Source organism: Bos javanicus, chromosome 27 (genome assembly GCF_032452875.1).
Source record: "Bos javanicus breed banteng chromosome 27, ARS-OSU_banteng_1.0, whole genome shotgun sequence".
NCBI lineage: Eukaryota > Metazoa > Chordata > Mammalia > Artiodactyla > Bovidae > Bos > Bos javanicus.
This window is the reverse complement of record NC_083894.1, coordinates 33,361,338-33,647,911: the sequence shown is the minus strand read 5'-3', so window position 1 is coordinate 33,647,911 and position 286,574 is coordinate 33,361,338. Positions and strand designations below refer to the sequence as shown.

Genomic DNA, 286,574 nt, shown 5'->3' with positions numbered 1-286,574 from the left:
TGCTTCGACCAATCAGAGGGCAGCCTCCAGGGTCCGGCACCCTTTCCCTCCCCCCTTCAACCTGGAACAGTCTCCTGGGGTGACCCGAAGCCTGGGGGCCAATTCAACCCCAGGCAGCCCCTTAGCTACTTCTCAATGCTCCCCCTGACTGGAGAAGCTCAGCTCAGGGCTGCACAGGGCGCTCTTCTCACACACAAGCACTGCCGTTCAGGTCGTGGTCCCCGGGGTCCCGTCTCACCCACGGTGTTCATTCATTGGCTCGGCCGGATGTCTGCTGAGCAATTACTACAGGCCGAGCACTGGTCAGGGTGGAGGACAGCAAACCCACTCATCCTCAGGCAGCTCCCCGCCTGCGGAACAGACAAGGAGCAGGGCTGGGTGGAGATGACCATCGTGTGGGAGGCACTGCAGGGAGTTAGTTCCACGGCCTTTGCCTTCAAGAAGCTTAGAGTCAGGTGGCCAGGCTGACTCAGTGTCATAAGGCTGGAAGGGGGGTCAGAGGGAGGCAAGAGCGAGCAGCTAAGAAGGGACATCCAAGAAGTGCTTAAGATAGGGGGATGAGACACAAGGCAGAGGCGTGGCAGACCCACAACAGGGATGGATCTGGGAGCTGGAGCTCAGGCGGGAGAGCAGAGGCCCTCCACTCTAGGCAGAGCCCTGGAACAACCAGGTTTATGCTCTTTTTTAATTTTTTTAAGATTTTTTTAATTTTTTTGATGTGGACCACTTTCAAAGTCTTTTTTGAACTTGTTACATGTAATATTGCCTCTGTTTTAGGTTTTGGGTTTTTTTGGCCCTGAGGCATGTGGGATCTTAGTTGCCTGACCCGGGATCAAACCCGCATCCCCTGCAGTGGAAGGCCAAGTCTTAACCATTGGACCCCCAGGAAGTCCCCCCAGGTTTACATTTTAGAAAGTAACTGGCCAGAGCTGGGAGGACACTACCCTGGGGGAGTCTACCTTTGTTTAGTGAGCGATGCCTGACAACTGAATTCAAGCAGCAGAGGTGAGGCAGGGCAAAGGGGCAAAGTGAATGGATTTAAGGAGGGTGAGTGGACAGGATGTGGTGACTAATGGATGCAGGCTGTGGGCCAGAAGGAAAACGACACCTGGCTTCTGGCTTGATCGGCCAGGAGGACAGCTGAGCAACTAAAGAAGGCAGGGAACATGGACAAGGGGCAGGATGCTGCGAATGATAAAGGGTTCAGTTTCGAACTTGTTGACACTGAGGCGTCTGTGGGACAAATAAGAGATGCTGGAAAGCTGGCAGATGGTGTAATGGATTTGGAAGACATGGCAAACTGAAGGCATACAAGGACCTGAGATCATCCAGTTTGTAAATGATAGCAAAGTTAAACCCTGAGGAACACCATCAAGTAATCCAAAGGAAAAGGAGAGGAACCGGGAAAAGTTGAACAGGATGATCAGAAATAGAAGAAAAATCAGGGGAGAAGGAGAGGAAGTGCATTTTCCACACGTAACCAGAAAAGTCAATTCAAACTGATCTAAGTAATAAAAATTATTTAAAGGTGCATGTAATTGGAAATCCAGGGCCAATACTGGCTTCAGGTTCAGCTTGATCCAGCTGCTCAACAACAACATCAAGGATTCAGTTTCTTTGTGTCTCTTGGTTTTGCCTTAGGTAAGATGAGCTTTCTTCTAATGCCAGTTGCCAAAATGCAGATTTCTTATCATCCCCTCAAAGTCAGGGGAAAGAAACCCAAACAGCAAGATATCTCCCAGAGAATCAAGGAACTTTTTTACCTGGAAAACTGCCAAAATTTTTCCCCAAGCTCATTGGCTTGAATTTGGTCATATCCCCACCCCTGAACCAATTTCTGTGGTTCTGACTAGCTTATACCCAAAAAGCACTTGCCCCAGGCTTAGAGCATAAGACAGACTTGGTTTTCCACAAAGCAGTTAGAGGAGTAGATTCTTTAATTTTTTTTTCTTTAAATTCTTTAAAATTTTAATTTAGTAAAATTAGTAATTTTTTAGTTTTAATTTACTAAATTAAAAAATTTAGTAATTTAAAAAAAATTACTAAAAAATAGAAAGAATGCATGTTATGGGTAAGCATCACAGATGAGATCCTTTCAAGGAGGAAGTAATCAACAGCATCAGAAACAAAGAGATGGGGACTTCCCTGGCAGTCCAGTGGTTAAGACACCACATTTCCACTGCAGGAGCTATGGATTCGATCCTTGGTCAGGGAACTAAGATCCTGCATGTGTGTGATATAGCCAGAAGATAGAAGGAGAAGAAAAACAGAACAAAAAACAGATTAAGAGTCATCTTTTTGTATGAGCTGGAATGGAAATAGCTGTGAGGGTAGGAGTCCATCTAGAAGTTTCCCTAGAAATTGTGGTCCCCAAAGGGAGTCAAGCCTAGGCACTGGACACTATGTGTGAGCACGAGCGCACGTGTGTTGGGTGTGTGGGTGTACAGCGGAGGGCACGGCCACAGTGGACCTTTGGGAAACTCACTCTGGCCTGAGGGAGGGGATACAGTGAAGGAGCAAGGAGCCGGCTCCAAGAGCAGGGGAGGCTCTCTTAGGTACCTGGGAATGATCAGCCAGGTGGTGGTGACCGGGGATGGAGAAAAAGAATGAGTGATGTTAAAGGACTGGGGAGTGTTTGGAAGTGAAGGGTGAGGAGGGGTGGTACTCTGGGTGTGAGGACAGGGCTGGACAGCCCCCGCCGGCCACCATCGAGGATGAAGGCCCTGCCAGAACTCTCCTCCCCTCCCCAGCCGGTCCATCCACCGCTGAGATGCCAGTGAGGTCACACGTGCTGCCACGGTCAGGATGACTAACTAGTCACTGCGGAAAGGAAATCGCGTATACACATGTGGGAAACGCTCCAGGCTCCAGCTGGCCCCACAGGTGGGGGCGGGAGGGCGAGCTCCAAGAGGAAGGGACCAAAGGGAAGAGATGCTCCCCCATCAAATTTTTTTACAAAAGTGCAAGTGGAAGAGGATTTTGCCCCAAGGAGCAGCTAAAGCAGAAGAACAGGATCTTCAGTCTCCATTTTGGAGGCAGCTCCCTCAGTGGCTGGTAATTTTTCTTCTGGAAGGTGAAGTGTTTGCAGCTCTTGTTCCAAGAACTTGGACCCCACGTCCTTTTTTTTTTTTTTTTGCAGACTTTGGCTTTGGTCAAATGGGAGATGCTGGAAATCTTTCTGCAGGAGACCGGACCAAGTTGCACTCTTGGCCACACTTCCTTGGGCTGGGCTCCAGTTGCGGGGGGAAGAGGAGAGGGCTGGCGGGGGTGGCGCTGACGGAGCGGAGAACACACAGGGGGATGACAAAGCAGGGATGGACAGCTCTTCCCAACAGCCCTGGGAAGGAAAGACAGGAAGGAGAGTCCTGGCAAAACAGCTAATCCTCCGTCTCTGCTTCCTCGCTCAGCATCCGCAGGCCTGGACTTCTCACCCTCTCACTCCAGGTGAGAAGGAGGCGGAGGAGCTGTGGATGCAGCATGTTTCCAAGACCCCTGCTTTGCCAAAACCAAGGCCACCAATCTGGAAAACACGAGGCCTTGGCTCACCGCAGCCACACCTGCCTCCGCCCTCGCAAGTGAGGCGACCCGGGCTTGTGTCTCCAGGATGTGGTTCACATCCGACCCGGACGACGACGAAGGGAGGAGGACCGGGAGCTGCAGCTGGCTGGTGGACGCCTGGCCTCGATGCTCTGGCCTTCTTGTCTGCCCCCAGAGCAGCGGCAGAATCTGGGAAGGAGTCAGACGCGAGGTCCGTGACTATTTTCAGAAGATGCTCAAGGAAATCTCTTCTTCAACCTAAAAACCTCGCCACCCAATCACCAGGAAGGCCACAAGGTCAAAAGCGGCCTTTTGGCTCCTACTCCGCCCCCTTCTTCCCTCTCACTGAGCACCGAGAATAACTTCCTGCTGGGGATGAGGTGGGTAAAAAAAGATTTAATTACAGTTTCCGTTTCGGACCTATGCTCCCCCACCCCGGGGCAGCCATGTTGCCCTGCCTGGCTGCGGTGTCAGTGAAAGGGCACCGGCCTGGGCCGCCACCACAGGCCAAGACGTCACCCAGCAAGAGCCCGGGAGGTGGAGGGCCAGCTATCTCCTCGGCCAAGCTCACGCGTTCTCACAGCAACCCCTGAGCAATCTCTGGTAATGCCTAAACATTTGGCCTTGGGGTATCTTCTCCAGATGCCTAAGGCATGATCAGTTCAGTTCAGTCGCTCAGTCATGTCCAACTCCTTGCAACCCCATGGACTGCAGGACGCCAGACCCCCTGTCCATCACCAACTCCCAGAGTCTACCCAAACTCATGTCCATTGAGTCGGTGATGCCATCCAACCATCTCATCCTCTGTTGTCCCCTTCTCCTCCTGCCCCCAATCCCTCCCAGCATCAGAGTCTTTTCCAATGAGTCAGCTCTTCCCATCAGGTGGCCAAAGTATTGGAGTTTCAGCTTCAACATCCGTCCTTCCAATGAACACTCAGGACTGATCTCCTTTAGGATGGACTGGTTGAATCTCCTTGCAGTCCAAGGGACTCTCAAGAGTCTTCTCCAGCACCACAGTTCAAAAGCATCAATTCTTCGGTGCTCAGCTTTCTTTATAGTCTAACTCTCACAGCCATACATGACTACCGGAAAAACCATAGCCTTGACTAGACGGACCTTTGTTGCAAAGTAATGTCTCTACTTTTGAATATGCTATCTAGGTTGGTCATGACTTTCCTTCCAAGGAGTAAGCGGATGGAAGGATTCTAAGTCTTTGAAAGGGAGGGTGATTTTCCTCTGGGTATCTCTAGGCCAGCACTGTCTTCTCCCCCAGTTTCTTAATCTCACCCTCTCCCCCCGCCATCCTTCCCCTCACCCCATCACATCCTTGCCGCTCTGTGGCTGGCCACCAGGACTGCTTCACGCCAAGGCTTTTTCACATGCGACTCTCATCAGCATCGGATGAGGCCCCACATTGCGTGGCCTGCCCTTCATTGTTGGCAAGCCCAGGGCACACACACCTCCCTGGATCCTCCACCACTCCCACCCACCCACCCCTCACCTCCAGCTTCCAGTGGGAGATGTTTAAAAATCCAATATTCACAAAGCAAACATTTTGCAAGTCCTTCTCTGCCCTCATCCAGCCCTTAGCTGTCCTGTTAAACAAGCAGGTGAGGTGGGCCCTTCTCCCCACAAAGTCCCCTAACCTCCTCAGAGATGCCTTCTAATCTGGTCATCAGATATTTCTGAAAATGAAGACTGGCCCGGATGGGGCATCAATGGAGCTGTGGTAAAGAATGTTTTTCTGGTTTGGGACTTCACCCGCTGGGTTTCCGTTAACTGTCTTTGTTGTCCAAGAATGCAAGTTAGGAATCCCTCCAGAAGGTGGGAGGGGTGATTAAAATGAAGAAGAGAATAAAAGCTTTTAAACATGGTCCCTCGGTGCCAAGAACAGCTCCCAAGGCTTACAAGTACTAGCAGGCCCATCAAAGGGAAGCCAGGCCAATAGCTCTTATTTGTTGACTCGGTGAAACACTACGTCTCAGGGTTACTGCCATTGAAAACATCTCTTCTATCTGGGATCTTTTCTACACCAAATGCACAATTGCTTCATTCATCTCCTCGGAGGAATCTGTCACCAAATCTATAAACTGCCTCTGCCAGCAGGCAGGGCAGGACACCCACCTGCCCGGCCTCTGCCCACTGGGATGAGATAAGGATGTGGTTCCTGGGTTAATAAAGCCCAGATTCTCTCCCACCCTGTGGGAGGCACTCTCCTCCTTTCCCCAAACTAGCCCCAGCCCCCCTCACTCTCATAAAGAACCAAGGCAAAGGGAGAGGGTTGGAGGCAGGAAAGTGGTCTCCATCAATGTTCGGGGAGCTTCATGTAAACATACGATGTATTCCTCCCCACCCCAGAAAAGAAATCTAACCTCACAGTGTGCCTTCAATGTGCCAGACATAAGCTGTGTCACACGTTTGCTCTTTACCATAACCCAGAGAGGCGGGTCTTTCATGGAGGGAAAAGTTGCCCAAGAACCCAGTGGCAAGAGTAGGACTCGAGAGCAAGTCCCACCAGCCGATGGTAAGAATGTGGGCAAACCATGGAGAATCTGAGCTTTGTATCACCTGCCTCTTTACTGAAGGTAGTAATGGTACCTCCCCACTCCAGCTCCCAGCTCTGACTTCCTCAAGCGAGATGGGATCTCCTTCATCTCCTTCATGGTCCAGGTACCATGATCACCCTCCTTGGATGTTTGACTGGAATGAAGCGGTACCCACATCACATGCCATGGGGAGCAAGGAGAGACTCACCCATGGTCCAGAGAAGGGTATCAGTAGGAGCCGGGGGCTGGAGGGGGAGTGCCAGGCATCACGGGGCAGACCAAGGGGCGGGAAGGTTAAGCACATGCCCTCTTCTGGGAGTGGGAAGCACTCAAGGGTACCCTCCCCCCACCCCCAAGGCTCATCAGTTATATCAGTCAAATCTGCAGAAGTCTTACAGGGAGAGCCAAGTGACCCCATCACAAGAGGTGAGAGTGGAACCGACATCCAAAGCACCCTCCGTCTGATGGGACAGTGGGGTGGGCACAGGGGTGACACCTGCCTGGTGCCACCTTGAAGAGACCCAGCAGTTCCTCAAAGAAGGGCGGCCCCTGCCGCCTGGGTGGGACTCATCCATGAGTAAAAAGGGCAGGTTTTAGTCCGAGGGAGGGGGTTCCCCACAGAACCACCTCAGTCTAGACCCACCTCAGTCTAGACCCACCTCAGCCCTAGCAGAGGGGCATCTGCGGAGGCACAGACATTGCCCTCACCTCCTCCTCTGCTCCCTGAGTGAAAGACCGAGTCCCCAGGGCACTCCTCTGTACATTTCAGGGCACCACCTGCATTCTGCGTTTTGCTGAAGGCCCTGCTGTTCTGTCTTTTCTTTGTGGAGCCCAGGGCGGGGCCCTTATGCCCGCCCCCCGGGTCCCCTCAGCGGCTCCAACGGGCCCCGCCACGGATCCCCACCACCCCGCCAACCCCGGTGGAGATGAGGGTGGGTTCAGGTGAGGCGGGGGTTGGGGGCAGAGGAAGGTGAGAACGGCCCGGTTCACCCATGCTCCCTAGTCTTGCCCACCCACCGTCCACCCCAGGCCCCGAGATGGCCCACCGGGGTGCCAGGCGCATTTCAGCGGGGGTGAGGAGTGCTGCCCCTGCTCTCTGGCCCCCGGGCCCCCGGGCCCCCGGGTGTGAGCCCAGCGCCGCCTCCCAGCCCGGCAGGAAGCGCTCCAGCGGCTTCACCGCGTCTGCATCACGGCCGTAATTGAGCCTCGCCCTCCGGGGTGATGTGTGTGTCAAAAATACGCCGAGGCTGTAAATCAGGCGGTAGGAAGCTCCGTCTCCTGTTTGCCTGCTCAACCAGAGGGGGACGAAATGTCCTGTCACGGGCTCCCCGAGTCTGCGAAACCGCGTGTGATTTCAGGAGATTTGTAACCTGCATTAACACCGGCCTGCGCCTGGGGAGCCGGGCTCCCGGCGCCCTGCGCGCCCCCAGCCCTCCTCCGCAGCTGGGGCCGAGCCGGCGGGGGACCCGGGGACCAGGTGCCGGACCAGCCCTGGTGTTCAGCAGCAGCTGCTCCGGCTCCTCCCCAGGAGGATCTGGGGGGAATTTTCCATTGCCCAGTTCCATGGAGCTTTCACCTGCCCCGACTGGTCACAGGGAGGAGAGCGGGGGAAAGTTGCGGGGGGGAGCCGCACGGAGACCCCCCCAACCCGCATCCTACAGGCATCTGTGGGGGGTGGCAGGCGGGCGAGTCCCGAGAGTGGATTTTGTTTGTTTTCTCTGGCCCTGGAATGCCGAGGTGTGTGGAGGTGGCTTGTGGGTGGGAACCCGGCATCCTTTTTGTGGGGTAAGAAAGGACAGGATCCAGGCCCAGGTTTCAGAGAGCGAGCACAAAAGCCAGCGAGAGGCCTGAGCCGCCCAGCGTGGGTGAAGGCTGCCTGCGCCTCTCGCTGTGGCCTCCCTGCCTCCCTCCCGCTGCTCCTCCCCCTCCCGGAACCCGCCCCCACCCTCAGCCCTGAGCCGCTGATGCCCTCGGGGTTCTGTTTTCATTCCAGGCTGTGGATCCGGTCGTGGGAAGCAGGTAGGAAACCATGATTCTGGAGGTTAAATGAAGAATTATATTTAGTGCTCACAGAAAGCCAAATATTGGGTTAGCAGCCAGGAATGGAGAGGGGGAAAAAAAAACCCAAAGCAAACAGCAGAGGAAAGAAATTCCTACCAAACAAGGTTCCTATTCATTCTCCCAGTCCCAGGTGCAGAGGCGAGACCTGGCCCAGTGGAAGGGGTCTGCCTGTCGTGTGTTCATGGCTACAGAGAAGCTGTGGACCCCAGACTTCTGTGCCACCCCAAACTCTGATCCCTCACTGCCTGTCCCCATGGGACCAAGGGACTCTCAGGCCTGCCCACAAAGGTGGTCAGCAGCTTGGCTGGCAGTGGTACCCCAGGCTTACTACATCAGGAGGTAGGGATGGAGTGGGGAAGGGGAGAGCAAAGTGAAACGCCCCTGCCTTGACTTTGAATGAGTGATTCAACCTCCCTGATCCTCACCTATGGAATGCAGAGTTGCATAGTGATTTCACAGGGCATCACTGACTCATCGGACAAGAGTGTGAGCAGACTCTAGGAGGTGGTGAAGGACAGGGAAGCCTGACATGCTGCAGTCCACGGGGCTGCAGAGGCAGACACAACTGAGCGACTGAACAACATCCTATTATTCTGTTCTGCCTAAAATAAATCATAAAAGTAAGAGTGTGAACAAGACCACCACAGCAGCACCCATCTGCTTCCATCAGAGCTTAGGGTGAGGCCCAGACGTGGCAAGCTGCGTTTTAGCTGGTTCCCCATGACTTCTAGGATCTGAGCTGACTCCGCTGGACTCCAGTGATGTTTCTGGAACCTGCTCTGACTGCTGCAAAATCAGACAACAGCCTGGGCTGGGCCGGGGTGGGGGAAGGACTGGAGGTTCAGGAAGAAATTGTGAGTAGGTGGGAGAGAGAACGGACAGAGGAGGAACCATCACAGACCCCGCCCCCGCCACCACCTTTAGCCAGCATCTTCTGTGGGACCACGGAGATGGCCATTTGTTTTCCTAACTCCAAGGCTCATTTCTGTCCAGCCACTGGATTGTTTAATTACCTTCTCCCTCTGTGGATTTCTCCCATAGGGGAGATCTATGGTAGGAGGCTGGATCCCAAGTGAGAAAGGACCTTTAAAAGCAAAATTGCTAGCTAGTAAGGACAAAATTCTGACCAATCCTGAAAGGAGAGACAGCTCTCCTAGGTCTGTCTGTCTCTGTGTGTCTTTATTTGTTTCTCAGACACTTGAGTCTGTCTGCCTCCCACACTCTAGTGTTCTCTAATGGGCCCAAGCTTCAGGCAGAATTTGGGCACCCGCACACCCTGTGGGTAGGAAGTGCCAGCCTGAGGACTAGCCTTTCCTGTATGTTGATGATGATGAATGCGCCCTCCAAGGAGCCCAGCCTAAGGGCACACTTGTTTACTAGCTCATCCCCGGCGCATCCACAATTCCCCAGGTTCCAGCCCGCATCAGCCAGCACTCAGAAACAGGCATCGGTCAGGTGAGTCAGACCAGAACCCGGGGAGAGGGCACCCAGAGCCCACGGACAGAATTGTAAGATAAAATGAATTCTCACAAACCTGCCCCTTCCTTTGCATGCCTTAAGCTCAGCAAATAACACCGCCTTCCACGAGTTTTCTAGAAACTAAAAATCATCCTTGACGTCCATCCAATCCACCACCTCCTATTTATCTCCCAAGTTTATCTCTATAGTCTCACCACCCCCACTGCCACTGCCCTCGTGGGCCCTTGGACGATGGTATCGGGAGGATGAAGGGACAAAATAGCATCTGCATGTGGTGAGAAGCAGTGGAAAGAGCGCTAAAGCCTTATTGTCCATGGAGGGAAGTCTATCAATAGTACACAAAGCTGAAAAATAAAGAGGTAGAAATATAAGCATATTATTTGGTGTTTACAAAGGTAAACACCCAAAGAAGCAGTTAAAGGAGTTGAGGGACTTCCCTGGTAGTCCAGTGGCTAAAACTCCGCACTCTCAATGCAGGGAGCCTGGGTTCGATCCCAGGTTGGGGAACTAGATCCCACGTGCTGCAACTAAGACCTGGTGCAGCCAAATAAATAAAAATAAATATACAAAAATAAAACGACTGAGTAGGAATAGATGATCAGATAAATACAAATAGCATAAGACAAATAGAAAAGACAGATAAAGACAAATAGAATAAAGAGCCCAGAACATCAGTAGGGAAAGAATTATTTGGTTAATGGTACTAGGGCACCAGAGCCGTGTCCAACTCTGTGCGACCCCATAGACAGCAGCCCACCAGGCTCCCCCGTCCCTGGGATTCTCCAGGCAAGAACACTGGCGTGGGTTGCCATTTCCTTCTCCAGTGCGTGAAAGTGAAAAGTAAAAGTGAAGACACTCAGTCGTGTCCGACTCTTAGGGACCCCATGAACTGCAGCCCTGGAAAAAAAATTAAATGGCTACTTCACACCATATAGAACATATAAATTCCAGGTGTTCAAAAGACATAAATTTAAAAAAGAAAAATTTTACAGTTTCAGAAGAAAATATGAGGAAAAAAGAAAATAGGATACCTTTGTGATCTCAGTGTTGAAAAAGAGTACTTAAATAGAATACAAAAGCCTGATCCATAAATGAAATTATTCATAAATTTACTGTAAGAAAATGTAATGAAGAGAAAACTAAAAGTTTTAAGACAAGAACTAGGAAAAGATACGTGAAGCATGCACAACAAGAGTTGAAGGACTTCCCTGGTGGTTCAGAGGGTAAGATTCCACACTCCCAATGCAGGGGGCCCGGGTTTGATCCCTGGTCAGGGAACTAGATTCCATATGCTGTAACTAAGTGTTCAGATGTCACAGCTGAAGATTTCATATGCTGTGATTAAAGATCCCACATGCCTCATCTAAAAGATCCTGCGTGGGCCTGGCCCAGCCAAATAAATACATGCATATTTTTAAAAAGAGTTTAATAAACTAATACAACATTGTAAATCAACTATATCTCAATTAAAAGTAGTTTAATGTAAGTATTTCATCCATATTTGATAAGGATCTCTTAAAGACAGTTTAAGAGAGGTTCCAGTTCCAGTGGATGGAGTAAGCATGCCCCATCCTCCTCCCCCATTAAATACAACTATAAATCCCACACAGACTGTATGGAGCAGGTAACTCTCCAAGGACCCTGAAAAGTAAGTGGTAATAAGTTGATGGGGCTTCCCTGATAGCTCAGCTGGTAAAGAATCTGCCTGCAATGCAGGAGACCCCGGTTTGATTCCTGAGTCAGGAAGATCCCATGGAGAAGGGAACAGCTACCTACTCCAGTACTCTGGCCTGGAGAATCCCATGGACAGAGGAGCCTGGTGGGCCTACAGTCCATGGGGTTGCAAAGAGTCGGATACAACTGAGTGCACGCGCACACACCCACACACACAATGGGCTAATGGGGGAAGGATGCCAGAATTCAGAATTTTACCCAACCGGGGTTGAGGTTGTCAGTTTTTCCCCTTCAATATCACCTGACCCAAAGGAAGCTCGAAACCCAGAAATACATAAAGATGAGCACAGAAGCAGCTCCCAGAGAAATCTCCTTTTTCTGGTCTGTGGGAGGGAAAATGGGAAGGGACATGACTTAGGGTCAGAACGGGTTCCCTGTTTTTGTTGGTTTTTTTTCCTCTTTTTTTGCTGTTCTCACTCCAGTCACCAGGCAGTACTGAAGTGGAAGCATGATACCTGTAGGTGCCAAAGCCTGGAGGGACACAGAGAAGCAGAGGTCTCCAGACTGGGCGGGGTTGGGGGGACATATTTCCTGTTTATTACTCTTTGATTTGAATGACTGGCGGTCTCTCATCAGATACCATGGAAGCTAAAAGGAGGAGGAATGACATTTATAAAATGCTAAAAGAAAAAATAAATTGAACCAAGAATTCTATACACAATTCAATGCAATCCTTATCAAAGTTCCAATTGTGTTTTTGTCAGACATAGACAAGCCAATCCTAAAATGTATACAGAATTGCAAGGGACTTTTAACAGTCAAATCAATTTTTTTAAAGAGGAATAAAGTTAGAGAACTCATACTTCCCAATTTCAAAACTTACTACAAAGCCGCAGTAATCAAAACAGTATAGCACTTGACAGATGAATGGCTAAAGATGTGATGTATATATACACACAAACAATGATACACAGTGGAATATTACTCAGCCATAGAAAACAATGAAATAATGCCACTTGCACCAACATGGATGAACCTAGAAAGTATCATACTAAGTGAAGTAAGTCAGAAAAGAAGACAAATATCATATCATTTATATGTGGAATCTAAAAAAATGATACAAATGAACTTATTTACAAAACAGAAACAAATTCACAGACATAGAGAACAAACCAATGGTTACCAAAGTGAAAGGGGGGTTAGGGATAAATTATGAATTTGAAATTAACAGATACACACCACAATATATAAAATAGATAAACAACAATGATCTGCTATTAAATATATGGCACAGAGAGTTATATTCAGTATCTTATAATAACCATAATGGAAAACAAACTGAGAAAGTATATATATATATATATTCTTTCTTATATATTCCATATCAAAGACCCAACTGTAAGAGCTAAAACAACAAATCTCTTAGAATAAAATATAGATGTAGATCTCTGTGATCTTAAATTTGATAAGGAAGTCTTAGATATGTACAAAAGGCATAAGCAGCAAAATAAAAATAGATAAATTAAACTATCAAAAGTTTAAACTTTTGTAAATCAAAGAAATGAAAAGACAACCTACAGAATGGGAGAAAATATTTATATGTCATATATCTAGTATCTTTGATATATAAAGAACTCTTACAACTCAACAACAGAAAGACAAGTCAATTAAAAAATGGGCAAAAGACTTGAACAGATAATGACCTAAAGAAAATATACAAATGACCAATAGCACATGAAAAGATGCCCAACATCATTCATTATTGCTGCTGCTGCTGCTAAGTCACTTGGTGCTTGTGTCCGACCCTGTGAGACTCCATAGACGGCAGCCCACCAGGCTCCCCCGTCCGTGGAGTTCTCCAGGCAAGAATCCTGGAGTGGGTTGCTCTTTCCTTCTCCGATGCATGAAAGTGAAAAGTGAAAGTGAAGTCGCTCAGTCGCGTCCAACTCTTAGCGACCCCATGAACTGCAGCCCACCAGGCTCCTCTGTCCATGGGATTTTCCAGGCAACAGTACTGGAGTGGGGTGCTATTGCCTTCTCCGTCATTCATTATTAGGAAAATGCAAATAAAAAAGCTGAGATACCACACCCATTAGGTTGGCTATAAAAAAATAAACAGGAAAAAACATGTAAGAGTAAGGATGTGGGAAAGTTGGAACCCTGATACGTTGCTGGTGGGAACACATAATGGTGCAGCCACTGTGGGGAACAGTTTGGCAGCTTCTCAAAGGTTAAACAGAGAATTACTATATGACCCAGCAATTCTAGTCCTAGGTCTATATCCGAGAGAATTGAAAACAGGTGTTCACACAAAAACTGGTACACAATTGTTCATAGCAGTATTTATTCATAGTAGCTAAGAACTGAAAACCACCCAAATGTCTGTCAACTGGTGAATGGAAAAGCAAACTGAGATATATCCATACAATGGAACATTATTTAATCACAGTAAAGAATGAAGTATCGATACATGCTGCAATGTGGATAAACCTTGAAAACATGTCATGGGAAGGGAGCCAAATAGAAAGATCATGTATTATATGATTCCATTTATATAATGTGTCCAGAATAGGTAAATCCACAGAGACAGAAGTCGGTTAGTGGGAATGGGGGGAGGAGACTAGGGAGTAACTGCTTAATGAGAAGAGTTTTTTGGGGAAGGAGGGGGTAATAAAAGTGTTTTAGAGGTAGATACTGCCAATGGTTGAGCAACATTACGAAGGTACTAAAAGCCACTGAACTGTGCAGCTCAAAATGGTTACAATGGTGGATTATATATCACGAATTTTACCTCCATTTTTTAAAAAGCATTCTAAATCCAGTGAAAATATTCTTCAAGAATGAAAATGAAGTAAAGACATTCTCAAATAAAACTAAGAGAATTTGTCTGCAGCAGACTCATTCTAAAATAAATGCTAAATATTTCAATAAATATTTGAAGAATAATTTTTACAATAAATGCTAAAAATTATTCTTCATATAGAAGGAAAATAATACCTTAAAGAAATTTAGAACATCAGAATGAAGAAAGAGAAAAAGTGGTAAATAGAATAGACAATCCTTCTCTTAAGTTCTTTAAAATATGTCTGACAATTGAAACCAGAAATTATAACATGGTTCAGTGAATTTCCGGTGTATATAGATGTGATACATATGACAACTACAAGATGAAGGGGGAGGGTAAGGGACCTATATGATGGTAAGGTTTCTACAGGCTACATGAAGAGGTACAATACTAAATATATATTATAATCTTTGGGGGACTTCCCTGGTGGTCCAGTGGTTAAGACTTCATGCTTCCAATGCAGGGAGTCCAGGTTCAATACCTGGTCAGGGAACTAAGATCCCACATGTCACAATCAAGAGTCACAGGCTGAAATTGAAAAGATCCTGAGTGTAACAACTAAGACTCCACACAGCCAATATATATATACTAAAATATATATATGTATACATATATAGAGAGATAGAGTTGGACCCGAAAGAAAGCTGAGCACCAAAGAACTGATGCTTTTGAACTGGTGTTGGAGAAGACTCTTGAGAGTCCCTTGGACTGCAAGGAGATCAAACCAGTCAATCCTAAAGGAAATCAGTCCTGAATATTCACTGGAAGGACTGATGCTAAAGCTGAAGCTCTAATACTTTGGCCACCTGAGGCGAAGAACTGACTCATTGGAAAAGACCCTGATGCTGGGAAAGCTTGAAGGCAGGAGAACGGGATGACAGAGATTGAGTTAGTTGGATGGCATCACTGACTCAATGGACATGAGTTTGAGCAAGCACCAGGAGTTGGTGATGGACAAGGAAGCCTGGAGTGCTGTAGTCCATGGGGTCACAAAGAGTCGGGCACAACTGAGTGACTGAATGGAATTGAACTGATATATATAATAATCCTTGGAGTAACTACTGAAAAAATTCATTTAAAACTATACTAAGAGATATAGTTAAAAGCTCAACAGATAAATTAAAATAGAACACAAAATACTAAACATGTAGACCTAGTTTTAAACATTATCAGTATACATATGAAATAAAAGTGGTCCGAAAGACAGGGACTGTCAGATTTAACCGACTATTCGCTATCGATGATTTTGTAATATAAGTAGGTTAAAAGTAAAAGAATGGGGAAAATACCATGCAAACACTAATCAAAAGAAAGCTGAAGTGGCTGCATTAATATTAGACAAAAGACACTGCATAGCCAGGATAATTTCTAAGAATTAAGAGGAGCAATACACAATAATTAAAGAGTCAATTCTCCAAGAAGGCATAGTAATTTTAAATATGTTTGCACTTAGCAAAAGAGCTTCAAAATACACACAACAGATGCTGGTAGAAGTGAGTTAGACAAATCCACAATTACAGTTAGAGAGTTCAATACTCTTCTCTCAGTAATTGATAAACAAGCCAATAGGAAATCAGCAAATATATCAAAGAACTAGTCCTTCTACCAGCTGATCCGATTGATATTTACAGAATACTCCACCCAACAAGATCAGAATATACATTCCTCTCAAATGTACATATACATTTCACTATGACAGATCATATCCAGAGTCATAAAACAAACCGTAATAAATATAATAGACTTGAAATCATACAAAGTATGTTCTCTGACCATAATGGAATTAAACAAGCAATCAATAACAGAAAGATAGCTGGAAAACCTCCAAACACTTGGGAATTAAACAACGTAATAATTCATGGGTCAAAGAGGATGTCTTGAGGGAACATCAAGTATTTTGATGGGACTTCCTTGGTGGTCCAATGGTTCAGAATCTACCTTGCAATGCAGGGGATGTGGGTTCGATCCCTGATCGGGGAAATAAGATCCCACATGCCACAGAGCAACTATGCTCGAGTACTGCAAGTACTGAGCCCATGCACTTTGGAGCCCACACACCACAACCAGAGAGTCTGTGCACCACAACAAAAGATTTGACACAATGAAGATGCTGTGTGCCTCAGCTAAGACCTGATGCAGCCAAATAAATAATATATAATAAAAAAAAAACCTTCTGTTTAAAAAAAAATTGACCTGAATGAAAATACCACATGTCAGAGTTTGTGGGATGCAGCTAAAGCCATGCTCAGAGGGAAATGTATACTGTTACATGCTTGCATTTGAAATAAAGAAAGATCTCAAGGCTCTAGTCTAAGCTCCCACATTGAGAAAAGGGCTTCCCTTGTGGCTCAGCTGATAAAGAATCTGGCTACAATGCAGGAGACCTGGGTTTGATCCCTGGGTTGGGAAGATCCCCTGGAGAAGGGAAAGTCTACCCACTCCAATATTCTGGCCTGGAGAATTCCATGGACCGTATAGTCCATGGGGTCGCAAAGAATCAGACACGACTGAGCAAAATTTCATATTAAGAAAAACTAGAGTAAAGTAAACCCAAAACAATAAGAAAGGACAAAACAAAGATGAAAAAGAAACCAATGAAATTAAAAGCAAAAACAATGGAGAACATCAATGATAAAACTAAAAGCTGATTCTTTGAAAATTTCAATAAAAATGGATACATCTCTAGTTAGAGTAACGAAAAGGGGGGAGTGAGACAGAAGAGAGGACACAGACTATGGTCCTCCCTCATTATCTCGGAGGGATTCGTTTCAAGACCCACCTTGGATACCAAAGTCTGCAGATTCTCAAGTCCCTTATATAAAATGGCAAAGTACAGAAAGCTGTATGAATCCATGGGGTCTCATCCACCCATAGGAAGGAAATACCATACTAGCTGCCAGAGTGAAAGAGAGGATCCCCCAATAGACTCCACAGACATTAAAAGAATAATAAGAGAGTACTAGGAACGAAGAACAACTCTACACAAATAAATTTGACAACTTAGATAGAATGAACCAATTTCTTGACAGTTACTAATTAACAAAGCTTCCCAAGGAAGAGATAGATGACCCAAATAGTTCCTATCCATTAAAGACATTGAATTCATAGTTTAAAGTAATCTCATAGTGTCTTTCAATTTCATTGATTTTTTTTAACATGTGTTAGAACTGCAAAACTCCCTCTCCTCAAAAAAAGTCAGTTTTACTCTGATTTTAAAAATCAATTAAGAAAAAACCCAAATGAACAGATATTAAAGTAGACATAAGTAGGAAAGTCACACAAGAAACAAACAAAATCTGTAAAGATCTTCAACTTCCCTGCTAGTCAGAGGATGCAATTCAAATGACGATAAGAAGTCATTTGGTACCCAGAGGTTGATCAGAGCAAGTACTGGGAAGCTGCAGAACCACAAGGCTGTCACTTACTGCTGGTAGGAATACAGCTGGCCAACCCCTCTGGAGAGGCATTTCACAAGAGGAAGCTAAAAATGGTCCTGCCCTTTCCCCGAGCAATGTCCCTTCTAAAATTCTCTAAGGAGTGCAAAGAAGGACATGCCAAGAAAGTTCATTTCAGCGTTGTCTGCAATAATACTTTATGCAAAATATTTTAAGCCAGAGATTTATACATGGTGTATTATTCATACAATGTAACACTATACCATATTCTTAAATGCTATTGATTTTATACGGTTTTAAGTAAATGAACTTTGAGCTATGTGAACTCGAACATAGATAAAATCTCATAGATAGAATGTCCAGCGCAAAAGCAAGTTGTAAAAATGACAGATGACACTCTATATAAAGTTTGAAAATATGCAAAACAGTGTTATATATTGTTGATGGATACATAAAAATGCTTGAATGGTATAAAAACATGTCTCTAGAAAATTGTACAGATGAACTGAGTTCCAGGGCAGGCATAGAGATGCAGACATGGAGAAAGGACCTGGACATGGGGGGAATGATGAGTTGGGAGACTGGGATTAACAGATATACTCCATCATATGTAAAATAGATAGCTAGTGGAACTTGCTAAACAGCACAGGGAACTCAACTCAGTGCTCTGGGATGACCTAGAGGGGTAGGTTGGGAGGGAGGTCCAAGAGGCAGGGGATATACGTACACATTTAGCTGAATCACCTCGTTGTACAGCAGAAACTAGCGCAACATTGTAAAGCAATTATACTCCAATTTAAAAAAAAAGAAAAAGAAAAATCATGCCTGGAAACATAAACACAAATTCAGGACAGGCACCACCTCAGGGGCCAGAAAGGAATGTGCTCAGCATAAAATACACAAAGGGGCTTCCACTGGACCTAAAATTTCTTTTCTCTTTAAGAAAACTATGCAAGCAAGGCAAAAGACTGAAATTCAGTGGAGGTAGAAGATGGATTTATGAGACTTCATTATGTTATTCTTTGTATTTTTTTTTTTTTTACATAGGGGATATTGGAAGTGTTTCGTAATGAAATGGAAAATTGCTTTTGCACACAATAATGAGCCTAGTGGTTAGCGTCCTTAGCCCTGAGCAATGTGGTCTGGCTGCCCAGGCTCTGATTCTACTTGTTCTGCTCTCTGGCTGTGGGATTCAGGAAACGCTACTTAACTTCTCTGAGCCTCAGTCTCCTCATCCATAAAATAGGGATAATATTAGGACTTTCCTTACAGTATTTTTGTAGCGGTTACAAGCGATGAAATGTAAGCCGCTTTGTGTAATTCTGGACACAGAGCAAATATAATTTTTGTTAGTGAGGCAGGAGATAGATGGGCCCCCAGGCTGAACGGTTTCTCCCCTGTGGACAGAAACTCCGTAGCAGCAAAAGCTCCATAAAAGCAGGATGATGGAAGAGGCTGGGCCCGGCTCAGAAGAGACAAAAGACCACATATTCCTCATTCTCGAAGTCAAGCAGACCTCCCTGACTACACATGTACAGAAAGGCTCCTGCGTAATAAGTGATGCCAGCTACCCATAAGCCTCTTCACTAGAACCCGTCTTGGCTAAGAGATGCGCGCGCACACATGGGAGAACCCTGAAAGATACCAAATACGGACTGAGTCCCAGGCAAAGCAAGACGAACCATCAAAGGAAAACCCAGGACGAATGCCCCGTAAATGTGAGTCAAACTACTACGAGGGCGCGACTCTCTCAGCCCACCCCATGTCGATCCCCCCGTACTGAACTCTTTTTCTTCCTAATGAATACTTTACTTGTTTCACGACTGCTCGTCTTTCCAGGAATTCTTTTCTGCAAAGCGGAAGGACCAGGACCTTGCCGTTGACCACTGGTAAGTGGCTAGGAATCATCGCTCTCGGCACCAAGACCCGGCCTCAATCTCTGGCTGAGAAGTCCCACTTCAAGCCGTTGCAGGCCAAAGCCACCTGAGATCATTAGTTTTTTTTTTTTTAATGATTATTCCTCAACCTTTGCAACTCAACTATCACCTCTGTGACACCTTCCCCACCCAACACTGCTTCCATGTCAAATCCATCTATCAACCCTGGACCCAGGAGAACTGGGCATTCCATTCTCACTGTTCACCTTGCTTATCTGTGTAGCTTAACTATTCGTTTGTCTGTCTACCTGACTACGCTATTTTCTCATTTACCATTTTATCTCAGCGTCTGGCAACAGTAGGAATGTGAGAATTGTGATGAATGTCTAAAAGAACAAACCACTGACTATCCCTCCTGTCTCTAAATAAACCCACTTGTGTTTTCTCTCCCTATTCCCTCCTCTTCCCCAAGAGCCTGAGACCCCTGAGAGCAGCTTGTGCTAAATCACTTCAGTCATGTCCGACTCCTTTGCAACCCCATGGGCTGTAGCCCACCAGCCTCTGTCCATGGGATTCTCCAGGCAAGAATACTGGAGTAGGTTGCCATTTACTACTCCAAGGAATCTTCCTGACCCAGGGATCAAACCAACGTCTCTTACATCTCCTGCCTTGGCAGGCCAGTTCTTGACCACTAGTGCCACCTGGGAAGTCTGGAGACCAATTTAAATCCCTCTAATCATAGAAGAAATACTTAACAGTCAGTGCTCTGAACATACACTCTTTTTGGATCAGAGAAGACAAGCTTAAAACAGAAAAAGAGTCTCTGATGGTGAAATTTCAGACCCTAAGGATTGCACTACACACACACACACATCTATCTCTGCTCCGAGAAGGATTGTCTCAACCAGTGAGGTATATTGAAAAATAACGAGGGAACAGAACTCTCAGGAAAAGAGTTGTGAATGTTCTCTTGAAAAATTGTGGTGAATCACGTTTTTTTAAAAAAAATACAAATCATATTCTTCGTGAATAAAAGAATGTTTCTCATTTACTGGCAAAAGCAGGCTAGTTAAGCCTTCTAGTGAATTCTTTATTAAAGACTGAAGTAAGGAATTCTTTTGTTAAGTAAATATTCAGGCTCTTCCTTGCCAGCAAGCTTTTGAAACACTTGCTGTAATTATGCTGATGTTTTCTGAGTTTATATGTTAAATGCCTAGGGTTTAATTGTTAATGGGTAAATAAGAGAAGCCGCAGGTCCCTGCCAAAAGAGGCCAGATCACTGGGGCCCGGAGGACAATGGCTCGGCGGGACTCCCCTGGACGGGCTGGAGGGCAGTTAGGACAGAGCGTTGGCCCCAGCTTTGCTCTGCATAGACACGGCTCCCCTGGGCCGGGGGTGACCCGCACCTGCGGGGAGAACAAAGCGACGGTCAAGTCCTGGCCCTGGTCCTGAATTCTAGCCTGAGCTTTCTTGCTCCTCATCACCCCCACCAAGATCAAGAATTCCAGTTTCCCCGAGAAACCAACCAGAGCATATGATGCTGTTCAAGCGACCATCAAACAGGCGGAGAGCTGGGTCCCGGGCAGGTGGTACCGAGGCAGGAGGCCTGGGCTGGAGACCCACACCCTCCACGCACCAGCCATGGTTGAGGTTTCATCTCTGTACAGGGTCCTCATAGGCCTGATAGAGCTTCCCTGGGGGCTCAGTCGGTAGAGTCTGCCTGCAATGCAGGAGGCCACCTGCAGGGCACAAGACCCGGCTTTGATCCCTGGGTCGGGAAGATCCCCTGGAGAAGGGAATGGCAACCACTCCTGGGAAATCCCACAGACAGGAGCCTGGTGGGCTACAGTCCATGGGGTCAGAAAGGACTTAGCTACTAAGCTACTACTACTGCTACATCAGCATGATGGGGATGAGGGTACCTACCTCCTAAGGGTTTCATGACAACTAAGTAAGTGAATACTGTAGAAACATGCTTAGAACCATGTCTGGCACAAAGTAAGTGTATTTAAGTTAAAGATCTAGCTGAGAGTTAAATAAACAGTGTGTTAGGTTTCCAGGTATCGAATTTATCTGGAACAGAGGCACAAGTCACACCGTCTGCGTGGATCTTACAGACCGTTTGCTGAGTACAGTGAATTGCCATACATATTTCATGGGTCCTCCTTCACATCAATGCATATTTAATTATAGTGTAGTCTTTCTTGTCTCTGCCAGCATTCTCCGGAAGATTACACACAGAGGATGGCAGTTAGTGAGGAAACTTCCATAGACCCCTGTTGAAAGCCCAACAAGGCTTGTTCGGATCAATTCTTGTCTTATCTTTCCCTTAAATTCCTCCCCTTTAAGGATGGAGGTCCTGCAGGAAGCAGGCTGAGAATGGTTAGCCTGCTAGGGTATCTCCAAGATCATCTTAGCTATTCCAGGCAAAGTAACCTTAAATCCCAAGTCAGAAGGTCCACTGGAAGGAAGGAGTTAACTGGAAATCTCTCTAAGAATGTTTGGAGTGGAGAGGAGAGGGCGGAGATTCCAGAGGATACAGGCTCAGCTAAGGCTAGGTAGTCCCCTCCAGAATCCAGACCTTCAGATGGGTTGGATGCAGTCAGAGATAAGGTTCTTAAACAAGCAGCAGGGGAAAAGCTCTCCAGGATTATTGTTGCTGTTGTTCAGTTGCTCAGTCGTGTCTGACTCTTAGCGACCCCGTGGACTGCAGCATGTCAGGCTTCCCTGTCCATCACCAACTCCTGGCGCTTGCTCAAACTCATGTCCACAGAGTCAATGATGTCATCCAACCATCTCATCCTCTGTCATCCCCTTCTCCTCCTGCCTTCATTCTTTCCCAGCATCAGGGTCTTTATCAATGAGTTGACTCTTGGCATCAGGTGGCCAAGTATTGGAGCGTCAACATCAGTCCTTCCAGTGAATTTTCAGGATTGATTCCCTTTAAGATTGATTGGTTGGATCTCCTTGCAGCCGAAGGGACTCTCAAGAGTCTTCTCCAACACCACAGCTCAGGGCTTATTAGGCTCTTAAAATTTCAGAGTTGAAAAGGGGCATCTCAACCCTCAGCTATCAACACGGCACCAAGAACTGAGTCCCCATGTTTCTAGGCACAGAAGGCCCCCTAGTTCTCACCATCACTGGGCCAGCGCCTGCTTGGGTGTGAACTCCCTCAGAGCATAGACCCCACCCATTCTCTCTCCTGGAGAGAGGAATTCATCATAGCATTGTCAAATAATCTCCCTGGCTCCCCACAACCACATCTTTGAGGGTAGATGTGTGTGCTAAGTCGCTTCAGTCATGTCCGACTCTGCAACCCTATGGACCATAGTTCCTCTGTCCATGGGATTCTCCAGGCATGAATACTGGAGTGGGTTGCCATTTCCTCTTCCAGGGGATCTTCCCGACCCAAGGATCGAACCTGTGTCTCTTACACCTCCGGCACTGGCACGGAGAGCTACTATTAAGGCATTTGACAGCCAAGGAAGCAGATGCTCCTGGGGGATAATGACACACCCAGGACCACGTGGCTGCTTCACCTGACCCGATAAACCCACTCTCGGTTTTTGAGAGAGCCCCAAGGGGGTGTCGACTGCAAATGGCACTTTCGGTAGGCACTTGCCATCCACCTGTGTGAGGATTAGATCGGGTGCTGCTGCAGCTGCTGACCTTCAACACCCCAGAAGGAGTTCAGGGTTGAGACCAGGAATGAGGCACTCTGTGCTCAGGGTAAACTGGCAGGACCAGTCTTCAGATAGTTGGATATTCTCATTTGCCAACTTTATGAACCCAGTTCTTGTATCTCCTCATATCTGGAAAAGCACTAAAATCCTTCGTGGTGACGACTGTTTCTCATGACCAGCAGAAGTTTCATGAGTCCAGGAGTAACCTTTTGGAAAAATATGTGCTTGATTGCATGTCTTCCCCCCTTCACCAAAATCACATTGTATACTGACCTTCCCCTGCCTCTTTGGAGCAATCTCTCAGAGCTATCTGAGCTATCTCCTGGGCTGCAGTCCTCATTTTGACCCAAGTAAAACTTAACTCACAACTCTCAAGTTGTGCTTTTTTGTGTGTGTGTGTGAACAGGGAGGAAGAAAAGCAAGGACTCTACCTTTTGTGTGAGCACCAGGGCCTGATCCCCACGTCCCCATTAGAACCGTGGCTGGGGCCCACATCAGGGGAAGGCAGGTCAGTGAGGACCCCTCACAAACCTCAGAGTGCAGCGAGTCCCTCCTTCCTTGGCACCTTCAGAAGCGGCTGGTCCTGCTCAATGCCCAGCAATGGGCTCTCCAGACACCCCTTTATCCTCCTGCCTGGGATACTTGGAAGAAAGGTACTCCCAGAGATGCTGGGGACCACGCTTCACAGGTGCCAGGATTTCTACCTCGTGACAGCTCGGTGGAGACAACTGCACACCAAGACCCTGGGAGGAAGTCAGGAAGAGGTGCCCAGCCAGATAGGGGGTGAATCCTGTGGGGAAAGAAATGCTCACAGTTTATTCAAAGAGCCTTGGACTTGGAGAGGGCCCTGGAGATGGCGGAGTCCAGTCCCAGAAACTGCTTGAGGAGCGTCGGAGCAAGAAACTGAAGCCAGCCAAGGAAGGGAGGATGGGAAGGAGAGGGTGGAAAAGGGAACGGAAAGACAAAGAACAGGCGGTTCGGAAGAGCCAAGAGCGTAAATCGTTTGCAGACGCCCGTGCAATGTGCAACCGAGGCTTCAGTGGGGGTGTGCCCATCGCTGTGGGCTCAGGCACGTCACACTGAGTGTGAGCTTGCGCGTGTGAGCAACCCCATGAGTCATCTGGTGTGTGTAATGGTCCTGGCAGTTCGTGAATCACAGAGTGTGTCAGAGCTGTGTGTGTGTGTCTGTGTGTGCGTGTGTGTGTGTGTGTTTCAGTGCACAAGGCCATGATGCCCAGAATGACGCGGGAGAAGGACGAACGCCAGCCCTCCCGGGGCGAGCTGTGTTTAAAGGGCACCACGCTTCATTCACACCATGCATCACGCTCCACATTTCTGAACTGGGTCCAGAGAACGCCATCTGTCCCCCTTCCTGCTGAAACCTCCCCCCGTCGTGGAGCAACAGTGTGAAATTCTTTGGGCTTGTGGGGTTGTTTTCAGAGTCAGAGATGGCCAGGATCCTAGAATCCCAAATTTCCATCCCTCCGTTTTAAAGAGAGAGGAACCTCGGCAGGGAAGGCCAGTCCCAGAGTCACAGGGAGAGCTTACAGCACAGCTTACAGCACAGCCAGGTGCAGCCACGGGTCCCCTGGCCTCCCCCCGCCCTGCTGTGCTCGGTCCACCCGGACAGAGTGGGTCCTTTTCCCTTTTCTGCTCAAGGATGTAATGAGATCACTTCTTTTTACTGAAATGCACCGGACCCTTCCATGGACTGAAGCACTGATGTTGCATCTTAGAGGCTGGATGACCTCACGGGCAAAGCTGGGGCGTCTCTGGCCAGATGGCTTCAACTGAGCGTCATTCTACCTTTTCTCCCAGAGCCTCCCTCTCACCGCACCCAGGTCAGGAGGAACCCTTGGGGAGACCGCTCTTGGGTCTGCATCTGTAATTGGTGGGGCCCTTTGGCAGACGACACTATGATTCAGAAGTTGCTTATGAGCCATCTATGAATGCCTCACTCGGGACTCCTGGTTCTGTCTCCTTTCACCTCCCTGCTCCATTTCACCAGCTCCAGAAAAAATGAAAAGACAAGTACAGCAGCAGGTTTACTTTGGCAGTTCTGAGGCAGGGTTACTAGGTAAAGGGCCTGAACCTATTAACTATTAGGATGAGGTGTGGTATTATCTATGAGTTTCAATTATCCATTCCCTTCATTCTTCCCCAATGGCTCAGAGCTGACTTGAACTTCAAAGGGAGAGCTCCAGCCCCCTGGATTTATTGTTCTTATTTCATATTAATTAAGTACTTACTACACACCCAGCACGGCTGAGGCCATTCAGGAGGCACCGACTCAGCCCAGCATCCCTGGAGAGCAGAGATTGATTATATCATCTACCGGGACTTCAAAGCCCTTTCCTCCACAGCATCTTGTCACTGACTGTGGGGGCGGCTGGGATGCTGAAGGCACAGCAGGGCAGAGGGAATAAAAGGAGCAGAGAGGTCGAGGCTCTGGGGCAGGCGTGGAGTGAGGCTGATCTTGTATCTGAGTCCAGGTTCCGCAGTTACAGAAAAGTGTCTTCCAAACATGCTCTGCTAAATGCATGCACTCAGGAAGGAAGTGAAGATGACTTCTCGTGTGGTGGACAGACGAACAGACCCAGCAGACCTTAACAGAATCAGTGTCCCTCATACACACGGCACATGGGCCAAAGGAACATAACCACGTGTTTCTTTGAATATAAATAATTGTATTCAGGAAGGTATTTCTTTCAGCAGCATACATAATAGCAAAAAGCTGTGAACAACCCAAAATATCCGTTAAGCATCAATTATTAATTAATTAATTAATCATGGTACATCTATACAATGAAAAACAACGCAGCTGCGAAGAAGAATGAGTTATATCTATGTCACCCTTATGGCAGAAAGTGAAGAGGAACTAAAAAGCCTTTTGATGAAAGTGAAAGTGGAGAGTGAAAAAGTTGGCTTAAAGCTCAACATTTAGAAAACGAAGGTCATGGCATCCGGTCCCATCACTTCATGGGAAATAGATGGGGAAACAGTGGAAACAGTGTCACACTTTATTTTTGGGGGCTCCAAAATCACTGCAAATGGTGACTGCAGCCATGAAATGAAAAAACACTTACTCCTTGGAAGGAAAGTTATGACCAAGCTAGATAGCATATTGAAAAGCAGAGACATTACTTTGCCAACAAAGGTCCATCTAGTCAAGGCTATGGTTTTTCCAGTGGTCATGTATGAATGTGAGAGTTGGACTGTAAAGAAGGCTGAGCACCAAAGAATTGATGCTTTTGAACTGTGGTGTTGGAGAAGACTCTTGAGAATCCCTTGGACTGCAAGGAGATCCAACCAGTCCATTCTGAATATCAGCTCTGGGATTTCTTTGGAAGGAATGATGCTAAAGCTGAAACTCCAGTACTTTGGCCACCTCATGCGAAGAGTTGAGTCATTGGAAAAGTCTCTGATGCTGGGAGGGATTCGGGGCAGGAGGAGAAGAGGACGACAGAGGATGAGATGGCTGGATGGCATCACTGACTCGATGGACGTGAGTCTGAGTGAACTCTGGGAGTTTGTGATGGACAGGGAGGCCTGGCGTGCTGCGATTCATGGGGTCGCAAAGAGTCGGACACGACTGAGTGACTGAACTGAACTGATGTTAACTTGGAGAGATCTAGTTATTAAGTTTAAAAAAAAAAAGCAAGTTTACAGAAGATGACTTATTTGTATGAAAAAAATTTAAAGGATAGCCTATAAAGAGATACATATGGGGCTTCCCTGTTGACTCAGTGGTAAAGAATTTGCCTGCCGATGCAAGAGACACAGGTTCAGTTCCTGGTCCAGGAAGATCCCACATGCCATGGAGCAACTAAGCCCATGCACACAGCTATTGAGCCCGTGTGCCCTACAGCCTGTGCTTTGCAAAAAGTGAAGCCGCTGCAATGAGAAGCCCGACGACCACAACCAGAGAGGAGCCCCTGCTCCCCACAACTAAAGAAAAGCCCACGCAGCAATGAAGACCCAGCACAGCCAAAAATATAAATACATAAATAAAATTATATAAAAAAGAATGTCAGATGACTACCAGAGCTTGAGAAAAATGAGAAATTTTTTAGTGTTTATTAGAGAAAGAGATACATATGTTTATGAAAGTTTGTATATGTTAAAAAATGTAGGGAAAATCTGGGAACGATGTATATGAAAAATGTGGAAAGATACTCATGAATGTGGTTACACTGTTTACTTCAGAGGGTGGGGTTGGAATGGACAAGAAAATTCATTTTTCTATACTGGACTCTATTGTTTGACTTTAGGTCTGAGCTAGTTTTATAACTTCAATAAAGAAGAACGAAATGTATTGTGAGACTAAAGAGAATAAAAATAGGCTTGTCAATGCTTCCCGGCCACCCTCGACCCCAAAGCATGCCCCCAAGTGAAATGCCTCGCCAGTTATGACATTTGGAGAGCTGGCAGCGTCGCTTGAGAAAACATGGCCCATCTGGCCTCTGCTGCAGCGTCATGGGACAAACAGAAACTTCAGCTGTCAGCTCCAAAGAAAAATACTGATTTGCATAAACATATGTGACCTAAACTTATTCCGTGACTTTGAGATATCTCACTCTAAACATATAACATTAATTAAAAGGAGCGCAAGTTTCTGGCAACTGTACCCTACCTCCCCTATTTTTTTTTTTAGTTTATTTTTAATTGGAGGATAATTGCTTTACAGTGTTGTGTGGGTTTCTGCCATACATCAACAGGAGTCAGCCACAGGTGTACATATGTCCTCTCCCTCTTGAACCTCCTTCCCACCCCCCTCCCCCACATGATGATCCAGGGCATTGAAAATTGGAACACATCACAGATCCTTAAATCCCATCCTGAGTCAGGAGGAGGGAGGGGACAGGGAAAGAGGGTTTGCTGTATGTGCCAGGCCCTGGGCTGGGCACTGGGCCTGTGCCGTCCCACTGGACCCTGTGATCATTCACCAAGTTTGGAGGAAAGGACACACACACACACACACACACACACACAAGCATGCACTAGAAACTACAGAACAAGGCACAGAGGAAGCACCTAAGACTCAAGGAGGCAGTATGCCCATGGCCTTCAAGTGGGTACCTGGCAGGCTATCCATCAGGGCAGGAGAATAGGGATGCTGGGGTCCCCTGGACACCTTGGCGAGGAGACTGGCTAGTTTAACTCTGCCTGGGTCTACTTCATCCCCACTGAGGGTCTGAAGCTCTGGAGGATGGAGCCTACGCATGAGAGGAAGCTGTTATTGCTAGGACTGAAATCTAACTCAAACCAGCTTAGGTAAGACAGTGAGTTATTTGACTCTTAGAACTAAAAATGTCCATAAGTAGATGGCTCCATGGGCTCAGGACTCAACTAATGTCAGTCAAGTTTCATTCTGTCTCTGAATTTTTCAGCTGTGCTTTCTTCTGTGCTGTCTTCATTTTTCAGGCAAGCTCTTTGAATGTGGTAGCGAAGATGGCCTCAGAAATTCCATGTATTACTTGGTTTCTTGCAGCTACCCATTCCAATGAAAAGCAAGCATTTGTGCAAAAAAAAAAAAAAGGAGGTGGGGACTTCCCTGGTGGTCAGGTGGTTGAGACTCCACTGCAGAGGATGTGAGTTCAATCCCTGTTCAGTGAACTAGGATTCTGCATACCATGCAAAAAAAAAAAAAAAGCAAGCATTTGTTTCCCAATCATTTCAGCACAAGTGCCAAGGATGGCTCTCATGAGGACAGCTGGGGTCACATGCCCATTTCTCAATTAGTTACTGTTTCCCAGACTTCTCCAGATCACGTGGATTAGGAATGAGGGTGTGGTCTCCCTTCTCCAAAACTGGAGGAACAGTACCAATGGAAGAAGGGAAGGATGTTGGGCAAACAGACCACAGATGTTTATCACAACCTCTCAGGGAAACCTGCCAGGAAAATGTAAACTGAGAAACTGGGAGGTGTTGGTTTTTTTATACCTGTCATCTCTTGGCAACCATAAAGCTCTTGGAAATTGCTGAGGTTCTGCAGACACTAAGGATCCGGGTCTGCCATGATTTGCCCTCCACTCTTGGAGACCCAATCCCTACTCTTCCCTGCTTTGAATCCCCTAACCCCTTTACTTAGTGGGAAGATGAGGGTGGACACAGAGGCACAGGCTGCCAGGGGCACCTGTGTCCTGGCATCAAGGGGGAGGGGCAGGCAGGGAGTATGAGCAAGTGGGGATCTGGGCAGACGTCTGTGTCCTCAGGTGGGACTGCCTCGTGCTGGGGTGCAGGAAGGCTCTCTGCTGGGCACAGCCAGGGTAGGGCTGCCTTGCACACTTGTTCGAGCTGGGCCATAATATACTAAATTCAACCAAATTTTCCTTAAGGAAGGGGCATCCTCATCTGCTCAGAGAAGCCATATGGGTAAGCAGAAGCCCTGCTAATCAATGACACAGACAGAACCCACTCCGTTGTTAGCTATGTGCTTTGGGGGTAAAAATATCATGGAAGTGACGGCGCTTTTTTCAAAGTCATAAATATCAGGGACCATTCTCAATCACTCTCCAATTCTCCAGCCAGTGGAGTGTGGCACGTTACCTAATCTACTCCCGGGTTCTGGGCATATGAGAGCACCAGCCCCTGGGAGCTACTGACGCCTGCGGTTCCCTTAAAAACACCACACCCACGGCAACCTCTCATCTTTCCACTTCTATTACATGTAGGACTGTATCAGGTATTTAGAAGTTAGGGCGTTTTACAATGTTGATAACCTTTGTTTGAGTGGATGTAGTGTATGTGTTGGGGGGTCCGTGTGGGGACAGGGAATGAATAGGTCCATTCTCAGTCAGATTATAAACTCCTAGAGAATGCACATTTGTCCTTGTGTCTCCCATATCAATTACTTTTCTCCCCTGGTTACTGTGTTAAGAGTTAAACAAATGAAAATGCTTCTAATAGAGATGAAATTAAATAACTTATAAATGATGCCTAAACAGTATTTGGTCTATAGAAGATGCTTATATTTCTTTTCCCTTACTCCTCTTCTCTCTGACCCTCCTCTTACTTCAGATGCTGAAGGAATAAGAACATTTGTTCAATAATATTAACTGGAGAGGAGGGATAAATTGGGAGATTGGGATTGACATACACACTCTACTATATATAAAATAGGTAACTAGTGTGGACCCACTGAATAGCACAGGGAAACTCTGTATTGAATGTATGGGAAAAGAATCTTTAAAAGAGTGGATATATGTACACGTATAACTGATTCACTTTTGTAATGCATCATTGTAAATCAACTATACTCCATTGAAATCTAATTTTAAAAAACAATATTAATATGAGGCCACTTGTTAAGAGCCGGGCATCACGCTGTGTACTGGAGCTGCAATGATACAGAAGAAATAATATGTTTTCTACTCAAGTTCTGTAGGCCATCTGGCCTGAAAAATACCCTTGACTGTAATCTTTCCGTGTTATATGGAGTTGTAAACAAGATGCTCTTGGATAGAGGACAGTGGAAGGATAGTTTGATAGTTTTAATGATTTTCTGGGGTTGGAAGGAGAGCAGGAGAATGCCAGTTTGGAAGGTGATGTTTGAATGGGGTCTTGAAGGATGAATAGGAGTTCACAGAGCCAAAAAGAGGAAAGAATGTTACAAGCAGAGGAAACAGAATAAGCGAGGCTAGTTTCAAGACTTAAAGCTTGAAAATAACCACCTTCTTGAACAGAACTATGATCCATTGCAACTGCTGGGGCAAGGGCCCCAAATCAAAGGCTATTGGTGGGAAGACAGAAAAATGCCTCAGAGCTGGGCTCCATTAATCATCTCACACTTACGGCTCTTCAGGCCCTGGTAATAGCTTTTACATACTTTTAGTTTGAGGATGTTCTGAGCTCTTTAAATGATGCAAGTTATTGTTTTCCATTATCTAGAAAGGAACTGTTTTTGAAGCCGAAGACCAAAGACTGAAACCCCTAGGAATTTATTTTAAACTCGGGAATTTCCCCGAGGCCTGGAATCTGGTGTCTGGGTTCCAGATTTGGGGGTAACTGTTGGGCTCCCTTCTCAGACTCTGCCTCCCACATGTGTCTCCTGCCTCCCCCGCCCCTACCCGTACCATCTGTTCAGCAGGGCACAGCTTTCCAAAGCTCTGGGTCAGCCCTCGCCTGGTAACTCTACCTGGGGAGAGAGGCTGCTCTGATGACCCACCAGATCAAAGATAAAGCCCAGAGTGTTTACAGCATCAGCTTTCGCTCCCTGGAGAGAAGGACTGTATCTTTCTAAATGGCTACAAAACCCAACTGTGGCTTTTTGAATGACTGGCCCTGTTGACACCTCCAGGCCCAGGCTCCCAGCTGCTGCCCTGGCCCAGCCCAGGGAGGGACGGAGGGAGACCACTGATAGGACACCCATCAAGAAAACAAATCTATCAGCCCCATCTTCCCTGAGTACCAGCCTCGCCCTCACACCTGCCAGGCGGCGCCTCCTCTTTCTTGGTAAACGTCTTTGTCCCTTCATTGGGCCATGTGGGAGACTCTCGGGGCTTGTGCTTGATTAGCAGCTGGATCTGTGTCCAGAACCTGAGATCTGGAATCCATAGATCTGGGCTGATACTCTTCTTCCAACTGTGGCCGATTGTGCACCGGAGCCTTAGATAATTATGCCTCTCAAAGCTGTTGACTCATTTACAAGGATGCCAACACAGAGCAGAAGAGGCAGACCGGGGTGGATGGAAGCCAGGGCTCAGCTCCTGCTTGTCACCCTCCCTGGCTTCACATATAATCTGTCGCTTCCCAGTTAGGGGACCCTTTGGTGCCTCGGTGTTCCTCATCTGTGAAATGGGACTGCAAACATTCCTCCTTCACAGGGTCACTAAGAGGATTAAGGAGGATTAAATGAGATATACTTATGAAGAGCTGTGTACGCTGTTTGGCACAAAATAAAATTTATCCAGGATCTACCAGCTTCCGGGGCTGTGGAAGGTGCTGGGGTGCCAGAGGCACAGGGCTAACAGTAGGGTAACTGAGAGGAGAATCAAATAGAATAACAAATACAGAAGCAAATCAGATTACTGGCCCTCCTCATGCACCTCACTTCAAAAATACCCCCTTATGTGTGTGTGTGGGAGAAGGCAATGGCACTCACTCCAGTACTCTTGCCTGGAAAATCCCATGGATGGAGGAGCCTGGTGGGCTGCAGTCCATGGGGTCACTGAGTGTCGGACACGACTGACGCTACTTAGCAGCAGCATGTGTGTGTGTGCATGTCCTCACCATGCAGCACGGCCCCCGCCTACCTCTCCAGTGTGTGTGTGTGTGTGTGTCTGTGTGTGTGTGTCCTCACTGCATGGCATGGCCCCCGCCTACCTCTCCAGTGTGTGTGTGTGTGTGTGTCTGTGTGTGTGTGTGTCTGTGTGTGCCTGTGTGTCTGTGTGTGTGTGTGTCTCCTTACTGCATGGCATGGCCCCCACCTACCTCTCCAGTGTGTGTGTGTGTGTCTGTGTCTGTGTGTGTCTGTGTGTATTGTGTGTGTGTGTCTGTTCGTGTCTGTGTGTGTCTGTGTGTGTTGTGTGTGTGTGTCTGTGTCTGTGTGTCTGTGTCTGTATGTGTGTGTCTGTGTGTGTCTGTGTCTGTGTGTCTGTGTGTGTGTGTGTCTGTGTGTCTGTGTGTGTGTGTCTGTGTATGTGTGTCTGTCTGTGTCTCCTCACTGCATGGCATGGCCCCCACCTACCTATCCAGTGTGTGTGTGTGTGTCTGTGTGTGTGTGTCTGTGTGTCTCTCTGTGTGTGTGTCTGTGTGTGTGTGTGTCTGTGTGTGCCTTTGTGTGTGTGTGTGTGTGTCCTCACTGCATGGCATGGCCCCCACCTACCTCTCCAGTGTGTGTGTGTCTGTGTCTGTGTGTCTGTGTCTGTATGTGTGTGTCTGTGTGTGTCTGTGTCTGTGTGTCTGTGTGTCTGTGTGTGTGTGTCTGTGTATGTGTGTCTGTCTGTGTCTCCTCACTGCATGGCATGGCCCCCACCTACCTATCCAGTGTGTGTGTGTGTGTGTGTCTGTGTGTCTGTGTGTCTGTGTGTGTGTCTCTGTGTGTGTGTGTGTGCCTGTGTGTGTGTGTGTGTGTGTGTGTCCTCACTGCATGGCATGGCCCCCACCTACCTCTCCAGTGTGTGTGTGTCTATGTGTGTGTGTGTCTGTGTCTGTCTGTGTGTGTCTGTGTGTGTGTGTCTGTGTGTGTGTGTCTGTGTGTGTGTGTCTGCGTGTGCGTGTGTCTCCTCACTGCATGGCATGGCCCCCGCCTACCTCTCCAGCACCTTGCTCCTTGTCCTCCAGCCACGCTGGACTCCTTTCTAGCCCTTGAGCCCACCAAGCTCTTTCCTGCCTCAAGGTCTCTGCTAGGATCCCTTCTGCTTTGAACAGTGGTTCCAGGACCAGAAGCATGTCAACATATTCTAGGAACTTGATGGAAATGCAAATTTCCCAGCCCCGCCCAGGCCCTCTGGAGTCCAGCGTGCTAACATTTAAGCATCCCTGGCTTCTGCTCAGGGAAGGACACCCCCTTAGCCTCTCAGAAGAGCCCGCATGACCAGGCTGTGTCTGTGTGTGTGACTTCCTTGTTGACCTGTCATTTCGTCTGGAAGAAACAGGACATCCCTCTAAGAAGCCAGTCTGGAACCGGCGGGACCAGCTCTGGATAGACGATGTCAGCAAAGCGGGGGCCGGCACCTGGGATACACGCAGACCTCCTGGCCCACACGGCCGCATCTCGGGACACGCACAGGCCAGAGCAGGGGAGCCGGCTTAAGTGAGAGGAGCCAAGTCACTTGGGCATAGTTAGCACCTAATGGAAAAGCAGAAACGTTAAGGACGTAATTAACACCTATATTCTAATCTCACTGGTAGCTAAAGTAGGACTTAACCATAAGCTTGAAAATAACAAAATAACCCCAGGACAAAAGCAAAGCTATAAAGATGTAGCTAACAGTTAAGTGAGTGATACTCGTTTCAAAAGAAACGAGTTTCTTTTTCCTTTGAACATGTTGACTTACTGTAGTTTCACCCCCCCCCAAAAAAAAACAAGTTCCGTGAGTTGCATTGTTGCTGTTGAGTCGCTAAGTTGTGTGACTCTTTGTAACCCTGCGAACTGTAGACCTCCAGTCTCCTCGTCCATGGGATTCTCCAGGCAGGAATACTGCAGTGGGCTGCCAAGCCCTCCTCCAGGGGATCTTCCTGACCCAGGGATTGAACCTGTGTCTCCTGCACTGGCAAGCAGATTCTTTACCGCTGAGCCACCAGGGAATCCCAAGTTATATAGCTGTCTTTTAAATATTTGTCAAGGCAAGGATGAGTCTATTCCTGACACATTTTGAGTCTGCATTGCCTAGGAAGACCCCCCACACACACACATGTACACTCACCTGACAAATAGCAGCTTCCTTCCAGTCAAAGCAGAGAGAGAGAGACTCTGGAAAGACTCAGAAGGTGCCATCGGCACACGGAAAGGCCACAAAGTCCTGAACGGGGTGTGGCCCAGGCCTGCGGGCACAGAGGAAGCCCGGCTGCTGATGCGCACGGCAGGCTCCCTCGTCTGCAGAAATAATGCAATTGTGAGGGGCCAGAGAAGCCACAAATAGAACAAAGGAAGGAAAGGAAAAATCGATAGCTTTAGAGGGGAGGAAGGGAGCCAGGCATGCTGCCTGAGTCTTGCCGGCAAGAACAGTAAAGAGGCAGCAGGGCTGGCCGGGGGGCCCCTCACCCACATCACAGTCCCCCTGGGTGGGGGCCGTGTTCCTGAATCCCTTGCTAGGCAACCTGCACCCTGCCTCTCGCCAGCAGGCCCTAGTGTCCATCTCCCACACCTGGGGATTGAGAGGTGGAAAGACTGTGTAACTCGCTCCAATTCTCACTCTCAGTAAAAGCACAGAGACTTGAACCCAGGGTTGCCATCTGTCAGCCCAAGCTCTTCCTCGCCCACCACAGCTATTTGGACCAGGAGGGCTCTTGTGGCTTAGGAGCCAACGTTGAGTTTGGAAGGAAGGAGGACCATGCTACCTGTGTGCCTGGAGCTGGCTTCCCCAGGCCTGATTCACCTGGAAACAGCCTCTGGGGAAACTTGATCCCCTCCCACCCCCCATCCCTGTGCAGCACAAACTGATGGGTATCTCTGAAAGCAGACGGGATGAGACCCGCAAGTGGCCTTCCCAGGACCTCAGAAGATGAACGCCTTGCTCCTTGGGATTCGCTCCTTCTTCCCCTCCCCGGAGGGCCTGCCAAAAAGAAAGGTCTCAGAGGAGCAGGACAGGGCAGGGGTGGGGCCCCCAGGGAGCAGGGGGAAGTGGGGTCTGCTCTTGGTTGATCCACACCCCGAGCCCCTGGGACCCGACATCTGCCCACCCCCGGCTCCTCTCCCTCTGCAGTGTTTTAGTTGGAAAGTAAGACCCAACTCGTTAAATCAAAGTGGTTTCCCCAGCAACCCTGGGAGAAGCAGGTTTACTTACAACAGGTAAATAATGCATGAGCTCAGGCTGAGAAATACAGCAACCAAGTTCATGTTACTAACAGATTCACTGAACCTGGAGGCTCGGCTCCTGAGCCCAAGTCCCAGGGGATAAGGTTGCAATTCCCCCCACCTCACCCCTCCTCTCCTAAGGAATCCTTTCTGCATTCGGGTTGTGCATGTGTGTGTGTTCTCAGTTGTTTTTTTTTTTTTTTCCTGGCTATTTCTTACTCCCTAAATCAAACTGCCTCTGCCTTCAAGAGCAAAAGGAGTAGGTGTCCATCCTCCGTGTGGCTTCTCCAATCTCTAAAGGCAGGGCGCTGAGAAAGTCTCTTCTTTTGCAAAGTCGGACAAAGCAGACCAGACCTGCACCACGCTCCTTGGTCTGGCAGGAGACGGTTCATTTCCAAAGCCAGTTGGTGTACCTGACGGTCGGCCAGGTCCCCATGCTCCCTGGCACAGATGAACGCCGCCAAGAAGAAAGGTACACTGAACCGAATTGTGAAAGAACAACTCTTGATAAAGACATTGCGTTCCTCCCTCCCCGCTGAGAATAACTGATACTGAACCTACATCTCTCTACCCTCCTGGAAAGATGCTGGGCTTTCCCTGCCTGGCATTCTGGAAGTCGTAAGTTTTGTTTTTAATTTTATAAATAGGAAATGAGAGCGCAATAGAGAAAACGCCTTTTCAAATTACACAGAGCCCTCCCAATTTGATATCCCCACACCTCCACTCCAAAAAGAATCCTTTATATATTTAGATGATTGAAAACTCAGTACAAGGAGAAATTTTAAAATGCCAGTCAGAATGAACTGGCAGGCTTAAGTTGGGGACAGGGTTGCTTTGCTGGTGGCTCAGATGGTAAAGAATCTGCCTGTGATATAGGAGACCCAGGTTCAATCCCTGGGTTCGGAAGATGCCCTAGAGAAGGAAATGGCTACCCACTCCAATATTCTTGCCTGGAGAATTGCATGGACAGAGGAGCCTGGCGGCATGCTACAGTCCACACAGTCCGTGGGGTCGCAAAGGGTCTGACAAAACTAAGCAACTATACACACATAGGTTTAATGGGGGGTGGGGGTGCATGAAAATTTAGTCCCTGCCCAAAAAGATTTGCAAGTTTCAGGGTTCTCCTAGGAGGGCAGTTGGCCCTCCAAATCCCAGAAGATGAAGCACTTGCAGATGTGTGTAGCACCTGACTTGTCCCCTGTGTCAGCAGATGTGAGAGAGCAGCCAGATCCCTGTTTGCCTTGGTTCACTGCCTTGTAAACAGTAGGTACCATCTAGATGAATAAGGGAAGACAGAGAAGCTGATGAAAACGTCTAGCTCCCCTGAAAGCAAAAAAATTTACAAACTTGCCTGAACACAAGTAAGGAGATTTAGGCAACTACAGCCACTTGTGTCTGCTCAAACGTAGTTGCAGTATTATAAAGTGGCCTGACTCAGAGATTGTGTGGAGCATCAAGGTGTTAATGAGTAACTCTCGGTGGAAATGCTCCTATTGGAAATCCCCCAGTTTCTCAGGTGGAAAGGAAGTAATTCACACTGACAATAGATACCGCTTCGTGACTGCAAAACGAGGCATGTCTTCAGTGAGTATCATAGCAACCTCGTTGGGTCTATGAAAATTATGTCAGCTTTGCATTCAAAGCTGAAAACCCAACAGCCAAATCTGTTAGAAAAACTACTCTCGAAAGAGGAAATTCTGACATGTGCTGCCACATGGATGAACTCGAGACATTACATGAAGTGAAATAAGTCAGCTACGAAAAGGTAAATACTATAGGATCACACTTATGGGGGTGCTTAGCATAGTCAGGTTCATAGAGACTGAAAGATGGTTACCAGGGGCCTGGGAACAGACAGGAAAGGGGAGTTGGTGTTTAATGGATTTAGAGTTTCAGTTTAACAAGACGAAATGAGTTCTGGAAATGGATGGTGGTGACGGTTGTACCACATTATGAATGTATTGGATATGATTGAACTGTAGGCTTAAAAATGGTTCAGATGGTAAATTTTATGTTATGTGTATTTTACTGCTATTTAAAAAAAATGGAAAAGGAAAAAAAAACCATCCCAGGCACAAATGTAAACAGGATGACGGAAAAACCTTCAGGTTGACTATTGAAGCGGCTTAGACAAAACCACCCAGATAAAGCAATGTCTGACTTGAGAGTGAAATCAAGTGAGGTGTTTGGTCTGGACTGAAAATTTGTTTAGTTGGTCCCAGGTCATGCATCCACCGCTAAACATTATGACAGGCACATAAGAAATGAAAATGTATTCGGGAACAACCAACTGAGGAAGTGGTGGAAGGTATAATTGGAGGGCAGGCACCCTGTCTGTCACAGATCTCGTGGCAGGGATAGAACAATTAGCGGGCAGCCAACAGCTCGCAAGGGCAGGCTGCCCCGGGGATGGTGCAACGTGATAGCACGCTCCAGAGAATGCTCTGGAAAATCACCACCACCGAAGGTATTGGACTGAGCCCTAACGGCACATCAACAAACCTTGTCCAACTGGGCAAACAGTCTGTCTGTGGGAGAAAATGAATAATTACTGTGGAAGTCGTTGACAGAAGTACAAAAGTCTCGGGAGCAACATCCCAAAACCTACTGAGAAAAATAAGACAGTGCGTGCCCCTGGCAGGCCAACCCTAGAGGAACAACAGAACCGCAGAAACTTGTGGAGTAAAACCTGCTACCCCTTTGGAAACCAGAGAGGGATCTGGACACTCGCTGACCGTCTCATGGGCATCAGGCTGTCAGCCGCTTTGGCGTCAATTCAAAAGGCAGTACATCAAAACGATTACGTATCAGTGTGACATTCCTGTCCCAAACACAGATCGTGTTCACCATTCTTGGCTAACAGAGCACGGACTGTGATAATAAGTTACGTAAACCCACTCAGGCTATACGTTAACACGTTGCAATATACATAGTACTTCCAAAGCACGATTGGATCTCTTATCAAAGGCGTGCTTTTACATCTATCCTTCCATCTTTACTACCCCAAGAAAACAGGGAGACCAATTGAAATAACAGTGTTAAAATAATTTATTTTTATTTTTGGTTGCACTGGGCCTTTGCTGCTGTGTGTGGGCTTTCTCTAGTTGCAGTCAGCAGGGGCTACCCTCTAGTTGCAATATGTGGGTTTCTCATCGCTGTGGCTTCAGGCACCTGGGCTTCAATAGTTGCAACATGCGGGCTCAGGAGTTGCGGCTCACGGGATCCATTGGTCCAAGGCAAGTTGAATCCTCCCGGACCAGGGATCAAAGCCATGTCCCCTGCATTGGCAGGCGGGATTCCTATCCACGGTACCACCAGGGAAGCCTTGAAGGAGCATTTTACAAGAGAAAAAAACTCAAGCCGGGCTGGGCCTTTCCCAGGGCCTGTCTCTGTGGTCTGACCCATCCCTGTAGCTGCACTGGACATTCATTCCTTGTGGACACAAGACACTTTCCTACAGGTCAGGGTGGGTCATCCAAATGGTACCTTTCAACACTTTGAATGCTTCCCTGGGTTACCCCCATAACTGAGGGCCCCAAGTGGATGGGCGACTAGCACACCTCTGCCTCCCTTAGTGCTGGGTAAGCCAAGAGATCTCTCTGGCTCCGGGGGCCACGTCACCAGTGCACGAGCGTCCCTCCAGGACGACCTCGCCCTGGGCTCTGACTCACCTAATCACAGCCCCGTGCCTCTCTGTGAGCCGCAGGGAGTAATTTAGGAGTTTGGGCCCGTGGAGTGCCAACAACCCGGCCAGGGAGGGAAAGCCCCACAGAACTGCTGAGGCCTCCGGTCAGGGCGGCAGTGGCTACAGAGCAGAGGGCGAAAGGCCAGTGTCCCGCGGGCAGAGGGCTGACCGGGAATCGGGCTGTGCTCACAGAGGGCTCTGTCCCATGGCACAGAGACCCCCGCCCACAAGCACATGCCTGGTACAGTTAAGAACCAGGCAGAGACGTCCCTGCAGAGCCACAGATGCAGCCTAAACCTCTGATCGGTTTTAGAGGGGGGTCTGGGGAGTCCTCAGTTCCTATCAGAAGGAACTGCCCACAGCCACAGGGAGGCCAGGCCTCCCTCCACTGGACTAGACGTCACCCCACCCACCTCCAAGCCTGGCTTCTCTCCCAGTTTTTCCAGAATTCTCTTCCGCTCTTAAAATGTCAAAAGCTCCAGTTTAACTGCGCTGACCACCACCCTGCCCTTCAAGCTCCACCTCCACCCCTGAAAGGAAAACCAGACTCCCCACAACCTCAGATGAAACTCCCAGTTCTCAGACCCCCACGGCCACACACTTCCGCATCCAGCTCTCAGAGGAAGTCTGGGGGCTGCGGGAAAGGGGAGCGACCTGAAGACCCAGCGCTCTGGGCTCTACGTGCGCGCGTGCTTGTATGCTAAGTTGCTTCAGTTGGGTCCTCCTCTTTGCAACCCCGTGGACTGTTGCCTGCCAGGCTCCTCTGGCCATGGGATTCCCCCGGCAGGAGTACTGGAGTGGGTTGCCAGTCCCTTCTCCAGGGGATTTTCCCCACCCAGGGATCGAACCCGTGTCTCCTGTAGCTTCTGCACTGCAGGTAGGTTCTTGACTGCTGAGCCACCGGGGAAGACCCTCTGGGTACAACAGGCACTGGATTTCATCTTCCCCTCACCCTACCCACCCCTAACACAGCCTCATCTCCCACCCTCCCTGCACTGGGGGTCTGGAGAGCACCCCCAGGACTCAAGCATGCTTTCCCACACTCCCAGAAGCCCCGTGGGGCAGGTGGTATTATCTGGTCCCTAGAGAAGGATGCTGAGGCCAGTGGAGTTAACTGTACACGGTAGACAGGGCATTGGAGCAGTGAATGGCTGAGCTCCCAGATCCTCAGGATGGCGCTCACAGCAACCTCACAGCTCCCCTGCAACCAACATTCTCCTCTCCCCTGCCGCCCCTACAGCAACGCCCCCGCCCCCGACCCTTGAAGTAGGAACTCTGCCCCTATTCAAGCTTCCCTTACCTCTTGGGAAAGTGGGGCACACATTATTTCCCTCCACACCCTTGACCTACAAGGGGGATGGGGAATGGAAATTACAGCGGCACCAGGGAAGCTGGGCTCTCCTTTGATTCCGCTTGTGAAGGGCACGTCGGGGCACAGGACATCAGAAGAGCTGCCCAGAGCAAGGCCAGGGGCAGCACCCAGGGACAGCAGGCAGGAGAGCTCCTCCCACCAGCAGGTCCCACCGTGGGAGGTGGGGGTGGGGGAGGGGGTAGGAGAGGTTGTACCATGCCCATCGGTTCCACCCTCTGCAGGCATGGGCACCCTCTGCTCTGGGTTCCTTCTGAAGGAAGACTTGATCGGGACTGCTGAGCTTCTGAGACTTCAGCGGTCTAATGGGATGCAAATTGGAATTTGCTCCCATAAAGATGCATTATGCATGGACTTTCTATTAGATTTCACTTGGAAACTCATCATCCATCACCCGGCAGGGCCTGCTGTACCTCGGGCCTGTGTCAGCAGTTTCTCGTCATCTGGTGTCTGAGGCCAAAGTCATCTCCCTCGTGGGGGGAGCCTGGGGGACCCAAAGCTTTGGAAGGTGGCCCCGGGTGGATAGCAAAACAACTTCCTGGCTGGCATCTTCCAAGGGGATCCCAGCCCTCTTGTGAGGGAGCAGGGCCAAGATGAGAAGGCAGGGCCCGACCCGTGGAATATTCCTTGGAAGGACTAATGCTGGCCACCTGATGCGAAGAGCCGACTCACTGGAAAAGACCTGATGCTGGAAAAGATTGAAGGTGGGAGGAGAAGGGGACAACAGAGGATAAGATGGTTGGATGGCATCACTGACTCAATGGACATGAGTTTGGGTGGACTCCAGGAGTTGGTGATGCACAGGGAAGCCTGGTGTGCTAGTTCACGGGGTTGCAAAGAGTCGGACATGACTGAGCAACTGAACTGAACTGAACAGACCCGCAGAAGCAGAGGATGGAGCCACTTGTCTCAAGATGCCACAAAGCCCACTGCACAGCCGATAATTTGAGGGACAGGCCTGAGCTAGGGGGGAGGAAGGAAGGAAGGCTTTGTCTGAGGGCCCAGACTTCTGCCAAGGGGGTCAGGACCACAGTCTTCTACCCACAGGGGCAAATAAAGTCCTGAGTCTTCTAACAGGATTAGTCTGGAAGACTTTTCTTCCTAAGGGTTCACATACCCACACTCACACATACACACAACCCACATCCCTGTACCCTTACACACACTCACAACCTTGCATACACACATCCAACCCACCCACACCCCCACATTCACACATACAATAGACACACACACACACTTACAGTCACACATGCACAACATACATGCACACTCAAACACGGCATCCCTTTTCATACACGCCTGTGTTCTCACACACACACCCATCTGCTCTCCCACTCACACCCACTCAAACACATGCGACACTGCAACACACACACCCATATCATCACACACCCACACTCACACAGCACACACATGCTTATATACATGCACACGCACATGTACACACTCACAGTCACACCCATACAACACACATCCTCATATCCCACCCCCAAGATGCAACACATACACCCACACATGCACACATGCTCATTCACATCCAAGATTACCTCTGAGGCCACAGAAGTCAGAAGGGAGTTTTTCTTCATTCATGAAAGACTGCGGATGCAGCCTCCCAGAGTCACTAGGATACAGACTCTGTGGGTGTCATCAGAACAATGGTAGCCGATTCCAGGCTCTTGGGAACAGAGATTGGGCAAGGGGGAGCCATGTTCCCTCCACCAGTGGAAAGGCAGGTGGGCAATGAGGCACAGGAAACCCAACAGGAAGAATCAGCTGGACGTTGGAGGCATGATACAGTGCCAGGTAGGAAAGAGAGTGCTCAGTCCCTGAAGCGTGTGAAACAATCCACTCATCAACTGCTGTTGACCGAGCATCTACTGAGTTCCCCAGGCTGAGCTGGGGGTCGTGAGACCCAGAGTTTGCATGTTGCAAGGCATCAAGCCAGTTCACAAAAGATTGCCCACAGTTCGGGATGGGAACAAGGGCTTTGAAACCGGAAGTGCTCATCTGGACCATCAAAGAGGCAAAGCCACTGTGGGCTGGAGTGATTCCAGGAGGAGGAGAAGGCAGAAATGGGTGAGGGCTAAGACTTACAGGCAAGACCATGGGAGGCATGAGGAGAGGAGCTAGCCCTGAAGAATTGGGCGATGAGAATCTGGCCCCTGCAGTGCACTGAGGTTAGGAGCCTGTCTTTAAATTTACCTCTGCATACTCCAGGGAAGGAGGAAGGCCTTGGTGTGTCCCTTAACTGTGCTTCCAAGTTCATCTCCTCCAGGAATCCATCCAAGATCTCCCTCCTCAGAGCCCAGCACATTTAAGGCTTTAATTTCTTGTCATCTCAGATTTAGACCAATTCAGCACATAGTAAGTTTTCATGGTAAGCCTCTATTGTTAAGAGTAGAATTCCTGTCTACCAAGGAAAGTCATATAAACCAAGAGCTATACTAGCAGTGTATTAATGCTTAAAAGGATTGATGCTTTTGAACTGTGGTGTTAGAGAAGACTCTTGAGAGTCCCCTGGACAGCAAGGAGATCCAACCAGTCCACCCTAAAGGAAATCAGTCCTGAATATTCACTGGAAGAACTGAAGCTGAAGCTGAAGCTCCAATACTTTGGCCACCGATGAGAAGAACTGACCCATTGGGAAAGACTCTAATGCTGGGAAAGATTGAAGGCAGGAGGAGAAGGGGATGACAGAGGATGAGATGGTTGGATGGCACCACCGACTCGATGGACATGAGTTTGAGTAAGCTCCAGGAGTTGGTGATGGACAGGCAGGCCTGGCGTGCTGCAGTCCATGGGGTCTCAAAGAGTCGGACACGACTGAGCAACTGAACTGAACTGAACACTAGCAGTGCCATTCCCTTACACAGAGTGGTATAGGGCTCAGAAGTGGAGAAGCAAAAATCCAAGAGGACAATCAGAAAGGGTTGCATAGGGACTTCCCAGATGGTCCAGTGGTTAAGGCTTCACCTTCCAGTGCAAGGGGTGTGAGTTTGATCCCTGGTCGGGGAGCTAAGATCCCATATGCATTGTGGCCAAAAAAGCCAAAACATAAAACAGAAACAATACTGTAACAAATTCAATAAAGACTTTAAAAATGGTCCACATTAAAAAAAAAATCTGTAAGAGAAAAGGCTTCACAGAGGCAATGATGTTCAAGGCCAGGCAGAATGTGCCTTGTCACTGTTCATCAGCTTACCTCTGGCCCCCATAGTAAATTGTGTTTATTACATCATATACCTCTTCATCTATAATGCTTGCTTGTCTGCTAAGTGGCTTCAGTTGTGTCTGAGTCTTTGTGACCCCGTGGACTGTAGCCCGCCAGGCTCCTCTGTTCATAGGATCCTCCAGGCAAGAATACTGGAGTGGGTTACTATGCCTTTCCAACCCAGGGATTGAACCCGCGTCTCTTGTGTCTCCTGTACTGGCAAGCAAGTTCTTTACCTCTAGCACCACCTGGGCAGCCCACCATACCTCTTCATCTCCTATAATACCTAGCATAAAACTGGGCATCAGCAAGTTCTTAATAAATTTATTATCTTGGTCATTCATTCAACACCTACTGGCTTCCTTTCATGCTCATTGGTGGAGCTTCTAGGATGCTTCTTTACCCTCCAAAATGCTGACGTTTATACCCAGCCAGCACCCAGACTTGACAGGACAGCAAATCGAGGGAGGGTGGAGTGCTCCCTGGGCGGTCCTATGGTTGCCATCTTTTCTCTGTAGGTCAGAGTGTAGACAGGGAGTACAACTGAGAATCTTAGAACCAGACCTCAAAGATGTCCTGTATCTTCCTTCTACAGCCAGAGGCTAGAGATAGTAAGTGGGTGTGCAAAGTCCCAAAGGCGGTTAGATAAGATCAAAGGAAATCATATCTTAAAAACTGTGCTTTGATCTAACTTGACAGTGGAGAATCCTAACCTACCTCATCTGGTGGCTTCTGGAGGAGGTGAGCCTTATCTCCAGTGATAAGTCAGATAGTCTCTCCTGTCAGTGGGATGGACCGAAAACCCCACTTAACTTCTATGCTCTTCCTCCCCAAGCCCCTACCTCCAGTCTAATCATGAGAAAAACATCAGCCAAGTCTCAGTCAAAGGAGACACGATATCTGACCAATATTCCTCAGATATCCAAGGTCATTCAAGATGAGGAAAGTCTGAGAAAGTGTCACAACCAAGCACAGGCTATGGAGACACCAAACTGAATATAATGTGGAACCCTGGATTAGAACAGAGAAAGGACTTTAAGAAATCTGTATAAAATTTAGACTTTAATTATAGTGATGTATTAATGTTGGTTCCTTAATTTTAACAGATATGCCATACTAATGTGAGAGGGTAGTAGTAGTGGAAACCAAGTCCTGGTGTGTGTGAACCCTCTGTACTATCTTTGCTTTTTTTCTAGAAATCTAAAAATGTTCTAAAAGAAAATTTTAATTAAAAAAAAAAGTTGGGAGGACTTCCCTGGTGGTCCAGTGGTTAAGATTCCACAACTTTCACTGCAGCGGGGTATGGGTTCAATCCCATGTGCTGCACAGCATGGCAAAACATACAAAAATAAAGCAACTTTTAATTAAAATAGGTTTTTAAAAAATTTTTGCTCTGCAGTTATAAAAACAGGCCACCCATCCTAGTTCTAATGAGCGTGAATCACAGACTCTCAGCCCAGGGCTCGCCCTGTCCCACCGCATGGTCGTTAGACACATTGATGTCTCTTTAAGCCCCTCTTGGTTGTGACAGTCTCTCAGACTTCCCTTGTTTCTGATGACCTTGGTGGTTTTGAGGAAGACTGGTTGGGTATGTTGTAGAACGTCTCTCAATCAGGATTTGTTTGATGTTTGGTTCCTCAGCGTGATTTCAAGTCCTTTAGAACCACAGTGGGTCATCTCTTTCCCCTAGCAGGTTAGGGAGGGAAGCAAGTGTGCTTTTCATCCACTATGAAGCCTGTGTATAGGGCGGGTGAGGAGCCAGCGCAGAAAGGTAAAGCCATACCTTTAGGGCCCAGAGACCACCTGGGCCGTTCTGAAATCAGCCTTGGCATCCTCACTCCAGAAGTGCTGGGCCTGATGTATCTCTCAGCTTCGTCTCCTGTGGGAGCTCCGGCCTCCAAGAGAGTCTTAACTGGGGGACTGGGGACTGCAGAGAACTAGCTCTGTTCGCGTCTCCCCAGAGCCAGTTCCAATAGAGAGGCTTCTTCTCCACAGCCAGTTCCTGTGGTCCATGGGGACCCATGAAACTGAGAATACTGGGGTCTACGAGATGTTGCCTTGACAACCCAGCCTTCCAGGTATGGGAGGGGAGAGGGTGATGCTTGTGTGAGTTCCGAAAAAGGCAGGATGCTAGAGCTGAGCTGACTCTAAGGGTGTTATCGTCTTTACCTCCCCCCAGCCCCACCCAGGTCCCTTCATTCTACAGTCTCTTAGCCTCAGTCCTCTGATCCAGCCACTCCTTCTAGGATGCCGCCCTGGTGAGGGGGGAGGCAGCCACCGGGCACTGAACTGTGTGGGTTTGACGGGAGCTGGCAGGCAGACTCGGCGAGCTAAATCCAGTGGACCATTCGAGATGTCTAGACAGGAAGCCAGGCTGGGAGAAAAGCAAGGCCACTCCCTGAGGCTGGAGGCCTGAGGCAGCCGGGCGGGCAGCTGCCACTGTTTCAGGAGCCCAGGGGATACATCCGCAAGGGCCGGGGTGGGGCGGGGTGGGGGGCAGCTCAGGGCACATCCTTATGGCCGTAAACGGCATGCCTTGCCCCCACACAAGTGCAGCAGGGGCGTGCCAGCTGGAGCAGACATCCCATTAAGGGGCAGTGCTCAGGTGACCATGTAGCCCACCTTGACACTGAGGTTGAGTTGGAGAGAAGGGGACCTGGCATCAGGCTTTCAGGCTCTCATCCCAGAGCCAGTACTGACATCCAAGTAGGGCAAGGAGAGGGGGATGAAGCACCATCCAGGGTCCAGCCCTGGGGCCTCGAGCCAGTTAGCCACCTGTCAGTTTCCCCATTTGTAAAATGGGCTAGTCGGACACCTGCCACCCCTGCTCCGTGGGTCATTAGGACGGGCAGATGAAACGCTATACGGGAGAAGACTTGTGTGAAGTGCCTGGTAGGCATGACGATCACGAACAATGTTTATACTGTAAGCTTCAAGGCTGTTGAGATATTCGGTTGCATTGAACTGGCAGGCTTGAGTTCTTTGGCTGACAGTCGCCGACTCACTTAGATTTTTCAGGCCATTTAGTTCCAACACACCCATCTAGTCCTTGATGAAAGCTGGACATGGTTCTGTGACCTTCTGAGGTCCTAGAACAAGTTGGTATCTGAGTCCAGGGGCCTGCAGTCCAGGGTTCCTGATTCCCACCAGGATCTGGAGCGCCGTGCATGCCACGTGGCCTCCGAGTCCTCTTGTTTTCTGCATTCCACTTCCATCTCCAAGAGCTGGTCCTCGTTCCCTGAATTTGCATTTTAGCGCACACCCACTCTCGACAGCTTATGCTAGAACCAAACACCCCTGCCAGGTTCTGAGATCTTTAAGGAAATACAAAAGGGTGAAAGACACAACAGAAAGAAGATAAGCAAGTGTGCCTTTGGAGCCCGGCCAGTGTGGATCGGCAGGACGCCCTGGAGCTCCCGCCCTCAATCTGTTCACCAACCTGTTTCTCTCCCCAGTCAAGCTGCTCCTGAAAGCTTCTCTGGGAAGACTTCCCAGATCAACCAGGCACTGGCAGCTTCTGTGGCCTGGCCCTGTCTGAACCTAGCACTGCCCTGGGTGTCACTCACCCACCTTCCACCTTGCTCACGGGGCACTTGGTCTTGCCCTCCGCACCCAGCTGCTGGGCCAAGCAGCTCCCACCTCCTTGCCCAGCTTCTGTGCGAGAATGCTTGCCCGCTCTCTGCCTTAATCCCAGCCAGGCGCTTGACATACATCTGACATCGATCCTGAACCATCTCTTGATGTATTCATCCCCTGCTTTTACTGGGTCACGAGCTCGCCCTCTCCTTCTCTCTGCACGCCTGTGTTGTTGGTCTGAGACAGTTATAACTCAGGGGGTCTCATTATCAAGAAGGGAGAGTTGCTCACCTCTGGTCTTGGGTTGATTCAATCAGGAGGCGATTGGACTCCATTGGGTCCCAACTCCATGTCTCTTCAGCCCTGGCTCCAAAGCTGAATTCCTGACATGCTGTCTCTTTTCTTTAGAGTGACAATTCTGTCTTTGATTTAGACTAGACAGATAGATAAGTCCATCTTCTCTTGCCAGACAGTCTCCTTACTCTGACCTTTTACTATCTGATCATAATGTTGTTTGAAAGGAGCCTGCGGACATGCTACCAGTGTCTAAAAGGGAGAGGGAAGGAAAACAGAATACAAACACACAAGTGTGCACACATGCATGTCCATGTATGTTTTGCTGTCAAATATAACTTATCTCTAAATAATGAAGTATCGATTTGTCTCTGTAAGCATACATGATCTCCAAATGATATACACAAATCTGAAAATAACAGCTGCCATTGGAGAAAGATTTCCATGATATATATTTTTCTGCCTTTTGAATTCATAAAGCATTTTATGATGAATTATTTCATATGTACAGAAATATATGAGATTAATGTATGTATTGAGATAGGATTAATAAATAATTCTTCCCTGTGGATCTACCACCCACTGTAAGAAATGGAGCATTACAATAGGGTTAAGACTTCTTGCAGCATGCCCCTGGTCCCACAAAGGTCACTGCTGTCTGCTTGCCCTCAGTATTGCCTGCTTTTATTTTTTTTTCTTTTTAATTCTTATTTATTTAGCTGCACCAGGTCTTAGTTGTGGAACGAGGGATATTTAATTGTAGTGTTCATACCCTTCGTTGAACCCTGTGGCATCTAGTTGCCTGACCAGGGGTTGAACCCAGGCCTGCTGTGTTGGGAGCATGGAATTTCAGCCACTGGACCACCAGGGAAGTTCCAAATTTGCCTGCCTTTAAAATTGTGTTGTGGTGTTGGAGAAGACATTTGAGAGTCCCTTGGACTGCAAGGAAATCCAACCAGTCCATCCTAAAGGAAATCAATCCTGAATATTCGTTGGAAGGACTGATGCTGAAGCTGAAACTCCAATACTTTGGCCAACTGATGCAAAGAACTGCCTCATTGGAAAAGACCCTGATGCTGGGAAAGACTGAAGGCAGGAGGAGAAGGGGACGACAGAGGATGAGATGGTTGGATGGCATCATCAACAAAATGGACATGAATTTGAACAGACTCCAGGAGATAGTGAAGGACAGGGAAGCCTAGTATGCTGCAGTCCATGGGGTCGCCAAGAGTCAGACATGACTTAGGGACTAAACAACAACAGCAATATATCCCTAAGTAATATAGTTTTTCACTTCACTTGTTTGGAACTGTACAAAGATGGTGTCAAACTGTATGTATTTTTCTATGATGAATCAATGTCTGTCACCCTGGTAGTAAGATTCACTCATGCTGATGCTTGATTCATGTGTTTTCATTGTGTTAATGCTTCACTGTATGAATATGCCCACTTTATTTACCCATTTTCCTGGTGTAAGACATTGGACTGTTTCCCATTTTTGCTGCTATGAGCTTTCTCTGACTGCCTTTGGTGCCCACATATAAGAGGGACCTAGGGTGTGATCCTGGCAGTGGTGCTGCTGGGCCAGAGTAGCTATACCTTCAGCTCACCGACCATTTGCCAAAGGGTTTCCAAGATAGTTGTGCTAATTCATAATCCCACCTGCACATGAAGGGTATTTGTTTCTCTGCCTTTTCGTCAATGGGATATTAACAGACTCCACATTTATCGGGTGTAAAACGGTGTGATATTATGCTAAGTCACCTCAGTCGTGTCCAACTCTGTGTGACCCCATAGACGGCAGCCCACCAGGCTCCCCCGTCCGTGGGATTCTCCAGGCAAGAACACTGGAGTGGGTTGCCATTTCCTTCTCCAATGCGTGAAAGTGAAGTCGCTCAGTCGTGTCCGACTCTTAGCGACCCCATGGATTGCAGTCTAACAGGCTCCTCTGTCCATGGGATTTTCCAAGCAAGAGTACTGGAGTGGGGTGCCATTGCCTTCTCCTATAATATGAACTTAATTTACATTTCTCTGGTTACTGGTGACATTGAAAGCATCTTCTTATGTTGGTTATCCATTCACGGTTCCTCTTCCATGACTTTCTGAATTTTGAACCATGTGGACATCTTATCTATTCAAAAACATATATACTGAAATGTGCTTATCATATCCCATTTCTCATATGCAAAAAGGTGGGAAAAACATCTTCCTACAAAGCGGGAGACCCGGGTTCAACCCCTGGGTCAGGAAGATCCCCTGGAGAAGGAAATGGCAACCCACTCCAGTATTCTTGTCTGGAAAATCCCATGGATGGAGGAGCCTGGTAGGCTACAGTCCATGGGGTAGCAGAGTCAGACACGACTGAGCAACTTCTTTCTTTCTTTCTTTCTCATATGCAAAGGGCCACTGTCCCTGCAAAGCACACAAATACTCTCTCTGAAAAGTGTCACCATAAATAAAATTGCTGGGCTTCCCTGGTGGCTCAGTGGTAAAGAATCTGCCTGCCAACGCAGGAGATGTGGGTTCGATCCCTGGTCTGGGAAGCTCCCACACGTCACGATGCAACTAAACCTGTGGGCCTCAACTACTGAGCCTGTGCTCCAGAGCTCCGAACTTCAATTGCTGAAGCCCACACACCCTAGAGCCCGTCCTCTGTAACCAGGAAAGCTACCTCAATGAGAAAGCCACGTTTGGCAACTAGAGAGTAGCCTCCACTCTCCCCAACTAGAGAAAAAGCCCACACAGCAATGAAGAACCAGCACAATCAAAAATAAATAATAAATAAAAGGTTGTTTTTTTTAATTGAGGACAATAATACATTGGTGAGTGTTGTGAGCTAAATTTTTAAACTTTTTTTTAATTGTTCCTTTTAACTTCTTTTAAAATATTTGTTCATTTGTCTATTTGGCTGTGTCAGGTCTTTGCAGCCCATAGGATCCTTGTCACAAATGCAGGATCTTTCGTCGCAGCCTATGGACTCTCTATTTGCGAGATGCACGGATTCTCTAGCTGTAGTGAGAGCTCTGAGTTGCTCCGCTGCATGTGGGACCTTAGTTCTCCAGCCAGGAACTAAACCCACGTTCCCTGCACTGCAAGGTAGATTCTTAACCATGGACCACAAGGGAAGTCTATGGGCTAAATTGATGACCTATCAAATTCATATATTTAAGCACCAACTCCCAATACCTCCAAATGTATCCATAAAGTCTTTAAAGATGTATTAGGTTAAAAAGAAGTCTGTACAGTGGGCCTTACAACAAAAAGGAAAACAGGACACAAATAACACAGGGCAAGAACAGCCATGGGAGGACGCAGTGAAAAGGCAGCCATCTGCCAGCCAGGCAGAGATGTCTCAGAAAAACCCAGCAGCTTGCTCTTGAACTTTCAGCCTCCAAATGGTGAGAAAAGAGTACGATTCTGTTGTTTAAACCCCCCAGGCTGTGGTACCTTGTTCTGACAGCCTGAACAGACTAATGCAGCAAGCAGATTGCTGTTTGCACAGCGCTCTCACATACTCATTCATCTACTCATTTATTATCAAATATTAATAGAGCCCAGCCCGGGTGGAAGGTACATTTCATTGTTAAATCCTCCCTGAGTCAGGAATAACGATCCCTGCCTTTAAAACAAGAGGACTGAGTCTCATCGTGTTTGGGTGAGTGCAGAGAGGCAAAGCAAATGGCAAAGGAATGAAGGTGGCTTCTGGGGGCCAGAGAAAACTCAGGCAGACACGATCAGCTTTAAATGCATGACTGTCACGTGGGGGACAGAATCTATTTTTCTTTATGTCCTGAAGGGATAGAAGTATGGTAAATAGGAACAAACATCAGGAAGACAAATTTCACTTTGAAAGAACAACTTTGCACAGAATTGTCTAAAGATTCCCAGCCCAGGGATCGAACCCGGGTCTCCTGCACTGCAGACAGATTCCTCACCATCCGAGCCACCAGGGAAGCCTAACAACAATTCAGCAAGATGTCTCAAATGTAGTGAGCTGTTCCTAAAGAAGCTGGACAACCACTTTATGAGAGATGGTGTATATGTGTGCATGTGTATGTGTGTGTGTAGAATAAGGGTCAAGCTTCAGGTTTGTGGTTGGAGGACATGACCTTGAAGGGCCCTCCCCATCCAGAGAATCACATATCTCTGAGACCAAGTGGTGGACCAGAAAGAGAAGCTGTCTTCTGGATTCTGATTCTCTAGTCTTCCCACCAAGCCAAGCTGCCTTTAAACAGATTAGCAGCTGGATAAATGTGTTCTGGGCTTCCCTGGTGGTTTGCTGCTACTGCTAAGTCACTTCAGTCATGTCCGACTCTGTGCGACCCCATAGACGGCAGCCCACCAGGCTCCCCCGTCCCTGGGATTCTCCAGGCAAGAACACTGGAGTGGGTTGCCATTTCCTTCTCCAATGCATGAAAGTGAAAAGTGAAAGTGAAGTCGCTCAGTCGTGTCGGACTCTTCGAGACCCCATGGACTGCAGCCTACCAGGCTCCTCCATCCATGGGATTTTCCAGGCAAGAGTACTGGAGTGGGGTGCCATTGCCTTCTCCTTCTCCCTGGTGGCTTAGACAATAAATAATCTGCCTGCAGTGCAAAAGACCCGAGTTCAATCCCTGGGTTGGGAAGATCCCCTGGAGAAGGAAATGGCTACCCACTCCAGTATTCTTGCCTGGAGAATCCCATAAACAAAGGAGCCTAGCGGGCTACAATCCATAGAGTCACAAAGAGTCGGACACGATTAAGGAACTAAGCACTCACAAATACATTCTAATGATGACAGCATTCACTGAGCAACCTGGGGACAGGACATAGCAACAGGGAGTGTCCAATTTTTAAAATGAGAGAATTACTTCTACTCACTTTCCCCTTCTCAGAAGTCTTGATTGCAGCCAGGTAGGTAGCAGAGAGCAGGAGGGAACATGCAATTTTGAGAACCTACTTAAGCACTGGGGTTCTCATACACCTTGATTGCTATTTCATCTTTATATTAGCTCCAGCTGTGATATCATTCTTTATCTCCACTTTACAGATGTGGAAGCTGAGACTCCAAAGAAGCCAGGCAACCGTCCAAGCTTCCAAAGCTAAATCACAGCAATGACCTTGAGCCAATTCCCTGCCTCGCTCTTGGAGCCAGAGCTTGCCTGATTCCAAAATCCATCACGTCTTGTTACCTAATGGGTATCGGAATGTTAAAAATGTGGGTTTTCTTTCTCTAAATCCAGACTACTGTCCTTGAGGACAAACCCAGGATAAACAAGTTGTCTTGAATTAGGACTTACAAGCTGGGGGGTGGGGGTAGGGGGTGGAAACATTTCGTTCCTATTCTCTGATTGGACAATTGACACCTTCTCAGCTTCAGGTAGGGCTTCACTGGTGGCTCAGTGGTAAAGAATCTGCCTGCAATGCAGGAGCTACAGAAGACATAGGTTTGATCCCTGGGTCAGAAAAATCCCCTGGAGAAGGGCATGGCAACCCACTCCAGTATTCTTGCCCAGAGCATCCCATGGACAGAGGAGCCTGGTGGGCTACAGTCCGTGGGGTCGCAAAGAGATGACTAAAGCGACTTAGCACGCACAGCCTCAGGTAAGGGGCCAGCTCCTCCCTCGGTCCCCAAGTTCTCTCCTAACATATTTACTATTTCCTGTGCAGTGAGTAAATATCTTCTCCTCCTCCTCTCTCTCTGAACACTTTTATTTCTGGAGGTAATGAGACCCACCTCTAGAAGAATCTCTCCGCAAAGAAGGGCAGTACCACTGGTCATGGCCCAAAGACCTATGTGGGTCCTGTGTCCAGCTGAATGATCTACTCAGTCTTCATTGATCTGTGATCTGGGCTGAGAGCCCTTTAAGCTGGCGGGAGAAGAGGACTCTGAATGGAGAGTGCTCTTCTTTTTTATTTTATTTTTTTTCTTTACCCAAGGCAAAATGCAGCTTCTGTTTTAATCTGAGCCCCACCTCCTTGGTTTGGACAGATAAACAGAAAGCTGGCCATGGTCCCCTTACCAGACAGTAACAAAGGAAGGGAGGTTGTTTTTGCCTGGGAGCTGGAGGGCTGGAGGAACCCACTCTCCAATTCAATTCAATAGGAAAGGAAGCCGGGAAGTTTCCAGAATAGGAAAGAGCCTTCCCTGCTCTCTACCAGCCTTGCTCTGACTTCTAGGGGCTTCACGTGGCTTCTTCCATGCCCAGAAGTGTCAGAGCTTATTTCCTTCCCAACATAGCCTAGTCCTGGAGCTGAACCTCCTTAAGCTCCAAGGTTTTCACTCTCACCCCAAGCTTTGCTTTAAGAATCCTCCCCTCCACCAGCCTCCCAGCTCCAGTCCGCCTCATTATTCAATCCATCTGATCTTTTTGGAGCTCAGAACAGAGGGCGTTGCTTTGTTAGAGATAATAGACCCAAAGAGGTGGAGAGTCTCCAGAACAAAGAGAATAAACGAATGTTTTGTTTTGTTTTGTTTTTTATCCCTCAGGAAGTTTAACTTCGGTCAGGTGAGCACAAAGGGAAGCCAGGTAAATGGAGTGTTTATGAGCCAGTGAGTGGCACCTCGCACCCCTCCTGGAGGTCAGACTAGGGAGCGCTGCAGAGTGGTGGCCTGGGTTCTACCTTTTAGGGACTCAGTGGAAGAGGCCAGCTCTCAGCTGTCGAAGGGGAGGGCTGGGTCGCTGTCTGCCTTCGAAGGGGAGAAGAGGTGCTCCATTCAAGGGAGCTAAGGTAGAGTCCCGTGCAGTTGGTTAGAGAAGACTGAGAATTTACCTGGTGGTTCAGTGGCTAGGACTTCGCACTCCCGGGGCAGGGGGCCCCGGGTTCCATCCCTGGACAGAGAACTAGATCCCACTGGCCACAATTAAGAGTTTGCCGGCTGCAACTAAAAGACCCCACCATCCCTCAGTTCAGTTCAGTTCAGTTCTTTGTGACCCCATGGTCCGCAGCACGCCAGGCTTCCCTGTCCATCACCAACTCCTGGAGTTTACTCAACCTTATGTCCATCAAGTTGGCGACGCCAACCAACCATCTCATCCTCTGTCGTCCCTTTCTCCTCCTGCCTTCAGTCTTTCCCAGCATCAGGGTCTTTTCCAATGAGTCAGTTCTTCACATCAGGTGGCCAAAGTATTGGAGCTTCAGCTTCAGCCTCAGTCCTTCCAATGAACATCCAGGACTGATCTCCTTTAGGATGGACTGGTTGGATCTCCTTGCAGTCCAAGGGACTCTCAAGGGTCTTCTCCAACACCATCCTTCATACCACAGCTAAGATCGAAGATCCCACATACCACAACCTGGGGTAAGTAAATAAATAAATATTAAAAAAAAAAGGGGGGGGAAGGAGACTTTTCACTTCAAAAAGAGAGAGAGAAACAGAGAGACTGATTCTCTAATACCAGAACCAGGGAGGCAGGAAGATCACTGCCCTTTCAGGGACCACGCAGTGTTTGTCACACATTCTAAGGCCCCATCACACAAAGGCCCCAGAATGGGGAACACGTTGAGAAGAGACAGAGGGCACCTACCTGCTATCTGACCTTGGATGGGTCCCTTGAGTTTGTTAGGCTTCAGTTTCCCCACCCCCGGGAGGAACGGGTTGGATTTGATCCGTGATTCCCAAATTTGGGTCCAGTGCAATTTACTGAAACTTTACTGAAAACTTGTCACCAGATAAGAATATTTTTAAAATATCGCTGGCTCCTCTGACTATCATTTAAAAAAGGAAGCACATTTCAGGACTAAAAAAAGGAGGAGAGACACAATCTTAGAACATAAAAAAAGGAGGGGACACACAATCTTAGAATATGAAGGAGAATCCTTTAAAAGAAATATGGGAAAACTCACTACGTGATTTTATTTTTCTCATTTCGGGGCAGACGGTTGTTAAGCTTCATCACAGAGGGAAATCAATTCAAGAAATGGGAAACTACCTAGCATCCTAGCTCCTAAGATTCCATGATTTGAAGCCCAGTGGGGCAAATCACCCAGCCTCCCTCTGATCCTCGCTTGGCATGTCCCAAAGCCTGAAGCATAGTGAGGCTGGTGGACGGTGGTTGCCGCTCGCTGTGCAGGTGACCCCTGATACCTGGAATGCAAGCTTTATTCTCCCTTCTTATGCCATTATGTTCCTCCTGTCTCCTGAGACGCAAAGGAGGTCCTGTCACCGGGACAGGGGCTGGTGGGTGCTTCGGGGAGAACGCTTGAGATATGCCCCCTTCCTGCATCCGCTGGAGGAAGTAAGTCAATGGGCAGGGGGTTGCCTCTCACTCACCTTGGACACCTTCACAGCACCTGTACATGAAACCTCTCCATTAATAGATATGTGAGTTCGTGTCTGTACACTGAGGCCCAGAGATACTAGAGTCCACAGAGGGAAGAGGGAAGCTGGCACATGTTCAACCCCTGGTCCAGGAACTAGATCCTACAAGCCATGCAGCACAGCCAAAAGATAGATAGATAAATAGTTTTTAAACTAAAATTAAATAAAAATAGTTATGACAGAAATTTTAAAAATAATTTCATTGTAAGCATCATCACTCCCCCTCCAACTTAGAGTTCTCCCAGTCGCTCAGTCATGTCTGACTCTTTTCGACCCTCATGGACTGTAGCCTGCCAGGCTCCTCTGTCCATGGGATTCTCCAGGCAAGAATACTGGAGTGGGTTGCCATGCCCTTCTCCAGGGGGTCGTCCTGACCCAAGGATTAAACCCAGGTTTCCTGCACTGCAGACAGATTCTCTACCATCTGAGCCACAAGGGAAGCCCTGAAAGATAAATAATTTTTAAAAGACTTTAAAATTAAAATTAACTAGAAATGGTTATGACAGTAAATTTTAAAAAATAATAATTTCATCGTAAGCATTGCCATTCCCTCTCCAAGTTAGAGTTCCCCCAAGCAGGAGCCAAACAGTTTCTTTTTCTTTGCCAGAAAGAAGCATCAGAAAGGTCTCATCCAGGAGGTGTCTGCCTGCTCTTATTTCCTTCATCTGCAATGCAAGGGGCCACGGGCAGCTGGGGCTGACCCCATCCTGGGCTCAAGGGCCCATTAGGGCATCCCCTGGGTGCCCTCTCTACAGCCTGGCTCAGGAGCTTGGGGCCAGTAAGAAACCCCACCACAGGGAAGGGTCAGCCTCTGTCACTGCCGGCTTCTCTTCACCATTCACCCCTCCCCCTGCACCCCTCACCTCCATGCACCCCTGTAGGAAGCAGAGCCGTGGAAAAATCAGCATTGATGAATGGGGATTCTGGGTTCTGTGTTTTTACAAGCCGTGGTCTGGAAGTGCCAAGAGGCTGCCTTAGTTTGCTAGCGGATTGATTCCCTAGAGAAGGATAATGCGATTGACAAGAGATTGAAAGGGACCTCTGAAAGAAGAAGGTCAGCAAGTTCTGCCCAGGAGGAGAGAGCAGTGAAGCAGAGGGCAGAAGCCAGAGCAGGAACATTGTGGACACTCCATAAATCTTCAGCGTTACATCATTCATTTGAAACCTGGCTGAGAGGCGCAGAGAGAATGAGAATCCGAGGCCAGAGAGGCATGGCCAAGGAGGCTATTGAGAAAAAGGATCTTGAGAATCAACAGTCTGTTTCACTCGCCTTGATTGCTCACCTTCTGTTTTTCTTAGCCTCAATCACTTCTTCTTTGATGTCAGTCCTTACGGAACCTGGGCACTGCAGGTACTTTTCAGGATGAAGTGTGGAGTGGGGATGTGGGCAGATGAAGCCCATTGATGGTGATGAGAAGAAAGGAGGGAAGGACTTCCTGGTGGTCCAGTTGGCTAAGACCTCTACACTGCCAATGCAAGTGGCAGGGGTTCAATCCCTGGTTGGGGAGAACCAAGATCCCGCATGCCGCGTGGTGTGGCCAAAAAGAAAAAAAGTGGTGAGTGGAGTGGGGCAAAGGACTCAGGAAGTCTCTTTAGACCCAAACTGGGATCAATCTGGGTGAAGCTTTAGCATCCCTGAGTTGGGGTGGCCAGCCTGATCCCCCTCCTACCACCAGGGAATGGTTTTGAAGCTAGAGATTCGCCCCTTGGTGTTCCCGGTAACTCCGGTAAAGCCAGGCTACATTTAATGAGCAACTACTGCAGTGTCCAGCACCACCTGCGGGGCTTTAGATGGATTGTTTTGGCTTTTTTTTTTTTTAACATCTTCACGACCCTATTTATCCATTTTACAATTGAGGCCCAGAAAAGCTACTAACCTTGTCAAGGTGACACATAAAAAAAATATTCGGATTCCAGACCCACCAGTGCTTACCTCGCCCCGGAGGAATACTGGAAACTCACTGAAGCAAAAGGCTAGGAGATCCCTCCCTGGTTATCCTGCATTTTTGATTAAGGCTAAAGAAAGTCTCATTTAGATCCTCCAATGCGCTTTAGAGTTTCAATAAAAGGCCACCTGAAGCAGAAACAGGAAAAGGAGGGCAGGAGGGGGGCCCGACCGCTCCCCAGTCCTAGGACAAAGCACCTTCTCCCCCGTCAGGGGCGACATGACCTACCCCGCCGTCTGGACCAAGTAGGGTGTGCATTCCCTATCCTAGTATGTTCCCAGCAATTCACTACCTGTCATCAATACTCTGCTTTTCTTTTTTTTTTGCTGCCACCAACACACGATAATCTGATCTGTAAGGGGAAAAAAGGGAGTGGAGGATCTGTAGAAACAAACATCATCAAATGTCCTGGCTCTGTTCCCGGTGCTTCAATAAAAATGCAGGAAGGAAGAAATTGCAGAGATGAGCCTTGGCGGCCAGGCTCCCTGAGTCTCCATTAAGTCATTAAGAGAGGACTTTGCAGCATCGGAGCCAATCGCCAAGATGCTGCCGCGGAGGGCAGCCCTCGCATTGGAGGGTCCAGCTTGGTGACACAGAGGGATGAGCCATCTGACTTGGGTACTTGTCTTCCTCTCGGTTCTCTTCCTTCACCCCCGACATTCGACTTTTTACCATAACAAACTTTCTCCCCTGACTGTTTTCATAAGGTTTACTGCACTGAAGACCTGGGCTTGGAATCGTACTACCCACGGCAGCTCTCATTTGGGTGATTAGTGACCCGAATCATACATACTCTTGGGAAGGTGGGCTGTGGGGCCAGGGGACCTGCTTCTGGGATCTTCTACAGAGGTGACAAAACACCAGAGCCAAACAAGAATTTGTGGGGATCATTCCTACGGGCAACCAAGCCAAACAAGCCATCCCTCTAATCAAAATACCACCCCTTGTTCTTCTTCTGAAAACTTTGAAAAGCAGGAAATGGAATTATAAGAGGGTAGGGGTATGGAAAAAGATTAAAATGAAAAATAAACTTGAAACATACCTAGCAGAAAGCACATTTGATTTGAAAGATTCTTTCCATTTCAATTCTCTGTGGGCCTATTCATAACAGAGATATGGTTACTTAAAATACAATTTCTGCGCTGGCTGGTTGAGTCTCTTGAAAAATGCCTTCCATGTTTTCCCAAGCCCTCACTTCAACTTCACCACAAAATTCCTGAACAACATCTCCAACAGCACCAGCTGAACTCAAGCAGAGTAATTCTGAAACCTAGTGACACCCCTAAGAGATGTTGACGCTTGGGCTCACAGATGCCAGATTTCAGTTCTTTCTTTTCCCTGCCACCCGACTTCCTACCCCCGACACATACACACTCCCAAGATCTCAGAAGGCGTAAATGTTTTAGGAAAAAAAAAAAATGACTCTGGTATTGATTGAGTCAAGCAGACTAGTAACAAGTTCTCTTTAAAATACATACTCAAACTGTGACAAATCTGTTTAGTGTGGTTTAAACTTTTTTTAAAAAAATAATTGAATCTTTAAAGCAAGAACAGTTTTAAATTCCCTTTTGTAGACATTGCTAAACCAAGAGCAGCTTCTTTTCCCGAGGTGAAAGGCTGGCAGTGAAGGCTCTGGAGTCAGACTGTCTGGATCTGCAGAATCACTTCCTTAGCTCACCACTTGTGGGTCAGGTTAGCCTTGCCAAGCCTCAGTTTTCTCATCCGTGAAATGGGAGCTAACAGTCATCCCTCTCTCATTGTTGTGAGATTTAAAAGTAATGACCTCACTTAGCAAATGTAAAAAGCATTTAGAAAGGTGTCTGCCTGGCAAGCATTCATTAACTATTAGCTCTTGGGGATGCCAAGCAAAACATTAAAAAAAAAAAAAAAAAAGGCTTAGGCAGAGAGATCAACCCTAATGCAGTTATTTGCGTTTCCTATACACTTCTTAGAAAATAAGCTCACGTGCTTAGAAACCTATGACAGTCAAACAAGTAACTTTGGGAATAACAGTGAATTATTAGCCTTTGCCTAGCTTTGGCGAGAAACTCCCCGTAAGACTGAACACTCATCCGGATGGTTTCCTAGTAAGGTCTCAGAATTCCACCCCAGTTCACTCAGCTGACTCCCCCGCCTTGGACTGCTGACTGAAGCCACTCATGGGCTACAGGGCACAGCAGGAGAGGGCCCTGCTTCTGACTAGGGAAGAGCCTCCCCACCCTGCACCCCAGCACCCCGCCCTTGGGCCCTGCTGTTCAGAGGAGAGCTGGTTTCAGGAACCACTCATGATGGGAGGGGTCTGCAGCCCCCCCTGATTCCAGTGTGCTGTTTATAATCATCTGCCATTTCAGAAATCAGCTTTCTTGTTCTCTGTCTCTTCAGATCTGGGGCCATTTTGCAGAGTGGTTGGGGCTGTGGTCACTGTGAAAGAAAGAACGGGTGCATCTGCGAAGGCCTGAGAGTGGCCACTTAAACGCTGTCCCTGTGGACGTGCATTGGTGGGATGTGTCTCCATGATTACTGAAGATAAAGTCATAGCACTCAGTGTACCTTTGCTTTTTCCACACATGCCATCATCATATCATCATTACTTTATTATCTTGCTGATCATAAAAGTAGTACATGGTCAGGAACAAAAGAAGGTGCCACCTCCTCTGGACAGAGGTCAGGGGAGAAGTGCACAGAAATTTTAGCCCCTGAAACACACACCCAGCACTCAGCCTGATCGACTGTAGAGACTACCCTATAGACAAGCTCCGTTCCCAAAGTTCAAATGATAGAAAGGTATGTAAACAAACAACGTAAGCGTCCTATAACTGCATCACAAAGGAAACCGCTAATAATAGTTTAGTTCATAGAAGTTTGCTTTGTTTTAAATAATGACATTCAACTAAGAGGGAAAAAACATAGGCACAGGATGAAATTTTTATAGTAGTCCAAAAGGGTAGTCTGAAGGGCCCCTTCCCCGACTTACACCCTAGACATTCAATTCACCTATTGTGTGTGTGAGAGTTTCCTTCCAGGTAATCTACAATTAGATAAACACACACATATATAGGTATCTGCATATGGGCTTCCCCAGTGGCTCAGAGGTAAAGAATCTGCCTGCAATGCAGGAGACGGTAGTTTGATCCCTGGGTCAGGAAGATTCCCTGGAAGAGGGCATGGCAGCTGACTCCAGTTTTCTTGTCTGGAGAATCCCATGGACAGAGGACCCTGATGGGCTACAGTGCATGGGATTGCAAAGAGTCGGGCACGAATGAAGCAACTTAGCAGGAGCCAGGCAGGCAGGTATCTGCCTGTGTAATGGTGTGTGTGCCCCCGTTCTTTCCTTAAACAGAAAAGATCTGTTATATATACAGTCCAAAGCTTCTTGCTCTTTCCCTTCCATATAGATCTATCATATTCCTTTTAATAAATGCACAATTTTGCATTTATAGACCACGATTTATTTCACCAAGTGCCCTATGGCTGGTGTTTTGTTAGGGATGGATGCCCTATGTATGGTGTTTTGCAACCACAATGTTGTAATGATTATCATATACATTATATAAATGTATCTATATCCATGTGTTATATAGTCTTTTTATATAAACATATCTATGTATTAATATATATTATATACACAGTCTTTCTACACATACAAGGACATCTGTATCTTGAATTCCTAAAAGAAGAATTTTTGGGTCAAAGAGTATGTGAGGTATGTACCTTTTAAATATTGATAAATATTATGACATGGTCCCCAAGGAGGTTATACCCTCAGCACTCTCACCAACAAGCATTTGGGGTGTCCATTTTCCCACACCCTCACTGACACCTTCATCTCTCTGTCTTTTAAAATGCATGCCTATCTCTCCTAACCTAACACTGTCTATTTTTAAATTCTTTTCCTCTCTGACCCTGCTTGTCCGATATCACCAAAAGTTCTTAACAACCCAGGAGAAGTCATCTGCAACTCTGTTAGCATATCCTTGGATGGAATCCACTTCAAAGGTGTATCCCAGTCTAACCCTGCATCTTTGATCTTTGTCCCTGGGCAGGGCAGAAGCCTCAGGAACTGGGTTCTCTACTCCTGGGGAGTCCTCAGAAATGCAAATGTCCACTTTTCGGTCACTGCCACCTCTGTCACCTCTCAGCTCCCCAGCACGGTGGTTTGGACGGGCGGCTTTTACGGGGAGAGGGTTTGTACTTTGGGGTCAGAAAGAGGGGATAGTTCAGGGAGCTCTGAAGGAAAGCAGAGGACAAAAGGCCAGCTGGTTTGCCATGAGCATCCTGGAGGGGGTCTGAAACCTAGACCAGGGACCACGGCTGTTAGGATCGTGGAGGTTTTATAAGCCTTGTTAGCTTCTCCATATGTGTTCTTGTTATTTTCTTCTTGTTTCACGGTTAAATCTGTAACAAAAGGGGCTGCTTATCTTGATGGGGTCAGCAAGGAAAGAGGAGATTAGTGGGAAAAAATATATATCCTTTACTGCAGATCTTGGGCAGAGGATCTGAGGGTGGTGGTGATTGGGTAGTCTCACCACAAAGATACCTGAAAAAAGGCACCCAAAGAGGTGATTCTGGGTTAAAATGGAAGAGCAAGGTTAGCATTTATGGAGCACTTGTTCTGTGCCCAGCACTGAGTTCATCTCTCCGGAGCAAGCCAATTCAGAAGCTTCAGCATCCTGACATGCATGCACTCTCCCATCTTGCCTTCCTTCAGCATCCCCCATGGGCTTGTGAGTTTCACTTTCAAGACTCAGGCATTATTACTTCCCCTGAGCCACCTCCTCCCCAAATACTCAGCAGGTGCCCCTGACTCCCCAACAAGATTGTCAGCTCCTGGAGGCTCATCTCGGGGCATGAGCTCCCCCTCATCTCATTCAGTCTTCGGAACCATGTGCCCAGCACAGTGCCTGACACAAGAGATGTCCCCCTCCCCCACCACCCCACCCCAGTGCTCGGAGGATAAATGTTGCACTCAAGCCAGAGAATCTGAGACCTCCCTTTCCCACTCTCAGTTGGTCGGGAGAGAGTGAAATGTTATTTACAGAAACACCAAGCCAAACAAGACCCTCCCTTCCCCGATATGCTGAAGCTGTGCTGAGAACAGCCAGGGGTCACCAAATGGCAGCCAGATGGTAACTGACTGCCGCTCCCTAACTCCAGGAGCCTAGGGCAAAAGGCTGGCCGGCCCACCTGCTCCCGGGGACCTGTGAACCTCCACCGTGGAGGGAGAAATCCTGATGGTTCCCTCCTCTCGAGGCTGCTCCCCTGCAACCAGTTCAGCCTCTACCGGTACCCCTCCCAAGTCTGAGGAACCCCCAGAGCTGGCTAGAGCTGCTCTCCAGCCCTTCCTGCCCTGCTGGTGGTAGGCTTTGCTAGCCTCCCCCTCCACACTCTTCCATAACAGGGAGGTGTCAGCTCTGCAGGGCCACGCCAGCGGAGCAAGGGTCCTCATCGCTGGCGGGAACAGCTGAGCCCTAAAATAACTAGACTCAGATGGGGCAGGGGAGTCCTGGGGAGGGGAGGGCCTGCCTTCTCAAGGAAGAGGTCTGAGGACACTGCAGGAGGAGAGAAGGGCTTTTCTGCAGTGTTCCCAAACAAAGACACCCGATCCGGCTTTGGGGAGAGCTCCTTTTTGCTGGGTTTCATTCAGCACCGCTCACCTCCTCCCATAGACACAGGAGGCAACAGGTCCCCAGACGGTTATCAGGTCCTCGAGGCCGTGCGGGCCTTTGTCCCCCTCCCCACCCTCCTAGACATCTAGCTGGCAGGGCGAAGGACCTACAGATCCTCCCCAACCCTCCCAGCTCTTTGTTATCTCAGAGGGACGATTATATTTCTGTGCAGAGAGGCAAGGTGCCAGGAGTCCCCAGAGCAGGACAGAGAAGCAGAGTGGCGATCTGACCCCCTCTCTGCCCGGAGAGGCTGGGGCCGCCCTGGGGAGGCGCTCCCTTCACTGGCCTGGGACCCAATCCTCCAGTGGAGGGTCCCCCTTTCAGGAAGAGGAAGGGGAGCAGCAGCACCCAAGGGGAGCTGGGCTGGGAGGAAAGAAGCCCTGGCCTCGCAATGACTCAGGAGCCCCGTCCGAGGTCTGTGGATGGCCTGTTCATTCATTCCTTCCCTGGGTTTCCCACCTTTCCTGTGCTGTCTTTGGCTGTTTCCCTGAGAACTCAGGGAGTGAGAACTACCAAGTTGACCACTTGCTTTCATTTTGGTTTCTTGCTACACCTGCAGAGACATTTCCTCAACCCCAGGTTGATGCCACTCAACAACAAACAGACAAGCATCAGAACATCGAAACAACATTTGAACATTTTCTGTTGAAATCAAGGACACATTCTTTAGCGTCATCTGTGGGATTCAAGGTACCTGTAAAATGCTTCTAAATCAGAAGGCAAAAGGGCTGGATTTAAAAATAAATAAATCAATAAAACCCTGTTGGAACCTCCCCAGTGGTCCAGTGGTTAAGACTGCTTTCCAAAGCAGGGGGTGTGGGTTCAGTTCCTGGTCAGGGAGATAAGACACATGCCTCAGGGTCAAAAAATAAATAAGACTGGAAAACTCCCTGTTTTAGAAGAATCAGAAAGACGAAGTGTGATCTATTCTCTTGCAGTAACAAAGTGTGAAAACACTGGTTGGATGTTAAATGCTGGACTGTCTTGGCTTGTATTCCCTCTCCAACTATATTGTCTTGTCTGGTCACCCAGGTTGGTAATCAAGTTCACCAACAATATAATGAAACACCTCCTGAGAGGAATCCCGAGCTAGGTCAGATACAAGATGGGAACCAGGCCCTAAGACAGTTTGGGAGCTGGTTAGAAGAAAGAGTAAAAAAGACAACCAACAAAGAAATGTGTGCTTAGTCACTCAGTCGTGTCTGACTCTTGTGACCCCACAGATTGTAGCCTGCCAGGCTTCTCTGTCCATGGAATTCTCCAGGCAAGAATACTGGAGTGGGTTTCCTTGTCCTCCTCCAGAGGATCTTCCCCACCCAGGAATCGAACCCAGGTCTCCTGCATTGCAAGCAGACTCATTACCAAGTGAGCCACCAGTTTTGTTACATATCAAATCAGTGGGATATACCAGAAGGTCAGTAGGGATCCCAGGGACTCATAGAGCGGAGATTGGCTGGGAAGGCCCCACCTAGGGGGAGGAGTGTGAGTCTGGCCTTCTTACAGGGCTGGAATGAGCAGGATTTAAAATGAAGGTGGTGGAGGTCTCTGGTGGCACACTGGATAATAATCAGCCTGCCAGTGCAAGGGACATGGGTTTGATCCCTGCTCTGGGAAGGTTCCACATGCCAAGGAGCAGGAAAGCCCACATGCTACAACTGCGAAGCCGGCATGCCTAGAGCCTGTGCTCCGTAACAAGGAAACCACAGCAATGAGAAGACCCCACACTACAAGGAAGAGGAGCCCCCGCTCTCCACAACTAGAGAAAGCATGAGCAAAGCAATGAAGATCCGGGAAAGCCAAAAATAAATAAATAAAAATTGATAAAGAAAGAAAATGAAAGAGGCCTAATATATGGGCAACTTGTTTTGTTGTTGTTGAGTTGACAAGTCGTGTTCAACTCTTTGCTACCTCATGGACTGTAGCACTCCAGGCTTCCCTGTTCTTCGCCATCCCCCAGAGCTTGCTCAAACTCATGTCCATCAAGTCGGTGGTGCCATCCAACCATCTCATCCTCTGTTGCCCCCTTCTCCTCCTGCCCTCAATCTTTCCCAGCATCAGGGTCTTTTCCAATGAGTCAGTTCTTTGCATTAGGTGCCCAAAGTATGGGAGCTTCAGCTTCAGCATCAGTCCTTCCAATGAATAGAACTTAATCAGGAGCAGAAGGGTTGAAGGGTAGAGAGATAAGCTCACAGGGGGGATAACTCCATAAATGATAACTGGGACTTCCCTGTGGTCCAGTGGACTTCCCTGCCGGTTCCATTCTGGGCTGGAGAACTACGATCCCACAGTCTACGTGGTACAGAGCAACACGTGGTGCTGGAAAACTTGAATACCTCTATACAAAAAACACAGCAACAACTGACCATGCCTTGCACAATTTACAGAAACCAACTCAAAATGGTTCATGGACCTAAATGTAAAACCTAAAATGAATAAAAAAATTGATGACTGAAGTTCATTTATTCCACAAATATGTGAGTTCTTGCTTTGTATTTAATGTTTTTTTTTTCATTCATTTGTAAATATTTATTTACTTGTCAGTCAGTCCATAAACATGTACTGAGCTCCTACTATGTGAACAACACTATGATAGTCACTGTTCTTTTACCTGCTGGTCCAATACAAAAACTAACTTGAAGGGAATTTCCTGGCAGTCCAGTGGTAAGGACCTGATGCATTCACTTCTAGGACCTGGGTTCCATCCCTGGTGGGGGAACTCAGGTCCTACAAGCCACACAGCACAGCCATAAAAGAAAAGAAATAACTTGGAGATACTTTCCTTAACCGTTGGGGTGGGAGGGGGTTGTCTTGTTCAGTTTTTGAGCTTCCACAACCTTGTGGGTTTCAGTGAGGTGAGGATGAGGGAATAGGCCCTACCAGTAACTTACACAGCAACTTTATTTATATCAAAAGTAACACTTTGTGTGCACTGAATTCCATTATTTTATTTGATTTTGGTGACAACCTTGTGAGGGGGCCCCAGCCAACTGAGGGAAAACATGTAAACAGGTCTTGATTTCTTTCAAATGCATGACTTATCCAAAATCAAACAGTTCTTAAGTAGTGGGCCAGAAAGAAGGTATCTATCATATCTAGGGTGGCACACTTCTCACCTGCAGGTGGTCCCCTACCTGACACCATGGGAGCGGCAGAAAAATATAAACTCTTTGCTCCTTCCTGGGACAGCCTGATCTCTCAAGTCTGAGCAGGTCCAAGAATTTATATTTTTCAGAACTTTTTGGGAGGACTGATGTCCATTTGGATCAGGGAACCACTAGATTATACCAGCCTGCAGAAGGACCCAGGGAAAAGGCCATTTTAGCTACTTTCCCTTGAGTTCCATGGAGTACTGGAGTGTGTGCTGGGTGGGCTTTGATCAATTTCCAAATCAACACCTCTTAGCTCCTTTCACTCTTTGCTTCTGAAACATTCGCTGCAGACTGAAGACTCCGGAGGCGGAGAATGGTGCTGCAGAACTGACAAGACTCAGCAGCCCTGGACCACAAAACCTAGGCCATATGTTTGGGAAAGTGAGATGGAAGCAAAGTGTCTGAGGAGCCATCAAACTTCTCATGAATAAAAGCAATTTGACTTTGCTCAGTAACTCTGTGGCAGGTCTTTATTTAATCCTCAACTGTATATGGAAAGTGCTATTGTTCCCCTTTTTGTTGTTCAGTGGCTAAGTCGTCTCTGACTCCTTGCAACCCCAAGCACAAGGGGCTTCCTGCTCCTTCGCTATCTTCCAGAGTTTGCTCAAACTCATGTCCACTGAGTCAGTGATGCCATCCTCTGTCGCCACTTTCTCCTCCCGTCTTCAATCTTTCCCAGCATCAGGGTCTTTTCCAACGAGTCAGCTCTTTGCATCAGGTGGCCAAAGTATTGGAGCTTCAGCATCAGTCCTTCCAATGAATGTTTAGGGTTGGTCTCTTGGGCTCCAAAATTACTGCAGATGGTGACTGCAGCCATGAAATCAAAAGATGCTTGCTCCTTGGAAGGAAAGTTATGACCAACCTCAGTTCAGTTGAGTTCAGTTGCTCAGTCATGTCCGACTCTTTGCGACCCCATGAATTGCAGCACACCAGGCCTCCCTGTCCATCATCAACTCCCGGAGTTCACTCAGATTCACATCCATCGAGTCAGTGATGCCATTCAGCCATCTCATCCTTTGTCATCCCCTTCTCTTCCTGCCCCCAACCCCTCCCAGCATCAGAGTCTTTTCCAATGAATCAACTCTTTGCATGAGGTGGCCAAAGTACTGGAGTTCCAGCTTCAGCATCATTCCCTCCAAAGAAATCCCAGGGCTGATCTCCTTCAGAATGAACTGGTTGGATCTCCTTGCAGTCCAAGGGACTCTCAAGAGTCTTCTCCAACACCACAGTTCAAAAGCATCAATTCTTCAGCGCTCAGCTTTCCTCACAGTGCAACCCTCACATCCATACATGACCACTGGAAAAACCATAGCCTTGACTAGACGGACCTTTGTTGGCAAAGTAATGTCTCTGCTTTTCAATGTGCTATCTAGGTTACTTTTCTTCCAAGGAGTAAGCATCTTTTTATTTCATGGCTGCAGTCACCATCTGCGGTGATTTTGGAGCCCAAAAAAATAAAGTCTGACACTGTTTCCACTGTTTGCCAATCTATTTCCCATGAAGTGATGGGACCAGATGCCATGATCTTCGTTTTCTGAATATTGAGCTTTAAGCCAACTTTTTCACTCTCCACTTTCACTTTCATCAAGAGACAGCACATTAAAAAGCAGAGACATTACTTTGCCAACAAAGATCCATCTAGTCAAAGCTATGGTTTTTTCAGTAGTCAAAGCTATGGTTTTTCCAGTAGTCATGTATGGATGTGAGAGTTGGACCATGAAGAAAGCTGAGCACCAAAGAATTGATACTTTTGAACTGTGGTGTTGGAGAAGACTCTTGAGAGTCCCTTGGACTGCAAGGAGATCCAGCCAGTCTATCCTGAAGGAAATCAATCCTGAATACTCACTGGAAGGACTGATGCTGAAGCTGAAGCTCCCATACTTTGGGCACCTGATGTGAAGAACTGAGTCATTGGAAAAGAGCCTGATGCTGGGAAAGATTGAAGGCAGGAGAAGGGGACGACAGAGGATGAGATGGTCGGATGGCATCACTGACTCGATGGACATGAGTTTGAGCAAGCTCGGGGAGTTGATGATGGATAGGGAAGCCTGGCGTGCTACAGTCCATGGGGTCGCAAAGAGTCGGACACGGCTGAGCAACTGAACTGAACTGACCTTTAGGATTGACTGGTTTGATCTCTTTGCTATCCCCTTTCACAGATGTGAAAACTGAGATACAGAACAAGAACATCGTTTCCCCAGGGCACACGGTCAGAGTCCATGTGCAACCTGAGGGCTTCAGGGTCTCATCTCCATCCCTCCAACTGCTCATCCGTCCATGGCCCGAAATTCGTGCGCCCTCCTGGAGGGGTACAGTTGGAGGGGCGGGCACGCGCGTCAAAGGAGGCCAGACAGACTGAGGCAAAGGAGCAGCGGATCGCCGGGCGGCTCAATCCGCTCCCCCCTTCTCGGGGGGCCCTCGGTTCAGAACTACAAGGCCCAGCAGGCAGTGGCAGGGGGAGGAGGAGGAGGTGGGACCAGCGCGGGGTGGGAGTGAGAGAGGGAGCCCTCGCGCCTTGCCGGCGCATAGCGCTCGGAGCGCTCCTGCGGGCACTGGCGCGGCGGCCTCGCCTGTGGCGGCGGCGCGGCGCGGGAGCCCGAAGTCTGGTCCAGCCGCAGCGCGCGGAGGAGCCCGGGCTGTGCCCAGAGCTGGGCGGCGACGTCCGGACAGCCCCGAGACTCCGCTTAGCGCATTGCGGCGACCTCGCCTTCCCCGGCCGAGAGCGCGCGCCGCAGCTGGAAGAGCGGCGGAGCCCGTGGACTTTTCTCCGGTCCGAGGGGCGCCCCACCGGGCGCAGGGGACCAGGGCGGCAGTCGGGCACGCCGCGGCGCCGGGGCCCCCGCCGGGCGATGGAGTCCGGGCTGCCAGAAGCCTGAGGGCCGCCGCCCGGTGCTGGAGAGGGGGGGGCCACAGGGTCTGGAGACCCCGGGCGGCGGACGGGAGCCCTCCCCCCGCCCCGCCTCCGGGGCACCAGCTTCTGCTCCATTGTTCCCGCCCGGGCTGGAGGCGCCGAGCCCCGAGCGCCACCGGGAGTCGAGCGCCAGCCGCGGGGGCTCTCGCGGCCCCGCCAGGACCCGAGCGGAGCCCGGGGGCGGCGGGCCGGAGCCAGGGACGCGGACTCCCGCCCGCCCGCACGAGCCACGGCGGACTCTCCAGAGGCGGAACCGCAGCGCCGGGTGAGGTAAGAGCCGCGGCGCCCCCGGATCCGGGGCGGGCTCGGCGTCCCGGGCGGCCCCCCGGCGCCGGAGCCTCCCGGCTGCGCGCTCTCCCCGCCGCAGAGCAGTCGGATCCGGCGCCTCCCTCCGCTCGTTACCCGCCCCTCTCCACCCCCGGCTCCCTGCCCAGCGCCCGGCGCCCCCCTTTTGTCTCCCCTCCCTTCCCTCCGCTCGCGTCGCCTTCTGCGCCCCCTCCCCGCGCCCGTCCCGCCGCCCAACTTTTCCGCCAACTCGCGCTGGGGAGCTGGCGAGGCGGCGGCGGCGGCTCCGCGGTGAGTCCGGGGAGGGACAGGGCCCGGGGCCGAGGCGGCGGCGGTCCTGGGTTTCCTGGGCCTGGGGAGGCAGGCGGGGGTGGGCAGCGAGGTGGGGTGTGTGTGTGTGTTGCATTCCACACCATCTCCTTTTAGTCCACCCAAGGGGAGTCTCCCCGATCCAGCAGGTAGCTTTGGGTGGAACGCAAAGAAAAAGAAAAAATCTGGGGTCTTCCTAAATCCTTTTCCATCTCCGGGAAAGTCTGGGGTCACTGCAGCAGGCGGGTGGGCGGCTGGGGGCCTGAAGGGGGAAGGAAGTGGAGGGGTCGGTTCGCTTCTCTTCCAGTCGGTTTTAAAGGGGGGTGTCGTCACCAAATGGCTGAAGCTGCTTCAGCGAAGAGCGAGAAAGGAATTCCCTTTTTCCAGAGGCGCTGATCTCCGACTTAGTCCCTCTCTGAAAGGGTCGGAAGTTTGGGGAAGGGGAGGGCGCCCAGCGGGTGAGGTTAAGCCCCATTACAGGGTCGGGGGGAGGGGATTGGTCAGTTCCTATCTGGTTCGAGGAGGTGGGGGAAGGGATGAGGGTTTTGTCCGGTGCGGTTCGCTCGGCACCGATGCTTGTTGCTTCGCGGGCCCAGAACCCTCTGCCCCCTTCCCGCTCCCCTTTCCCGCTATGTTTGGGGTGAGGAGAAGAGAGGGGCTGAAACCTTCGTTTGCAGAGGAATTTATTAACGTTGTAGATGGAATCATTTAACCCAGATCCTATGAAAGCAGTCAGATGCCTCTGGTTGGGGAGCCGGGGGCTTGGGGAGCGGTGAAACCTGCATCTCTTGTCTGGACCCAGAGGCTTTGGCCCTGTTCAAAGTTTCCGCCGTGTCTCCCCCCACCTCACCACCACCACTCCCCCCGCCGCGCCCCATTTTCCAGATGTAGCCGCCGCATCTGGTTCCGTTTCACCCCACCCGGGTACACCGCAGCCGCTTGAACGTCCCTGTTCCTCCCTGCCCCCTCCCCCGGATCGAAACGGAGATCCTATAACTTGTCCTCATCACCTCGCTCTTTACGAGTTTTTCTTAAGACCTGGGGACGAGGCGCTGGGACTGGGGGAGAAAAGAAGTTACCCTGGATGCCAGGGTACTTAGGCTGTACTGGCGCTTTCAGGCTCGTGCGAGAAAGAAGCATCGCCGGCGAGAGGGCCGAGGTTTAGGGGGTGACAATGTCTCATCGGATAAGTGGTGGCCTCTTTGGCCATCGGTCTGACCCAGAGCTGGCCCTGACAGAAGTTTCTGGAACCGGAGCATTGCAGTCTCCTCCCTTTTCAGTTAGAGCCGGAGCGGCGGGAGTGTCTGACCCTGTCCGGAGCCCGCCGCCGGGTCTCGGGCCGCCCGGCGGTGGCGTCACGCGTCCCCTTTTCCACCCTCCCTGGAGTGAGCCCGGGGCGCAGCGGCTTGGGCGTGGGAGGGGGGCCCGGGCTGTGGCTCCCTCGGTGTTTTGAAGGAGTTCTTTCTTTGGGCGGCCGCTCCCGGAGGCTAACGTGGGGAGTTTTACCAAGTCCGCGCCGGCCGCAGGTTTGAAAGGGGTTGGCCTGTTGAGGGTTTTTTGGTTCTGCCCTTTGAGGCAGGAAAGCGCTTTCTGGTTCCAAAGTTGCGAGAGGGTGGGGAGAGTTGGTCTCTCACCCTCTCCTCTCCAGCCTCTTTCAAATTGAAAACACTTCTCTGGTTTCCTCCTTTGGGCGGTCGTTCGGAGGCTGTAATGAAATCGCACTTTCTCTAGACATGGTAATTAAGGTGACTGTTTCCTCCGCAGATGGCGCTCTATCCTTTGCACCTCCGGCCCTGCGCTTTTTTTGGAAAACCGTCTAAATTGTACAACCTTAGCCTTGAGACTGTGGGGCAGAAAGTGGCCATTCCCCCCACCCCCACCCCAACTATTGGCCCGGGCTCCCAGTTTCCTCCCTGAGGCTTGTTTAAAAGCTAAGTAGCAGGGCCCCTTGGGACGTGCCTCTGTCTGGTTAATTACCCCCCGCCCCAAGCCTGGGTCATCAGCCTTCCTTCCAGTGACCCAGGGGGAGCCCTTGGTGGTGCTGGAGGGGAGACCCAGAGACCTTAGGGAGGATGGCCTGCCTCCCTAATGACTTGTTTACGTATTCTCCCCACCTCCCCCGCCCCCGCCCCCAGTTAGCTGGGAAGACCTCCAGGGCTGCTGCCGTGGACCGCCCCCCGCCCCCCCCCCCCCTCCGAGGAATACAAGGTGTTTGGGGACTGGGAAGCTGCCGGGGGTCTCGGCTCCAGCCGGCGATGGTTGCATACTGCATCGGGTGAGGAGCTCGTTGAAATATCTGTTGCATTTATTCTTAGTCATAGCGGAGTGTCAGCTTTTTAATGAGGGTCATCCGGGTGAAGAGCCACTTGGACAGTGTGCGTGCCGCGCGCTGTCTGCTCTGACGGTGCCCGTACAAATGCGCGTTGGGGAGGCATTTTCACGAATGGGATTTGGGCCAGAGTGGGCACTGTTTTCTTTGGCTCCCAAGTAGACAGCCTTGGGTACTTCTTTTCCTTGGCTCCTGGCCATGGAGGATGTGAGAAAGTTCCGTTAGGCACCCTTAGAATAGCAAGTGAAGCCAAAAGCAGGAGAAGACACAGAGAAGGAGCCTGGAAGGTGCTATGGCCCCACCCCTCCTGGGGCAGAGGATCAGAACATCTCCAGATGTTCTCTCAGGTCTGGTCCAGCTTTGTTCCTGTGGACTCCAGAGGCCAGGAGGATGGAGTTGAGAATAGAGGGGGTAGCCTCCAGCCACCGAGAGCAGGCTGGGCTGCTTTGGCTTTTAGTTGTCTGCTTTTGGTTTGTTTGGGGGTGTTTGGGGAGTGTTTTTTGTTTGTTTTGGCCTGGAAAAAAAAAAAAAGAATCCTAAAATAAGAGATTTGCTCCTGTGAGCTTGGGCCTTTAGCGGCCTCTGAACACTTTCTTCAGGTCTCCATTTTTTAATCTCTCTCATCAAAATGGCCGTGGTTAAGAGCTTCCTAGGAAGGTTTCAGCCTGTTGCTGCAGGAGGAAAAGGAGCTACAGAGTAAGTGATTCAAACATCTTACTCTGAAAAGGCCTCACCTCACTGGAGAGGAGTTTTAATTTCCTCTTGGGAAATAGGTATTGCATTTGGCTTCCCAAGAGCTTTGTAAAAGGTCTGAGTCAACCCCAGGACTTGTTGGGAGTCCAGATGCAGAGCTTCAGAGAAGATTCTGGGGTTTCCAGAGAGGATTAAAAAGCCGACCTGGACTAAGAGAATTGCTTTTCCCCCTAAGGTTACATCTTCCTGAGATAGAAATCCCCTGCTCATCACCATTCCACTTGCAATTACAAGGAGCCACATTTGGGCTCCAAGAAAACAGCCCTCACCTGGGTGAACACCTCCAAGCGTCTGGTGGTCCACAAGCCATCCTTCTTCAGTGGCAAGTCTTCCTAGATTACGGTGGGACAGTTAGAGTTTCTCTTCTTATTACTCATTTCTTACATACCTCACTCCCAGGGACATCTGGGCACTTTTTTTTTTAACAAGGACTCAAAACTTTTAAATGAGCGTTTCTGTTGGACCCACTCATGTTTCGCAAGCCGAGCTGCGTGTGTTCTGTTGGGTGTTTGTGGAGTATTTGCCCTGCCACTCTCCGCCGGGAGTAGGGAATGCTCACTTTGGGGAAAAGCAACCATTTCTGTTAAGAAGTGTTATTCCCAACTAAAGGGATTAAAGTTTTGGCATTACTTCCTCAAGTCTGAGGAATCAAGATGTTTAGAAAATGTCCGGGTTGGTATGCTTTGTAATCGAGTTTGGCTGGCTAACAGGGACGCCTGACGATTTTCTCTGACGTTGTCAACCTCTTCTCTGCAAGCGCAGCTCTGTCAGTTTCTTTCCAATCGGCCCTTCTTTGTTTTGTTCATTTATTCATCCAGTTACCAAATGCAGCAGCATCCGCTCTGTAGGTGTTAGGTGCTAAGGGTGTTAGCAAGGAGTAAACCAATGCAGACCCTCCTCTATAGGAGCTTGCCACCCTATGATGGACGTTTTTGGAAATTCAGAGGATCCTCGAAAGGCCCAAGAAAGACTTGTGGAAGACGTGGCAGTTTGAGGTGGGGCTCAGAGAATGAGAGAGGAATGAGAGAGCGTGGCCTGCCAAGGATAGAGGAAGGGCAAAGAAGAAGCGCTTGGCAGGCCGTGGAAGTTACCCAGAGCTGTCCTGTCCCCTATAGAGTAACACAGGCCGCGTGGAATCTCAGAGTTTTCTAGTGGCCACATTTGAAAAGGGAACAGGTGAAGTGCATTTTCATTAGTTCACCTGGATGTCAATAATATATCTGATTTAGCCCAGTATATGTGAAACATTATCATTTGAACATGTAATCAGTATTTTTAAAAAATCATTGAGAGACTGTACATTCTAGTACGTACTTTTCATTTCCAACACATTCCGACTTGCACTGGCCACATTTTAAGGGTTCCATAGCCATGGGGGCCACACGGAACGGGACCCCAAGGTCTAGAGTATGGGGTTTGGAAAGACTGGAGAGGGAGAAATGGTTTTGCAAAGGCAGGAAGTTCATGTCCTCCGGTTGCCAATTACCAAAGTCCCCTGAGAGTGCTATCAAGGAGTGACTCAAAGCACAATGTTTATAGATAATTCCTTACATTTGATTAGTGTTTTCAAGAGGAGAGAGCAAGTCCTTTCACCCACGCTGCGGGTTTAAGGCTTGTCACCCCCTGTGGTGTAGGCAAGGCAACTATAATATTTCAGCTCCCTCTGATGACAAGTGGGAAAACCGAGATGTCACGTGTCCTCTCCCTGCCCCTCTTCCTTCTTTTTCCCCCTCCTCGCCCCCCAGTGAGGACCTCTGCACCCAGAGCCAGAGCTGGGCTGCCAGTCCCAGGAGACGAAACTGCTGGAGAGAGGCTGATGGGGCCAGCTGCTGTGTGCACCTGCGGGGCTACAGGTCACATCTGTCAAGCAGTGGAGGAAGGAGACTGTCCCTAAGGGACTTAAAGAATTCCTTAATTAGTAGAATGGGAAGAAGGTGAGGTGAAGGGGGAGGGGACAGTCCCTAGGGTTCCAGACAGCGTGTGGACTAGTGGTCTGTGTCGCTGTGTTTTCCGCAGCAGGATGTGTACCCAACTTACCTTCTGGTTCCAGAAGGGGTTGCCCAGGGAGCTGGGTTTTCTGAACATCTTTTGTTTTACAGACTGGGGACTCAGTGCCCAGAAGGGGAGGAACGGAAGAGACTTTGCAGGGAAGCTGCCAGATTAGTTTGAAATGTGTTGATTGCAGAGCCGAAAAAGAGAGCGGCCAGCAGCCAGACCCCACCTGCCAGGAGGTGGCCAGGCTCTTGGGGGTTGGCAGGGGGGGTAGGCAGAGTGATCAAGTAGTGGTGGGACCTGCCTCCCTGCTACCTTTGAAAACCAGCTTTTTCATCTCAAGATGATACCACCCTTTCTCCTTGGGTACTAAAAATTCGTTCCTGACTCTGGCCATTCTAGGGGACTTATTGAGGTTCTTAGTCAGGTGTACCTTTCTCGGTGACTGCCCTGCATGCATTTGGTGTATCTTTGGGATGTAACGAGATGTGGAAGGTGGTTTCAGCATATTCTCTGGCCAGCATCACTTCTGTCCCTGGCTGGGGATCCGGCCTGTCCTGTGTCCTAGATGGTACCCCCAGGAGCTGCTTCCAAGGGTCTTTCTCTTGAGCCAAGAAGTTGAGAATCAAAGCTTCGCTTGTCGAGGAGCAACTAAGCCCGTGGGCCACTACTGAGCCCGCGTGCTGCAGCTGCTGAAGCCTCTGCACCTAGAGCTGTGTTCTGCAACAAAAGTGGCCACTGTAATGGAAGCTCACATACCGCACCTAGGGAGTGGCCCCCACTTGCTGCAACTAGAGAAAGCCCGAGTGCAGCAACAGAGACCCAGCACAGCCAAATGTAAAGTAAATCAATTAATAAATTGTTGGGGAAAAAAAGAAAGAAAACCCTTTCCCATTGCCAGAATCACCTGGGATCTGTCCTTATCTACATGGTTTCTGTAAGACACGGGGAATTACCCTCTGGAGAAAATAAGCTTTCATCCGGTAGAGCCAGTTTTGATCATGCCATTTTTTTATATATATTTATTTGTATTTATTTATTTGGCTGTGCCAAATAAATAAATTAGTTGCAGCATGCAGTTCTTTTTTTTTTTCTATCTGTGTCGGATCTTAGCTGTGGCTCGTTGTAGCGCACAGGCTTCTTTGCTCTTCAGCATGTGGGATCTTAGTTCCCTGACCAGGGATCAAACCCAGGTCCCTTGCTTTGGAAGTCAGATTCTTAACCACTGCACCACCAGGGAAGTCCCCATGCAAATTCTTAATTGCAGCATATGAGATCTAGTTCCCAGACCTGGGATTGAACCCAGGTCCCCTGCATTGGGAGCATGGGTCTTAGCCACTGGACCACCAGGGAAGTCCCTGATCATCCCCACTGTATTCTGAAAGCCCAGGTGATGGAGACCTCATGCTCTTGCCTCCCCTCTTGCCCACCCTGGGCAAAGCACTTAACCTCTTTGAGTCTCAGTTTCCCCATTGCTTAAAGGGCAATAATAATTCCCACCCTCCCCGAAGTTCATAGTGAAGAAGAGCTGAAGTTTTATAGTTTAAAATCGTACATAGTCCACACTTGGCATGGGTTTTAGGTACAGTAAATACTTACTCGATTCTGTCTCGTCTAGTCCTTTTCCTAAATTCAGAAAAACAGAAATGTTTACTTCTCGTTTGATTTGAAATCATTAAAACATTTCAGGAAAGCCTTGGGAGGGACGCAGGCACCGCCTGCGTCTTCCGCGCTGGCAGGCACTTGAGAACGAGGCCAGGAATCCAGGGGTTTTTCTGCCAGCCGGGACTGACTCACTCACAAGGGGCCCTGTCTGGCTCCGGGGAGGCCAGGCTGAAGCACCACATGAGGACATGTTCCGGGGAAGTGGATTCTCTGAATAACTCGGATGGTTCCCTGGAGTATTTAGGACAAAAGCCACCTGGAGGACTGAGAGGGTCATCCCCTTGCAGCCCAAATGGTGCCCAGAAGGGTTATCACTTAGGAAAGGTTGAGCAGCAAAGACCATTATCCTGAAGACCCTGGAGGACTGTTTTACATGTTGCTGCTCTAGACATGAGAAGGACTTCCTAGGTGGCTCACACAGTAAAGAATCTGCCTGCAATGTGGAAGACCTGGGTTCGATCCCTGGGTTAGGGAGATTCCCCTGGAGGAGGAAATGGCAACCCACTCCACTGTTCTTGCCTGGAGAATCCCATGGACAGAGGAGCCTGGCGGGCTACAGTTCATGGGGTCGCAAAGAGTCGGACGTGACTGAGTGACTAACACTTTCAGACAGGAGAAGGATAAAGGGCCGAAGTCCCTGCCTTTCACTGGGGTTGGCATGAGCCATCTTTGAGTCAGGCCTTGCAAGAAACCTTCTTCTACACGACCTTTCCCCATGTCTGGATCCATTTCTGCTGGACGACTGCTGTCACCTCTCGGTCTCAGGGATAACTGGGCTCCCCATCTCACGGCTCCCCACTTGGAAGCCTTGTTTAAGTAGCTGGTGAGAGTTGTGTTGTCTCCATGAGGGAAAGCTGCTGGAATCCTAGAGGTCCCCATGATGGGTCCAGTTTTGGAGACAAAAAGAAAGCACCCTGGAGATGGCTTATTTCAGCTTCCTTGCCGTGTGGGTTCAGAGAGGGTCAGCATCTCACGTGGCTCTCAGTCTGGGGACTTATTCTATGATTCCTCATCTCTCTTCACCCCTCACAAGGGTTGGTGTGCCCTAGAGGGAATGAAGACTTATCCTGGAAGAGGTCACATTCATACCCCTGGGCCCCCTCTGGGAGACTTTCCTGAGGCTGTTCGCTTTCCCAGCACAATCGATCGTGGGGCTCATCATGCCTTGGGGAGCTTGATGACAATTTTCCCAATATGGGAAACAGTCCACACTCAGTAAATAGTTGTTGGAGTGAATTAAAGCCCTCCTTGGTCTAATTAAGGCTTCTAACCTCCAGTTCAGCGTTGGGGCAGGACAACAATTCCCTTCTTTGTGTCTGAAGGAGTAAGAGATTGCTTTGGGCACCTTCTGGGCAGGGTGGTCGTGTGACAGGTTTCCCTCTTTTTTTTCTCCTTGCAGTGTGGGAGACCCCCCACCCCACCATTCAGACCCTCCTAACTTGGGGTTTTGTTTTTTTTTTTTCCTTTTCCCCAGAGTCAGCTTGCAAAGGAGGATCGAGCCCACGGCGGAGTCTCCATGGAGGTGTGGAGCCTGGTCACCAACCTCTAACCGCAGAACTGGGATGTGGAGCCGGAAGTGTCTCCTCTTCTGGGCCGTGCTGGTCACAGCCACGCTCTGCACTGCCAAGCCGGCCCCGACCTTGCCGGAGCAAGGTAAGGCGCAGGCAGAGGTCCAGCGCGGGCACACGGCCCTCAGCAGCAGGGTGGGCCAGGCCGGATGTGATGTGCTCAGCCAGGCAGATTCCATCCCAGGGGGCCTGCAGGAGAAACCCCTGAGCTGGCTGGGGCCTGCCAGTAAATGCAGCCAGCTTCATCAGAGGTTGGGTTGTAAAGGCCGACGACATCCATCTGCCAGAGGTGACATGCTCAGGGTGGGTCTGTGCTTTTCTTCTCTTGAAAAAAGAGCTGGTTGGAACCCAAGAGCCAGTTCCCTAAGCTGGATGGTGTCTAAAGTGGGGGCTGGGCGGTGCCGTTGGGTGTGGTGACCTGTGAATTTGGATTTAGAACTTGGATGGTCTACAGAGGATGTGGAGGGATGCGGGAGCTTCATACAGACCTCTGGCTTCTAGAAATCGTTCCCAAGACATGTCTTTTATGAGGGTTGGCCATCATGGCCACATGCCTGCTATTCTGTCTGTCTTGACCATGTCTCACAAGCCCTGTTGGGAGGCTTGGTAAGAGGTTTGCTTCGGATAAACTGCTGGAGGGATTTCAAAGAGATTTTGAAGAGCACTGCGGGACGAGGGTGCTGGTAGAGACCTGTAGTTTACTGGGAACTCAGGGGGATTTTTAGTAACAGGAAAGATTTGCCCCCACTGCTGATGGCATTTTTCCGGACTTGTGAAAATACCTCGTGGAGATTACAGGTACGGCACACCTGGCAGCTTTTGAAGGTCTTTGAGAACTAATATTTGGGCATTTCTGCTGCCAAGAGGTAGTGTGGCTTATGACTCAGCAGCTGATGACAGAAGCAGAGGAGGTTGGCAGGCACTGGGTGAAGGGCTCAGGCATGCGTGTGACATGGTGACTGCGTGTCAAGGGCCACCAGTCTCACTCGCAGGACCTGCGTGAGTGACAGATGAAGAGTGAGCGTGTTTATCCCCTTGTAGGGTGATGGAGAAGGAGGCAGAAGGGTGAAGGGGGCTTTCTAGAAGCTGGAGCAAGCAGGCTGGAGCAAGCAGGTACCTGTTGCATTCAATGACAGAACTGAAGGCAGGGCCTGACCTGGAACATATTGGAGACCCTAAGTGGGGCAGAGGGGGCCATCCTACCCACAGGGAGTTCACCATCAGGTAGAGGGTGACAGGTACAAAGACAGCTAAATTCAAGGTGGACCGTGTTTAGACCACACAGCAGAGTTATAACAAAGTGCAGTGGGAATGCCAGGGAAGCGGGGCAGCAGAGAGCTTCTGAAATGGTCCAGAGGGATGGGCAGGGGCTGGGAAGGAAATTCGGGGTGTTCCAGGTGGAACAGCATGAGGGGGTGCTGGGCAGGATGTATAAAGCGTTCTGAGAATGACTCACCTGATGCATAGGTAGTTGGAGGACATCATGCCTGGAAAAATTGGACTGAGTTAGCGAATGGAAGCCTTAATCCCCTGCAGAGGAAACTGTACTTAAATGGGTAAATACTGGGAGTCTTGAAAAATCTTGAGCAGAAAGTGACATGATCCAGCTTTCAGATTTTCAAGCATTTGGGTTTGGACGAATGGGAGGAAGAAGTCAGACAGACCTAGGTTCCAGTCGTGCTCCACCGCTTAATAGCAGCGTTACGTGCTTTGACAAATGACTCAAACACACTAAGCCTTAGCTTGCTTATCTTTAAAATGGGGAGAATGACACAGGATGCAGTGAGATAATCCACATAAAGCATTTGCTGGTAAAGCATGGATTAGTTATGACTGCTGCCGCCACTGTTGCCAGAGAGATGAGTTACTTTTATTTTTTGGCTGCAGCACGCGGGCGCCTTTCTAGTTGTGGCAGGCTTAGTTGCCGCATGGCTTGTGGGAACTTAGTTCCTCAACCCAGGATTGAACCCATGTCCCCTGCATTCATTGAAAGGCAAATTCTTAACCAGTGAAGCACCAGGGAAGTCCCCAGAGGCGAGTTACTTTAACAGTTGTTTTTGCATGTCTAGCTGGAAAAAGGGAGTGAACTAGGGTTGAGGGTTGTAAAGGAAGGAAAAACAGCAGAGATACTATAGAAATAAAACCTATAGGCTTCAGTAGGTTCAGAGACACAGATAGAGAAAGAGAAGTCATATTAGACTCTTTGCAACCCCATGGACTATAGCCCACCAGGCTCCTCCGTCCCTGGGATTTTCCAGGCAAGGGTAGGGCCACCCTGGAGTGGGTGGCCATTCCCTTCTCCAGGGGATCTTCCCAACCCAGGGATCGAACCCAGGTCTCCTGCGTTGCAGGCAGATGCTTTACGGTCTGAGCCACCAGGGAAGCCTCAGAGACAGACAAGGCGAGTGTAAAGGAGGTGAGTCAGGATGGGAGGTTTGTGAGGAGCAGGTAGAAATTGGGGTCAGCCACAGCAATGGGCAGCCATGAAGAGGGGTGGGTTAGGTTTGAGGATATGAGTTTACGCTCAACCCCAAAGTTGTTTTTTATTTTTGCCCACTTTCTCTAACAAACCCTTTTGCAGCCTGGGAATGAAGGGTAGAGAAACTGAATAGTAAGCATCTCGAGCCTGGGCTCCGGTAAACAGAAAAGGAATGTCCAAGGGTCCAAGGATAAGGAGTGGAGGGCAGGGGGAAAGAGTCCTTGAAGCTTCTGGCTGTGTCCAGACTGGGAGAGGAAGCTGGGGGCGGGTGGGGGCGGGGGGTTGTGCGCTGGAAGTCTTGGTCAGGACGAAGTCCCTGCTCCCCTGAACAGGAGGGAGGGGGTGGGAGAGGGGGCTGTTAGGAGGCGATGTGGCGGTGATGAAGGAAGGAATAGTGCCATGTTTTAAAAAAATTCAGCTTAACTGAGGTATCACTTACATTCTGTAAAATGCACTGATCGTAAGTGTAGAGCTCGGTGTGTTTGATAAATATAGTATTATCCCACGTAACTACACCCTCAGTTAAAAAGACATGAAACATTTTCATCATCCCCAAACCTTGCCTCGTGCCCCCTTTGCAGTCCACTGGGCTCGGGCAATGGCAGATCTACTTGGTGTCACTGCAGGTTAATTTTGCCTACTTTAGAATTTCTCATAATGAAATTACCTGGTGAATGTGTATCCCTTCACTTGGTGGTGGCCATTTGGGCTGTTCACACTTTGGGCTGTTATTACTAAAACTGCTGTGAGCATTCGTGTATGTTATGTTCATGTACTATGGGCATGAAGTTTCCCCTGGACTGCCCTGGTTTGGATTTTGGCTCCGTTTCTTACCGACTGTTGCCTGTTGACTGTCCCTCTCCGCCACTCTGCAATATTTATTGGTAATGAACATCTACTCCAGAGATCCTTGTGAATATCAGATGTGAATGTCTGCAAAGCTCTCAGAACCCTGGCTGGACATAGTCAATGAACCGTATGTGGGAGCTGTGGGTACCTTTTCCGGGGAAGCATCAGGTGATAAGGGGCTTGCTTCATGGCCACGCTTGGAACACCTTAGGATGCAGAAGTAGGAAATCCACTCGTCTTGATGGGCATCGGGTCCCTGCTTGGTTGAGTCAGCCCCTCCCCATGATTATCCATCCTGAGCTTAGTGATGGCAGACCACAGCCCCCACTGTCTGAAACCCTAAGGGGAAATCTCTCTCTGTGCTTTGTAAACTATAAGGTATCTCATAAATGTAAAGTATTACTGCTGGTTGTTGAATGACAATGCCGCTCTTGTCCTCAGAAAAGACTGGACTGTATAAAAAAGGTTTGCCCAAAAGTTTAAGACAAACTACCTCAAACCCTGCTCCCACTGACTGAGAGCTTTTCCCCTTCAGAGAGGCTTTGCTGTGAGTGAGAGTGGTGAGTGTGTGTGTGTCTTGAGAGCCCCTCCCCCAGTCTGCAAATGCTCCTCGGGGAGTGGGGAGGGCCTGGAGTTTCTGGCTGTCCTTGGAAAGTTGATTTAATAAGGGTTCCAGGAAAACCAGCCTCCCTCCTTCTCCCCCTCTCCTTTCCCTTCTCTTTAAGGTTTGGGATCTTAAAGAGGCTGAGCTGGTTTCAGACCAGGCTTTGTGGGGGAGTGGTAGGGGGAGACCGAAGCGGGCTCATGGGCCAAGGAGTAAGAATGCCCCTTTAAAAAGATAAGCACTGGCTTGAAAGACACTTTGAGCTTGAAGAGGCTTGTTTCTATGTATTTTTCTCTCTTTTAGAATAAGACTTGGAGAAAAGCAAGTGGACGAATCCAAAACCGCTTGCAAGACCACTTGTCACATAGCTGGGGTGGGGGTCCTGCCCTTTTTTCAAAGCAATAACCTGGGCTGAAACCCCCAGACCCCATGGTGGAGGGCACAACATGAGTCTCAAAATACTTGCCTACATGCTCAGAAACCTGCAACTAATAAATGGTTTAGTGGCTGGGGTTTTACAGCTCCTCCCACCTACCCAGATTTGAAGGAGTCTGGTGGCCGGTTGAAGGGGGAGAGGTTACCCTTAATGGAAAAGCCGCACGTTTCCATTTCTGGCTGCAAGCCCCCTGGAAGCCGGGCGCCACAAAGCGAGGCTTTGTCTTTGTGTGCTGCAGAAACCTGGGCCCGTGGGGGAGGCAGCGAGTGGTGCAGGAGACATCACCCCAGCTTCAAGTCCAGTCCCAGGCCCTGGCCGCCCCAGGCAACTCCCCAGGGGTTCCCCCAGCTCTGCTGGGCCCAAAGCGGTATGCATTTCAACCTGGCTACAGGCGGCAGCTCCAGATCAGTACCAGAAGGCATCTCACTGCTGTCCTCCTACAGGCCGTGGCCCCACTGGCTGCAGCTGATCAGCAGGGCCAGAGGACCGGTGTCCGCTGGGCCAGTGTATCTAGTGGCTATCCCATCCCATCCCCCATATCAGATCGTTTTGCAAAAAGAACCTGTTTGCTTCGGATTCACATGGGGTGGGGGGCGTTGAAGGGAAGCTTCTTCTCCCCGGTGCTGGAAGGCGGGTGGCATTCCGTGGAGCAGAGGGCGGCGATGCGGGGCGAGCCACTGGCAAACAAGGCTGGAGGATCTCAGGACCTGGGAATCTGCGGGGCGCCGGGCTACCCCCGCTTTCCCAGACGATCTCTGTCCCCCACCCAGGAGGGGCGGCTCCTGTACCCCGAGAAGGGTGCGTGAGCAAGTGTTCTGGAGCGGAGCTTTGTGGAGGGTGGGGGTCGGGAGAGGCTTTGAGGGAGGCGGGGAGGGCTCACATGTCCGCCTGACCACGCCGGGCAGAGCCACCCCAGGGCCGTGCTCTTGGCTCTGGCTCCTGCATTGCTGCACCATTAGCTTCACTGATTTTCCACTCTGGCTCTGCCGGCCAGCTCCCCCCTGAAGCCAGGGAGGAGGAATTTCTCAGGGAAGAACAAATGGCTGTCCAGAGCCCTGGCCCGGGGTAGGGGGAAGGGAGGGATCCCACACTGAGAAGCAGGCTGGGCTGCTGTCCCCCCTGGCTTCTGTGACCGCCGCCCACCTGGAGTTGAGGGGGGTGGGCAGGGACCAGAGGGAGAGAGAGGACCAGGGATGCCCCTGGGGAGGTGAGTGATGGCTCATGTCTGGGGCGGTGATAGACGGCCTTGGGAGAAGTGGGTTCTGGGGAGTCGTGCTCCGGGAGGGTGAGGTCCAGGGTCAGAGAGCCTGACCGGCAGCTGCGCCCTGTTTTCGCAGGGCCTCGGTCCTCGGGGGCCTCTGGGGGCTCCAGCTCACCCTGTGGACACCACCTTTGCCTCTTGCCTCCTGAAAGCCTGGCAGCGGGACAGCTGTTTCCCTGCTGACCGGGAAAGTCCAGCTGCTTCTGGCACTGCTGATCTCCCGGATTCAGCTGCCCGGGCCTCCCTATTTGTCCTGGAGAAAAGGCACTTCCACGCACTTCCCTTCCTTCTGCCCACCCTCTCCCCGACCTGCGCCCCCCAAGTGATTCAGCTGCAAGCCAACTGCTCAACATGGGCTCTTAAGGCCAGGAGGAAGTCCCACCCTGTTTCTTCTTAGGAGAAACTGCCTGGACTTGGGCTGCTCCTGAACTTGAAGGCTTGCTTTGACTCACAGCTGGTGATGGCCAAGTAAGCAGGGGACGATGGCTCAGTGCCCCCAGGGCAGGCTGGTTGTGGCTCCTTCCCTGAGCCCCCCTGTCCTGTTCTTGGTTCACACTGACCCTCGTTGCCCCCCTTGCCAAACGAGGTGCCCCCTGCCTTCATTTAAAGGCTTTCTCTTTACAAACGGGAAAGCTCAGGATGGGGCTGTATCCACTCAGTTCCACGCACTGAGAACCATCGCCCGGGTGGAGCTGGAAACGCAGTGCTCCTTCCCGAGCCCACGTGTTGTGGCATGGCCAAGCCTCCTGGGACAGGTTGTGTAAAAAAAGGAGGTGAGTGTTGGCGTGAATGTGGTTGTGTTTCCCGGGCCCTAATGTGTAGGCGTGTTGAGCCTCAAGTGGGTGAGAGGGTCAAGGAGTTCGGTGAAGACTGGACATTAGTGGTCATGAGTTTGGGCAGGGAAAGAGATGAAAAACCATCAGTGCTAAAGCTTCACATACTTGATCAACAACGAAAGTTGAACTGAAGCCTTTATCCCTTCCTCTGTGTTCTCCAGGGTTAAAAACTAGCCTCTGGCTAATGGTCTCTTTGCCATTTGTTTACTGATCACATTTTCTTCCTTTCTCCTTCCCTTCCCGCCATCCCTCCTTCCTTCCCACCCAATCACCTTCCTTCCTTCCCTCTCTACCATCCATTCATCCATCTGACCAAACAAGGCTTCCCTCTTTTTTGTTTAATACAGCACGCACATGCAATTATAACCATTGTTTATCCTGGTCCTTTAGCGGAAGTGTTCATCCCTAGCCTTTCCTGCTTTCACTCTGTCGTTTCTACTCCTAGCTTAAGGTGTAACTTAAGGGCCATCTCCCGATTGAAGCCCTCCTCTGTTTCCAAATAAATCACTTTTTTTTCTCTCTCCTTTTTGTGTAGCATTCAATCTAGCACTGACTTTCCCCTGCCTTACATTATTTAATATATGGCTGTTTCCTTCACCAGAGCAAAGTTCTGGGCAATTAGAAAGAATGTTTTTATTGCTCTTTTAAACCAGGGATATTTGGGGGACTTCCTTGGTGGTCCAGTGGTTAGGATTTTGCCTTCCAATGCAGGGGGTGGGTGTTTGATCCCTGGTTGTGGAGCTAAGATCCACGTGGAGCATAAGATCCAAGCTGTATGCCACACAGCCAAAACACCAAAACATAAAACAGACTCAATTTTGTAACAGATTCAAAAAAGACTTTAAAAATGGTCCACATCAAAAAAAAAAGGAATATTTCATTATAGAAAATTTAGAAAATATAGGCTTGCACAGAGAAAAACTTATATACCCACCATCCGAAAAGAATCACTGTTAACAACGAATCTATTTCTTTAGTTTTTTTCTACATTTATACAACGTGACTTTTCAAACAGGTAATTTTTACATTATATACTAGTGTGTAACATAAGCAGGTACTTATTGCCTTGCAGAGATGTTTCCATCATGCTCAAGTAACTACACAGAAGTATAGATGTACAAGATTTATTTATTCATGCAGTCCTCACTATTGGGCACTTAAGCTATTTTCAACAGTTTGCACTTAAGTGAACATACTTTCACAAATAAAATTTGTCCATGTATCCAAAGATTTTAGATACATTCTAAAATCTTTTCAATACATTCTAAAAGTTGTGATTTAGTTCAGTTCAGTTCAGTCCCTCAGTCGTGTTCGACTCTTTGTGACCCCATGAATCGCAGCACGCCAGGCCTCCCTATCCATCACCAACTCCCGGAGTTCACTCAGACTTATGTCCATCGAGTCGGTGATGCCATCCAGCCATCTCATCCTCTGGCGTCCCCTTCTCCTCCTGCCCCCAATCCCTCCCAGCATCAGAGTCTTTTCCAATGAGTCAACTCTTCGCAAGAGGTGGCCAAAGTACTGGAGTTTCAGCTTCAGCATCATTCCTTCCAAAGAACACCCAGGACTGATCTTTAGGATGGACTGGTTGGATCTCCTTGCAGTCCAAGGGACTCTCAAGAGTCTTCTCCAACACCACAGTTCAAAAGCACCAATTCTTTGGGACTCAGCTTTCTTCACAGTCCAACTCTCACATCCATACATGACCACTGGAAAAACCATAGCCTTGACTAGATGGACCTTTGTTGGCAAAGTAATGTCTCTGCTTTTCAATATGCTATCTAGGTTGGTCATAACTTTCCTTCCAAGGAGTAAGCGTCTTTTCATTTCATGGCTGCAATTTTGGAGCCCCAAAAAATAAAGTGTGACACTGTTTCCATTGTTTCCCCATCTATTTGCCATGAAGTGATGGGACCGGATGCCATGATCTTCGTTTTCTGAATGTTGAGCTTTAAGCCAACTTTTTCACTCTCCTCTTTCTCTTTCCTCAAGAGGCTTTTTACTTCCTCTTAACTTTCTGCTATAACGGTGGTATCATCTGCATATCTGAGGTTATTGATATTTCTCCTGGCAGTCTTGATTCCAGCTTGTGTTTCTTCCAGTCCAGCGTTTCTCATGATGTACTCTGCATATAAGTTAAATAGGCAGGGTGACAATATACAGCCTTGACGTACTCCTTTTCCTGTTTGGAACCAGTCTGTTGTTCCATGTCCAGTTCTAACTGTTGCTTCCTGACCTGCATACAGGTTTCTCAAGAGGCAGGTCAGGTGGTCTGGTATTCCCATCTCTTTCAGAATTTTCCACAGTTTATTGTGATCCACACAGTCAAAGGCTTTGGCATAGTCAATAAAGCAGAAATAGATGTTTTTCTGGAACTCTCTTGCTTTTTTGATGATCCAGTGGATGTTGGCAATTTGATCTCTGGATTCCTCTGCCTTTTCTAAAACCAGCTTGGACATCTGGAAGTTCATGGTTCACGTATTGCTGAAGCCTGGCTTGGAGAATTTTGAGTATTACTTTACTAGCATATGACATGAGTGCAATTGTGCTGTAGTTTGAGCATTCTTTGGTATTGCCTTTCTTTGGGATTGGACTGAAAACTGACCTTTTCCAAAAAGTTGTGATTACATAGTACCAAACTGCCCCAGAAAGGTGATAACCAGTTAAGATCTTTAAAAATTGTAATTAATACTGTTTATTACATTTTCACATTCTGCATCCTTTACATATTTTTACCTCTACACCAGTCCCTTGCCCATAGGTTTTATTTCCATAATCAGATGAGGAAACTGAAGTTCAGGGAGTTAAGTAATTTATCTAAAGTCATGGAGTTGATGGGCCTAGAAAAGGGACTAGCAGCCCACTCCAGTATTCTTGCATGGAGGACCCATGGACGGAAGAGCCTGGCGGGGCCACAGTCCACAGTCTCAAAGAGCCAGACACTACTGAGCTGCTAACACACACAGCTGATGAGAGGGGAAAGTGGAATTCAGGCTCAGGTAGGTCTGACTCCAGTAAATTTTTTTCCAGTGTACGACAACTCTATCAAATTGGGTTTCTCCCCAGAATTCAGGCAGACCAGCGTTACAATTTAAATGCTGCTAGGTTGGTCGCTTTTGTCTCACAGGAAGTAGGCGTCACCTCCCTTTCTGGGGTGGGACATACATGTGTGTGATTGGGGTAAGGCTGCTTACCTTGTGCCATTTCTTGTGGGACATTCTTCCGCTCTTGACTGTGAGGCTGTGCATTGCTCATAGGTCTGTGAGCCGCCCCAGTCAAAGTGGTTCCCTAGCCTAGAATAACCAATGGAACAAAAACAGCCTCTCCCAGTGTAGCTGAGACCTCCTACCTGGCGAAGGTCTGGGATTAGAGGTCTCTAAAAGCGTCAGAGTCCACACCTTGAGTTTTCCTTGTTGGTCGCACTTGTTTTGAATATAGTGTGTTGTCTGGACATGAAACCACCTGGAGTGCTTCTAAAACGGTCCAACAGTGTCTGATAGATGAGAATAAACATGGCTAGAAGGCTCAGCAGGCCTGAGCTCTAGTGTCCTTTTGAGGCTACCAGTATTTGTGTGCATGTGTGCTAAGTCGCTTCAGTTGTGTCTTTGCAATCCCATGAGCCCGCCAGGCTCCTCTGTCCATGGGGATTCTCCAGGCCAGAGTACTGGAGTGGGTTGCTATGCCTTCCTCCAGGGGATCTTCCTGACTCAGGGTTCGAACCCATGTCTCTTATGTCTCTTGCATTCGTATGCAGAGTTTTTTACCACCAGTACTATGTGGGAAGCCCCCACAAATATATATATATGTGTGTGTGTGTGTGTGTGTGTGTGTATGTATGTATATATATATTATAATATATTTTTTTTATATTTAAAACATGAAGAAATGCAAAGAAAAATCCACAAGGTGATAGGGTCTTGAAATTTTGTTTTTCTTAGTGTTTATATTTAGCAAAGTAATATTTTAAAAAATATATATATTATAATGCACTTGGACCAGTCACAAAATACTTAAATTGAAAGAATATTCAGCGTATATATTAATTTGTAGTACTCTGTCTGAAGTGTGTCCCAAGAATAGAACACACATTTATTGTAAGTTATTTGGTAAATATTTTCTTCCAGTTCTTTTTTTTTCTTAAGAGTTATATTTTTCATTAGTCCAAACATAGGAAATACACATCCGTGTTAAGTACTTCATTTTTTTTTAACTTTATTTATGTATTTATTTTTGGCTGCAGTGGGTCTTCCTGCTGCCCTTGGGCTTTCTCTAGTTGCAGTGAGCAGGGGCTGCTCTCTAGTTGGGATGCAAGGGCTTTTCATTGCGGTGGCTTGTCTAGACACGTGTCTAGACACGGGTTCTAGAGCTCAAGGGCTTCAATAGTTATGGCGCACGGGCTTAGTTGCTCCTTAGCATGCAGGACCTTCCTGGACCAGAGATCGAACCCATGTCCCCTGCATTGGCAGGCGGATTCTTAACCACTACACCGCCAGGGAAGCCCCTGTTTCAGTTCTGTCAGTAACTGTCTGTATGACGTTTGGGGGAAAAGCCTGCACGTCTTGGTGTCCCCTCTGGATTGGACGCCCAGGACAAAGGGCATCCCTGCCCCAGCCTCGCCGTGGGTCAGGCTCAGCCCCAGCCAGTGTCACTCTGACTCCACGTAGGAAAATACAGTAAGTGACTCATTGAAGAAGAGTCACCCAAAGACAACCTCAAATAAGGACATAAAACCTAGGTTATGAGGACATCTGAAGCCACAGGAGAAGGCTTCTTCCCTAAAGTGAAAGGACAAGCTGACCACTGTTAGGGGGCGGTGACATGTGTGCACATATATATCAGGAAGGCAGAGGTTTTGCTCTGTTTTTTGTTCACTCCAGCACCTTAGTGTCTGATATGTATTAGGCACTCAGTTAATACTTTTTGAATAAATGAATGCATGCATGAATGCACAGGGAAGTAACCATCCATTTTCTTTTTTTAAAAAAGATACTTGCAACTGATAAGAACCTTCTGTAAAGCACAGGGAACTCTACTCAATACTCTGTAATGACCTATATGGGAAAAGAATCTAAAGAAGAGTGTGTGTGTGTGCACGCGCGTTTCTGACCAGATGATAAAGAATCTACCTCCAATGTGGGAAACCCAGGTTCAATCCCTGGGTCAATCCCTCTAGAGAAGGGAATGCCGACCCACTCCAGTATTCTTGCCTGGAGAATTCCATGGACAGAGGAGCCTGGCCAGCTATAGTCCATGGGATCGCAAAGAGTCGGACACAACTGAGCAATTAACGCCGCTACCACTACATGTGTGTATATATATATATATATATCTGATTCACTTTTCTGTACAACAGAAACTAACACAACATTGTAAATCAACTATACTCCATTAGGACTTCCCTAATGGAAGTGGTCCAGTGGCTAAGACTCCAAGCTCCCCCCAATGCAGAGGGCCTAGGTTAGATCTTAGTCAAGGAACTAGATACCACATGCTGCAAGGAAGATCAAAGATCTTGAGTGCAGCAACTAAGACTCGGCACAGTCAGATAAATTAATTAATACTGAAAAGCAAAATCCAGGGGACTTCACTTTCACTTTTCACTTTCAGGCATTGGAGAAGGAAATGGCAACCCACTCCAGTATTCCTGTCTGGAGAATCCCAGGGACAGAGGAGCCTAGTGGGCTGCCATCTATGGGGTCGCACAGAGTCAGACACAACTGAAGGGACTTAGCAGCAGCAGCAGCAGCAGGGGACCCCCCATTTAAAAAAATCCATACTCCTACTTTTTTTAAAAAAGGAACTAGAGGGGAAAATACCAACAATTTCCAATTTTAAAAATAGGGAAGATAGGAATGAAATCCTTTTCAATGAAAAGGTACAGCAAATAGGTGAGAAATAATTACTGCTACCCCATATTGAGCCCTTTATGTCACCTAATGCAGTTTTCTGCGTTCTCATTTCTGCAGGTTCTCAGATTTTCGCTGCAGGGACATCACCCGGTAGACTTGTTAAAAACCCATGTCCACCCCTAGAGCTCTGGAGCCTGCAATGGGACCCCTACCAGGTGGTTCTAACAAGGTCCCCAAAGATGTGGATGCTGCTGGTCTGGGGATCACACTTTGAGAATCTCTGATATCTCTTAATTCTCACTCACTTCAAAAAGTCTACAAGGTAGATGTTTAGGAAACTGACTCAGAGGTCAAATGAACACTCCCCAAGGTTAAACAGCTAAAATAAATGGAGGATCTGGAGTTGACTTGGGTCTGTTTAATATAGGTGCCTATGACTCTAACCTCTGTACTGGGAGGTGAGGAGGGTAAAGAGGGCTGAGTCTGAATGCTGGGGGGTTTCGGAGGAAGGAAGACGAGGAGTAGAGAGTTGTCTGAAGGCCTGTCTGGAGGGAAGGAAACGCCCTCCTGCTTTGCTTAGGGCTTGAAGTCAGTTATCACTGCCGTTGGAATGTCATCAGCTCTCCCATCATCGGACCTTTTGCGTTCAGAAATGTCTGCCCCTTGTATATACAACTTCAGGGTTTACTTTGGGGATTAAGGTTTGTTTCCCTTCAGTTTTAGGAATTAGCTTTTAAAGAGTCAGGTTCCTTGACTAACCTACTGAACGAAATTCTCTCTTCGGCATCCAAAACTTTAGTCCATGTTATTTGCTCTCTCAAGCCTCTCTTAATGCCTGAAAGGTACACTTGGAAGAGGCATTTATTTTATAATGTTAGTCTTTCGCCACTACCCACTGACTACCAGTCCATTTTTTAAATTTATTTGCCTAGCTAGTGAGTATCAAAAAAAAAAAGATAAATTCTTCTAGAATACCTGGGTTCCTAGCTTATTCAGTCATAGTCTCTGGGCTACCCCACACCCTCAGTTCTGAGATTTCTTCTGGAACATCTTAGGCCAGAGGGAAAAGATGAAGAGAGACATGTATTGAAGGTGCTGGTGGCTATAACTCTGTGGCCAAAATGGAATCCCCTCTTCTTTTTCTTTCTTTCTTTTTTTAAATATTGACTCTATTTTCTGTGCTTTATATTACATGTTTATGGTGCTTAGTTACTCAGTGACCAACTCTTTGCCACCCCATGGCAAAGCTATAGCCCGCCCAGCTTCTCTGTCCATGGAGTTCTCCAGGCAAGAATACTGGAGTGGGTTGCCATTTCTTTCTCCAGGGGATCTTCCTGACCGAGGGATCGAACCTGTGCCTCCTGCACTGCAAGCGGATTCTTTACCTGCTGAGCCGTCGTGGGCTGGGGGTGGGGAGGGTGAAGCCCTGTAAGTTACATTCTTGCGTCTTACCTGTTTCATTTTGGTCACATGCTGCTGCTTTTTCTTTTCTTTAATGTTTACTATATTCTCTTTGCTGTTACATCCTTGTGTCTTACTTAGGCAGGTGGGATCTTAGTTCCTTAAGTGGAAGCACAGAGTCTTAACCACTGCACCACTAGGGAAGTCCCCTCCCTCTTTTAAGGAAAAGTAACTTGAACTCTCTTGTCTTCCTTCACTGAAGACGGAGTGCTGTGCTGGTAGGGGCCGAGGGGACACAGTGATTGGTATTCAATTCCCAAGGCTGGGTTGAAACTTAGAACGTTGGTTAGAGCTGCGGGCCAGGCGGGGGGTAATTAGGGCTTGTCCAGTCGGCCTTCCTATCTCAGAGTTGAGGACACGGAGGCCTAGAGAGGGATGACTTGGCCTAGGTCACGCAGTCCTCCCAGCGACTTCCATGCCAGTACTCTTTCTGCAACCATTTGGGGCTCAAGCAGAGTTTGGGACTAAGTGGTTTTGACAGTTTCAAAGGGGGCTCTCATTTCTTAGGACACCCGGAATGTGAACCCTGCCCACAGTAGGTGGTCTCTCCTGAGAGGCTTATTGTTCTAGATCCCCCAGTTCATCTGAGCACAGGAGTCTCCAGTGTGGACACTGACCCCCCAGGCAGCCTTTGGTCCTGGTTCTTCTACCTGCTCCATCTGAGAGCCATTTCATCTCAGGGAGAAAAATCCCTAAACCACGCTCTTTCAGTTTCTGAAAACAGTTTTGTTTGTTGTTGTTCAGTCATGTCCGACTCTTTGTGACCCCATGGACTGCAGCACACCAGGCTTCCCTGTCCATCACTGTCTCCCGGGGCTTGCTCAAACTCCTGTCCATCGAGTCGGTGATGCCGTCCAACTGCTCCCTCATCTCTGCACCCCCATCCCCTCCTGCCCTCAATCTTTCCCAGCATCAGGGTCTTTTCCAGTGAGTTAGCTTTTCGCATGAGGTGGCCAAAGTACTGGAGCTTCTGAAAACAGGATGAAATGCTCGACTTTCGTGGTGAATATGAAGGTGAGAGAGAATGAATATATGGTATGTCCATGGGCCCTCTGGCCCCTCGCTTACCTCCCAATCTGTGGAGAGGCCATTCAGTTCAGTTCAGTCGCTCAGTCATGTCGGACTCTGCGACCCCATGAATTGCAACACGCCAGGCCTCCCTGTCCATCACCAGCTCCCGTCAGATTTTAGATTTCACGAGCCAAATCCCCACCTCCCAATATTTTGGGTTGACAACTTATTTTGCCATGTAAGAACATCTTAAAAAAAAAACAAAACTTAACATTGTCCACGACCAATACTGTTTATTATGGTAAAATATACCTACTGTAAAATTCACCTTTTTTAAGTGTACAGTTCTGTGGCATTAAATACGTTCCCATTGTTGTACAACCATCACCACCGTCCAGCTCCAGAACTTTTCACCTTCCCAGCTGACACTCCACCTGGTAAACCAGTTTGTACACCATTGCCTTTTAAAACACTACTGCTGGTGGTCCAGTGGTTAAAACTCCCAGAATCCGAGTTCCCAATGTAGCAAGCCGTAAGTTGGATTCCTGGTTGGGGAACTAAGATCCCCACACAGTTCTGCCAATAAATAAATAAAAGATGTCTATTACCTTTATTCTCAAATAAGGGGCATTTCTTTAACATGGAAAAAAAAATGTGACTTTATGAAGAGTCCCTTTCCCCACTGCAGCTGCAGTGATCGTCATCCTTCACTGGATCCGATGACCCAGGCCCACCATCGCAGCCACAGGACTGGCCGGTGAAGGAAGGTGGCCAACCCCAAGGGCGCTGATAGCCCTGGCGCATGTGCTCCGAAGCCCCCATCGAGGTCTGGTGGGGAGGGCAAAAGGCAGATGCTGAAACAGCTGTGGCCTCGGCTAACTCATCAGCAAGTTTAGGAAGCCACAGTGTTTTCCTAGCCAGCTGCTGGGGTTTCCTTCCCCAAACCGGAGTCGGGGAGGGGGGGGTGCGGGGGAGGGGAGGCCCTGGGAGGGGGCAGGGCGGGGGAGGCGCCTACATTCTTTTCTTCGAGGAACCTGACCGGACTTCTAAGGTCAGAGCCGGGCCGGAGTGGGAGCTGCCTGGTTACCTCTTCGCCGTCGTCCCTCCCCCACTCTTAATGATCTTTCCATTACAGAACCCAGACCAGGAAGTGCCTGACAGGTCACAGCTGCAGACACATGGCTGGGGAGGCCTGGGCTCCGGGCCAGTGGTGGGAGGGTCTGAGCTCCCCTCGGAGCAGCGGGACCCCTGCACACTCACACACATACACACACACACATACATACACACACACACACACACACCTCTTCAGCTAATCCAGCTTTCCCTGACCGCTTTGGGGGGAAGGTGTTCTGTGTTGTCACAGTTGGTACTTTGGCCCCGCCCCCTTGTATTTACTAAGGGCAGGAGAAGTTCCCCACTCCATCGTCCTGATCCCTACACAAGTCCCCTTCCTGGGCATGTGGTTCTTTAGGGGACGTTTTCCGTGAATGAGCAAGGCTCTCCAGCTTCTTTTCCTAAGATGGAACCCACCAAACATGGCTCTAGAAGCTTCCAGGGCTGTGGTGAGGCACGGTCTTAATGCTGCCCAAACAATCGATTTAGCAACCAATCTAGCATGTGTTGTGTTAATTGCTCGAGTCAGTGAGTGAGTGAAGTCACTCAGTCATGTCTGACTCTTTGCGACACTGTGGATTGTAGCCCACCAGGCTTCTCCGTCCATGGGATTTTCCAGGCAGGAGTACTGGAGTGGGTTGCCATTGCCTTCTCCAGGGAATCTTCCCGACCCAGGGATCGAACCCCAGGTCTCCCGCCTTGTAGGCAGACCCTTTTCCTGCCTGAGCCATCAGGGAAGATGTTAATTGCTCAGTTGTATCCAACTCTTTGCAACCCCGTGGACTGGAGCCCACTAGGCTCCTCTGTTCTTGGATTTCTCCATGCAGAAATACTTGGGTGGGTTGCCATTCCCTTCTCCAGGGGATTTTCCTGACCCAGGGATTGAACTTGGGTCTGCTGCACTGCCCCATCAAAATGCCAGATTCAAAAGATTTTGCAGGGGATGGTTTAGAGGCAAGAGCATGAACTCTGCAAACCCACAGGCCTGGCTGGGCCAGCCCCCTTCATTTTGTTATCTTCACGGAGGCCGGCTCCTTCCACATACAAGTTTGCTCAGGAAATGTTAATTTACCCTAAACTGTGTCCAAGGGGGGCAGTTGTCACACAGGAGTTTCTGTCTCCACCGCCAGCTGTGTTGTTGGCTTTCTTCCCTGAATCTGCCAAGGCTGATTCCTCTGGTGCCAAGTGTGAGCTAGTGACAAACTTCTAGGAACCGGGAACTGAGAGACCTTGCTTCCCAGTAGCTGCAGACCACAACTTAGGTGAACTTGCCCCAGCCCAGGGCAGCTCTTTCTTCCTGGTAAGGCAGGCGGGAAAGCAGCCAAGGGTACCGGGCATCCTTTGGAGGAAGCGTTTCTGCCCGGAGTGCTTCTGTAAACACTGGGGCAAGAGGAAAAGGGGAGATTTCTCTTAAAAACTACTCCTGGGCACATTCCTTTGTTAATCACGTAATTACAGCCCTCTCCCCAGCCTGGAAGTGTCCTCCTCCTCGTGGTGGGAGGTATGGGGGAAGGGGGGGAAGGTGGGGAACCCAGTCTCTAGGAGGGAAGAAAATGCATCAGCTAGAACGTCAGACTCAACTTTGATGCTGGGCTACCCATCGCTGCATCTTTGGGGAAGGTCTGCACAAAATACAGGGATTCACCTGCCTGCCCTGCAACTTAACCGGGGAGCCGGTTTTGGGGGGTCTTGGAGTGGGTGCCGGGTCCTGGCTGTGGCTTCGGCCAGCACAGGCGGCTCAGCGCTAAATTACAGTGACGAGATGGGACGACACAAAAGCCCCGGGATCTTTTTTTTTTTTTTAATAAAAACAAAACACAACTCCCGGCCCCAAGCCCCTGGGCTGCTGAATGGCGAAGGCTTCCTGTCAGGATTAGCCGGGCCGCCTGGGCATGTGTGCACTGCCTTTCTCCTCAGGAAATACCTTTGGTAAGCCCGGGTGGGGTCCCCATGGCAACGCGAGAGGGGACCCGCTGACTGAGACCATTCAGCTCCCATTGTGGCCGGGCCCCTTTGTCGGGAGCTGTATTGCTGCCCCTCTGGCCCACGCAGCAGTTTGCACCGTTTTGTCAGGCTGAATGTGGAGTTTTTACATTTTAATGGGCTCTTCTGGCAGCGGCCCATTTGCATGCAAAATGTTCCTTCTTACTTCTTTCCCTTTTTCTATTTGAAAAAAAAAACACCTACACTCCAAATCCCCCCGGGTTGGGGGCCCGGTGAATGCGGCTGGATCAGGGTGTCAGGCCCCACTAATTGACTGGTGTCCCCGTGTCCCCTCCCGCACACTTCTGTGTGCACCCCGTCTCAGGGACGCTGCATGTCCAGGGGATCACGCATCCAGAGGGCTTCCTCCCTGGACCCCCCACCCTTGCAGGATGACCGTTGTCCCCCAGGATTTTGATGAGAACCCCCTCTGGCCTGGCGTTGCCAGACTAAAGTAAGTTTTCAGTTCCATTTCAAAGCCAAAATAACGTAATAAAAACCTTGACAGAGGGCTCCCGGGGCCCCGCTGGGCTGTTCTGTCTTCCTTTTAAGTTGCTTTCAAAGCCACCCCGAGTTCCTCCCCCACCCACAATTGCCCCCTCATTTATCTCTGGGGAGTTTGTGTCAAGACTGTAAACATTCCTGGACCACCAGTTCCCCACGTTACCAAAGAGCATGGCCCCTCTTCTAATTTTCTCAACCCAGAAACACAGAATCCAAAGGATTTCCTAGGAATGAAGAAGCTCCAATCCTTTGGCTACCTAATGCAAAGAGCCAACTCATTGGAAAACACCCTGATGCTGGGAAAGATTGAGGGCAAGAGGAGAAGGGGGCAACAGAGGATGAGATGGTTGGATGGCATCACTGACTCAGTAGACATGTATTTGATTAAACTCCAGGAGATAGTGAAGGACTGGTGAGCTGCAGTCCATGGGGTCTCAAAGAGTCAGACAGGAATGAGCGACTGAACAACAAAAAGGGAAGACAACCGTGAAGAGCTGTCACACCTGGATTTGTTGGGGGGCTAGCTGTTCAAGCCTACACCCTTCCTCTCCAGAGTGGGCATAGAGATGATGCCACACTGACCTCACAGGATAGATGAGACGAACTGATGGATCGGCCCTCGGCTGAGCATTTTGAATGAGGGCACGATAAAGCTGTGAAAATCTGTAAGTCACATTACAAATGAGTTGAGCGACAGAGCTGCAGAGATTTCCAGAGAATGAGTTTTCATGTCTGGGGAAGTGATGGAGAGAAAGAAACAGTGTTATTTTAGGAGAAAGCAAAATAAAGGGTGGTGAGGGTATTGGCTTGGCAGGGTGAGGGGACAGGAGAGCTGGGGGGGCCAGGACTTGAGAGGCCCCAGGTCCTGGAGGAGGGCATGCAAACCAGGCAACCAGAGGCATGAGGGGATGGGACGCAGAATGCCTGGGCCAGGGCTGGGACAGTCAGGATGTGTGATGGGGGAGGAGGGGGGAGCTGGCCCAGGGGAGGGGTGGCCAGCCTCTTTGCCTGACATTCTTGATCTTTTCAGTGGTTCAGGCAGGGGTCATCTGAGGTCATCAGCTCAGCTATAAGCTGCACTCAAGAGGGACTTGGGGGGACTTCCCTGGTGGTTCAGTAGTTAAGACTCGTGACTGTTTTGTTTTGTGTTTTTTTCGTGACTGTTTTGTGACTTTGGGAGAAGTCTCTCGACCTCCACTGTCTCGTGTTTAACTGAAATGCATGCAAAGAGCACAGAGTGAATAAGCACACTCTGTAAAGCATCAGGTGCCGTGCCAAAGTGGGGCACTACTGTTAGCCCTGGGTCCGCCATGGTCACAGGGCTGCCCCACCCCCACCTCCCAGTTTCCTCGTCGGCCAAATGTGCGCAGTCTCACCTGCTCAACTCTAAAGGGTAGATGAGCATGACCAGGAAAGTGCACTGTAAGTAAAAAAAAAAAAAACACCAAGTTATCAAGTAGTGGTTGTGGAGGTGAAGGAATAAGAAGAGGAGGAGGCTAAAGCAGCCAGCTGCAGAGTCCCATGGGAGGAAGGTAGGAGACACAGGTGTCATTAGGCGGGACCCAGGGGCCGACCAGAAAGGGTTTCTTTCGCCTTCCGCAGGCAAGGATTGCAAAGACGGTACAAATAGAGACCCTTTGCACTGGTCTCTTTCAAAGGTTCTGGATGCATGTGGATTCCAGAGAGTCAGGCCACCTGGGGGCAAATCCCTGCTCAGCCACTTACTGACTAGGTAGGCTGTCTTGGACACATCCTGAACCTCCCATGCCTCCATGTCCCCTCTGTCGAATGAGGGTGACGGTCCTCACTTCAGGGGGTTGTTGTGTACTTGGCATACCATCAGCTTCTGCATTCCCAGGGTAGAGATAACAATGGTATCAACCTCCTCTGGGCTTCCCGGTGGCTCAGTTGGTAAAGAATCCGCCTGCAATGCAGGAGACCCAGCTTCGATCGCTGGGTTGGGAAGCCCTGGAGGAGGGCATGGCAACCCACTCCAGTATTCTTGCCTGGAGAATCCCCATGGACAGAGGAGCCTGGCGGGCTCCAGTCCGTGGGGTCACAGAGTCGGACACGACCAAGCAACTAACACTTCACTTTTCATGGTTGCTCTGAGGATTCAGGGATACTCTGTGGTAAAAGCATTCACAGGATATGGGATGTAGATAATAAGCCTGCTGCCAGTATTGGCCAATATTGGAGTTACTGTTTTCAGAGTTGTTTAAGGATCCCAAGATAATATATGGGGAGGCGTGTGGTCAGTCGTAAAGTGCTATGCAAATATGGTGCTGTTCCTTGCTGGGTTCATGCGAAGTTGTGGGGCTCCGGGATGGATAGCTTCCAGACCAAATTGGTTCTTATGGGACCAAGGCTGGTGAAGTGGTATTTTTAAAATACATTTTCAGGTATGTTTGTCCATGTGGCATGAAAGGCCTGCATTCACAGAGACTGCAGAGGAGTGTGTTCGCTGGGACTTCTTCAGTGGTTCTGTTCTATCCACCCACCTTTAAGTTGAAATCATTTGGAGGGGGCTGTTTTCTGCTGTGTCTTCTTTTATTCCAGGCAGGCCATATGGTCTAGCCTCATCTCCCGTCCCCTTCATCCCGAGGCACAGCCTTGCTCGTAAGCACCCCATCTATTTCTGCTCCCTACAAAGTTTCACTGCCTTCCCCTACCATCATGTTCCCCAGTGCTGCGAACATTGCCATCTGCCTTGACCACCAATACTTAAGTTCTGAAACCTTGGAGCCTGTGCTGGGTCACCTGCCCTGGGCTCTCATATTCTTCTCCCCTTACCTCGTGTTGTATGATAAAGTCCTCCATACCAACCAGGTATTGTGTAAATCTTATCACCCTGGCTAGCCCAAGGCTGGAAGAAGGAACTGGCAACCCACTCCAGTACTCTTGCCTGGAAAATCCCACTCCAGTGTTCTTGCCTGGAGAATCCCAGGGATAGGGGAGCCTGGTGGGCTGCCATCTGTGGGGTCACACAGAGTCGGACACAACTCAGCAGCAGCAGCAGCCCAAGGCTGACCAGCTCTTTTGCTCCTTATTTTAATCCATGACCTCTCTTTGCACAGAAACAAGGGCTCACAGAGACAACCCACTGATAGCCATTCTGGAGAAAGTCCCTGTCTTCTTCGATTTGGGGGAAACTGGGGTCTCATCTTCCAATGAACACGTTTGTATGGATTTGAGCCTCCTCGTGGTCGTTGCCCATCCTACATGGTACCCGGGGCTGGCAGAAGACTCGGAGTTTAGAATCAAGAACTTGGATCTGAACAGATGAACCCAGATCAGAGCTGCCTGCTAGATGACAGTGGCAGATTTCTGGCCAGTCCTGCCATGAGCCAACTGCTATATCCTGTTGGCTCATTGGCAATTACAGAGCCCTGGTGTTTTGGAGGAAAGTAGGGAGGGAGAGGGACTCCGTAGGGCCCCACTAACATTAATCACATTCCTAGACTTGAGAAATACCACCTCTCACCTCTCTGTTTTTCTAGCTGCTTCCTTGAGGATTACTAAAACGTTTGGGTCCCTGATCTGTTTCTAGTTCCCCTTGGAGGGTGGAGAGGTTCCATTAGAGAAGCAGATGAGACTGGTGATTGCTGTCTGAAGCCCCATCCCTCCCACTAAGAGTGTCCTGGGTCCAGCCAGCACGGCCTTCCATGGTCCACCTGCTGTCTGCACTGTCCTAGAAGCTGCCCCACAACCAGAGTCCTCCTCAGCCCCAGATTCAGGAGGCTAAGCAGGAGGCTTCGTTCCCTCCTGTCTTCCGGAGAGATGGCCAGGGCACCTTTGATCCTCTAAGGGTGTGCAAGTCAAGTCCAACCCTAACCCTAACCTTCTTGCTCCCAGTGACGATCATAGTGACTCTGATGTGGGCATGGAAGCAGGATGCACCGTTTTCCTCCGGGGCACCCCAAGCACCCTGCACCCAGAGCCTGTGGGGGTGAAACGCATGCCAAGTGCTTTCAGCCTCAGGCCAGGTCCCCACGGAATACAGATACCCAGTGTCCCCCAGCCTCTGTTGCCCACCTCATCTCTCAGGAAACAGGACACACAAAGCGAGTGTGTGGCTTTGCAGTCTCCCCCACAGCCTCCCCACTCCAATTCATCAAGCGTTGGAATGTCTTTTCAAGTCGCTGCCCAATAAACTGCTTTCTGTTCTTCATCAGTCATGGCCAGCCCAATAAAGGTGTCAGCTCCTTTCTTGCTTCCTGATGCCTAACGACACGAAGAGCCCTGGTGCATGGGTCCTGGTCAGAGAAAGGCCAGCTCAGTGGAGACGGAGCCACAGATGCAAAGGCCTTTCTAACGGGGACATAAATGGGGGACCCTGCATGACCGCAGGAGAATGGAGAGTAATGACTTGGTTGTTGCAGGCAGCCAGTGAGCATGGATGCCCACATCAGTTGCCTTACAGACGACGCTCCAAGATCAGGGCTGCTAGTCCAGGTGGTGACACAGAGGGGCAGGGCCCAGTAAGCCAGCAGATGGTCAGTTACCTTTCCATTACCTCCTCGAAGAAAGTGGCATTTACCTGCTTTGTAAATGGAGGCTTTGACACACATCCAAGAGCACTATTAGCCACGAAAAAAATCCACCTGAAACCAATAGCCATAGGTTTTGGTTCAAATTGAGAAGAATGTTTTCAGTTCCCCTAAAATTTAGTCTTTGCCAGATGCTAACTTCAAGACCTACTGAGTATTTTTCTGTGTTTCTGACATTGTCAGGCACTGTGGGAAAACTATAATAGACCATTCTATTGGTCTGAGTTGCTTTCTGTTTCTTAGGCAAGACATGGACACTTTTGACAATTAGGAAAAGATACACCCAAATGTCCATCAGCCAACAAACAGATTAATAAAATGTGGTATACTCACACAATGGACTATTATTTGGCCACTAAAAGGAATAAAGTACATGAGACAACATGAAAAGAACCTTGAAAACATGATAAAAGAAAAGAGGACACACCAAAAAAACTATATTGCACAAGTCCATTGATATTAACTATCTAATATAGGCAAATCTATAGAGACAAAGCAGATCAATGGTTGCCTAGGCTGGTGGAGGGGGAGGGGATAGTCAGTGACTGCTAATGGGTATGGGGTTTCTTTTGGGGGTGATACAAGTGTTCTAAAGGTAGATTGCGGTGATAGTTGCATTCTGTGACTGTACTAAGAAGTATTGAATGATACGTTATAAATGGGTGAATTTTATGATACGTGAGTTATATCTCAATAAAGATGTTTGAAAAAGCAACAGTGCAAGATGGCATGGAATTAAATGAAAATTTGTGCTATTCAGATGGTAACTGTTTTTACAGAAAAGGAGGGTGGGCGTCTTGGATGGTGCACTTTGAGTAGGTGGGTAGGAGAGTTCTAGAGAGATGCCTGACAGCCTTGAGCAGAAGTCAGTTTTGTTGTGGCTGCAGAATACGGTTAGTGCAGAAAACAGCCAGACTTGGCGTGGAAGGCAGGGAGAAGACGGTTGCATGGGGAGGACGGAACAGACTGAGAGGAGCCTTGACGGCAAAGCATGGGGTTAGAGTTCACCGTCTACACAGTCTTCGATATTGATCAGGAGAATGAACGGGACGAGCACACCGTGGCATGGAGCATGGGGCTGAGCTTGACCTCCAGGGACTGGGACAAGAAAGCTGGCTCTTGAGGCTTTATCTAGATCGTGCAGAAGAGTTCTGTTTGCACGTCCTGGCCAGGAAGATCGGGGAGTTTCAGATCCAAGTGGAATCAGCCCGAGCTGGCCCCAGCAGAGCCAAGTGTCCCTTTGTTGCTTTCTCTTGGGGCAACGCCCGTGTTCTCCCTGCTACCTTTTTGTTTCTGAGACCTGTCAGAGGCTAAGAATTTGAGTTTACCGGAGTTTACTGTTTGACCAACGGCTGGTACAGATCATGAGCTGCAAAATATTTAATCAGTGAGGTCATTGCAGGAAAATGAGATTTGATCCATAGGAGCGTCTTCTGTTTCCCTAAGGGTCAAGTCTGAATGGCTTTTCTTCTGCCTCCTCTTGGCAAAACCACAAACCATTAAAAATGGAAAGAATAACTTTTATTTTCCAAGACCCACAAAAGCTTATTTTTAATCAGTGTGTGGTCTGCTCACCTTTGCGGTGTGCCTCTTGACCTGATTCACAAAAATAAATGAGTGCGGGCCCAGTGGTTTGTTTCCAAACCCTTTTAAACCAGCACCTCCTTTTTGATGACTCAGTATTTACCTAGGATTTAAGACAGAGCCCTTGGGTCAAGGGGCACCCGGCCTGCAGCCGTGGCCTCTGAGCCTCGTCCGAGGCCTCCCCCCACAAAAAGCTACTGTTAGTCCCTGGTGCCCAGGACACATTTCATCGGTGAAGTTTCTAGCAGAAACCTGTTGGGGACTTCAGAAAGAGTGGGTTAAAATGAGGTGGTGAAGGAGAAGCGGAGTTTGGAAGGGAAGACAATGGAGAGACAGTGCATCATCGTCAGATTATTCAGCAAGCCTTTCTTGGTAGCTCTTGTGGGCCAGGGCCCTCCTGGGTAATGGGGTTTGAAGGTAAATGTGACATGTTCCCACTCTGGCAACCTTATCGAGAAAGGGGCCTTTCCTCCAGGGTGACAAGTGCGAGGGGAGGGCCCCTGACCCAGACTAGGGTCAGAAAGGCCTTTGAGGCAGTTTCCAGCCAGGCTGAGAACCAGAGGGTGGGTGGAGAGCCAGGCAGAGACGCCAGCGCGGCGGGGCCAGGTGCCTTTCAGAGCCTCCCAAATCCGGGACCTGCAGGGGGGCTGCCAGCAAGCCTCTGATGGCGAAACGGGGGTAAGAAAGAAAGAAGGCTGCAGAAGGCAGTAGAAACCAGGCAGGTGGTGGGTGTGAGCTACTTCAGGTGTGTTGTTCTGGTGGAGGCCGGGCAGAGGGCGGAAGATGCCAGGAGCAGACGTGCAAGTGCCGAGAGGGATGGGGAGGTGCGTTTCTCTGTGTTAGTGTGGACGGGGTGTGCTTGGGAGAAGACGGATACGCCCGAGGCTGGCCTTGTCCTGTGTCCGGCCTCAGGCCTTCCTGTTGGCGCGAGTTCAGCGTTGCTGGTCGAGAGGGATGGGTGTGTGGACCCCCGGGCTTGGGGTGGGGTGGGGGAGCAGTGCCGGGGAGTGGGTGTGTGTGCCTGTGTGTCAGGGGAGGGCAGCGGAGAGGAGGTTGGGGGCTCGAGAGGGGGAGCCCTACAGTGGGACGAGGAGAAAGGAGCTTTGTGTGGAGCAGCTTTTGCTGCCAGGGCAAGTGTGGGTTTTGTGGCAGCTGCCGGCCTCCGTTCCTAATATAGTCAAAAGCTCCGAATCCTCTGGCCCAACACCTGTTAGCCTGAGGCTCCCCTGAGCTGACCTCTCCTCGGGCCGTCTCTCCCACATATACGCCCTGTGCATCGGACTCCTTGCGGGGCTCCAAGCACCCCCCAGTACTGATCACTTGAATCTAGAACCCCACCCATGACACGCTGCCCACCACATGGGGGGCTGCTGCATTTTAGTGGAGGCTTGTTCCTGGGGAGAGGGGTGAGGCTGCCCCACCCAAAAGTGAACAGTGTGTTCCCCTGGGAAGCGGCCGCTCTTGGTAAAGAGCTGTGTGTATGGGGAGGGGGTGCTCTTAGACACCCAGGGGTCCTGGGGAGGGCCAGAGCTGCCCCCCCCACCAAAAGATGGATGGAAACCCACTCTGAACCGCTTAATGCTGCTGCAGCTGCTTCCTAACTTCGCCTGTCTTCCTTTGCCCTCTGGAGGAGTAGGGTGGATGGGAAGCATTGGGAGTGCCCAGGGAGCCAGCCGTCCCCCCGACTGACCCGCCACCCCAGCTCCGTACCCCGCCCCCCGGGGATGCTGCAGCTCTGTGCGGCCGGCATAATGCCTTTGTCTTTCCCCATTCCTCCTGCCCCCTTGCTCCCTCTGCCCTCTTCCTGGTCCCTGCGGCGGCTGCAGCCCAGCCCTGGGGAGCCCCTGTGGAAGTGGAGTCCCTCCTGGTCCACCCCGGTGACCTGCTGCAGCTCCGCTGTCGGCTGCGGGACGATGTTCAGAGCATCAACTGGCTGCGGGACGGGGTGCAGCTGGCGGACAGCAACCGCACGCGCATCACCGGGGAGGAGGTGGAGGTTCGGGGCTCCGTGCCCGCCGACTCAGGCCTCTACGCCTGCGTGACCAGCAGCCCCTCCGGCAGTGACACCACCTACTTCTCCGTCAACGTCTCAGGTGGGTAGCCAAGTCCACCCTCCGCCTCTCCCCCGCAACTCCCCGCCTCCCTCTCTGCTGGTCTCAGGGGAAGACCGGCCTCTTCCTCTGCCGTCATCCGCGCCCTCCCCTCTGCTGCAGAAGCTGCCACCCACTAACATCGCTCCGGCCCGCTGCGCGGCTTAGCTCTCAGGGGGTGACTCGGGGTGCTGGCCTCGGGTTGGAGAGCGAAGGACTGCCTGAACCCACCTCGGCGGTGCTCGCTAACACCCCTCGGGGGGGCAGTGAGACACAGTGGTTTCTCCAGCACAGCCTGCCCAGGTCATCGGGGTGCCCCAGGGCTCAGGCAGCTTCCAAACTCTTGTTCCCTGGCCGTTTGGACTTGGTGCTGGGCTTAGTCATCAGCGCCCCCAGATTCGTGGTGAGGTCCCTTTGGGATAGTGGATGACCCAGTTGCACCACTGTAGTCACGGCTTGATGGGAGACACGTGTTCTCTAACTTCCAGACCTGTGTTATGGCAGCCAGGGAACCCTAGAGCTCTGTGACTCAGGGGACTTGCCACTTGTAGGATGTGACTTTTACAAAACCTTAGGATTGAACCGCGTAGAGCTGGAATTCTCTTTACACCACTTATGCATCTCAGGCTGTGAGCCTGGCCTCTCCCCCGCCCGCCAAACATCCTCTAGAACGCCCTCTCCCCAGCAGAGGGACATGCCTCCTTCACTTCCCTCCAGATGCCCCCAAAACACTAGAAAGGACTGGGGAAAGATCTGGCACGAACCCTGATGGGTGACCACACACTCAAAGGAGTGGATACTTGTTGGGGGCAGGTGTTGGCAGCTGCCCACTGTGTCGTGGGTTCCTGTCCACTGTGGTTGAGAAGCGCAGTTCCCCGACCTCAGCGGACACGTGCTAGAAACGTTGCAACTCCAGAGAGTTCAGCCCAGGGCTTCGGAAATGGCTTCTGGCCATAGTGCCTTGATCTGTCTGGGTTTCCAAAGGAGGGTTTGGGTGCCCTGGCTGCTGGTTCTGAGATGCGGCGTGAGCCTCTGAGTGCAGGGTGGACTTAGGTTAAAGAGAACCCCACCTATCCGTGATGGGGCAAAGGCTTCGGGGCAGGGAAGGGCAGTGTGTTGGGGTCGGTGGAGGAGGGGGACAGGCACAGGGCGTGCAGTTCTTACATAAACCGTGTCTGTCCCACGGAGGGACGGACACTGAGGGAGGCGTGGTCTCAGGAGGCTCGGTGGGGAGCGGTCGCTGCGGTCGCCTGTTACTGGACTGGCCCTCGTGTTCCCGGGGTGGCTGTGGACTGGATGCGAGCTGCAGCCTCTTTTCCTGGGGGAGGGACCTCAGCGCCCCCTCCTTCTTGCCCTAGATGCGCTCCCCTCGTCGGAGGACGATGATGACGACGATGACTCCTCTTCGGAGGAGAAGGAAACAGATAACACCAAACCAAACCGTATGCGTGAGACACTGTTTCCTTCCTTTCTGGCCTCCGGGCCCGGGGATTGGGTTGGAACAGAAAAGGGAAAGCTTAGGCAAACGACTCGAGAAGGGAAGGGTAGCAGGGCACATGGGAGTCACGACGGGCCACATGGGGGACCCTGGGGGACCACCCCTCTGGGGTCCGGACCGGTGTGGGCATTGTTCACAGGTGGCGAGCAGGTGGGTGGGGCCTCCCCCGAGCCTGACCAGGCCCTGTCTCTCTCTGCTCTCCCTGGGCAGCCGTGGCTCCGTACTGGACGTCACCAGAAAAGATGGAAAAGAAACTGCACGCAGTGCCAGCTGCCAAGACAGTGAAGTTCAAATGCCCTTCCAGTGGGACCCCGAACCCCACACTGCGCTGGCTGAAAAACGGCAAAGAATTCAAGCCCGACCACAGGATCGGAGGCTACAAGGTATCTGGGTTTTTATGAAAGCTGGAGTAAGGCGGGCAGGAGACGCTGCTTAGAAAATCCTTACTTATATGCCTTTAATTGTTTTAAATAACACTCTAGAAAATTTTCAAATACTAAAAAAGAAAATAAACTTAAATCTTTTTAGTCTTTTTTTCTACGTATTTGATTTTTGCATGGTCAGTCACATTGACTATCTAATTTCTTGCCAGTTGTTAAGGTTATGAGTCTTTTGCCATGTATTTGAAAGATAATTTTTCATGGCTTTATAATATCCCAGTATTAATTGCCCCATAATTTAATGAACTATTTTGTGATACTATTTTCCAGTTTTGCACTGCTGTAAATAATGTTATGGTGAATATCTTTGTAAAGTCTATGTCAGTATTTTAAAATACTCCTCTTTAGGGACAGATTGCTGGAAGTTACTAGAGCAAAGTATAAGCATTTTTAAGCTCTTGATGCATGTTACCCAATTCCTTTTTTTTTTCCCCTAATAAAGTTAGGTAATTTTATTCATTTGTTCACTTATTCATTTTTTACACCAACATTTTGTGGATACATGTCTTTCCAGAAAATGTATTAGGCAGTAGAGTTCAAAGTCCAATGGGAAGACATAAAATTTTACTGTGACATTTGCTCTAATGGAAGATGATGTAATGAGTAGGGGTGTGATTTTTTTTTTCATTTTATTTTATTGTGGTAACAGTTACTTTCTTAAAGGGGACAATGAATTCGCCCTCCCATAGCAGAGTATGAGAATGATAAACTGGCTATACTTTTGCCAACAAATTTGACAGGTGAGAGTATCAGATTGTTCTCTGTGGGCTATTTTGCTTAGGAACAAACTTAGAATTTTCATGTGTTACTAAGTGGTTTCCATTTCTTGCTGTGGAAATTGTTCAAGTCCTTTGCCCGTTTATAATTCTAGGAAGAATGTATTCATCTAATCCTCCTTTAAACCCTGTGATCATTCTCACCATTCCTGTTTCTCTCCCATCTCACCTAGCTGCTCTTTTCTCATTAATCTTGCATAAGAAAAGTAGAGGAGGGGCTTCCCTGGCTGTCCAGTGCCTAAGACTCCTTGCTTCCAAAGCTGGGGGCCTGGCTGTGTCCCTGATCAGGGAACGCGATCCCACATGCCGCAACCAAGACCCAGAGTAGCCAAATGACATAGATGTTAAAAAAGGGAAGCAGAGGAAATCAGAAAAACAAACTGTTTATAAAGTAACTCAGCCAGCAGTTGCTGTGTGCAGCACCCTGTGCTCTGGGTCTTATGAGGCAGCGTCCTGCCCAACAGGGTCCATCTAACGGGAGTGCGGCACCTGTGAGGACTGTGAAACGAGACATCAAGGGTGGACACGGCTGGACTCTTAGCAGGACGCTGCTCTGGCACAAGAGCAGTGTGGACAGGGGTGCAGGGCTAGGAAAGTTCCCAGTGTATCTGGGAGGGCTCCGAAGGCACATTTGTCCAGATTGCAGATGGCCTTGGCCGTGGCAGGCAGACTTTCCGAGTCCTCACACCCCTCTGCCTGATGCCTTCCTGCAGAATGTGAGTGGGCTGGGATGATGGTCCCCAGCTCCCTGTGCAGCCGGGCTGCGTGCTCTGACTGGAGGGTGCGTGGCTTCTGCCCACCTTTCCCTCCAGACCCGCATTGGGGCCCTTTGGCATGTTTCCCCTCAGGTCCGTTATGCCACCTGGAGCATCATTATGGACTCCGTGGTGCCTTCGGATAAGGGCAACTACACCTGCATCGTGGAGAACGAATACGGCAGCATCAACCATACCTACCAGCTTGATGTTGTGGGTAAGAGGGTGGCGACAGAAGGAGGAGTTTGGTGGAAGGAGCAGGGATGCGGAGAACACAGCCTGGGAGCCAGGTTCACTTAGGGGTGGAGTCAGGATTCTGTGGCGTTTATTAGCTCCGTCACTTTCCTTTTTCAAACCTCCCTTTTCTTATCCATCAGTGGAGTTGGGAGGATCAGTGGTACCACAGGTTCATTGTAAAGGGAAAGGTGCTGTTGAGTCTCTCCTGCAGGAGGTGACTGGCATAGTGGTGGTTAATCTAGCTTAATAGTAGCTACCACTCCACAGATGCGAGTGGTCTGCCGGGTACAGTAAATACACCACAGGCAATTCTTCTAGCACCCTGCAAGGCAGGCGCTGTTGTTCCCGTTGTACAGAGGAACACACTGAGGCTCAGAGAGGTCAGTCCACGCAGACTCCAGGCACTGCACGAGACTCTAGGAAGAACGCCGTGCCTCTTGGTGCTGTGGTGCAGCCTCTGTCTTCCAGAGGCTCTGAATCTCATTCTCTGGCAACCTTAAGGTAAAGAGTTTCACAGCCAGTGTTCTGCCTTGGCTTTAAGAATATGGTATGCAAAGAAGCTTCTGGGGAATTCCCTGGAGGGTCAGTGGTTAGGACTCAGTACTTTCCCTGCCATGGCTCGGTTCAGTCCCTGGTTGGGGAACTAAGATCCTACGAGCCATGCAGTGCAGCGCCAAAAAAAAAAAAAAATACAAGCTTGTGATCCAGGAGGTCTGGGGTAGGACCTGAGGGTCAGTGTTTCTAACAGGCTGGTGAAGCTGGCGCTGCAGTACCCAGACCACACTTTGAACAGCAAGAGTCTGAGTGACTGTGGGTTTAGTTGCGGGCAGGTAGGCTGGGCTGAGGTCCGGGAATGTGTCTCTGTGCTGGTCCTTGGGATGCTCTATCAGCATTCCAGCCAGGAGCAGCCATGGCAGGGCCTGACGACCCTCTCCCATCCCGTGCCCTCCCAGAGCGGTCCCCTCACCGGCCCATCCTGCAGGCGGGCTTGCCAGCCAACAAGACGGTGGCCCTGGGCAGCAACGTGGAGTTCATGTGCAAGGTGTACAGTGACCCGCAGCCCCACATCCAGTGGCTGAAGCACATTGAGGTGAACGGGAGTAAGATTGGGCCGGACAACCTGCCTTATGTCCAGATCTTGAAGGTAATCCTGGCTCCGGTCTCCGTGGGCTAGGTTCGGGGAAGGAGGCCTGTATCTCCTGGGGTCCAGGTGGCTGGGGTCCGGCTCAGTCCCCGCAATCGGGCCCCGGTCCTTCTGCTGAGTCCAGCCTCCATCTTATGTGGGGCCCTGGCCACTTTCTGAAGGACCAGTGGCAGGTCGTAGGTGAAGGCTCGTGGGGCGCTGAGGGCTGGGGGTGAGCACTGCTGGCTTCTGAAGAGCTTGGACGGTGACCGTGCCCAGGCTTTCAGGTCAGCTTCTCCGGGAAGGCATTGGCACTCAGCTCTCCCACCGCCCACTACCACAGCCTTCCCAGCAAGCGTCTCCCGGTCTCTGCCCTGCTTCCGGAGTCACGTCCTTTCTGGCACGTGGGCACGGTTTAGCTTAGGTAGGGCTGGAAAAGCCAAGGCCACGGGTCAGTCCTCAGTGGTTTCAGGAGTAATGGCACTTTCTTCTTTTTTTCCTCCCACTCCCAGACTTCGAATGTCCCTGAATGCTCCATTAATCCAGGGAAGCTAATTGCCTAATTCTCCAGTGGATCTTGCAACAGGAAGTAGCCAGAAGCTGGGAACCTGCTTTCCCTCCTGGTCCCAGCCTTAGACCTCCTCCTCCCTGGCTTGGCTGTTCCAAAGATTTCCCAGCCAGCCGCCACGCTCCTCACCTTGGGCCCTGCAACTGCCGTGTAGGAAGTGGGCCCTGGGCCTTGGACCTTGGCTGCTGTCTCCATTGGCAATCTCTGCCCTCTTCCTGGAGGAGGGGGTTTAACACAAATGAAACATTTGCTTGGGGCAATGATTTTTTCATTCAGTTTGTTTTTCAGTCACATGGATTTTTAAAGTCCACTTTTTTGTCCTGCTAACAAGGGAAAGAGGACAAGTGTTACCTCAGCCTCTTGCCTTAGCTCCTGGGCCCACCTTAACACCACACGGGAGCAAATACGGCCACATCTCCGTGTTGGCCCAACTGACGGCGTGTCGTTGGTCTGTTCCAGCATTCGGGGATAAATAGCTCGGATGCGGAGGTCCTGACCCTGTTCAATGTGACAGAGGCCCAGAGCGGGGAGTATGTGTGTAAGGTTTCCAATTATATTGGTGAAGCTAACCAGTCTGCGTGGCTCACAGTCACCAGACCTGTGGCAAAAGGTAACGGGGAGCTGGAGGGGCCCCTGTGCTGGGGTTTGATGGAGGCCCTGAGCTGCCAGGGCAGCTGTGGGGAGGCCAGCGACCCACTCTCCCTGTTAGCCTGCTGTTTCTAGTGCCCGGAGCCATGGAAAAATACCCGGCCTGGGGCTGGATTGGTTCGGCTCTGTGTTGGCGTCACCCCTCTGTGCCTTGTGTGTGTTCTTGGCTGCGTGTCGGGTGCGTCCTGGGTGATCCTGGAGACTGAGGGTCCGAGTGATGGCGAGGAGAGAGGACCAGCATCTGTAGTGATGTGAGTGTGCGTGTGGGGGATGTGGATGTGAGCGGGGTGTGTGTGGGGGGAAGGTGTGGGGGTGTGTGTGTGGGATGTGGGTGTAAGTGTGAAGGTGAGTGTGGGGAGGGCTGAGTGTGTGTGTGTGTGGGATGTGGGGGGGTATGTGTGTGAGAGGGTGTTTGTGTGGGTGTGAGTATGGGAGGGTGAGAGTATATGTGGGGTGAGTGTGTGTGTGTGGGGTGTGTGTTATGTGTGGGGTGGGGGGGTATTTGTGTGGGTGTGAGTGTGGGGGAGTGGGTGTGGGTGTGTGTGGGGGCTGTGTGAGTATGTGTGGTATGTGAGGGGGTATGTGTGTGAGTGAGTGTGTGTGAGGGGTGAGTGTATGTGTGTGTGGCTGTGGGGTGTGTGTGTGAGGGTGTAGGGGGGGCTGTGAGTGTGTGGGATGGGGGTATGTGTGTGGGTATTTGTGTGGGTGTGTGTGGGGGGGTGAGTGTGGGTGTGAGTGTGTGTGTGAGGCTTGCAGCCCCCTCCGTCCCTCCTGTGTGCCCCCTCCGGAAACCAAACAGCCCTCGCGCCGGCCCATTTCTCCATGCGCTCGCACCGCATGCTGGGCTGGGCCGGGGCTGCCGCGCCTGGTGACGGGTGTAACCAGCCATCCGCGTCGTGCCGTCAGGTCTGCCGAGTTCCTCCTCAGGCTCTCACCCTCTTCCTCTAACAGGTCTCTCGCTGCCTGGTGATTTTTGTCTGTCCATTGTTGCAAAGGAGATGCTGGGGAACCTTTCTTCCTCTGGTTATTTTTTTCTTCCCCCTTTCCTCCTCCCTCCCTCTCTGAGAGGTCTCCGGTCCCGGGCTTGTCCATGTGGCTTCCGTTGTCTCTTCTAGACGGCCGGAGTTAACACCACCGACAAAGAGATGGAGGTGCTGCACTTAAGGAATGTCTCCTTTGAGGACGCGGGGGAGTATACATGCTTGGCGGGTAACTCTATCGGACTCTCCCATCACTCTGCATGGCTGACCGTTCTGGAAGGTATACACTGTCCTCCTCCTCTCGATGTCCTGCCCTCACCAGGGGCACGGGGGGAGCATGCATCGCAGGGTTGGGGGAGACACAGAGCCGGGCTCCATACGCAGCAGGCGGCTCCGGCAAGTCATCCAACCTGTCATTTGGCCTCCTGGGTCGAACCTTCTTGGCTCACCCCCAGAGCCTTCCTCCTGGTGCAGGATCTCAGATTGCTCTCACTTGTGGGCCTGCCTCCGTCTCTCCCCCGGGCCAGAGCGATGCATGCGTGGGGTCTGGATCTAACCTGCAGCCGGGCTCTCCTCCAGGGCAGGCTCCTTCCCTCCTCGGGTCCAGTAGTCTTCCTTTATCGCCAGCCCCCCAAAGTCTCCGAGAGGCTCCCCCTGTAACTGAATATAGGTGCTCTGAAGTGAGGGGCTTGCCGCTCGGAAGCATCAGTGCCCTCCACCCTCCCCCTTGCTGATCTCGGTGGGCAAGGTTCCTCCAGACCCAGACAGTGGACTTGAGCTGCTTTGAGCGAGTCCTTTCCCAGGCAGCACAGGGGGCTCAATGGTGCCCATTTATCCTTTGGCTCCCAACACAGCTCCTCTCCAGAGGGGGCCGTGGAGGTCGGGCCAGGAAGGCAGGAGCCTGCAGCCTGGGCAGGGTGGTAGGCTGGTGGCGTTGGGGCTGGAGCCGGGCGTGGTACTACTCATCCTGCGGACTCTGGTCTCTTTCTTTGTCCCTCCCTCTCCTCCTCTGATAACGTGCACCCCCACTGGAGGCACAGAAGCGTTTTCTGTTTTTTTTCTCATCACTGTCTTTGTCCTGTGTTGTGCCTCCCGGTGGATGGTCTCTGTTTCTCCACGCTGGGGAAAGAGAAAAACAGAAACACTTCTCCCTGTTATCAGTTCTGCCGTCCCTTGTCGCACCTCGGAGAGTTTTCTTTGGGCTAGTTTGGGGTCATGCCTGGGGCCTCCTGGGGGAGGTCCTCGGGGTTGCTGGCCCCTGCGGCTGGCGGGGGTCTTTAATAGGGGAGGGGTGGGGGAAGGGATGTCCTGCTGGATGGGACCCTCCCCACCTCCGTGCGAGAGGGAGAGGCTTGAGTTGTCTGGGCTTCAGTGAGGGTGGGAGGCGGGAGAGTCTGAATGGAGAAACGAATAAAACCCTCTCCCTGACTTTGCTCAGTGTGAGGAGTTAGACCTGTGAGTGGAAGTCTTAAGAGATGTTTCCATATTTATCTTTAATAATCCAGACGACATTTGCAAGCGAAGTTCTGTCTCCAGTTTGGCTAGGTGTAGACATTTTCACATCTGACCTGATAGAGATGACATAGGCAAAGCTGAGCAATGAAGTCGGGACATACGCTGGTTTTCTTGTTTCCTCCCTGCATCATTTTCTTTGTGTTATGAGTGCCACCGGATGCCAGGCGCTGTGGCCTGCAGACATGGATGAGGTGCCACCTGGGCCCTCAGGGTACCCCTGGGCCATCAGTAATGAAAGGCCAATGGATGGTTTGCCGTCCCGTGATAGTGTTGACGCAGTGCTCGGGCACTGTGGAGAAGGGCCGTGTGTCCATGGGAACACTGAAAGAGGCATCTAGCCCAAGTGAGTGCTCAGCTGTCTCTTGCAGGGCACCAAGTACCCATCCAGTCCAGCAGTCCCTGAGCCAGGAGGGCTCCTGAGTTCGTGGGCATGGGCATCGGCTAGCAAGATACAGTCCATCCCTCTGGGGATTCAAATCAGGATCAGGGAACCTCACAGATCCCAGGATGTCTGCTGTGTGCTCAGTGTCAGGACCCCAATCCCAGCTAGGACCTAGCTCGGTTCGTCTCTGCCCCAAAGATTCCCAGAGTTTAGGAGATGGATGTTGAGTTTCTTAGGGAGCCGGGACCCTAGTGGACCAGCCCTGCCCTGAGCCCACTAATGTTCTGTTCACGCTGACCCAGCCCTGGAAGAGAGACCGGCGGTGATGACCTCGCCGCTGTACCTGGAGATCATCATCTATTGCACGGGGGCCTTCCTCATCTCCTGCATGGTGGGGTCTGTCATCATCTACAAGATGAAGAGCGGCACAAAGAAGAGTGACTTCCACAGCCAGATGGCCGTGCACAAGCTGGCCAAGAGCATCCCTCTGCGCAGACAGGTAACAGAAAGTAGACGGGGGGTTCGCACACTCTGCCTCGCCCTGTGCATCCTCCCTGCGCCCCAGGGGGGTCTGCGGTACCCGCTGCAGGGTCCCTGCTTCAGACTTTGGTGTCCGGCTTCCGGGTGGCAGCAGGGGAGTGTCCTAAGTGCTTGGGATCAGGCTCCAATTTCTTCTGGCCAATGAATCCTGTGAGCCCATCTTATCTCAACCACGGTGCCCTGCTCAGCCAGCCTGGGGACTGGGAGATGGTCCTCACTGGGCTGAATGCCTAGTTGATATTATGAATCTGAGCTTCCCCTGAGGGCCCATTAGGGGTGCAAACGTGCAGAGGAGAGGAGCTGAGCTGGGTCCCAAGATGCCCTCTCGCTCCTGTGCATCCACCTCCCCCCATCCCAGGAGATGAACAGAGGGTGAAGGTGCGTGAAAGGAGAAAAGGAGGCAGGCTTCGCTCCGAACCGTGCTAATTCTGGAAGGGGCTTCAGGAGTCAGGAACCCCTCATCCACAGCAGGGTTTTCACATAAGGGTGAGGACAGGAAGAGAGTTGCTCTTGCAGTGATAAGTTACAGAATGTCAGGCTGTCATGCTCATGTGAAAGGCGAGTAATCCAAAACCCAGAAAGGAGTTGGTGGCAAACATCAGTGTTAGAACCTCGGTCTTCCGACCTCCTGTGGCCTTTCTGCCTGTGCTGGGGAGGGAGCACCAGATGCCAGGTCCACACCTCTAACTTTAGCAATAAGTACTGAGCGGGGAGGGGAGGGACCTGCCGCTGCTCCCCTGTCCCTGCTGGAAGGGTGACCCCACGCCTCCCTGCAGGTGTCGGCTGACTCCAGCGCGTCCATGAACTCCGGGGTCCTGCTAGTTCGGCCCTCGCGTCTCTCCTCCAGCGGCACCCCTATGCTGGCCGGGGTCTCTGAATATGAGCTTCCCGAAGACCCTCGCTGGGAGCTGCCTCGGGACAGGTAACCCCCACCCCCCACCCAGGCTCATTATTCTAACGGGGGCAGTGGTGTGGGCTCAGACCTTCAGGGGAGCATCCAGAAGTGACTGCCACCATCTGCTCTTAAGTCAAGGGAACTGGAGGCGGAGGGGGAGTGGGGGTTCCTGTTAGGTTTGGACATTACCACCCCAGCTTATCCCACCCTTTGTTTCCCCGAAGACTGGTTTTAGGCAAGCCCCTGGGAGAGGGCTGCTTTGGGCAGGTGGTGTTGGCGGAGGCCATCGGGCTGGACAAGGACAAACCCAACCGTGTGACCAAAGTGGCCGTGAAGATGCTAAAGTGTATGTGGTGCCTGTGTCCCTGCAAAAACGACCCCTTCCCTTTCCAAGCAAACTCTGGGCCTCAGGCTATTACCTGCACCTGCTCCACAGCCTGCTGAGGTTGTCCTGGAGTTGGGAGGCTTTGCACACCCCGCCATCTCACCATGACCTCACTTTGTTCCTTGGCGTCCATCATCAGGTGGTGACCCCAGATCCTTTTTTTTGGCAACACCGGCAGCTCTCATAAGAGGGAAGGGGAGATAAATTTCGATGTGAAAAGGAGAGGGGAGGGACTTCCTGGCAGCCAAGCAGTTAAGTCTCTGCACTTGCTCTGCAGAGGAAATCCCACGTGCCCTGTGGTGCCGCCAAAAAAAAAAGCAAGGAGCGGGGGGCGGGCACGTAAAGAGAGAAGCAAGTCCCAGAGGAAAGGGACCCCTCGGTGTTCACCTCATCCCCCTTCCTTAGTTTTTGTCCTGTCGGCCTTCCTTCCAACGCAAATGCTTCTCCATCCCCTCTGCTTTGTCCATGCAGCGGATGCAACAGAGAAAGACCTGTCGGACCTGATCTCCGAGATGGAGATGATGAAGATGATTGGAAAACACAAGAACATCATCAACCTGCTGGGGGCCTGTACACAGGATGGTGGGCGCCTTGCCTGCGGGCTTCCACCCATTACGGGGAGGGGCTCAGGCAGGCACTCAGGCTGCTGCCATCTGTCTGTCAGGGAGAAGATGTCTAGCTGGGGCGTCAGGGATCGGGCATTTCTCAGCCACGAGGGAAGCGGGTTGGGGGGAGAGGCCGGTTTCCATAGTCAGAATGTGTTTCTCGGGGTCCGTCCCAATGCCCACGGGGGTTCATCTGAGAGTCCAGGCACCTGGATCCACGCACACCATGTGGCCAGAAAAGGTGACTTGCTCCGGTTGAGGTCAGGGCTCTGGCCCCAGCTTTGCTTGGGAATGTCCTGGACTAGGCTGAGAAGAATGACTGCCCTTGCTTTCTGTGGGGAGTGAGATGAATTTCTGGAGCTCCCCTCAAAGGGGAGGTGAGGCCTGGGGAACAGGCTCGCGATGTGCCTTGGGGTTCCTCCGGGTGAGGCTCAGCACGTGCACCTGCCCAGCGGCCCTGACGGCCTCTCCGTGCCCGTGTCCCCAGGTCCCTTGTATGTCATCGTGGAGTACGCCTCCAAGGGCAATCTCCGAGAGTACCTGCAGGCCCGGAGGCCGCCAGGGCTGGAGTACTGCTACAACCCCAGCCACCACCCCGAGGAGCAGCTCTCCTCCAAGGACCTGGTGTCCTGCGCCTACCAGGTGGCCCGAGGCATGGAGTATCTTGCCTCCAAGAAGGTGTGGCTTCTGACGGCTCCCCTGGGTAGCGTGGGATCCCGGGGGGTGGCGGGGACATCAGAGCCAGGAGAGCTACATGGCCTTGAGGCCTTGGGATTGGGCTGGACCAGTGTGAAGTTAGAATGATGATGCCTCAGCTGTAACTGGTTACAGGGAGGAGATGAGGTCCTGTGTGACAGTTAGGTGCAGCTTTGGGTGCTGGGTAAATGCTGCTTTGTTTGAGCCCAGCCCTGTATGGATGTGCTTGGCCGGGGAAACAGGGCATCCCCATGAGAGCTCATATGCACACTGGACAGAGAGGGGTTCAGCTCACTGCCTGCATGTTGAAAGCCAAGCACCGGGAGGGAAACATATCTGGAGGGTTTGCTGAAGTGATTGGGCGGCCCAGAGCTGGGGGTGTTTGGATGTCTGGCTTTGACCTACAGGAGAGGGACCCTGTAGCAGGAAACTGGATGGTTCAGGGGGCCGATGGGTGGGGAAGGCAAGGGCTGGTGAGGGAAGTGGGCCCACAGGCGGCTGCTGACCCTCCCTTGCGCCCCACCTCCACCCCCACCCCCCCAATTCCTCTTGTCCTCCGGGCCCCACAGTGCATCCACCGGGACCTGGCCGCCAGGAACGTCCTAGTGACGGAGGACAACGTGATGAAGATCGCGGACTTCGGTCTTGCTCGAGACATCCACCACATCGACTACTATAAAAAGACAACCAACGTAAGTGCGGGCGCTGCCCGTCCTCTGCCCCAGGACTCCGAGCCGCTGGGCTACCCCCACCCCGACAGGCTGGGTGGACGGGTGAGCTGGGTCCAGCCCTACGTCCGCCCCTGCCTGCCCCGGGCCACCCCAGTGTCCCCGTGCTGCTTGCAGGGCCGACTGCCCGTCAAATGGATGGCACCGGAGGCCTTGTTTGACCGGATCTACACCCACCAGAGCGACGTGTGAGTCTGAGATAAGCAGTTGCTGGGGAGAGCTTCCAGGGTGGTACAGCTCCCCGTCCTGTCTCGGAAAATGAACTAAACGTTGCCCCTTCACTTTGTTCCCAGAGGTTGACCCTCCATGGTCCCCTGGGGCCGTGGACTTGGGGGGAGAGGTGGTGAGGTCAGTGGGGGGCCCTAGCTCTGCGCCCACAACGCTCATCCACAGGTGGTCTTTTGGGGTGCTCCTCTGGGAAATCTTCACTCTGGGCGGCTCCCCATACCCTGGGGTCCCCGTGGAGGAGCTTTTCAAGCTGCTGAAGGAGGGTCATCGTATGGACAAGCCCAGTAACTGCACCAACGAGCTGTAAGCCTGAGAAGAGATGCCTGGGGTCCTGGGCTGGGCTCTGGGGGCGAACTGGGCTCAGGGCATAGAGGGAGGAGTAGGAGGCGCGCAGCCAGCCGCCCGCGGCCCGTCCGCCCTGAGCCTGTCTGTCCTCTCCCCCCAACCCCGACCTCGCCATCCTGCCCCAGCTACATGATGATGAGAGATTGCTGGCACGCGGTCCCCTCTCAGAGACCCACCTTCAAGCAGCTGGTGGAAGACCTGGACCGCATCGTGGCCTTGACCTCCAACCAGGTGAGTCTGCCCTTCCCAGACCCTGTGTGCCCGCCGGCCCGAATTCTCGCGGGATTCATTCCAAGTTCTCCCGGGATTTATCCCTAGTTCTCGCGGGGTTCATTCCGAGTTCTCGCGGAATGAATCCTGCCGCCGCGGGAAGGAGAGTGCGGGTCCTCCATCTTTTTGTCTCCGCCCTCAGGAGTACCTGGACCTGTCAATGCCCCTGGACCAATACTCCCCCAGCTTCCCCGACACCCGCAGCTCCACCTGCTCCTCCGGGGAGGATTCCGTCTTTTCTCACGAGCCCTTGCCCGAGGAACCCTGCCTGCCCCGACACCCGGCCCAGCTGGCCAACGGCGGACTCAAACGGCGCTGACTGGCCCCCACACCCCGCACCCCTTCCCGGACTCCATCCTCAACGCCTTGCCCCTCCTCCCGCTGGACTCGCTGCCTCCCCTGCGCTCTGCTGGCCGGCCTCCCTGAGGCCCGCACCCCCGAGCTCCCCTCCTCTCCTCCTCCCAGCCTGACAGAGGAGCAGGGAAGCCGGTCCTTGCTGACGGCTACTACGTGGCCTGCCCAACGCTGGACCAAGACCCCCTCCCTGCCGCCTGGAGGGTTGGGCAGTGAGGGCTGAGCCGCCCTCGAGCGAGAGCCGACTGAGCTTTCCTGCATTGGTTTTGCCTACTCTGCGCAGCCCATGGCCCGTGTTCTGTGGCAGATCCTCGGGCCAGAGCGGGAGTTGGGTGTAGGGGTGGTCAGCGCCCGGGCCTCCGCAGGCGACCTCTGTTCCAGACGGATAGTGCCAGTGGTTTATTGATTCCGAAACTAATTTGCTTTGCTGACCAAATACCTGGTACCCGAGGGTGGGGACGCAGAGGCCGGGAGCCGGCGGCGTGGCCCTGGGGCCCAGCCCCGAAGCAGGGGCTCTGTACATAGCTACGAAGAAAACACAAAGTGTATAAATCTGAGTATATATTTACATGTCTTTTTAAAAGGGTCGTTACCAGAGATTTACCCATTGGGTAAGATGCTCCTGGTGGTTGGGAGGCATCAGTTGCTATATATTAAAAACAAAGAAAAAAGAAAAAAAAAGAAAATGTTTTTAAAAAGGTCATATATTTTTTGCTACTTTTGCTGTTTTATTTTTTTAAATTATGTTCTAAACCTATTTTCAGTTTAGGTCCCTCAATAAAAATTGCTGCTGCTTCATTTTTATACGGGCTGTGTGACACGGGAGAGGAGGTCGGCTGTGAAGGAGCGAGGCTGACGGGCTCTGGGGCTGTCTGTCCCAAGATCTCTTCCCCATGGGTCCTGCTCCGAGGCCACTGGACAGCCCTCCTTCCTCTGCCGGGCTTTGGGAAAGGCAGGGAAAGAAGGCAGGCAGCTGTGTGGTGGGCAGGTAGGGGGGCACTGGGCCCAGGGCCAGGCCCCACCGCCCCTCCACCACACGTTTCCTTGTGGGGAACGTGGAGCCTGTGGGGTCTGAGAGTCAGACAGGGAGCTGAGGGCCCAGCTGGGAAGAGCCAGGAGTGGGGCTGAAGTGATGGAGAGGCAGGCCACGGATAATTTGACCCTGGGCGGCAGGCACTTAGACCTAGATAGTGGCTCCTCCTCTGTGTGGGTATGGTTCTGCCTGTGCTGCTTTGTCAGGGAGGACCCGTCACCTAAGACCAGCTTTACACCCAGGGCTCTGGCTTCAGGTTTCTTGTCTCCCAGGCTATTCTGTGTCCATCATGCCTACCCACCCCCCAACACCATTCTGAATTCGAGTGATCAGACCGCATGTGCTGGGGCTAGCACTTGGCCTCCTCCAGTTCTTCCTGTAGGAACTCCACCCCAGCCCTCAGGAAAAGGAAGACATTCCGTGAAGGTGCATTTTGGCTGCTGGGGAGTTTTCTTCCTCTGCCCCCACCAAGTAGGTGCCGGCTCCTTGGAACCTTAGGGCTCAGGCTGTTAGTTCTTCCTCTGCCCCCAAAGCTTGCTCTTCGCTAAATCCCTTCTGAGTATAAAAGCAAGTCCAGTTTCGTTTGGGAAGAATCGGGTTGCTCCTGAAGTTTCCTTTCTGAGCTGTTTCTTGGCCCCTTTTAGTGTTGGCTCATTATAAAGTTCTGTCTTCTGCTGGGTAGCTCTGTGAATATGCAACTGTCAACATATTCTGATTTGTGTTCACGTTTGAGGAAGGCATACATTGGTGAAGAACAGAATCAGGAAATGAATTTTAGCTTTTAAAACCATTTGTGGGACACCTTGTAGTGGTGCCTTTCATTGTAAAATACTGATGATAGTTTGGGCCCACGGTCATGTGAATGCGTGGTCGCTCTTTCACAAAGGGCTTTACGTGCCTTCAGTAGAGGTGGTGGGACACAACTCACTGTTGCTGTAACTACTCTAATCACCCATGAATTTCCCGAGAGACTGAGCTGTCAAATTAAAGATAGTGAAATTGACCTAAGAGAAAATGAAATGGCCATTTTACTTAGATGACCGGATTGGGTCTCTTGAGGAAAGAGATCCAGTTTATCTAATGAAGATGTCATGCTGTCAAGGCACTGAGTCTGTCTGGTTTCCTGAGGGTTAAAAGATGAGGGCCGGAGCATCGATCGATACCACCTTCCCGCCTTTTCTAATTGCCACAGGCCAGGGGTCACCGGTCCCCCGGCACCGCTAATGTACTGTATTGATCTCAGGTAAGTAAGATTGAACCACGGCTGAAGGAAATTTATCTCTGACAGTGAAGTCGCTGTGTTTCTCACAGCCGCCACTGGGGGGAGCCAGCGGGCCAGAACCCTGGGCAAAAGGAAGGTGTTGATCAGCGTTAAAGTTCCGTTAGTCTGACCCTACCTACCGGTGTGCACTGGTGGTGACAAGGAGATCTTTAGGTTTTAACACTATAGAGCATTTATTCGATATCACCGTTGTGACCTGTAATGACTGAAACACAATTAGTCACGGCACAGGTGCAGGTCCGTACGTGCCAAGCCACCAACACCTTTCTGTTGCAGAATTCTAGGGTGTGAGATGGGCCAAGTCTGACATCACCACCGGGGTTGGGCTTTAGAAAATGCCTAAAATTATACTCGGTGAGATTATTAGCAGCTGGTGCAGCCACAGTAGATGCATTTGTGGGGAAGAGCAGAGAGCAGGGCAAGGAGACAGGCTTCCACTCAGCTGTTGGGAGGCAGGTGGGCAGGGACCCAAGCACTGGGGCAAGTTCTAAGTTGCCACTTAACAGTATTTAGGGCCATTTACGCTACACTGCCTCCTAGACGTCTGTCCTGGCACATGGAAATAATGTTTGCTGCTGCTGCTGCTAAGTCGCTTCAGTCGTGTCCAACTCTATGCGACCCCAGAGACGGCAGCCCACCAGGCTCCCCCATCCCTGGGATTCTCCAGGCAAGAACACTGGAGTGAGTTGCCATTGCCTTCTCCAATGTGTGAAAATGAAGTCGCTCAGTCATGTCCGACTCTTCCCGACCCCATGGACTGCAGCCTACGAGGCTCCTCGGCCTAAGGGGTTTTCCAGGCAAGAGCACTAGAGTGGGTTGCCATTGTCTTCTCCAATAACGTTTGCAGCCTGCACCAACTAGAAGTTTAAGTGTCTCTTGTTCCTCCCAGAGGTCGGGGGTCAGTTAAGTGGGGTGTTTCAAGCTGACCATATCCATCTCTCCCCAACTGTTGTTCAGTGACCTATTGATAGCTTGAAGATCAGCCGTGTGGGAGTATTTACATCACTGCTTTGCAATGCTTCAAGTCAGGGCTCCCTCCCAACCATGCCCCAGAGTTGGCTATTAATTTTTTTTTTGAAACCACGCCACACAGCATGTGGGATCTTAGATCCCAACCAGGGATCGAACCCAAGCTCCCTGGAGTGGAAGCACAGAGTTCTAACCGCCAGACCGGGTGTTAATCATTTACCAGAACACCACTAGCTCAGTCTCAGCAGTACTCACCAGTGAAGTGAGCTCTCTGAGGCACTATCAGAAGAAGGGAAAGAGAGGTGTATTGAGGGTCTCAGATGCCTATTTATGACGCAAACATGAGTGAAGTCCAGTTGAGGTCTGAGGTGGCCAAGGGCCCCTTTCCCACTCTGTTCACAGGGAAAGACAGAGTTGTAGAGCAACCCCACAGCACCCACGAGGCACCCAGCTGCAACAGGGTTGCATAAATGAAAAAGCTAATCCCTTTCTCACATGCAAACTCTTGAAATATGAACTAATTAAAATAAACACTCATCATTTTAAAAATGGGAAAATTTACTGTGAATCACCTTCCAAGGCCAATGGCAGAGAGTTCCTCAGCAGGACAGGACATGGTGAGGCTTGTCCCTTGGCGGAGGGGAGGTTTAGGGAAGGTTTTAAAGTGCATTTCCTTGCTGTCAAGTGCCGATAACATTCCTCTTTTAGATTACCCCAGACAGGTTGATTTGAGTTTTCCTTGGTTCCATGGATGCCCATCTAACTGCCTTCAATTCCACAGCAAGTACAGAAATCTAATTTCTGCAGCTGAAACACCTCTTCCTTTCTAAGTACTCCCCAAAGGAAGAAGGCTGGTGGTCAGCTGCATGGTGATCGATTTATTATTAAGGTTTTTCAGTGTGGACAACACTGAAGATAACCAACATAAATATCTGAACATAATATCTGTTCCTGGGTAGTATTGGGATTGTATCAGACTCTTAACAACCTGTGACTAACAGATAGTCTTGTTTGTGAAAGACAAACAGACCAGAAAAACACACACACCCAGCACAAACAAATGGTTCGGTCTTAAGCCCTTAATTATGTTTCCTAGCAAGATGGAGGCTAATGGAAGCCATATGTGCCGGAGGAGTGGCGGCCTCCCAGATCCTTGCAGCCTCTGCAGGCCCGAGGGGGGCTGCCAAGTCTCTGATTGCCAGTCTATTGAACTCCCCATCTTCTTCCCTAAGAAGCTTTTTCTTCTTTAGATCTGGGAAGACCTAACCAGGGACTTTACATCCATCCCATCTCCAAAGGTACTTTGTTTCCAGGGCACTATTCCTACTGGTGTGTGTGTGTGTGCTCAGTCTGAAAAAGTTGTACAGGCAGTGAGAGTGTGAGAGTGCCTGTGCAATGCTCGTGATGACTGGCTTTGAAATTTCCCTAGTTCCTACCCGGCTTACCGAGCTAGAGGAGACAAGAGGTATCTTAAGGCATCAGGCTGATTCCATTGCGCAAAAAAGTTTCCTCTCTTAAAAGGACGTGAAGTTGCTAAAAAACAATATGGCAGATGGGCCTTACACAAAGTCCAGTGGGATGATCTAATGCTACAGAGAACATGGACTTTGCAATTAAATAGTTTTCCAAATGATCCGAACTTGGTCTTGCCACTGACGTCATCTGAACGGTTACAAGGCCTCAAAAGACTGCCCTGAGGACTAAATGATTGATCTTCTATCTCAGGGACGTTCTTTACAGATGCCACTGCTGAGGGCAGCAAGCCAGAGAGAGTAAGCTCCATCCTCCATGAGTCCTTATGCTCCATTCGAACTAGCCTTGCTGTTCTGGGTTGTCTTTTCTGATTTTGCCTGGAGTATTGGGGTACAAAAACATAAGGACTTTAGGGATTGGTCACAATGAGAAAGAAGACATGCAGACAAGGCCTTGGGTTGAACAATCCTGGTGCTCAGTGGCTCCCTCTTTGGTCCTGGAGAGCCAGCAGAGCCACTCCACAGCTCAACTCTCCTGTGACCCCCTACTGTTCACTGCCTCCTGCTTTCTGCTCTCACCCCCAAACAGGAAAAGTGGATAGATAAGTAATTTCTCATTTACATGCACTTCTCCTAAGATTCTTAAATTGCTTTCCTGCTAGTATTTCCTGACATCTGAAGCCTGTGTGAAATACACAACATATGGGAACTATTTCCATCTGGCGCAACAGAAAATAAGAATCTGCCTATATTGTAATTAGCTTCTAGACTTAACATGTTTAGTTCTGAACCACGATTGCATTTGTTGATATATGTATTTGCTTTTAGATCACTGAATTTTTTTAAATATAGTGGTTATAAGGTGACTGAAGTTCAGCCTACAGCTTCCTGTTTGGAGGACACGGAGAGAGGGTGTGGTGTTTTGCAACTATTATAATTCTAGATTCTCACTGCCCCTAAAAGCAACTTGAGGAAAAGTTTCCTTTTATAGAAATTTACATCTTCTTTAGCAGAAGTGATGGATTCTTTAGGTAATGAAATAGACTTTGATGGTGTTGTGGGTGATGACATAACTGACGGCAGCTGTATCCATTCTTCATCCTTAAACATCAGAGCTGAGAGTCGGGTTACTGACGTAGGACACGAGGTGTACTGGAGCTACAGTCACACTGCCGTGACTACCAGATCCTGGAAACAACTTCTGAATGTCTGCCACGGGACTCAACAGGCAAAATCTGGAACCTAAATGCATACAGCCAGATGCCGAACTTTCTCAGATCAAGCAGTACCCCAAAATAAGTCCTTATTAAAGGACCAATGAAATTAACTTCTTGTTATTTTCACGTAATCAAAAGTGTCTCACCTTAGTTTCCTTCAGTTGAGGTGCTAAACCGGCCGTGTTCTCTTTAGATTCAGGGGGAGTGGGTGATCCCAGGGGAATATCTGTCTTTGGAGCCTAGGGAGAGAGAGATTTTATATAAATTAAGCTGTCTGCTCCTCCTGAAACTCAGAAGCACTTCTACTTTAGTACTTTTCTGCACAATTTGCTTTCCTGACTTCCTTTCTGGATGAAATAGGCAGTATAGGTCCCTGAAATAGCAACTTAGTATTACCTTTTAACTTTTGAGCACTCTAGATACAAAAGTTGCAGTCTAATCAGATTCTGATATTTAAAATCCTTTGTTATTAACAAGCTACTTATTTGCCATTCTGATCCTGTCCTCACTCCCAAAACAAACAAACAAACACAAAAGTTGCCATTTCTCACTTAGGCATCAGTTTCTGCCAGCATTGATATAACTTAAGTTAAAACTGACATCTTTGGTGTCATTTTTGGTGGCTAGTAATAAATGATTTATTCAAATGAAAGGTGTTACTTAATAGAAGCTCCTGCAATACCTGAAGAGGGAGGGATGGAGGGAGGGAGGGAGTGGTATTTTAGAAGAGCTAGCTAACCTGTCTTCAACAATTACATTAATTACATTTGAAAAGTAAATCTCTGCTCTTTGGAAGTAATTTCTTCATGTACTTTGGAGGGAAGAGGGCTACATATATCCAAAACTATAGTATATTCAGTTTCATGTCTCAGTTCTCTACTGAATCTACCATGCTGCTTGTTTTCATTTTGTACATATGAAGAACAGAAGTTTAAAAGCATGTATTAAAAACAACAACAACAACAATAAAATGCCTAGGAGCCTGTCTTTTTGTCCTTAATTCCCAGGTAGTTTTTCTTAATAGTACTTCTTTTTTACTTTTTTTTTTGGGGGGGGGGGGGCGCTGTGAGGCATGTGGGATCTTCATTCCCTGACCAGAGATAGAACACAGGCCCCTGCATTGAAGGCTGGAGCCTTAACCACTGGACCACCAAGGAAGTCCAATTTCCAGGTATTTCTTAACTATTCCAGAAAGCAACATCTGGATCAAGAGTTTATAACCCTCTAGATGGAGGACCCTGGTAGGCTGCAGTCCATGGGATCACTAACCGTCAGACATGACTGAGCGACTTCACTTTCCTGCATTGGAGAAGGAAATGGCAACCCACTCCAGTGTTCTTGCCTGGAGAATCCCAGGGACGGGGGAGCCTGGTGGGCTGCCGTCTCTGGGGTCGCACAGAGTCGGACACAACTGACGCAACTTAGCAGTAGCAGAATCATTCTGAAACTAAAATTTAGCTCTGAGACATTTCGCTACTCTAAGACTTCCTTGCTACTGAGAGCAGTCTAAGAATGACAAACAACTGGTCTCTCTCAAAGAAAGAGTAAGAACCCAGGAGCCTGGTAGAACATGCTCTACGCTCCAGACTTTATCTCCTAAGTCTCCCTAGAATGCTTCTGGACAAAGCCCAAATCCAGATCGGTTTCTGAAAATTTGGAAAAGGAAAGCAAGATGGTGTTTCCTGAAGTACATTTTTCATGTTGGACTTCATGTTTTCCTCAGCTTGCCCGAGGAGTTGATAGCATAACCAAGATTCCAAATGATTGGTCCTCATTCCAGAGTGCTTAGGTCCATCCACTCGGCCACGAGTGCAGCCTCTTCTCTCGTGGGCCCTCCTTTCTCACACATGCAGCTTCCGAGTCAGATGTGAAGCCACAAAGCAGGGAAGTGAGAGGCCCCTTCTGATGGACCCAGAGCAAGATGCTCTGGTGATTGGGCCAGCTCTTCAGAACACCAGGAGAACAACAGCTACTAGTTAAAGGCGATCACAAATGATTAAGGAAATGGGCTGAAAGGAGACAAAGGAATTTATTTTCTAGATTGGCCATTCACCACTTAAAAATTAATAGGAATCTGGGCAAATGAGACAGACAGGAAAGAACAGGAGCCATTCAGTCTCAAAGGAGAAAGAATGGTGAGGAGGAGAAAAAAAAAACCTCTAAGAAGACTAGATACTTAGAAAGAATAAAGCCAGACTCCTAATAAGAAATCAAATAAAACTCCTAAACACAGCAAACAGCTCTAAAGCTAGAGGTTGTTTGAGTGATTTTCATTTTTTAAAGGAATTTTTAAAAGATCTTAAAGCCAGTGGGGCCAAATTCCAAAAGATAAGCCAAAAAAAGAGGCCTACTCTGACTAGAAGAGGAAACGGGTTTGCGGAGCAACCCCAGTCGTGAGGTCTGGGTTCCCACAGAGCCAGGACTCACCTCCCCACTGAGTGGTATCTCAATCGGCTTCGGCTTCACGTCTATTAGGTAGAAGGTCCGGGACAGGAGCAAAAGAGAAGGTGGGACATTCTCCTTCAGGTGGAGGTCCTGCCACTGGAGAACAGAAGAGGGATGAAACATGACAATCACAGACCGTTAGAGTTGGACGTGACACCCCCCCCCCCCGCTCCCTGCATCTCCTCCTCTCTGGTCTCACAGCCCCCCAGGCATATGCTGAGTACTAAGAGCAAGGACAGGGGCATGTCTCCTGGCTGCTGCATCCCTGCTTGGGCCCTACAGCCCCTCACAGTCAGAGCTGCTGCTGCTGCTAAGTCACATCAGTCGTGTCCAACTCTGTGCGACCCCAGAGACGGCAGCCCACCAGGCTCCCCCATCCCTGGGATTCTCCAGGCAAGAACACTGGAGTGGATTGCCATTTCCTTCTCCAATGCATGAAAGTGAAAAGTGAAAGTGAAGTCGCTCAGTTGTGTCCGACTCTTAGCGACCCTATGGACTGCAGCCTACCAGGCTCCTCCATCCATGGGATTTTCCAGGCCAGAATACTGGAGTGGGGTGCCATTGCTTTCTCCTCACAGTCAGAGAGGGAGGTTCAATTAACCTCTCACACCAACTGTGGATCAAAGGAGGTAAGTATCTTCAGTATAAAGTAGATAAATGTAAAAGATTACATCAACCTCATTCATAACTAAAGAAATTAACATTAGACATTAGAATGAGATGTAATTTTTCAAGCTCCAAATTGGCCAAATTTTGGATAGGGGTGTGTGTGTGTGTGTTAGTCACTCAGTCATGTGAGTCTTTCTGACCCCATGGACTATCGCCCACCAGCTCTTCTGTCCATGGAATTCTCCAGGCAAGAATAATGGAGTGGGTTGCCATTCTCTCCTCCAGGGGATCTTCCCCACCCAGGATCGAACCTGGGTCTCTTGCACTGGAGGCAGATTCTTTACCTACTGAACCACCAGGGAAGACCATAGATAGATAGATAGATGCACACAAGACAAAATTCAAAAGGTAAATTACCCTATTCTCTAGCTACCCTATTTCCCTCCCTGGAAGCAACCACTGGTACAGTGGTTTGTATCAGTTCCTGATACAATCTTACAGCAATATCCTATGCGTATACAAATATACATTTAGGGACTTCCCAGCACTAGTGTTTCTACTACAGGGGGCGTGGGTTCGATCCCTGGTCGGGGGAACTGGGATCCCACATCCCTGCGGCATGGCCCAAACAAAACAAAACCTTAGTGGTGGCCACAACACTTGAGCCAATAAAATATTAACAACAAAACCAAATATATATTTATATGTTTATCTTTACACTAGGGTGACACATACACACTTTTGTCCCTTGCTTTCTTTCACTGAAGTATCTTGGAAATTGATTTGTACCAGTAGATGTAGAGCTGCCTTCTTTTTATTTCTTTATTTTTTGGCCACACCATCCAGTGTGCTGGATACAGAATCCTAGTTCCCCAACCAAGGATCAAACCCACGCCCCCTTCAATGGAAGCACAGAGTCTTAACCACTGGACTGCTAGGGAGGTCCCAGAGCTGCCTTCTTTTAAATGTCTGTAAAGGATTCCATTGATGGAAATGCCATAATTTATTTGATTATTGTACTAATTAACTTTAGGCTGTTTTCAGTCTTTTGCTATCATAAGTGGTGCTGCAATGGATAATCTTCTAGGTATGTCATTTTGCACATGTGCAAGAATATAGGATAAATTCCTAGAACTGAAATTTCTAGGTCCAAGTAAATGCATTTTTAAATCTGGAAAGCTGTTGCCAAATCTCCATGCAGGATTTTACCAGCACTCCATGAGTGCCCTTCTGTCCTTACACCCTCCCCAACAGCATGTCACCCACCTCTGACCTTTCCCAAGGTAACAAGTGCATGTGGAATCTGATAGTTTTAACTTTTTTTTTTTTTTAAGTTAAGACATTTTGTAAGTTTATCATTTTTAGCTTTTCCTTTCTATGACATGTCAGCCATATCCTACCACAGGATTTTGGGAACAGTAATCCATAGCAATCCATGAAGATTGTATGGTTGGCTTAGTTTCCTTGCTCCCTTGAAGGGGGATTGTAAAATAACACATCCATCCAACAAAACAATTTGACAGGATGAAGTGACTAAATACCCTACATGCAGGAAATAAATGATGTTTAAGTACCCCCTGGAACATGCTCCCCTTCCAGTCAGAGCAGGTCCAACATGGAGGAGGAAATCACTCCCTGATGTGGTTCAAAGCCACAACAGTGGTTCCTAGCCCTACATAATTTGTGCACACTTTTTTTTCAGCTGTGCCAGACCTTAGTTGCAGTATGCCAGATCGATAGTTGCATAACTGAGGCATGGCGGCCTTATCTGCGGCACGCGTGATCTTTAGCTGAGGCAGGCAGGCTCTCTAGTTGCGGCGTGTGGGATCTAGTTCCCTGACCAGGGATCGAACCTGGGCCCCCTGCACTGGGAGTGTGGAGCCGTAACCACTGGACCACCAAGGAAGGCCTTCCACAGCACCTTTTACAGTAAGGGAATGAGGACTGTAATAGGAGTTATTACTTTGTTTTAAAGCAGTTATAACAGTTTAAACGCTCCATTAAAATCCACTGTTTGGGAGAGAGTATGTTATCAGAGGGGAAGCTGCTACAAAGCTAACACTTGACCCTGGTTTGGGGTATGAATTGGGAAAGCAGCCCCAAAAGGTGTAGGCCTTCAGGGGGATTCACCCGGATGACAGGCCCTGTGTCAGAGCTTCAGCTCGGGGCCCTCATGATACCCGGAGGAGGAGGCACATTGGAGGGTGGTCCCAAGACTTCTGTTCCTTGTGTACCTATGCCTTCTCCCAGTTACTCAATTAAACGTTAAACTCCGTGCTGCCATGAAGGGATTCTGCAGATGTAATTCCAAGTCTAAAGTCAGCTGACCTTAAAATATGAAGATTACCCAGGTAGGTCTTGCCTAATCACATGAGGCCTTAAATACGGAGCTAGAGGTTGGGTGAGAAGTTCACTGTAGATGGAGAGGCCGGAGGGGCTGAGAGTGGCCTGGGGCTGGGAGCCAGTGAGGAAACAGGGCCTGCACTCCCACAGCTGTGAGGAGTTGAATTCAGCCAACAAACTGCATGAGCTTGGACATGGAATCTCCCCCATGGCCTCCAGAAAGGAAAACAGCCTGTACTTCTGACCTGCAGGACCCAGAGCTGATCAGTGGGTGTTACTTTGAGTGGCTAAGTTTGTGGTGGTGTGTTAGCAGCCACAGACAACTATTCAACAGAGTACCATGTTGCAGTCAAAGCCAGCTTCTTCAGCGGCCCATGGCTCTGCCAAAGAAGGCCAATTAGGTAAGATGGTAAGGCAGAAATTTAAAAACAAGGCCTGAAAATGGGGGGGGGGGGGGGCTTCCCAGATGGCTCTAGTGATAACGAACCCTGCCTGCCAATGAAGGAGACATAAGAGACATGGGTTCAATCCCTGGGTCAGAAAGGTCCCCTGGAGGAGCGCACGGCAACCCATTCCAGTATGCTTGCCTGGAGAATTCCATGGACACAGGAGCCTGGAGGGCTACAGTCCATAGGGTTGCAAAAAGTCAGACATGACTGAAGCAACTGAGCAGACATGCAAACAGGACGGGAGAGAGTTCCAGGGAACAGGGCCCAGGAAAGCGACCACTTGCCTCTGTGAGCTGCTGTCTCAGCTGCCCCTCAGTGAGACCCAATGACAGCATCCCTCTGGCCCTGCAGGCAGCTTGGAGCTCTGACACACTCAGAGCATTCACCCCTTCCTTGGCAATTACCTGGGGGAAAAGAAAAAAAAAAAACAAACAGAAGGAATGGCATCAGGTCCTTTGGTTCCAGTTTTGCCTAATCCTTCAATTCCTACAAGTCAGGGGAAAGGCAGAATCAGCTAGCTTTCCCACTCTGTCCCCTGCACTGACTGCCACAAAGGCCAGGCGCTCAGTAAAGCCAGGTGACCTCAGGAGGTGCAGTGGTGGAGGTGAAGGGAATCCTGCCAACAGGTGTGAATAATATCAGAAATTTATAGAACTCCACCGCCTGACCCCGAGGTGTTTCTCCCTCTTGATTGCCTTGCGCCTGGTTGTGACAGCTCCACTCCACTTCCCTTGAGTGGCGACTTTAAGACTCATTAGAAAAGCATTCCATTTGAAACGCTTTCAATGTACCATTTGTTGCACATCCCAGCAATATTCCTCCCCCACCCCCCAACCCCGTAAGAACAGCCCCAACTCCCTGGGCCTCAAAACTCCTTCAATAAATAACACAGTTTCTACTTGGTAAGACCCCAAACTATGGGACTTCTGGGACCAGTATTGTTTATTCCACAGTTTTGAAAGCAACCACTGAAATCTAAATGGGGCCAATGGGATCCTGCCTTCTCAGTTCTGGGAATCCTGCTCCCTCAGGCAGAATGCTTTTAAAGCAGCTAATTCAGATTCAAGAAACATTCTTTCCACTTTGTTAGGACACTAACCAGTAGTTACAGTCCAAATGGTGCCCTTACTCCTGAAGATGTTGGGGTCCTTCCTTCCCTCCTTGGTGGTCCTTGGCCACCCCTTCTTGCCAGGGCGGCTCACCAAGATCCAAGGGAAGGAAGCACAGGGCAAGTGTGGGGGGCGGCAGGGGAGGGGTGGGCGTTGAGCACTGTCCTTGGCAGTGAGATCTGCTGTTCCCCGGGATCTACTAAGCTGCTGTTCCTTCCCCATGGGTCCTAACTGGTTTTGATTAGCCCCAGCTAAGACATCCAAGCTACTCACTGCTTACAAGACCTTCTCAAGAGCCCAACAGGCAACTTCGAAAGTGAGTCATCAAGGTTCAGGTTATCAGCGGTTGCTCAGACCACTCATTCTGCCAGAACCAGCCTCCAGGCAGACCTAACAGAAGGCACTGCACTTTGTCACAGAGCCACCCTAAGACAGTTCCCAAGGCCAGGCTAATTCCCTCCAGCTGTAGTTCAGCTCTTACCTCATCATCTGCTTTTATAGACTTCAGCCTCATCAGTAGCTGGAAGCGAAGCAGATTGTTGGTTCCAAAGGACTGCAGTTCCAGCAGTTTGCAAAGGGCCACCAGCTGAGGTCGGTCGAGGTGCTCCAGGGTCAATTGATCCTCAAAGAGTTTGGAAAATTGAACTATCTCCTTGGTGCTGGGCTTGTGGCCTGTCTGGACCTAGGCAGTGGGACACAGGGACTAATAAAAACCTGCTTCCTGCTTAAAGAATCTTCCCTGTAGACCACGTGAAAGATGCCAACGCATTTATGGATTCTATCTTATGTCTGGAAGTGGGCCCTGAGTTACAAAGAGGAGTTAAAAAAAAATCTGTCAGAAGTCAGCCTAAATCAACTGAACATCAGGAGACGTTCAAAAGTTTGAGTTTCATTGTACTGTTTTTCTAAGTAGTTATTAACATCTTCAAAGCATTGATGGCTTTAAGATAGGTTTTCTGCAAACTCCAATAAATTTTTGAAATACTGTATCTCTGTAACTGAGATATTTGCAAATTCAGAGATGAGGAACAATCTGGAAGCTCCGTGATGACACGGAGTTGTCTGGTTTTATATAAAAGACTGACACCTGTTTGACGTAGGAGGAGAACTGGGTTGAGGCGTCCCCCAGCTGGGCCCTGTTCCTCTTTGCCATTTCTGTAATCGTTTCTTGAAGGAATTTCGCTAGTTCCAACTTTGCAGCCATTTTCTTTCTCTGTTTTTCTTCCTTCATGATGGAAGAGGAAAAAGTTAGAATTAATCCTTCATGATTACAACTTGATAAAGATGAGAGAAACATAACTGTGGCGTTGTTGCTTGTCATCTCTACTTCATGAATGAATATTCTTGTTAAACCTAATTGAAGGAGTTTTGTGAAAACCAGAGAAAATTAAAAAGTAGCCTCGATTTACAACTTTTCTCCTTAATCTTACCTTTCTCACTAATGCAATCATCATAAATATTGGATGGGTTCAAAATAGTTCCCTCAGTGGAAGACTTTGTCACTCTTTAGAATAAAATACACACTATCTCTTAACCTGGTGCAAACCATCTAGGTCATTGGTCAAGCTGACCCCTGGTCTGAGTGACCCCAGATTTTCCTTGCCCACAAACCAAACTAGGAAATTAAGCTAATGAAGCTTACAGGTTAAGAAGAAAACAAACACAATTAATTACAAGATAATAAAGTGCTATAACAGATATAAACAAAGCACTACGTAGAAGGGAATTAAATGCATACTCTTAAGACATATGTTAACCACTAATTCTAAATTCTAGTTCACTATCAGAGATATAATGTGGTAGTATTTTCAAAATAACCATGATCAGGGTACATACAGAGGAACAGGAATAAATGTGTTTTATATACATACATCAGATCAGACCAGATCAGTCGCTCAGTCATGTCCGACTCTTTGCGACCCCATGAATCGCAGCACGCCAGGCCTCCCTGTCCATCACCAACTCCTGGAGTTCACTGAGATGTCCATCGAGTCAGTGATGCTATCCAGCCATCTCATCCTCTGTCGTCCCCTTCTCCTCCTTCCCCCAATCCCTCCCAGCATCAGAGTCTTTTGCAATGAGTCAACTCTTCGCATGAGGTGGCCAAAGTACTGGAGTTTCAGCTTTAGCATCATTCCTTCCAAAGAAATCCCCCCCATTAAGTTGCCCAAGAGATTCTAATGACAAGCAAATCATAGCAATCATTGTTTTTCTTTTTTTATTTTTTAGAAATACCTTAGAAGAATCAGCCCCCTAGAATCACACAATGGCAATACAATAATTAAAACTCACGCAACCATCGGTTTCATTCATCTATTTATTGAACATTCACCGTGCGCTAGGTGCTAGGGTAAAATGGGCAACAACAGGTAAGAATTCCTGCCCTCTGGAAACTTCTAGTCTAATGGGAGAGACAAACATTGTCAATAATAAACCAGCAATTCCACTGCTGCTGCTGCTAAGTTGCTTCAGTTGTGCCCAACTCTGTGCGACCCCATAAATGGCGGCCCACCAGGTCCCTCCATCCATGGGATTCCCCAGGCAATAATACTGGAGTGGGTTGCCATTTCCTTCTCCAGGTGGTTCCACAAATTAATGTAAAAGTATATCAGGCAATGAAAGAGAAGTGCATGGTGCTGGGACCTTGTGTAAGCAGAAAGCTAGGTACTCATCTTCATTCTCTTGCTCTCTCCCTCTGTTCATGGAACAAAGCAAAGGAGAAAGTATTTTCTAATACTGTGGCCATGATATGTATGTGCATATGTTTAGGAAACAAGCAATGTTGAGGAAAGAGGAATACTTAGACAAACCACTACCTCATCCCCCACCTCTTTCTGCATTCACTAACAAGTTCCTTGGGGACTTCCCCGGCAGGTCAGTGGTTAAGACACTGCACTTCCACTGCAGAGGGTAAAGGTTCAATCCCTGCTCAGGGAATTAAGATCTATCATGCCACATGGTGCAGCCAAAAACAAAACAAAACAAAAAACCCAATCCCATGGTATTAATCCTAGACCCTGACTACTTTAAATGTAAGTAAACTAATTTAAACCACTGCCAGGCAGTTAAATATTGCAATTTGATTCTACCCTTTAAATCTGTCTTAAACCTATCTTCAAAGTTTTACTCCTGATGAAACTTATAATTCAGGTTTTGTCCTCCCTCCCTCTCTCTCATGCTACTGTAATAACATTCCAGCTGATTCTCATTTGGCTCTGTCCTCTTTAATCCTTCCTGCCAGCAAATTGTTTTCCTAAAATATAGCTCTAATCATGATTGATTAGGTGATTTAGATTGATCTAATATATAGATCACTTTTTTTTTCCTCATCCTCTGCTTTGCATTCACCTTCTATCAATCAACATAGTCAAAGTCTAAATTCCTGAGGGTGGTGGATACTTTCCAACCTGACTCCAGCACAGTATGTGAGTCTCATCTTCTCCCATGGATCCCCTGGTGCTCCCTGCTCCAACTACAGAGGACCAGTTGGTGGTCTCTGATTATGTCATACACTTTTATATTGTTAAAGCATCTTAAACGCTAGTCCTTCTATCCAGAATGCCTTTCAAACAGTGTTGTAAAATTCTACTATTCTGTCATTTCCATGGTCACTGAGGCAGGGAGACATGTCTCAGTCTGATTTAAAAGTTGGCTTCTTTGTTCTCTCATGGGGCGGAGTCCATGCCTTCATCCGTCTGTCTGGCAGAGTGGCCAAGATGGAGAGAATGAAGGCGCTGCCTTGGTTGGCCAGCCCTTCACCTTCATAGTGGCCATCAAAGGAGGAGGAGGACACCCTCCGCTCGGGAGCTACTCATAAGCACGCAAGGGTCTGTTTGAGTAAATCATGCCTGCTGGTCATCTAGTCACAGTTAATTTTTGTGTGGCCAAAAAATAAATTGAAAAAAATAATTTAAAAAAATTTATAGGGGAAATAGGAGCAGGGGTCAGGAGGTAGCTGGACATCCTCTCTACTTTCTGCTCAATTTTTCTGTAAACCTAAAAACTGCTCTTAAAAAGATAAAACTCTATTAATTCTTTTAAAATCTTTCAAAATCCTCATACCTTTTTGGATTCACTTTCAAAAGTTGATGGCAACATCTCTGGGAAAAGTTTCAGAAACACTGGCAGTAAGAATTCCATGAAGGGGACGATGATGAACACCATGAACGGAACCAGGCGGAAGAAATCAGCACAGGTTCTCAGCAGCTAAAGAATTAAAGGCATATGCAAATATCCATTATTCCTGGCCATGCCAAAAACAAAAGTCTGCCTCAATTCTGAAAGCATTAAAAACCCAAGGCAGCTATTTATAAAATGGAAAGGCCGGATTTTCCTCTGTACCTTAGCTCAGAAGTAATGTTTATGGGATATCTTCAAGGAAATCTATGACAATCAAAACATATTATTGGCATCTCTGAGCTTTCATCTAAGTCAGTACTTTAATAACATGGTATCTGTTACAATTGGTTTTTCAAATGCATATACTTAATACATTAACAGCAGTTTCTACTCCAGATGCACAGATCAAACTTGAAGCCTCTCAACTCCTTGGAGAAATTAGAAAACACAATTATAACCATTCCATGGGCAACTATACACATATTTTAAGAGCCCATCTACAGGTATACAGCAAGTTGGTTGCAGATAAGTCAGAAACTCTGGTTCTCACCGTGAATTACTACTCCTACTCTGGGATTTTTTCAGAGGAATTTAAAAGTTGGTTCATCAACAGTTGGTTTCAATTTTACATTTTCTTTCTCAAATATGACTCTTGCCTACCCTTCTTCTCTCTCGTCTGGTCAGCACCTGTCCATGCAACAGCCTCCAAACCATCCTGGCAGCAACTTTGGTGTCAATCCAAAGCAAATAGAATCCATTGTAATAATATTTCAGTTCATCCATAATTATTTGTCTATAAGATCGCTTTCCTTCCTTAATCTTCATGCCCGCTTCTTTCGTGGGCTGAGGGCTTGGCACCTGAGGCTTCTTTGCTGTTTGCTCCTGCTGATGTTTATTGGGGACCTCCTGCAACCAGCAAGTTGAAGTGTGCAGCTCTTGGAAGATTCTGGCTCGTAAATGAAGTACTTTATTGCCTGACTGACTTGGATGGGAGTACTTTTTGCTTCCATAGTTCTTCATATAGGTTTTGTTTAAATGGGAATCTGGCAAGTGAAGAAATGCAAATGATGGGGAGTAAGAAGAGCTGGTAGGCTGGACAAAATGGCTAGGGAATCTGGAATAAAGACCAACAGCCTCTAAGTCAAGCACATACTATTACAGAATGAAAGAGTAAAGAAATAAATATTTTATCTGGTAAAAATAAAACAATAGTTTTTAATCCTGCATTTTTCAAAGCTGATCATGTTCCTGAATGAATGACATACAACTTTTTAGCCCAAACGAATAACAGTATGTTTTGTGGGTGAATGATACACTCTGTGAGATATATTAATAAGTTAATTCCTAAGGATAACTGTTGTGTTACAAGCTAGAAACTTTGTGACTATTAATTTAAAAAGCAAACACTTTTCCATCGGGGCTATGTGTGACAGTTTTGTCTCTATTGTCATTAAGCAGGTTGTACACTTGTTTTCAGCTACTCTACTGATGATAGAAATATTGTTTGAATGAAACACTTCATGGTCCCTGTGGGGATTAACCAATCACATAATACTGCTTTGTCTATGCAGTGCCCAGGGACTCCTTCAAATAAGAAGGACTTACAGCTGAAATGTTATTCATCTAAGACTCCTAAGGAATGTTGGGAATAAGAATTAGAATTAGGCTCCCCAGCCAGGGATCTCTACATTCCAGTTTTGCAACAATTCACAATCTTCAGCTAAACTGACACATCAGATTGTTTGAAAATAAAAATAAGACCCAGTTAGGTAAAAGAAAGTTTCTGGCAAAGAGATTTCTTTTCGCAAAGAGATGGCTTTTTCCATTCCTTCAGACTATTTTTGCCAAGATAAAGCACTTTTTGAATGGCCAAAAGGGAAAATGTACAATGTATTTGGCACACAGTAAGTTCTCAGTTAATATTCTTTGGAATAAGTAAGTGATAACAGACCGTACTGCGGCAAGTATAAGCCCTAGGATTGGCTTGCTTGCCAGCCATTTTACTCCTTTTTACATCTAAGGGCTGCATGTAACATTCATCAGTTACGGTGGTGTCACTGTAAAGCCATTACATTTTCTATCTTACCTGTTCCACACTTTTACAAATTATTCAGCTTGAGTTCTAAAGCATATAGAAAATCTAGGATAAGTTTAAATACATTAAAATGCCTGCTTCCGAAAAGCCAACACAATTAAAACCAAGAAAGCTTTAATTGTGTACTGAGTCTATCCTTTTACATGTATCTTTTCCATCTAGAAAAATAAGGTTCATATAAATAGTGGAGGGAGGAGGGAATCCCAAGGCTTACCTTGTCCGGGCAATAGCTAAGACTGTTTTATAACTGTAGAAGGCCATATTTATATTTCTTTCAATGAGTCAACATAGGGACCTGGGCAGAAGGAGTAAGTAAACAATTCAGTACCTTAAAAACATACCAGTTATTCAGATACTAGGATTTAAGTGTTATAAACTACTTCAAGGGTAGAAAATTTGCATATTCTATTCAAAGTGTAAAATCTCCCTCAAGTTCATTTCCAATTTCATTCTTCATTTCCACCAATCAGGAGTAATATTTTCTTAGCCCTGCATTTGAGAATGGTACTTTTAGATCCCCACACATAGAAATGATCTCTAATACAATGATGTTCATATTATGTTATGGTCTTCAAAGATATTTTGATTTCTGGTAAATAGTACTTAGTAATTTACTTGAATGGTTGCCAAGTGTCTAAGAAACTGATCGAGACACACTTATTTGTAGCCTAAAATTACAAGTAGACAGTAAATTTTCTTCTGCATTTGTTTTCAATTATCTTTACTCCTTACTTGGCCAAGCTGCTGCCAAACCTTTAAAGACTGAAAATACTCATCAGTGAAAATATGCAAGATACCTACTAATAATTCAAAAGGGGAGGAAGCCTGGTTTCCTATGCTAACGATTCTCCAAAGAGCCCAAGTGAAAGTCGCTCAGTCGTGTCTCTTTGTCGTGTCTTTATACAGTCAATGGAATTCTCCAGGCCAGAATACTGGAGTGGGTAGCCTTTCCCTTTTCCAGGGGATATTCCCAACCCAGGGAATGAACCCAGGTCTCCCGCCTTGCCGGTGGATTCCTTACCAGCTGAGCCACAAGGGAAACCCAAACTCAGCTTTAAACCTTTAAATAAGCTTTGCCAAAAATTTTGACCATCCTACCAGCGCTTTTCAGCCAAAGGCAGCAAGGGAATTAGTTTCTCACACTGTCAACTGTTTTCCTGCAGCTGGGAAAGGAGTTCCAGTCCCTCCTGGTCAGAAATCTCAACCATAGAGCTGACGTCTTGAACAAGAATTCAAATGATACTCCAGAACATCTGAACCCAGACCAAGGGCATGTCGTCTCCTGTTGGAAGGGGACAGTTACTCTGCTCTGAGCAACCACTTCCCAGGAGGGCGGGGCCGAGGCCGAGGCGGGGCGGGACCGAGGCGGGGCAGGGCCGAGGCGGGGCGGGGCGGAGTCGGGCCCGGGGTGGGGCGGGGCCGAGGTGGGGAGGGGCGGGGCCGTCGGCAAGCCCCGCCTGCGCTTCCGCACAGCGCCTCCGGCTCACCCGGGCCCCAGGCTCCCTGGGTTACCTTTGCCTCTGATTCTCCGCGACACTGGGGCAAAAGGCGCCTTCGGCTTCCCCAGAAGATGGCTTTTGTGCGCCTTGTGCGTTGATGGGCTGTGTTTGCTGTGGTAGGGCCGGGGGGGGGGGGTCTTTGTTTTTTTGGAAAGGGGATGATGCGGGCAGTGGGACCACGAGCTTTGGCGGTCCGAGTTTATGGAAGGAAGGCGAGGAGCATCGGGGCGCAGGGGGCGGGAAAGAAATGAGGAAAGGAAGCGCAGGAGCGGGGGGTGGAGGCTGAGCTCAAAAGTTGGGGCGCGGGTAGGGGACCGAGGTCAGGGGCTGAGGAGAGAGCGGGGTGGGGCCTGGAAGATGTGGGGAAATCTGGGCACCGATGGGAGGAGCAGGATACGGAGAGGAGCGGGCTCCGGAGGAAAACAGGCGGGCGCGGTCCACCGAGTAACAGCCTGAGGACTTGGCCCGCCCGCCCCTACCTCCTCCGGCCGGCTCCCGGAACGGTTGCCTCAGTCCTCCAGTGCCTTCCCAATGCCCCTCCTCCCCAGGCTCCCCCAGCTAGAAGGGCCAGAAGCCAAGTCTCTATGGCTCCACCTCTTTCCTCTGCCATCACGTCACTGTGAGTGACGACACCACCCGCCAATCAGCTCGCAGATTCTGGGGCGCGAGGGCGTCCTTCGCGGTGGCAGCCCAGGAGGCAGAGAAGTCCGGTTCCCACCGGCGAAACGACTCGTCTACCAGGTTTAGTTTAAGGAGTTGTCTGTGATGGGAGGCTCAGCCCTGCCTGTCCCTCTTCTGTAGGCTGTGGATTCACATCCCTCCCCCACCCCCAAAACCCTTTCTTGAAGACTAGATGGAAGAAGCTCTTACTCTACCAGTAGCATAATATGCCTGATAGTCGCCATGGTAACCATCTGGGAGTCAGCAATTACATCACTTTGATGTATCCCCCTTCACCTTCCAACTCCGCAACTGCGGGCGGGGAAAATAGCAGGGAGAGGGCATGGCAGAAAGGGCCGGAATGGTGAGGAAAACATTCCTCTCCTATCTCTAGGGTCAAAAACTGGAATATTGTGAAATCTGCATATGGAAATATGAATTCCACTAAAGAAAACTGCTTTATTTATGTTATCTCGACAGACATTGTTTATGTTCAATAGTGTAGAAATCTCAGTATTTAAAATGTATATTACAGTAGTCGTGCGGTGACACTGCAGGTTTGGGGGCACTTCAGTTCCCAGGTTGGGGAACTGAGTCATTTTGGGAACGTGAAAGATGTAAAAATGTTTTCGCTTCCCAGTTACCTCTACCCATCCATTTTATCTTACTCTAGAAGGAAAACAATTTTGGTGGGTCACCTTTGACTAACACCAGACAGGAAGGAATCGCTTTCACACGAAGGCTTCTCTTAACATGTGAATGACCACAAACTTTACTCATCTGGGCTGCGCATTTGAAGAATAAAAGCTGACGGGTATAAAATTTCATTCTTTAAAAAAAATGAAGGCAGCTTTTAATCCACAAAGCTTTTTTTTTTTAAACTAATAACCAAATAGATGAACTGTGTTAAATGGGCAAAACTTCTCGGTGTGGCCACTAGAGGGCCCATTGTGCATGTCTGATAGCCAACTTTCCACATAAAGGCTTCCCTTCATGTTCTATGTTTTCTACAATTAAAATCTATAAAGCTTTGGTTTCTGTACCTTTCCTTCCCTGAAAATTCCCAATGGTAAATTCTGAACTCTAAAAGGCTAGGTAGGTATACTTTTCACATTAATTTCATAAATTAATCACTGCATTATCATGCACACGTACTTTTCTGGAAAAGATCATAAAAGATGCAAAAATATTCCTCTCAGTTCCCTGGGAGACATTTTATACCGGGAAATTATTCTTATTCATGCATTGTATTCATTTACAACCAGGCACAGTGAAAATCATTAAGTATTCATAAACCAGATGAGCGATTCCAAACCCAGTATTTGAAAGATGAGCTAGACTTTCTACCATGGCCATATGTCAGCAATCCCATTTTAAAAAGGGAAGGGTTAAAAAATAAAAATAAAAAGGGAAGGGTTAAGAATCTTCCTTATTGAAATCCATTGGTTCAAAGCAGTGTCTGCCTTCTGTTACCAGACCTGGTGGGTGGTTTTTATTTTTTAATTTCAGGATAAGTTATTTATCATGTAATGAGTTTCTTAATATAATCTTCAGAAGAGAAAAACAATTTTTTTCCTCCCTAACCTTGGCCCTGAGAATTGTAGGTTGCTTTCTTAATGAGCTATTTGCTCACTTTCTATGAAGAAGAGAAAGCATGTCTGAACCTAATGTTAGATGCTAAAAATAGAAATTATTATTTTTAAGTTATTTCCCTAAATATGGCTCCAGACCAAATATTATTGACAATGTATATCTTATGCAGGAAGAGACTGTGCATTTACTTTACATAAACTCTTGACAGCACAGCTTTAGAAGCAGATTAAAATAAAATCCCTGGGAATAATTTTCCACATTCTCCTCAAGGGGACAATCCAAGTGTCAGGCCAAGGAAACCGCTTATCAACAAAGCAAGAAAGATACAGGAAGCTGGAAAAGAAGATGGAGGTAGAAAGGATCTTAGGAAAGAAAAAAAAAGACCAATTTAACCTCTCTTTCCAGGAGATAGAATCAAACATTGGAAATAAGTTCACGAATCACCTTTGGAGACTTGTGTTCTGAAAAGACATTTAAAACAAAGAAAAATGTGCTTTTATTGATTCCTTTAACTTCTGGTATCACAAGCATAGCAACCACACAAGTATAGGTGTATAAATAGTTAAGGATAGTAATGGAGATGCTTAATCCTGAATATCATAACTTAGCATTATTAACAGGGTGGTGCTTTTTAAAAACGAATCCATAATTAGTAACCATGAAAATCATTGATATGTAGGACTCTTTAAATTTCCTGTTTAAGTGGTATTTACAGATAAAGATAGCAGGAATTGCCCGTAACAGTACCAAATAGGTCCCGCACTGTAACGTCGGTGGAGAGTCTAACGTCTAGTGGGTGATATGACTTCATGATTCTCGGAACCGAGTATTGGTTTCCTCATCTCGCTGCCTGTGTTTCCTTTGTACATTCACGTCTGCGCTGCCGCGTCCTAAGTCATTATCCCCAGGCCCCAGGAAATATCACCAAACCGTCACACTCCTGCAAGACTCGTTTACCGTGTCACGCACTGAGACCTTTTATTGTTTCACATAAGTTTCCTAGGATGGGGTGGGGGTGTGTGGATATAGGGTAACAGAGAATCTCGACTCCCGCTTCCTCCCTCTCCTTCCTGCGTGCGTGAGCTTGGACGAGGACAAACGCCCCCATCCCTCGAAGCGGAGGTGTGGCCGGCGAGCAGGCGAGGGCCTGGCACGTGATGGGCGGGGAGCCCTCGGGATCGGGGTGCGGGTTGCGCCGCCTTTCCCCCCCGTTACCCACAAGCCTCCGGGCCCGCGGGGCGAGCAGGAAGCGGGTGTGCGGGGGCCTGAGGCCTGCCCGGGAGGCGTCTGAGAAGAACTGCGGTCCGGGCTTGGCCCCCAACGGGCTCCGGTCTGAGGCCGCCGGGTGGGACGCTGAGCTCCTCTTTGACAGCGGTCGGGCGGGAGCCAGTCTGGGAAGCACAGACATCTCTGTCCCCCTTCCCCCCCCCCCTCATCTTTATCAACGGGGCGCCCGTCTGCAGGGGGATTTCTAAGGTCTGGAGACGGCCTCGCGGTGTCACCCCGAGGAGTCCCGCCGTCGGGTGACTGACAGACGCTGTTATTTCCTCAAGCATCAAAGAACACGCACGAGCACACTTTGGCCTCACCGGCCCAACCTCCACCCCGTCCTCTAGTTTTGTTTTGTTTTTCACTCGGCCTCCGCATCGCACCTTCCTGTCTCTCCGCCCGGATCGCCTGCGGTCTCACTTCTCGTCTAGACTCCGCCAGGCGGCTCGCGTTTCTGGCTCCCCCCACCCCCACCCCCGCTCCTCCTCTCCACAGGCTGACGAGCCTCTTCCTCCTTTCGGCCCTTGGCGCTCCCAGCCCCGGACTGCATTTCCCGGCAGGCGCCGCGGCCAGCGGCCAATCAGCGGCTGAAGATTTGGCGGCGGCGGCGGGGGCGCCCAGAGAGTCGGGGTGGGGGGGGGCTTTGTGCGCGGTGGCGGCGGCGGCGGGAGCGGGCGGCGGCAGCGGGCGGCCAGGACGGAGGCGGAGGCCGAGGGGGACTGTCCACACTGATCGCCCGCGGAGAGGCGCGCGAGGCCGCGTCGAGCCCCGAGGACCCTACTGCCCCGGCCCGGCCGCCAGCCACGGGCTCGTCTGTGGGAGCTGCAGCTGCGCGGCGACCCCCATCCCTCCGTCTCCGCCGCCCACCCTCCCGCCCGCAGCCTTCCTCCTTTCGCTGCGCGGCCGGCCCCGGCCCGGCCCGGCCGTGGCCCCCTCCTCGGTGCCGGCCGGCCATGGCAGAGGCGTCCGGCGCGGGGGAAATCTAGCCCGGGGATTTCATGAGGCCTAGCTTGGTTCCGCCTCCTCCCGCCGCGGACCCGGCGGCTGCCCGCGCCCCAGCCCCACTCCGGGCCTCCGTGTCTCTCCTGTGATCGTACTGACACGGCCGGGGGGTTAGAATGGAACAAACTGAAGGTAAAGTGAATGCGCGCTTGTATGTGTGTGAGAGAGAAAGTGTGAGGGTGTGTGTGTGTGTGTGTGTGTGTGTGTGTTGGAAGGGAGGGCTGAGGAGGGGACGACGAGGAGGGGGCGACCTAGGAATGGGACCCGGATCGGGAGAAAGACCTAAGCAGGGATGGGAGGACCACTGGGTGGCCCGGAAGGGCTCGAGGGGGGCTGGAAGGATGGGGCAGGGTCGGGGTGTGGAGGGGATTGGGAGGTGGAGCTGGGGAGGTAGGGACTGGGATGAGGGATGGAGTGGCGCTGAGCTGGGAATTGGGAGTAGAGGTGGGATGGGGGCGGGGATAAAGATGGAACGGGGGAGGGGGCAGGGAGCGAGGAGAAGAGTTGGGTTCGGAGATGGGAGACCTGGGCGGACTGAGCAATAGGCAGGTTTGGGGGTGGAGTGTGTGAACTAGAGGAGAGTCTGGGGGAAGGAGAAGGAATGTGATGGAGAGACGAGGCCCTAAGGGAGCTATGAGGGAATGAAAGTGGAGGAAAAGGTGGATTAGGAAAAAAGGATAAGAAGTGATTGAGACAGGATGTAATCGGAAGATAGGAAATAGACTCAGGAAACCGGGAGACCCAGGATTGGGCTCGGGAAGGAAATGAACTGAATGTTGACAAGGGGTGAGAACTACGAACCAAGCGTCACAGAGTGGGAGGAAAAGAAGGAGCAGGGGGATTGCTGGAGTGTTAGGAAGGGAAAGCCTTTTGTTCCTATATTTGTGTATTCTGTGCGTTTTCTTTCAAGGCTCGAGAATGGAGAAGCTAGTGGTTATGGTGTTGTGAAATGGAGAGGTGTGGGTTTTACTGCTTTGAGGGAGGAGAAGGTGTGTTCCTGTAATGGTAGCAAGACAGGGATAGCCATGGCCATAATTTGATGGTTTTGGTGAGGGAGTGAAGACTATTCAGATTTAAAGGGGGCAGGGGCAGCCATGTTTGCTGCCAGGCACTGCAGTGTAAATAAATTCCTTCTTGTCTCCGACATCAGTAGGATTCTAGAAGGGGCCAGTCCAGATTTTTAACCCCCCTTCTTTCTATTCATGAACTCTTCCCATACATCTTGGGGTCATATAAAATTATTTATATCCACCAAAGGAGGTAGTAATGTTTTCCATCTTGTGTGTTTCGCTGCTTTCTCTCACCTCTCTTTTCCCTCTTCCTGCTGGTTGCGAACACGGCATGCTAATGAGCTTCAGTGTAAAATTTAACCCTTTTAATAAAGTTAAAAGTATTTAATACTGGGTGAAGGAATCATAACTAGTCTCTCTATTTCAAGCATGCTCATGAAAAGTCTTTTAAATATTGGAAATGCATTTGTTTCAGAAGCTTCCGAAGCAGTCAACGTGTTTTCTGCAATTCTTTGAGTAAACAAGGAAATTGCCTGGGTTGTTTTACTTGGGCTTGTGCTCTTGGCAAAACACTGTGGGGGAGAAGAGGGGATTGGAAGGTCTCCTGTGGTAGAATATCTACTTTCTATAGTTCGAGTGTTGGAAAATTAGAAATGTGTGTATTTTTAAAAGATTTTTCTGATAGCTCTTGCTTATAGAGGATGGGTGTGTTAAATGTTTTCTTTTTAAAAATAAACCCTCCTGCATCCCTTCCCCTTGCTTCCATACAGTTGCTCAATACAATCTCCAAATGTCAGTTCAGCACAGTGCAATGATCTGTGAAGCAGGCATGCAGATCTCAGAGCATCGTTTAGGTGCCAGGTTTTTTTGGTGGGAACTTCAGATCACACTCTCCAGGAAAGCAACAGTAACTCTAATGTATTCAAATGTATCTACTTGTGTGATTTGAAAATAGTTACTTACTATTCTAAAGGTTTAAATACTAACAAATTTAGATAAACTAAGTGGAGCCTGGTTTATTTTCATACTGAAAAGGATTAAATGTGTGAGTGACCTTTTGTTTTTGCTATATTATTGTAATTGGGGGAATCCAAACTTTAATCCGTCATATTGATATTGAAATTGTTCTCTAATACCAGTAAAGCCTGTTAAAATTTTAGTATGATTTTATGGACTCAAACCAGTTGTACTACATTTTGATTTAATCTTAGTGCATTATCCTTTTAAGTTGTTAAATAGAGTTTTAAGATATGTTCTTGGTCTTTTGGAAAAATTAAATAGAAAATTATTAGAGTGTTACTCTGGGAGAGCACTTTCAGAAGAGGGGTTAGATTTACAGCTTGGAGTGTTTTTGATTTGATAATATTCAGCCTGAATTTTTAAAGAATCTTATGAGGAAAAGCTACTCTCAAAAAAACTGTTCAATATGCTTTTTTTTTGGAATTTCTTTATATGGTGGTTTCATTTTTATATCTCCTGCTTGATTGACATGTGATTTGTAGTTAATTTGTAAATGAACTAACAGTGCCATACATTTTTAGGAAAATGAGAGACTGTTGTGTATTAAAATAAGAAAAGATTCTTGGAAGCTTGCATTACTTAAAAAAAAGTACTCCTATAAATTCAGCCTTTTGTAAAGATTCAGAATTTTGTAAAGAGAAAGGTGCCCTGCCCAGCTCCCCTGAGTATTCTGATTCCTTGGCTAGGGAGTCATATAATGAGGAAGGCTACTCTGAATAGATGATTCTTAATTAAAATCCAGACTTTGCTCTCATTACCATGTCCATCATTAGCTCACCTGTGGCCTGTGATAGCTTTTTTTTTTTTTTTACTTTAAGTTAATAGATATGTGATTTCTTAGACTGATCAGATTGAATGAGTTTTGGGTAAAGGAAATTGGTTGCCTTGAGGTTGGTCATGCTTGAATGAATTGTCAAAGTCCTCAGTCAGTTGTCGGATTCTAAGTATCCAGAAACTGGGTATTCAGTTTCTGGAGTTCATCATAACAACACTAGTAATAGCTGCTGATAGTTGTTGTCCTCTAAACATGTTCTGGGCTAAGTGACTTTTGTGAATGATTTCCTTCTATCCTTCCAACAGTTGTGTGGGGTTTCAAATATTAAGAGAGACTGAGAGATTTTTTTAAGGTTAGCACTCCATTCTCCACAATAACCATTTTGAGGTTTCTTGTGTGTCCTCCTAGAAAATTCCTGTACATATGTATATACGTTTGTCTTAAAATACATAAAATTGGATCACACTATTCGCATTTTGCTTTTTTTGTTTTAATAGGCTACCTGGGACATCCTTGCAAACCAGCACACATGGACCTACAGCTTTCTTGTTTTAATTTTTTAAGGGTTATATAGTATTCCATTATTTGGAATAGGACGTTGTTAACAAGTTTTTGCTGTTATAAGTAGTATAGCAGATCCTGAATTAAGTCCCTGACAGCCTCTTTATATAGAAGAGGTATAGTCCAACTACTTTATTTTACAAGAGAAATCACTGAGACCAAAAAGTATAGTCCAAGGCTTCGGTAACAAACCTGTTTCCTGACTCTTTATCCCAGGGGTCCCCAACCTCAGATATCTAATGCCTGATGACTGAGGTGGAGCTGAAGTAATAATAGTAGAAATAAAGTGTGCAATAAATGTAATGCTCTTGAATCATCCTGAAACCAACCCCTCCACCCTGGTCTCTAGAAAAAATTATCTTTCACAAAACTGGTCCCTGGTGCCAAAAAAGTTGGAGACCGCTACTTTATACCACATCATGTTACTTAATTATTGTGAATGTACTTGTGCTTTCTGTCAAAGCTCAAGGTGAGGGGGAATACTCAAGGTTAGGCATGGTTAGTATAGTGAGCGCAAGGGGCTTAACTTGCAGTGAGGTCAAGGCTTTTCTTTTTTTCCATACTTTGTTCACCATGCCGTACATATATCATATGCACAGAATATTTTTACATGTATAAGTGAGTCTTGCCCAGGTATCTTGAATTTTGTTTTGAGTAATCAAGTAGCTTTGGCAGAATTTTTCCTGTTTTAATTAAATTGTCAATGAAATTTAAAAAAAGAAGAGGTCCAGCTTGGTCCTGGAAAAGAATTTGGAAAGAAGATTCAGACAGTAGTAAGTTTGTTAAATGAGCTAAAAGCACCTAATTGAAGACAAGTTTTTTTAAAAAAATCATAGGCACCATTGATTGTTTTAAATTATTTTTTACTATAAGAAGAAAATTCATAACCATGGATACTTATTCATCGAGTTCTTTTAAAACAAAAAATCTGTTTTAAACACTTAAAAAATTAAAATCATTAGAGCTTTAGAAAGGTTTAGAATTTGATATCCATAAAATCTGTTTTTGATGCAATGCTGTTTTTAGTTTTACTTAAAAAAAAAGTTTGTATTATATGTTGAAAGAGCAGCTGATTTATTCATTTGTTAATAAACAACATGTCCAGCATTTGAGTTTTTAAATGAATGGTGAGTTTTACTTCTGCAGGCTAATCTTTTAATAAATATAAATATAGATAAATTTAAGGAATTGATTATACTATGACTATCTAACACTTTTTTAAATAGAGGGTTTTTGTTTCATTTTTATTGTTGACCTTAATAAGGACTTAATGAGTATTTTTAAACACTTCTGTGTTACATTGTGCTCATACATGACAATAAGGGAAAAGGCATATTTAAAATTTTGTGATTTAGAAAATGTTCAATTTTTACTAAACGGATGTGTGTCGTTACTTCTAAGGCACATCTGCCTGTTGAAAGATTTTGGATTTGAAAAGCTCTTTGATAAATGGTTTTTGGCTTATTTTTAAATTTTATCAATAGATGTGCATCTGTGTTATCACTGAGTGATCTACAATGAAAGCTCTTTATACTAGGTTCCCTTTTTCATCTAGGTTTAGAATTATATTGAGAGGAAGGCGAGTACGAAAATGAAAAAAAATTTACTTTCATATAGTTTCCTTTTAACAATGTTTGAGTATGAATATTACGGTCTGATAATCCTTTGCTGTTACATGACACCTTCTGAGAGTGTCCCAGTCTTTTTCGACCCCAGCGACTGTAGCCTGCCAGACTTCTCTGCCCAAGGGATTCTCCAGGCAAGAATACTGGAGTGGGTTGCCATTTCCTCATCCAGGAGATCTTCTTGACCCAGGGGTCAAACCCACATCTCCACAGTCTCCTGCATTGCAGGTGGATTCTTTACCTCTGAGCCACTGGGGAAGCCTGTTTGATAGAATTCCAGCACAGTAACGTGTGTGTGTGTGTGTGTGTGTGTGTGTGTGTGTGTGAAGTTGGAAAGCCCAAGGATTATTTAACTCAATTTAAATAAGTAGGCATTTTAAATTAAAGAAATATGTGGCTTCCTTGGATTTTGTGGGTGAAACAAAATTTAGTTTATCAAATTGATTTGAGATAACGAAGATTAGGAAGTCTCATGTGGAGGCTTGCCTACTGGCATTTTGGCCTTAGGCAAGACGGTATTGTGTCTGGTGAGTCTTACTGTGGAGTCATAAGAAAGCAATACATAAAAAACAAAACCTTAAAAGCCCTCTTTAAAGACTTTAAGTTGTAAAATGTGACATATTTATAAAAAAAGCATAAAACCTAAATGTACAGTATAAACAAACAATTAGAAAGTGGACATCATGGAGTCATGTCCCAGGTAATAAGTCCTTTAAGAAAAGCTGCAAAGACAGCCTCATTGGTTTAAGTGATATTGCTGTAGTTGTAGTTGGTCTTGAGGGATAATGGTGTGCTGAAAACTAAGCGGAAAAATGAATAACCAAGAGGGAGGGGTCAACACTCAGTAAAAACTGAATTACCAGTTTTTGTTGTTATCAAAGTGTTACCTAGACAATTAAAAAAAAAAAGTTTCCCAACATTTGGTGTAGTCATTTAGTGATTTGAAATCTTGGTGCTTTACTAATGAACGTGGAAAAAAATAATGCTGAATCCTACAACAATCATGCTGTGTTACACAAAGTTGTTTCTTCAGAGTTCGTCTCCGTTACACTTTCTGGTCAGATTCAGTGACTACTGGTTTTAGATTTATGTGCAAACTCTTAACAATGGCTTTTGCTTCGAAAATGTCAGATTTGCCTATATCAATAATCTCCTAACTTAAGTATCTTATTTACAAAAACTAGTTTGACTCTCTTGCTTTCACATTAATGTAACCATGAGGAAAAGTACCAACCTGAGAAGCAGTCAGCAGTGGCAGCCTGTGTGACTCTTCATCTGTGGTGCATCCTGAGTTTTACCCTCACTGCATCTTGGCTAGGTGAACCAAATTTCTTTCTTAACTGGAGAAACCTATTTTAATATGCTCCCCTCGATTTCTAGACTATTTTCTTATAGATTGGGAAAGGTTAAATGTTGGCTTTAGGGTTTTTTTTTTTTTTTAGGGAATTAAAAAAAAAAAAGACATTTATTTATTTGGCTGTGCCAGGTCTTAGTTGCATCATGCAGGATCTAGTTCCCTGACCAGGGATCGAACCTGGCCCCCTGCATTGGGAGTGCAGTCTTAGCCACTGGACCGCCAAGGAAGTCTCTGGAGGATTTTGATAGCAGAAAAAAGTTGAATTTTTTTCCTCTCTGACTACCTGATGAACACAGTCTATTTGAGTAAAATTCTCCAACGTGACTTTGTGAAGGACATTTTTATAAATGACAAAGGACATCTGCATACATAAAGCCTCTTCCTGGCTTTTGAAATTTTGTTATTTTAAGCCCTCTGTGTTTCTCATGATCTCTTCAGGATCCAAATACATCAGAATATGGTATTTCATGTTTGGTTGTGGTAAGAAGCTTCTTGTTATGCTTTACCTAGAATTCCAATAGAATGTTGTTCTTTTTTATGTTGGGTGAACGTTAAATACATGCCTAGCTAATTTTTCCTCCTGCAAGAAAGAGAAATGTTTATTTTCAATCTTGAAATGAGCATATATGTTTTCCTAGATATGGAAACAAACATGATTTGATACAGTTTTTAAACCTAAATTAGGTAATTTGGTTTTGTGTATTAAGTAAGGTTAATATGCTTTTGGTCATCTCATGTTTTCTATGTTATCACCTGTACATGTAAGCCTTGATCATTAGAATTTATTTTATTGTGTAATGGAATTAAGGTATTGAGGTTAAGGCATTAATTAAAAAATTACACCTTTATGCCTATAGGTCTACACAGGTAGCACCCCAAAGAAATGCTGATAGCCCTATTAGTTTTTAATTTTTAATGGAAAATTGTCCTTTCCAAAGTGGCTGCTAGTTTAAAAACATTTATTATGTTTAAATTATGTAAGTCTTATTTATTATAGAGAAATTGAAAACTGCAGTAAGATATAAAGATTATAATCCCCTGAAATCTTACCAACTGCAAATAGCTGCAGTTAACATTTTGTTCTGTATCCTTCCGGTGTCTTTCCTATGCTTTTTTTTTTTTTTTTGGACAAATTGTAATGGTGCACAATATCATTTTATAACCTGCTTTATTGTGAAATAAATTTTCTTGAGAATGTGATTTTTTTTAACTTGATATATATAATTGTATGTGTGTGGCATATCTGTTTATCATTATTCTGTCGATGGTATTTTAGGCAGTTTGCAGTTTTTAGATAGATATTGTAATTTGATGAATATTCTTAAATATTAAAAAATTATATGACTGATGATTTCATTACAATAAATGTAGAATTAAGAAAGGTTTTTTAATAACATTTTTGTTGAAAAATAATTCACATACTCTACAAATCAGCCATTTAAAATGTACAGTGTAATGGTTTATAGTATATTCACAAAATTGTTCAGCTGTCACCACAGTCAATTTTAGAACATTTCCAGCAAGGTTCAAACAAATTTAAACTCCCAGCAATATCATAGAGGCTTTGTTTTTTAAAAATTGCATTTATTTGTGGTTTTTAAAAGTGTAGTATAAGTATACAAGGACACAGCAGCTTGTGTGGTATAGTTTTTTCCTTTATAATTCCTAGCATTTATTTTTGAAAAATTTTATTTCCAGCTTTATTAAGATATAACTGATGCATACTTTGTATCTGTGTATGCATTGATTTAAAACTCACCTATGATAACAAGATGCTCATATTCCTATGTTAAGAAAACATGACAAAGTATGTGGTAGATTTTTTGAATTATAAAATCATCTTTCTGTTCAAGATGCCTTTAATGAGACAGTATTGTATATGGTTTTAAAATACCTTTCTTTTCATTCAAATTTTATTTAGAAACATCTTTTTTTAGAAATTGTCTATGGAAAGTATGCTATACCTATATAATCAACTGTAGCAAACTTGTCATCATATAAAAAGTACGGCTTTGTTTTTATTAAGAGACTTGCTTTGCTCTGACTGACCTTCACCCTGAAAGTTGTTCTGTTTGCTTTGAGCCATTTAACAAAACATCCTTTTTTAAAAAAAAAAAAAAAACGGGCAGTGGACTATAGGGCAAGAGTCAAGGAGAACTCAGTTCTTATCCCCACCATACCTCTTACCACTGGGGCTCAATGTTTTCTTACCTCTAAAGTAGAGATGAAAAAATGACTACTTTTGGAAATTATAGGGATCCAAACTAGAAGTGCTAGAGAGTACTTAGAACTAGACTGGGCACGTAGCTGATAATAAATGTTTTTTTAATATAAGAAAAATAACATGCAACATGAGTTATTCTTTAGTCAGATGTTTCTTGGGTGAAGATGTGAACTCAGTTGGCCTAAATGCACTTCCATAGATGTTAAAGGTTGAATGGTAATTAGTGCTTGAGCCGATCTTTGCATGGGTTATATGGGTGTTTCTCAGTTGGTAAAGAGAATTCATGCTGGTGCAAGTATAAACATGAAGTTAACTTTCCAGTCGAAATTTACTTCCACTGTTGTTATTACAACAGCTTGATGGCTATAGCTTCACCAGTGCTTCGTGTTCTGATGAAGCAAATAAGTGATAATGTAAAATTTGAATATATGGTATAAAGTCCCTTATGTTTTCTTCATTGTTTATTTTAAAGGTGAAATGTTGAATGCAATTGAACCTAAAATACTAAAGTGATGAACCAAATGAAAAAAACACTGGTCTTTATAGGAAAGATAAACTTAGTAAATTATCATTTTAGATGTTATGGTAAATTGCTTAGTACTTTAAAAACTACATATCATTTCTGTGATACATTGCCTTGCTATGGTAAAAGAAAGTAAAATTTTAACAATCTCAGACCAATTTACTATAATTAAACATTTTGCCAGGGAAAGAGGAAGGAAACTATGTGGATGAACTTGTTAGTTTACTAGACTTCATAGTAAGTAGAACAAGATGACGGATGTAAGTCACATGTCTGTCATAATTTTCACTGTGAGCTAGTCTCCTTGACGTAAGGGATTGGAAAATAATTTGATGTGAATTTTCTTTCAGTGGTTGCCATATCTGTTGTTACCCAATGTGGTCAAGAACAAAGTGAGGATGGCGAGGTTAAACCAAACAGATAAGGGAAATTGGGTGTTTTGTATTGGTGCAAGGAAGTTCAATAGTAATGTGGTTTAGTCAGGAAAAAATAAGAACTACAAAGCAACCTAAAATGTTGTGTAACTTAATGGAATAGTAACTTAATAGTCAAGTGAAAATTGTATGACAGTATTTAGTGACAGGGCTCCTGGTTAAATGAAATTATAGAGTGGGGTTTTGGGTTTTTTTTGTTTTTATATTTCATTCACTAATTGTGTTTAATTTCACATACTTCACTCCTTTTTCCAGGATATTTTAATGTCCTTGACCATCATCTTTCTCTTAACATATGTTTAGTGGAAAATTATTAAGTGAAAATTTTAGAATATATTTGAGGTGATGACACTGGAGTTAAAACAGATTACGGAGTAGTTATGTTTATAACAATTATGTTTTAAAAATAGTGTTGCTGCATGGAACTCTGCTCAGTGTTCTGTGGCAGCTTAGATGGAACGAGAGTTAGGGGGAGAATGGATATATGTATGTGTATGGCTGAGTCCCTTCACAATTCACCTGAAACTGTCACAGCATTGTTTGTTTATCGGCTATACCTTACTACAAGAGCAAAAGTTTAAAAAAAATAGTGTTGCTCTATTACTAGTGGTATACACTCAGAAAAATTAAAAATGATAAGAAAAAGTGCCACTTCTCTAACACATTTTGATCCCTTATTTAGTGAATTTTGTAGAAAGAAATATGGTGATCATGCTTTACCCTTAAAATCTTATTTTTGTAAATAGGTATTGGTTGTGAATTCAATGTAATTGTTTGCTATTGCAAATAATTAACGCCTTTAAATAATATCAATAGGGTAGGTGAGACAATAAAGTTAATTTTTAAAATCACATGTTCTTGTCAGCATGCATATCCAAACCATACATTTATATGTTGGTGACTGGGAGGAATCATAGTTCGTTTTCCCCTTGTTTGGGGTCATTTCAGGTGACCTGGATCACCTCATTTAACCTTTATTATGGGCTGTAAACAGAAGTCCTAACATGTTGTATGTCTTCAGAATTCATGAAGCCAAGCCAGAGAGGTAGAATCACAACGAAAACCGAAGGCTCACGACTTCAAGGCCAAAGTCAGAGCACATTTTCCCTTGTCCCTGATTTATCTTACCTTATGTGGCATGCAGGTCTGATTGCTCAATTTCCTTGTATGTGATTTCTGTCGAGCTTTACAGTATTGTTCACCAGTTTCTTGAAAAAAATGTATTATCACCTTTATGTTTATAAGCTTTTTTTAGGATGTTTGTGTTTGGGTCAAATTGGAGAAATGATTTACATCCACACTGACCAATAGAGTTTTCTGCAGAGATGGAAATACCCTGTCTCTGGCTGGCCGGTATAGTGGCCACTCGTCACTGTGGATTTTGAGCACTTGAAATGTGGCTAGTGTACTTGAGAACTAAATTTTATTTAATTTTACGTTGTTTAAAATTAATCACATAGCCCAAATTTAGGTATTCTTTAAGGGAAGGAATTAAATAGAAGTGGACATTTTCACCCTTTTTGCCCTTGTGGTTATGGTATATTGTGTTTTTGTGGGGTTGGGATTTTAACATCTCATTTTTTCAAATGCTCATTATTTTAGATAGTAAATCATTTACAGGAAACAACTTAGTTATTTGATTATTTTATACCATACAAATTTTAAATATTTAAAAATTTTAAGTAAAACAATTTATAAAAGTCTTTTTAAAAACTTTTGATTGTTGCAGTTATAAACAGACTGTGTACAACTGATCAATAAAATGGTTTCATTTCAGTATTTTTTTGGCGTCATTATGGTTAAATAATGTTGAAATCTTAAACTTCTTATATTACGTGGAATAAGTGACTATAAACTGTTATTTAAATCTTTTTACTATAGCCTCGGAAGCCTTTGAGACAAAGAGAACTTGAAAGAAAATAAAAGATATGGCTGGTAATCACTTCTTCACATGTCTTCCTCCAGTCTTTCTATATGACTAATTCCTGGTTTGGATTCTACTAATCCTTTTGATAACAATCCAGGAGTTACTGTATCCTGCAGTCACTGTATCCTGTTTTATAGTATTGATAGCTTATCATCATCTGAAATTTTCATGCTTCTTTAAGCTCCATGAGACTAGGATCATATTTCCTTTGATTTCCTAGGACCTAGAACAGGGCCTGGTACATAGTTGATGTTCAGTAATAAACCATGTCACAAACAAAAGGAGAAAAAGACTTTGTGGGGAATTAGATATATTAGTATATCTGGAATAAGAAGCCACTTAGAGTCTGGGTATAGGCAGGGTGAGGGTCAGCTTTTGATTCTCTTGGTGATGTTGGCGTGAGCAATATATGGGATTAGTTTAGAATGATTTTGTATAGAAGCATTTCTCTGGGAACTCTTATTTTAAAAAGAGACTTTTGTCCAGGCATACACATATGTACTAAATAAATCGTCTCCACATAAAACATCATACAATTGACAAAATGGAAAAACAAGTGAGAAAATATTTCCATGGTCGGTTTTTGAGTATTCAGCCTTATTTCCTAACCTCTTAGAGATTAAGGGATTTACTTGAAATCACTTATTTGTTTGCCACTGGTCGGAACAGAGAGCGCTGCCAAACTCTGGTTTTCCAGTGTGGTGTTTTGACTTATCATCTTTGAATGGACATCACTGCGCAGCAGACATGGGCACTTTACCTGATAAAAGCACTGTTTGATAGTGGTTTGAGTTATCTGTGGGTAGTCAGAGATCAAATGTCTCTTCCAGTAAATTGGGTGATTTAAGTTCTGATCTTTAAATGCCAGCATGGTAAGTGTGAAAAGGGTGTTATTTTTACTAATCTGTTCCTGTACATAGGCTTAAATAGTTAATGTTTTGAAATGTGAATGAAAATCTTTTTATTTAGGCAACATATACATTATTCACCTTTACCAAATAAATTTCCAGTGAGAGGTTGTTCATTAGACAAAATGTTGGCTTGGTAGAGTTCTTTTGGATGGCTGCAAGGGGGCTTTATTAACTGTGGCTATTACATGTTTAAAAGACATTTAAACAATAGCTCTTACCGTAGTGCTGTCTTTACTACTGCAAGTTTTCTCCATACCCATCACATAATTTTGTGAAAATCAACCACAAATTCCAGTGTGGCCTGAAGATTTTGATTGTCTGATTGAAAGATACAGTATTTTAGTAATGAAAGGATCCATAACATTATCATGTCGTGCATGATGATGGCTTTACTGCCTTTTCGTTTTTTGTGTCACGTCTCTGACTAGAAATCCAGAGCATGGACAGTGGCAGTGATTGTGGTAACAAAATGGGAAGAAATCCTTTCCTTCCCTTCCGCATTGTTAAAGGTGGCAGCAACACCTTCTTAGCAATTAAAATCTAAAGGCTTCTGGCTGTCTAGGGGCAGGTCGTAGGTCACATTAGCATCTTTGTATCCATAGATAGGACTATTCATGTTGTGGTGGACTAAAACCTTTGCAAGTGACATTTCTGTTTCGTGCTCCCCAAATCTTAGGTTAAGGAATCTAAGGGAATTTTGCTCCTCCCTACCTATTTTGCAGTAGAACTAATAAAGACAAAGGGAGTGTTTAGAAATGCCGTCAGAGAAGACACGGCATTAGTTTCCTGTTGACTCACTAACAAATGTTGTCAAACTTAGCGGCTTAAACACAACAAAATTTAAAGCAGTACACATTTATTATCTTATCGTTCTGGGTGCTGGAAGGCCTCCGTGGGTCTCATGGGGCTAAGATCAAGGTATGAGCAGGACTGCGTTCCTCCTGGAGGTTCTTGAGGAGACTCTCCCGGCCTTTTCCACCTTCTAGAGGTGCCTGCGTTCCCTGGCCCATGTTCCCCTTCCTCATTTTCCGTGCCAGAGCAGAGCGTCTTCAAACCTCTCTCTGACTCTTCTCCATCCCCTTTTCACTTGTAAGGATCCTAGGCACTACCCTGGGCCTATTCACACGGATAATCTCTCCATTGTCAAATCCTTGACTTCATCACAACTGCAGAGTCCTTTTTTTTGCCACGTCAGGTAGCGTGTTCACAGGTTCTGGGGATTAGGATGTGGGCGTTTGGTTGGGGAGTCCTTATTCTCTCCATCACAGCTTCTATGCAAGTTGAAGATGCAGCCTTTGTTAATTGTAGGGATGTTTCCTGAATGGTTGTCTTTCTGAATCGATACAGATGTGACAGAAAAGTGATTCCATGGCTACTGACGGTATAGCGTGTGGTAAAGGGTACAGGTCATGAGGCAAGACTACCTGCTTTGACTCCTGTCTCTGCCCTTATTTCATGTGTGACCTTGGGGAGGCCACCTAACCTGTCTGTCCTTCAGTTTCCTCATCTATAAAATGGAGATACTGCAAAAAACTGCAGGAGTTTCCTGAAGATTAAATGAAAATACTTGTAAAACACTTGGAACATCACAGTGTAAGTGCTCAATAAATTATTTTACTTGAAGCATTTGAAAGTATTTTTGTTGACATTTCAGAGAGATTCTTAATATATTACAGATTAAAATCTGGGTCTATTTTGAGTTGTTGCAGGTTTCTTTGTTTAACCTTTGAATACTCATAAATATACCATATTCAGGAAAACATCTGTGTATTAGTCATTGAAAAATAGTATACAAGCTGAAGAAATAATGAGCATTTTCTTAATTAATAATTAATGAATTTATTTCCTAAAGAGACATGCTAACTTTTTTTTTAAGATTTTTAAATCTTTTATATCATTTATGAATTGTATTTCTTAAAGTGACATGCTAACTTTTTTTTTTTTTTTTAAGATTTTTAAATCTTTTTTCTTGTTTGGTTGTGGTGGGTCTTCCTTGCTGCACGCGGGCTTTCTTTAGTTGCATCTGGCGGGGGCTACTCTTCTTGTGGTGTGCGGGCTTCTTGTTGAGGTGGGTTCTCTTATTACAGAGCATGGGCTCTAGATGTACGGGCTTCAGTAGTTGCGGAGTGTGGGCTCAGTTGCTCCTCAGCACATGAGATCTTCCCAGACCAGGGATCAAACAGGTATCCCCTGCGTTGCAAGGCAGACTCTTAACCACTGAACCACCAGGGAAGCCCTTTATTTGTTCTTTATAGACTCAACAGAGAAGCAAAAGACAAAACAAAAGAGAACAGACTCTAGTAAGGATGTACATTTTGGTCAACATCCTTTTAGGGCAGTGGTTCTCAACCCAAGGGTGATTTTCCCTTCCAAGGGACATTTGGCAATGTTTAGAGACTTTTTTTAAAAATTATTATTGGCAGGTGCACTACAGGCATCTAGTGGGTAGAGGCCAGAATGCTGATAAATATCTTGAATACACATGACAGCCTTCTCAAATGTCAGCAGTGCCGACGCTGAAAACCCTTGTTTCAGAGTGTGAACTTGATGAGTTGTGTTGCTTTCTCAGTCTGATTCTCAGTCATATGTTTGAATTTTGGACCACTTTTTAAAATACTTGGCTGCACCAGTTCTTAGTTGTGGCCTATGGAATTGTTAGTTGTGGCAGGTAGGATGGAATCTTAAACCACCGGACCACCAGGGAAGTCCCAGATCACTTCCTTCTTGATCAGTGGGTTACGTCAAGTCCAGATGCTAAAGACCAAATTTGATTTGGTAACTCATATTTGGCTCTTGGGAAATGTCAGTAATTTTAGAGATTAGTATAACGTGCACATTTGATGAGGTACACATTGGAATTATCTGCATAATTTCAGATTATGAAGTTGAAGTCCTACTATGGTAAATACTAATGCTGTGATTTGGGGTTGTACTTCTCCCCCCCTCCTTTTTTTTTAGTTTGAGGCTGCACTGTGTGGCATGTGGGATGTTAGCTCCCCAACCAGGGATCGAACCCACACACCCTGCACTGGAAGGTAAAGTCTTAAACACCGGATTGCTGGGAAGTCCCTGAGGCTATACTTTTGACTGTAGTTTGATAGCCAAATCCTACTTAATTCTGTCTTCATTACCTGGTTGGAAATGAACATTCAATAAGATAGAGGTTCTAATTTCCTTTTGTCTCTTCTGCCTTTCCTGTGTTCATTTAGCAGTCTTGTTCATTCCCTAACTGTGTTGGGGGAGAGAGTTAACAGCAGTGAGCAAAACATAAAAGTACCCGTACCTCTGGTAGAAGTGAAGTATCAGTTTTGTCTTTCTGGTTGGTTGGTTTTTCCATGACCAAAGAAGGCATGGCTACCCTTTGCTTGGAAATTAAAGATAAATATGAACTTTAGAAATCAGAACACATTTGGCAATTCTCTGAATGCTGAAGTTACTCAAAGACGCCTCTAATACAGGTTGGCATTTTAATAGAAGGTGATTTTGTATTTAGTCCGGGTTTTGTATTAGCCTATAAATGATCAAAAAAAAAGGGTGTACCTGGTGGCTCAGTTAGTAAAGAATCTGCCTGCAATGCAGGAGACCCGGGTTTGATCCCTGGGTAGAGAAGATCCCCTGGAGAAGAAAATGGCAACCCACTCCCGTACTCCCTTGCCTGGAGAATTCCATGAACAGAGGAGTCGGGCAAGCTACAGTCCATGGGATCACAAATAAGGGACTGTGTGATTTAACTTTCATTTTTTCACTTTTATTAGTTTCAGATTCTTCTTATAATTTGTTATCCTCAACAGAGATAATGTTGTGATAGTTTCTCTTAATCCCATTAGTAGTGGTTGCAGTTTTTATACTCTGAACAAAAGACAAAGCTTCATTGCTTAATATAACTGCTCTTTTGGAAAATATGAATGCTAATATGTTAATAGTTTATATATGCCTATAGAATGATTAGATTCATGCTAGCAAGCTTCGTATTAAATACAGTTATGTAAATATTCAGTTTTCTGGGAAAAAACATCTCTTGTCAACCAGTGACTCTTTTGTATGCTGTGTTTATACTCTGAATTTCCAGAACTTAATAAAGTATCTTCCACAATAAGTTAATTCTCATGAAAAGATTACTTGATGAAATATAGTAAAAGTACATACTAAATTTTTGAAAAAGCTTAAAAATAGTAGGGGGAAATTTTGTTTTGTTTTATTTCCTCTTAGTCCTGATTACCTACTTTTCTTTTCTTTTTTTTTTTTAATTCTTGCCGCCGCCCCCTCCCTCCCGCTTCGGGCTAGCGGCCGACCTCGCGCCTGCGCACACGCCCCGGTGCCGCGATTACCTACTTTTCATTTGGTTTTATGTTGGTCATATAAATCAAGGTGCAGATACTTGCCTGCTTTATTCATGATGCTTTTAGGAGGGACAAAGCAAAACTGTATAATCAGTTGTAAATTCATGCTGCTAAAAAGGAGCCTGTGGCATTTCAGTAACACTGGTTACCTAACGGCTCTTAGCGCATATTAACATACATTGTTCATCTAAGCCTGTAGCCCGTTGCTGTAGCATTCCCTTGTGTTTGATCTGTTTATTGACAACGTGCTCACCACTTGATGTCAGTTTCAGAGATGGAATAGTCCCGTTCCTCATTGTAAACTTCCAGTCTTGCCATATTCTCTGGCATTGAAGTTGTTTTATTTCCCTGAATTATGTAATGTCCTTTCATCAAATCCTTGTAATTTGGTTTTGCAGCATATCAAGAAGTATATGTATATAATCTAGATCATTTAGAAGGTGTGAAACTAAGATGCCAAGGAAGCTTTTAACTGTTTTAGGTGATGTAGGTTAATGTAACTCCCCTCCCTTCCACAGTTTAGGACTGTTTGTTTTCCTATGCCTGGAAATGTCTGAGGTCCCCTGAATCCTCTCTGTCCCACATCCCCCCACTTCTCACCCTCAGATGCTTTCCTTTGGCTTCCAGGACACTTGTCCCTTTGTGTCCACAGAGACTCTTGTCTTGCTCATCTTTTATCTCTAGTACTTAGGACCAAACGTAAGACAGGCCCTCAGTATGAAATGAATAAGTGCATTTAATGGAGCCTCATCTCCAGCACTTTCCCTTCATGCTTTTTTTTTTTCTCTCTCCAGTAGTAATGCACCTGTGGGATTCCAGGAACCACGTCTGAATTTTCATCTCTACAGCTTTAGTGCTTAGTGTGGTGACGGGTACATAGTAGGTGCTCAGTAAACAACGTGCTTTATTAGAGGAACCTGTATGGATTGGGGTGGGGACAACCTGGCTGCAACTTTTGGTCTCCCTCCTATTGTAGCAGCAGCAGAATGGGAAGGAAGGAAGAGCTGGAATGAACGTCGGCCCAACATTGTCTCGGCCTACGGAGGGCAATTAGCAGACAGCATCTGGTATCCAGACTGGATGTAATTAAGTATTTTACTCTTATTTCTTACTCCGATGTTTTGAGATTATGTTGACTTGCATACATACCCTTCCTATAGCTCAAGACGGCTCTCTCTGGTGTATTAGTGCTCTAGTGGGGTATAGGTAGGATGTGGGTGAGGGGTGGTCTGGAAAAGCTTCTTGGGGCATTTTAACACAGCCGAACAGAAGCTTAAAAGCTGAGTGATATGAGAGAGGAAATGAGAGCAAGGTGGAAGCCAAGGTCGGAATACAGAAGCAGGACGAGAGAAGGCTGGACAAGTAGGCAGGGGCCAAATCTAGAAAAGGCATTTTGCTTTCTGGAGTTTATTTTAAGGCGTGGAGAGCCATGGGAAGTTAGTGCATTTTTGTGTGTGTAGGGGGGTGTTTTTAAGTACTGTCAATACTAGACAGAGTAGATTGGAGGTGGACAGTTTTGGAAGCAGGAAGAACGGCTTGAAGTTACTACTCGAATTCATATGAGAAATGACAAGGCACAGCCAGTGAACATAGCCAGAACTGAGCAGATCTGGCAGAAGGTTGGAGGGTAGAACCCAGCTCTGCTCTGCACTTCGTTTATCTTCTCCTGGTCTGGAGTTGTCTTCTCACTTATTTGTGTTATCTTTTGACGTACAGTTAAAAAAATATTGTTGATTTTATTCATCAATGTTTTGTACTCTTTATGTATTGTTTAAGAAGTCCTTCCCCACCTTAAGGTCATAATGATCTACTTCCATTTTATGTTTTTGTTTTTCCTTAGAAGTTTTTAATTTTTGACTTTTTATATCTGGTCTTTATTTCACCTGGAAGTGGTATATTACATGGTGCTGCTGCTGCTGCTAAGTCACTTCAGTTGTGTCCGACTCTGTGCGACCCCATAGATGGCAGCCCACCAGGTTCCCCCATCCCTGGGATTCTTCAGGCAGGATCCTGGAGTAGGTTGCCATTGCCTTCTCCAGTGCATGAGAGTGAAAAGTGAAAGTGAAGTCGCTCAGTCGTGTCCGCCCCTCAGCGACCCCATGGACTGCAGCCTTCCAGGCTCCTCCATCCATGGGATTTTCCAGGCAAGAGTACTGGAGTGGGGTGCCATTACGAGGGTGTAATTTTTTTCGTATGTGGATAAACAGTTGTCTGGTACCATTCTTTGAATCTCCTATCCTTTCTTCACTCATCTGCCATGACTCTTCTGTTCCATGCCAAATTCCTGTGTAAGCTTAGGTCTGTGTCTCAGGTCATAGTCTGTTTCATTGTCTGTCTCTTTGCCAGTACCTCACCTTTTAATCACTGTAGGTTACTAAATGTAGAGCTTTATATTTCGAGTACATTGTATATGTGTGTACAAACCAGTAAATCTTTGTATGGATATTGTAGACTTTATTGTTGAGAAATATATGCAAATACTTTCTTTTTATTTATTTATTTATTTTTTGCAAATACTTTCTTGATTTCATTTTAGAGCATTCCTTTTGATATAGCCTCGGTTGTTTCCTCCTCTTACCTAACCCCACAACCACCACTCTGCTTTCTGTCTATGGATTTACCTATTCTGGACATTTTACATAAATGGAACAAGACACTATGTAGCCTTCTGTGACAGCATTCACTTATTTAAATTGAGTCAAATTGACAGATTAGCAGGGCATTCTGTAGGAATATTACTGTGTCTTTTAAGAAAGTAAGACTATAATACTGTATCTTAGTGGGGAGCAAGAAAAGAAAACCTTACCAGTATTTATTTCTGTTTCATTTTTATTGTTTAAGCATCAGATTCAGATTTTATTTCTTCATTTATTAAAGAGAGTGGCCAGTCTTATGCTTTTGCTTAATTGCTTGATGAATAAATGTCCTGTAACAAATCCTGTTCTAGAAGAGCATTTTTGATGCATCTTGAGTTTATGAGATAAGGATGGAGCAAGACTATTTTGATTTGGGTAGATGTTGGTAATTGTATAAAAACGATGTGATTCCTTTTCTATCTTGGTGGATAGATGAGTAAAATCACGTGACAATATACAGGAAATATATTCTCTCCTGAATTGTTTATTTTTTAAAGCAAGCAGATTTTCCAGTTTAACCCAGAAATTAGTCACCAGCTTAGAGTTCTTTTTAGAAGGCTACCTCGGAAAGTACCTTTAAGTCGTGTACCCAGATAAGGTTTACTAATAAAGAACATTCATTTAACATACTAAAATACTGTGAGCCTTGGTATCATTTGGAGAATTGATGTTTTATTAGTATAATTGCTGAAATATAGTTCAGAAAAGAAAATATTTTCCCCTTAATCATAACATGAAATTTTAACTTTTTTTGGGGGGGTTGCACCACTTGGCTTGCAGGATCTTAGTTCCCTGACCAAGGACTGAACCCAAATCCCCCACAGTGAAAGCACAGAGTCCTAACCACTGAACCACCAGGGAATTCCCCACACTTTTTTTTTTTTTTGCATTAAACTTTCAAAGAGTTAGCCTCAATCAGAATGGTAGTAAACCTCTTTAAATGATTCAGAAGTTTGACCAGCACTCTTTTCAAACCTCATGATTTTGACATCCTCAAATTTTCATTCCAAAGTCATAAGGAAATTAAAAGAACCTGTAGAGTTAATATATTTATGTAGCAGCCTCCAAATTCAAGCCTTTGTATTATCATGGGAATTTAACAAACTGAGAGAAAATGCCCAATTTGTCAGAAATAATTTGCTTTTATACCACTATAGTTACAGATATGGATAGACCGCTGTAACTACCAACTGTGTAACTCTTGGTTGCTTTTAGAAGTACTTTTGTTTGTTTGTGAATAAATGTTAAGTCTTGTAAACTGATACAGTTTTAGTTCCTTCAAAAGATAAGATAACTTAAAAACAAATGGAACACCACTTCAATTTATTAACTTTGTATTTCCTTGACAGTGGCATGCTCCAGTCCATAATGTCGCAAAGAGTTGGGCTTGACTTAGCGACTGAGCAAACAAAAAAATTTCCTTGATTAAAAATTTTCAAGCAGGACACACTTGGTTTGAAAGATTGACATTGAGTTGTATAGTCACTGTACCAAATTCAGTTAGTGCTTTTTGTCTATAGCATAGCCAGATAGCCAGATTAGATGCTATCAATTCTAGCTACTTTTAGTGATTAAAAGGTAAATATTATTACTCATTCCCTTTTTGGTACTAAAGAGGCATGATCAAGTTCTTAGAACCAAATGGCTGATTTTTTTCCCCATAACTTTCACCCCCAGTTTTCTGTATGTGCAGTGAAGTAAAAATGTCAAAAGGCTTGTGAAGGAAGAATATTAATTTTTAACATAATTTGCATCTTGTTCATACTTGGTAGCGGTTTTATGTTTCCTGATTTTTAAAGGTGTGTGTTTGGACTCTTTAAAAATATTTCTGTCTTATTTTCAAAAAGGATGAATGACTCACAGTTTTAAAACAGAAAATTATAACAAAATTATATACCTCTGTTCTTTTTTTAACAGTACACTTTTGTCATTACATTACTAACAAACAATTTTTAAATTATGAAAGCCAAAATGGGTAATACAGAATTTATAGCTTATAGTCAAAGGATCACTCTGATCATGGATGTGATTAAAATATGAAGAGAACATACAAGCAAAAAGAAAGGGAGTCTCCTAGCATTTAGGGGATTTTAGCATTCTTCCTATATAGATTCTGCATGTTTTTTCAAGTTTTTACTTTATAGAGGCCCTGGTTTTACCTTTGCAGACCTATGTACTAAAAATAATGGACCCTTTTTAAAAAAAATAAAATTAACTCCTGTTACCATTTTCTTCTTGGTGTAGATTTGGGGAAAAAATAGTAAAATGACTCCCTTGATGCTGTCATCAAGAAATCTTCATATTCTGTCATTAAATATGAGTCTCAGTTGATATTTTTGGAGGGGTAATGCTTGTATGTATTCAACTGATTTCAAATACAGGATCTGACTTTCAAATGTTAGTGATCATTCAGTTAGAAGTCAGTATATGAATATATTTGATAGCTTTCTCTTGTTACACCTCAATTTGTATATACTTAAATTTAATATCAATTTTTTTTTGCTTTAAAGCACAAATAACCTCTAAATTTTGAACATGATGTATTGTTTTTATAGTGGTTTGCCACAGAAATCATCAAACAGTAAAAATGCCAGGTTTTCAAGAAGCAGCATAGCTGGTTCACATCTGTAAACTGTCTGCGTGCACTGTTACTATAGAAACACATGCAGACTGTGGATTTATCATAAACCTTGAGAAATATTTCTTGTGCAGTTCACATAAAGAAACATCTGGATCCCTTGTTTATCCTGGAGTAAAGGGAGGCCACCCTCTTCTGTGTTGTGGGAATCACGTTATATTCTACTATTTTTCTTTAGCTGTAAAAATTGTAATGATATATCAAGTACACTGTGTATTTTAGTAAGATTGATTATAACAACTGGAATAGGTTTCAAAATAAGGATTCATTTTCATGCTAAGTCAGTTAACTGTGATTTTGACAGTTTGAGCTAGAGAGCTTCCACATTCTGAATTTCATATCTGCAGTATTAATAACACTAGGGTTTTATTTCTATTTTTTGCATGGTTCCAAAGAGTTTATCAGATTACTTAAAATGTTGACATTTGTGTATTTGCATATATACATAAAACAATTACGTAGAATCTTCAGGTCACTGGGGTGCTAATGTGGTACACACGTAAGCCTGGCAGGAACTCAAGTGAGATCAGGCTTGGAGGCACAGGACTTTGAAAAACTGGATGTCTGAGAGGAGTCGGGTGAAGAGGAAAGGGTCACTTCAGGAGTTTGGCTTAACCCCACTGCTCAGATCTCCACCTCTAGCTCCTTTCCCGTCCTTGGGAGAAGGGGCCCCATTTTCAGACTGTATCCCCACGACATACTAGCCCACTCCCTAACATCTTGATGTGGTGAACGCTCTCCAGAATCCTCTGAAGCAGGTCCTTGTAAATATATTTGTATCAGAGAAAACAAGGCACTTTGGGAACATTACTGCTCATTCTCCTACACATACATCATTCTAGGCAGAAAGTAAAAATTGGTTGACACTGGGGTTTTAAATAGATCCCCTTATAAAGGAGTTTTTGATATCTTTCAGTCTTTCGTTGGGTTAGTAGACTCTCCTTGGAAATGCATTTGACTTCATGTCAGTCTCTCGGGGCTTTAAGCCTCGCAGGGAAGCATAGTCCAGAACTAAGGAGAATCTCAGTAATGGCTTAGAGAATGGTCAGATTTTGCCAAGGATATTCCTGAGGAGACCACAGTTGCCTTTATATTATCTTTATATTATCTTGCATTCTTCATAGAAAGATCCTCAACTACTCTTTGAAGCAGTTCATTTATACGTAATAGCTCCCTTAAGTTCATACAGTTTAGTTTCAGAGATTCACTGAAGCCCCGCCTCTAGCCTTCAGTTTGGGTTCTGGGAGCATATGGATGAATAAAATTACTTCCTGCTCTTAAGAAAATCACACAGACAGTTTCATGATGAATTCTAAGAGGTATTATTTATCTTAGGAAACAGAGAAAAGTTACTCAGACTAGCATGGAACTTAAGTGAATACTTCTAGGAAATGACTTTCTGAGTTCAGGATGGTTAAATAAGCCAAAAAAAAAAAAAAAAAGTAAAAGAATTGGGCTTCCTGGGTGGTGCTCATGGTAAAGAACCCACCTGCTGATGCAGGTTAGGTGTAAGAGATGCCTGTTTAATCCCTGGGTCAGGAAGATCCCCTGGAGAGGGGCATGGCAACCCACTCTAGTATTCTTGCCTGGAGAATCCCATTGACAGAGGAGCTGGGTGGGCTACAGTCCATGGGGTCACACACAGAGTGGGACATGACTGAAGTGACTCAGCATGGCAGGCATAGGAGACAATATTAGTAAAGGTACAGTGGTGTGAAATCCCAGCGTGTACAGTGATTCCAAGTAACCTGACGTTACCAGTGTACAGAAGTGACTTGAGTCTGGAGATGGGGATGGGGACCTTGCTTGGAGGGCCTGTGTGCTCTGTGGGCCAAACTACTTTGGCTTTTTCTAGAAATCATTGACAGCTTTTAAACAGAAAAGTGATGTGGTTAGATTTACAAATTAAGTAACCTAGGAATGTATTGAAGGGGTAATTGATCTGAAGACAAAAATGGGTTATTTATATGACACCTTTAGAGCTACTTCCGATTCCAAAAAGCCTGAATAATGATGTCAGTATGAGGAATTTTAACCTATAATGAAATATGAAGTGTTTTTTTCTTGTGGAGAAGAAACTGATGTTAAACATAGGAAAATAAGTACATACAGCACGGTGTGTAATTCTGTAAAGTAGAATCCAGCAGTATGTACAGTCTACAAAAGGAAATTGTTCACATTAGGATAAGAATTTGTTATGGTGACTTAGACTTTACATTTAACATGTCATGAATACTTGAGTAGCTCAGTTGTTCATCTGAAACATCATATGCTTTTTTTTTTTTTTTTTTTTTAGACTTTGTATCTGAGATTGACTTAAGTAAACTTTTCTGTTATCACTCCTCTCCTGAACAAGCTGGAGAATGAATGGCCTAAAGCTTTAGTTGATAATTTTCAACTGTTTTCCTTTAAAAAATGTCTATGGAGCTTCCCTGATGGCTCAGTGGTAAAGAATCCTCCTGCCACGGGTTTGATCCCTGGTCAGGGAAGATCCCACATGCCTCGGAGCGACTAAGCCTGTGTGCCACAGCTACCAAGCCTGGCTCTAGAGCCTTGGAGCCACAGTTATTCAGCCCACATACCACAACTACTGAAGCCCGTGCACCTAGAGCTTGCATAGCATGACTAGAGAAAAGACCATGCACCAACGAAGACCCAGAACAGCCATAAATAAATAAACAAAATTATAAAAAATGTTTGTGAACAGCTTCATCAAAAATAAGGGAAAAGTATTCATTCATTGATTTCTTTTCATCTTTTTTTTTTTTTTCATTCACTGATTTCTTTCATCTTAAAAACCAGTGTGAAAACATTGGTCAGAGGAAGAATTTGTCCTAAATTGTTGGCCTGTGGTGGTTTCATTTACTTGGAACTACATATTACAATGGACCGAATACTAGTCCATTACGTCTCCCACCAAATTGTTAGCTCTGGGCAGCGGAGCTAACGCTCAGGAAGTGTGCGTTATGATTTCAGTAAATAATTCAGTAAATAATTACTTCAGTAAGTAATTCAGTAAAGTGAATGTTTGTGTTGCTGTTTACTTGACATACTTAGGGACTGTGGGCAATGCGTTTACTTGTCAAGAGCCAGTTTGTGGGGCAGAGGGCCTCTGTGTGGATTCTCCATTTACAGGATGTCTGGCTGAGGAAGTCACTTAATCACACTGGCCTTCATTTTCACTTGTGAAATGGGGGTAGTAATAGTATTTCCTCAAAGACCTGTTTTGGGGAGTGAAATAATCACAGAAATGTGAAGTATTTGAGATAGTATTGACGTGTAGTTAAGTCCTCAAATGCTAGTCATTATTACTATTACTTTAGTAATACAAAAAAGGTTAAAACATCTTTATCAGGGCTTTGTTAATGACCAAGGTGTGAGAGTTTTTGATGACTCTTGTGGAGTAGTTTTAAAATGTGTGGGTGAAAAACACCTAACCTCCAATCCTGCCTGTCTTTCGTGGTCTAGAGGCCTCCTTGCCTACATGAGCACTGTTCTCAATGTCTGTTGTAAGTGTGATGACACACAGTGTAACTCTTAGTCACCTTCTGTTTAATGTTGTTTACATTGTTTACTGTTTTATGAGTCCTGACCATAATATCCTATCTTGTCTTATATACTAAAGAAACTGTAAATGCCTTTGGGTCAGAGATCAGGTTTTTCCTAAGTTCTGTGTGCCCAGCATTGTGCTGAATGATAATATTATGGTAACAGCCAACAGATACTGAGCTCTAACTCTGGGCATTGTCCAAAGTACTGCTCATGGATTCTCTTAATTCCTACAGCAACACTTTTGCTGTTGTTTAGTCACTAAATTGTGTCCAACTGTGTGAACCCATGGACTGCAGCCCACCAGGTTCCTCTGTCCATGGAATTCTCTAGGCAAGAATACTGGAGTGGGTTGCTATGCCCTCCTTCGGGGAATCTTACCAACCCAGGGATTGAACTCGCATCTCTGGCTCCTAATTCTCTATATCAGTGTGTCTGCTGTTTGAATGCTGGCCACCAGACTCCAGTATGTATAAAAATCACTATGTAAAGAATTTTATAGTTTCAAAATATCTTTTTTTTTTTTAATTATCAAAATTGCTTTCTTGATTGCATTATTGTGTTATTTGGAGGTGCAATATGAGAAAGTGTGGCTCTATTCATGCTTAGACTTCCTAGAAAATATGATACAGTGAGCCATTTGGCTGAGTTGGTCAGAATACGCTGTCAAGATTTAATGCATGCTGTTCTGCCTTAAGAAGCAGTTGCTTTTTCTTTTTAATATTTCTTCCAGCCCCTTAGCTAAATTTTTTTTTTCCCCAACATTTCACTTTCAAATTTTTCAAATCTTTAGGAAAATTAAAAGACTATTATAGTCGACACCTGGATTAGTTGTTAACATTTTTTGCCTGCTTTGTTTTACTCTAGATATATGTACTGTTTAAATGTTAAACCATTTGAAAGTTGTGGATCCTAGGACACTTTAAATATTTAAGCATAGCTCTTCTAAGAATAAGGACATTCTCTTACATTAACAGATTAGTGTTATCATACCCTTGAAAATTAACAGCACCATTGTTTAATAGCTAGTTATTTTATTTATTTTTGAAATATTATTATATTTATTTCTTTGGCCGTGCTGGGTCCTAGTTGCTGCAGGCAGGACCTGCAGTTGCAGTGTGTGGGATCTAGAACCTGGGCCCCCTGCATGGGGAGAGTGGAGTCTTGGTCATGAGGGAAGCCCCTAGTTTGCGTTTTAAATTTTCATTTTCTCCTAAACACTGTTTTTTACCTCATTGTGTATGCTTGTGTTTACATCCAGGATTTAATCAAAGTTCACGAATTGCACTGGTCTTTTCAAATAAAGAGTTTTGTAACTTTCACTTTTTTAAGAGCCGGGGCCAGTTTTCTGAGAGAAGGTCCCACACTTTGGATTTGTCTGATTGCTTCCTCATTTTGAGGTTTGGTGTAAGCACTGGGAAGGGGACTTGGGGAATGATGATGTGTGCATGAATCACACCACGAGGCCCAGGAGGCCAGCTGGCCCGCCTCTGGTAAAACCGTGTCTACTCCCTCGTGTGAAGTGCTCTGTCCTGTGCGCAATCCTGTTTGCAATTGGTAAGCCACCTGTAGAGTGATGAATATTGAAACCGTCATTTAACTGGTCCCATTTTTGCTCAAAAACCCTTAGTGGGTCTCTCCCCATTTCCTAGAATGTAAGAGTGTAAGGATATTTTTTATGAGATATATACTTTGCAGATACCTTTCTCTCTGCCTGTGATTCACTTTTTTTCCCTTTTAACTGTGTCTTTTGAAGAGCAAGAGTTTTTAATTTTGAAGTCCATTTTATCCATCTTTTTCTTTCGTAGGTCATGATATTTGCATCCTGTGGAAGAAATCTTTGCCTAACACAATCGGATATTTTCTCCCATGTTTTTAGTCTAGAAGTTTTATGGTTTGAGTACCAGGTTTATGAACTAACTTTAAGTATTTTTTTGTATAAAGTAAAGTAAGGGTGAGGTTTGCTCTTCCCAAACAGCTATCCAGTCATATTTTTTTTCCAGCCTTGTCTGTTGAAAATACCATCCTTTTTCCTTGAATTAGTTGTTGTTGTTCAGTCACTATGTTGTGCCCAACTCTCTTGCAACCCCATGGACTGTAACCCTCCAGGCCCCTCTGTCCGTGGGATTCTCCAGGCAAGAATACTGGAGTGGATTGCCATTTCCTTCTCCAGGGGATCTTCCTGACCCAGGGATCGAACCCGTGTCTTCTGCATTGGCAGGCGGATTCTTTACCACTGAGCCACCAGGGAAGTCCTTTTCCTCGAATTACTTGACACCTTTGTGGAAGATCAGTTGACCATGTAACTATGGGTGTCAGTGTTTCTGTTTGTTTTTTTGCAATAAGCATAACTCATTTTCTACCAAACCAGGGATTAGTGGGTGAGTAGAGTTACATTATAGGCGAATATCCCCAGAAATCCTGCAGGTCAGTGAAGGTATACTAGTTTTAAGCCCTTTGAAGTCAGGGATGCTTTCATTCATTTATTAACTGAACAGTATTGAATATCTAGCCTTGAATAAGATATCCATAGTCCCTGTGCTTGTAGAGCATGCAGTGGAATGAGGGAGAGAGACCATAAAAAGGCAAACGCATATTTGTATAAGGCATGTTACTGTAAGTGCTGTTATAAAGGACACAAAACAGACTCAGTGAGGAGAGGGTGCTAAGGACTGCAGAAGTCTTCTCTGAGAGATAATGAGTGTTCAGGTAGTTGGAGCAACAGAGGTGAAAATTCCAATGACAGAAATGAAGTGGGCACATTTGAGAAATTGATAAGAAGCCCCTGTGGCCGGAGTGCGATGCTTCTGTGGCGAGTGATGGTAGATGACTTTGGTAGTTTACAAACTGAGGCCTGAGCGCGCAGGCATGATACTGAGCCCGGATTTTACTTGAGTGCCACTGGGAGGGCATTGAAGGTTTTGTTGCTTATTTTTGCCTATTTCAGTAAATCATGTCATTACTATCTAGATGAATAACTCAAACATAACCAACGGCTCAGAAACCTCCCTGTGGCCCCCTTCCAGTGTCTACAGCACCATTTTCAAGAAAGCAGCTACTATTCTGACAGCCGTCCCCATAGATTTAGGCCTAACTTCATCCTGTTTCTGACCCCTGTGTAAATGAAATCACACTGTGTACTGTGTAAGTGGAATCGCCGTGTCTGACCACTTTTGTTCAAAATGACGTTTGTGAGAGTCCTCCCTATTGTTCGTCTTTCCTGCTATATTTTGAGGGGCGGTTGCACGGTTGGATTCATTTTTTTAAAGGTGACGGGCCATTCTCTGGGGACGTGGGTTGTGTGGAGATCGGGGAGACGGTTGTGCAAGAGCCTCGGTGAGGAACCAGAGGTGGAATGAGATAGACCAGCGTGAGTCAGATGCCTGGGGAGTAAGGCTCGGGTATTTTATGGATCGGCTGGACAAGAGTAGAAGTGAGGGAAAGGGGTGTGTCATGATTCCCAGGCTTCTGGCTTCTGCAGCTGGTAGGTGGAGGTTTCATTTTCTTCTCAGGGGAAGGACTAGGGGAAGGACACATTTAAGTAAAATAGAAACTGAGAGTTCACTATTAGACATTTTAAGGTGCTTGTGGGATGTGAGTGAAGCTGCCTGACAGGCCCTTGGGTTGTGTGTCTGGAGCATATTGGGTTAAAGTGGGAAGTTTGGGTAGTTCAAAGATTATGAGGCAGCCGCCATGTAGAGCATCCCATGCTTGGTCGCTCAGTCCTGTCCAACTCTTTGCGACCCATGGGCTGTAGCCCCCAGACTCCTCTGTTCAGGAGATTTCCCAGTAAGGATACTGAAGCAGGTTGCCCTTTCCTCCTCCAGGGGATCTTCCCAACCCAGGGATGGAACCCGTGTCTCCTGCACTGCAGGCAGGTTCCCTACCACTGTACCACCTGACATTACTTGGTTCTGTACTGGAGTTAAAAGATACAAATTTCACCATTTTATTCAACTTCTGTTGGTCGTGTGACTAAGGGCAAATCACATGATCTTTCTGAGCCCCATCCCTTCTCATGTGTAAGATGGGGGTAATACTTTGCATCGTAGGATTAAATAAAGTATATTAGGCCACAGTTTATAGATATCTGGCTCAGTGGATGCTCAGAAAAGGTCATTCATGCCCTTGCAATTTGGGTTGGTAAAAAAAAATCAGATTGTGGAAAATCTCGAAAGGCACAGAAGAGACTTGGTGTGTGAAGTTCAGAACATCAACATAGGAACAGACTCGGTGCAGGTTGGCTTTAGAAGCATCCCCTGGCAGCTGTGCAGGAAGAGACTAGAGGTGAGAAATACCTAGAAAATCAGTTGTTGTAGTTCCAGGATCAGGTGCTGACGAGGGCCTGGCCTGACATGGATATAGAAATCAGAGAACAAATCAAGGACTTCCCTGGTGGCTCAGCAGTAGAGAATCTGCCTGCTAATACAGGAGCTATGGATTTGATCCCTGGGCTGGGACGATTGCACATGCCGCAGAGCAGCTAAGCCCATGCACCGCAGCTGCTGAGTCTGTGCTCTAGAGCCCAGGAGCGGTGACTGCTGAAGTCCATGCACCCTAGCGCCCGTGCTCTGCAACAGGAGCAGCCACTGCAATGAGAAGCACACACGTGGCTGCTAGAGAGTAGCCTACACCCTCTGCAGCTAGGAAAAAATGCCTGAGTAGCAGTGAAGACCCAGCACAGCCAAAAATAAATAAATAAAATTGTTTTTTTAAAAAGGAGAACAAATCAGAGTTCAAAGGAATAGGTACTAGACTTGTCCAATGTTTAGTTTTATGGCTTCACTGAGAAGGAAGAATCAGTCACCCTCATATGAACCTGAGGCTCCTGGCCTGGGAGCTGGAAAAACAGTGGAAGCAGCGAGCAGTGCAGGGTAGTCTGGAAGCAAAGCTGAGTTAGGAAAGGACAGTCTGCTAAGCTTTGAACATACGACTCTCAAGACGATTTTGTGTTGTCTCTGGGTGGTTGGATAGTCTCTGGCATGGGGTCTCGTGAAAGGAACACAGGATTAGAAAGCTAAGAGATTGATTCTTTTTCAGGCTTACTCGCTAATTAGCTTTGTAGTCTTGGGAAATTTGGCAAATATTGAATGTAGTTATCTGAAAAATGAAGCTAACACCTGCCCTGTCAGCTTTACAGGATTGTTTGGCCGATCAAATAAGAAAGTGTGTGAAAACACTGTGTAATTGCAAACTCGTATGCGTGCATGTGTGCTAAGTCACTTTAGTGGTATCCAGCTCTTTGTGATCCTTTGGACTGTAGACCACTAGGCCCCTCTGTCCGTGGGATTCTCCAGGCAAGAATACTTGGGTGGGTTGCCATTTCCTTCTCCAGGGGATCTTCTCAACCCAAGGACTGAACCCATGTCTCTATGTCTCCTGCATTGGCAGGTGGGTTCTTTACCACTAGTGCCACCTGGGAAGCCCTCTAACTTTTATACTGTAATTGTAATATAGTAATGTTATTTCTTTTCTTAGTTCAAACTAAAATAAAATATTTGGTTATAGGGCTAGAGAAGAGAAGGGGGAAAATGCCAGACTTCTTAGAAGTTTGTGTTTGGAACTAAGTCAGAAGTATCAGAAATCTGAATTGTTGTTCAGTCGCTCAGTCATGTCGGACTCTCTCTGACCCCATGGACTGCAGCACACCAGGCTTCTCTATCCTCTGCCGTCTCCCAGAGCTTGCTCAAACTCACACCCATTGAGTTGGTGATGCCATCCAACCATGTCGTCCTCTGTTGTCCCCTTTTCCTCCTGCCTTCAATCCTTCCTAGCATCAGGGTCTTTTCTAATGAGTTGGCTTTTCATATCAGTTGGGCACAGTATTGGAACTTCAGCTTCAGTATCAGTCCTTCCAGTGAATATTCAGGATTGATTTCCTTTAGGATTGACTGGTTTGATCTCCTTGCAGTCCCTGAGTGCATGTGCCTGAAAACCTCTAAAGACTATGGGATGTTATCTGGAAGCTGATCTTGTGTATGACAGTTACAAGAACCAAAAACACAGATTGCATGATGTCAAATGCTGGTGTTTAATTTGCTTTCAAGTTGGAAGTTTGGAGAACTGTTGAATTCTACCTGTATACTTGCCCCATGTGTGTTTACAGAATTTAGAACATACTTTCTTGTGTCTGTGAAGTACATATTTTTGTCAAGGGTCAGATTAGGGTAAGGTTCAATTCTTAAGCTATATATGATTTCTAACCTTTATGAGCATTATCAGTATGATATGCTGGTTAGGAACACGGACTCTGAGACCAGACTGTCTGTTGGGAGCGTTAAATGGTGTCCTGTTTGTAGAGCTCTTAGAGTGGCTCCTGGCATGTACTAAACTGTCTTTTAAGTGTTAGTGGTGGTTATTATGAAATGGTTAGTTGCTGTTTTAGCAGTGACCAAGCAATAAAGAACAGAGTTGACCAAAAGGTTCATGTGGGTTTTTCCATACAATGTAATGGAAAACATCAAATGAACTTTTGGGCCAACCCAATACGTGAACAAAAGAAGCAAATCCTCTCAGAACTTAACATCTGAGGAAAGTGGCAGTGGCATGATGGCAAAAATCTTGGGCTTCAGAGTCAGAGATGCCTACATGCAAATCCTAATTCAGCCTCCTTGGCGTTGGGGTTTAAGCAAGCCCCCGAAGAACGCCTCTGCAGCTCGCTTTCTTTATCTGTGAGCCAGGAGTCACTCCACCTTGAAGAGTTGTTTTGAGGATTAAGTGAGATATGTAAAAAGTGCTTGGCCCAGAGTAGATGCTAAGGAAGTGGGAGTGCTCTCTCACATCCTGTGGCTGCCCCCCTCCCCCTCACCTCACTCCAGTATAGAGCAGTAAAGGCAGTTTGATTTTCTGTAAGCTCTCATATTCATTCGTTTGCAAGTTAAGAACTGGTAACATTCATTCCACTTGCAAACATCAGAATCAACAGCTGTTTTATTGGCTACACCTTGGAAAATGTTGTCCGCTTTTATTTCCTTCTTCCCTTCACTGTTTTGGCTTACTTGCTTTATCGTTTTTCTACTAGAACCACGATGGTGAACATTACCAGTAAATCACGGAATTGAACTGGGCTCTAGTCTCCGAATCCACTTCCCTGCATTCTGCCCTCTACAGTTAGCTCATCAGACTTGACACAGTAGTGAAATCCTCTCAGCCTTAGAGCTTTTTAGAAGAGGTGTTTACAGGATTTTCAAAATTATATCTGGGCAGTCCATTAATCTCCTGTCTCAGGATGTGGACCTGTCAAACCTATGACAGAGCAGAGTGGTCTTAAAGCATTTCCTAACAGATGCTCATCCATACTGTAACATTGTCACACGGTGTGGGCAATTCCAGACACCTTCTAGAGAAGGCACAGTAACTGTAAGTAAAGCAGTGACCTGGCCAACAGTGTGCAGCAGGATTAGCTGCAATATGGCCTTAAAATACTCGTGCTCTATATATGGAATCTAGAAAGATGGTACTCATGAACCTACCTGCAGGGCAGCAGTGGAGATGCAGACAGAGAGCAGACTTGTGGGCATGGAGGGTAGGGGTCAAGGCAAGGGTGAGACGAATGGAGATAGTAGCATGGAAATATATCCAGTACCATATATAAAATACACGGCCAGTGGGAATTTGCTGTATGACTCAGGGAGCTCATGTGACACCCGAGAGGGGTGGGATGGGCTGGGAAGTGGGAGGGTGGTTAAATGGGGAGGGGACATATGCATACCTATGGCTGAATCAAGTTAGTGTATGACAGAAACTAACACAATATTGTAAAGCAGTTATCCTTCAACTAAAAATAAATAACAAATACATATAGAACTGGAAAAAAAAATACTCATGCCCTAGGCCTCACCCCAGATTTACTGAATCAGGGTCATCAGTATATAGATCTTGACATGTGCCTTTTGTAAAAGTAAAGATGATTCTATTATCTGTATCACTGATTAAAAACAACTAGACCAGGTTCGATGCACGATACTGGATGCTTGGGGCTGGTGCACTGGGACGACCCAGAGGGAGGGTATGGGGAGGGAGGAGGGTTCAGGATGGGGAACACGTGTATACCTGTGGCGGATTCATTTCGATATTTGGCAAAACCAATACAATATTGTAAAGTTTAAAAATAAAATAAAATTAAAAAAATAAAATAGGAAAAAAAAATAAAAACAACTAGATACTGGCGAGAGCATGGGAACTAGCTGTCCCCTCACACTGTTGGTATGAGTATAAATTGATATGGTACAGCCTATAATAAACTGTTCTATAGAACAGTTGTACAGTATCATCGGAATTTCAGACCTGTCCTAGAGAAATATATATACGCATAAAGATACAGTTTCAAGAAAGTTTTCTGTAAGCCCATTTATAATATCCAAGAGTTGTGAGCAACTGAGTGGTTTTCATGGTTAAATATGGTAGATTCCACAGTTGTTTACAGTGTGACCACAGCCACTTAGAGAGTAAAGGATGTATGAGAATGATCTGTACATGGCTGATGTAGAAAGATAGCTAGGATTTATTTTAAGTTGAATAAGCAAGTCACAGATTAAACTATTTTAAACATTTTGTGTGTAAATATATAGAGAAAGATCTAGAAGAATACCCACTGAAGTATTTACAGTGGTTACACATGACTTATTCGGCCTTTTAAATTTTGTATTTAAAATATTTGCGATAAGATTTTATTATTTTTGTAATAACAGAACCACTGGACAAAACATGAATGATCCAAGGAAAACTCCCATGGAACTTAATTTGTATGCGTCAAGACACTGCTGATTTTGCAATTACCAGTTTTAACTGAGACTTATAATCTCTAACTTGGGAAACAAAGGAATGTCAAAACTATTTTGCATGTTTGCAAAGAGGACAAAATTTTTGTTACTCAAGTTATTATGACAGTCATTGAGTTTCAAACAGATAAGCATTACAATAAAAAGTGTTTGTTCTGTGTCAGAATCACATTGCTGCTTGTTTTAAAAACAGTGTTTGTGCAGATCTGGATATGAAAATGGGCTTCAGAATATTTTATTTTAATCCTTTGCTATTGATTAGCCATCTAGCCTTTGAGGTTATTAACTAACACTTTTTGATCTTTCTTTTAAAACTTTAGGCCCGATGAGAGAAAGGGAAAGTTAAGGATGCTGGAGCAGAACAATGGATTTCTCTTTCTCTTTCATGCAAGGGATCATGGGAAACACAATTCAGCAACCACCTCAACTCATTGACTCCGCCAACATCCGCCAGGAGGATGCCTTTGATAACAACAGTGACATTGTTGAAGATGGTGGCCAGACACCATATGAAGCTACCTTGCAGCAAGGCTTTCAGTACCCACCCACAACAGAAGATCTTCCTCCACTCACGAATGGCTACCCACCGTCCATCAGCATGTACGAAACTCAAACCAAATACCAGTCGTATAACCAGTATCCCAACGGGTCCGCCAACGGCTTTGGTGCAGTTAGAAACTTTAGCCCCAGTGACTATTACCATTCAGAAATTCCAAACACACGACCCCATGAAATTCTGGAAAAGCCTTCTCCTCCACAGCCACCACCACCTCCTCCTTCGGTACCACAGACTGTGATTCCAAAGAAGACTGGCTCACCTGAAATTAAACTAAAAATAACCAAAACTATCCAGAATGGCAGGGAATTGTTTGAGTCTTCCCTTTGTGGAGACCTTTTAAATGAAGTCCAGGCAAGTGAGCACACAAAGTCAAAGCATGAAAGCAGAAAAGAAAAGAGGAAAAAGAGCAACAAGCATGACTCATCTAGATCTGAAGAGCGCAAGTCACACAAAATCCCCAAATTAGAACCAGAAGAACAAAATGTAAGTTGAAACATCTTTTTGAAAATTTTTGTAATATTTTCACATTTACTGGAAGTCCAAGAGATCTTTTTCCAGTTTTATCTCTTCAAATGTAAATATTTCTGATAACTTATTTCTTCTGATCTCTGGCAAGGAGCTTGGGTTATGATGACAGGTGGTAAGTAAATATTTGTTGAGTAAATGAATGGACATCATCAGAGTAAAGAAATATTTTAAAAACATGTGACACTAAAAGTCTTGCCTCCGATGTCTTTGTTTAGCAGTCTCACTTAATCTTGCTTGTAATAAACTGGCTTCTGAAGATGAAGAGGAAAGTCAGTGAGAATATGGTTAATGAAATTGGTTTCCCATTGTTCCAGAACTTCAGCTTTTTTTTTGGTCTGGTTGCACCAGGTTTTCCTGGCTGCTCGTGGACTTTCTCTAGTTGTGGCAAGCAGGGGCTAATCTTTGTTGCAGTGGGCAGGCTCCTCATTGCAGTGGCTTCTCTTGTTGCAGAGCACAGGGTCTAAGGCACTGGGGCTTCAGCTCCGTAGTTGCGGCTCCTGGCTCTAGAGTACGGGTTCAGTAGCTGTGGCTCATGGGCTCAGCTGTTCCACAGCATATGGGATCTTCCCCAACCAGGAATGGAACCCATGTCTCCTGCATTGGCAAGCAGATTCTTATCTACTGTGCCACCAAGGAACCTCCTGGACCAACGTTTGCCAGGAGAGCTTAGATTTACACTCATCACTAGTGTGTTTGCTGCAAAATAACCTGAGGTAAACAAAGGAACTCTTTATTAAAATCAGAGTTAGTATTCATCAGTTCAGTTCAGTTCAGTCACTCAGTCGTGTCCATACATACTCATTAAAACTTCAGGTAGCATTTTATAAAAGTCATCCTTTGGTAGTAACTTAAGATGCGTGCTACTAATTTTTTTTTTAACATCTCTGAGGCTTCAGTTTTAATTTCCTTAATAACGAGGTATGTAACAAATCAATTCTAGCTTGAATGAAGAGTTTTTCATTAATATTCTAATGTACAAGTATGACTTGAAGATGTCCCCAGACCTATTTGGGAAGAAATGAATGCTTTTCTATCTGGTATGCAAGTTAATTTGTTATCTTCTATTCAAAGAAATGTTTACATCTTACCAACTCATCTTTTCCTTAGTAGCTGAGTTCCACTTCTTTATGCAGATCAACATGATCTTTCACTGGAGTAAAAGGTCACACTTGTCCTAGGCTCTCACAAGTGTCGGTGTGATAAGTCAATATGTTTTTCTCATTTTCTATTGTTTATCTTATTCAGTTAACAAATATCCACTGAGTACCCAATGTGTGCTAGACACTTTTCTAAGAATTGAAAGTTGGCCAGCAAGTGAAAAGATGCCTACTTCCTAGTAAGAGGAGCCAGAAAATACACACACACACACACACACACACACACACACACGTGTGCGTGTGTGCATGTAAACGTGTCTAGGTTCAGATAGTGATAAGTGCTATGAAGAAAATAAAACTGAGTGATGAGATAAAGAGAAATTGTGGACACTAGCAGTTCTGCCATCTTAGTTCTGTAGCTGTAAAATGACACTGAAGCTAAGTGGTTTATGAAATGCCTTTAAATTTCTTAAGTCATTTATTAAATGCACTCCCCCTCCCCACACAGATCTTAGCTCGTGTAGTATCTTACACTGCTTATTAAGTGAATGAATCAGTGAAAGGAGAGGAGTTAACTTTTTCCCCTCCAAATACATCCACTGTAGTATTTCTTTCACGGACCTGCAGTGAAAAGACATGCGAAGCCCTGGTGACTGTTGAGATCACGAAAATGCATAAAACCTGAATTTGGTTCTAGCTGAGGTTCTAAGAACCATCTTGCTGGCCCGACTTTCTTTTGCTGTAAAGAATCCGGCAAATAGGAGAATATCCAATTTTACTTACTAGGCTAGACTTCTTGCCTCATTGATAAAAATATTAAAATGTACAGTTTAAAATATATCTCACAATAGAAATAGGGCTGGAAGCAGTTAGAGGCAAGAGAAGATAGCCTATTCATTTTTCATATCCACTCTGCTTTATTGGAATCCAGGAAATAGTTCAGTGCAATGATATGTCTAGTAGTCACTTTTCAGTGAGACTTTAAAGCCGATTCTGTCTTTGTTGGTTGTCTGCTATGTCTGACCGTTTATATCACTTAAACCTTCAGTTAATGGTTATATCCAGGAATTAGAATGGTTAGATGTGATTTAAGAGTTTTAGTTCATTTTCTTTTTTTTAATCATGTAGAAGAAGGAAATGGCAACCCACTCCAGTGTTCTTGCCTGGAGAATCCCAGGGACAGCAGAGCCTGGTGGGCTGCCGTCTATGGGGTTACACAGAGTCGGACATGACTGAAGTGACTTAGCAGCAGGGGCATAATTTAATATTTCATTATTTAGGATCTTACAGTCTCTTGGGGTAAAGGAATGTCAGTTTGTTTGAAGATATAGACGTGGTAAGTGGCATTGATTGCTTTAAATGTTACCAAGACCATTGCCTTAAAGTTGAGCTTTGGGGGAAAATCTAGGGTTGTTTTTTTTTCCCTTGTTTTTCTCCCCTCACCCACCACATTTTCTTTCAAAGAAATGTAGTGAAGAGCTAAGCTCTTGTTAGTTGAATTTGATTAATTAGACTTTTATGGCACACACGGGGCAGGTCTAAGCTTATGGGAAGGTGCCATAAAAGTGATGCTGCGCTCTGACAGTAGAACATTGAAGCTGGTGTCCCAGGACCCTGCTTGTTGTTAGGGCTATGCCTCTGCTAAGCCGTGCAGACAGGGATGTGCATGCATCAGCCTGTTTTTTTTGTAACCGTGTATGGTTTTGTAGGGGTTTCCTTGAACAACGTTCCTTTTGCTTCCTTGAGGATGGTTGATTTAAGTGTTTTAACTTTTGATACCCTTGTGACTCCTGGCTGTCGCTAGAGGTCCACACCCTTGGTGTCCAGAGGGCTCGGAAGGGAAAGAGAAGCCCACGGAAGTGTCTGCAGACACCACTGGACAGCTCCCCTTCCCCTTCGCCCGAGGGAAGCCCAGTGAGAGCTGGTGCCTGGAATGACTATCCTCAAGCTGGGTTCATTGATAACTACATCTAGGTGTACAGATGTATATTTCTTCCTTAAAAGCTCACTCATATGTTCTTTTTTGAGACAGATAAAGCAAACAAAGTCTCATCTAAAAACAAGATTCCACTCACTCCTATTTTCTTTCCTTTTTTCTTAGTATTCTCTCTCCGAGTATTTCCTCCCAATTCTGAGCTATCTTTCCTTCTAAAGAGCGGCTGTTCTGTGGAGCAACCTAAGTACATCTTTCCAACAATGAAGATGTGTGTCCAAACAGCTCAGCAGCAGGAGACCTGCTATCACTACTGAAATTGTGTATTTTGTAAAGCTGCTTTAGCTGCTTTCTCTCCCACCAAATTAGAAACATGTGGAAATGTTTCTGCACTTCTTCCTACTTGGCAGGTGTAATGCCTCAGGCATGTGAGCGTAGGCTCTGTTTAAACACTGGCTTCCACCAGCCCTCGGTGGGCTTATCCACTAAGGCCAGGCCCAGTAACTCTCAGCTTGCCGTTTTCACATATAAAAAGCCAGACAGCTTCTTTGGCCCCATTAGCACTAAGTTAGAGGTTATATCTCGTTCTCCAGCCTCAAATTGTTAGATCTTAAAATCCTTAGAAACTGTTTATATGCATTACGAACTTACAGGTTATTCAGAAAGTAAAAGAAAAAAATGCATGAGCAGTTTACTGGCTGTACATTTTTCTTTCCACCTTCAATGATGACATAAGGTTTTGGTTCCTGTAGAGAATACGATTTTACTTAATGTTTGAAAACTCTTAAGGATTTGGAACTCTGCCGGATTTGATGTGTATTATTCATCCTGATAAATTTCTTTCTTGAATTTTAATAAAAATACTAGATATTTGTGTGTGTGTGTGTGTGTGTGTGTGTGTGTGTGGTTAGAACTGCGTGGCTTGCAGGATCTTCGTTCCCTGACCGGGGATTGAACCCGGGTGTTGGCAGTGAAAGTCCCGAGCCCTAATCACTGCACCACCAGGGAATTCCCCCAGTTTTTTTGAAAGGAATATTTAGGGCAATAGAATTTTATTTTAGCTGCCATTAGCATATTTTTTTCTACCAGATTAAGAAATTTCCTATGATTCTTTACTGGAAAAAAAAGGTCTTTCCACGTGAAATCAGCTAAAAATGTAAAGAGATTGTATACCCATAAAAATCATTCACTTGAAATTAAGATGACTCTAAAGCTATGAAGAGTTCGCTCACTGTCATCTTTTTCTCTGATGCTTTCTCTTCCTAAAGCAGCACTGTTAGTACCAAAAAGGTATCTTCAGTCCCTGTTTGGTTTTAATCTCTTTTAAGCTTATCTATCTTTTGAACAGTCGAAGGAAAGTGGATTTTATACCCAGCAATATTTTATCTGTTGGCAATTTCTGACTCCTTATTTTTCTTGACTCCTAAGCATTTGACTGCCATTGACCATTTCATCTTAAAAACTCCCCTTCTTAATTGATGTTTGTGGTAATATGTTATCTCTCTTTACCTTTCTTTTGAGCTCAAGTCTCAGATCTCCAAACGCCTCCTAGATATTTCTGCTTTGCTCACATGTTAGCACGTTTTGCAATGTATATTCACGTTCTATCATTGCAGCACCTTTATTTGACTTTTTTTTTCTTCTATTTTTATAGTTTGAAAGTTTAGAATAAATCTTCTTAGGCTTCTTTTTCTCCCTTGTCATTTCTTTCCTTTTAAAATGACTGTGTTTATAAAAAAAAAAAAAAAAAACTTAGTTCTTTGAATGATTTTAACTTTGTTTCAAGCCAGCCTGAAGGCAAGGCAGGCTTCCCTGATGGCTCAGTTGATAAAGATTCCACCTGCAGTGCAAGAGACCCTGGGTTGGGAAGATCTCCTGGAGCAGGGAAAGGCTACCCACTCCGGTATTCTGGCCTGGAGAATTCCATGGACTGTATAGACCATGGGGTTGCAAAGAGTCGGACACGACTGAGCGACTTTCATTTAAAGGAAAGGCAAACAACCTGGAACCAACCAGGAAAATCAGGAAGAGATAAGACATTTGAATAATATAAAGATTTTGAAGGAAATCCTATCTTTAATCCAGAAAGGGAGAAATGTTTATGAGCTTCAGATCAGCTCTTACAATAGTAGGATTCCATCATCTGGCAGAGATGAGTCACTCCTTATCTGTCTGGCCTCAGAGTTAAAGGTCCTTGCGAACGCTCCGACATCCCCAAGACTGAAGGCAGGGGAGGAGGAGGACTTGCTTTCCCAGCTACGCACAGGCTTGCCCAGGTGGCCCTGTCCTCCTGCTGTAGCTTGAGAATTCAGAAGCTGAGGTCAAGGCTTGCTCTATATCTTTGGACTGAAATGAAGCTGCTTATGCAAATGTGGACAGTATTTTTAAACTGCCTCGTCACACCAGTGACCGGGGGTGGGAGGGGGGGAATTCTCACTTGAACATAGGTTTCTGTCTCCTGCTCAGTGAGTGAGTCCTATCGGATTAGCCAGTCATAGCACCGCCACGGACGATCAGACAGAGCTCACGTAGTGCCGCCACCGCCTTCTTCCACGCGGGCTACTTCCAGTATTTTCAGTAGCCTCCTCATTAAACATCCCGCCTCCCCTCTCGCTCCTTTCCAAGATATTCTCCACACAACAGCTAACACGATCGTTTTAAAACAGAAATTGGCACGTGTTACTTCTCCCCCTAATCCTCCTCTGAGGCTTTCATTGCACTTGAGATAAAACCCTTGAACATGGCTCACAAGGCCCTGGTGAGGTCGCCTCCTCCCCTCCTGTTTTGTAACCTCTCTCCTCTTTGGGGCAGTTGTGGCTGCCGTAAGGGCTCCTTTGAAGTTCCTACCTTTGTTTAACCTCGGAGACTTCACACATGCTGCTATTCTCTGGAATGTTCTTTCCCCCACTTTTTTTTACTGGACTACAACTCCTCTTCTTTTGGTTCAGATTATACTTTCTCAGAGAGGCTTTTCCTGATAGCTGCATGCCCATACACTGTTAACTTCTCTTCGTACATTGTATGAGTGTATGTTTGTGTTGAATTCCCAAATGGTTCAGCGGGTAAAGAATCTACCTGCAACGCAGAAGACACAGAAGACGAGGGTTCAATCCCTGGGTTGGGAAGATCCCCTGGAGAAGGGAATGGCAACCCACTCCAGTATTCTTGCCTGGAGAATCCCATGGACAGAGGAGCCTGGTGGGCTATAGTCCATGGGGTTGTAAAGAGTGAGACATGATTGAGTGACTAACCGTGCTTCATGTTTGTCTGTCTGTCTGTCCTACCTACCTGTGAGCTCTTTGAGGTCAGGCGTCACATCTGTATGTTTTGCCATTGCACACCAGCTTCTAGAACAGGCCAGGAACTCTGGGCGCTGTCCAGTGAACGACCGACACGTGGGGATTGGCATATGAGTCTCGCTTATCATTTCCTAACAATTTTCACAGTTTCTTTTACTTAATAAAACTTTGTTTTTATAGCGGTATCTTAAATGTCTTGAATGGAGAATAAGTAACTTCTAGAATTAGCCATAGTTTTTAAGTGAAATTAGACCTAAGTGAATGGTCTCTTAGACCTCTCTTTTTTTTAAGTCATCTACATTAAATTCTGTTCTTTGACAAGTAAGAAAAGTTTTTGAACATTTTAAATTACAAAAGCAATTGCTTTTTACAGAAAATGCAATATACAGGTATCTGTCTTTTCTCCTCATTTTCCTAATCTCCTTCCTCAAACATAACTACTCTATAATCAATTTATTGTACAATGTATCAAATATTTTTCAAGGCATGTCCAGGTTATTTTTTAAAATATTTTTTTAATTTTATTTTTTTGGCTGCACTGGGTCTTGGTTGCTCACGGGCTTTCCCCAGTTGCAGTGTGAGGGCTTCTCTTGTTGCAGAGCATGGGCTCTAGGCTCCTGGGCTTAGCTGTTCTGAATCACGTGGAGTGTTCCTGGACCAGGGATCAAGCCCGTGCCTCCTGCGCTTGGCAGGCAGATTCTTAACCACTGGACCACCAGGGAAGTCCTTACAGGCTGTTTTTAAATAACAGGACGATGTTGAGGGGTGTGGGTTACTGACTTGAGATCGTGTTGCAGTCACCATCCCTGTGCCTAGATTTTCTCACTTTGTTTATTTCTATAGGACAAGTTCCTAAAATACAATTGTTAAACTAAAGAGTTTGAGTTTTGCTCCCAAATTGCCTCCTCAAAGGTGTGTAGAAATCAACTTTTAAATAACGTATTTGTAGGTTTTTATGAATAGGAAAGTAATGTGATGTTATTGTAGGCAATTTGACAAATATAGAAAAGCACATCCAGAAAATCATGTAGTCTGTCTTCTGGTGGTATCCTTCTACTCTTTTTTTTCCTGTACACATAAAAATTATTTTTCCAGGATTGGAATCACATTATACAAACTGCTTTGCAGTTTATTGTTTACAAATAACATTATATTGTTATTTTTCTGTGTCACTTAAAAATTCGTATTAAAATTCTACTAACTAGTTGTATTACAGTTTATTTAGTTAACTCTGTACTTTTGGACATCCAGACTAATTCTAGTATTTGCTCTTGTAAAATCACCAATGTGATTGTCTTTGTATGTATGTTTGTGTGTATATATGTATGTATCAGTGCTTTTTCAGTATACATTTTTAGAATGGATTTGCTGGGTCAGAGTCTGAAAATTTAAGGCTTTTCATACATATTACCAAATTGTTCTCTAGAAAAATTCCAAGTTACTTCTTACTAGCAATCTCAGAGTGCCCATTTTTCTGTCCTCTGATAGGTTAAAAAAAAATGAGACTCAACAGATTAAGAAATTAAGTTTTTAAATGGATAGCGTAAGAAGTAGGAGCATTGGCTGTGGTGTAGAGTGGACATGGGATGTTAAGACACAGTGTCATATGCTGTGGACGTTATACTCCTCACATTATTCAGTTAACGTATGTGCCTGATTTCCTGTTTCGCTTTCTGTTTATATGTGTGTCACTGTTCTTTGGTTTGCTGCCATTTTATTCTTTTCACCCAGAGACCAAATGAGAGGGTTGACCCTGTATCAGAAAAACCAAGAGAAGACCCAGTGCTGAAAGAGGAGACCCCGGTGAGTGGCTTAGTGAATACTGTCTAACCAAACGTGGTATGAGAAGGTGGGTGCAGAGTGATTAAATCAGGACACACATAGCACCGATTATTACTTCAGGAATTTTACTGAAATACATCTTGGAGCTGGCTTAAGAGGCAGTTTTGTTTTTTTTTTAGGGAATTACTTTCTTTTAAAATCTATGACCATTTTTTCATACTTGTGAATTTTTGAGATCACTTATCAATAATTTGGCGATAGAAACCATCCATCCTAATTTTAGTATTTGGGGTGGGGCTTATTAATTATTTTCCTCCTCTCTTCCCTTTTGCTAGATATGGATAGCAGGCATCAGACAAAAGTATGAGTGAAGATAAATTTTCCATGGTTAGCATGTTTGATGTATTTTGTACATTTTTCTTTTTAAAAGTTTCTTTTCTACTGACAGTTTTTTATGACCTTTTCCTACAGGTTCAGCCGATGCTACCTTCTGTTCCAACAGCAGAGGCGTCCGCTGGTGTGAAGTTCCAGGTCGGCGATCTTGTTTGGTCTAAGGTGGGAACCTATCCTTGGTGGCCTTGCATGGTGTCCAGTGACCCCCAACTTGAGGTGCACACCAAAATTAACACAAGAGGTAAGAAGAGGCATGAATGGGTATTGGGGCAAAAAAGTGACTCTTAAGGGTTATTATGAATATAAAAGTACATACATGATAATATAATCTGACTCCACAAAAACACATATGTGTGTGTGCACTCGTGCTTAGTAGTGTCCAAGTCTGTGCGACCCCCGGACTGTAGCCCGCCAGGCTCCTCTGTCCGTGGGATTCTCCAGGCAAGAATACGGCAGTGGGTTGCCATTTCCTCCTCCAGGGGATCTTCCCGACCCAGGGATCAAAGCTATACCTCAATGCCAGTTTTTGATGAACTGTGTAATAACAACGGTTATCTTAACTGGCAGAGGCTCTACAGCTGACATAGTCCTTGTTTTCCCTTGAAACATCCTATGTTTGTTTTATAATTTCTCTCACATTTCTTTTTTAAAAACAAACAAACCTTAATCTGACTGTCCTCTGGTATGAATTCCAAAAGAAAGCAGACCTGTAAGTAATGAAACACCTTATGTGAGCTTAAAGACATTTGGGCCAAGCTTTCTTTGAACATTTTTGTTTCATCTTTGATGCCTGTGGGTACTAATTTTTTACTCAAAGAGGTGCTTTTAATCCTGATAAATTTTGTGAGATGCTTTTTTCCTCCTTAACTCCCATTTTATTTTTGTGGTTTTTTGAGGTTTTGTTTATTTTTAATTAAAAACTTTCTTTTTACTCCATTTTCAAATCTGTAAATTTACTGAAACATCCCTAAATATTTAATGTGATAAATAAGTATACTTTGAATGGCATAGAATCCTACCTTAGGAATGTTAATAAATGTTAAGAAGATGTTTGACCAAAATCTATAGGGTAGATTCCTAGGAATGGACTTGCTTATTAGTAGCCAAAGGAAGGTTGGAGTTTGGAATTTATTTCTGGATATTTGCTTTGTGGAATCACTTGTCAGTCCCTTATTGCCTGTGACAAGTTTGCACCTATTTCTTTTTTTCTCATTTTAAACTTCCTATATTGGTGCCTGTTCACTGTTATGAGGCGGAAAAAGGTCCGACAAGTCAGATTTGTGATGAGATCTGCCATATTTGCAACTGTTGTGCTGCCCAGCAAGGGATCCAGCCAGATGCAGAAGACAATCATCTTGTCATTATAGTGCACTGATTAACGGTTGGGGAGACTGGAAGCATCAGTGGGGCAGAAGTTTAAAAAAAAGGAACATTACCTACTGTCCAGCACAGGGAGCTCTGCTCAGTGTCACGTGGCAGCCTGGGTGGGAGGGGAGTCTGGGGAGGATGGAGGCGTGGGCATGTGCGGCTGCGTCCCTTGCTGTGCACCTGAAACTACCACACAGTGTTAACCCAGGACAAAATTATGAAGTTTTTTAAAAAGTACATTGTTGAATGTCCACTTTTGTGCAAGGCACACTGTTGAACAGTTCTTTTGTAGGACTTCCCTGGCTGTCCAGTGGTTGAGACTCTACACTTCCAGTGCAAGGAGTGCAGGTTTGATCCCTGGTCAGGGAACTAAGAGCCCACATGCTGTGTGGCATGGCCAAAAAAAAACCAACAACACAAAAACAGCTCCTTTGTATGTGTTCTTAAGCAGCCCTTGTGGCATCAACACTGTGAAGCAGGGCCTAATATCATCTTGCTTCAGATCTGTAAATAGAGTCTCAAAGGAATCTTCCTCCATCACCTTCACTCTTAACCGCTAGTGTATAATAAGGGGAGAAAATAACTGAACCCCCTGCTCATGAGTTATAGAGGCTGAGGAAGGCAGTCCTAGTTCCTTCATTTATGTAGTAAGAGTGTTAGACTATTAATCTCTGAAGTGCCTTGCACTTTTAATAATCTGTGAATATCTTGAATGAGAGAAGACAGGGACAAGGATTTCCCAAGAGGGACAAGCCTTCTTAGATAAAACAGTGCGTGTCTGGGCCTCCAGAGCATTCTGAGATCCTGCATTACGTGAGAGCTGTGGTTCCTCAGTTCTCTCCCCTTAGAAAACCAGCCTTTTGGGATTATATAAAGAAATTTTTTTTTTTCTGGGATACAAAGGAAGGTACAATTTATGCCTCATCTTGTATTTCAAAGGAAGTATTTGCATTCATTTTATGAATTAATCTGGTCTGGTCCTCAGTACTTTAGTGCTGGAAAAACTGAGTTTTGTTTGTACTATTGAGGAAACCAAAATCTGAGAATTTAGGTTTCAAAAATGTACCTTCTGATAATATCTTCAATTTTCTCTTTTCTGCAATAGTTTTTGAAGTAATAGCCTTCCCAAGATACGTTTTACGTGCCGTAAAGTTCACCCTTTTAGAGCGTGCAATCTGGTGGTGTTTAGCACATTTACAGTTATGCGGCCATCACCATGACCCGATGGGCTTCCCTTGTGGCTCGGCTGGTAAAGAATCTGCCCGCAATGCAGGAGACCCCAGTTCAACTCCTGGGTCAGGAAGATCCACTGGAGAAAGGGATAGGCTACCTACTCCAGTATTCTTGGGCTTCCCTGGTGGCTCAGACAGTAAAGCATCTGCCTGCAATGAGGGAGAAAGGGAGGATCCCCTGGAGGAAGGCATGGCAACCCACTCCAGTATTCTGGCCTGGAGAATTCCGTGGACTATTCCTTGGGGTCGCAAAGAATTGGAAGTGACTGAGTGACTTTCACTTTCACCACAATCTAATCTGAAAACTTTTTTTCATCAACCCAAAAAAGAAGTCCCGTATCTATTAGCAGTCACTCCTCATCCCCCACTTTCACCCCCCAGCCCTGAGCAGCCACTAACTACTTTTCATCTCTGTAGATCTGCCTTTTCTGGACATTTCATATAAATCAAGTCATACGATATGATGCCTTTTAGGTCTGGTTTCTTTCACTTAGCACCACGGTTAGAAGTTCATCTATGTTGTCTCTTTTTATTGCAAGATAATATTTCATTGCATGCCTGTGCAGTGCAGTTTTAAATGAAGTAGTTTTTTGACAGTTTTTCTGAAAACCAGAAACACAATATAAAACTTGATTTTGGTGATTACACTCTACACGTGATACCTGAGAAGCATTTTGTGTTGCTTATTATCTAAACTGCTTTGTAAAATTTACCTTGAATTTTATACAGTAATCTTTGGTTTCCATATTGTTTTTAGTCAGTATTGCTATTAGTCAGATTCTTAGCATTGGAAAACATAGTTAACGGTTTTCACACATAAAGAGATAATTCTTTGAAAAGCACATTGAAAGATGTTTGGATCGGATACCTATTTTAAGTTGTATTTTATCGTTTAGGTCTTTCTCATTTTAAGTTTAAAAGTTAAAACTGAAATGCTTTTTCTGCTTATAACAATACATTTGGTCAGAAGCCAGAGGTGCCCAGTCTCATCCTCCAGATATGGAACTTCATTCTATATGACAAACTCTAGGTTTATCCAATATGATAAAATTAACTATTAGAGAAATGAAAAGCCTCCCCTTTCAAAAAAAAAATATACAGTACAGGATCCCTGGGGACTTCCCAGGCGGCACTAGTCCTAAAGAACCCTGCCTGCCAGTGCAGGAGACATAGAGATGTGGATTTGATTCCTGGGTCGGGAAGATCCCTGGAGGAGGGCATGGCAACCCACTCCACTATTCTTGCCTGGAGAATCCCATGGACAGTGGAGCCTGGCGGGCTGCAGTCCGTAGGGTCACAGAGAGTCAGACATGCCTGAAGCCACTTAGCACACACACACACAGAATCCCTGATTGTGAGCCTAGATATCATGCAGTGTCAAATTATCATAGTTTCTAAAGGCTCACTCTTAGCGTCTCTGTTTTGTAGCATACTTATCCTGGGAACCAGTCTAAGAGTAGCACCACTGGAGAGCTATGGTTCTCAGATGTTTTGGTCCCAGAACCCCTTTTACTCTTGAAATGTGAGGACTCTAAACACTTTAGCTTTATATAGGTTATATCAATTACTGTTTATGTTAATTTAAAAGTTAGAGCTGAGAAAGTTTAAAATATTTACCAATTAGAAGAAAATATACTCTGTTATTTGCAGAAATTTTTCATGTTTTATGAAAAATATTTTCTCAAGCAAAAAAATTGAGAAGAATGGTATTTTTACATTTTTGCCAATTGCTTAACTGAAAACACTAGATTCTTGTATCTGCTTCTACATTCAGCCTATTATGGTTTGTTGCTCTGAAGAAAAGGAAGATAATCTGGCTTCACACAGATGTGTAGTCGGAAAAGGGAAGTGTTTGAATAGCCTTTTCAGATAATTGTGGACCTATTTCTTTGATATTACACCCATACTCAGCAAGAAGTGGGTCAGTTGCAATATGGAATCTGAAATCCTGTCAATAAACTTTTTGTACTTCATGACATTAAAATCCATTGGTTCTGTCTTATACTTTGAGTGGATCTTTGCCTTTTATGACTTAGAACATCATATATTAGCCATTTAAAACATATTTTGTGCCTATCTTCCAAATGTTGACACATTCCTTTATAGATAGTTTTAAAAAATCACTTTCTTTAAGTCACCACTTATTTCATCAGAAAATTCTTTGATTACTGAGAAGTTGGAAAATTCCTAGGGACAGATACTAGTTTTCCAATATTCTAATTTTTCTTGAAAGATCAAATTTTATTATTGGCAACAAACACCATCAGTTGTTTTTCTTGAAGTGAAAAACTTGTTTGTTCATTTTTGAGAAAATATCTGCCAAACTCTGAAGTTCCAATAACCTAGTTTTCCTCGCAGTCATTCTTTCAAGTAAAAATGGTGTTCTGTGAAGAGGTGGCCGGGTCACCATGCAGTTCAATCACAAAAATTTTTCCCCTCTTGACAGCCATCATATCTGAAGTGCACAGAAGTGATTTACACCCTTCCTGTGTCATCACGCAGAATATGAGAAAGACGTATGTTCAAGGGTCGAGACGTTGTTGTTGTTCAGTTGCTCAGTCGTGTCTGACTGTTTGCGACCCCATGGACTGCAGCACACCAGGCTTCCCTGTCCTTCACTATCTCAAACTCAAAGGGTTGAGATGTAGTAAAATTAATCATTTTTACTGCTTCATCAAGGGCATTAAGTAAAACTGGCCTTTTTTTTTTTTTTAAACTGCCAGCGTGTGACTGTGAAGGATACAACACCAGTGTAATTTGGAGTCACTCGCTGCCTTTATTTGTGCTGAGATACCAGCAGTCTGACCCAGCTTGCTCTTGCCGTATCGACTGCACATGTCAACATCTCAAAAAAGACATCTTCTTCATTACAATGACAAAGGTTTTGACCTCATGGGAGCCTGGGGATCTCTGCAACCTCTCCTCTTCTCCTGGGTCTGTGTGCCACGCTTTTCAGTTCAGTTCAGTCGCTCAGTCGTGTCTGACTCTTTGCGACCCCATGGACTACAGCACGCCAGGCCTCCCTGTCCATCACCAACTCCCAGAGCTTGCTCAAACTCATATCCATCGAGTCAGTGATGCCATCCAACCATCTCATCCTCTGTCATCCCCTTTTCCTCCTGCCTTCAGTCTTTCCCAGCATCAGGGTCTTTTCCAAGGAGTCAGTTCTTCATATCAGGTAGTTAAGTACTGGAGTTTCAGCCACACTTTTATGTCAAGAGAAAAGCAGTTTGATCAGCTCTTAGCTTTTAAAAGTCCAAGAAAATATGCCTTTTTTGAGGGAAAAATTATTTATACCCAGATTTGTTTGTAAAAAGGTTTGAGGCCTGTGAAAATACATCGTGTAACCAAGGTAACAAATCTGATAATGAGCAGAATATTTGTAATATTTTTTTCTTCTTAAAACTCACTGTACTAATTTTAATCGTTTGAGGTGATTTTTATAGTAGCTATTAGTTGTGTCATTGGTAGATGTTGGATTGCATCTTTGGATGATCCAAAAATTACAAGTTTTAATCAGAGTAAACCGGGGAACCCAGCTTAGGTTCACATTTTTGGCAAAATATACGTGGCTGCTTATGCCGTGAAATGACTAACAAGAATTTCTGCTTGCAGGTGCCCGGGAGTATCACGTCCAGTTTTTTAGCAACCAGCCAGAGAGGGCGTGGGTTCATGAGAAGCGGGTCCGAGAGTATAAAGGCCACAAACAGTATGAAGAACTACTGGCTGAAGCGACCAGACAAGCCAGCAATCACTCTGAAAAGCAGAAGGTGACTGATGACATAGAAGCATGGTCAACTGAATACGGATTTTAAAGGACTTAATAATTTAGTAGAGCTTTTCATACTTGAATTCAGGCAATTACAATGATTTATTTTAGTCCTCTAAGTTCAATTTTAATAATTTATTATCACTGTGTCAAATTTTACATATAAACAACATCACAGTCCTCTCAAAAACTTTTTCTGCTTAATACAATTTTGGCTTCTATTTTGAATTCTAATGCATAAAGTCTAATAGATGCTAGTGAAATGTGAATATTGTCAGAGATTTCTATTCTTTTCATTTAATTTCAGCATCCTGCCCTAATTCCCCTTTATGCTTGTTTAGCAAAATTGTTCTATGAAAGTAAAGTTTTAAAAATATTTAGTATTTACACTGAGACAGGCACTTTTTTAAGCATTATATTTATGTGTTAATCCATTTAATCTTCATTACAATGTCAATGAGGTGTAGAGACTATTATTCCTATTTCTACGGATGAAGAGATTGAGGCACAAAAAGCTTGAGTAGTTGGTTCAGCCAAGGTCACATTAGTGATGGAACCAAAGATGACGTGGTGGTGGACGCATTAGAATTTGGACCTGTATTCTTGATAATGTGTCTGGTTGAGTTTTTTAACTCAACTAATTTAGTGTGGGCCTCTGGTGATTCAGAAATGTGTTCTGTTTTCACAGTAAGCTAATATTATTTCAGAGGATTTTGATGACTTTTATTAAACATTCTGTAACATGTTACAAATTTAAATGTCATTGTTTGACACATACTATACTATCTGATGGTTCCATTAGCTAATTTCTGGCTCCCTCAGTCTAAGCTCCCTGGCTAATTCCTACTTGTTTTGGTCATTCACATACCTTTATTCAAAATTTTCTTAACTGTCTTGCCAATCCAGTCGTCTGATCAGGACTGTGGAAACTGTGATTCAGGTTTATTTTTCCCCTCATACGTTCCTGTCTTCTCGTGTCTTGTCGACTGTCACGCATTCCTCGGGGCTCTCCTTTCTCTGCACCCTGTTTGCATCCTGGCACAAGCCGGCCGCATAGCTCCAAACACTGGTTCTCTGCCCCTCCCTTAGCTCTGTTGTGGTCTGTGCAGCACCCCTGAGCTTGAGGGTGACGTTTTTAATGTTTGTGTTTCCTAGGCCACTGAAAGCAATCATTTCTGTCACCTTCCTTCTCTCCGCCATCATCATTACTAGCTTTTTATGACTGTGATGTGAAGAGGACAACTCCTTGGAGGGACTCGTCCAGCAGAGTGGGCGACAGGGAAGGGTTTACCATCAGAGAGAGTGGACCTGCGTGTCCTCGGTAGTAGCACGGATCCATCAGAATTACAGGCTCAGAACATTTCCTTTATTTGCCTGAAGACCCTGAAGGTGTGTATGCACACCTGGAAAGACTATAAGACCACATGGGAAATACGCATGGGTTTCAATGTCCCTGTTGGAATAAAGTGTTAGTCGCTCGGTCATGTCTGACTCTTTGCGACTCCATGGACTGTAGCCCACCAGGATCCTAGGTCCATGGGATTCTCCAGGCGAGAATACTGGAGTGGGTTGTCATGCCCGCCTCCAGGGGACCTTCCCGACCTAGGGATCAAACCTGGGTCCCCTGCATTACAGGCAGATTCTTTACCAACTCCGCCACCAGGGAAGCCCAGTTAGAATAAAGCGTGTTCCCTAATGCCTGCATCTTTCTTTCCAGATTCGGAAACCGCGGCCTCAGAGAGAACGTGCCCAGTGGGACATCGGCATTGCCCACGCCGAGAAAGCGCTGACCATGACCCGGGAGGAGAGGATAGAACAGTACACTTTCATCTATATTGATAAACAGCCCGAGGAGACTTTATCCCAAGCAAAAAAGAACGTTGTCTCCAAAGCCGAAGTGAAAAAGCCCCGAAGACCGAGGTCGGTGCTCAATGTGCAGCCAGAACAGACCAACGCCGGGGAGGCAGCCTCCTCACCCTCAGGTACTGAAATGCGGAGACACAGCCAGCGGCGGCACACGGGCGTGGACGAGGACGAGCCCCCTCCCGTGAAGGTGGCCTGGAAAACCGCGGCAGCGAGGAAATCCCTACCAGCATCCATCACCATGCACAAAGGGAGCCTGGACTTGCAGAAGTGTAACATGTCTCCCGTGGTGAAAATTGAACAAGTGTTTGCTCTGCAGAATGCTACAGGAGATGGGAAGTTTATCGATCAGTTTGTTTATTCGACGAAGGTATCTCCTTTTCTCATGGGTTTTCTGGGGGAACCCAGGTGTCTAGTAAGTAGTCAGTGTTGGCATTTAAAAAAAAAACAACCCAGATAACACAAGGTCATCATCTAAATACCCTTTGTATTCACCACACTTGAAATGTACAGTCAGTTTACTATGTTTAAGATGGGGACAAAAAGGACATAGGCAAAAAGGCTTTGTTTTCCTTCTTTTTCCCCCCCTCTTTTGTAATATCCCCATCTGTACTAGATTAATCTTGAGCTGTGCAGCCAAAATTGAGCTCAGCTCCCTAAAATTATGGGAAAAAACTGGGCACTTTGCCCATTTCTAGTTTGTGTGGTTAGCTTTTTTTTTTTAGTTGCAAAGTATGTTTCTGATTAAATCATCTCTGTCATTTATCTGAATTAACCATTGTAAGCATTGTACCTGCTGATCCATTTGGTGGCACCAGCAATTTTGTTCGGCTCACGTTGGCTTGGGGTGCTCATGCATTTTAGGGAAATACCAGAGCTGTGTGTGTCCTGTCACAATGAACCATGGTGATAGCCTGGGTAGGGGCATGAATTCAGCCTGTTCAGACAGAATGCCTTCTTCAGCCCGCCCTGCGCCTCCAGTCAGGGCACTTACAGTTTAAGGCTTTAAAACTTTTATAACATTTGTCATTTTTAATATACCTCTTCACTACCCTCCCAGCCCGCCCCGTAACCGTGGGCTTGTGTATTCAATTTAGTGACTCCTCATGGTTGTGTGGGGTTCCCTTGTGGCTCAGTAATGAACCGCCTGCCAATGCAGGAGGTGCATGTTTGATCCCTGGGTCGAGAAGACCCCCTGGAGAAGGAAATGGCACCCCACTCCAGTATTCTTGCCTGGAAAATCCCATGGACAGAGGAGCCTGGTGGGCTGCAGTCCATGGGGTTGCAAAAGAGTCGAACATGACTTAGCAACTGAGCTCACATGCATGGATGTGTACAAGTTTTGAAGAATTCTGTGGTTATTTCTTAACAGTGTCACATGCTCATTAAAATAAATAAATATAGGGGCGCCTCATCAGTGATAAATTTTCCCCAGGTGTAAATGTCCTCTGTTAACCTGTTTCTGCCTACAGAGTCAACTAATTTCACTAAGGTGAAGCTCCATGGAAAAACTTAAGTTATAGTCCCCATTTGGTTCTGTGAACAGCTTTGACTAGCAAATAAATCCTTTGCGTGCTTTTTGAATGTGAATTGGCTTCATTCTTGGAGCTGGTTTTTATCTGCTTTGGGATGCACAAGTCAAACTTGGTCACCCCCCTCCAAAGAGTGCTATTTAAATGAAATTTGAGGTAAAACTGACATTTTAAAAATGAAGGCTTTAAAAATACATATACTATATTTATTAATCACTCTTTTATTTCACTGCATTAAAAAATACCTAAAATGAGACAGAACTGAAATTGGACTTCTGTCTGCTCCAAATTGTTTATTGGGTGCACAGTTTGGTCATACTGTGATCTAAGGAGAGTCTTGTCTTTCAAAGACACATTGGCATTTTTATCCATGTAGTAGAGTACTTTACCACATAAAAATGCCTACAGTTCTCTTACTGCGATGTGGGTAAAGGAAGAGACCATTCAGACCAGAAAATGTTTTGGTTTTGACAGAAGAATAGGTAGTACGGGTTTTTTTTTTTTAGTGATATTTGTCATCTGGGCTTAACAAATAGTTTTTTTTTTCCCCCAATAATCTCATCATACATTTTAGAATACAACCTGATGACTTAATAAAATTGTTCTGATAATGGCAAGGATAATAAAGTAACTGCAATCAAAAACCGTATAAAATCCAAGCACATTATGATGGTCTTAAGCCATCTTTATAAGCCAGCAGTGCCATTTGTCTGGTAATCACCTGTTTGTTTTTTTTTAATTTGCCTTATTTAAAGGGAATTGGTAACAAAACAGAAATAAGTGTCAGGGGACAAGACAGACTTATAATTTCTACACCAAACCAGAGGAATGAAAAGGCAACTCAGAATATGTCGTCTCCTGAAGCAACATCTGGTTCTGCAGGTGGGTATGAGTATAGAGTACACAGACCCATTTGAGGTCTTGGTTCTGCTGGATGATCACATGGCAACTGTGTTCCTAGGAAACCTTCATTATCAGAATCAAGTTGTATTTTTAAAAAATCAAATTATAAAGGCAATTATTTCAATAGAGAATGGTTTAGGGACCAAAGAGCTTTATTGATAGTAACAGTGATGGTTATTTTTCCTATAGGAATTTAAATAATAGGATTCTATGATGAAAAGAGCATAGTTATAAAATCTATACATATCTGACTTAGATGCATCATTTGATGATCTGTCTGTGTGAAAATAACAGCTTTAGTTTTTCCGGCAGTATTAATACACACTTCTGTTTCCTCCTTTATCCCCTGTGGAACTCAAATTGGTGGATGCCCACGCTTTTTCCATTTCCCTTAGGTGTGCTAGATATCGGTAGCTGAGGTCTCGGGCCTAACTCTCTTATTAGAATCTTCTCTGATTAACAAATAGCTTGAATTGAAAACCAAGATACATTAGTGTAACTCAAAGGAGAAATGCCTATATTCAGTAAGATTGTGCCTTTGGAGTAGGCAAAGACTGACTTGTAACTTAAATTGAGTGTCTGGTTGGTTTGGTTTATATAACAGTATTACTGCTGCATACAGCTGTCAAGAAAAGAAATAGATATCAACTAACTTGATCATTTGAAATCTTAGAAGAAAGGAGTATGTTTCACTTTGTTCTTTATTTTTTTTTTTTTTTTAATTTTTTTGGAGTATAGTTGCTTTAAAACAGTGTTGTGTTATTTTCTACTGTATAGCAGAGTGAACCAGCTATACATATACATATATCCTCTCCCTTTCGGACTTCCTTCCCTGTTCTTTTGAAATTTTTTTGGAATCTAAGAAGTGACCAAATAATTGTCCAAAAGGATTAAAGTCTTGAGACCTGAGGTCGTAATCTTAGATCAATAATAATTCAGGGAAACCTGTAATTGAGGGACACTAAGAGATAAATGTTTTTGTAAGGGAAATTTTGAGTCAAAATTCTTCTTACAAAAGTTAAATAAAAACAAACATTATTCAGGAAAGAACTTGGGCTACTTTTCTTTTAAAAAAAAGTGACAGGCCTGCAGGATGGGACGAGATGGTGGCGTATTCGTAGTGGGGCGGAGTAAATAGGAAGCCTTCATCCGGCAATGAGTTGGGAGAGGAGGCTGCATTCAAGGGGAGAGTGGCCAAGTCCAGAACCGAACTTGCAACTTGTGTCGTTTCAGAGTCCTGTACAAAAAGTGAAATTACAATGTTGAAGCAATGAATAATGGACTTAGAAGATCCTGCATTAATTAGCCATAGTTGAACGCTTTTGTTACCTTCTTAGATGCCGCGAGACGGTTGGCCTCAGTGCTTTTTAGTTAGGTCCAGGTTTTGTCATCTTTCTTTACACTGAACGGGTGGTAATTTGTCTGAATGTCAGCATGATACTTAGACTAGGAGGATCAGTAAACATCCATTTTTCTCCAAACTAGGGAGAAAGTAAATTCTGCATAGAATACTAGATTGATCTTCAATATTAAACTTTGACTTTTAATGGAGCTTGGTGTTTTCTTCCCCTCAGCTACTGAACATTTTATCTTCATGTTGTCCTTTCCATTTAAGTTCTCCTGTGAATTTTCTTCTTTCCTTTTTTTATTTTTTTAAGCTGTGGAAGGTTGTAATTCTTTTTTAAAAAATGATTTTATTTGTTGGCTGTGCTGGGGCTTCATTGCTGCGCAGCTCTTCTCTAGTGGTAGAGAGCAGAGGCTGTTCTCTACTTGTGGTGCACAAGCTTCCTGTTGCGGTGGCTTCTCTTGTTGCAGGGCATGGGCTCGAGGGCACGTGGACTCTAGGGCACATAGACTCTAGGGCATGTAGTTGAGGCTCCCAGGCTCTAGAGCACAGGCTTAGTAGTTGTGGTGCAGGGACTTACTTGCCCTGAAGCATGTGGGATCTTCCCGGATCAGGGATCAAACCCGTGTCTCCTGCACTGGCAGGTGGATTCTTTACCACTGAGCCACCATGGAAAGTCCAGTTATTATTCTTTATATCGAGAAAAAGTTCAGTTTCTTCCCTAGGCAGACATATGTAAGTAGATTGTAAATGACTTTTGTGATCTTACTTTAGAGATGAGCAGTCTAAAGCTTTGACCTTGGTTTAAATTTGGTTGCCAGCTGTAGCTGATAAGCATATTTTGCCTCCTTAAATGACCATTTTGCTCCTTGTGAAAAAACTTCTGTGGTTGAAAAGTCAGAAAAGAGACCTGGTCTCCCTTCAGAAACTGATTGCATCATCATCATCTCAGTTGGTGTTAACTACTCATGGAGAATTCTCAGGCTTTTTCTCAGTAAATTTAGGCGCTACCTAGAATGTGTGGCACTGCTTCTTTTCTGTGGTTTGAGGAATCATATTTGCATTTGTACAAGATCTCTATGCTATTTTCCAAATCCAGAGATGCTCACTTCTTATCCCTTAGAACATAAACAGAATACTTTTTCATTGTTTAGGGTTTTTTTTTTTTTCATTTTTGAGGTTTTGTTGGGTTTTTTTTTTTTGGCTGTGCCACATGTCATGCGTGATCTTAGCTCCCTGACCAGGGATCCAACCCGTGTCCCCTGCAGTGGAAGCACGGAGTCCTAACCATTGGACCACTAGGGAATTCCCATTTTTAGTATTTTTATTTTATCTAAATTTTATTTATTTTTATTTTTGGCTGAGCTGGGTCTTCTTTGCTGCACCTGGGCTTTCTCTGGTTGTCATGAGCGGGGGCTACTCTGCAGTTACAGTGCGTGGACTTCTCATTGCAGCGGCTTCTCTTTTGGCTGCAGGCTCCAGGCACGCAGGCTTCCGTAGTTTTGCAGCTTGCGGGGTCTAGAGCACAGGCTCCGTAGTTGGGGCACATGGGCTTAGTTGCTCAGCAGCATCTGGGATCTTCCCTGGACCAAAGGATCAAACCAGTGTCTGCCTGCATTGCAAGGCAGATCCTTAACCACTGGGCCACCAGGGAAGTCCAATGTTGTTTTTAAACATAGTAGAGTTTATATGTTCCTTGGGTAGCTTTCAGAATAATTTGAAGGAGTCACCACATTGCCTTATCTTTATAAGATAATAGATCAAATATCATTTGCCCTTGATGGAACAATTATATGTTGTCATCCTCAAAATAAGCAAAGATTTTTGTTTGTTTGTTTGTCTTATGCAGTTCTAGTTTCATTTTCCTCTTTCCTGGTAGGTACTTGAGTATTGATAACTAAACCGAAATATGGATCTCTGGAATACTCAGGTGTCTGTGAGGGTGGGATGCCTCTTGTTTTAGTTGATGTTTCCATCAGTGTAAAGAGAAGAGTGAGAGTAAAGGACACATTCATTTTGTGACTTCTGTGCTAGAAATTAATTAAGCACAGCTCAGAAACAATACGTTATTGTCAAACTGCCTGCTCCTGCCCCTGAAAAAGTAATGGGATCCTTCTTTGGGCTTTCGACAAAGGTGATGAGAGCTGTTTCCCCTTAGACAAGACTAATGAAGCCAAGAGGTATACAGGTGATGTGAACCCTGTATTGAGGTAGCTTCTGCAAGGTGGTTATCATCTAGTGAGGACTGTTCAGGTGGGCCAAGTGCTGAGAAGACAGAGAACAGCTGCGCGGAAAGCGTTCTTCCTGCTTTGGGTCACAGAATGAACCATTCTGGGATCCATTCCTGACTTAGTGTTTTCTCACACTGTGGCCTTAAATGTCAGTTTTATCCTTTCCAAAACGGGGTCGCAGAGTTGGATACGACTGAGGGACTGAACTGAAATAATGTGTTTTATTGCAAAGACTCTTACTGTTTAAAAACCTTCTTAGTTTCTTTTTTTCACTATTTAATATTAACAGGCTTGAAAATTTTTTCAGTGAGTTTTCCATGACTATTTTTAAAGGATTCTAGTCCCTTGATAGTCAAATTAATGATTCATTATTCGTCACATTTTTGTGTTTTTCCTCCTTTTTTCTCTTTGGTTGTTAGTAATATAACAATAGTACATCCAGCAGCCAGCCCTGTTAAGCATTTTAAAGGTAGAATTAATTTATTTGTTAATGCAAAATACATAGTACTGAATAAATTTTGAACCATTACTTCCTAGTGTCAACTGAGAATGCAGTCGTTTTCATACATTTCCCACCATCCCTTCATTCCTTCACTTATTATTGCCTACGAGTGTTGATCGTCTATTTTAGTTTGACTGTATAATTTTTAGAAACTTAATTCCTCTTTATTTGTATAGTTTAGCGTCTTTCATGAATCCTAGTCTCAACTTATCAGCCTTTACAATTTAACCTACAGTTTTCTGTGTACTCCCAAGTGTTTTAATAGTTTTTAATGATTTGTAATTACAAGACCAAAGGTAATGGATGAGAAAAGCAGGGAATTTGGTCAGATCTTAATTATTTAAATGTCAAGGCATCCTCGAGTGAGTTTTTATTTGCTTGTTTAAATTATCTTTTAGGCTCAGTAGAAAAGAAGCAGCAGAGAAGATCAATTAGAACTCGTTCTGAATCGGAGAAATCCACTGAGGTTGTGCCAAAGAAGAAGATCAAAAAGGAGCAGGTTGGCTTTCTACCTGTAGAGAGTTAAAGCCTTGTATTTGTAAATGTTGTGGCTTATGTTGGTACCTTAAAAGAAGGCGAGACCTCCCCAACACTGGATTTCCCTTCTGGACTATCTCATGCTTCTGCCCTGATGAATTCCAGTACCCAGTTCTAAGACAGCATCCCTGTGATTCTGCTTCAAGCATTTTCACAGAAAACAGTCAGGCTTCAGGAGATGGGAAACCAGTGGTCCAAGACTTTTAAAAATTCCTCTCATTTATTTTGAATTTTCTGTTATGAGCAAAATGATTTCATGTTTTCATGATTTTTATTTGGAACCATCTCTCAGTCCCCCCCCCCTTTTTTTTTTTAATTTTAATTTTTGACCTAAGCTGCTAGTATGTGTTAATTTTATTTTTTAAACAAATCAAATTAACCGTAAGAGTTTTATTTAAGAAACATAATCATAGATGATCTGGTTTTTCTGCTGATATCACAGATTTTTTTGGAATGTTGTTTTCCCAGTAGAATGACACTCACCTGTTATTGGGTTATCAGATACACACTATTTAAAAAGGGAGGGGCATGTTGACTGAAGGGTATTCAGCCAGTGTAATCATTGTAGTAATAGGCATACTAAGTTACATTTTCAAAGAAATTTTTAGAAACCATTACTCCTTTAACTTAAGCTCACAGTCAGAATTTCTCTTCATTGTTTAAAAAGATATTCATTTTTACAGACCAGACGGCTGCTATTAAACAAAAAGAATTGTGAATAGTATTAGTTCCAATAAGCTTTCTATTTTTAAAACCACTCAAATACATTTAGAAGAATGTGGAGTTTTCTATTTAAATGACTTCCTTCAGAATTTTAAACTTCCAAACTTGAGGTGATTTTGTGGGTGCGTCATGGTATCAGCAAGCATGTAAAACAATTTTTTCAGAAATAGTTTAATACAAATTTAAATAGTATACTAATCTGATGTTCTTTTATCATCATTAGCTTTCATACTTAGGAAATTATATTCCAATAAATCTTTCTAAGCTCTTGCAGGTCTACAGTATTCCTTACCAAAATGAAGTTGCGACTTTGCCAGCTGGTTCTCCAGTTCAGTCTGTGACCAGCCAGACTAAAATTAATAAGGAGAATGAGTACCAAAACCGGGACAGATTGTTAATGCACTGTGTTTAGTTAGTAGCAGAACAATACCAGTGATTATTCAGAAGATTTTATATTTGTATCGCCAATTGTATCTTGTAAAAGCTCTTCTGTTGTATGCTTTTTTCTACCTGTTGTAAAAAATAAAAAATAAAAAAATTTTTAAAAAAGCTTAAAATAATCCTTAAATATTTACAAACTGTGTTGCAACATGCATATTTCACCACATCTCAAAGAAAACTAAAATTCAGTTTGTAGCTTAAGCAGGAACTCCTCCAAAGAGCATCCTTCCTTCAATTCCAATGGTTCAGCCCTCCAGTTACCACGCATTTTACATATCCTTTGGCAGAGTAACTTCTGATCTTGCTGTCCTAATGTAGGATCAAGACATTGTTCATAAGACACTCAAGAAAGTGCTTTTGCAATGTCGCAAATTTAAGTTTGTACTAGCAGCAGAAGTATTGAGCTTCCAGCTGTATGGAGCCCATAGCACTCTCTACAGAGAGAGTCCTGGTCCCCAGCAACTGAGATGCCAGTGCAGGTGCGGAGGGTCTTTAAAGTGGTTGTGAGTTGCATTAACCTGAGTATCATAGTGGGACTTCCCTGGTGGCTCAGACGGTAAAGCCTCTGTCTACAATGCGGGAGACCCAGGTTTGAGTCCTGGGTTGGGAAGATCCCCTGGAGAAGGAAATGGCAATCCACTCCAGTACTATTGCCTGGAAAATCCCATGGACAGAGGAGCCTATCATAGTAAGTAAAAGAGGAGTATCATAGTAAGTAAAAAATTACCCTAAACCTCTTTGGGGTGGGTGGAGCTTACAGCAACCCTGGGGCTGCTTGTACAAACAACCCCTCTCCTGCCTCCCAGATGCAGAGGAAAGCATCTGGGTTGTCTTCAGGCACCGAGGAAGCAGTGGGAGAGGGCTGCCCGAGCGCATGTGGCTGAGTGTGGTCCCTTGGCGCCCAGCACAGGCAGCTCGGACTGAAACCCTCCCTGACCCTGAGACAGCTTTACCCAGAAAACGGGACCATGTCCAGATTTCAGATACATTCATTGCTCATCATGACTTAAATTGATGGCCATATTATTCCCCCCATCCCCACTCTGTTAATTTAGCAGAAGGAAAGAAAAATTCCCTACTCATGCTGTATTTTTCTGTCCAAAACAGGTTGAAACAGTTCCTCAGGCTACAGTGAAGACTGGATTACAAAAAGGTGAGTTATTTATAATGTTGCTCTGCATTTTCCTCAATTAAAACCAATTTTAAAGAATTCTTCGTACTTCATGTATTTTTGTGTGTCTCTGTAAATCATTGTTGTCGCTCTTGAGTCAATGATTTGTGTGAAACTGAAGCATTCCCCTGTGTTTGTGTGTGTGTGCGTGTGCGCGCGCCTGCCTGCGTGTGTGTCTCTTAGAGTTGATCTTACTCTGTGCCTCCATGTGAAAAGTCTTGTTCGTTTTGGTAAATTGGAGAACACCACGTAGGCTTAATACCTGTTTCCAGCTTTTCTCCTTAAGATTCTGGGGTTTCACTGGTTTATAAACTAGGGATGTGACGAATCCACTTTTTTGGTATCGACTGAATACCGAATAGTAGCTATGGCAATGGTTGGCAAACCTGGACAATGACAAATCAGACGAGACCACCTGATTGAAAAAAAAAAAACTTGCCACGTTTATTTTTTACAGTGCTGTAAAATCTTTTTTTTTGTAAATTAAAATGATTCATAGCCTACTTAAGGCCATTATTTGCTGATCTTATGCAGAATCTATTTGAGATATGCACAAAGTTTAAGAAACCTTAAACTTAAGTCTGTACTTTCTGTGTGCAATTTGACTGCAGTACAAACTCCATAGCATTGATTCGTGCGTTTTTTGGTGAGATCAGACTGTATTTAATGCCTGTAGTTTACTCTGGGCAAATTGCATTATTAAAAAAAAAAAAAAACACCAGCCTCTCTGCATTCTCGGGGAGAAGTCTGCAGCGATGGTCTCCGTGGAGATCCTCAGCAGAACTGAACAGCCTCTCGGAGGGAACACTGCTTGGCGGAGCTCCAAGAAAAGACATCGCGATCGCTGCGAGATTAGGAGGCCTGATTGCGTTGTGTTTCCACCATTCCACAGGGTCGGCGGACCGGGGCGTGCAGGGCTCTGTCAGATTCAGTGACAGCTCCGTCTCCGCAGCGATTGAGGAAACTGTGGACTGAGATTCCTGTACAATTTCATCCCAGAAACTCCAGACTTGTAGTCTCCATGCAAGATTTCTTTGTCGGCGGCTCGATAAAACAGTTTCTTTGTTTTCGATTTTGATTTTGCCAATCATCACTATTGGCGTTTTCCTGCCTGGTTTCTTCTTCAAGACTCTGAACAATTGCTTTAACATTCAAATGATTTTTTTTTTTTTTTTGGTCTGAGCTGGATGGGTACAGCTTAAATCATGGGTCCAGCCTAAAAAAACCATCGTTTAACTTACACTGATCAATTTCAACATGGACTGTTTTTGGGGTTTTTTTTTTTGTTTTTTGTTTTTTTCGGTTTTACGTTTTTAAATAAAGCATCATTAATGCACATCGCAGGGTTTTGCCAAACAGCCCAAACTGTATACATTACAATCATTAAAAGCTCTTATTTTTTTTAACATTAGTGCCGTTATCATGGAGAACAGCGTGGTGGCTGCCTGTGGGCAGTCTGTCCTTTTTCTAGCATTTTCAGAAACTCATCGGAAATGGCGGTACCTGTGTTTCCCTCCGAAAGCCTCTCAGTACAGCACTCCTGTTCCTCTGTTAAAACTCCTTGTTAATCCAGTGATCTTTTAGGCCAAGGAAATATGTTGTGGTGGTGTTCTGGGTCCATACACCAACAATGAAGGAGATAGATGTGTGTACTTGTGGTTTTTTTTTAAATCAGCGTTAACACGGGCAGGCACCCTCACTTTATAGATGTAAGGAAACCCTCAGTTGAAAACCTTGTAGGATGGGATGTGATGACGAGGTTCCGGTTAACCTGAGCAGTCTCACGAGGTCCACATCCTCCACCACAGACCGTGGCCACACACCAAGTACTGCTCCCTGCCCAGCCTTTGCGGATCGTCACGGCCCTCAGGAGACCTGTTCCTCCTGGGTCTCTTCTGGACTGCACACCTCCACCATAGCTTGCTGGGCTGATCTAAGATGTCTGTCTGTTGTATGGAAATTTTGGGGGAAAAAAAAAAATGTCCCAAACACAAAACTGTGGGTTGAAATATTAAGCGTCTCCTTGATTCCTTTGGTATCCACCGTGGCTGATCCACACGTTCCACCGTGGCTGTTTCTGTATAGCCTATTCTGCATTAGCCTGAGAGATTGTTGCTTTGTAACTTTTTGCACTATTGTTTTGGCCGGATTTGTATTACACACAGTTTTAAAAAAAAAAAAATTCCACACTATTCTCTGCCTTTTTTTTTTTTTTCATACTTATTCCTTCCCGCACCAATTCCACACAGAGGCCTCTCATCCAGCTGTTCGTGATTTGGCTGCACTTGAACATTGATTGTCTGTTTACAGCCCTCAGCACTGTGTTGCCTAGATGGCATGACGTATGTCGCGGTGCTGCAGCACTTGTGATGGTCACAGTAACTGCCCTTCACCGAGGAAGTCTCAGATGAACAATTGTGAACATCCAGGATTTATCTGGGGTGGGGGGCAATACTCATCTGAAATGCAAAATTCGGGGGAAAATGGCACTATCCGTGTACGAATCGAATACAAATCAAAGATTTGTCACATCCCTAATAAAAAACAAGAAGGAGGTGTCTCTGCAACCGTATTTGTAAGCTGCACAGTGTGTTGGGTTTTATGTCTTCCCTCCCCCTGCCCCGCCAAATTGAACTGCTCTTTGCATTGCTCCAAATCGATCCGCTGTCCTGCAGTTCTCACCGAGATGGTGTTTAGGTCGGAACTTGGGCTCTGTGCCAGAAAATAGCTTTAGTGCAGGAGCTCGGAATTAAATGTTTTCAAAGAGCGGTTGTAAATTACATCACTCACCATCAGGAAGGTCAGAAGCTTATGAAGTTTTGACTCGTGACTTCAGTGTTACAAAGAGAGCTATGCTTTTTTTTTTTCTCACACTACAGATGAGTTTGGGGAAAGAAAATATTCTCCCACAAGAAAAAATTAAAACAACAAATGTTAAGCACTATTTTAGGATTAATTTCGGTGTGTTGTATTAAGGTGCCAGCGAGATTTCAGATTCCTGTAAACCTCTAAAGAAAAGGAGCCGCGCCTCAACCGACGTAGAAATGGCTGGTTCCACGTACAGAGACACGTCTGACTCCGATTCCAGAGGGCTGAGTGACCTGCAGGTAAGTTTATGTCCCAGAGCCTGGGCGCAGTGCCGTCTTGCTTTGCCAAACCAAGTAACCAAGTAATGCTTTGCCTGGCTCTTTTTTTTTGGCGAGAATGGGGAATTGGGGAAAAAAAAAATACGGGTAGTAAAGAAACCATTTTGGTTATTTCGTAACTTAGGAGTCTCTTAACTTTGCTGATCTCTTACATCAGAGGTCTCCAACCTCCGGGATCTAAGACCGGATGACCCGAGGTGGAGCTGATGTAGTAATAAGAGAAATCAAACGCACAACAAATGTAATGCACTTGAATCATCCCGAAACCAACCCCCCTGCCCCACACCCCCAGTCCATGGAAAAGTTGTCTTCCATGAAACCTGTCCCTGGTGTCAAAAAGGTTGGGGACTGTGGTTTTACATAACAGAAGCGTAGTTTTTTGTTTTGTTTTGTTTTTCATTTTAACAGTTTCTGTCAAAACAGCAGACATCTGGTATCCAGGGGTTTTAGAAAGAAAGAAGAGGTTGTGGGAAGGTTTATTTGACCAAGGCTTACTAGGATTTTCACAGCACCTAATTTTGAGGAGATTTTTGTTTTTCTTAAAAGCCTGTTCCGTTTTCCACGCAGGCAGGCTTTGGAAAGCAAGTCGATAGCCCTTCAGCTACTGCAGAGGCAGACGTTTCTGATGTGCAGTCCGTGGATTCCAGTTTGTCACGAAGAGGCACTGGAATGAGCAGGAAGGACACTGTGTGTCAGGTAGGCAAGGGACCTGTCCTGCAGCCTGAAACAGTTGCCGGGACATCCTGCCAGTAGAACGCTTCCATCCTGTCAGAGAGGGTAGTATATTTCTTTAAAAAAAAAAATTGTATTCCTTTATTTGGCTTCATTGGGTCTTCCTTACAGTATGTGGGATGTAGTTCCCTAGTTAGGGATCGAACCTAGGCCCCCTGCATGGGGAGCAAGGAGTCTTAGCCCCTGGACCACCAGGGAAGTCCCAGAGAGGATAGTATCTTTCTGACTTGGAATATTACTTTAAAGCTACAGACCTCAAAGCCACTTCTGGCTCTTTTCTTCCCTTTCGGAGTTGGAATACTTAACTATTCACATGAAACTGTGGGTCCTCGCTGGGATGTCGTTGCTTAGTTGCTAAGTCATGTCTGACTCTTTTGCCACCTTGTAGACTATATAGCCCACCAGGCTCCCCTGTCCATGGGATTCTCCAGGCAAGAATACTGGAGTGGGCCCCTTTCTGAAAAATACTGCTTTGTGCAGTGAAGCAGAGTTGAAGTCTGTGGATTCCAAAGAAGGAATCATCAAAGATCGAGTATAACTTTTAAACTTTATACATATTGGGTGCAGGGAAGAGTTTGCTAGTTCAGTGGTTCTCAAAGTGAGGGCGAAGGGCTAGCCGCACAAGCACCATCAGGATACTTACTGGAAATTCTCAGGCCCAACCCAGACCCACTGAATCAGAAACCGTGGACCAGCAAGCTTGTCTTCACAGGCCCTCTAGTGGTCCCGACGCCTGGTACAGCTTGAGAACTGTTGGTTTTCTGCCTTGTTACAGATCTGTGAAAGCTCTGGTGACTCTCTGATTCCCTGTGAGGGAGAGTGCTGCAAACACTTCCACCTGGAGTGCCTGGGCTTGTCATCACCCCCTGATGGGAAGTTCGTCTGTGTCGAGTGTAAAACTGGTGAGCATCCCTATTCTGGTAGATACGGGCAGCGGGTCGGGGTATGCAGGGCCTCTGTCTCCTCTGAGTGTACAGAGGTTACATCAACCTCTGACTGTGATGGTTACATCACAAACTGTAACCATGGGGAGCTGTATTTTTAGTGGAAAGATGGAGGGGCCAGAAATTGGTTTGGGGGTGGGTGTTACCATTTATTTCTTTTACTCCATATGTAGGCTTCCACCAATCAAAATAATTTATAGAGAAAGAAAGAGATAAGTTTTTATTTCTTCTGTGTCATAGCCTCGCTTCTAGGTAAAGTCATGGAAAGCAGGATGTTACCAATAATGTAAGTGAAGAGTCACCTGGTTGTGAGATGGCCTGGTAGTGCTTCTAGGAACCTGTTTGTATGTTTTTGTGGGCTTTATCTCAGTTTTGCTGTGAGGAACTATGAGCCAGTTGGATGTCAAGTATTTATGATATGCTGACCTTACCATTGATACTTTATTATTTTCCTACTCTTTCTCCCCTTTATTTGGATTCTCATAGATACTTATTTTATACTTTTTTACTTGTGTGCCTCCAAAAATCTTTTGTATATTCCAAATTCCATTAGAACAGTAACTTTGTTTTTAACCAAACACTTCCTAAATGCCAGCTGCTGTTAATACTCGGCATTTTATCTTCTTATCTTGTTTGATCCTCATTACATTATGAGATCGCTACTATTATTATGTCCATTTTACAGAGTGTGAAACTGAGGTTCAGAGCGTTTGGTTCCCAGCCTTGCCCAGAGTCACAGACGTACAGGGTGAAGCTGGGGTTCCGGCCCAGGAGGCAGAGCTTGACCCCAGAGTCCTTGCTCTTTCCCACTGCCTTCTGCCACCTTGACCCAGTAGACGGGGATCATGTATCATATATCCTGACCACACCCACACACCCTTACTTATATACACAGGCAAAACCTAAGCTACAGAAGGTGTTTTAAAGAAATAACTTATATTTTTCCCTACGTAAGGTATCGTTTTATTGATCACATTTAGACTCTGCAGAAGAACTTTTGGACAGTTTGCCAGCTGACAGCCTCAGAGTCAGATCATCTACACATTGTTTTATTTGGCCTTCAGAATGAGTTCTGGACGTGTAAACACACAACAAGCACGTACTCTTGGTTCCCCACCTTCCCTACCATGCCCCTTTTCTGAAACTCTGTCACTGAGTCGTTGATGTGCCTGTAGTTTAAATTAAGCTTTCAAATTTTCAGCCTGTAGTTTAAATTACTGATGGGAAGGACCATGTATCTCAGTATTAAAACACTCTTAGGGCTTCTTTTCTAACTCTAGAATCCAGCAGAAATCTGCCAACAAATGTTAGATGTAATCTAATTTGGTACACATCTGCTAGAAAATTTAAGAAGGAAATTTGCTTTAAAAACAATTTAAGTAAAACAAAGTTAGAGGACTCATACTTCCTGATTTCAGAATTTACTACAAAGCTACAGTAATTAAAACAGTGTAGTACTGGCATAAAGACATAAACCAATGAAATAGATTAGGGAGCCCAGAAATAAACTCACATATATGGTCAAATGATTTTTTAACAAGGGTGCAAACACTGGTCAATAGTGTTTTCAATAAATGGTGCTGGGAAAATTGGATCCACATTCATTGAACTTGAACCCTTACCCTATGCCATATATATATGTGTGTGTGTGTGTGTGTGTGTATATATATATATATATATATACACATATAAATTCAAAGTGATCAAAGACCAGAACATAAGAGCTAAAAGTATAAAACTCATAGGTGAAAATACCAGAAATAAATAAATAATCCAATTCAAAATTGAGCAGACATTTCTCCAAAGTAATAACACAAATGGCCGGTAAGACATGAGAAAATGTTCATTTTCATTACAAACATCATTAGTAATTCAGGAAATGCAAAAGTAACTTTTTTAAATTGCTTTTGATACATTTTTTTATCACATGAAAATCAGTTGGATACCAATGTGGTACACTGCCAACATATTAGGAATATAAACTCAGATTCTTTAGGAAGTTTTTTAATTTGTTTGTTTATCAAAAGATAAACAAACACATTATATGTAAAAAGTATTACAGGATACATGCCTGATAAGTTCTTATACTTCCACTTTCTATTGTTTAAGACAAATGTGACTTCTGGATAGAAAACATTTTCATTGGCCCTTTTGAATAAAATGTGTAACAGGCAGTTTTACTTGTTACTTTCTTATTCTAAGAAGACCATAGTTTTAGGAAGACCATGTCCTACTGGGGCTTCCCTGGTAGCTTAGTTGGTAAAGAATCCACCTGCAATGCATGAGACCCAATTTGATTCCTGGGTCAAGAAAATCCCCTGGAGAAGGGATAGGCTACTCCAATATTCTTGGGCTTCCGTTGTAGCTCAGCTGGTAAAGAATCTGCCTGCAAAGTGGGAGACCTAGATTTGATTCCTGAGTTGGGAAGATCCCCTGGAGAAGGGAAAGGCTACCCCCTCCAGTATTCTGGCCCGGAGAATTCCATGGACTGTATAGTCCATGGGGTCGCAAAGAGTCGGACATGACTGAGTGACTTTCCCATGCCCTAGTGAGGAGGGAGAGCAGTGGAATCATCCCCATGCTAGAGCCCTAAGCCTGAGTCTTACAGGGATTTATAGCTCAGCTCTGTTAGTGTAATGGCACTGCTCGTTACAACAATTTTCATTTATATTAGACTTACTTTGATCATTATGAAAGCCTATTTCATTTTTACATGGAGCAGTTTATGCATTAGATACAGCCAAACCTTTTTAAACTTTAAAATAATCTTCTTTTAATTTTTTACATTTATAAAAGTTATTTTAAAAACAATAGTATTTCTTTCTTATCTATCCATATGTTAAAATATAATTTGAAATCATATATATGCAATGGGACAACAGCAACCAAAAAAAACCCTGCTGTTCTTTATTTCTGTAATAAAAACAATTTTTAAAAAAATTTGAACATCACTGTTTGTAAGTACTAATTTTGAAGAATTTTTGTAATTCACCCAATTTAACACTGCTGTATTTTATTTCTGCAACAAAGCCAGTTAAAAACGACAACAAATATTTGAACATCACAGTTATAAGTACTGATTTTAAAGGATCTTTATGACTTAGTCAAATTGTAATGGTTAGCTACTTCCAAAACCACATCTAACTTTCTGTAAAAAATCAAAACAAAAAACTATTCCTTGTACATTTTTTTCCTTCAGAATTTTTATAGCATCATAAGAAAAATGAGCAAAAGACTTGAACACTTCCCAAAAGATGAATCCAAATAAATAGCCACTTAGAATTTCCATATGTCACAAGACACAAAATGAAAACGCCAGTCCTGATTTTCAAAGGCAGATAACGACAGCTTTCGGTTGTTTGCAGTTACAAACAGTACTTCAGCCAACACCCTTCTACATGTACAGGCCTTCTCTAACGCAGACAGCAAGTAGAATGTCTAGGCCACAGAAAGTGGATGTCTCCTTTCAGAATGGACACTGCTCTGCTGCCTTCTGAGCTAGTTCTTTCCAGCTTAACTCCCACCAGCAATGCATGAGTGCCGTTTCACCACACCCTGATCACAGCCAGCACTATCAAACTCTACATTTTTTTCCTATTTGATGAATTTTTCCAATGTTACTTGTGGTTTTAATTAGCATTTATCTGATTACTAGTAAAGTTGAGCATTTTGGCATATGTTTATTGGCTGTCTGTCTTTTTTGCTTTCTGTAAATTGCCTGTTCATACCCTTTGCCCACTTTTATATTAGGCCATTTCTACATTGATTTATAGTTCTTTATATCGGTTCAGTTGCTAAGTCACGTCAGACTCTCGTGACCCCATGGACCATAGCCCACTAGGCTCCTCTGACCATGGGATTTCCCAGGCAAGAATACTGGAGTGGTGTGCCATTTCCTTCTTCAGGGGATCTTCCTGATGGAAGGGTCGAACCCCATGTCTCCTGCATTGCAGGTGAATTCTTTACTGCCGAGCCACCAAGGAAGCTCATAAGTCTTGTGATCTTTGCTTATATATGTTACATATATTTTCCCCATGATTCTTCTTTATTTTGTATTGATTGATGATTGGCTAATACATGGATGCTAAGTTGCTTCAGTTGTGTCGACTCTTTGTGACCCTATGGACTGAGCCCTCCAGGCTTCTCTGTCCATTAGATTCTCCAGGCAAGAATACTGGTGTGGGTTGCCATTTCCTCCTCCAGGGGATCTTCCTGACCCAGGGATCAAACCCGAGTCTCTTATGTCTCCTGCATTGGCAGGCAGGTTCCTTACCCCTAGTGCCATCTGGGAAGCCCGATTGATTGGTTACAGCATAGCTGATTTATATTAGTTTCAGGTGGAAACCATAATGATTCAATATTTTCATAGAATATACTTCTTTCAAAGTTATAAATTATTAGCTATATTTCCTGTGCTGTACAATATATCCTTGCATCTTACCTATTTTATTGTACATAGTAGTTTGTACCTTTTAATCACCTACGCTTATCTTGCCCCTTTTCACCACTCCTTCCCACGGTAACCATTAGTTTGTTCTGTTTCTGTGAGACTGTGTTGTTATATTCATTCATTTGATTTTTAGATTCTACATATAAGTGATAATATCACATATGAACTCTTTATATAACAAAACATAATCCTTTGTCATCCTTGTTGCATTTATTTTTCTACATCTGTTTGTTTTTCACTTGTTCCCATTTTTTGTGGTTTTTTTTCTTCCCCATTCTAATTGTTTCTATCTCAAAATGTTTGGCAGATTGACCAGTGGAGCCATCTGAGCTTCAAAGTTTCTGTATTGGTTTCTAATTGTAGTTTCAATTTCCTAAATAGTTTATAGAACTATCATATTTTCTATTTATTTTTGTGCCAGTGTTAATAAGTTCTGTTTTTCTAGGAATCTATTCATCCAAATTTTCAAATTTATGCAAAAAGGTAGTGACATCCTCCTATTTGTTTAAACATTTGTAGGATTTGTAGTGATGCATCATTTTGCATTTCTGATATTCTTAATATTGCTGCTTTTTCTGCATTTTTTTATTAGTTACTTGTTGCCAGGGATATCAGTTCTTTTTCAAAGAACCGAGTTTCAGTTTTGTTAGTTCTTCCCAGTACCTATTGACTTCACCCCCTTCTTGCAGAGTGCATTCACTGGTGCAGAATTCTGGCTTGGTAACAGTTTTCTTTCAGCCCTTAGTGATAGCATCCCCTGGCTTCCAGCTTTCTCTTTCCATCAGCTTTCAGTCTTGTATCTCTGAAGGGGATTTTAATATTTTCTCTTTGTCCTTGATTTTCTGCAGTTTTAATAAGACATCTAGCCATAACTTTCTGTTTTTATTAGGATCATGAGTTTTCATTTTATGTCTGATCTACAAATGGAAATTGTGATTATCTGATGACATCTGTCTTCACTGGTTATTTGTTTATTCTCAGTTGGGAAGACCTTGCCACTCTCAGGTGTTGAAAAATTCTGCTCTAGGTTTTCTATGGACTCTATTTTAGTGTAAAGTGAGAAATGGGGATCTGAATTGCTTTTAGTGCTGTATCTTCAAATGGATGATCAATTATTGTAGAAAGTCAATTATTCTAGCAAGTTTTATTGTCATATTTTAACTATTTGTATATTAAAATCTTTTTGTATATTAAAATCTTACACATAGTAGTAGAATCTGTGGAGGGAGGAGTTAGCTCTCTGATATCAGTAGCTGCTTCTGTTTAATCCAGATTTTCTTTAAACTGTGTTCCTCACCAATTTTGCAGGACAGCACCCGTGTTTTTCATGTAAAGTGTCTGGTGCGGATGTGAAGCGTTGCTCTGTCAGCGCTTGTGGGAAATTTTACCATGAAGCCTGTGTCCGCAAATTCCCCACTGCCGTCTTTGAGTCAAAAGGCTTCCGCTGTCCCCAGCACTGCTGTTCCGCCTGCTCTATGGAGAAAGATATCCACAAAGCAAGTAAAGGTAAAACAAAGCTAACGAAGGGGACAGCGTTTGGGGTTGTTTTAAGTGCAGTGGCAAACAGTAAGCACGTTATTATAAAGAACATTGGGCATCCTCCCTTTGTTTATCTGTAGCTATTGCAGCTGGGCCACAGTAGATAGTAAAGTAAGTGGTAAATAGATAGTAAAATAAGATAGTAAAAAACACAGTCGTATCTGACTCTCTGTGACCCCAGGGACTGTAGCCCACCAGGCTCCTCTGTCCATGGAGTTATCCTGGCAAGAATACTGGAGTGGGTTGCCATTTCCTTCTCCAGGGGATCTTCCCAACCCAGGGATCAAACCTGTGTCTCCTGCACTGGCAGAAGGATTCTTGACCACTGAACCACCAGGATAGCCCTAAGATAAGTGGATTCTAGGTTCTAATCCAGACCATGAGAAGAAAATTCCATATGTTCAAAATTACCCCTGGAAATTCCTTCAACAGGTGCCATACTGACAACCACCATTTCTCCAGCACTGGAGCAGACACAGATTTTTTGAGTGACCTCTAGATGGGCACTACATTTAGGGACCATACAGCATAGAAATGGCAGAGCCAAACTAGTGAGATTTTCATTCTACTATAACCAGCATCATCCTGGGTCCCCAAAGATCTCCCTTTGTGTCAGCAGATGCCTTGTGACCCAGGGTCCTCCCTGACCATCTTCCAATAGGTCGCATGGTGAGATGTCTGCGGTGCCCAGTCGCCTACCACTCCGTAGATGCTTGCATTGCCGCCGGCAGCACCCTCGTGTCTTCCTGCGTTCTCATCTGCAGTAATCATTCCACACGGAGCAGTGGCTCTTCGTCTGCTGTAAATGTAGGCTTTTGTTTCGTTTGCGCCAGAGGTGAGTCTCAGTCCTTTCTCTTCGGGTCTTTCTGGGTTCATTGGTATATTTCCCCGTTAAAAACAAGTTCCAGGAATACCCCTAAGAGAGATGAACACTTCAGCAACCGGTCCCTTTTGTTACATTAGATACTCAGACTGTTAGAATATTAATCCTTCCATAAATTAAGCTAAATTCTGCTTAATTTCTTAGTAACTTAGAATTAAAGATGAGTCCTCAGTGTTCCTATTTGGAGCGTCAAAAGATTGCAGTTGACCCTTGAACCACATGGGTTTGAACTACCCGCACCCACTTGTGTGCACTGTTTTCTCAGTGTGTACTCCAAGACTTCGATCCAGTGTTGGTGGAATCCGCAGATGCGGGAGAGAGACGACTGTAAAGTTACAAAAGATTCTGACTGCGATTCTGACTGTTTAAGGGTCAACTCTCTTCACTTTTCCAAACAATTCTTCTGTTTGAAATAGAATCTTCTCATGTCATATTATGTAATCCAGAGTTTTCAACTAATTTAGATTTCACTTGCAAGGCAAGAAGAGCACATTTATTTTTCAATTATTTATGTTGTATTTTATCATGTTTTGGTCTGGCATCGAGGGAGGCCTAATGGGATACAGCCAAGGCAACATATGGGGTGTATTACTTAAGAGCCTGCAGTGCAGGCTTTCTTACTTGCCAGCTGTTGATATTTAAGTCTGCCAAGAGATTGATCAATTAAAAACAATATTGTGTCCCTGAGGGTGTCAGTGAACTTGAGTTCATGATAAATCTACAGTAGAATTTCTTTAGTTGAATATGATACGGAGTATTCAGCTTTACAGAATGTCTCAGCTATATTATAATAAAAACAGTGTTTAGTGTAATATAAAGTGTAAGCATTTTAGAAATCAATTAATATCCCCAAACACAGTTTGTTGGGATTTTTTTGTCATAAATGCTGTTTTCTAAACTTCCCTTAGTGTGAAATTCTTGAAAGGATTCTATGGCATATCAGGCCTATTAGATTATACTTAGCCCATATTGCGGAGAAGGCAATGGCACCCCACTCCAGTACTCTTGCCTGGAAAATCCCATGGACAGAGGAGCCTGGTAGGCTGCAGTCCATGGGGTCGACAAGAGTCAGACACGACTGAGCAACTTCACTTTCACTTTTCACTTTGATGCATTGGAGAAGGAAATGGCAACCAACTCCAGTGTTCTTGCCTGGAGAATCCCAGGGACAGGGGAGCCTGGTGGGCTGCCGTCTATGGGGTCGCACAGAGTCGGACACGACTGAAGCGACTTAGCAGCAGCAGTAGCCCATATTGAAAAAGAAGTTTGAGATCTTGTTTTCTTTTTTTAAAGAATTTTTTATTGGAGTATTGTTGCCTTACCACGTTGTGTCAGTTTCTGCTGTACAGCAAAGTGAATCAGCTCTATATTTACATATATCCTAACCCTTTGTTTGGATTTCCTTCCCATTTAGGTCACCACAGAGCATTGAGTAGAGTTCCCTGTGCTGTACGGGAGGTTCTCATTAGTTATCTACTTTATACATAGTGGTTGTGTTTTATTTTGTTTAGGAGACAGTTCTTTCAATTTGGTAAAAGTACTATAAAATATTTTTAATAGAATTTAGCTAGTGTGATAGATCTTGAGTTGTTTTACTTTTGTAACTCTCATTTAAAAAAAAAAAAAAAGGACCAGAGGAGGTGGACAATAAAGGATTAAGTAACTGGTAGTCCTTGTAGCAGCCAGCTGAGTCAGTGTACACATTGCTTTGAGCTGGCCTGTTTGGCAAGCATGTGGGGTGGCCGCTGTCAGAGAGAAGTGCTGGGTAGAACAGTGAGGGCAGCTGTATTCTGCCCTGAAGGCTGGACGGCACAGGGAGGAGAAGATTGGACGTGTCTCATGCCACATTGCATTAGCCAAAGAAAATGTCAGCATGTGCCTTGTCCCTCTCCCCCTTCCTAAGAAAGGCATGACAGGGTGAAAAAGCTGAATGACTAGCTTTAGAGACTTTCAAATAGATGAGTATCAGTGATAACATAAAGTCTCTGTTGCTTTGTAAATAGTACTTTTACTCACTTTCACTTGGAGTGATGGGGGTGGTGTGTGTGTGTGTGTGTGTAACTGAGCCAACATTTTATTAATAAATATCAAGTTTAAAACTATTGTGTTGGCTTACTCGAGAGTACATTCTGAATCAAGTACCATCAGTAAGTATATCAACCAATATTTGTTTTTGCTCTATTTCATTCAATGATTGGGTGACCTTTAAAGCAGGTGTTTTTTTTATTTAAGTAAGGTAGAAAATAACCCCTTGTCAAGGAACCTAGTTTTAGAGCAAATTCTAACCGTTTTAACTTTCATGCCTTGATTAAAAGCTTGACATAATGGAAACTCCATGTTTTAACAACAGGATCACATTTGGATTTTATCAATTTGGCAGTTATTCTGCAAGATTTGCTGTACTGAAATGCCTTTTTAAGAACAAGATTATTTAATTCCCAAATACTCTAACTGCAGCTTTGCACAGTAAACAGAAACGTTCATTTTCTTTTCCAGCATTTTACAGAAAATGATTCTAAATAGATCAGATGCTAGGATTTGAGAAGGGCTTAAAAGTTCTCCAGAAGTAAATGATATGTGTTCCTTTATCAGTTTTTATAGAGGGTCTCCTTTTTTAAGGGGATCTATTGTAATAAATCCACACTTATTAAAAGGGATACTTCAGTCCTTTATGTTTTGGCGTTAGGAAACTTAGCTTGTGTTGCAGTTGTTTCTCCCTCTGCACAGAGGATTTTTGTCTTAGTTCCTGGTTATTGGTTGTTTAAAATCATTAAGCTAATTCTTAAAGTCTGAAATATCTGGAAATATTTTTGGAAATGCTTCAGTGTTTAGAGGAACAACCCACCTCCCCTGCCCCTCATGGTGTTTGTCATAGGTGCCATTTCAGTGCAGTAGAGATTCTTCTGCATTCCCTTTCATCTGGAGGGTGCTGTAAAATAAAAGTTACTTAGCATTCTAAGTTGTTCTTCCCTATTTAAAAGCCACTGTACCACTTTTCTCTATTAAATGTATAAAATTCATTCAACATTATATAACCTTTATTCAAAGATTCTTCTGTATTACCAATTAGCAATTTCAAGTTCCATTCACATGAGAGATATTTCCTGAATCTGTCTCAGTGTCGAGCAGCACCAAATGAAGATAACATCCACCAAAAATAATAAATGGTCACCCCTTTAGAAACAAAACTCTTCCCTCTTCTCAAAAAGATCTCTGCGAAGCTGCTGTCATGATTTGTACTGTAAAGTCTTAGATTGTTATAAACTGACCGGTAACCACAAACAGAAAGTTTCCCTGGTCCTGCAGGTCCCTCAGCCACAGGATGGACTGAACTCGGGGCAGGAGGAGGAGGGAGTGGGGAGAGGTGTGTGCTTCAGGTGGGTTAGAGCAGATGGTGTTTCCTCCAATAGGACAGCTGTATTAGTGGATTGAAAGGACATTTTTATAAACCCTTAAGTTGGTTATTATCCTAGCAGGACAAAATTTTAAAGATTTGCAGTACCTCAGTGAAGTTCAGCAACTCACAGCATCTTTAAAATCATGTATCATACTGATAAGAGGAAAGCTTCATTGTCTGACTGAGAAAGCTGGAATTTGAGGGTATCTAAAGATCTTAGCAGAGAGGAAGAGAGGCCCAAGTCTGCTGTTCAATGCTGTTTGATGTATTGAAGGTGACCAGCGTCTCTACTGTGTCATGTAGACAGTTCTTATTTCCACTATTAAGTGATACGTCATTTTGTTCTTTGGGTTGTCATCATAGTCCTTCTAAACATTGAGGAACATAGCTCTGTTTTCCAGAGTGGGTTTTCAGAATGACATCAAACACAGTTTAATCCTCAAATTCGAGTCTTTTTTCTGGGTGTGTAGATTTCTGTGTAGAGATAAGGCACTGAGTAGCCTAAACTCCCTTTACTAACTGTAGAAAGCTTTTTCTGTCAGATCTTTCTTTTTCTTCATATTCTTTTTCCCCCACCTTGAAGCACAGCTACATAGTAGGTGTTGGTTTATTTTTCCTCATGGAATCATGGGTAGTTTCATTGCAGCTCACATCTTTCTGTTTGTCTCGTATAGGGCTGATAGTGCAGGACCATTCAGACCCCATGTTCAGTTCCTATGCCTATAAGTCCCACTACCTACTGAACGAATCAAATCGTGCAGAGTTGATGAAATTACCTATGATTCCTTCTTCGTCAGCTTCCAAAAAGAAATGTGAGAAAGGTAATAATCAAAATAGTTTATCTCTTACTTTTATTTTTGCATTTCCTATTTTTTTTCTCTTTAAATGAAGGGGGAAAATGTATGCCTGTCAAGCACCATCTGTTGCTTTCAGTAAATTCTACCTTGGTGGCTGTGACTGTCTTCATATGGCTGCAAAATTATTAAAAAGGGCTTAAAATAATTCTGCTATTACAAATTTTTACTTACACTTCTTGAATAAATTTTCACACATTCCATATATCTGTAGTTATTAAAATTGAAAGACTAGGATTCTGCTTAATATAGAAATGTATTCTGAGACCTCTTTCTCTTTTGCCTGAACTACCATTCATTGTAGAATAGAAGAGACAGGATGTAATTTGTTACTAACTTTCAACTAAATAACAAAATAGGTTATTAAACAGAAGGGAACAAAGATAGCTGACACTTAAAATTTTGACTCTGGAATACATTCTGTCATTTTGTTTCTTAAATGTTTGCTATGAAACCTAATTGCCCTTCTCTCAGGAGACATTGGTGGGCAGCTGGGAGAATGCACAAATACTGGAGCTTGAAAGGCAGCCCAGCAGAGCTGAAGAATAACTTATGGATAATTTATACACAGAGAACAAAGAGCTAAATGTATATCTTTATATTCTCCCAGTTAATTTAATCTATGGAAGAAAAATCTTGTGTTTTGCCTTACAGAGCCTACGTGTAATGCAGGGGGGGAAAAGTAGTTTAACAATAATGTATTATTGGGGGAGTTATTATTCTAGAGGGTAAGATAAATAACCTAGAAGGTGAAGGCCTTTTCCGGTATACATTTCCGTTATGATCTGGGGCCAGGCTCAGAATCTTTAAAGAAAATTTAATTCATTTTTTTTCTTTCTTTGTGTTGCCTGCTGCTGATGTATGTTTGCTGTTTGTCAGACATCTGAAGTAGCGACCCATGACTAAAGGAAAGTATAACTAAGCAAGTTGGTTAGAACCCATGGAGAAGGAGGCTGAGAGACTATTGACTTTTTTGTCTGTTTTCCATTGAAGTCACAGTATGGCATCTTACTGGTGATACCACCTGTTTCCAAAAAAAAGATGGACATGGGTCTGACTAATTCCATAGTGCAGTAAAATTAGACTACCCAAGGCATTTTAGGAAATGCCTGATTTCCCTCCTGGCGCCTTTATAAAATTAGACAAATTCAATTGTTGCTTACTTTGTGTTCAGTACTCGGTATTGGCCTTGACATGAATTGAAATTATTTTGAGCCCTCTGTTTGCTTAGCTTGAACCGTTATCTTTCTTCTCTCGCACCCTAAAGCAGTTTTCTTGCATAGCACCAAGGTGGAGTGTTCATATTTTTATTTTTCTATTTCCCTGTGTATTTTTGTCAAAAAATCGTGATGATTTTCACTGATGATTCAGGGTCTGTATTTCCTCTGAAATAAGACTTAAAATTCAGGACTATTCCATAATGTTAAAAATGGCCAGCCTGACTTTTCCACGTCAACCCAAAGAATCACATGTCCTCAAAGCTATTTGCAAAGACCGCTCTCCCTACTGGTCATTTCTTTCTGATGGAAAAATGAATTATTTCATTTTATTTTAAACTTACAGAAGAATTCCCTACCTAGGCTGAGACCACTCAGGCAGCTAATCTCTAGGTTGGAGAATTGAAACAATTAATCCACATTGAGATCTTCAGACAAAGGGGAAAATCCAAATGATGGAAGTAAAAGCTTTTAAGCAGAGGAAATATAGTAATTTAATTCATCACTGATTGTACATGGATTTTCTTTTTGTTTTTATGTTAATTAGTTAGAAGTTTGAAAGTCTACAGGAAGACAAGATTTTCTGGAAAATTGATAGCAAACACTCAAAAGGTTGGAGCATATAATTTGATAAAGTTGTATAGTGGGCTCTTAACCTTTTGCTTACAAGACTTTAAATCTCAGTACACTCATGGGTTATAGACTTGGTTTTCCAATGAAAAAATGATTTTTTTTTTTTTTTACAGTAAATGTCTTTATTGTATTTCATCTTCAGTGATTAACATTCTTCTCTGTCACTTGTTGAAATACCTAATCTCCCCTCAAATTTCTTTAATTTTTTGCATTTAAAAATAATATTGTTTCATTTGCTGCACCTGTTTTTGTCTTAATACAGAGATCATTTTGTTTTTAAAAGGAGAGGATTTTGCTAGGCTACTTAAAGAGATCTCCTTGTATGTTATTCTTGATTCTACCTGATGCTTCTTTCATGCTATAAAGCAGTGGTTCTCGATATGATGTCAGAAAATATTACAAACAAAATTTTGAACTATGTTTAATATTTCAGAAAGTCTAACGGAATCAGCCATTTGTGCAAAATACAGTTGCATGAGTTTCTCTGTATTTGGCTATGATTTTTAACAATTTAATATGATAAGACTAGTTTTGTTACTGGGATCTGAAGCTCCAATTGGCTATTAGATATTTCTGTAGTTAATTAAAACATAAAAATTATTGTGGCTTTTTAAATGTTTTTTTTGTTTTGGTGGGCTTTTTGGTTGATAAAATATTTGAAAACATGAGTCCATGGGAAAGAGAAAGGGGATCCTTGGTGATGAAAAAGTTGTAAACCACTGCTATATAGCCTGTTTGACTTTCTTTGTCTTTCCTGAAAAGGTAATGATAATGTAATCACAAATTCAAGATCCTTTTGCTTTTTTGTATTCTTACAAGTGAAGAAAAAAGTAGTGGTCAGCCTATTGGCTATTTTCATTCTCGCTAATATTGTTATAAAGGGATTTAGTTAGCTGTGCCACTGGATTAAAATACAAAGCTGACCATTGTTTACTTTCTTAGCTCTCAAGGAGAAAAAAAGAGTACATATTTTTCTGAAAATCTGTTCTCACATCTACTCAAGGCTAAAGATTTTATGCACCTATTTGTCATATGTTAAGAGTCTTAACCCCCAGCTAAACCAGTGCCTTATTAGTCCTCATTTCAGAGGGGTGAAGAGTCATATTTTTCCTACTCACAGTTCCTCACATGCTCTGAGTTTCTGGCCACTGAAGCCCTCCCTAGGAAGGACTGAAGTAGCTAAGTCTGTTTATTGTCTTGTATTTTAATCCATCACTATATAACTCAATCCCTTTGTTAATTTCTCTCAATCTGAATCACATTTAACTGAAAAGATAACTTTCTTGTCTCTCTCTTTCCTCTCTTCTTAGTTATTAAGACTGTTTGTTTGTTTCAAGGTGGACGACTGCTCTGCTGCGAGTCGTGTCCAGCCTCCTTCCACCCGGAGTGCCTGAGCATAGAGACGCCTGAAGGCTGCTGGAACTGCAATGATTGCAAGGCTGGCAAGAAGCTGCATTACAAGCAGATTGTTTGGGCCAAATTGGGAAATTACAGGCAAGTTTTTCCAAGGACAAAGAGGAAGTATTCAATCACTGTTGAGTAGTTCACAGTCTGTACAAGCGTGGCCAGGAAACAGGTACAACACACAGCACAGCCACTTCCTCAGAAAAAGAAAGAAAAACATTTTTAGTCTGGGTTTTTAGAAGACTGGGAAGGTTAGTGGTGGTTAGATTCCCCCACACTGCCCCCCCCTTTTTTTTGGTTGATTGACTTTTGTTTTTAAGTTCTGAAAGTTATTTTATCCTAATGAACTATGGTACTAATAGGATTTGGAATAAAAGGTTTCATATGGATAGTGGGGAAGACTTTTTTCTTTTTGCATTCTAATTAGATTTATGTTCATTCCTGGTTTCTAGTGAAGTTAACAGTTTATATTCTGGCCAAAATAACTCTTTCTGACCCAAAATCTGTTTTATTATAGTTCTAGCTAGAAGCTCTAAACTGTGTGCAAAGAGGGAGCTTTTTAGACTTTAGGGAGAGAGGTATTTCATTAGGAGCCTTTAGTTCTTAAGGGAATGAAGCAAGAAGTATGCATGGGTGCCATTATTTTATTAAATCTTTCTCCTCTTAAGAAGCCTATTTTTGGACCGCCCTTGAGCCGGGGTTGCGGGGCCAGGAAGTCGGACCCCCGAACCTGAGTGGTCGCCATGGCCAAGTACCTGGCCCAGATCATTGTGATGGGCGCGCAGGTGGTGGGCAGGGCCTTTGCCCGGGCCCTGCGGCAGGAGTTTGCAGCCAGCTGAGCAGCAGCGGACGCCCGGGGACGCGCAGGACACCAGTCTGCGGCCGAAAATTTTTCTTTAAAAAAAAAAAAAAAAAAGAAGCCTATTTTTAACAAATCTTCACGCAAAAGGATAGTGATATGTTTTTAAAATTTTACATTCTACATTTTGAGGTATATGCTTATTATTTTACTAAGAAAATGGATGCTATTCAAAAGAACACAGTGAAGTTCTGCTTTTCAGTTAGAATCCTAAATATGTTTCCATAGAATTTCAAACATGCTGTAATTTTTTTAAACAAGAGTTCTGTCATTTTCTCTGTTTTAAATAAACTGCTTGCTTACCTATTTAACCTTAAAAACTTCATTTTTAGCTGACATGAGGGGCATTGAGAAGCTCCCCTCCAACCAATTTTTTTAACAAATGACAGGAAACTTCCATGTTCTTTTTTTTTTAAATGGACACTTTGACTATATAAATAATTTTCCACTTTACAGCAAAAGATATAAATTTTAAAAGGCAAATATCAAACCAGGTGTACTCGTCTACTCTCAGTAAGAAAAGAAAAATACCTTCCTGAAGGAAAAAGGAGCAGAGAAAGAGCCAGTTTGCAGAAGAAGAGCAAGTGGAAAATAAACATGTGAAAAGTGCCCTGCCTCACTAAAAATGTACATGAAAAAAACAAAGTTTATTTTCAATTAACAGGCTCGCAGAGATTTAAGAATACTAATTCTGCAGCTCAGGTGGGCCTGGAGAGACAAGGGCTCCTGCACAAGAAAGGCATCATGTGACAGAGCTGAACTGTGCACCCCTGGACCCCGCACTTCCCCTTCAAGGAGTGAATCTAAGGAGAGACACTGGACACTCGGGCAAACTTGTCCTGTAGGGATGCTCATTGCAGTGGTGCTTCTAGGTGCAGAAGGAATCCAGATGGCCAGTCAGTAGGCGATGTGTCAATCCATATTGCAGGATGCCTAGAAGACAGAAGAAGGGTAATGCTCACGGTAACATGGGAAATGGCCTCAGTGTACAGTTAACCTCAGGAAGCACGTTAAATAGTACATAGGTTATCTCTCCGTATACGTATACAACTTGTAAAAATTGGAGCTTGCGATATAATACGTTTGTATTATTACCTGGAAAAAACATCTAACGTTAATAGTCTGAGGCATGAGATTATAAGGAGGAAGCGTATTCAGCTTTTCTGTTACACATTTCTGCGTTGTTTTAATTTTTAAAAGAAACTACATTTTTTTGTGTGTGTATAAAACTACATTTAATAATTTTAAAGGTATGTCCTTTTTTAATTGAAGTGTAGTTATAGTGTTGTGCTAATTTCTGCTGTTACAGCAGACTGACTCAGTTACATACATACATACATTCTTTTTTATATTCTTTTATGGTTTATCACAGGGGATTGGATATAGTTTCCTGTGCTCTACAGGAAGACCTTGTTGTTTATCCATTCTCTACGTAACAGTTTGCATCTGTTAACCCCAGGCTCCCAGTCCTCCCCTCTCCCTCCATCCCCTTGGCAACCACAGGTCTGCTTTCTCTCGGAGTCTGTCTGTGTTTTGTAGATAAGTTCCTTTGTGCCATGTTTCAGATTCCACATAGAAGTGATGCCATATGTACTGGTCTTTCTCTGACTTCCTTCACTTAGTATGATAGTCTCTAGATGCGTCCATGCTGCTGCGAGTGGCATTTTTCGTTCTTGTTTATGGCTGAGTCATGCTCCACTGTGTAGACGCACCGCATCCTCTTTACTCGCTCATCTGTCGGTGGACAACTAGGTTGTTTTGTAAATGCTGCTGCTGTGAACATAGGGTGCGCACGTCTTCTTGAATCCTGGTTTTGTCCAGGTCTGTGTCCAGCAGTGGGGTCGCTGGCTCATGTTGTAGTTCTGTTTTTAGTTTTCTGAGCACCCTCTGTACTGTTCTCCCTAGTAACCATACCAACTACATTCCCAGCAACAGTGGAGGAGGGTTCCCTTTGCCTCACACCCCGACCAGCATTTGTTATTTGCAGACTTTTTAATGATGGTGATTCTGACTGGCACACAGAACTTTTATAATTAAAAATATATATATTTTCCAGGAGGGGATAGATACAGGTTTGACGAATAATAGATAAGATATTCCCGGATAGAAATATCAGAAATAGTAAAAAGGCTTTGTTGTTGTTTAGTCACTAAGTTGTCTCTGACTCTTGCAACACTATGCACTGTAGCCTGCCAGGCTTCTCTGTCCATGGGATTTCCCAGGCAAGAATACTGGAGTCAGTTGCCGTTTTCCTCACCAGGGGTTCTTCCCAACCCAGGATCGTCTCCTGCATCAAGCCCTCATCTCCTGCATTGACAGGTGGATTCTTTATCACTGAGCCACCAGGGAAGCCCCAAGGCCTTCAGATAAATTTCAGAATGTTTCCTTTTTAAAACTTTCTTTTGTCTTTAAAAAAAATATAATTGACATTATGTTAGTTTCAGGTATACAGTATGATGACTCGACATTTGTGTACATCACAAAACAATCACCACAATAAATCTAGTTAACATCCATCACCATATATAGTTAAAGTTAGGCCCAAAGCAGAGCTTGACAGGCCAGTGACATTTTATCTGCCTGATTTTATGTCCATGGACTAATTCGTAATGTATTTTTTTCAATCAGACCTCTCTGGGCCCCATGAAACTTTCTTTTCAATGACTAGTTATTCTGATGGGAGACTTCCTGGGGGAGACGTGGGCCTGGAACAAGGGTGGCAGAAATCATACCCCCGTCTGTCTGAGCCAGTGTGTGTGGTTACCACACGCACCCCACATGTGGCCTTAACACGAATCAGAAATACAACCACTGCCCAGCCTGCTTTGAGAGGAACCAAATACTGATTACACAGAATAGTGTTGTTTTTAGCAATTTGAACACAGGCTTCTACCCACGTTTTAATTAACCCACAGGTGAACATGGGGTGCTTTTAGGTGAAGCATGTTCATCACTTATCTTCCCAATAATGCCATTCATTGTTCATCAAGTAAATGGTTTTATGAGGCATGTGTAAAATGCGACTGAAAAACATTACGTCTGTGTGCACCTACTGTTGGTATCAACGATCGGATGTACTACGGGGACCCCCCTCAGTTCCCGACCTGCCCAGTTGCAGGAAATCTTCCAGCGCACCTCGCAGGTGGCTCCCCCAATGATCACTGTGGACCAGTCATCACGTGAAGCATGGTTTTTTTCAGGCCTGTCCCAAATCCCACATCTATTATGATCTAAGATGAATTAGATTCTGAAATACACACTGATAAAAGCCTAGTACATTTGGCCGGAAAATATTTTATCCTGCTTGACTAGAGAGTCAGAAAATGCCAGTTTGAATGGGAGCAGGCATTCTCCCAAGAGTTTATTCTGATTAGCATCAGTTTATTCTCAAAGGATTCCCTTGACTGCCAGGAATAAACTTCTGTAGTTTGAAAGACAATCTTGGAATTAAGAATGTCACATTTGGAGAAAAATGTGACTTTTCCAGGACTGAAATCTGGTTTGGAATATTTTACTGGCCAATTCTAATTCTTAAGTTGTATTGTAGGTTCACTGTTAACCTTATTAGTGTGCTTTATTCTTATGTATACTTTTATAAATATCAAATATTAATATTTAAGGAAGAAATCAGATCGGGTGTTTAGGGCCTAGTTTGTTTAGTCTGTGTTCACCATTTCATGCATTAATTCATTCATCAGTATGTTGTTAAATGACTTGTGCTTTGGGCAGGATTAAAGGTAAGCGAGGTGTTCTGTGTCCTTAGATTTGCAATGAAAATTACACAGTACGAAACCTGTGTCTTTCGGCTCCCGCCAGCCGTGTAAAGCATAGCGCAACTCTCCATCCTCCGCTTTCAGATGGTGGCCGGCCGAGATCTGCAACCCCCGGTCTGTGCCGCTGAACATCCAGGGCCTCAAGCATGACCTGGGCGACTTCCCCGTGTTCTTCTTCGGCTCTCACGACTACTACTGGGTCCACCAGGGCAGAGTGTTCCCTTACGTCGAAGGAGACAAAAGCTTTGCCGATGGACAGACCAGTATTAACAAGACCTTCAAAAAAGGTACGTTGGACGCCATTCACCGTGGCTCAGAACTGACGCTCCTGTTGATCTGTCCGCACGCCTCACTCATGGAGGACATGCCGGTAGGGAGTTTCACCAGGTGTTATGACCTGGCGTCCATAGTTTCCAGTCACGTTAGAACCACCTCACAATCCAATCACTCAGAAAAACCCGTTCAGTGGAGTAGACTGTGCTGTGTGTGTGAAAGAAGTTTTCTCAGTGATCTTACTACAGACGTGGAGATTTTTCTGGGAACTCAGAGTCTCCTTAATTAAGTGAAGCACCTTTGCCACAGAAGAGTAGTCAGCACTTCCCATGAAGAGCCTTACAGCTGTTTTCTGTAAAATTTTTTGCTGTCTAATTTTGTTAAACTTTTTTTTGCTGTGTATTGAGGTAAATCCCATCTACAAACAAGGTTGTGATGGTTTCAGGTGAATAGCAAAGGGACTCAGCCGTACATATCCACGTGTCCATTCTCCCCCAAATTCCCCTCCCATCCGGGCTGTCACATAACCTTGAGCAGAGTTCCCTGAGCTACACAGGAGGTCCTGGTTGGTTATCCATTTTAAATATAGCTGTGTGTTCGTCTCCATCCCACACTCCAGAACTGTTTCCCCACCCCCTGGCAGCCATAAATTTGTTCTCTGTCTTAACAGCTGTTTTTGCAACAAGTTGACGGGAAGTTTAGCTTTCTGGGGCAGAGTGAAGTGAATTTAAATCTGGTACAAGGTAAAAGCTGCTGTCAGGTTCCTGTGGAAACCCCTGACCATTGAAGGGGGGCCTCTTTTCCATGGTGGCAGCTTGCACAGAGCAGTCAGTGTTCAGCTGCAGATGAATTATATCCCATTTCAGTGTTACTCTATCCTGGTGGTAAATGGTTACTTCCAGGACATAATTTTAAAAAGAAAACCTCAGGTCCCATTTCGTGCATGGGGAAGGCAGGGTAATAACAACTCTCCTAGTGGTTTTTGTTTATTTGGTGTGGGGTGTTTTTATGCTTTGTCCGGTCTTATTGGCAGCGTTGGAAGAAGCTGCAAAACGTTTCCAAGAATTGAAAGCACAAAGAGAAAGTAAAGAAGCACTGGAGATTGAAAAAAGCTCAAGAAAACCCCCTCCATACAAACACATCAAAGTGAGTCTTCACCCATGAAAATGCTGGTATTTGACAGACAAGGTGAAACTGCTCTCTTAGTAGTTAGAAGGCCCCGACTGGCTTGTAAAAACTTTATGCTGATTACAGCTCAGTCTGTGCAGAACAAGCTTCTGCTGGAGCATCCGCTGGGAGCCGAGGCTGCTGCGCCGGGAGGGCGAGGACTTTGACGAGTGAGCCCCTCATACTGAGGAACAACACGTTTGATGGGAATTTCTGTGCTTGCTCCTCAGCCTGTCCTGTAACCAGCAAGAATATAGGGATTTAGCCCCTTTCTTCCAGAGAGCCCAGAGCTGTTTTCAACTTTATGAAATGGTCATCAACTGATAGGAGGGGAAAGACACAGGATAAATGAGGACTCGCGTCAGGTTTTGGTATTTTTGTCAACTTAAGAGAGGCAGCTGTTAATCTCAGCTTACTCAACTGGGGAAATCCTTTCTCAGGGTCACCCCACAGGCAGTAGCGGGGCCAGGCGGGCCTGGGTGTCTCCGATGTCCTGTTCAGATTCCTCCCTCCCACTTGTGATTTTGTTGCCAGGCCAACAAAGTGATAGGAAAGGTACAGATCCAGGTGGCAGACCTGTCGGAGATTCCCCGCTGCAACTGCAAGCCGGCCGACGAGAACCCTTGTGGCTTGGAGTCCGAGTGCCTGAACCGGATGCTGCAGTATGAGTGTCACCCCCAGGTGTGCCCGGCGGGGGAGCGCTGCCAGAACCAGTGCTTCACCAAGAGGCTCTACCCGGACGCAGAGGTCATCAGGACCGAGCGGAGGGGCTGGGGCCTCCGGACCAAGAGGAGCATCAAGAAGGTAGCACGGGGCGGGGCGGCAGTGGGTCAGACCAGGACCCGTGCCTCTCAGAGTGTGTCAGTAAGGATTCAGTACACAGGGATTCATTCCACAATTCTGAAACTTCTCAGGTTGAGAGTTTGGTACTTCTGGAGCAAGTAAGAAATGGTTAGAAGAGCAGATGGTAAAGAATCTGCCTGCAGTGCGATCCACGTTTGACCGCTGGGTTGGGAAGATCCCCTGGAGACCGGAATGGCTACCCACTCCAGTATTCTTGCCTGGAGAATCCCATGGACAGAGGAGCCTGGCGCACTGCAGTCCATGGGGTCCCAAAGAGTCGGACACGACTGAGTGACTTTCACTTTTCCTGTGATCAGTCATAAGAAGGAGAAGGGATATTGGTCATTCTATCTGAAATATTTTTTACTTGTTAAGCAAACTAGATTTAACATAGGTAAAAGGAAAAATAGTGAAGTTAAGAACATACTGGACAGAAACTAGCAAACCCAGGACTTTGCTCCAACGTTGTAATTAACCATGAAGCCCCAGTCAAGTCACTTAACCCAGGGGTCTCCAACCTCTGGGATCTAATGCCTGATCTGAGGTGGAACTGATGTAATAATACTAGAAATAAAGTGCACAATGAAATGTAATGCACTTAAATCATCCCGAAATCATCCCCCCTCCCCCATCCATGGAAAAATTGTCTTCCATGAAACCAGTCCCTGGTGCCAAAAAGGATGAGGACTGCTGACTTAACCTCTCTGAGCCTCAATTCCTCTATCTCTAAAATGGATATAATAAACCCTGCCCTACATGTGAAAGAGTTGTGGCTAGTCTCAAATTAGATCATATATACAGAGCAGCTAGAAAAAGTTGAGATCTTTAATACTTATAAATTATCTTCATTCTTATACTTTGAGGTAATTCTTCAAAGCAGTCTCTTTGTTTAACACAGGAAATGTGTGCCCATTGTGGAAAATATTTTAATCCAAATAACTCAATTGAAAATCACCAATAAATCCTACTATTCACACAGTGGCTTTTAACCTTTAGAGACCCTGAGAATCTTCCAGGGTCCTTGTTACAATGAGTGTCAACTGAAATATTGGTGACAGGCCTAAATAATCTGTTTTTTAAAAAGTTTGTCTTCTCCACCTAGTCCCCACCATCACCTTCTGATGTGTACAACTTACAGCCATGTTCTCTGAGAGAAGATGGGCCTAATAGGAATTTAAAATTACTCTTGGCATTTTTCTGCCTTAAAAAAAAAAAAATCACCTTTATAATGAAATGCTGTATAACATAGAACAGAAATTCAAACAATACAAAAAAGATAATAAAGAGTGAAATTCCCCAATTCCTGCCCTCCACACCAGAGAAGACCATTGTTCTTAAGTTGGTGTGTAGCCTGTTAGAACTTTTTCTGTGCAGTTACTACACACAAACGGAGAGAGGTTAATAAAAGGAGACCATGATCGTCCAGGCTGTGTGGCCTAACCGGGGCTGTAGTTGAGCAGGAAAGAAGTGGTTGGACTTCTGACATTTCGAATGTAGCACCTGCAGGATTCGCCAGCTCAGTGGGTATGTGGATTGGGTTGCTTGGTCAAAGGCCATCTGCATTTAAAGTGTCATCATATAGGGACTTCCCTGGTGGTCCAGTGGTTAAGAATCCACCTTGCAGTACAGGGGACACGGGTTCGATCCCTGGTCTGGGAACTAGGATTCCGCATGCTATGGAGCAGCTAAGCCCCTGTCACCACTGCTGAGCCCACTGCCGCAGCTAGAGTCCATGTGCTGCAACAGAAGCTCCCACATGACGCAACGAGGACTGCCATGCCACGACTACGACCCGACGCAGTCAGATAAATATTTTTTTAAATGTCACCATATAATGCACACATTTTGATACTACTTTAATGCCCTGCATATCACTTGCAGGGTTTTACTTATGGTTTCAGGGGAGTTTGTGGAGCCATCCTGAAGTTTAATATGGTGTTGACACCTTTTAGTAGTAGTTATATTTATTCTAAACCATGTTCTAAGTTACTAAGTTAATGATATAATCAAAAGAGAAGAAAACAGTCAGGATTATTCTGCCCTTTAGCACCTACTAAAGGGAATTGCTAGTAGAAGACAATTGGTCATTTACAAAAGAGCTGAACATACACAGTCCCTGAACAGCATAGTCAAAAAGACTGTAGCAATGTGGAGAAGGCTTGGGTACACTCAGAGACAGGAGCCCAATGGGAGACTGAAGTACACCATCAGTCCCCTTCTTTTCACACAAAACAGATTCCTAAAAACGTGTGCCAGTCTTAAACAAAGGACCCTGTTATGAAGTGGTTTCTTTCTTAGAAATTAAAAACATGTGTGCGTGCTAAGTCGCTTCAGTCGTATCTGACTCTTTGTGACCCTATGGACTGTAGCCCGCTAGGCTCCTTTGTCCATGGGCTTCTCCAGGTACCAGTACTGGAGTAGGCTGCCATGCCCTCCTCCTCCAGGGGATTTCCCAACCCAGGGATCTAACCCACATCTCCCACGGCTCCTGCATTGCAGGCAGATTCTTTACCACTGAGTCACTGGGGAAGCCCTAAAAAAAATTATATTAAATACTAAATTAAACTGTCCTTTTGCTGTTGCCTTTAAGGATAGATTTCTAGCATTTTAAAATTTATTTATTTCTTTATTTTTGGCCATGCCTCACGGCATGGGAGATCTTAGTTTCCCGACCAGGGATCAAACCTGAGCCTCCTTCATTGGTAACATGGAGTTGTAACCACTGGACCACCAGAGAAGTTCCAGATTTCTGCCTGCTTAAAAGTTCTTTATTTTGTTACTTTTAACCACAATTGAATTCACAGTTAATGGTTTTAAGTCCAGTAAGCAACTCCTTGAGGCTAAAGATTTGTCACTTTTTAGATGCCTAAAATATTTCTTTTACAAAATAACTAGACAGATGTATTCACAACCATATCGAGTTGACAAGACTTAACATACCTCGTTTGATATCAGCACTTTTTTTCAGTATTCACCAGTTTTCATAGAATAGTAAATAGAAACCATAACACATGGTTTCAGACCTTAAAAAGCCACAGAACCCTTTCTTCAAATGAAGCCTTGACTTGAATCTCAAGCGTGTCAGGCAGGTAAAGTGGAGCTGATTTGGTCTGAACCCCCTGCTCGGTCTTCAGTCCAGAAAACTCGCCATAAAGTAAGGTATCACCAGGTGGCAGTGCAGCCAAGATGCAATGAGACCCACCTGGGAGGGCGGCGAGACCGCGGCCGGGCCAGGTGTTCTCAGCGGCCAAGGCCCAAGTCCGGACCGCGTGGAGGGAAAGCCATTCAGGGCCGACTGCGCACAGTACGTGCCCGTGCAGAGCTGTCCTGTCTCGGCGTCTCAGGCGGAGGGGAAACGCGGCTCCCTGTCGGAACCTGTCCCATCGGTTACAACGGGGGAGAGAAGCCCCCAGAAGCGCGCTTGTGTGTTGACCAGGCCCAGCCGAGAGGAGCTGTAGCTGCTTGAAGCAGAGGGGCCCTCGCCCATGTCCCCTGTGGCCAGCCAGCCGGCCGGACGCCCAGGCTGACCCACCATCTCCCTTCTCTCATGCCAAAGTCACAGTCTCGTCTTTTTATCGGTGGGAAAAGTCTTTTTATCGGTGGGAAAAACCTAAGTATCCATACGTAAGGACATTGGCTTATGCTTTTAATGACTCATCAGAATCAGAAAAGACTACAGTGCTTCTGTTTAGATGACTGATGCTCTCGGTTCTGTGATACTGAGCAATGAGCGGTGAGCACGGCTGGTGAGAACTTGGGTTGGGGGCTGGGGGAGGAACACAGGTCTAGTAAAAACAATAGCAAATACATATTAATTTACTCCCTGAAGACATTTCTCTGCCTCGGAAATGTATTTTTAACACCAAGAAATCCTATAGTTAATGTTGTTGCCCTAGATTGAATCAGCCAAGTCTTCGAGGTGAAAGGGTGATTCATGATTATGCATTTATAAACATGAGAGGTTGAATGTACGGTATTTACGCTTATTTTAAAAAGGAGCTTATTAGTACACACCTGTTAGAACAGCAGAATGAAAAACAGTGACTATCCCATGGGCTTCCCTAGTAGCTCACCTGGTAAAGAATCTACCTGCAATGCAGCAGACCCTGGTTCGATCCCTGGGTGGGGAAGATCCCCTGGAGAAGGGAATAGCAACCCACTCCAGTATTCTTTCCTGGAGAATCCCATGGACAGAGGAGCCTGGTGGGCTACAGTCCACGGGGTCACAAAGAGTCAGACACGACTGAGCGCACACATACCACATGCTGACGAGGACGTGGGGAGGCCGGCGCTCTCATACATGGGGAGTGTGTGGTGGGAACTCAAAATGATCCCGCCACTCTGGGAAATAGCTTGGCAGTTTTCTAAAAAATTAAACATATGCTCACCATATGACCCAGCATTTATCCCAGAGAAATGAAAACCTTTGTCTACATATAAACTTTATCAAAATGTTCACAGCATCTTTATTTGGTAATAAAAGCTTTATTTGTTACTCAGCAGTAATGAAACAATAAACTATTGATACCCACAACAGCTTGGCTAGATCTCAAGGAAATTAAGCTTAGTTTTTCTTTAAAAAGCCAATCTCTAAAGGTTACATATTGTGATTCCATTTATAGCACACCCTCAAAATGATAAAACTATAGGGTTGGGAAGGTCCTACTGTTTAGCCCTGGGAACTATATTCAATATCCCATGATAAACCATAATAGAGAAGGATATAAAAAAAGAGTCTGTGTGTATGTATAACTGAATCAGTCTGCAGCACGTCAGAAATTAACACAACTTTGTAAGTCAACTAAACTTCCATAAAATATAATTAAGGAAAAAACGATGGAGTTGGAGAACAAACGAGGGACGGAGGATGGGCAGGGTTGTGAAGGAGCGGTTCTGGGCCTCTGTGTTGACATGACTGTGGTGGTGGCTGCCTAACTGCCCACCTGGTAGAACTCCGGAAACGCACGTGTGTACACATAACAACACACATGCACACAAACAAGTGCTTGTGAAATCCTCAAAATCTTGTCCCAGTGTCAGTTTTCTGGTCTTCCTTTGTATCGTCATTCTGTTTCCAGGAAGGTTTTGGGTTAATTCTCTTGGGTTACACATGTGGTGTTTGGGAATGCTTTCTAACACAATACACTAATTGTTCCTCTGCATGTTGCATGCTCCTCTGCAGGGTGAATTTGTAAATGAATATGTCGGCGAATTAATTGATGAGGAAGAATGCAGATTGCGAATCAAGCGAGCCCACGAGAACAGTGTAACTAATTTTTATATGTTAACTGTTACCAAGGTAAAATTGCTTTTTTTTTTGGTAAGAACAAAGGATTTTTTTGGTTTAGTCTCATAGTCTTAGGTTGAATTCCGTTTCCTTCCTCTAATTTGGTTTCATTTCAAGCAAAACATAATGGTCTGTGGTAGCCAGTATGCGTCCCGCTGTAATATGCTCATTTTACCAGAATACAAATGTGAGGGATTGTCGCAGGTCACGTGACACAGCGCCGTGCATGAGAAGGTGACCAGCAACAAGGTTAACATACCCGGGTTTGAGCCTCAGCTCTTAGTCCTGGAAGACCTGGTCCCCAGTTTGGTTATCACCAAGGGAGAGAGTCACCGCTGTGATTCTAAGTCACAAACCACCAGGAGAGTTCTGCTTTAGCAAAAAAATCCTAACTATAAATCATTCTGTATATTTAGACTTTTTTTTTTTAATGAGTCAGGAAAAATGAATGCTGTCAAAAGAGACAGTAAAACTTCTGATTTAATACATGCAACTGTGGGTGTTACTTGAAGCACATTCACTGCAAAACCTACTTTATTGAATTTCTCCAACAGTCCTCTGATTTATAGGTGACGAGAAACTGAGGCCCAGCCATGAGAAATGATGTGTTGAATATCTTGTTACAGCTTAACGAAGTACCTGTGTTTCCTATGTTCCAGGCTCTCTCTAAAACTGAATCAGAATAGCATTAAAAGAACTAGAAATCACTGAAGAGTATTAGTTTAACTGTTATGTCACTGAAAGTTTTACCACTTTCACAAACAGATAATATATAAACATAAAATGCCATTTATTCATGGCTGCCGACTGTCCCCTTAGCTCCCAGCCCCACTGCCAGTGACCCCTGCAGCCATCCAGACAACACTAGGGGGCTGTGTCCTCCAGAGCCTTTCCGGATTATCAGAGTGTAAATTCAGGGAGCCAAAATGTTGGGCTTCTTATGATACCTTGAACTTTCATATAAGTAAATGTAAGTGACAAAGATTATATCCCAGACTCTAGCTTTTCCATCAGCCAAATCTCCCAAGTCTTTGTGCAGAGAAGTGTCTCGCTTCTGTTCCCTCTCTCTTTGTGGCCTAAGTTCTCGTCCACCTGCGCCCCTGGCCCCCAGCTCTGCTTCTCGCTCAGAGCAGGGGTGGCAGCAAACCACCATCATCCCCGTCTCAATTAACATCCTAACTGAGCACGCTCTGCTCAGAAAACACCTTTCCTTCAGCCCCACACCCAGCTGACATTCTAAGTGGCGTTATCTGCAGTCTGTTCCTAGAAGCAAACTTTAAAAGAACCCAGACTTCACATTGTCTTACTTGCTCTGACTTGGTCTCCATGTAGAGAAGAGGACTCGGTCAGTCGTCCAGGAGCACATCTGTGAAGCTGTAGGTGGTCAGGCCTCGGCTGACGGTGCTTGGCGCTACCCTGGGGCTCCTGCCTGCGCTGGGGGTTTCTCCGACACGCTGATGCTCAGTTTTATGTCAAAGGAGCTCTCTCTTCCTTTCTTTTCTTTCTGAAGGACCGTATCATTGATGCTGGCCCAAAGGGAAATTATTCTCGCTTTATGAACCACAGTTGTAATCCAAACTGTGAAACCCAAAAGTGGACCGTGAATGGAGACGTTCGCGTTGGGCTTTTTGCTCTTTGTGACATTCCTGCAGGTAAAAGGAACTTGCTTCCTCTCCCAGGACACTCTTCAAGTTTTGACCCTCACATATTTATTCAAATAAAATAAAGAGCTGTGTTTAGAATTATCTGTCATTAAGAAGTAAAACTCTATCCTGCAAAAGGGAGATTAGTAGAAGCAAATTCGTTCTCCAAATGATTGCTGTCTGTTTAATGTAAGCAGATGTTTAAACTTTTGTTTTCTTTTTTAATTTAAAGTAATGAGCCTGTGTTAACATCAGCTGGTTTCTTGGGCTGTTTGTGGGAGCTTTCTTATTTTGTTTTTTAGTTCGAAAGAGCATTCTGTTCCAAATTAGACATAAAAAGCTTTTTGAAGCAGTCACTGCTTTTATTTTTCCTTACCCATCCACCATCATAACAGCAGAACTTAATTTCTCCTTTGTTAGAAAAATGGGTGGGAAGGGAAGTGCCATAACTGAAAGGGATTTAAACTGTTTCTAGCACTCACTGTGGATTGCTGAGGAAGCTTGGACCTCCTAGTTTGAATCCCTGGGTCTTCGGTTTGTATAGTAAACCTGCATTTAGAACTCTTTTTCTGATCATAATGTAAGACATTAGCTACTGAACATGGTATGGTTGTGACAATTCCACGGTCATATTGTTCACTTGGACACTAGGTGTGAAATAGTTTTAGAAAAAGAGGCCTGAACTAGAGCCTGTTTTTCTTGAGCACAGGTTTCAGATTCTCAGTCTCTCTATCATAGTGTTTGACCACTTCAGTGAAAAGGCTATGATGGCCTTTGCAGAATATTTCTTTTGCTTTAATCATTGGTGGATGGGGACGTCTTCTTCTAGCTTTTGTTTGTTTGTTTGTTTTCCTTTTCCCCATCACTGTGTTCAGTGTGGAACAAGGAGGAGGGAAGGGTCTTCATATCAGAATCATGTCTCTCTTATCAGTGTGAGGCTGTGTCTTTGACGGCTTCTCTCTTCCCCGGGACTTGAGTATGAACAGTTCTCTCTCTTGTGGCCTAGGGATGGAGCTGACATTTAATTACAACCTGGACTGTCTGGGCAACGGCAGGACGGAGTGCCACTGCGGGGCAGACAACTGCAGCGGCTTCCTGGGCGTGCGCCCGAAGGTCAGTGGTAGGGAGGGCGCTGCTGGAGAACCGTCTCAGGAAGAGTGGGCCAGATGGTTTCATCTGTCAGGTTCCGAACATGTTTGTATTTCTGATTGAACTGGAAGTTAGTAGACTCCTTTTCAAAAACATTTTAAAAAAATTCACCTTACCCTAAAAGCCACCCAGTTACACACTTTAAACTGGTGGATTTTATGGTTTGTGAATGATATCTCAGTGTCTTTGCAATTTTGAAGAAAAAGCACCTATTCAAAAGTCAGTGAAAATGAAGCACAGTTTTTTAAAATAGAGCAGTGTCCTTCTTTTTTTTTTTAATTTGGCTGCACCAGCTCTTTGTTGCAGCACATGGGCTCTTCTAGTTAAAACATGTTGACTCTAGTCCCTGACCAGGGATCGAACCCAGGCCCCCTGCGGTAGGGGCACAGAGCCTTATCCACTGGACCACCAGGGAAGTCCCAATAAAGCCTTGTTTTTCTTTCATTTCTGTTACGGGACAAGCCCTTCTGGAGTTTTATCTAACCGGACAACAGATGGATTTAAGTGAACCTGAGGTTGTAGGATTTTCCTTTTCCGTAGCGCTTCATGCGCTGTGATCATTAAAACTATGGTCCCTCTTTCCCGCCAGTCGGCATGTGCCTCCACAGCTGAAGAAAAGGCCAAAAATGCTAAGCTAAAGCCGAAGCGACGAAAAATCAAAACGGAGCCCAAGCAGCTGCACGAGGATTTCTGTTTCCAGTGTGGGGATGGCGGGGAGCTGGTCATGTGCGACAGGAAGGACTGCTCCAAAGCCTACCACCTGCTCTGCCTTAACCTGCCGCAGCCGCCCTACGGTGAGCGCCTCCCCCCCCCCCCCCCCGCCACGTCCAGCCCCCTGTGGGCCATGCGATGGGCAGCGGAGAGGACAAGTGGCTGGAGCAAGCAACTCTCAGTGCACGGGGGGACGCCTGTGGGCGGCAGGGCTGGGGTCTTGTGTTCCCTGAGGTGGGCAGCTGGCTCTTGTGGTGTGGAGCTGGGGGCAGAGCTCACACTCACGCCGCCAGGACCACACAGACCTCTCGTGGGCCAAGGCCTGGAGCTGTGGTCAGCCGGACGCAGCCTCCAGCTGGAGAGGCAGGTGGGAGGTGGGGTGTTTGGCGGGCAATGGACCCGGGCACTCACTGGGCTCTGTCCTTCTTCCCGCCTCTCCAGGAAAGTGGGAGTGCCCCTGGCACCAGTGCGACGAGTGCAGCGCTGCGGCCGTCGCCTTCTGCGAGTTCTGCCCCCGGTCCTTCTGTAAAGATCACGAGAAGGGGGCGCTGGTGCCCTCCGCCCTGGAAGGCCGGCTCTGCTGCTCAGAGCACGACCCTGCGTCCCCTGTGTCCCCCGAGTACTGGAGCAAGATCAAGTGTAAACTGGAATCACAGGATCACGGAGAAGAAGTCAAGGAGTAAATGGGCAGGGAAAATGTCCTTCTTTTTATTTAAAGGAAAAAAAAGGAAAAGAAAAAAGTAGAGGACGCGTCAGTGCAAGAAGAGACCGCTGCGACGTGGGCAGCCTTGGCCAGCGGTGCTACCTTGCAAAAGCAGGAGCGGGGAGATGGTCCGCAGGCCGAAGCCGGTGGTGGGCTCTGGTGTTTTCAGTTCTGTCGGTTTGGGAATTCCTGTGTGGAGGGTTAGATTCACTTGGTCTTTTCTTGCCTTTTACTGTGCTTCAGAGCCTTTGCAGCTGGGAAAAAAGAGCTGTCTTCACTTTTTAAAATAAGAACAGACAGAAAAGAAAGTTTTTGTTAATGAGATAAATTTAAAGTCTAGGATGTGTTCCATGGGTGTACAAAACAAAAGTAGTCATCATTCCTTTATTTATTTTCATTTTTTAAGATTCTGAGACGCGTAGTTCAGATAGTCTGATCAGTGTATGTGTGTACATGTGTGTTTTAAGTAGGAATTGCAGAAAGCCCTCTAGAAAAGGGTCTGGCGGTGTCACAGGCCCCTCTCCCGGGCAGAAGGGCGGCTGGCTTCGCTTTCCCTTCCAGGTGTCTCTCATGGTCTTAGAGACGGCTCTGGGAGGACTGAACCTGGCCTCTTGAAAACAAAAGCCCTCAGTGGATATTACCTCTGTGGTCTTAAACTCGGCGGGCTTTCTGATATGACTTTACCTAGAAAGGTATGTAATGTGGTTGCTGGTTTTTCCTTCTGGAGGAAACTAGAAGCGGATGGCCTCACCGAGTCTGAAATGTTCTCCGATGATAATGGGTATTTTGGTGAAGTGCATTTATGTGGGATGTGAATGCAGTGTTTGAATGGACATTCCTATTATCCTGGGGCACTGGTAAAGGCAGCTAAAGGCAGATGAAGGGCACGGACCAAAAGTTGGATCAGAGGAGCTCCCTTGTCTGTCCAGCGTGCTGTGGACCCTGGTCTGGCTTGGAGAGAATGTGGGCGTTTTATTTTCCGTCTCCTGGTCAGACATCAGTTTCCTCAGGGAAACTACACAAATGAATTTGAATTTGTGTGATTTGAGTAGCTCTTTCTGTTTAACTCCACATTTGAGGGTGAAAGGGGTCAGGGCATTCCCCAAGTTACCTGTCAGTTATCCAGTCCTTAGACTCGCCCCACTGGGGAAGGGAAGCACTTGTGCAGGGTAGGTAAGGGCCCCGCAAACACACTTCACTGCAGGAAGCACTTAGGGAGAGCTCCCGAGAAAGCAGTATTGGCAAGAATAGACGCTCGTGAAGCGGACTGTCTGCCCCCACAACTCCCTTGCTTGTAATGCGTAGGAATATGTCTACTCCAGGATCCCCTGTATGGATCCATTAGTCCTGTCAGACCTTGTTGTAACACTGTACTAAGTAGAAGTCTAGGGTTAGCTTGAATGAACGTTAACTTTCTCTGTGAATTTTGACTGCTTACAATTGCCTGTACCTGGCAGCATTTATTTTCCCTCCCGAAGTACCCAGTGACCTTACAAAAAGGCTGGGAAGATGGATGCTCCACGACATTCCTTCAGTTGTGCTGTGTGTCCCCTTTTTTCTTATCAATTTAGAGCTCTTCTCTGGAAAAAAGAAAAAAAAAATCTGTTTTGTGCCTCTTTTTTTTTTTGTATGTATATGTGCAATTATACTGGATTTTTTTTTTGTTTAAAAAAAAACAAAAACAAAACAACAAAAAAACAAACACTACAATTCCTTTACTTAAGCTCCTAAACTGCCATTTGCGTGATTCCAGCAAATAATTTTGAGGTAACTTACTGAGCCTCCAGTAATTGTATTGATTAGATACGGTCTCAAAAGAAAGAGCAAGATAGAAGATGCTACACGTGTTACCAAATGCGACTGCCGCCAGTCACATGAATCACAGCTCACCAAAACACTACACTTTGCTCTTGAGCAACTATAGAGTTTGATGTCCTTTTAAAAAAATAACTTAAGAAAATCTATGTTTTATCATACTAAAACTTTATTTTATATATGTATATGATAAACGTTTGCTTTTCTAAACTTACTAACATGAAGGAGTTCCTTTAATATTTGAACTGTAACTCGCGTTGAATCAGTATCCAACATGAAATCTTCTTGCTTTGTTTTGGACTTAGTGCTATTTAATATCTGACTTTTATATGGTAAGCCAGGGTATATCCTGTATACTACAAATACCTTAGGTTTAAGTATTTTTATGCAACTTCTGCATTGTGTCACATTTGGTTTGTGTATCTGTAACAGAGCTCTGCTGAGAGTGTTCTGATTTGGGGTGGGGGACAGCGGGGTGGGTAGGTGGGGCGGGTGGGGGTGACTAACAGGATTGTTCTGCCATTTCAGAAATCAGGTTGGAAAGCAAAATCGCTGACCGCAGCTCTGGAGTCCCTGTCCGGGAATGTCCTCTAACAGTCTCAGAAGTGTTTTCAGTCCTGCCAGTGCCAAGGAGCTCTACTCACACCTTGTGGTGTCAGAAGTTTACGTATTTTAAAGGTGCAGGCTGTGGAAGCAGGCCAAAGAGTAAGTCGTGCTTTCTGTTTGCGAAGTATCCATCCATACAGTGTGCATAGTATCCGAGCAGCATGCTTGCCTGTGGCTCGCCATGAAATACTGCGACAGACACGTTGCTTACTCACAGCCGGAAGTTGTTATTTGATTTGCTAACTGTGAAATCGAGCTGTAGTCAGACTGAAAATGGCTGGTTTTTACTTCTTATCCAAAAATGAAATAACATCAAGCAGCATGGGATAACAACGGTCATATTTTTTTTTTGAACCTTATGTTGGTTCAGAGAAAAAGTGAATGTTAAGGTTTTTGAGAATCAGCAGAACGCTTCAGAAACTGGGTCTGTAACAACTAGAGGTGAGATTCCAGACCTTCCAGGCCCTGGTGGGAGTGGGGCGCTGCCTGTCGCTTGTCAGGGGGTGGGGGGGTGGGCTGCATTCCTGGAAGGCGGAAGCAGCTGGAGGAAGTGAATCATTTCTTGACTGTCTAATCAGGGCTACAGTTAGGAGTGAGGTGGGTTTTATTTTCATTTCTCTTTTTAACACGTTCCCACCCTATCCTAATTCTCAAAAAAGCTCTTGCCTAAGCTATAAAATAGGCTGACTTTTAGAATCATTAAAACTTGGAGATTTCTGTGTGTTCAAGTCAGGAACACATCTAAAGACTAAAAAAATAAAATAGGGAAGGGGAAAGGCTGCTCCCTGCTGCCATTTCCACAAAGTATTTGGAAGCAGGTCTGGGAAGAATGCTGTGACACCCACAACCTCGAGATAATCACATAAAGGACTCTCAGACAGGGTGGCTATCAGATACCTTTCTTTCCTGATCGTGAAGCAGTTTCCTTACTTCACAGTAGCTTGTTGCATGGTGTGTTCCTGACAGGGTCCAGCCCAGACCTGCAGTTTGGAAGCAGACGGGCCAGCCATGTGGAGCGCAGGCTCTGGACTCCCGGGGATTTGTTGCTTGTCTCTCATTTCATTTTAAAACAGAAAGCTCTTCTTTAGCATTCACCTTAAAGTTAAGATGCTTCCGTATACCATGTCCCATTAGGATGAGAAAATTGGTCACCATGGCGTGCTGACAGTTTGGGAAGCTCACACCAGTTGTTCTTCTGCAGGAGGGACAGCACGAAGGGACAGGGGAAGTTGCTTAATTGGCGAGCAGTGCAAATTAGACTTGAATTACTTAAAAAGCTGGTGTGTCTAGATTCTTCGAGTTGGAGCTGCAGCAGACATGAAGTGATCATTTGGAACAACTTCCTTTAGCCTCAGGCCACCTAGACTTGGGCTTCCCTGGTGGCTCAGCTGGTAAAGAATCCACCTGAAATGCAGGAGACCCTTGTCCAATTCCTGGGTCGGGAAGATCCCCTGGAGAAGGGATAGGCTACCCACTCCAGTATTCTTGGGCTTCCCTGGTGGCTCAGCTGGTTAACAATCCGCCTGCAATCCGGGGGACCTGGGTTCAATCCCTGGGTTGGGAAGATCCCCTGGAGAAGGGATAGGCTACCCACTCCAGTATTCTTGGGCTTCCCTGGTGGCTCAGCTGGTTAACAATCCGCCTGCAATGCGGGGACCTGGGTTCAATCCCTGGGTTGGGAAGATCCCCTGGAGAAGGGAATGGCTACCCACTCCAGTATTCTGGCCTGAAGAATTCCATGGACTATACAGTCCATGGAGTCACAAAGAGTTGGACACAACTGAGTGACTTTCGCTTTCTTTCACCTAGACTTGGTCTCTGGTTATTTGTAAACAGAGAGTGGAACTCACTTCCATTTCCAGATAGGCTCGGAAATAGACTTAGACAGCTTTGCCATGTACTGACATATACGAAAGAGCTGGAAATTTGTATATACTGAAATCTACCAACGTTTATCTGGGGAGGGGGACTGGGAGAAATGGGGTCACAGTAGGGTGAGGGAGGGGAATTATAATGTTTACCACAGGTACGAAGTAGTCACTTTAACATTGAGACCTCTGCCTCATTGAATTCAGGTTTTTTAAGTACTTGAAACTCCTCAGATTCTCCTTGTTTTACAATTATTTTTAAATTTATGAAGTAGAAAGCATTGTTTTGTACACTGTTTTGTCTCTTACCCTCTTGAAGTTGGATTAGAGGCGAAGTTCTGCACACGGGAGCGTCCACACTAGGTCTCTCAGATTCAGTGCACGTAGTCGGGGAAGAGACTCCTGCATGAAATACCAGCAGCATTTACATGAGTATTTCTTACGTATGCTCTTTACTTTGTTACTTTGTCAACCCTATCCCCACACACCTCTTCTTTCCTTTTAATAGATGCCTGTGTAGGGAAAAAAAGAACTTTGCACTTATGTTACACTCCTGAAATGCCAGGTGTGACCTGTGTGTTTCAAACTCATTTCCGTTCTTTCTCCAGTCAGTCCATGGCTTAAGTGACAAGTTCAGGTGCGTGTGGCACATTTGTACGAAGGGGTAGGAGGTAGAGAAATACCTGTCCTTCAGGAGTATCTCAAAGTCATTAACGTGTAAGAGAAAGGGAAAAGAGTAGTTGCCAAAGTCCTTTATTCAGTCCTTCGTCTTCTCGTGTGACATCACTGCATCTGCTAATTGGCAAGAAAGCACCCTCGGGTTCCCCTTCCCCAGCCACCAGACCCCTGATGTGTGCATACCGCTGTCGTATCCATCAGATGACGTAGATGAGGGGTGTATATGGTGTAACTCTTGTCAGTTTAGAAGTGGACTGGATAAAATGTCCTTTTCCTTCATTGTCACTAACATTGCTCTTTATCTCATTCGTGCTGTCACATGCCCTCCATGTTAAACAAGAAAATCCTATCGCCACTGATAACTAAGATGCTAAATGATGATTGCAACTGGCTAATAATAAGGTTCTTTTTATATATAAGGGTGTGTGCATAATTGGAATTGACATGAGAAATCCATTTGTATCCACTTGTGATATTGCACAACAACCACAGATACCTACAGATTCTGTTTTCATTTCCTCGTGATCTTTATCTATGATAATGACCTTTGTAGATTGGTTATTTCTGTACTTTGTTTATCTGTAATAAACTTTGTAGATCCTGTGAAATGTTATTTTGCCTAAATCACTTGAGACTTGAGTCTTTAATAACAAAGCATCAATATTCACTAAAAGTCAATCTCTTTTATTAGAGTTTCTGTGACTTGGCTAGAAGCTCCTGATACTAAGGATTAGTGTTCATTTTCCCTGGGGGGGCGTTCCACTAGGGCATTACTGAATAATGACTTGATGTTGCCACATAGACTTCAAGATATATGATATTTGGGGGATTTTGTTGATTGGCCCATGTTTTATTGCATAGTGTGAAATGTTTAAAGCTTGGTTAACCTGTATATAGATAGGTTATTGTTGACTAGTTACAGTGTATTAGGATTGCCTGTAATATTTAAGCTTCTTACTACTGTGTGTGCTGGTAGGAACATATAATTTTTGTACATTCTATTTACTGAGATGTTACCTATTTTATTTTACAAATACTTTGGGATTCAAATTTTTTTTTTTTTGCTTCCGTGAGGATTAATTTGGAAGATTTTTAATGACATTCCACTGATTTCCGATTTTGCTTGAGATTGACTTCAATAAATTGTCCTGTATGTTCCAAAATTAAATATATGGACTTGTTCATTGCCTGTAACTTCTTGCTACAACTCAGTGGCCAACAGGCCACCCTGGGCGGGAGGGGGTCAGAGCGGGGTTGGAAGACCTCGTGCGTCTAACCTGCCGGTGGGCCCCGCAGCCCAAGGTCTAGCCGAGCCGCGGAAAACTTGGACCTGGCAACGCAGCAACACAAAACGCGCACTCTGCGCGCTTCCCGGGAGCGGAGGCTGAGTGAGTACGAAGCGTCGGGGCGGGCGTAGGAAGGCGGGTGGAGAGACACGTGGGGAGCGACCCCTCCCTCCGTCGGACCCGCCCCACCCGTCTTCCCCGTCCCCGCCCCCGACTTGATGCCCCGCCCCTCGACTCCCCGCCCCCAGCGCCGCCACGTCAGCCTTGAGCGCGCACCGGGCGATGGGCAAGGGGAAGGCGGCGGCCCTCGCGGCCGAGCTGGGCGTGCGGCTCGCGCTGTTCGCGGTCTTCCTGTAAGGACTTGAGCTCTGGCCCCCTCCCCGACCCCGGTCCTGGTCCCTCAGCCCCCGACCCTCCTTTCCGAGACCCGGCCGGGTTCCGCGCGCGCTTGCCAGAAGCCGCCGACGCTCCGCTCCTTTGTGTCCCCTTCAGGGTGACGGAGTTGCTGCCGCCCTTCCAGAGGCTCATCCAGCCTGAGGAGATGTGGCTTTACCGGAATCCGTACGTGGAGGCAGAGTATCTCCCCACCAAGCCGATGTTTGTGCGTGGAGGACCAGCCTGCCTTCTGACCGCGCTTTTCAGGGCGTTGGGCGGTCATCCCGACTCCGCGGCGACATTTATGGGGAGTTCGCTGCTAGACGGGGCTTCGCGTCGCCGTGCTTCTCGGCGGGGTTGAGAGCGGATGTCCCTCCGCTTTGGCTCGGGGACACGTGCTGGGGGGCAGTGCTCAGGGCGGCCAGGGGAGCTCGGGGCCGTGGCCCCTGGACGCCACACCTGCAGGGGGCAGTTCAGGTCTGGTGTGTGACTTCTACTGTTACTCCGCTCCTCTTGCTGTCGGAGGTCTTGTTTTCAAGCCGATTCTGTACTCTTTCGTGTGCTCAGCTCCGCTGTGTCCCATGCAGGTCATCGCCTTCCTCGCCCCGCTGGCTCCAGTCCTACTGGCCAGGTGTCTCAAGGCGGCGGACGCAGCCGACAGCCGGCAGGCCTGCCTGGGTAAGAGTGACCCCCACGCTCGGCCATCGGGTCTTCCCCCCCCCCCATGGAGCTGGTGGCCTCAGTGTGTGGAGGCCATGTGCTGCGACTCCCTAAGGTGACTCTGCCTCCCCTCTACCCTACTTTTTACCTGTGACCTCTGGGTCACCTCCCAGGTACACCTGTACGCACAGGACTGTATGCACCTGTGGCACCGCAGTGGCCACCAAGGCCCGCGTTCCTTTTATGCTCCAGTCTGGCTGGAGGCTGACCTCTCTGCTGTCCCAGGAGACAGTGTCCCCTGTGGCTGTGCTGAACGAGACAGGGACCTCCGCAGACCCACTGACAGTGAGTTTCTTTGCTTTGCAGCGGCCAGCCTGGCGCTGGCCCTGAATGGCATCTTCACCAACACGATCAAACTGATAGTGGGGAGGTGAGTGCCCGAGCAGCCGCCTGCCGTCTCAGCCCTCTCCGGTCAGGAGAGCGGGTCACGCAGCCCCAGCCCTATCTTCCGGAGCCTCTTCTCTCTTAACGCTTCCTCCCTTCCCTCTGCCTTGGTGCCCGGCTGACTCTCGGGCTCTTTTCTGCCCAGAACAGCACATTTCCCAGTGCCAGAGTCAGTGTCCTCCAGAGCACCCTGAGGAAGCTGCAGCATGACTGGCTCTTTCCCCTAACAATTATGTGCTGCAGCCGCTTTTTTTTTTTTTTCTGATTTAAATACTAACCTTGGAAAAATAAGGCTTTTCTCTTAGTGGTGACTATCCAGTCCAGTTTCACTATTTTGCCTGGGATGCTATTTGACTGACAGTTAATAGGTTAATCGATGTCTAATACAACCGAAGAACAATTTCTGGAGTTGTAAACGATTCACGTTCAGACCTGGCCGTATTTCTTCCAGGCCACGCCCAGACTTCTTCTACCGCTGCTTCCCGGATGGGCAAGCCCATGGAGACTTGATGTGCACAGGAGACAAGGCCGTGGTGAATGAGGGCCGTAAGAGCTTCCCCAGTGGCCATGCTTCCTGTATGAATACCATGTGAACTCTACATCCCTGTTCTGGTTTTTTTAATCATTGAATTTAACCCAGGGGAACTAACTTGTGAGGATGGGAACATCTCACGCAGTCTTGTTCTTGTATCTAGAAGTCAGAGAGCCCCCGTTCTTTAATAACAAGCTTGAACCTCAAGTATTAAACATTTAAGGACAGAGGACGTAGTTTCCCTTCATGAAATTTGAACATTTTATTATTACTGTATTATCCTGCCTAAATCCTGCAATCTCGTGCTAGTCGTAAAAATACTAACCAGCCTTTATGGAAGAGTTCGGAGAAGGCAGTGGCACCCCACTCCAGTACTCCTGCCTGGAAAACCCCATGGACGGAGGAGCCTGGTGGGCTGCAGTCCATGGGGTCGCACAGAGTTGGACACGACTGAAGCGACTTAGCAGCATGGAAGAGTTACTACATAGTCAGGTGCTTCCAAAAGCATTTTAGATTCATGTCTCATTTGACAGCAATATTAGCCCAATGAGATGGCTTCTGTTATTTTTATGATTCCCATTTATATACGAGGAAATGGAGGCACTGGGAAATGAAGTCCCATCACTAGGAGTCCAAAAACTCTCTTCCGGGTACATGTCACTCACTTTGGGAGATAATCCTTCATTTTCCCTTGTTTTCTCCTCCCTCGTAACTGACAGTCTCGATCAGTGATCTACACCAGAAGCTACAAAAAGGGCTAAGAATATGTTCCTAACCCTGTCTTCTTCTTTTCCTTTAAAAGACGTTTTCCCCTCTTCTAGTTGCATTTGCCGGTCTGGCCTTCGCATCCTTCTACCTGGCGGGGAAGTTACACTGCTTCACACCAAGAGGCCGAGGGAAATCTTGGAGATTCTGTTCCTTTCTGTCACCCCTACTCTTTGCAGCTGTGATTGCACTGTCCCGCACCTGTGACTACAAGCATCACTGGCAGGGTAAGCATCACAGGCCTCCAGGCCGTGGACCCTCCATGGTTCTCCCGTCATTTGTCCCCCGCACGTGGCATGGGACACACCCCTGGGTGTCTGCTGAGTGAACAGACAAGTGTGCAGAGGATGGTCTGGATCTGAACTGAGAGTGTGGTTTATTGCTACATGGAAAATGAGAAAGCACACTGTTATCTTTTAAACAGATTACCAAAGAGGGACATCCTAATTTTCCCATTACTTTGAAGCATCGTAAGTTCAGGAAAAAATCAAGAAATTTTTTACAACCAACCTCAAAGTTCAGTTTACTTACTACCTTAAAAATCAACTTCACTGTCAAGGTTTTTGTTCAGTAATGGAAGTAAAATTTAAGAAAACATAAAATTGTAATTAAACCAAAGAAATTTAAGTTGAATGATATAGTAAATCATCCAAATTACAGAGTATCTGCAGAGAAAGCCCAAAATTCAAAAAAAACAAAACAAAAAAAAAACAAAAAAAGCTGACAGTATCAGCTAGAGGCCCTTAAGAGCTGTTCTGAAGAATAAACTAAATTTTTACAAAGAGAGGCAACTCCTAGAGAGTTTATTCCTTCCTCTAGAACCCTTTGAATGGTGATGAGGAGTTTTTTATAGTATTCAATGAATCTGTTATTCTTCCAAACTAAAAAACTCAATGCAGTGAACTCAGAATATGCCTTGTTATACTTACCTAACTAAAGATGTGTTTTGATTTGGTGTTTAAGGGAACGGCTTGATAATGACCATACTGCAGCTATATGATAAAACTAAGAAAATCCCCCAAAACGATAACCCTGGAATGTAGGGGTTTTGCAGAGTAGCCTTGGAGGGTCAAGCTCCCTCCACCAGCAAGCATGACTTGTGAGTGAGGGAAAGCCATCTCCTCTGTCTTCGTCCAGACGTCCTGGCTGGATCCGCCATTGGCCTGACGTTCGCGTACAGCTGCTACAGGCAGTACTACCCTCCGCTGACAGACGCCGAGTGCCACAGGCCGCTGCCCCTCAGCCCCGCTCTTCCTGCCCCGCAGAAGCAGCCCCGCGACCTGCAGCCTTTCTGTGTTTAGACCCTGGAGCCGCCTCCCTGGAGAACAGGCCCATCGGACCTCCTCTCTCCCCACGCCCAGGACAAGAATGTCTGACCTTCACCTCCTGAGGACAGGTGAGGACAGACGCCCACAGGCTGATGCAGTTTTGCCCCGGCGCACGGCTCACAGGGATTTATCAAGAGGGGTCGAAGTCCTTTTTCACTACTGTTTGCCATGCATAGTTCCCCAACAGCTTACGAGTCTGGTCCACCAGATTGGTATCCCAAGATCCAGTGTTTTCACATGTAACTTCAGTACGGCTCTTAGAAGGATTATGTCACAAAGAAGCATTTACCTTAGCATCACTTTATCCTAGACACTAGCATTGATTACCAAAACTTAATTTCCACTTTCCATAGCTCAGAATCTTAAAATCCAGGGCATGAGCAATTAAATTATTTTACTTCTGTTTACTTTCTCTGGTGGGACAATTCCACCCCTGAAATGGGAGAATGTCCAATTCTGGCTAATTTACCACTGTTATGCTTATCCAAGTCCAGCTAAATAGTGCTGTCCCTTCTGAATTCTGTGAACATAAGTGATTTGATAATTTGCTGAATTACTGAGTAAACACAGTAAACAAGAAAATGGTCAGGAGCGTCGATTCAGTACCGACAGCAGATCCCGGTTCCTGCCGCACCTGTGCTGAGCCGAGCTCAGGAGCCGCTCTACCTCCAGTCACGGCTGCAGACCTGTGCGAACACACCCACCCTGCCACGTGGCTGAGGCAGGAGGGCGCTCAGAGACTTATCTGGAGGACAGATCAGCGTCTCCTGTCCTGTCCCCAGTGGGCCATGAGGAACAGTTATGGGACGTGGTCGGAACTGATGCACGGAACCTGAAACCACCCTTCTCTTTATGCTGACCGTACTTTAATATGACCTTGTTTTGTGTATTTCTTTCTATAACATTTTCAGTGCACCTTTTCCTTATGTAAATGCAATATGCAAATAAAATGGTGAATGTGGGCTTTGCACTTAAAGTTCCATTTGAGAACTGAAACATTTCAAAGTTAAACACTGGATTCCCCTTCTAACATAAGTGATTCAACTGTCTCCAGCAGTGGCTGATGTTAATAATACCAAAGAGCTCTCAATATTTACCTTATAATCACCGTACTTTAAAGTCAAGGGGAAAAGAACCCGAATGTCCGTTCTTTGTCCAGTACTTTTTTTAAACTTGTTTTAGTAACACAAAAGGGAGGAGAAAATGGTTATTGTACTGATTCTCTTTGGTCTTTGATGGATGAGCCAGGTAGAAGTAGGCAACTGGTCAAATTGGTTTTATTTCATTATTTACTAAAGTTTTAAATATAATCACATAAAAAACAAACATTTCAAAAAGTGCAAAATATTAGAAAGCTAATCAGTGCTATTAATCTTTCCATGCAAACAATCTCTCTTGCTGAGAATAAGCAATACCAATTCTGCAGCTGGGAATATGTATAAAATGATACTCTACCAGAGTTTAAAAATAGGCTTGGTCAAGAGATTGCACATGATACAACTGAAGTAGTGCAAAAAATATACAACTGAATAAGGAATTTAAGTCAAGCTTAGTACCCTGTGTAAGTGCATCCATGATACCAACACGGGGATACACAGGATATAAAGCTCTTTTCCAGTCACCTGCCCTTCACCACCAGGAAGGAAACACTTCTTAGTATAAACAGTGGTTTATCTAACAATCCGGGGTGATGCTGTTCATCTTTGGTTACAGGGACTCACTCTTGCTTGTCCTCTGGCTTACTCTTACAATTTACTTACTCTGTTAATAGGAAGAGTAAATTTAAATTTGAAGACAACAACTTGATGAAAGCTTCCCCTTTACATTGAATGCTACCTCATTCTCAGTAACCCTTATTTCGGTCTCAGAGTTTATGTAGTAAATAAAGCATCTCATAGAGCTGAAACGTCTTAGTGGCTTGGTCAGCATTAGTCTGTAAGCAGATGGACACAGAGGCCAGGCTCTCACCAGTACCCCAACCTTATGCTGTCACAGCGATGGCGTGTGTGAATGGTAAACGCCGGGGGTCTACATTCACCCATCTCTCTTGCACCTCTGACACTGACTGCGGCAGCTGTTCCTAGCCCCAGAGCCAGGTTTCTCTTTCGGAATGAGAAACATCTCCCCCTGGGCAGACCCACCCCTCCCCCAGCGCTGCCTGTGCTGGGGCCTGTCCAGTTGTTCCCTGCACTGCAGGGACTCAGAGGCAACAGTGTCTGTTTAAAGAGAACAGTCTTCAACACTCCCTTCACACAAGCAGATGTGGCAGATGGCTTTCACGAGTTGTTCCACCATGAACACACCACTAAAAGGTTTTATTCATCACTTCATAAGCAGTCAAAGCTGTGTAACTGCAGGTTTGTCAGCATTTATAACTTTACCCTAAACTTAAGAACTAACAAATAACTAGGTTGGACTTCATCTAGAGTCTCCCAGTTTGAAGTATGATATGATATAAAAAGGCAAGTCTAGGATATGTAATATCTTTATAAAGATGTACCTGATGGAAACTAAACTGTCCACTTTAGACTCTTAGAGCAGCTCAAACAGCTGTAAAAACAATGAACATCCTCTGTGAGTCCTAGCAATAAATCTTGTCAGTCAACTATAGAAAGTAAACAGTATTTATAATTTTAGTCTTTCTTCATACAGTACGTGTAGAAAACAAAAGTTGGCTGGAGGGAATCTGACTGCCCACCAGTCTCCCTCCTCCACTTAGATCTAGCCTTCCAACGCAGAGAACACCCATGACCATAAGCAGACCCAGAATGGCTTCTGAGTCTCAGGAGCCCACTACCAGATTAGAATATTCTCTAAAGATAAACAATAACCTAGAAAAATTTACACCCAACCCAAAACAAACTCAAGGCAGGCTTTATACCATCTCAAGTAATAAGCAATAGAGTGTGGTATGTAAATACCATCAGAGAATTAAAGATACAGACTACCCGCAGCCATGAAGAAAGAATGGCGAATGTTTCTGTGAAGCCAGTGGTAAAAAGTAACAGGGTCTTCCCTTTGCTTTTCCACTTGCTTCCAGAGAGGAAGATTATCTTCCAGAGACCCCAGTGGTGAGTAAGTGGCAGGCAACATGCAGGGAACGACATAGCTGAGAGGAAAACGCGGGAACAAAGAGGCAGGTTTTCTGGGGAAGGATCCCCCAGTGTCCATCTAGGGGAGAAAGTGGAAGAGAGGTCATCACGCTGAAGGTAACCAGAGAGAATGCCAGAATCTGACACACAAGCTTTCTAACTATTAATACATATATACAAGGCTGAGTAATGTAAATCCCAGGTTGGGCTGTCTATACTTAAAGCTGAAACTGTTGTAACTGCAAGGAGCTCAAACCAGTCCATCCTTAAGACCACCAGCCCTGAATATTCACTGGAAAGGCTGATGCTGAAGCTCCAATACTTCGATGCTGGGAAAGACTGAAAGCAAGAGGAGAAGAAGGCGGCAGGGGATGAGTTGGTTAGATGGCATCACTGACTCAATGGACATAGATTTGACCAAACTCCAGGAGACAGCAGAGGACAGAGGAGGCTGTTGTGCTGCAGAACATGGAGTCGCAAAGAGTTGGACACAACTTAGCGACTGAACAACAATAACAATGTAAATCCCAGAATGGACTGTATGTACTTAAAGCTGTAAATGTTGTCATGGTAACTTTTAGACGGTCAGAACCATGAAGATTCTGAGTTTAGATCCTAAAAATGACAAGTGTTATTGGACCAAGTTGCTAGCAAAACACACACTAACCTTTCTCTAAATGGCCTCCAGTGCTTTTTTCCCATGAATTTTAACCAGAGTCCCTCTAAAAATTAGTAATAACCTAGATCTTGGTGACAAGCAACAAAAAGTACATTTCCAAGCAGCTTTTGAGGCTCCACATGTTATATAGGAATAATGCTACATACATGACATTTAAAAACTTACATTAAGCAGCCTTAGGTGGTTCATTTTTACTGTAAAGGCTGATCAAGGAAGATACCCTGGGTTTGGTAGATTTCTTTGAGGACCAGCAGTACTGTATCTTCAGACTCCCTGGAGAAAGAAAAGATGATGTCGTAAAAGGAGACTACCATTTGTACTAGGTGTTTTACATACACAGCCACCTCAGTTCATTTTTTTTACTGTTTTAAAAAACATCTGGCTCAGAAGTGGTGTATCTGACAGTGGCTTGGAAGGTAACCTAACAAAGAAGTTGTTTGTTAGGTTACCTTCTAACAAGTCTACGTTGCGTTCTGTAATATAAAAAAGCCAGTAGTAAATGACCAAGCCCTCCCTCCACAGAACTCCTTCTTGGGACAACATGGAAGAGTCATCCAATTCATCACCTTAATTTTTTAAATTTTGAGTCACCTTTTTAAAAGAAAAGCCAATACAATCATGTGGATAAAGATCAAAGATACAAAAGGATGTAATAATGAAATCTCCTTCCCACTATTTCTAAACCACGAGTTCCCAACTTCTGACAACTGATGTTATCAACTTATGTATCTTCCAGATATTATTCAGTGTGTGTACAAGCCATTACTTATATCTGGTTCATAAAGAAATATGACTATAAAAATAACATCCATGGATTGTCTTACAGGTATATGGCTCAAACACTTTTCTAGGTCTGGGGTTTGACATTTTTTGAGCCATGGACCTATTTGAGAATCTAATGAAACCTATGCATTTCTCCCCAGAAAAGACATCATACACATATACTATATACCCAAAATCGTAAGTAGAATTTCACTAGATTTGTAGACTTTTTCTGTCCCCTACAAGCTCTGCACGTGGACTGCAGGTTAAGAAATTCCTCCTATCCCAATGAGAGGAGATTAGCTAAACCAGATATTAAAATGGTGTGATCCTGGTGCATAAATAATGAGTGAATAGAAAAGAACAGAAAATTCAGAAGTAAGACTTAAAAACCCACAGAAATTTAATACAATGAAGTTAGAACCTCAAATCTATTAACAGCGTTTTCCAGATGGAGAGCCATTTGGAAAATGATTTGAATCAATTCACATCTTCTTACAAGGATAAATTTGAAGAGAATCAAAGATTTACATGTAAAAATGAAACCCTAAAATATCAGAATAAACTGTGGTAAGGAATTCTCAGGAGAACAAGGAAAATCTAAGCATGATACAAATTCCAGAAGCCAAAAAAGAAAAATCTGACTACATAAAAATTAAAGTTTATACTTAGCAAAAAAACCAATGTACACAATGTTAAAGACAAACTGGGGAAAAGTTATTTACAACTCATATCACAGATTTTATCAATTAAAAAAACAACAATTCAATATGAAAGAGAATAAAGAATATAGATAACTCCCCAAAAGAAAATTAAAATGGTCCTTGAGTATATGTCAAGATGATCAACCTTGTAACAGAGAGGGGAATAATTACAGCATGCATGATACATACACTAAAAGTCACAAAACATATCTGAGAGAAACTAAAGACCACAATACACTGAGAGATACGATGTTTGTGGGTCAGAAAACTCAGCATTATTAAGGTATCAGTTCTCCCCACACCCCCAAACTGATCCACAGATAAAATGCAATCACAATCAAAATCCCTAAAAAGCTTTTTGGTTGAAATTAACAAGTTCATTTTAAACTACATGTGGAAATACAGAGGACCTACAATACCTAAGGTAACTACTAATAGGCACAACAAAGATGAAGGGCTCACAGTACCTAATTTCAAGCCTTACTATGAAGCTACAGTAATCAAGACAGGGTTTTATTGATGTAAAGACTGACAAACAGATCAACAGAACAAAACAGAGCCAAGGCAATTCAACAGTTTCTCCATCTGAATAAACTTTTCAACAAATGTTGCCATAATAACAGTAAAGCCACAGGCAAAACAATGAACCTCAATCCTTTCCTCACACCATATTTAAAAATTAACCAAAATGGATCACAGACCTAAATGTAAAAGCTAAAATGACACAACTTCTAAAACTAAAGAGAAATAAGATTTGATGTTGGATTTGGGCTTCCCTGATAGCTCAGTTGGTAAAGAATCTGCCTTCAATGCAGGAGACCCTGGTTTGATTCCTGGGTTGGGAAGATCCCTTTGAGAAGGGATAGGCTACCCACTCCAGTATTCTTGGGCTTCCCTGGTGGCTCAGATGGTAAAGAATCCACCTGCAATGCCGGAGACCTGGGTTTGATCCCTGGGTTGGGACGATCCCCTGGAGAAGGGAAAGGCTACCCATTCCCATATTCTGGCCTGGAGAATTCCATGGACTGTATAGTCCATGGGGTCGCAAAAGTCAGACACGACTGAGCGACTTTCACTTTCACTTGGCAAAGATTTCTTACCTGTGTCAGAAAAGCACAAACATCAGTAAATTGGACTTCATCAAAAGACATTTTTGCTTTTCAAAACATACTTGTTGGACAAATGAAAAAACCACATCCTGAGAGAAAAAAAGTATCTGAAAAGGACTTGTAAATAAAGTATAGGAAAATCTTGAAACTTAATAATGAAATAATCCAATTTTTTAAACGGGCAAAAGATTTTAACAGACAATTCACCAAAGATGATGCATGGATGGCAAGGGGGATCAATCAAGGTGGCAGAGGAAGAAGACATGGAACTCACTCCTTGCCAAAAACAGATCAAAAATGCATCTATATATGGAATAATTCTCATTGGAAACTGGCAGAAAAACTCCTGTACAACCAAGGCTGTGAGAGAGATCCACATGTAATTGGGCTGGACAGGAAGAAAAGTGATCAGGTCAGCACCTGTGCCCCTGAGAGGGGACTGGAAGGAAGAGGGAGAACACTGGGGCAGAGACCCATCCCGGGGAGTGAACAGTGAGCCTCAGGTGGGATGCTGCAGGCCTGGGGTCCTAGCTGGGGGAGATGAACCACCCCTGGCTGGCTGGCAGGCAGGCAGGAATAGCAGGAAGGCTGTGGGAAGGAGGGACAGGGCGTGTGTGTGTGTGTGTGTGTGTGCGCGCTCGCGCGCGCATGCTGGCTTGTGTACCCCCACAGGGAGAGCAGGGCAGAGGGGGCAGTTGGACGAGCGCTCTAGTGGCTGCCAGGTTCCCCGCCTGGGCATATACCTCCGCTCCGCATCCTCCACCAGGCACAGCGTCCAGGGGCAACCCGGGCCTGGGGCAGAGCCTGCTTGGGGGCAGCAGTCACGGTTGGCACTTACTCAAGTGGCGCATCAGAAGGAGCCTAGCACTCTGACAGCAGCCTCTACCCCACAGCTCCCGTAGGATATACCCGGAGACTACACACAGGCCCCAGGGACCCTGCAGGGTGGCCCTATGACGAGTGGTGGAGGCTGGGCACAGTGATGGGCTGTGAGGGGCCAGGGGGACATGCACGTGAGGCTGCGTGTGAGCAGAGCAAGGGAACAAGTGCAGCTCCGGCAGGCAGACAGCTCAGACCTCTGCCTGCAGAGGGTCCACGTGGGTGCCACTCTGGTCAGTACTTCCCGGCTCTGGGGCAAGGCTTCCAACGCAGGGAGAGGGGAAAACACACACCCGCAGGGAACAGAGCCAGCCTGGGCCCGACCCTTGCCTCCAGCAACTTGGATCAGATCCTGTCCCAGCAGGGTGCCAGCCACTGGGCAGGGGCAAAGGTCTGCCTCACACCCAGCTCCAGCCCCACCCCCTGCTGAGGGGATATCTGAGGGAATCCAGCTCTCCCAGTGGAGACACTGGGCACACGCAGTCTGTATAAGGATGCTCCCACATCAGAACACCCCTTTAAGACCACAAGAGGTAACTGTTTCACCTAAATTCACAGTGACAGAGAAAGTTAAGCAAAATAAAAACACAGAGGAACTGCTTTCAATTGGAACAAGAGAAAAAAACCCTAAAAAAACAAATAATGAAACAGAAATAAACAATTTACCAGGTAAAGAATTCAGAACATTGTTAATAAAAATGTTAATTGAATTTAGGGAAAAGAATAGATGAACATAGTGAGAATTTTTAAAAGGAACTAGAAAATATTTAAAAAGACCCAATCTGAAGAGAATTCAATAGCTGCCAAAAAAAAAACAAAAAACACCACACTAAAAAGAATGAATAGCAGACTAAGTGATACAAAAGAACACATATATGATCTGAAAGACAGAAAAATGGAAATCATCCAATCAGAACAGCAAAAAGAAAATCCGATTTTTAAAAATGAAATCAGTATAAGAAATCTCTGAAATAACATTAAATAACCAACATTCACATTACAGGAGAAGACAGAAGAGAGCAGGGCATCGAAAATGCAGCTGAGGTGATTATGGCTGAAAACTCTCCAAACCTGAAGGAAATAAGATATCCAGGAACAGGAAGTACAGAGGACCCCAAACAAGTTGAACTGAAGGAAACCCATACAAAGAGAAAACATAATTAAAATGGCAAAAGGTAGAGAGAGGCTTCTAAAGGCAGCAAGAAAAAAGAAAACAGAATCCCCACCCATAAGACTATCAGCTGATTTCTCTGCAGAAACCATGCAGGCCAGAAGGGAGTGGCATGATCTGCAACCTAGAGTACTCTGCCCAGCAAGATTACCATTTAGAACTGAAAGAGAGAACAAGAACTTCTCAGACAAGCAAACACTGAAAGATTGCATCAATATTAAGGGTTTTCTCTAAGTGGAAAAGAAGTAAGAACCTATAGAGAAGAAATAAATACAGAGTAAGGACTGAGGACCAACAACTGAACTGAGCAGTATGGAGATTAAAAGACAAAAAAATGTGAAAGCAACTGTAACTACAATGAACATGAAACAGGAAGATATAAAATACGACATCAAAATATGGAGGAGGGGAACAGAAATGTAGAATGTTCAGAATGTGTTTGAACCCATATGACAGCCAGTTTAAAACAAGGAAATATAGGTCAACATATATGAACCCCAAGGTAATCACAAATTAAAAAAAAAAAAAACACAACAAATACACAAAAACTGAAAAGAAAGGAATACAAGCATACTGCTAAATAAAATCATTAAACCACAAAGGCTTAGTTGCTCAGTCATATTCGACTCTGCTACCCCATGGACTGTAGCCTGCCAGGCTCCTCTGTCCATGGGATTCTCCAGGCAAAAATACTGGAGTGGGTTGCCATTCCCTTCTCCAGGGGATCGTCTGGATCCAGGAATTGAACCCAGGTCTCTCGTACTGCAGGCAGATTCTTTACCATCTGAGTCACCAGAGAAGCTCCCTAAACCACAAAGGAAGAAACAAAAAGAACAGAGAAGAACTACAAAACAACTGGAAAACAAGTAATAAAATGCAATAAGTACATATCTATATCAATAATTACTATGTCAATGGGCTAAATATTCCTATCAGACAAAACAGACTTTACAACAATGGCTATAACAGAAGACAAAGAAGGGCATTCTATAATGATAAGGGATCAATACAAGAACAAGCCATAATGTTTAACATATATGCATCCAAGACAGAGCACCTCAACATGTAAAGCAAATACTAACACACCTAAAGGGAGAAGCTGACAATAACACAGTGACAGAAGGGGACTTTAACAGCCCACTTTTATCAATGGACAGATCATCCAGACAGGAAAGCTATAAGGCAACAATGGCCTTAAATGACACATTATAGACGATCTGAATATATTAGATATCTACAAGGACATTATGTCCGAAAAAAGCAGAATACAGACTTTTTTTTTCCAAGTGCACATGAAATGTTCTCCTGAACAGATCACATGTTAAGAGGATAGAAATTATACCAAGTATTTTTTCCAACCACAATAGTATGAAACTAGAAATCAATTACAGAAAGAAAAACAGGAAAAGAACTCACATGTGGAGATTAAATGATATGCTACTAAAAAAACAACAGATCAATAGAGAAATCAAAAAGGAAACCAGAAAATACCTTGAGACAAATAAAAATGGAAACACGACTCTCCAAAAATCTATGGGATGCAGAAAAAACAATCTAAGAGAGAAGCTTATAGTGATACAGTCCTTCCTGAGAGAGGCCTTCACTTCCTTGAGAAATAAGAAAAGTCTCAAGCAAACCTACCACCTAAAGGAATTAGAAAAAGAAAACAATGCAAAGTTAGCAGAAGCAAGGGAATAATAAAGATCAAAAAGAGAAGGAATAAAACAGATCTTAAAGAAAAAAAAACAACAGGGCTTCCCTGGTGGCTCAGTGGTGAAGAATCACCCGCCAATGCAGGAGACACAGATTCAATCCCTGGTCTACCACGCCCGTACTCTAAGAGCCCTGAAGCTGCAACAGATTCAATCCCTGGTCTACCACACCCGTGCTCTAAGAGCCCTGACACTGCAATGACTGCAGCCCCGTGCCCTGGAGCCCACGCTCTGCGAGGAGCAGCCGCCACAGTGAGAAGCCCACGCACTGCAACAGAGTAGCCCCCGCTTGCCACAACTAGAGAAGCCAGTGCAGTAATGAAGACCCAGCACAGCCATAAATAAATAAATACAAAATTTTAAAAAACAATAGAAAATATCAGTGAAAACAAGAGTTAGTTTCTTGAAAAGATAATGAGAAACTGATAACCTTTAGCCAGGCTCACCAAGAAGAGAGAACCCAAAATAATCAAAATAAGAAATAAAAGAGGAGAAATTACAACTGATACCACAGAGAGAGAAAAACATAAGAGGATACAATCAATAGTCATATTCCAGCAATCTGGACAACCCAGAAGAAACGGACAAATTTCTAAAAAAACATAAAAATTGGCAAGACTGAAATCAATAAGAAACAGACCATCTGAACAAACCAAACACTAGTAGTGAAATTGTATTTGTTATGTAAAAAACTCACAGAAGGCTTCCCTGGTGGCTCTGTGGTGAAGAATCTGCCTGCCAATGCAGGAGACACAGGTTCGATCCCTGGTCCAGGAGGATCCCACATGCCGCAGGGCAACTGAGCCTCTGCATCACAACTACTGAGCCTGTGCCCTAGAGCCCAGGGTCCTCAACTGCTGAAGCCCGCGCGGCCTAGAGTCCATGCTTCCCAACAAGAGAAGCCACCGCGATGAGAAGCCCACGTGCTGCAAGTAGAGAAAAGCCTGTGCAGCAAGAGACCCAGCACAGCCAAAAATAATAGAAAATAAGTAAAAATTAAAAATTAAAATATGTAAAAATAAGTAAAAGTTACATATTAAAAAAAAAAAAAAAACTCCCAGGAAACAAAAGTCCAGGACCAGCTTCCCAGGGGGATTCTAGCAAACTACAAAGATTTAACACTCAACCTTTTTAAATTATTCCAAAAAATTGAAGAGGAAGAAACTCTCCCAAATTCATTCTTTGAGGCTATCATTATCCTGATACCCAAATCACACCAATACACTACAAAAAAGGAAAACTACAGGCCAATGTCTTGGATGAATATAGATGCAAAACTCAACAAAATATTGCAACAATCCAAAAAAATAAATAAAAAGATCATATACAATGATCAAGTGGGATTTATCCCAGGGACACAGAGATGCTTCAATATTCACAGTTCAATCAGTGTGACACACCACATCAACAAAAGGAAGGACAAAAATCACATGATCATCTTAATAGATACAGAAATAGCATTTAATAAAATTAAATATACATTGACAAAAATTCTCCAAGTTGGTATAAAGAGAACATACCTTAACATAATAAAGACTGCTTATGACAAACCCACAGCTATCATCATACACAACAATGAAAAGCTGAAAGCCTTTCCTCCAAATTCAGGAACAAGACACAGATGTCCACTTTTGCTTCTTTGATGTAACATAAATAGTACTGGAAGTCCAAGCCACAACATCAGAGGAAGGGAAGGGAGGAAGGAAGAAAAAGCACCCATGTTGGAAGGGAGGAAGTAAAACTGTCACTATTTACAGATACGTTATACTTTAATACAGAAAACCCTAAAGCCTCCACCAAAAAGCTATTAGAACAAATGAATTCAGTAAACTTGCAGGATACAAGATTAATATACAGAAATCTAATGCTTTTTATACAATATTAACGAACTATCAAAAAGTAAAAAAAAAATCCCATTTAAAATTACATCAAAAAGAATAAAATGCCCTAGGAATAAACTTAACCAAGGAAATGAAAGCCTATACTCTGAGAATTATAAAACGCTGAGAAAGGAAACTAAAGATGATATAAAGAAGTGAAAAGATATTTTGTGCTCTTGGATCAGAAGAATTAATATTATTAAAATGGCCATACTACCCAAAGCAACCTACAGACTTAATGTTATCCCCAATGAAATACCCATGACATTTCGCACAGAACTAGCACAAATGAATCTAAAATTTATACAGAATCACAAAAAGCCCTATATTGTCAAAGCTATCCTCCCAGACTTCGGACTATACTACAAAGCTACAGTTATCGAAATATATTAGCACTGGCACAAAACCAGACACACAGAACAATGGAACAGAACAGAGCCCAGAAATAAACCCGCACAGCCACAGTCAACTCACCTACAACAGAGGAGGCAAGAATATACAATGGAGAAAAGACAATTTCTTCGATAAGTGGTGCTGGGAAAACTGGACAGCAACATGTAAAAGAATGACATAAAATCTCTGCACACCATATACAAAAATAAACTCATAATGGATTAAACATCTAAATACAAGTGTGGAAACCACAACCTCCTAAAAGAGAACATGGGCAGAACACTCTTTGATATAAATCATAGCAAAATATTTTGGGTCTATCTTTCAAAACAAAAATAAGCAAATGGAACCGAATTAATCCATAAAAGCTTTTTGCCAGCAAAGGAAACCACAGACAAGATGAAACCAAAAGCTACTGAAAAGGAGAAAATATCTGCAAATAATATGAGCAATAAGGGGTTAATATTCAAAATATATAAACAGCTCATAAAGCTCAATATCAAAAAAGTCCCCAAATAACCCAATCAAAAAATACGCAGAAGACCGAAGAGGCATTTTTCCAAGGAAGACATACAAATGGATAATGGGCACATGAAAAGGTGGTCAATATCACTATTCCTCAGGGAAATTCAAAACCAAAATGAAACATTACCTCACACCTGTCAGAATGGCTGTCATCAAAAAGAACACAAATAATAAATGTTGGCAAGGATGTGGAAAAAATGGAACTCTTATCTGCTGCTGGTGGGAATGTAAACTGGTGCAGTCACTGTAGAACATGGTATAGAGGCTCCTCAAAAAAATAAAAACAGAACTACCATACGATCCAGCAGCTCTACTCCTTGGCATTATATCCAGAAAAAATGGAAACACTAACCTGAAAAGATATATGCACCCCAGTGTTCATAGCCACACTATTCACAATAACTAGGGTATGGAAGCAACCTCAGCATCCATCAACAGACAAATAAAGAAGATGTGGTACATATTTACAATGGAATAATACATAGCCATAAAAAATAACAGAATTCTGCCACTTGCAGCAACATGGATGGACCTAAAGAATATTATGCTTAGTGAAGTAAGTCCTCATTGTATCACAGGTATTTGATAGATATAGAAAAAGCAGGATAGGGCAGTGCTCATTTGAGATTAGAATGATGGCTTATTCATAATTATTAATACAAAATAGCACAATCATGTCATTTGAGGGATAATGGGCACGTGAAAGGGTGCTCAACATCGCTAATCCTCATGGAAATTCAACACCACAGTGAAATATCCCCTCACCCCTTTCAGAATGGTTGTCATTAAAAAAATAATAAATGTTGTTTAAAATAAATACAAATAATAAATATTTGGTCTTAATAAATAATTAAGGCTGAGCATTGAAGGCTTAATAAACAAAGAAGGCTGAATGCCAAAGAATTGATGCTTTCGAACTGTGATGTTGGAAAAGACTCTTGAGTCCCTTGGACTGCAAGGAGATCCAACCAGTCCATCCTAAAGAAATCAATCCCGAATATTCATTGGAAGGACTGATGTTGAAGCTGAAACTCCAATACTTTGGCCACCTGATGGGAAGAACTGACTCATTGGAAAAGACCCTGATGCTGGGAAAGATTGAAGGCAGGAGGGGAAGGAGATGACAGAGGATGAGATGGTTGGATGGCATCACTGACACGATGGACTTGAGTTTGAGTAAGCTCCAACAGTTGGTGATGGACAGGAAGGCCTGGCGTGCTGCAGTCCATGGGGTCGCAAAGAGTCAGACACGAAGGAGTGACTGAAGACAAAAAAAAAAAAACCCAAAACAAAAACAAACACTTACCAGTAGCACAGATGGCTTTGTAAAGCAAATAAATATTCATTAAAACTTTCAATGGGCTTCTCCTGTAGCACATAGTCAATGCGCTGGCCTCCATTCAGCATTCCCACATGGATAGGGGGGGCTTCCTCTTTCACTGGTACAGGGTTCTCTTCTGTGTTAACATCTGGATGTGAAGGAACCATGGTCAGAATATAGAAGCTTCCAGCCCTCCAAGGCTGTCCTTATCTCCCTTTACACTCCAGCCTCAGCAGAGGAGGAGCTACTCTGCTCAGAAAGCTCTCTCTCTCTCCTCTCAATGCCCTTAAAGCTTGTTTTCAAGCCACACTGATTTTATCCAATCCCCTTTCTTTCCCATACCTTTGACAGCTAATTCCATTTACCTTTGGTTTATAAACTAAATGCAAGCAGGGTTGGAGAAGGAAATGGCAACCCACTCCAGTATTCTTGCCTGGAGAATCCCATGGACAAAGGAGCTTGGTGGGCTACCGTCCACTGGTCCCACTGGTCGCAAAGAGTCAGACACGACTGAGCGACTTCACTTTCACTTTCTTTGGTTTACAAACTAAATGCAGTTAGATCGCCTTAGGCAGTTGAAAAGAAACTCCTTTTGCAGTTAAAAAGCAAAAGAATGCTGAACTAACTGTGCAATCAAAAGAAGTGTCCCAGCTAGTCCCCAGCCAGGAAAATAAAACTGACCCATGAATACACAAACATTCCCTGGTAAAAGCAAGGTTCTTCACAGTGTAGGCTCTTAGCATCACCACCACAGTGCCCGAGTGGGGAATGGTTTAAAGCCTAGTTACTAGATGCTCAGCTTCTCTTAACACTTTCCCTCACAAATAATGTGTTTCCACAATTTGTGGCTATTTGATGACAGACAGAAACCAGCAGAGCTGAAGGCCCAGTAGGACTCATAGTCTAGTGCTGGTTCTCAACAACAAGGGGAAAGTTAAGAAGACCCTGGGAGAATAAGAACCAGACTTCAGGGAGTCCCTCTTCTCTGGCCCGGTGCAGGTAATCACTGTGTACAGAGTCACTGACCACTATGCTTCTCCGAATTTGACTCAGGTTCTGCTTCTGTTTCTTCCGCAGTTTCCGAAGCTTGTAAGGCAGGGTATGGAGCTCTGGTGAAAGACTTCCAGGCCATCCGCAGCGAACCTAGCAAGTTATTCTTAAGGTCCATGCTCATCCTGGTCAAGCCTTCTCTCAGTTCTGAAACACATGTGAAAAAGAACGCTACATGGTTTACGGAGATAAAAGGGCTCAACATAGCTAAACAAAATGAACAAGGTCCAGTCAGCCTGCACTGACCAGAAGGTCTACAATTATCAGGTTCTGGACTCAAGACATACCTAAGTGCATCCGCTTCCTGCCTTTATGATGTGGGATCAGCATTGGCTCAAATTCCACTCCTGGGACCACCATTGGTTCAATCCTATAGGCCACAGGATCAAACTACATGCAGAAAACAACAGTTACATATACCTCTGCTGATCATAATGATGGTCTCAGGAATAAGAATAATTATAAGCTCATTTATTTTTAAATGTACTTGTTCTGTCCCCTTTACTTCCAGGTTCATATTATAAATTTTCTCATTAGTACAAAATAGTATAGAAAAAAGTAAATCAACACAATAGACTATCATATGCTCTTCACCAATAAGCCCTAACATTCAGGCAAAATCACAAGAGCTGTCCAATGCTTACAGGGTGATAAATATTGAAGAAACCTTTGCATGTTGGAAATCTGTAGTTGGGGTCAATTCTTTTCAGTCCCCGGACAGTAAGGAACATTCCAATGGGAGATCCAAAAGCAAAGAATATTTCTGGTTTATAGATAAGCCGGGGGTATTTTACAGGCACCTGGATGAAGGAAATAAAAGCATCTCTTACTGATAATAAAAGTTACATCTGTTTCTACAGTACAAATGGCAAACAATAAAATGACCAAAGAAAATGAGTACTGTTTACCTGCCCAATGCCGACGTCCAGACCATCAGTACTACTGTAGAACTCCGACTCTTTGGGGATATTAGACATATTTGCCCCAGCAGGTGATTGAGGGGTTGGTCTATTAACACCCTAAAGAATAAACAATAGTTCTGTGGAGCTGCTAAGTAGTAAAAAATATCCAAAGGATTATACAGTTTTCTACCGGTTTAAAAGGATGCTTGGGAAGGTTTTGAAACAACAGTCAACAATTTTAAGAATCTCTCAGAAAACAAAATACAGCTAATGAAAACCAAAGCTGCCTTAAATTATGAATTGATATCCCTACATGCTCTGAAATGATGAAAGCTGTACAAAGCCATCTGGATAGTAACTGAAATTTTGGGCAACCATCATGAGAGAAAACAGCAGCAGAGCACTGTGGGGCGCTGGGGGCTGCTGAGTTCAGTGCAGTCCTATGCCTTTCTAATCAAAGCAGACACTATGTCTCTATCAGCCTTAAACCAGAACCAAGCAACCTACTGAACAGTTGAAAGATAATCATCTAGGCTATGGAAAGGAATTCAGTGGCCAAAAATACTCAGTGCACAAGTACTGTTACAACGTGGTTATACTTTGAATACATTATGCTAAGTGAAAGAAGCCAGTCACAAAAAGCCACATATCGTGTAACTTCATTTATAAGAAATATCCGGAATAAGAAAATTCAGAGACAGAAAATACATTAGTGGTTCACAGGAGGGACGAATGGGGAGTGACTGCTGTTGAATATGATGTTTCTTTTTACAGTGATGGAAATGTTCTGGAATTCGATAGTGGTGATGGGTATTCAACTCTGAATATACCAAGACCCACTGAATTGTATATTTTAAAAGGGTGAATTTTATGGTATGTGATGTGCAATATATTTCAATAAACTAGTTATAAAGCTACCCAAAAAAGGAAAACAATTGAATGGTAGAAGTCCAGGGGAGATAAGACTTCTGACACTGATAATATTTTTAAAGATATTAATAAAATGTATTTAGTTTCTAAAAAACAGAGCCAAAGGTAAATTTTTACAACTGCTTAGCTCCCTATACATCTCAAAATGCACAAGGGTACAAGGGAGTCAGAACACTGTTTAATCCCGTAAGCTATATTAAGCACATACCATTGAATTTTTTCTGGTCCTAAAGTAGTTTAGTATCTTCTTTCTTGGTCCTAAAGGAATTCCCATTTCCTGAAGGTCTTTGTCTGTACATAAAGTCTAAGCATAAAAAATCAAACACTGTTTTTATTTCTAGGCAAAATAAAATCAATTAAATGTCCTATTCTCTGAGAGGAATAGGCCTAAGCACTCTGTTGTTCTTGGCTTTACATGACTAAGAGTCCCCAGTGGTAAAGCATCATTAATAACTTTATCTCTTAATAAAGGAGTTTAAAAAAGGAATATAAAATATCAATTCTGGAGTTATCAATGCTGTAGTAATACAGATACTATTGTAAAAAAAAAAAAAAAAAAGCCTACAGAAAGGAGTATCTAACTTCATGACAGAAAAATCCTCCACGGTTTCCACGCTCCTCAGATGTTCCATTCCTGAGAAAGGTTATGTTCCTGTTCATGCACGTGAGCAGTGACACACAGAGCAGAAAACACACCAACAATCCAGATGTCGGCTAAAGGGCTGCTCCCTGATGAAGTCTTCCTTCGCTCCCCCAGATTAGATCAGCTCATCCTGTTGGTATACTCCTAAACCACTGTGTACTTTCCCTACTTAGAACTTAGCACAGCTGTAATTAATTATGTGTTTGGCCATCTGTGTCTCTTCCACTAAGCTATAAGTACCATGAGGTTTGAACGATATCTGCCTTATCAGCACTCTACCTCATACTTGGTACAGCTGCCTGATCATAGTAGGTATTTAGTAAATACCTGTTAAATGAACAAATGTGTCACAAACCTTAAAAAAAAAAAAAAAGGCACACCTGAGGTGGCAAAAAAATAAGCAAATACCCATAAGTAGAGCTCTGGAAAGTGTAACAAAATAAGAGCTGGAAAAGTCAGTGGCCTTTACACCTGCTCTCATGTTTTCAGAGCTGTGCTGGATTTTAGTCTTTGCTCTATTCCTATTATCAACGTGGCTCCTCTGAACTTTGAACTCCCACAAAAAAAAGATCACTTTATATAATGGAAAAAAAAAAAACAACAAATAATGCTAAAGAGCATTACTAATGATAAAGTATGTATGACTAAAATGCTTCTAAAGGGCAGACTCTTAGCCAGCAGTATGATGAAAATAAGCAATAAAAATACTGAAAATGGAAGAGTGTACAGTTTTAAAAGATTATTTTTACCAGAGCTTCCTTATCTATTTTCTCCTTCTCAAAGATACTAAAGAATTCAGACAGTTGAAGTTTCTTCAACTCTTCCTCCAGTGTTGGTGTATCTCCTTGATCCATGAAAATACTTGGCAAATCCTAAAAATTAAATTGTAAAACTTATATTGTCTAAATTCATTTAGATTTTTTTATTACTACTACTTTGCAATAAAGAAAAGCACTATGTAAGATAGCCACACAGTATCTTAACTTTGACTAAATCGAAATGTATACAAAATATAAACTAAAATGTGATTGATCTTTAAGTTTTTGCAGTCGATTAAAACTTTATATGTTTTTAAATAAATGACTCGGTGAATGAATGACTATTAAAGTATTCTTCATCATCATTAACAAAACTTTCCCTGAGCTCTTAGTAGTGTTTAAGGACAGCTTTCAAGCAGAATTTCTATAAACTATATCAATTTGCATTCAATTCATTCTTCATTTCCTCATATGCAAATTCCATTTCAATTCAATGATTCTGTAACTCTAGTAACAGATCAGTAGAGAAGGCAATGGCAACCCACTCCAGTACTCTCGCCTGGAAAATCCCATGGATGGAGGAGCCAGGTAGGCTGCAGTCCATGGGGTCGCTAAGAGTCAGACATGACTGAGCGACTTCACTTTCACTTTTCCTTTCATGCACTGGAGAAGGAAATGGCAACCCACTCCAGTGTTCTTGCCTGGAGAATCCCAGGGACGGTGGAGCCTGGTGGGCTGCCGTCTATGGGGTCGCACAGAGTTGGACACGACTGAAGTGACTTAGCAGCAGTGCGTATTTATAATGAAATAAGATAACCATAATTATTTTCTGTTCAGTTCAGTCACTCAGTCGTGTCCGACTCTTTGCGACCCCATGAATCGCAGCACGCCAGGCCTCCCTGTCCATCACCAACTCCTGGAGTTCACTCAGACTCATGGCCATCGAGTCAGTGATGCCATCCAGCCATCTCATCCTCTGTCATCCCCTTCTCCTCCTGCCCCCAATCCCTCTCAGCATCAGAGTTTTTTCCAGTGAGTCAACTCTTCGCATGAGGTGGCCAAAGTACTGGAGTTTCAGCTTTAGCATCATTCCTTCCAAAGAAATCCCGGGGCTGATCTCCTTTAGAATGGACTGGTTGGATCTCTTTGCAGCCCAAGGGACTCTCAAGAGTCTTCTCCAACACCACAGTTCAAAAGCATCAATTCTTCGGCACTCAGCTTTCTTCACAGTCCAACTCTCACATCCATACGTGACCACTGGGAAAACCATAGCCTTGACTAGACAGACCTTTGTTGGCAAAGTAATGTCTCTGCTTTTCAATATGCTATCTAGGTTGGTGATAACTTTTCTTCCAAGGAGTAAGCGTCTTTTAATTTCATGGCTGCAGTCACCATCTGCAGTGATTTTGGAGCCCAAAAAATAAAGTCTGACACTGTATCCACTGTTTCCCCATCTATTTGCCATGAAGTGATGGGACCAGATGCCATGATCTTCGTTTCCTGAATGTTGAGTTTTAAGCCAACTTTTTCACTCTCCTCTTTCACTTTCATCAAGAGGCTTTTTAGTTCCTCTTCACTTTCTGCCCTAAGGGTGGTGTCATCTGCATATCTGAGGTTATTGATATTTTTCCCCATAATTTTGATTCCAGGTTGTGCTTCTTCCAGCCCAGCGTTTCTCATGATGTACTCTGCATAGAAGTTAAATAAGCAGGGTGACAATATACAGCCTTGACATACTCCTTTTCCTATCTGGAACCAGTCTGTTGTTCCATGTCCAGTTCTAACTGTTGCTTCCTGACCTGCATATAGGTTTCTCAAGAGGCAGGTCAGGTGGTCTGGTATTCCCATCTCTTTCAGAATTTTCCACAGTTTATTGTGATCCACACAGTCAAAGGTTTTGGCGTAGTCAATAAAGCAGAAATAGATGTTTTTCTGAAACTCTCTTGTTTTTTCCATGATCCAGCGGATGTTGGCAATTTGATCTCTGGTTCCTCTGCCTTTTCTAAAACCAGCTTGAACATCTGGAAGTTCACGGTTCACATATTGCTGATGCCTGGCTTGGAGAATTTTGAGCATTACTTTACTAGCATGTGAGATGAGTGCAATTGTGCGGTAGTTTGAGCATTCTTTGGCATTGCCTTTCTTTGGGATTGGAATGAAAACTGACCTTTTCCAGTCCTGTGGCCACTGCTGAGTTTTCCAAATTTGCTGGCATATTGAGCGCAGCACTTTCACAGTATCATCTTTCAGGATTTGAAATAGCTCAACTGGAATTCCATCACCTCCACTAGCTTTGTTCGTAGTGATGCTTTCTAAGGCCCACTTGACTTCACATTCCAGGATGTCTGGCTCTAGGTGAGTGATCACACCATCGTGATTATCTGGGTCGTGACGATCTTTTTTGTACAGTTCTTCTGTGTATTCTTGCCATCTCTTCTTAATATCTTCTGCTTCTGTTAGGTCCATACCATTTCTGTCCTTTATCGAGCCCCTCTTTGCATGAAATGTTCCCTTGGTATCTCTAATTTTCTTGAAGAGATCTCTAGTCTTTCCCATTCTGTTGTTTTCCTCTATTTCTTTGCACTGGTCGCTGAGGAAGGCTTTCTTATCTCTTCTTGCTATTCTTTGGAACTCTGCATTCAGATGCTTATATCTTTCCTTTTCTCCTTTGCTTTTCGCTTCTCTTCTTTTCACAGCTATTTGTAAGGCCTCCCCAGACAGCCATTTTGCTTTTTTGCATTTCTTTTCCATGGGGATGGTCTTGATCCCTGTCTCCTGTACAATGTCACGAACCTCAGTCCATAGTTCATCAGGCACTCCATAATTATTTTAGAATGTGGCAAATATTTATAGAAGCATATTACTATTTTGCTTCTATCATCCAAGAATAACAGAGATAATTACAAATCTGTTAAAATTAAAATAAATGTAAATTTAATATTATGGTATGAGACTAAGTGGGAAAAAAAATCTAAAATCTAAAAATCCCTAAGAAATAATACGAGAAAACCTATCTGAACATCTAAATTACCTTTTTACTGTCAGTATCTCCCAAAGAATCTTTCTGATTTGTTAGGATATCAAACAATATAAGCGAACCTGTAAGTAAAACAGAAGAATAGGGGACAATTTTGAAGCATTAGCACTGAACAGCTGCCTTTTACACAAAAAAGGAATAAGCCAATTACCCATGTAGCAAAATCTACTAAGTAGGGAGTCTTTCTTTCCAATCCACCATCACCCTTCCAACCCCTTCCTAATATTTCATCACACACCAGTTCTAGACCTCTGAATCTGACACTGATAAAAGACACTGTACTTCAAAAATACTTAAAAGGTATCCATAAAATATGATAGTCCTCTCCAGTCATAGAGAATTCATTACCTAAACTATGACCAGCAATGGATACACTCCCTTTGAAATCAGGGTTCCTCTGCAGGAAAAGTATATAAATTCGGTTCATTTCAGAAGCGACTGTGTCCACGATAGTCTGACAGTAGGTGGGGCTGTTGTAGAAGAAGACATCCAGAATCGTGTCGTTTGTAAAGTGCCTGAGGCGGTTAATGCTAGGAAGGGTTATTCGCTGCAGATCTCTGAAAAAAGGAAAGATGTTTTAAGCAGAAAACTTAAATTCCATAACCTCCTTTATGCTAAAGAAATAGTAAAGCTGCAATAATAAACACTAATGAGCCATTAAAACATACTCGAAGAAGATACACACCATTCCCTACTCCTGACCCAAGCTGGTTAAACAAAGGGATTGTTCAGCACTTAATAATGTAACTCTAAGAAAATGACACAGAAGTACAAAAAGTTTTTTGTTGAACAGAATTTTATATACACTCTGAGCTAACAGCAGAGATGTTCCTAAGCATATTAATGATCAGAAAACATTACAATCACAGGTAACAACTCAAAGGTGTAAAGTACTACTCACACATCTACACCAGTGGAATGCAAGGGACTGTGCCAGTTGACTGGGAGAAATTCTACCCTCCCAATCTGCTGATTTTCTTGGGCTTTCTTAAAATGAGTCTGTAGCAGGTTCAAAGAAACACTGCGAAAATCATTAACTAGAAAAGAAAATTAACTAATGCATTAACAGTGAAGCAATCAATTCACAGAATTAGGATGCAACAGATCATACGATTATACCACACTCATCTACATTTGCTTAGAGCACCTACTGACCAGAGTCAAAACTAGAGCGATATTTAAGAAAAATTAATACTGCGTATAGGAAAAGACACTCCTTTCATATAGAACTGCTTATACTATACAAAACATTTTCATTAAACACACACATGCTAACTTCAAAACTTCTGTGTCAGATGAACTGTTTTATTTTTTTAAAAGAATCACTTGACGATGTCAGTTGGCCTTGCACTCAAACAATCATTCATTATCCAATATTTTAGGAAAACCACTGATGTTTAGAATTCATATTACATTGATCTTAACCTTCTAGAAAGTTTATGCTTAGAAGCATTAGTCATTAGGATAAGACTCCCAAATTGGGACAATTAGACTATGAATACTACCTTTCAAAATCAAGTTCAGAGATCAGATCAGATCAGCCGCTCAGTCGTGTCCGACTCTTTGCGACCCCATGAAATCAAGTTAATGACCTAAATATTCCAGAGTATCATGAGGTTTATCACAGTCTAAGTTAAAAAAATGTAGGTTTCAGTTGTTCATTTAAACTAGATTATCTTTATGGTCACATATTTATGGTTCCCTTTAAATTTGGAATAGTTACAAACAGGACAATCACATCATAAAACAATTTTATCAGACTTGAAGGCTTATTCACTCAAGAACTTAGTTAAGAGTATAAACCTATTAGCCTAAGGAAGTTACTAGCACTTTAGGTCTAAGCTGGGAGGCTTTACTACCTTGCCACCTGTCTTCAGCTCTCCAAATCTTATTATGCAGCTAAGAGGACAGCCTAAGACAACACTATCTCAGCTCAGAGGAGCACTAACAGTCCCTTTACATGATCTAACCTGACACGCTTTGCGAACCTACCACACTGTACAATGCTTCGAAAGCGGAGATCACAAGCAGGTCCGATCCCATGGACTACAAAAACCAAGTGATCTATTTGTAAAGGTTCCCCTACAAGTGAAATTATAAAGAAAAGTTATTCAGTATAACCAGTCATGTATTCCAAAATCAAACATTCACAACAAGTAGGTAATAGAAATGGGCAGGTTAAAATATGAGCAGATTTTTTTTTAAAGACACATATTTTCCTATATTTCACTACTTAGTAAAAATATTGCGATTTTACTTTGTTTCTAATTTATCTCAAAAGTGTTTCTAATTTATCTTAAAAATATTTGGTTGGTGCAAGAGTAATTGCGGTTTTTGCATTGTTGAACTTTGCCATTTGATATTGGAAAACATTTTAAATAAATGTGATTATGTTATAGATCTAACATCTAAATGTGTTTTAATACACATTTCTCACCTTCTTTCTTTGCTAAGTACTATTACTTGCTGTTTATTTTATTCTTATTTTAGACTATGAAAATGATGTTAGACAAAAAGCAAATTCGAGTGATTTTCTTAAATAAGGTCAAAATGGGTTGTAAAGCAGCGGAGATAACGTGCAACATCAACAGTACATTTAGCCTAGGAACTGCTAATGAACGTACAGTGCAGCAGTGGTTGAAGAAGTTTTGCAAAGGAGATGACAGCCTTGAAGATGAAGAGCATACTGGCCAGCCACTGGAAGTTGATAATGACCAACTGAGAGCCATCATCAAAGCTGACCCTCTTAAAACTAACAAGAAGTTGCAGAAGAACTCAGCATCGACCTTCTACAGCTGTTCAGCATTTGATGCAAATTAGAAAGGTGAAAAGGTTCGCTTAGTGGGTGCCTCATGAGCTGACCGAAAATTGAAAAAATTGTCGTTGAAGTGTCATCTTCTCTTATTCTGTGCAACAATAATGAATTATTTCTTGATCAGATTGTGACATGGGACAAAAAGTAGATTTTATACAACGACCGGCGACAGCCAGCTCAGTGGCTGAACCAAGAAGTTCCAAAGCGTTTCCCAAAGCTAAAGGTGTACCAAAAAAAAGTCAAGGTCACTGTTTGGTGGTTTGCTGCCAGTTTGATCCACTACAGCTTTCTGAATCCCAGCGAAACCATTACATCTGAGAAGTATGCTCAGCAAATCAATGAGATGTACTGAGAACTGCAACGCCTGAAGCCGGCATTGGTCAACAGAAAGGGCCCGATTCTTCTGCACAACAGCACCCAACCCCACGTTGCACAAACAACACTTCAAAAGTTGAACAAATTGGGCTACATAGTTTTACTTCATCTGCCGTATTCACCCGACCTCTTGCCAACTGACTACTACTTCTTCAAGCATCTTGACAACTTTTTGCAGGGAAAACTTTCACAACCAGAATGAGGCAAAAAATGCTTTCCAAAGAGTCTGTCAAATCTGGAAGCATGGATTTTTATGCTACAGGAATAAAACTTATTTATTGTTGGCAAAAATGTGTTGATTGAAATGGTTCCTATTTTGATTAATAAAAACATGTTTGAGCCTAGCTATAATGATTTAAAATTCATGGTCCAAAACTACAATTAGGTTTGCACTAACCCAGTAAGTCAGTGAAAGAATTTTTCAGGATTTTTAAACTTTTTATTTTGAAACAACTGCAATCTTACAGAAAACTTGAAAGAATAGTACAAAAAATCTCTTTTTCACACAGATTCCATACTTTACCATTGTTCACACACATTTATTTTTAGAACCATTTGGGAGTAGGCTGCATACATTATCAAACTACAGACATCACATCTCTTTAAACCGTTAATATTTTGTGTGTTTCCTAAGAATAGTCTCTTGTGTAACAGAGGGCAGTTACCAAATTCAGATAATTTGGCATTGACAGAATACTTAAAAGGAATTTTATAATCCAGTTAAATATATTACAAAACCAACCATAAATGCCCCTAGCTAGAGACCAGTGGATAACCATCAGGGTCCTAATAAAAAATAGTTTCCCCTGGTTGAAAAACTTCAAGGACACAAGTTACCAGGAATAAATAAGCAAGCAGGAAGAATCACATTTCTTAGAATTAGGACTAAAGCAGTTCATTTGTACTTAGTGACTTCCTGATTAGTAGTGCCCAAATTTTATCCATCCCACCATATATACTTAGCAACTTCAAAAGAGATTTTTATACCTATTAAGATTCTCACTAGATCAAGTAATACTAATCTTAACTTAGAATAAGCCCATTGGATTAAAGACCATTTTTTAAGCCTCAAGGTAATCAATATCATAGAAAAAGTCCACAGTTTAAGTCATAAACAAGTATATCAGAAGATAAGAAAAAAATGAATGATTAACATTACCACAGTGAATGTCAACAGAGATGTTCTCAACCCCCCTCTTCACTGTTCGAGGTCGACCTTGCTCAGCAGGTGCTGAACCCCATTCATCGGACCCTGCAACTGGCTGGTAATGCACCATAAGCTTAAATAAAAAAGATCAGAGCAATAAAGATATTTATTCTACATTAAAGACATCTTAATACCTTCTGAGGGGTGGGGACAAGTCTTTCAAAACATAAAGTGTGAAAGAGAAAGTCACTCAGTTGTGTCCAACTCTGTAATCCCATGAGCTGTAGCCCACCAGGCTCCTCTGTCCATAGAAGTCACCAGGCAAGAATAATGGAATGGATTGTCATTTCCTTCTCCAGGGGAATTTTCCCAACCCAAGGATCAAACCTGGGGCTCCTGCATTGCAGGCAGATTCTTATGAATGCAATATAAAAATTTCCAAAGGTTATCCTATGTAGAATCGCTAGAAAAAAGAAACCACTAAGAATTAATTGCATTCTCTTTAGTAACTCAATTAATCTTAATCCTATCATTAAAGTCAAAGTGAAGTCCCTCAGTCTCTTCGAGACCCTGTGGACTGTAGCCCACCAGGCTCCTCCACCCATGGGATTCTCCAGGCAAAAATACTAGAGTGGGTTGCCATTTCCTTCTCCAGGGGATCTTCCTGACCCAGGGATTGAATCCAGGTCTCCCGCATTGTGGGCAGAGGCTTTAACCTCTGAGCCACCAGGGAAGCCCAATCCTATCATTAAAGAAGGGCCTTAAAAAAAAAAAAAAAAAGAAGAAGAAGAAGGGCCTTAATTTGCTTTACCTTTGGATTGTGTAATATAATAATTTCTCTGTTGGGAGACTCCAATTTCTTTTTCCATTCATCCAGAGTTACAGCAAGCATGTAAGTTTCCTTAAAACAAGACACATTTCATTAGATTTCTCTAAAGGCTTTTCTATTAAAATTGAACCTCTCTACAAGAATACTGCTAGATAAACAATTACAGTAAGAATATCTTACTCCAATTTATCAAATTTATTTTAATTCTCTTTAAATGACAACAGACACTAGTATAGAATAAAACAAAAAACAATCAACAAAAAATAATCATTCTGCTTCTATCATCTAGACTGGAAAAAACAGCTATACACTGTCAGTAATGCCTAAAGTGGCTTCTGACATCAATACACATTTTGATATATTTCTTTCAATGATATTAATGCATGTATATTATCCACAAAATTAGGATATTACATATACAGTTCCTTCTCTTGATTTATCAAATTTTAAAATTCTTTTAAAATTACAATAAGTATCAGAACAAAGACAAAAAATCAGTCCTAATTCCATCATCTAGACTAGAAATAATCATTGTTCACATTTTGATATATTTCTTTCAACAATATTAATGTCCTACTCCAATTTAAAGCAAATTTCAGAATAGTTTCAGAGCAAGAAAAATAAAAGCAAAAATGAACAACTTCATGGTCATAGTTTAAATACTAACAATGATCACCATTAGAGAAAAAAATTTTTAAAGACATAAACAGTTTCTGTAATATTTTAAAATCTGAAAACTACTTTATCCTGAAACGGACTTGCAAAAAGAAATGCCATAAACTGTGATGCAGATAGAACCAAGCTCTCTTTATAAATTCACAAAATAAGTCACAAAGAGGAAGAAAAGATTATTAAATAAGAGAAGAAAAGGAAGAAAATGAGTAAAAGAGGTCAAAGGAATACCTCTAGAACTTCGCTGAAGCTCTCCGAGTATGGAACATACTTATTATCTTTGTCTCCTTTGTAAAACCAGGTACATCGTCTCACTTCTGAAGCCAGCTCATCCCAGTAAACAGCATACCGCATCCTCTCCCCCAAATGAACATCATATCTACCCCCATCAGTGGGAACAATTCTATCACAATCTTTTCCTATTGAGGATTGGAAAGGGGAAAAGCAGCACATAGTATAGCAAAATAAATACAACTGCCACTCCCAAAATACAACTCTGAGTTATATGCTAAATAATGTTATAAAGCACATGAATGATTCCTTTCTTCTTGGCTAAACCATCAAAATCATTCTTGGCTTTAATGAAACATGAAAAAAATAATACCCAAATACTATTTTGCTCTTTTTCTGAGGAGATTATAGTATCCCTTAAAAAAAAAACAACTGTAAATAAGAAAGCTTTCCTGAATTTTTTGCTTAAGGGGTCAAAAGGTAAATTAATGACCTCATGATGATAAAGTACTAACCAGCATAGAAAAAACAAGTGAAAAATTAAAGAATTCATTCTTTTGTAATATGATACTACCACCCACCATTCTTTTTAAACAAAAACTGAAACATAAGAAACATTATTGGATAACTATGCAGAAATTACAATAGGCACTGTTTTCAAAATACAGACCAAATTTTGAATATTATAAACTCACTGGACAGTAATGCAGAACTTCAGTATTAAAATGCTATAGGAGATAACTAGAAACAGCACTCACTATAATGACTATCATATTACAGTTTTAAAGGAATGACAGTAAGTCCTCGCCTGTTACAAGTCATCACTTTCACCCTACCAGAGCTGTATGCCTCTTCCAGCTGCTGTGAATCCTGCGAGTTGAAAGGAATCCATGTCTCCTTAGAATCTATTATCTTACAATAAAACCAATGAGGAGAAACTGGTTCATACAAACTGCCAGCATCCATGTCTAGGAGCTCAAAGGAACTACATGAATTTGGTGATGGAGATGGGTCTGACTGGGACGACTGTTCCTGCTGTGACTCCACTGATGACATTTTGTTCTCTAAAAGACAAAAGAAAACTCTCAGAAAAAAAATTTCCTTCTATTAACAGTGTAATTGTTCATACACACAGACACACACACACAAAACAGGGTTATTTTTAGGAGGAATTTCTGGGAAAAAAAAAAAAAAGACAACACCTAAGGCAGCCACACAATTTAAAATATAAATAACAAATTAACAGCTTTTTGTTTGGTTGGTTTTTGTTTTTTTTAGGGAGGGAAGGAGGCTTTAAACAAAATGCTTCTTATAGTTAGATCAACGGGCTTTGCACTGATCTCCCAATCCTCCCAGAAAACTACGATTTTAATTAAACAAAACTGGAATCATGAGAAACGCATGGTCAAAATCTTGATTGCAAAAACACCCCAAACCACTTTACCCCAATTTCCAATATAAATCTAGTGCCAAAGCCAAAAACATTTACTCCAACTGTTTTTAATAACACCTGCTTTTAGGCTCCAGATTACGGGAATTACAACACTGAAAATAAAACTATTCATTTAAGGTAACAGTCACTTCTTATCAATCCTTGAAGGGTGCTGAAGCACGGACTAAGGTACAAATTTCTGAAAACGCGAACCCTCGCTTGGGCCACTGCGCGCAGGCGCGCGCCCACTCGCACGGTCCAGGTTTCAAGAGGAAAAAAGTAGCAAGTGACCTTCTTGCCCCAAGGAAGACTGACCATTGTGTTTCCCCTTCACCGCTCGGCAGAGACTAACCAACGCTGCAGACAGACCACAAAAGGGAAACCCAGGCTCCGGCGAGGGGAGCGGGCGAGACCACCTCGGCACTCAGTGCAGCTGGACCGAGAACACCCGGCCTTCCTCTGAGCCGCCGCTCCCCGGCTTCCGCCACTTTTTATCTTTTTTTCTCTCCAGCACGAATTTACCTCCACCACCTCGCATGTCCCCTCTCCCCAGGACCCCGGGCCTCCTGCGACCCAGGTTTGAGACCTCAGGACTCGCGGACGCCTCTCCCCGTCCCGCCTCCAGCCCCGCAGCGAGCAGCGGGACGCGGGTGGAAACCGGATGACTTCCCGGCGCCTCCAGGAGCCGTCGATACCAAGAGGGCCCAGGCCGCGTCCCTGAGACCGAGGCCACCCCCCGCCCCGCCGGGGCTGGTCCTCCCGGGCCCCCGCTTCCCTGCCTCCGGGCATCGCGCCCTCCTCCGCTCCTGGCATCTCCATCCCGCAGGGCCTCCCAGCCGCCCCTCGGGTCGGGGGCCCGGGGCCCGGCCGCCGCGGACTCACCTGGCTACCTCACAGCCTTTCGCGCTCTGCTGCCCTCGCTCAGAGGGGCACGACATGTCCCCGCGGAAGCCTGCCCCGCGAGCCGGGGCGGGGCGGGGCGGAGCTTGCGGGCCCGCGGGATTCGCGCCAACACCGTTCTCCACCGCGCTCCCAGTAGGCGAGTTGCCAGCCGGCCGGGCCGCCGAGAGCAGAGAGCTGAGGTGACGGGGAGCGCGCAGTGGAGCGACAGCCGGGGCTTGGAGACCCGCAGGGGCGCTGGCAGGAAGTGTCGCGAGAGGTGGAGGGACTCGCGCGAGATGTTATCCTCGGAACCGGCTGGAGGTCGGCGCGTGGGACTAGTGGGTGTTGCGTGCGGCGTGCCCTCCGCTCCGAAGCCTCCCGCGGGTTCTCGGCACAAGGCTCAGGAGGTCTTTGGAAGGGAGGGACGCGGCCTGAGGCGTTACGAGTGGAAAGCCTGTCAAGTCTCGGTGAAAGCCAAGGTTCTTCGAGCAAGGATAAACGAGCCCAGCCTCTTCACTTTATAGAGAGGAAGACAGACGTCCTGGCCCCCGTGGTACCCCGGCTGACCTGCTAATGGCCAGAATGGTGCGAGGACGCTGGCATGCTACCCCCTGCTGAAAAGTTGGGCAGGGCGCTGGCAGCAGCTGCGGCTGTCCAGACCTTCGCTTCTGGGTGCTGAGAACACACATGTTGGCATTTGCAAGGGGAAAAGATCTTTGGGGCTTTGCCCTTCTTCCTGGCGTTTATTAGGATTTCGAGGCTGCCGAAAAGGTGTATTTAAAAGATGTTGAGGTGAGCTTGGCAGGATTCAGAAGCCGCAAGGGAGGTCGGAGGTGATATTTTTGTCTTAACAAGATGACATGACTGAGGTCAAGAGTTTAAATGAATTTCTTAAGTAGTAGAGCTGCCCAGATCTCCTGAGGATTTAGTTTTCTGCAAGACCTCAATTCCTTTGGGCCTACAATACTTTTCTGTTTCCTAACTAAATTATAGGGCAAGGGTTCAGGGGATGTTTGTCAATCTAATTTCTTCAAAAGCTGAGAATAGGAAAACTGAAAGTTTTTGTAACATACTCTCTTACTGTTTAAGCCACACACAATTATCCACAAGTTTACTTATACCTTCTCAAATTTATAACACCTGAATAGCTTCAGTTCTCTGCAGAGGATAAAGCAAGCCAGTTACTAGGATGCTGTTAGATGACTAATGTAACTAATAACAGTAGCTGGCTTTTACTGAGCTCTTACCATGTTCTAGGTACAGTTGTAAGCATTTTACAAGTATAATCCCATTTAATTCTCACAGCAACAGGGTTTTGTAGGTTATCTCTATTTGCAGAGGTAGTTAACATGCTACCAGCAAGTGATGGAGCTGTAAACCCATGCTCTGTCTTCTGAGCCTGCACCTAAGTAACTTAACCTAAAATCAGTTAAGTGATAGAATTGGAACTTGAATTCCAAGCTCCTCTTTCTCCAAATCCCTGATGCAGCCTCCATACCAGGTGTTCAGTTTTGGGGGGAGGCTCTCAGTACCCTCTATACTAACTGCTGAGAACCCTGTAGACAGGGTCTATCATGATTTAGTGTACTACATGTTACCACTGAGAAATTTAAACAATTTATTTGAAAATAAGAATCCATTTCATGTAAATATTTTTGTGGGAAAATATTTTCCAAACATTTTTTTTAATCAAAGAATATTGCTTTCATTTTTGTAAATTTCTTTAATGTCTGGCTTAATAGAAAGCCATTGGATTCGTGTATTTGCCTCTGCATTCAACCTGTTATTAATACAATTTTAGTTTTGGTTGAAGTACAATATATGAAGAAAATCCAGCCTCACTGAACTGTGTAGATGGAGAAGTCTTTTAATAGCCTTTTGAGATAAATTGTAGGATATTCTAATACTGCACTAAAATTCAACAAATGGTAGCTCCTTAAAAGTTAACTGCAATGTGGGATCTGAAAACTATTAGTGAATTTTTGTTCTCTGATACATTAAAACCCATTGGTTTATTCTGTACTTTAACTGGATCTTTTACTCATGCATGATTGATGGCATCATGCATTGATTTGGAAAATAGTTCACTGAGCTATGCAGTCTTTCAAATGTTAACATACTTCATTATCTTTTTAATTACCACCAATCTAATTAGAAAAGCATTTTTAAGTATTAGGAAGCTGTCAAGCTCAAACAAGGTAAGTTTTCCAAAATTCCTTTTTCTTTAAAGGTCTAATTTCATCATTAGCAACAAATACTGTCAGTTGTGCTCCTTGAAGCGACAAGCTCACTTGGTTTTCAAGAAAAGTTCTGCCAAATACCTAAATCTGCATAGCCACAGTTTTTGTGTTATTTGTACTTTCAAATAAAAATGATGTTCCAGGAAAAAGAGCAGCTAGTTTTCAAGTCCAGTATGTTAGTTGCATGTGCTTTTTCCTCACAAGACCAGCTGTGGTATTGTGACTTACAGGAAAAACATCTATTCGGTCATTCAGATGTATGAAAGTGAAAAGTCACTCCGCTGTATCCGACTCTTTGTGACCCGACCCCATGGACTATACAGTCCATGGAATTCTCCAGGCCAGAATACTGGAGTGGGCAGCCTTTCCCTTCTCCAGGGTATCTTCCCAACCCAAGGATCAAACCCAGGTCTCCCATTGCAGGTGGATTCTTTACCAGCTGAGCCACAAGGGAAGCCCAATACTGGAGTGGGTAGCCTATCCCTTCTTCAGGGGATCTTCCCAACCCAGCAATTGAACCGGGGTCTCCTGCATCACAGGCAGATTCTTTACCAACTGACCTATCAGGGAAGTCCCATTCAGATGAATATGTATATTCAATTCACAAATCCTAGCTCACAGCTCTCCAAACCCTTGGACTTGCCTGAGCTATAAAAGCAGTGGGATAATATTTGAACTCTCATCCTCAGGTCCTAAAATACCTCAGGGAAAGTGACTCTGGGACAGAAAGAGGGGGAGCTGCTTCTCTGGAGAATCAACCATGTGATTAGAGGGTGGTAACTTTCAGTCCCAACGCCCAGCCTCCGGGGGAGGGCAGAGGGGTTAAAGGTTGAATTAGTTGCCAATGGCCAATGACTTAGTCATGCCTTTGCAATGAAGCCTCACTAAAAATCCAGAGGCCAGGGTTCAAAGAGTTTCCAGGTTGGAGAACACCTGTGAAGATCAGGGGGACCCATGTACCTGGAGAGGGCATGGAAGCCCTGCCCCCTTCCACCAGGCCATGCCCTATATCTCATACCCTATGTATAAACTGGAAATCTAGTAAATAGATGGGTTTTCCCGGGATTTGTGAGCTGTCCTGGCAAATTCACTGAAGCTGAGGAGCAAGTCATGGGAACCTCTGATTTGCAGCCAGTTGGTCAGAAGCACAGGTAACGACCTAGATGTGTGACTGGCACCTAGAGTGGAGGACGGTCCTGTGGGACTGAACCCTTTACGTGTGGAATCTGATTCTGTACCCGGTAGACAGGGTCAAAAATGACTTGAATTCTTGGACACCCTGCTGGGGGTTCAAGAATTGCTTGTTGGTGTGGGGAGGCCTCCATCTCCACATACACAGTTGAAATTGGGTCTGGAAACCCTTTTTCAGCAGTGTAGTTTTAGCCTGCAGAACTGTTTCATGCATCCTAACCATTCTGTCACATAGAATGTCAAAAAGGTGTGAACTCAAGGGTTAAGAGTTAATAAAATTAATAATTTACTCTTCATGAAGTATGGAGAAGGCGATGGCACCCCACTCCACTACTCTTGCCTGGAAAATCCCATGGACGGAGGAGCCTGGTGGGCTGCAGTCCATGGGGTCGAGAAGAGTCGGACTCGACTGAGCAACTTCACTTTCACTTTTCACCTTCATGCGTTGGAGAAGGAAATGGCAACCCACTCCAGTGTTCTTGCCTGGAGAATCCCAGGGACGGGGGAGCCACCAGGCTGCCGTCTTTGGGGTCGCATAGTCGGGCACAACTGAAGCGACTTAGCAGCAGCAGCAGCATGAAGTATATTTTTAAGTGAAACTGGCATTTTTTTTTTTTACAAATGCATGACAGTGGACAATACAATGACGAATAGCACAATGTGTTTCCACTGCCTTAATTCCTGGAAAGGCACCAGCAATTTTACCCACCACTGATTTTCCATCAACAGTGCAAATGGCAGCAACGAAGCAAAAAAGGCACATCGAGTCCTAGTACTACTGGGAAAACAGTTTGCATCTCGTGACCCTTAAAGGGATCTCTAAGACTCCCAGCCTCCACGGACCACCCTTTGAGAACTATACAACAATTAAGTGTGCCTAATCTGGGGCTTGGAATAACAATACCTACCCTGAAGGAGTTCACAGTCTCAATAGGAGAGACAAGCAGGTAAACAAATACATCTTATCCAGTGCTGTAACAGAGACCAGATACACCAGTAGTTACAAAAGAGGGAGTAATCAAATGTCCAGGCATACCTCTAAAAGTTATCATTCAGTAGGTCTTCAGTGGGATTCAGGAATCTGCATTTTAAACAAGCCCTCTAGGTGATTTGGAAGCATAGGAGAAGGCAATGGCACCCCACTCCAGTACTCTTGCCTGGAAAATCCCATGGACGGAGGAGCCTGGTAGGCTTCAGTCCATGGGGTCGCTAAGAGTTGGACACGACTGAGCGACTTCACTTTCACTTTTCACTTTCATGCATTGGAGAAGGAAATGGCAACCCACTCCAGTGTTCTTGCCTGGAGAATCCCAGGGACGGGGGAGCCTGGTGGGCTGCAGTCCATGGGGTCGCTAAGAGTTGGACACGACTGAAGCGACTTAGCAGCAGCATGAGATCCACACTTTGAGAAACACTGC

General features: G+C 45.1%; 6 protein-coding genes across 23 annotated transcripts; 3 read left to right on the top strand and 3 right to left on the bottom strand.

Moving 5' to 3' along the window:
* Window positions 1-69,851: 69,851 nt before the first annotated feature.
* On the top strand, window positions 69,852-119,952 carry FGFR1 (fibroblast growth factor receptor 1). 9 transcript variants are annotated; one of them, XM_061404503.1, is made up of 18 exons: window positions 69,852-69,936; window positions 78,474-78,652; window positions 104,917-105,183; window positions 106,539-106,622; window positions 106,889-107,061; window positions 108,743-108,866; window positions 109,840-110,030; window positions 112,341-112,485; window positions 114,405-114,608; window positions 115,420-115,564; window positions 115,762-115,883; window positions 116,394-116,504; window positions 117,015-117,205; window positions 117,793-117,915; window positions 118,069-118,139; window positions 118,345-118,482; window positions 118,650-118,755; window positions 118,937-119,952. In XM_061404503.1, exons 2-18 carry the CDS (start codon window positions 78,562-78,564, stop codon window positions 119,111-119,113), a joined length of 2,463 nt encoding a protein of 820 aa, XP_061260487.1. In that variant the 5' UTR covers window positions 69,852-69,936; window positions 78,474-78,561; the 3' UTR covers window positions 119,114-119,952. The 9 variants fall into 9 exon arrangements, with proteins under 9 accessions (XP_061260487.1, XP_061260485.1, XP_061260484.1 ...); XM_061404501.1 differs by having other exon boundaries at window positions 106,539-106,628; XM_061404500.1 differs by lacking the exon at window positions 69,852-69,936 and adding an exon at window positions 70,159-70,242 and having other exon boundaries at window positions 114,405-114,601; window positions 115,419-115,564.
* A 3,338-nt stretch (window positions 119,953-123,290) lies between these two features.
* LOC133240012 (LETM1 domain-containing protein LETM2, mitochondrial-like) lies at window positions 123,291-136,834 on the bottom strand. Its single transcript, XM_061404507.1, has 8 exons — window positions 136,746-136,834; window positions 136,139-136,282; window positions 133,164-133,301; window positions 132,558-132,758; window positions 131,252-131,371; window positions 127,549-127,662; window positions 125,268-125,360; window positions 123,291-124,282 (listed from the first exon to the last, which is right to left on the bottom strand). The coding sequence occupies exons 2-8, from the start codon at window positions 136,238-136,240 to the stop codon at window positions 124,229-124,231; spliced, it is 822 nt and encodes a 273-aa protein (XP_061260491.1). The 5' UTR covers window positions 136,241-136,282; window positions 136,746-136,834; the 3' UTR covers window positions 123,291-124,228.
* On the bottom strand, window positions 136,835-141,944 carry LETM2 (leucine zipper and EF-hand containing transmembrane protein 2). Its single transcript, XM_061404508.1, has 4 exons — window positions 139,803-141,944; window positions 139,432-139,572; window positions 138,505-138,585; window positions 136,835-137,309 (listed from the first exon to the last, which is right to left on the bottom strand). Exons 3-4 carry the CDS (start codon window positions 138,549-138,551, stop codon window positions 136,835-136,837), a joined length of 522 nt encoding a protein of 173 aa, XP_061260492.1. The 5' UTR covers window positions 138,552-138,585; window positions 139,432-139,572; window positions 139,803-141,944.
* A 1,993-nt stretch (window positions 141,945-143,937) lies between these two features.
* Window positions 143,938-247,573, top strand: NSD3 (nuclear receptor binding SET domain protein 3). 6 transcript variants are annotated; one of them, XM_061404486.1, is made up of 24 exons: window positions 143,938-144,445; window positions 178,944-179,665; window positions 187,771-187,842; window positions 188,293-188,455; window positions 194,430-194,584; window positions 196,301-196,816; window positions 198,734-198,860; window positions 203,358-203,458; window positions 205,768-205,813; window positions 208,808-208,938; window positions 209,545-209,673; window positions 210,485-210,611; window positions 216,412-216,609; window positions 217,304-217,477; window positions 221,597-221,743; window positions 224,964-225,120; window positions 229,747-229,949; window positions 230,969-231,081; window positions 231,637-231,906; window positions 237,128-237,211; window positions 238,743-238,884; window positions 239,882-239,988; window positions 240,614-240,818; window positions 241,177-247,573. In XM_061404486.1, exons 2-24 carry the CDS (start codon window positions 178,988-178,990, stop codon window positions 241,416-241,418), a joined length of 4,287 nt encoding a protein of 1,428 aa, XP_061260470.1. In that variant the 5' UTR covers window positions 143,938-144,445; window positions 178,944-178,987; the 3' UTR covers window positions 241,419-247,573. The 6 variants fall into 6 exon arrangements, with proteins under 6 accessions (XP_061260470.1, XP_061260468.1, XP_061260471.1 ...); XM_061404484.1 differs by having other exon boundaries at window positions 237,128-237,244; XM_061404485.1 differs by lacking the exon at window positions 143,938-144,445 and adding an exon at window positions 159,752-162,102 and having other exon boundaries at window positions 237,128-237,244.
* On the top strand, window positions 243,868-252,765 carry PLPP5 (phospholipid phosphatase 5). 5 transcript variants are annotated; one of them, XM_061404495.1, is made up of 8 exons: window positions 243,868-243,958; window positions 247,702-247,793; window positions 248,184-248,292; window positions 248,654-248,744; window positions 249,093-249,156; window positions 249,622-249,746; window positions 250,524-250,694; window positions 251,605-252,765. In XM_061404495.1, the coding sequence occupies exons 3-8, from the start codon at window positions 248,233-248,235 to the stop codon at window positions 251,766-251,768; spliced, it is 675 nt and encodes a 224-aa protein (XP_061260479.1). In that variant the 5' UTR covers window positions 243,868-243,958; window positions 247,702-247,793; window positions 248,184-248,232; the 3' UTR covers window positions 251,769-252,765. The 5 variants fall into 5 exon arrangements, with proteins under 5 accessions (XP_061260479.1, XP_061260478.1, XP_061260480.1 ...); XM_061404494.1 differs by lacking the exons at window positions 243,868-243,958; window positions 247,702-247,793 and adding an exon at window positions 247,819-248,044 and having other exon boundaries at window positions 251,733-252,765; XM_061404496.1 differs by lacking the exons at window positions 243,868-243,958; window positions 247,702-247,793 and adding an exon at window positions 247,824-248,044 and having other exon boundaries at window positions 248,184-248,361.
* Window positions 252,766-253,055: 290 nt separating this feature from the next.
* Window positions 253,056-281,814, bottom strand: DDHD2 (DDHD domain containing 2). Its single transcript, XM_061404490.1, has 18 exons — window positions 281,726-281,814; window positions 280,248-280,475; window positions 279,412-279,599; window positions 278,491-278,580; window positions 277,692-277,812; window positions 275,335-275,424; window positions 274,244-274,379; window positions 273,691-273,899; window positions 273,337-273,404; window positions 270,297-270,419; window positions 269,113-269,208; window positions 267,981-268,091; window positions 267,717-267,872; window positions 267,360-267,462; window positions 267,049-267,219; window positions 266,008-266,170; window positions 255,732-255,839; window positions 253,056-254,966 (listed from the first exon to the last, which is right to left on the bottom strand). Exons 2-17 carry the CDS (start codon window positions 280,465-280,467, stop codon window positions 255,758-255,760), a joined length of 2,127 nt encoding a protein of 708 aa, XP_061260474.1. The 5' UTR covers window positions 280,468-280,475; window positions 281,726-281,814; the 3' UTR covers window positions 253,056-254,966; window positions 255,732-255,757.
* Between the last annotated feature and the right edge of the window lie 4,760 nt (window positions 281,815-286,574).

Coding starts and splice junctions, on each gene's coding strand:
- LETM2 (XM_061404508.1), bottom strand. CDS start 138,551: ATGGCCTTCTACAGTTATAAAACAGTCTTAGCTATTGCCCGGACAAG. Junction 137,310..138,504: donor TTAGCTATTGCCCGGACAAG/GTAAGCCTTGGG, acceptor TCTTTATTCCAG/ATTCCCTAGCCATTTTGTCC.
- NSD3 (XM_061404484.1), top strand. CDS start 178,988: ATGGATTTCTCTTTCTCTTTCATGCAAGGGATCATGGGAAACACAATT. Junction 179,666..187,770: donor TAGAACCAGAAGAACAAAAT/GTAAGTTGAAAC, acceptor CTTTTCACCCAG/AGACCAAATGAGAGGGTTGA. Junction 196,817..198,733: donor AGTTTGTTTATTCGACGAAG/GTATCTCCTTTT, acceptor CCTTATTTAAAG/GGAATTGGTAACAAAACAGA.
- DDHD2 (XM_061404490.1), bottom strand. CDS start 280,467: ATGTCATCAGTGGAGTCACAGCAGGAACAGTCGTCCCAGTCAGACCCA. Junction 279,600..280,247: donor GGAAGAGGCATACAGCTCTG/GTAGGGTGAAAG, acceptor AATCCTCAATAG/GAAAAGATTGTGATAGAATT. Junction 267,220..267,359: donor CAGGAAGCGGATGCACTTAG/GTATGTCTTGAG, acceptor CATGTGTTTCAG/AACTGAGAGAAGGCTTGACC.
- FGFR1 (XM_061404501.1), top strand. CDS start 78,562: ATGTGGAGCCGGAAGTGTCTCCTCTTCTGGGCCGTGCTGGTCACAGCC. Junction 110,031..112,340: donor CTTATGTCCAGATCTTGAAG/GTAATCCTGGCT, acceptor TGTCTCTTCTAG/ACGGCCGGAGTTAACACCAC. Junction 118,756..118,936: donor TGGCCTTGACCTCCAACCAG/GTGAGTCTGCCC, acceptor CTCCGCCCTCAG/GAGTACCTGGACCTGTCAAT.
- LOC133240012 (XM_061404507.1), bottom strand. CDS start 136,240: ATGGTGTTCATCATCGTCCCCTTCATGGAATTCTTACTGCCAGTGTTT. Junction 133,302..136,138: donor TTGAAAGTGAATCCAAAAAG/GTATGAGGATTT, acceptor TCCATCATGAAG/GAAGAAAAACAGAGAAAGAA. Junction 127,663..131,251: donor TGAGACAGCAGCTCACAGAG/GCAAGTGGTCGC, acceptor TCTGTTCTCCAG/TGGCAGGACCTCCACCTGAA.
- PLPP5 (XM_061404496.1), top strand. CDS start 247,974: ATGGGCAAGGGGAAGGCGGCGGCCCTCGCGGCCGAGCTGGGCGTGCGG. Junction 249,157..249,621: donor ATCAAACTGATAGTGGGGAG/GTGAGTGCCCGA, acceptor TATTTCTTCCAG/GCCACGCCCAGACTTCTTCT. Junction 249,747..250,523: donor CCCCAGTGGCCATGCTTCCT/GTATGAATACCA, acceptor CCCCTCTTCTAG/TTGCATTTGCCGGTCTGGCC.